Below are 226041 nucleotides of genomic sequence, written 5' to 3'. Positions count from 1 at the left end.
AGCGTCCACGAAGCTATCAGTACTCGCCGCACTCTGTCCCCATCGCAGATCGCTTTCCAGATAGGGCCCGCACCACACGCAGCCACCGCCGTAGTACAGTTGATCACGGTTCATAATGGTTCGACGCCTACGGATAAGGCGCTAAAGGGCGATAACAGCTGATAATGATCGGAACGTCTTCAGTGCACCTGGCGCGGCAGAAGTCTGCTTGCATAATCGATTCACCTCGCGCCGCCGTTCGCAGCAGTTCGTGTCGCCGCAGCGCTGTGGTTTATATTATAGTGGTCGTATCAAGTTCTATAACGTGACACCGGGCTGCACGGAGATGAGCTAGTGGCGCAATGCTTACGCATACTTAGACAGCTGCTAGAGATGTTTCGGCGCGACTGTTTTTTACCGTAGATTCTGTACTTCCTATAGTGTCACTGAACCATGCGAACTAATAGTTTACCAGGGGGTACATCCCTTGCGCGCCAAATGGCATTATCAGTCAGGTAATTAACAAATTTCACCCAGTTCAACCTCGTTCTAGTAATCATCGTCGTAGCCATCCTCTTCTGCTCTATACTGCAGGACGAAAACCTCTTCCAGAGAGCTTCCGTTATTTCGTTGCTGCACCAGACGACTCGCCACAGCGCGCAAGCAGCCCTTCGCGCTGGCTGTGCAGTTGCGCTGCTAAGCGTGAGGTCGCGGCATCCAATCCCGGCCGCGGCGGACGCATTTCAGTGGGGGCGAACTGCAAGAACGCCCGTGTCCCGTGCATTGGGGGCACGTTAAAGATGCCCTGGTGGTCAAAATTGATCCGGCGGGCCTCATAATCAAATCGTGGTTCTGGCACATAAAATCACCAGATTTCAATTCAACGCACGAGCACCTCATCAAAGGTGCGCGCACAGAAAAGCCTGTCGACACTGAATGTGATTAGGCAGACACACAGCAATCCCTATGACAATGCCACGCACCCCTTCTGCCCAAACCCTCATCGCCCGTCCACCCCATTCCGCCGAGGGGCTGACCGCCACAACCCCCCTGCACGGCCAAAGTTTCTTTGCAGACTGCATTGAGCCCAGCGCTGAAGCAAGCGATGCCTTAACTAACGAGCTATGGTGTTGGGCTGCTGAGCACGAGGTCGCGGGATCGAATCCCGGCCACGGCGGCCGCATTTCGATGGGGGCGAAATGCGAAAACACCCGTGTACTCAGATTTAGGTGCACCTTTAAAGAACCCCAGGTGGTCTAAATTTCCGGAGTCCTCCACTACGGCGTGCCTCATAATCAGAAAGTGGCTTTGGCACGTAAAACCCCAAAATTTAATTAATGTAACTAAAGACACCTACAAAACAACTCTTCTTAGAGCAGGTAGCTTTCTCTGTAACTCGTTCGCCCGTTTTCGTGGTCGTGGGTAGGTGGTCGGTGGATGGCGGCGGACTTCCAACACCCGTGCAAAGGCGTGATTGCAAAAGGCGTTCGTATATCTGAACACCAACAGTAAATTATCACAACTTAAAAATGTGCAAAAATCATCGACGACGACGGTCAATGCAAGCGCTTAGCCGAACGCTTATAAAGGAATGATGCGATTGATTGCGCATATTTGTTATGGTGAGAATACTTACGTAGCGGTGTTGCTTGACTAGCCCATCTGTAGCTTTGCATAGAAACCGATTGGTTATGCGTACACCGTGAACACTGTTACAGTGTCCACAGCGTTACATTATGCGTACACGCGTGAAAGGTGACTGCGTCCCCCTCCTCTCCCGCAGCTGCCACACAGGAAGAGATCCTCCTCTGCTCTCGCTGCCGCACCGCCATGATCTTCTGCGCGCGTAAACTGCACGGCGACGACGTGCCACACATGCTTCCCGTGCGCCCTTCGCTCTGGATCAAACTCGCACCGTTCAAGCGTCGCGAAAGCACAGCGAGTCCTGCATCGTTACGTCGACGGCACGGAGCAAGTTATGAAAAACAAAACTGCTTGCGTAAGGACTATGTGCATCTATGTCGAGCTTTGTATCTGCATTGGCCCAGCACATTTTAAATGTCACTAAAGCAAAATGTGTTTTGATAAAATAATTTTCCACCTAAACTACCCTTAGCATCAACCAGTCTTTCTTCTGCTTCTTTCTTCCTTTCTTTCGGGCAATGAAATAATTGCCATTGCGGCTTAAATTAAGGCGAGCGTGAACATTTATGGTAATTTTATGCGTCAACATAAAATTCCTTGAGCCAGCAGGATGTTATGTTCACTCTCAGAAGTGTGCAGCGACTGCGGATACTTGTTTTAGTTCTGTTTAACTTACATTCCGTGTCGGAAGGCTGTGACTGCGCATCCAAATCACGGTACACATGCGTCTTTGCATTGCATCGAAATGCGGCTGCCGTGGCTGAGAATCCAACCCATTGCCTCGCACGAGCCAGGCAGCGCGGATTGAGTAAGTAGAGGAAATGTAAAATGAAAGCAATGAGTTCGGGTACAGATCTAATTGATACAACTCGCTTTCTAATAAGCCATATTTTTTCTAATTTTTCTAGTGCTTGCTCTTGAACTGTCAAAACAGTATATTTTTCTTCCTCTTTTCACGAAAAATAATTGAAATAACTGAAAACGGCAGCCCGTCACATTGGAGCACTAGCTAAAGAAACACACAATGTTTCCATTTTGTGGAAATGCGGCGCCGGTTAACTGCAACGTGTAACGAAATTTTCATGTTCCATGGCCTTAATTAGAAGTGTTACAAATATTTTTTGAACCCTTGGTTCACCTGGTGTCCTCAGTGAAATAAACGCGGTAGCTTCTTTATATTTGGTGACAACAACGGCCAGAAAATTGGTGATCGCCCAACTTAGAAGGTTGTCTTATCCATCCATTCATCCATCCGGTCCACTTGCCACGGTTACTAGCGCCGCCTCTGCCGAGGAAGCTTGCAACGCACCGGTGGCTGCGCCGCCGCAGCCGCTAGGTCGCTCTACCGCCGCCCTGAAACCCCTGGATAATTTCAAGGTAGCGACACTCTTCTCCCCGCGGCGCTTTCCTCGTCGATTCTCCTCGCACGCTGCGCACGGCACGCTTTTTCTCCTTGGCTTCCGCGGACTGGCCGCAGCATTCGATGGAGGTGCATGATTTTGTGCCAGTTGTGTGCCCCAGTGGTGTAGAAAATATTGAGAAATGGGGATAACAGCATTGATAATGCTGAAGGTAACGTTCATGAGGAGGTTGGGTTCTTGTTTAAGCCGTATGAACGGGGCATACTGATGTAAAAGGAGCTTTGAGGCGAGTTCTATACTCCAAACATTTTTTTCTGCCACATCATAAGATGATTTACTTTGTGCGTCAGGTCTAGTATTGCTTGTGGCACATATCCCTCAGTATTTGGCTTTATTTTTTCTTGCCTGTGCATTCTTGCATATATTCGCACGTGTGCACCGAAGGTATAATATTCAGCGTGCCTTCTATAATGAATTACTCACAATCATCCGTCCATGTGTTTGTCTTCTCAATGTGAAAGTAGCTTTTGTGATGAGGTCTCTAAGTTGAATAGGACAATTGCGTCAGTTCAGTGCGAGCAAGCATGTGCGATCATGTGAACACCTCCTGCACTTGGCCTGTACACTTGAGGAAACCAAATAATAATCACATGCACCCACTCATACGTGCATGGCATTTCAATTCAAAGCATATTCAAGAACTTAAAAAAAATGGCTGTGGCTTAGCTAAGGTTAAGCCCAGGATGCGAAGCATACTAGCCTTTATTTTAGTTGTTGAACCACTGTTTAGCCTGGTGAACTGCTGTTACTTTGCTATATTTGGTTCGGCTAGACGAAGAAACAACTCATGCGTTACTCTGCTTCGCCTTCAAGAGTGGAACGCGACAGCGTTCCCGTCGACCCGCCAAGGGGTGTAAGACAATGGGCTACGGCAGAGCGACTACGCGCCCCGCATTGGACGCGGTGAGCGTCGAGCAACGCAGCGTTCGGCGCGGCAACGAAATGTGCGCCTGAGCAAGCGACGTACGCCTGAGCCTTAGAAACAGCTCGTTTCTAAGGCAACACCGCATTCACTAGAGGCGCTTTTGTACCGCTTTGAAGCATCGAACGTTCGAGCCAGAGCACAATCATGGGCCGTAGGCGAAACGCCCACGAAACGGGCGCTGGGTATCGAGAAGACGCATGCGCGGCGAAACGAAATAGAAGTGAGTGAAGAGAATGGCGAAGAACTGAATGACCGGGAGAGAATCGCAGGTGCTTTTAACCGGCATTACAAGCGGCTCTTTGCATACCAGCCAGTCGATATCGAGGCATACAGAGCAAACTATCTTTCTCGTATGCCTCAACTATCAGCGGAAACGAAGTCACTTCTAGAAGCACCCATTACGCATGCTAAAATAGAAAGTGCTATAGATAACCTAAGCCCTATATAAGTCGCCAGGCCCGGATGGTCTTGGCGCGGCCTTTTATAAAGCGTTCAAGAACGAGTTGGTGCCTTTGTTGAAAGCGTTGTTTGACGAAGTCTTTGCTACCAACAGATTACCACCGTCTTTCTCTGAAGCCCATACCGTCCTTATTCCTAAGACGAACCAAAAAGCAATGCTGAGGCTAGTCACAGCATACAGACCCATTTCATTGACCAACACGGATTACAAAGTTTTAATGAAAGTTCTTGCAAGCCGATTACAGTCAATAATTAAGGATCTTGTAGGACCACACCAGACTTGTGGTATAAAGGGACGCACTATTGCGACAAATGTACACACGATGAGAGGCGTCTTGGAATGCTGTGACGATTTTCAGTATGCCGTTGCCATCCTGCAGATAGATTTAGAAAAAGCCTTTGATTTTGTCCCACACGAAATTTTGTTATTAGTTCTTGAGTACGTGAATGTAGGATCAATAATCGCTGATGGGGTAGCTCTGGCGTACCGGACCTGCTCAACACGGCTGATTATTAACGAGACACTGGGGGCCCCCATTAAAATAGAGTGTTCCGTGCGCCAGGGGTGTCCTCTCAGCCCGCTTTTGTTTGCCATCTATCTAGAAAGCTTTTGTTTGGCAATTATTCAAAACAGTAGCATAAAGGGCTTCAAGCTCATGGAAGCCGAAGTGAAACTCCTGGCATATGCAGACGATGTAGCGGTGTGCTGTATAACTAAAGAAAGCATTACAGAGGTAACAACCATTGTTAAACATTTCGGAAACACAACAGGGAGCTTTGCAAATTGGAATAAGTGTCTCGGTTTTTGGCATGGTGAATGGCAGTCAACACCGGAAATGTTCGCCAACATAAGATGGATTAAAGCGCCAGCTAAATACTTGGGCGTTCCGCTCGAACATTACCGGCGGAATGAAGACTATTGGCTAGAAGAGGCCAAACGACTCAAGGAAAAAACAACAAATTGGAAAGGTGCTCATCTCTCGATGTCTGCGAGAGCTACTGTATGTAACTGGTTTTTAATAAGCAAAATATGGTACGTTATGCAAGTTTTCTGTTGCTCTCGTTTAAATGTGCAAAGATTCCATAGAGTTTTTGCTGTGTTCATTTGGGCATCAGAATGGGAGAGGTGCAGCCGCACGAACTTGTTTAGGAGAGTCAAGGACGGGGGCTTAGGCTTGTCACATCTTTTTGTGAAGCAGCTAGTAAACCGGTTTTTTTTTTTCTTTCGAGACATGCATGACCCCTTTCTGCGCACAATGTGCCAGTTACGACTGAGCAAGCATCTACCGATGTACGTGGTCTGCAATTTAAGTATGCCTGGTGCTCTTCGAGGGTACCTAAGGGAAGTCGTTGACAGTGTCCGTTTTCTGTCCGTACGTTTTTCTAATGATTATCTCTTTTCGGTGTCGCGGAAGAAATTGTACAGGGATGTAGTTGACATGATTATGCCGGTTCCGATGTACAGAGGCATAAACAGTGGAGGACAGGGAAACGACGTGTTAAAACGTGTTAAGAAAATGCAGGTGCAGCCAAGCACTAAATCCTTTTTCTTTAAGTTCCATACCGGAACTTTGCCGGTACGGGCCTTTTTACAAGAGAAGGGTTTTTATTTACCATGGGGAGCAAACTGCCTTATATGTAAACAATTAGAAACAATTGACCATGTTTTTTTGCATTGTTGGGCAGGGGTTTTCTTTTGGGACGTTCTTCAAATAACACTACAGAAAGTATTGCCTTTAAGCCCATTAGGTATTAGATTTATGACGGTAGAAAATGAGGACGGCATGCCATTGGACTTAATTATGCTAGTGGGCCTCCACTGTTTACGGAGGGCTCGAATGGCCGGTTTCTTTTGTGAGCCTGACAGCTGGCCTGCGCGGCTGCTCTTCCGGTAAAGAGCAAAAATGTCCTCCGGATTGGCTGGCGAGGATTGAGCCCTTCGCCACATTAAAGGCATTTTAAACTTGACATGGCCAGCCACAATGTGACTGACCGCACAATATGCATGCGCACAAAGTTGAATGTGTGTTAGTGTATATTTATGTATCGCTTACCTTATTTCAAGAAATGATGCCTTTTGTGTTAGCTTGGTGAAACTTCCGGCAATAAAGAAGAAAAAAAGAACTCGTGGCTGAGTGGTAGCGTCTCCGTCTGACACTCCGTAGACCCTGGTTCGATTCCCACCCAGCCCATCTTGCAAGTTGTTTTTTATTCATGAAGTGCCTGCTGGGATTTATCGCTCGCGGCCGCCGACACCGACGACACCGGCTTTTCTGCGACACGAGCTCCTTAACGCTGTCGCGTTAAAATGCAATATGGGGACTACCTAGCGCTCATCCCCCGCAATACCACAGGTATACTTGCCATTAACTTTTTTCAGGGCCCGCATTCATGCATTCATTCGATGCGTCAGTCATTCATGACTAACACATCGAAGGAAGTTGAAAAAGAAGCTTTTCTACAAGACGCTATTTCGATTTTCAGTAAAACAGGCAACGGATCCTAACAATCACGAAAAGTGCGATGGAGAGGCTGTATCTTCGCCCACAATTGTTCACAGCCGAAAGCAGAAACTATAGAGCTGCATTTCCGACTGAATACCGGTTGGCGACGTGAAGACCCAGCAGAATATTCAGCATACGGAAGACATGCAACGCCATTTTTATCAACGTACAAATTGTCGCAGCAAAAACGCTGATGAGCAGGCCGGAAAAATTTAATAAATGCAGCATTAGGGGATGCTTTGATGCGAGCAATAAGAAAGGCGCCTTACTTCGCAAACAACACTGTTCTTTGTCGGAACAAAGTTATTTCGGCAAATGTGCAGTCACTACTTCTTGCGCACGCCGTCACGCTTTCCTTGTGGCATCATAAAAAGAATGCAGAAAATCCACTGGAGTTGTCTAAGTATGCGTAAACATACGTCCAAATTTAAGTTGGCCCACCTCCAAATTTACGTTGGCCCATCCCCAAATTTAACTTGGCTCACCCCAGTTTTCAAGTCGCCCTGAAATTTCATTTGGTTCATGTCCAAATTTCAATCGGTCTATGTCCGAATTTCAAGTTGGCCCACCCTCAAATTTCAATTTAGCCCAGCCCCAAATTTCAAGCTGGCCCATCCCCAATGTCAGCTGGTCCACCCACAAATTTAAGTTAACCTGCCCGCGAATTTCAAGTTCGCCTATAACCAAAGTTCACTTGGCCTCCGTTCAAATTTCAAGTTGGCCTAACCCAAATTCAATTTGGCCCGTGTCCAAATTTTAAGTTGGCCCACCTCACATTTCAAGTTGACCCACCCCCCAATTTCAGTTGGCCCACCTCTAAACTTGCCCCAAGACAAAAATTCAATTTGATCTAACCCCGAATTTCTTTTGGCGCATCCCTACTATAAGCTTCCCCATGCACTTTCTAAGGGACCCTATTTATCCTTATGGGTATTCTCTTTAATATTCTTAGCTTGAATTGTTCCTTATCGCGGATAAAGCTACCAATCATCTACATTTACACTACTGTAACGATTAGATGTCTTAGCTTTGCACCTGACGATTTTTTGTGCATATACAAGACATTACACTTATCGCATGACGGGGCTGGGGTACTCGCCAAAAAATGCTTGCGCATTAAAACTGCATGACCATTTTCAGGCTTGTTGCTTCAGTTATATGCGCTACGCACGCCATAGCCCTAGCACAACACTGCAGGAAACATAGCGTGCAACGTTCGCTGCGCCGGGCCAGCAAAGTTAAGGAGAAAAATGGCGCTAACGAAAAAGAGACACACAACAAAAACGCAAGATCCGCGCGTTTCCAAGGGCAACGACAGGGATACCAATCGTCGTGCAGAAAAACGGGCGCAAGACCAGTTCCCGCGGAGGGGATGCGCAAGGGGCGAGGAGGTGGCGAGGAGGTCTCGCGGCAGCGGCTGAGTTCAAAAAAGTGGCGGTACTTTCAAATTATTAAGGGGCTTAAATGGAAGCTAAAGAGTTTTCCAGAAAAAATGAGTGAAGAGCTGTACGTAATGGTTTTCAACCCTCCGAATCCGAATATCGCATCGAAATTGAGCGAAAGAAAGCGCAAACAGGTTTTATTTCGGCAAAAAGTGCAACAGCAGACTCGGGCAGCTCGCGCGCCTCGTTTCCGCCTGTGATTGTTTGGGCACCTCGTGACGTCAACATTGGTGTTGTCCGGACCGGCCGCTGCCGCCCCACATAAAGCACGGTGCAAGGTGGTTTGGCGCTGCGGTTTGGTGAGACGGTAATGGTAAATTTCGAGAGCTTGCTTTTCTCTGAGGACTTCGGCGTTGCTCCCTACATGTATACGTAACCGGCCTCTCCAAGAAGCAAGAGATGCTGGTAGCAAGCAGTACTTTCGACGCGAACGAAAGCGAAGTGTTAGCATCTCCTCGTGTTAGAAATGTTCCTTGGTGAGTATGTTTTTTGCAAAGCTGTATTCAGCGATCCAGTGAGTTTGTTTGCGGGCAAACAACTGTACTGTTATGTTCCTGCATGCGTCCTCGTGGAACATAAGGAGGGATGCGATCGTCGGCATTTGTGCACTGCCTTAAACCTGTCGGCAATCTACACAGACGGTTTACATGCGGGAAAAGTTTTCCGGCTCTTGTAGCACGTGTAGTGGCCTTCATCAGCGCGCCATCCGCACGCTAATCGTAACCGGAGCCGTAAAGGCGGCGAATTCCGTCGGCTACGTGATACAGCCGCTTTCTCTCTGTGCGCGAGGGGGAGCGCAGCGTCCTGGCGTGCGCCGGCTTTCAAACACATGAAAACTTTACACTTGCACTGTATTATGGTAGCTGCATGTTGGCTGTTTCACAACGCATGTGCGAATAGAAAATTAACGGCGGTTTGCGACCAAACCTGCGTCAAGGGTGGGAGATGAACATGTACCGTCCGTTCAGCGTGCTGACACGAAGGAGCTAGCAAAAAAATTAAAATCCAGGTTTGGAAGAGTTCGTGTATTCATAAGGTCTTCCAAGACCAATTAACATCCGTCCGCCTGCACGCGTCCCGTCTTTATGTGTTCGTTGCCCCGACGTTTTCGCGCTGCGTTTAGAAAGCCTGCCAGCAGAAAGTCGTACTCTCACTCATTCACGCCTTATTGATAAACTCTGGTAGTAATCGTGGTCACGGAAGTGGTTAGAGCACAGCACTGTTGTTCATGAGCGCTTGAAATTTTTTCGATTCACAGCAGCCTCCCACTTAGCTGCAAGCTTCTTGTCTTGCGGGGAGTAATGGAACATCGTCGCGGCCGCTGGTGTTCGTGCAACCGTAGGCTGCACAGAACGCCGGCATGATCGGTCCACCACTTCAATTGATGCTGCACCACGTCAACTACCACTCTTCATACACACAAACAAAGGACTGCAGGCCTGAGCGAGGCAGATTATGACGGCACGCACGCAGAAACAAGCGCGGCCAGGCACGGCCGCGGAGACTGCGAAGGAGCAGAACACCAGTGCTGACGTCACTACGACGCGGCCTCCGCCTCCGCTCGCATCGTCAGCGTCAGCAGCAGCGCGCAGCGCTCGACAGGGGGTGGAGCGACAGTGCAATTTTAACCGGCGATTACGTCGTTCCGAAGTGAAAAATCCCGCGAAAAATTTTACGTGCAAGGTATATAAGGTTCCCGCACCCGTATATGAGCGCCTTATTGAATTCGACAGACTCTTCAGCTTCCCTTTAACGTCGCCCCACCGGTAAAACTCGAGAAGACGACGTCCGCCCGTTGTGATCGATGCACAAGCACGCAAAAGACATGCTGTTTTGAGTTTTCGATCAACTCAGGTCTCACTAAACCGCGGTCTGGTTTGCACATTTATAACAGACAAGCCTAGTGTATGCAGTGATTGCTGACAATCGTGTCTGCAAATTATTACATTGCAACGCGCCGCAAAAACAGGTGAGATTTCAAACTAACAACTACGTGCCCTTCATCTCAAGGGAGCCGTGTTCCAAACATATAGTCCATGTCAGACGCACAAGTGCCCTTACACACATCGCATTCCTGAAACGTCGCTAACCGTGACACGTGTCTTCGAGATTTATTCAAGGGTACAGCAGTTATTTGTTTCATCTGTTGCGGTATGGGAGAACGCAGGGAAGGAATTTCGCCTGCAGAGGCTAGGCGAAGGCAAGTGGAGAGAATGGTTCTTTCACTGCACTTGTCTTTCTTAAAGGGCCCTTGACCAGAGGTCTGGACATTTTGAGCTGACAAGCGCAGATTATACAATGTGCAATAACGATCGTGTCTGCAAAGCATTACATCGCTACGCGCCGCGGAAAGACCTGAAAATTCAAACCGAACGCCGTTTTCCCTTCTCCTCGCGGCCGCCGCGCCATATGCTTGCCGCGCTCCAAGCCTCAGGACATGCCTCAGGATGACGTACACGTGTTCGCGCTGCGACATACTGGGACATCGCTCGTGGCGAGACGATACTTCAAGAATTATTCAAGGCAACATCTGTTATTTGTGTAAAATGTTGCTAGAATAGTCAAATTAAAGCTTAGAGAAATTATAAAACACACAAACCGAATGTCTGCATGTTTTTGTTTTACTTCGCACCGCAGCAAGAGATATGTACTTCCGTTTCGTCTGCTTGTTCCCACGTCATGCAGTCGCGCACCCAGACACCGAAACTATGTGATTTTCTACCGTGTTCCAGCGAGGGAGCATACTGTGATCCACTTGTCTGTCTCAGTATTCGTGTAGCAAAGATTTATACCGCAAGTCCAAAGCGCGCAAAATCGTGTGCTGCACGAAACGAGACAATCACAACAGCCCTCACGCCACGCCGCCAGCAGAAGTGCGCCGCGCCTAAAATAAGCAAGAGAAAAGAAATTAGGGCGGGGTTGCGACGTATGCGTCACGCGATACTCGAGGTCCGGTATGGGAGAACGCAAGGAAAGATACAGGATAGGCGATGATAGCGCACTTTTTCTCGTAAATTTTGAACGTACGTGTGAAAAGATAGGGCTGGACGAAAACCTTCAGTTGTCCCAGGAGAGGCTGCGGAAGTCCTCGCACGCTTGTCTAGAGAAGACTATGAGAACTATGGAAACGTAAAAGCCACGCTTCTTCGCAAATACCGCCTGCCTGCCGAGACATTTCGAAAGCGGTTTAGACAGGCAGAAAGGGGCAGCGAGTCGGCACACTGAGTTCGCGTACGAGTAAGTGGCTCACAAGTGCAGAAGTGTATGGCAACCACGACAAGGTGCTTGAACGCATAGCACTGGAGCAGTTTTACCGAGTTCTTCCGTATGAAGTTGGACTTTGGCTGCAGGACAGGCTCCCAGAGGTAGAAGGCCGCGCAGCTCGCGGAGGAATATTACACGCGCCGAAACTTCCAAGGAAAAGCGACTCGGGAAGATAGGCTAGAAAAGACTATTCTGTAAAGCGGTTTTCCCCTCGCAACCCCGTTTTGCCGAATAAGAAATCATTCACAATTGACAAGTTCAGCAAGGGAGTATCGACCAAGGATGAGGTGGTGAGGGAAGGGCTAGCAGAGACAGCCCAGTCGGCTGGGGCCACTGAAGCTAAGGCAGACTTAGAGCGCGCGTTCGAGGCCTGGAGACGAATTATTTGCTTCCGTTGCAACAAGGAAGGCCATATTTCCTCAAATTCCAAGCAAAAAATTGCATTCCCCAGCATTAGCCATTCAGACGAAAACCTGAGGCTGCTCGAGCCATATATCTAGGAGGTCGTAACGGGAAAATGTGCAGGGCACTTCGCGATTCTGCCGCCACCATGGATGTTACTCATCCGTCCCGTGTTTCTCCCGGGGACTATACAGGGGAATGCGCCTGGATCAGACAAGTCGCAGATAAGCAGAGCGCGTTCTTGCCACTTGCCAGGGTAACCCTCGAGGGCGCTTTCGGGAGGTTGCAAACCGAGGCAACCGTGAGTACTTGAACACTTTTCATATCTTTTTTCGAACAAATCGGAGCAGCTTTTAGAAAAGGAGGGTCGGATGTTCTCTACCAGTCTCGCTTGCATGTCATTAACGCGATCGCGGTCACGAGCCCTCTCATAGAAACGTAAAAGCTCATCTTCAAATGAGGAAACTGACAATGTAACGTCCTCACAGCGCCAGTCTAGGCGGGGAGGTACGGCTGATGAAAATCAGAGAATTCAGACTTGTGACGGATCGATTACCGGATCATTGACAGTGGGTGAGGAGCCTTTCGAGACTCGGTAAAACGGGTCGCCTAGCGCTGAAGTGGAAGGTTCACTACTGCTTAGTCCGGCATCCTTTTGCGGGGAGCAGCTTAGTAGGGTTGAACGAGAGGCGCTTATCGCGGCACAGAAAAGAAGCCCTTCGCTAACTGTGCTGCAGGCTAGTGTAAATGAAGGAATGGCCTGAAAGAACATCTCGTTCTACACTAGGTCAGGTCTCAAGTATCGGAAATGTCAGGTTTTCAAGGGTCAGACATACAACCAACTACTCGTGACAGAAAAGTACCGACCATAGCATTTAGAGTTAGTGCATGGGAATGCTTGGGCGGGTCACTTCGGTAACAAGAAGACAAAGGCTAGGCTAGCGCAAGATTTCTATTGGGCAGGATGCTTGAAAGAGGTTGGAACACTTGTTCGGTCATGCGACGCATGTCAGCAAGTTGGTAAATTCAATGACAAGTGACATAATTTCACTCAGAGCGACACAGAGCAAAATATAAAGTTTCTTCGATCGCCTCAGCTGTGTCTTGCCTGCCCGTATGACTGTTAGGAATTGCTTTACAATTTATTCCTTAGCTGTTAATTCTCTTTGAATGTGTCTTCTTTTGAGAGCATTATTTGTAGACGTCTGTGTCCCGGGCTCTTTATCGGGTGCGTGTTTCGTGTTTAGTACAACAACCGTAATGGTGCTGTTGAGAGCACAGAGGGTGTTAGAGCGTTTGTTTTCATGGAGTTTCGTCTGGCGTTGTGGAGAGCATTGGGAGGGTGCTCACTTTCACTGAAGTGGTTGGTGTTGATTTCCGGTCACTCCATGAGCTTCCTCAAATCCAAGCAGAGGAAAGACCAGCGGAGGAAAGGGCGGCAAAGCCATTTCCTTAACTCTTTCCTTACCGCAGAAAACGGCCGTTTTTGCTGTGTGTCTACATATTATTTTTTTTTTCTTGGGAAAATTTTGCTGTACAATGGATTGTTATATATGAAAATGTAGCTGATTGTTTTGCCTTTTTAATGTAATAACACACAAAGTAATCACTGCGACATTTTTTTTATATTTTATCTCTGAAAGCTGAAGAAAAGTAGGGAAAACATACATGCGAAGACACAAAATTGACACTACACTTCACCACACATAGAAGAAAAAAAAAACTGGGATATACAAATGATTGTCCGTGAACTCAAGTACACTTGCTGAAAATCTGAGCACTCTAGGTAAAAAATTATATTTTCTAGCGACCTTTGAACTCAGCGCCCATGACGCATGTGCCAATCGGCGAAACAGTTGCGCGTAGTCGTAAAACAAAGGTGCGCTTCACAGGTGCTGCAAAAAACATTTGTCTTCACTTCTTTCTTGGTTTTCTCATAGCACTGCTTACAGTTCCTCCTATTGTCAACTTTCTCAGGCTTGTGGCGAACCCAGTCGGGTGGCAGATAAGAGATGCTGGCCGGTTGATCATCATCAAGATTCAAAATTTGCTTGATGAGCATCTCTCGGAATGAAAGTTGGTCAAATCGGGCACTCAGACGTAGCTCAGCAATATCGGTGTGCCCTTTCCTAAGCTCTTGAAATAAAATAAAACTATTGACACAAGCAATATCTATGCAGTGGAAAAAGAGTGTTTTCCACCAGCGCACACATTTGCGAAGCACGTTGTACGTTCCAATAATCTGGTCAGATTTGTCAACGCCCAGCATACCTGCATTGTACTCATGTACCAACAAGGGCTTTCTTATGGTCCTCTCGCTCCACTTGTTGCCCACTTTTGTACGTCTCTTTGCAGGCACATGTTCATTGGCTGTATGGATGGTGCTCATAAGACAGCCTTACTGTCCTTCCACTGGAGAAACAAGACGTTTCCATCCCTCATCCAACGAATGTCTCCACGTTCAGCTTTCTTTTCCCATTTTGAATCTTTCAGATCGCCAGGGAAGCCTCGACGATCTTTTCTCGTTGTTCCACATGCCAGCGTTTTGCACTGAAGAAGGTGTTCGAAAAGGTGCTTCGATGTATAAAAATTGTCCATGTAAATTTTGTATCCCTGTCCTAAATATTTATCACAAAGCTTACCCACTACATCAAAAGCCAATCCATGTGGTCCCGGTGTCTCCCGCTTGCCCGTGTACACGAAGAACTGTAAGGTATATCCAGTTTCTGACTCAGCTAAAACCCACAATTTATAGCCCCACTTCGTCATCTTGTCCCGAATATATTGCCTGATTCCCGAGCGTGCTTTGGATTTCACCATCCTTTCATCGACTGAAATGGCTTCCCGTGGCTGAAAAAATCGTGCCGACGCCTCGTTGATCTCTCGAAGAAGTGGGAGTACCTTCCGCAGTTTGCCAGCTGAAGCAGCACTGTCATCCTCAGGGTCCGAGACATGCAAAAAAGCAAGCAGGGAGAAGAAACGCTTCCTGCTCATGATCTTCCCTGGAAGTAGACCGCCGTAGAGTGTTCCAGTGTTCCAATACAAGTGGAGTCTAGGAAGTTGCACGATGCCCATGTAAATCAATAGCGCAATGAAGCGCAACATCTCAGGGGGCGTGACCTCTAGCCAGGAGCCATCTGGCTGAGCATAGCTTGGTTTCTCAAAAATTTTCATCCAGGCATACTTGTTCGTGTGTGCACAGAAAGCGGAAATCATGTCAGCCGTAAAAAACATCATAAACATGTCCAGTGCACCACGAAACCTCCGCGTCTCACTCCGGCGCGTCACGTCCAGGTGTACGCCAGGTGCGCGATTCGGTGAAAACCTGACTCGGCACGGCGTGCTTGGCAAAATATCGCCTCCGTATGTAGTTGACACCCTAAAAGAAAAACGTAAACAGGTGTCGTCATTTACAAAGCACGCGCATCGTATAACAACAACACTGACATCCCTCTCTGCCGAGTTTTGCGACCATGCGCCGCAGGACGGCGCGCGCCACCGTACCGGTCCCCATGGCAACCACTGCCGCCGCCGCCGAAAGCTCACGACGCGCCAGCCACTTGGCTGCCGACGTCGCTCCCGGCTGGCTCCCGGTAGCCGCGCCACCGGCGTGTTTACAAGGGCTGGCCGCAAGAGGCGCTCGCCACCGTACCAAAAGGAGGAGAGTACAGGCGAGGGAAGGGCAGCGCGTTTGCGGCTCACGTTCCAGGCATTGTATATTATAGGAGGCGTTAATCCGGGCTGCGTAGACGAATCATCACTGTCGGAGTCGAAATCCGATGATGCAATGTCCTCTACGGACTCCTCACTACTGCTCGTATCGATAATATGAGCATCAGAAGCAGCGGAATCACTTTGTGAAGACTTCTTTTTCAGCGGCGCGCGACGCGTTTTCGGCGGCATGTTGCGAGAACTCCGCGCTACCTTCTCCGCTGCTTTTTTTTTTCTCGCGGGAGCCTTCGCGCTAAAACGCAAAAAAACACAAAGAAAGTGCGCAGTAGTTCTTCTATTACTTGCCAGATGGCGCCACACGTCCGTAGGCGCTAGAGTCACTAGTAGGCGCTAGTCTAGTAGGCGCGGAGTTTTATTTTTGGCGGGGCATTCAAAACCATCGATCCATAGTGATCGATGCTCTATGGCGCAGTAAGGAAAGAGTTAAAGGGACACTAAAGGCAAATGATAAGTCGATGTGGACTATTGAAATACGATTCGAGAAACTTCGTAGCGCTTGTTTCACGCCAAGAAAATACTTAGTTTACGAGTAAGTTGCATCTAAAGGGTCCGAATGCCTTTTTTAAAGTTTAAATCTCCCGCCAGCCAACCGCGGCAGTGGTGACGTTGTGTACGCTGTCTAGTTCACTATAGTACGCTGTCATCACCCTTTACTGCCATCGGTGAGTAAAATGGCGCCCGACAAACGGCGGTACCGAGCTAAAACAGAGCGGTGGATTCGCCGCTGAAGCTGCTTTTTGGTGAAGTGGCGTAGACCGTTCGGGCATCCCGCAACATCACATGGAAGTTGAATTTTCTGCTACTTTCGGTTTGTGCGAGTTTCGCGAGCCAGCAAAACCAGCGCAGCACTTCGCGATAACGAAACTTATGAAACGCGAAAGCGCGGGCGGCGCGAAGTCGAGCGAAAATGAAACTTTTCGACCACTCGCATCGCTGTCAAAGATAACTTCAATCAGTTTTTTCTAAATATAAAATAGGACCAGACAAGTAGCATTTTGTTTCGTATTATAATACAATGCAAGTTTGTTTTTGTTTATGCAACAAATGGTCGAGTACCGGGAGAGTCTCGAGCCATGTCCTGCATTTACCTAGATTTCTTGATTAGGGCTCTGTTCATGATAATATTACTGCCTTAGAGATTCATGAGCACTGATATATCACTTTAGCTTGACTTAATATTTGCCTTTAGTGTCCCTTTAACCCCATCAAGGCCGTCAGTCAATCAGCACATCGCATACGTCGAGCCGCGTAAAACAGCTCGAGTTCTGGATGTATTATCCGGCAGCGGGGGTGCTGTTGTGCCATACCGCGTGCCTATCATCGAGGCGACGGGAGCTGCCATACTATGTGCACCACGTGCATATCAGCGAGAATACGGGAGCACCCACTTCTCCGCGACGTATCAAGAATTCGACGAGGGGGACTTCCAAGAAGCACCCAGCCATCTCCGAGACGAATCAAGAAATCAACGCGAGTGACATCGGCACCTGCCAAACTGGATCCTGCCGACGAGGTGAGGCAGGTTGCGAACGTAGTTCCCGCGCCTACAAGGGCGCCCCTCGCGGCGGCGAGCGCGGAACCGGCAGGATAAGACCGGCCCGCTTGCGTTCGGAAAGCCTGTCTGCGCGCTGTTTCGCGCGGAGCTGTTGCCTTTTCTGAGCAATGGCGAAGTGCAACACGAGCTGTTGCGTAGTGGGCTGCAACAGCACGTACACCAAATCACGAGGAACAAAGTTTTACAGGTTTCCAAGCCGACCGTATGAAGCAGAATGGCGTCAACTCTGGATAGCGCTCGTCCGACGGCATAAGCCGTTTTATGTTCCGGCGTTATGCCAAGCGCGTTAACGCTGAATTCTTTGCTTTTACAGCAATGATGGCAGCAACGGGACACCTGCAGTGCGTACCAGGATATACAGCAAACAAAGTAGTTTGTTCCCACACTGTACCGCAGTAAAGCAGCGGAACTCTTTCCAAATCCTCTCCCATTCAAAAAGCGCTAGGGCTTGCCGAGAGGTTTGATGAGAGGTTGCAGCTGTTTGAGCTGGCATACACCCTTCTGCTCCCAGCATATCAACTAAGGGGCAGTTGAGATAATCAAAATTTTTGACGGCGTGGTTTATTGGAACCTCCTTTGCACGCACTGGAAAATCGCAACATAAAAGTATCGCACTTCCACTAACTTGGGCGAAAATATTTTCCCAACGTAGTCTAACACAACTGGTAAGGTCCTCCCCTTTTTTGTGTTTGGGGAGAGCAACGTTAGAATACCTCGGGTAGGTCTTACGAGTCGTTCGTACGCCCCACGTTCTTGGATGAGATGTTTTAAATTCGTATTTGCCGTCCTGTATGTACAGGGAAACTACCGCGGCGTCCTTGCACTTCCCTGCGATGCCAGCACGGCAATCGCAGCTTCCCACTAGGATTTTTCTGCTTTCACCGATCTTCAAGAATCAATGTCGCCTATAATTTCATGCGTCCACACCGTAGAAAACGAAGTAACTTACGCTGAGCTTCACGCATCTCGCTGGTGCGTTATTTTTCGTTTGCGGAATACACCTAGCAGTCACTTCCGATCAGTGCGAGTTTAACACTTCTCTCAAGTCGTAGAAGTGCCCCACTTCAAATAGACGACTTCCTTTATCTAAATTCTTTTCACGAAAAAAGCTGTGGAGATCTTGTAATTCCCAAAATCCGGTAAAAATTAATATCGGCACGCTGTTTCGCGTGCACCAAACACGCAGCGCGGGCTGCTGACACCGCGAGTAATCCTACCACATTCGCGCAACTATTCGTGAGATGGCGCTAGGGGTCGGAAAGACAGGGCGCCGGCTAGCACTTGCAACGTGCTTCCCGCCGCCCAATCGGTCTGATGCGCTCTTGCAGCTACCTGTACGTTATCATTCACTATCTGTAAATACTGTATAAAGTTTTTCGTTTCTTCTTCAACTACGGAAAGAGTCCGTCTCATCCTCCACCCTGAAGTCACAACAGGGGTCAGTGACGACTCGGTCAAGCGCCTAGATGCACAGAATGAGAATGTTACTGTCGATGGCGATTCGAAGCTGTATTCTCGTTTGTGTCGGGCACCCGATATGTCTTACCACATGGTTGTAGTCCCTGTACATCGACATTATTGCAATCCCTCTCTACATTTAATGACGCTGTGGCCAGGAGTCCAACTTGTAGCCTTGTGATCGCGACAGGACCACATAGCCATGAGCTGCAGCAACTGCGTTTACTCAATGACAACTTCATAATGGAGGCACAAGCTGTACATCTTTAGAACAACACTATTAGCGACCTTGGTGCAGTTATGCTGCCATCAAAAACAAAATGGCCATTCTCACTGCAGGAAGAATGTAAACAAGCTCGTTGGCATAACTGGTGCAATTAAATTACATTCAACTTGTATGCACAAAAGCAAAGCCAAATGATGACTGATTTAGGCAAGACGTTCATACAGCATTTTCATTTTTATAAACAAAACAACTCCGTATCAAACACCTTTACAACAGTACTTGTACAACAACACGTTTTCATGTTGCAGCTGCGGCGGCAGCAGCGGCAGCAGCAGCTTTATTTGCACTGGCAAGTGCTGCTCTTTGGGCCCGATTCCGCTTGCGCCACTCGACCCAAGCTGCCACTTCTGGTTGGCGAACATCACCTTTCTGCTCCAGCTGTGCATAGTACGCTTCACGAAGCACTCGGAAAGCTTGCAGGTTGGCATAAGGGATTAACGTGACGGGGTCGAAATAGCGTGCCGGCAGACGCGTGATGGGACACACACTGCGGTTTGCTGGCTTGGGCCGGCCCCCGGGAAAATGCTCCTTCAGGGTGGATTCATCTGGGAATGTGATAAAATTGCGGGAACACCGCGCCGTTGAGGCAACGGGTCCTTCTACATCCACTTCTTCAATAAGCGGCATGGAGATGGAGTGGTAACGTATCATGGGGCCTCGATTCGTGTTCTTGACAATCTTGGCTTTTTTCTTCTCCAGCTCGAGTCTTTGATACGACTCTAAAGAGCGCAAGTTCTCCTGCTCTGTAAGCTTGGCCTCCTCAAGCAGCTCCTCCTGAGTCGGATGCCACGAGTGCTCTGCGCCAGACCTGCAGATTTTGGAGAAGTGGGTTTCATGCAACTCTCAGTTATATGTAGTTCACAAGGACAGCCTCAACAAACTGCTGCGTAATATCTTTTCACACACATAAAAACATACTTGACAAGCCTTTGATTGACTGAAAGCTGTCATACGAGTGATGAAAACCTTTTATGAAGATTTTATTTTCAAAAAGCTTTAGGTGTGCATGCATATGCACATTTCAGGCCAAGCCTCGCTCGACACAAGCTACCACAAGCCTTGCACAGCCATATACCATCGTTCCCATGACAGCACAGTGCCCCTTAGGAAACTCACTTGTGGCACTTGATTTCCCTTAAGATAATATTCTAAGAAACTTTACGGTCCCACCATTGGTAAAAGCCACAATCAATCCAGCAGCAACAGCACTAAAATTTTCGATGTTGAGTGGCTGAAATTGTGGCCCTGCAGTTGCATTATGACTCCATAATAATGGGTGCATTCAGTTCAGCCACAGTTACTGGCTTTATTTTTATGTGGCTAGACCAATGGCAGTCATTGCATGTGTAAATTGGGAAGTTCGTTATCTGGAAGATATTTCCTCAGCTGCAGAACCATTCAAGATGGCTGTACAAATACGTGTAATTTTCCAGTTAATTCAGAACTTGGCAGGCAAACTGTCTATACATGTGTTGTTTTCACAACACATAAAAAAATAGTCATGAACAGCAGTGCTGCAGGCACCATCTTGTGACATTGTGCTAAACCAGAGCCCACACAATCATTACTTCAATTATGAGCTCATCTTACTGAGCTGCTGGAATAAAGCACAAGAGCAACATCATCTTTTATGTATAAAAGAGTTTCTTTTTCTTTGACGGTAGCGGTAACACAATGCAAAAGCATTTTTAACATATTGCAGTTGAACAAAGCACGGCAAGATGCCACCACCAGGGCTGCTGGTGGTGGTGGCATTTATTAGATTAAAACTCTAATAAAGTCGAACACCTATAGACTGAATGCCTCTACACCGAAATGACCTGTTGGTAATATGTGGAATTTTAATTTTGAATGTTTATTTGCTTGCAAAGCTCTATTTAGGTGCACATTTGTCACTTATAACACTTCGTAACACTTCTGTATCACCCACCTACTATACTCTCTGCTGAGAGGGGCACTAAGAGAAATAAATAAAAATAAATAACAAAGTATTCCATGTGTCCTGGCCAAGCTCCTACCTTTCACATTTTTTGTGACTGGCTGCACAGTGAACACCACAAAAAATTAGGTTGTTGATACAATGACGAAGTTTAGGCATTCGCAATAGCTGACGAGCACATATAGCAATGCCATTGAGCTGCATGCACAAGGGAGCATCTGTCAACATTGTAATACAGATTACACAGGCAAGTTCAGGTACGGTATCTACAGTAATTAGCTATGGTAGCAATTCAATGACCCAACAAAAGAAAAAAAGAAAGAAAGAAAGACGGCCCAGCAGGGCAAACACTGATGTCCCCCACTAGCAGGGCCTGCCAGCAAGAAGCCCAAAACGAGGCTAACATTATTCACACAATACTACTTGTACTCCTATGACTCACCAGTGGCATTACCTATTGCTACACTATATTTGGAAAGAAGCAACAGCAGCATTTTCAATTCTGCAGCTGTAGCTTCCGTCACTCCTGGGTTTCACAGAGGAATGTGCTGTGAATCCAGATACTGTGTAAGGTTGACTAGAGTTGTACATTCCATCAGATGAAGTGTGCAGAAGAAATTTAATGAATCATTTCACTAAGTTTTTCTTGGGTTCATGTTAAAAATGCATTTTTCTTTTTTTGCTGAACATGCTCATTCTGATCTATACGGCGTGTGATCCAGTTTGCAATATTTACAACGAAGTCACCTGTATAACGAAGGATTTTGGAGGTTCCAAGTGTTTCATTGTAAAAGTGCCCGACTACAACACAAAGTCAGACAAATGTGCGCACTTTCGTGGGTGCCGCTGCCTGCGTTGCTCCTCGTGAGCCTGCCGCCTGCGCTCCGTTTCCTGGCTCTTGGCCTGGGTGGACCTCCGCACTGACTTGCGCTCAGCCGATGGAAAGGCATTCAGTGCTGAGCTGTCTTCCTTGTCAACGGAGCTTTGAGTGCGGCGTCTTTTTGCTGGTTTCTCTGCTTTCTGTTGCTGTTGGCAAAAAAAAGGTGTGCCATGACATTCAATAAAACAGTTTTCCCAGAGACATCACCCTATCTTTAAACACATGGGGCGGCATATTGGGAGTCCTAAGCTGCATGCAGGTAATTTTTACATCTCATGAACTTATGTATTGCTCCCATAATGTCACTGGCTGGCCCCCTTTTCTACCTAATGATGTGACTAAGTTTCCCTGAAGCCTGTTTCACAGACAGATTCTGTGCGACTCCAGTCATGGCAGCGTTAGAATACGCAGCAACAGCAATGAAGCCAACAACTTCAAATCTCATAAAAGAGCCCTGCAGCGCTCATTCAACAAAGTAATTTTCTTGGTCGCAACACAATACTGTCATGAACATCTGAGCCAAAAATTATTCCTGCACATGAAGCCACGAACCCACAACTTAATTCAATAGGCTGCCTGCCTTTTATTCAAAGGGCCCTGAACCAACTTTCGGGCTTGGTCATCAATCAAGAAGGGTGTCTGGATCAGTGCGCTCCTTCCTACTATTATTGTGTAGATTTATTTATGCAGTTTAATAAACAAGCTGGAGTAAGCAAAAGTATGCTTTCGAATTTCAATAATATTTACATACTTCCAAGAAGAAGTAAACTATCATCTGCTCACAATTGGCCGCCAGCGTAGAAATTAAGCTTTGGCCACTCTACTTATCGGTGTCATAGCTGTCGGGTCTCGATTATTTTGACTAATTTTGCACACTCACTACCTCGAACCATGAAAAATTTGAGGTCAGACCACATGCACACTTGACAGCACGTGCCGACTTCTGGCCGCTCCTGGTTAGATGCCTTGGCAGACTACTTCAGATTGATACCCGCCGTGGTTGCTCAGTGGCTATGGTGTTGGGCTGCTGAATACGAGGTAGTGGGATCGAATCCCTGCCACGGCGGCCGCATTTCGATGGGGGCGAAATGCGAAAACACCCGTGTGCTTAGATTTAGGTGCACGTTAAAGAACTCCAGGTGGTCAAAATTTCCGGAGTCCTCCGCTACGGCGTACCTCATAATCAGAAAGTGGTTTTGGCACGTAAAACCCCATAATTTTTTTTTTTACTTCAGATTGAGCTATTGATAGTGCTTCAAAATGAGTTGGATGTGGCTACTATCCATCGATCAAGCTGGTTCAGGACAAAGCCAGTGTGCACCACGTAGCACAGCCAGACAGGAGCATATGAGCGCAAACACACACTCTAGCTCTATCGTGCACAAAGCAAGTGCTGTTGTTGCATGTAGCTTGGGGTCTGCTATGTAGCATAGATGCTGCATCTGCCGCAATGAGTCCACTGGCTGAGAACACTAAAGCTCGCTGAGGACAATTGCATTCAGCATGTTTGGTGCATCATGGACACCAAAATTGGAAATAATGGCATCTATGTCAACATGCAAAATCACATCTGAACTATTATTACTTACAGGGTGCACTAAAAACCCGGAAGAAGAAGAGAGACAAAACGTGAGCGCTGACTCACGACTAAAGGTTTATTGTATTCAAACAGCCATAAGTGGTTAGCCGTATGTGGTCAGAGATATGGTCAGCACTTGTGCTTCGTCTCTCCTCTTCGTCCGTTTTTCTAGTGCGCACTGCAAGTAATAATAATGCAAATGTACCGACTCGCCCAGCTAGCTACCGTACTGCAAATCTGAACTGCACACCACAGTGACATTCAGTAGGTGGAGCATTGTGGGCATGCCCTGCTCCGCTGTAGCCTTCGCAGTGCAAGGCATTGAAGAAGCAGAAGCACCACAAAGGACATGTTTGATTGCCAATAACTCTGCTCCTGCTTAACGCAGTGAAGTACTTTGTGCGCCAAAGTATTTCTGAAATAGCCCAGTTTAACTTGGAATACATTTCTCCACTTCAATAAAAGTGGTTCAAGGCCCCTTTAACTTTACAAGCCCCGTCACTTTCTTGACTGCGACAGCAGTTTAAACTGAGACCAAGGCTTGCTGCGCCCATCCGTCCTTTCCCTCACAGAGCCGTCACACCATCATTTCAGCATTGAGCTTTTTCTTGGATATTGTTACGTGGAGGCAGGTCCAAAAGCGCCTTCTTCCTCCACACTCCTCTGGAGGAATATTATTGTAACATGACCCCCGGCTGCTGAAGCACCGTCACGGTGCTTGCTGCGTTGTAGGGGAACAGTAAAGTTTAAGGTGGGACACGTGAACATGTGCAGGTGGCGAAACGGAGGGATAGGAAGACTTGAGTGGGCCAACGTCTTAAGTGATGTCCGTTACACGTCTTAAGACATGATATGGTCCGGAGTACCCAGAAAGCAATTTTTCAGAGTCCAACATGCTGAGTTGGAGTCCACAGAAGCTGTTACGACTTTGCACCGCTGCCACCACTATTACGACTTTGAGGTGGTCCCGTAGCGCTCGTCACCCGTTTCGTGACAGAGCGTTGGTAGCGAAGACTCCGAGTCAGGCTTCGGTGAGAATAACCAAAGGGACTTTATACATTATATACAGGTCATTATACAGGACAAGATCGGATCGGCACAGGGGCCGAGAGCTCACAGCAAACGCGACTGTTCCCGCACGGCGACGTCCGGCGAAAACGCGTGACACATCTTACTCCACTCGAGAGCGGCACTCTGCTGCCGGTGGGTCGGCGAATCTGGTTTTCCAGGCGGCCGCGTCCGGCCTTATAATGCCCCGAGAAACCATTGTCACTCAAACGGCCCAATACAAAGCCAGCACTCAACGGTCGTCCGAGAGGTCCAACCAGCGACCGCGCTGGCCCCCCGGTTCAAAGTTGGCGGGCACGGTGACCTCCAGGCAAAGGGAGGTACGGCGCCGGGCTGTCTGGCACTTGGTTGCACGTTTGGACATGTCGCTCGCCGATGCTTCTCCGCAGGGCACCGCTGCCTGACGACTCAGCATCTTGACTTGTCAAGGGAGAATTAGGGCGCTGTGCCTTTCGGCGTAGCCCCGGATTTGTCCAAAGGGCGTTCGCAGGATAAATTCTGCATCTTGTAGATTCGGAATCCGGGCTTGTGGTAATGGCACAACAAAGCACAAGGGCACCCACCGTATAGATAATGCCTTGATGACAGGAGTCATATTGGTGCCTCTGGTGGTTTTGCAATATCATAAGCCGATGGCGAGCAATCTGGCATGCCTCGTCAGGTTTGGAAATGGTATCGTGGACATACTCAGTGTATATTATTACTCAGCGTATATTATTACGATATCACCGAGCGATGATCAAGGGACGAGCCGCTGCAAAAACGACGACGAAGTGCCCTTGGCGCGAGTGAATGTCGGCCTGGCGCTCTGGCTCCAGTCCAGTGTAAATAGCCTGTAAATAGCCTCTTTCGTCTGTGTCTTTTTACACGTAACATTCTGGTGGAGGTCAGCGATCCCCGTCCTTGCCACGGAACTCCGGAGTGGTCGGTACATTGAGCTTGTCACCATGCCTCTTGGTGACGAGCTCGCCTCTGCAGCGGCTTCGGCTGGTCCAACTGCTCCAATCGTCACGGTTGGCCAACATCGCGACCCTGGTGTGTTCTCTGGCCTGGAGGGACAGGACGTTGACGAATGGATCAAGCTATATGAACATGCCAGCACTTTTAACAGGCGGGACCCAGCCATTATGCTCGCCAATGTCATCTTTTATCTTGGCGGCACCCCACGTGTGTGGTACCAAACGCATGACAACAAGATAAGCAGTTGGGACACTTTCAAAGAAAAGCTACGGGAACTGTTCGGCGACCCCATTGGCCACAAGGTTGCCACGAGAAAGGCTCTTGCGTCTCGTGTTCAGACATCTACAGAGCCGTACGTTTCATACATCTTCGACGTCTTGGCTTTATGCCGCAAAGCTGACGATGCTATGTCTGAATCAGACAAAGTGTCCCATGTTCTAAAAGAAATCGCCGACGACGCTTTCAATTTGCTTGTTTTTGGCAACGTATCGACAATCGACGCCATCATTAAAGAATGCCGTCGCCTTGAACAAGCCAAGAGCTGCCGCCTGACACACCACATCACGTGGCTACCCAACACCGCTGCTACGTCGACATGTGAGGGTCGACCGCGTCAGGCCACCACCTGTGACGACATCACCCGTATTGTTCGCCGCGAGCTCAAGGCCGCCTGTTTGCCAGCTTTCTCCGCAACGCCTCCCGATCCGCCAGCCACCACGATTGCCATGATTCAGGCCGTAGTCAGACTGGAATTTGAGAACATGGGTCTGAACTCCATGTGTTCAACATCTCAACCCAGCATTTCCCAGTTCTCTACCAGCCCTCCTCGTCCCCGACAGTCCTTTTCTACCACATCTCGCCGCAACCCGTCCGAATGGCGTACCCCTGATGACAGACCAATCTGCTTCCACTGCTGTCGCATTGGCCACGTCGCTCGTCACTGCCGCAACCGTTGGCCACCGCCTCCTCGGGCATACGCCGCAACTTATTCCCGCACCTTTGGACCTTCTGTTCCCTATGCCACCCGCCATGAACCCACTGCCGCTGATGCCCCTGCTCCGAACCTTCGCTACAGTTGCTCGCCCTCACCTCGACGCCATCAGTCTCGTTTGCCTCAACCCCGCCACTTCTCTTTGCCGCCTATCGCCTCCCGGGCCCAGCTGGAAAACTAGGCATTGCAACTTCTGGAGGTGAAGCTGCGTTGTCGACACTGCCCTCAAGTGCTCTGCTCACGTTAAACACGAACCAAAACGTTTATGTTGATGGCTATCCTGTCACGGCACTCATCGATACAGGGGCACATCTTTCTATTATGAGAGCTGCCTTCCGACGACGACTGAACAAGCTCCTCACCCCAGTGTCAGCACGCGTCGTCCGCGTTGCGGATGGCGGTACTGTGCTTATCATCGGCATGTGTACGGCACGTGCTAGCATCGCCGGCCGCCACACTCCTGTCCTCTTCACCGTGATTGCTCATTGCCCCCACGACCTCATTCTCGGCCTCGATTTTCTCTTCGCACATTCTGCTCTTATCGACTGCTCTGCCAGTACCCTTTGCCTTGAGTTGCCGATTATCGCAGAACCTTCTGACGCACCCCAGTGCCGCCTACACCCCACCGGCTTTATTCGCCTGCCGCCAAAATCAAAAGCCTATGTTGAACTCTCGTCTTCCTCACCAGTCCCTGATGGCGAGTACCTCGTCACTCCTCTGCCCGACATTCCACTACAGTATGACGTTACCGTGCCACACAGTATACTTACCGTTACTGCGAACTGCACTTTCATGCCTATCTTTAACTTTGGATTGGCAAAGCAAATCCTACCGCAAGGTATTTGCCTTGCCAACGTTGATTCTGTCGGCGACCATCACGTGGCAACTTTATCGACCGATGCTTCTTGCGAGCTTAGCAGGCCCATCGTGCCAGCCTCGGCCGCCTAAACCAAGATACAGAAAATGGTTGCGACGGACCTGTCTTCTGCGCAGGCTGAAGACCTTTATCAAGTATTATCGTCCTACAGAGATATTTTTTACTTCGACGATCGCCCTTTAGGCCAGACGCTCGCGGTCAAGCATCGGATTCTTACTGGCAATGCTACTCCTCCACGATGCTCCTCTACGAGGCGATGCTACGACGAAGCACCCTTGGCGCGAGTGAATGTCGGCCGGGCGCTCTGGCTTTAGTCCAGTGTAAATAGCCTGTACATAGCCTCTTTCGTTTGTGTCTTTCTACACGTAACAGTATCTTTGGCAAGCATCATGTCAACCTCCTTTTGTATGATGTGGCACTCAGCTGGTGATGCCCGTATGGCTGTCGGTGGAACGGATGGACATCGCCAGTGCTTACGCAGTGTTTGACAGTGCAGATTTGACCCAGAGAATGGTCACAAAGGTCAAAGACATCCCGATAAGAGGAGAGGAGGCGAAGGAGATAATCAACTTGATGGGGTGAAAGGTCTGGAGCGATCATTTTGTTCAAGTCAGCAGAAGACAGACCTAGTGAAGAAGATGGGATATAAGCGGTGTGCGAGTGAGCAACATCAGGTGGAGACAAGGCTGAGATGATGTAGTCATAGGAAGGGTTCAGCATAGCTAGTGAAATGCCCTGTGGGAGGACTTGTGAGCACAGCCTGAAATTCAGCACAGGAAGGCAAGCAAGATTGTCACATAGAGTTATAACAGCGTGTGAAATACCAACACTGTGCATCAACAGAATGGCAGTAATGGGAGCGAACACATAGTCACCATCAGGTACTGGTGGAGAGGGCGTAACAGAAACCCAAGTCACGGCTTGTGGTGGCAAACGAACGTGCTCGGCAGAACAGAGTCGACTGTTAACTAGTCCAGGTTGATCCATTGCACTTGGTAGGTCAAGCTGTCCAGTACCTGGGGAACAATCAATGAGGGCAGAATGGGCGGATAAAAAGTCAACAACGAGGATGACGTCATTGGAACAGCAGGTGAGGACGGTGGACAAAACAGAAGTTTGGCAGCCAGCAACACTGACACGTGGGGTACAACATAGGCCAGCTACTACCATCGGCCACACGGACAACACGTGATGAGGCAGGGGTCATAACTTTTTTAAGTGCTGATGGAGATGAGAGCTCCTAACAGAAATATGGGCGACGGTGTCGATCAAAGCTGTAAGAGGTAGGCCATCCACTTCGATGACGATCAGGCTCTGATTGGTAGGGAGCATTAATAAAGGAATTTGAAGACAAGTCGTAAAAGCAGCATCACCTGCAGGCGCTGCAGCAGTCAGTATCTCGAAGGAAAATGCACGGAGTAGCACGGGGATGGGGAACGCGTAGGGAAGGTGAACGAGAAGGTTACTCACCACGGTGAGGGCGAGCAACTGTACTGGGCGGCAGACGTGTTCGTGACAGATGGTTCTGGTTCAACTTGGGTTGTCATCTGGTGCTGGCTTTGAGGTACATAGCAGAAGCTGGAGAAGCTTGTTCGGAAAGGCCCGGGCCAAGGACTTTGGCAATACCACAAAATGTGTGCGACATGTCCACTTCGGAAGCGAATTGGTTTGTCATCAGGAGTCCTCCACGCATTCGGATTGCAATACTTGGGAGTAGGACAATGGCATTGCAGAGGGTTGAAGGTGGCCGAAGGGTAAATGTCAGGACGGTTCACAGAACGGATGGTTTGAATGCCCATGTTTGCCAGTTCTTGACGAAACGGATTGCATAAGAGATATGGTCGGTTGGGGATCACTGGGCTCCCCTCACACGAAATATGTGGGCGATGCAGGTTCAATTTCATGTCGAACAATTCAGGTGATAGTCTCTGACCGTGATAGTTTCTGCGGTGCTATACGAACCTCACATGTTGATTTCACTGCCGTGTTCGGAAGGAGGGTGAAGTTGTAGGAGATGCGTAGGCTTTTAGCATCTTTGAAGCATCAACCTTCAGCAATAATCTCATTGACTGCTGAAGAGGCTTTAAATACTATTGGGTTAAACACATCGTCCGCGATTCCTTTGAATATGTGCGCGACCTTATCGCCTTCTGTCATCTTGACATTAACTTTTCGGCAAATGGCCAGCACACCTTGAATGCATGTCAGGTACAACTCAGTAGACATCTGCACACGTGAGGCACATTCTTTCCTGGCGGCATACTAGCAGCCTGCAGGTTGGCCAAACAACTCATGAAGTTTTCTCTTACATATGCTCCAGCTTGTGAGCTCCTCTTCATTGTTATCAAACCAAGCCTTTGCTCTTCATTGTTATCAAACCAAGCCTTTGCAATTCCTTTTAGATAAAATGTTACGTTCGCCAGCATCAAGATCTGGTCCCACCTGTAATGTGGCCAACATACTCATAGAGTCGAATACGGTCATTGAAGTCATCGCCATCAGAGCCAGGAAAGATGCAAGGGTTGGAGCGAGGATGATGGCTGGCATGGTCGCCACTCCTGACGCAGTTTGACCGCCAGATGACATGCCGAGAGTGGCAACTTGGCAACTGCTGTGGAGCTCCGTCTTGTGTCAGACCCCCAGCACTTCCAGCAAAATGTTACACGGAGGCAGACACAACAGGGAAACGTATTTACAATATATTTACAAGGAGAGCAAGCACTGAACCATATGGTCGAATGCACGCACCAGGTCCAAAAGCGTCTTCATTGATGCTCCTCTAGAGGAATATTATCATAACAATATTAAAAAATAAACACAGCAGTTTATTTTTGGTTGTGCAGAAATAAAAACAATGACACTGACAGTGGCAAATGCTCTTCCTGGTGTGGTTAGCACATTCCCATCTGACAAAAGGAATGTCAAAAGAACATGGTGGGACAGAAACATGGAAACGTACCAGTACGTCAGTGACGCTGAAAGGGCTAGTCACTAATTACACAGGTTTCAAGCCATGCCCTTATTTTCAGCTTCACCCTCACTATGTGGCAAAAAGAAAACAGCTTCATCAACTCTACAGAATTATGCAACTGGGAGCCAGATGTGCTAACCCCTCAGCTAGTGCACAACATTTATGTTTAGCAACATTGGCTGAGGTTTTCCGAACCAGGTAGACTGTGCTTGTGCCGGCATCTGTGCACATATTCGAGAGGATACAGCAGGCAATATTGTACCAGACAAAGTACCTCCTGCTGCAGTAAATGACTTCAGATCCAAAGCAACCTCCTGAAGTCTGCCGATTCTTTTTCTCATTACTATTAAGTGGGAGTAAACATGATGGCTACTGGGCAGATTTTTCTGAATGTCAGGACTAAGTAAGTACATTCAGCAATAGCAAAAGTCAAGAATTTTTATAACTTGAGGAGTGGTAGTGCAATCTAGTAGTGGTTAACAATACCACTGCACCAACGCTGTAAGCCTTACAAGACTGGTGCTGTTATGTCTCAAAACGGCAATAGACATTACTTAGGTGCTTCCTACAAGGCAGCCCCTTTCATCAGCGCCCACCCAGACAGTGACGCAGCCCTGGTGCTGACTGCTGATGGGTCAACAAAGAAGCTCCCTTCAAGGTGACGACCATCAGCTTTTGTAGATGCGATAACAACCGTAAAGGCCAGGCTTCCCGGGTAGCTGCAAGCTGACCTTCATGGAGATTCCACTGATTGATGCAAGGGGTCCACGTCGAGGACTTCCATGGGAACTGCATCAACTTCAGGTTCCCAAATTACCATGTGGCTGCTTTGCACGCGGGGGCGATCGTGCAACATTGGAGGTGGAGTCTGGTGGAGCAGTGCGACCGCATGGGTGATATTTTGCTAACAGTTCGATGATTATGACTGGCTGAGACACAGTCATTAGATTCCCTGGTCTAGTCGCCTAAGGAAGACAACTGTTTTAAAAGCAGATGGTGGTGGTGGTGGTGGTGGTGATGTTGAAGCAGGCGGGGTTAGCCTGGCATACATAGCCGGCAATTGTTCCGCCTGATCCTCCTTCGAGTTGAGATCAGGGGTGTGTCACCAGCTGTCGATGAGCCCCGTGTCTCGCAGGAAGGCTATCAGCAGTCGTTGCGCTCTCTTCCTGCACGCCGCGGGCCCTCCGGGGAAAACAACGTCCTCAAAGGTCCTGTGCGTGAGACCGCTTTTTTGTAGCTTGTCGACCATCGCTTTTCTTTCTGTGTCGAACTGCGGGCATAGCCAAATGAAATGTTCGATGTCGCCAATGTCACCACAGAAAGCACAGAGTGGGGAAGCGCGAAGCCCAGTCTTGAATAACCAAGCTGGGGTGTATGTGGAGTCGGTCCTGATGCGGTATAAAAGCGTCGCTTGTTCGCGTGTAAATCCATGAGTCACACAGGGTTCGTGTGGATTCTTGTGCATCTCTCTAAAGTGAAGGCGGATTGCACCCTTAGAGTTTTGAAAAGGTTTTGGAGCTTTCACTTTTGGGACACATGTAAGCGCTAGGCGTGCAAGGGCGTCAGCTTCCTCGTTTCCATCAATTCCTACGTGTGATGGAATCCACTGAAACCTTATGCTAAATCCTTTGCTCGTTAGGTCGTCAATCAGTGCCAGAGACTGCCTTGTAAATTTCTCTAGAGGTAGGCCCCGATGTAATCTCTGTAATGCTGACTTGGAATCCGTCAGCACCACGACATCACGTGCAGAGAAGGCCCGTAGTTTCCGCAAAGCCGCGGTGATTGCGGCGCTTTCTACTGTTGTAGAGGAAACCACGCGATCCAGTCGGCCAGACCATGACACATCAAGGGATGGTATGCAGAATGCCGCTGCACAGCTATCTGTTTGTGCGCACACCGAACCGTCTGTGTATACTTGTAGGTGGCTTTGAAACACAGTGCTCAAGTGGTTCAGCACAAGAAACTTGGCTTCGGCAGTTGAAATGGTGCGTTTCGTCGGTAGGTGGGGTACATTAAGGCTGCAGGTAACGTCCGGAAAAGACCATGGCGGGTCAAGGCGGCTTTGTTTAGGCCATTGCAGTCCTAAAAATCGGAAGGTGTTCAGCGCCGCATGAAAATGTGAGCGAGTTCTTGCTCTTAGCCGTCGGAGAAGCGCCGTGCCAGCGCGTGACTCGTCCAGCCTTAATAGCTGCGTCAGCAAGGCCTGAGATGCCAAGAGGCGGAGTGGGAGAGACTCTGCCTCATTAGTGACTTTCTTGTTTGAAGCCGCCGTTGGAACTCCCATCGCCAAGCGAAGTCCCTTTCTGTGCACTGCCTCCAAGCGCTCGAATTGAGTCGCTGACGGTGATATCAGAGGGAGCTGATAGAGAACGCGGCTTGTTATCAGTGCAGCGTTCAGTTTAAGCATGGATATAGGATTGTTTCCCCAACGTACACCTGCCAATCGACGAAGTGCGTTGATTCTTTGCACTGATGCAGCCACAACACTTTCGACCGCACCACGCCAAAGTAGCTTGTTGTCGATGGTGACGCCCAGGAATCGAACATGAGTTGCACAAAGAATTGAATGCCCTCTGATATTCAGCGTCAGACGTGTTGACTTGCGTCTCACTCCCGGGAAAAGCATGAAGGCAGATTTTTCTGCTGATAAAGACAGGCCAAGCGTCGATAAGTGGCGATCGATAGTGGAGATTGCGGCCTGGGCTATCCGGGCCAAACGTTTGTGTTGGTACCCCGAGATCCAAATGCAGATGTCATCTGCGTAGATGGACATTTTAACTGCCGTCCGACCTACTTTCAGGGCATCTGGGAGGCTGGCCATGGCAACGTTAAAAAGCAAGGGAGACAGGACACTTCCTTGTGGGACGCCGAGGGAAATTCGTCGTTTGTCACTCATTACACTTCCGAGCTTAACTTGGACACATCGGTCACTGAGAAATTCATGGACGAATCGAAGAGCATTTCCAGACACGCCCACGGCTCGGAGTCCGTTGATGATGCCTGTGTGAAGCACACAGTCGTATGCCTTGGCAACGTCCATAAATATGGCGAGTGTGGAAAGGCCGTCTACGCGATGGTGCTCGATATGGCTTAGTAGATCCAAGACACTGTCCTGGGCACTCAACCGTGGACGAAATCCGGTCATACATGATGGCAGTCTATTTCCTTGCTCAAGATACCAAGTTAACCTCGTAGATATTAGTCTTTCCATCAACTTTGATACGCATGATGTGAGTGATACCGGCCGATATGAGGTGAGGTTTGCAGGATCCTTTCCGGACTTGAGCACTGGAACCACCCATGCTGTCTTCCACGCTTCTGGGATCTCTCCTGTGCTCCAGACGTGATTAAATATGTCCAGAAGGGCTCGTTTTCGTTCATATGGCAGATTTGTCAGCATCTGATTGCTGATCGAATCGGGACCCACAGCACAGCGTCTTCTTAATTTGCTAAGCGCCAAATCCAACTCACGAAAGGTGAACGGCGTATCCATGGTATGTGATGCTTCAGACAACAGAGGGTTCGATACTCCTGCTGATCTGCCATATGTGTATACGTCTGCAAAATCTTCTGCAAGGGTTTGCAAATCTTTTCCTTGCTTTAAAGCAAGTGCTTCAAATGGCCTGTGTAGGCGAATCTTTCCAGATAGGCTATTCATTACTCCCCATATTCTTGTCATGGGAGTAAACGCTGATAAACTCTCACAGAAAGCAGCCCATTGAACTCGTCTTAATCTTTTTGTGTGACGACGGATGACAGCGTTTATCCTGTTGTATTCAGTTTTCGCAGATGGACTTCCCGTTTTTCTCATTAGTTTTCGTTCCGCTCTCCTACGCGCTGCGCAGAGGTTCTTTAGTTTCAAATCAGGAGTAGGGAAATGGTCTGGCAGTTTCAACATTGAGGTAGCCACTCTTTTGCTCCGCAGCATATCTGCGAACAGCTCACCAGGGGATTCATCCAGCGCTTCTCTGTATGTGTCCCAGCGGGTCACAGCACAGAATTGCCTCCCAGCAGTGTGAAATCCGGTGATGGTGGTGAAGATCGGAAAGTGGTCACTGCCCATCCTGTCTGGGGCCGTTGTTGACGATACGACAAGGTCTGTAGAATGGATCACGAGGTCTATGGCACTCCATGAATCTGGTGGTCTGAAGAAAGTTGGTTTGCCATCGTTCGCGATACATAAGTCAGCAGCATCCATGGCTGCGACAAGTTCCTTGCCTCGGTAATCTGCAGTCTTATCTCCCCAAAGCGAATGATGTGCGTTAAAGTCGCCACATATTATTATAGGAGAGGGGCAACGAATGCAAAGGTCCTTTATGAACGCCTCCATGGAGACCTTCCTGCGCGGGCTTATATACACCGACACCACACTGAGTTTTCGTTTTCCTAGGCACACTTGCACAGGAAAAAAAAAAAAAAAAGCAGACATCTTTGGTGCAGTGAGGATGTCATGACGTGTACTGCCAAATGTGTGCTCCTACATCTGGAGCCAGTGTAAATATGTAAAGTAAACCCTTTCTTTTGTTCCTACTCGCGGACGTATTCATCTTAGTGACTGGAGGATTCCCAGCCTAAATGCTACCCCTAGCTGCAACAGTGCCACTACATACAGAGGATTGTGCCACTGAATTCCAAGGTCATTACAATACAAAGGCTTGCCACAATGGCAGACAGAGCATGGTAGGCATTGTTCCAGTCAGGAACAGCAGCACTGCGTTGAGTGAAGTATGATGGGAGAGCCATGACAACATGGAAGCAGCAGCATTTGATTGTTGACAAAGCTGTTGATACATTAAGTGCACTCAAAAACTTTTTTGAAAAGGTTTGTGTGGAAATACCCTTCAATACCATAAACACCACACATTCTTCACATTTCATTAAGGCGTTGCAGGGTCCCTTTAACAAGCTTTCACAGTGTCGCTGCACTATAATGATTACATAAAAGCTGTGCATGACTTGCTTGGTCATGTACACAAGGGATCAGGAAACAGCTAGCTGTTGCAACAGCAGCACCAGCTCAAAGTCGGTACATATAATATAAGCTTACAATTTTAATATTGCTACGGAGACGCCATCCTTCTTTTTTACCAGCACAACCGGTGACGCCCATGGACTACATGAAGGTTCAATAATGTTCTTGGCAAGCATTTTGCGAACTTCGGTGTGAATCACTTGACGCTCAGCCGGTGATACTCGATACGGGCGGCGATGAATAGGAGGGGCATCTCCAGTATTAATGCGATGTTTAACAGCTGTTGTTTGGGCCAAAGGACGATCGTTAAAGTCAAAAATATCTTGGTAGGAAATCATAACGTGGTACAGCGCACGAGCGTGCTCGGACGGCATGTCGGGTGCAATCATTTTCTGTAAGTCGGCGATGGTACAAGTCGCCGACTGCGATGGTAGAGGAGGATCGGTTGAATTTATTTATTTATTTATTTATTTATTTATTTCATAATACCCCTAAAGGCCCCCGAAGGGGTATTACATAGGGGGTACAGATACATGAAAAAGATGTGAGCTTTGCGCGTTACGGAAAAAAAAAAACAATAACAACTGAAGTACACAAAAGTTATACAAAATTTTACAATAGAAAACACAAAAGTTATACAAAAGTACGATATTTAGCAAAATACACAAGTAAAACAATATACGAAATACATTAGGCAAGTGAAACTCAGAAAATACAAAACTGTCTGAAAAAAATAAATTAAGGGAATAAAATATGTACAATGTAAAAGAAGTAAAACGGGGTGTTGCTCAAAAATGCGTCAGTTGTCACGTTAACAAATTAATAAGACATGAATCGACTTGTACAATGTGCACGCAGAATGGTAAAACAAATGATCAAAACAATATATACACTGAACAACGTATGAAGAAACGGTACATGATGGATATTTACACGTAACTATTGCGTAATAGTTCCTGAAAGGATGCGAAATCGGTTTGAGTGGCAATGTGTGATGGTAGGTTATTCCATGCAACAATTGTACGGGGAACAAAGGAGTTAGCATAGTTAGCTGAGCGACAACTGATGCGTTTTATCTTGAAGATATGGTCTGTGCGTGGAAAGAAGGCTGTCGCTGGTTCGAAGATACGGTGAAGGTGCGGATGATGATAAAGTTTGTGCAGCAGTGAGAGGCGGGCAATTCTGCGGCGATGAGAGTCTATTGAAATCGATGCGACAGAGTGATCCTCGAATGAGCAAAGTTGGGCCAGAGACATCCCGCGTGGCAGCACTTGTGTCGTCAAGGCAAAATTGACCACTGGCAGGCAGACGCAATTCGCCGTAATAGATAAAATAGTATGAGGTAGTGTGATCCCGTGTGTAAGGAGGACGTCTTGCATAGGAGCCGCGATGTAGTGACTGTCGGGCACTGGTGGGGATGACACGAAGTCAACGTAAGTCAGTGCCGAAGGTGGCAAGCGAACGAAGTCGACGGAACTGAGGCGAGGAAGGTGTTCTTCAGCGGGATCCAGAACAGGCAGGTCGAGGCGGAGAGTACTGGCGGAGCAATCGATGAGAGCAGAATGTGCGGAGAGGAAGTCGAGGCCGAGGATGATGTCGTGGGGACAGTGAGCGATGACTGTGAATAGCACGGTAGTGGAGCGATCGGCGAAGGAGACGCGGGCGGCACACATACCAATTACGGGGGCTGTTCCGCCATCGGCGACACGGACAACAGGCGTCGTGGCGGGCGTGATTATTTTCCTCAGCCGGTTACGAAGATCCGCGTACCACCCACAACACCTGTTTGTGCTGCTGACTCACACTGTTGAATTGTACATGGAACTGGTCTGACAAAATTAAAGCTGCACAAGGGCTCAGTTACGAGCCAGCTAGGTAATAAAATTTGTCAGCGATTCCAACCTGTTGGTGTTCTTGCGACAACCCTCCTAACAGGATTTGTCACGTGTCGACAAGAGATAAACAACGAAATGCTTGATTTTTCAGATGTGCTTAACGCAAGAAAAAGACAAAGTAGGCAAAATGCCTGCTCCGTGTACCATTGTGCAGCAGGAAACGAACACACTGATACTGCACTAAAATTCTGTTGGAAATGTGTTCTGCGTGGTTGTCTTTTCGTAGTGCATCTGGACGACAGATTGCGAACCTGTTCTGAACTGCAGCCTAGGAGCCACAGCTCCTACTTCTGACTTTCAAAGCTTTTAACAGGCCTGGAGCATGTCATTAGACCATGTAGGCAAGGAATGCAGGTACCTTTTTTCTATTGGTGATCCATGGATCTTAAGAGTGACTGAAGCCACTTGTTTCAGCAACAAGTCAAGCGCTCTCAAGGCAGGCAATAAGCACCATTATAACATGCAAACAGCAGTCGCCTAGCTGGCTTTGCTCTGTGCTTGAACCCTCATCCACCACATCATCTGCTCTTTTTAGCCCATCATGCGGATATCTGTGTGCAGGCAAGACCATGCTGTCTGCTGATCACATGACTCGTAGGATCAGCCTGTGCCTGGTCTAAACTTGCCCTTTGGACACACTTAACAGCATTGCCCAAAAACCACTGTTATCAGTGATTTGCAAGGATCTGAATTACAGTGCAGTACCAAGGACACCAGTCCAACTAGCACACTACACTCCTGCGAAAATGCTGCATCAACACCAGACAGGTATAACAAACTTAATGTAATTAATTACTTCTAATCAATTATATTTCTGGATATGTTGTAATTTATTGATTAAATTTTACAAGGTAATGTTCACCGTAATTCAATAATTTTTGCTGATACTAGAAATAACATGTAACCAGTTACTTTATTGATGAGACAAGAAGTAGCAGGCAACAGAGTTTTGCAAAACACTTGCGGTTGGGCCACAAAGCAACATCGTGGATATGCATGTTGAGAAGAGAAAACCTGGGTGCTCAGTGTTTGTTTCCTCATCTTAACACTCAACCATACATTGGCAGATAAATTAAAGTGGCTTTACTATGACTCAGTAGCAGCGGCCACTTTGGACGTTGATGCTGGAAAATACCCTACAAACTTTTTTTTTCAGCTTTTCATTGGTCCTACTGCGAAAGCATTGGATAAGCCCCGGCAACAATGAAGCACTGCACTTCATAGAGGACCCAAATGCGAGCATCATGGTGATGAGTAATTACAATTTAGTATGCAAGGTGTTAGTACAGTTTTGAGCGTCACTGCTGAAGTCTTAACAAGAGACCAGAGAAGACAACCGCTGAAAATTTCGAAAAACAAATGTTAGAAAAGATGACCGATGCATGAAGGGCTAAATTAATTTAAATTCTGTGGTTTTACATGCCCTAACCATGATACAGTTATGAGGCACACCGTAGTAAGGGACTCGGAACTATTTTGACCACCTGGGATTCTTTAACGTGCACCCAATGCATGACACATGGGTGTTTTTGTATTTCACCCTGACTGGAATGTGGCTGCCATGGCCGGGATTTGATCCGCGACCTCAGGTTTAGCAGCCCAACGGCAGAGCCACTAGGGCATCAAGACGGATCGCCTGAAGGGCTGCCAAGGATGACTGAAAGAGTCAGGCCAGCTTGTTATACAGTTAAACCTTTATATAAAGAACGTCAATAGAACGAAATTCTTGACATAACAAAGTATTTAACTTTTCATAACCTTTTGTCCTAGGAACTCCATGTATTCAGAACATCTATGTAACGAAATTTCACTGCTGCTGCAAAGGAATGCCGAGACAATGGAAACTTCCGCCAACGCAGATGGTCAAATGACTGAATTGCAAGCAGCTGGTTGTAAACGCATCTCTCAAATTGCCCACTGTGCAACAAGAGTGACCTTTGAAGCCTGATCCAAGAGTGAGCCAAGAGGGAGCCTGATCATGTTCCATAGAAAGTCCAAGTGTGATAAGATCCTATGGTGCCTTGTGCACTGTATGCTTTAGGCGCGACTGAAAATGAGTGAGAGTGAGACAAGGAACATGGTGGCTTCACAAGTGATGCCTTGCCACACGAGCAAGGGGAAAAGGGGGGAGAGGAGCAAGCTCATGGTAACATGATCAAGCGCACGTAAGGTGGCGGTGGTGGGGGGGGGGGGGGGCAGAGTGGGGGTAAGTTGCTGTCTGGTCTCGGCAGTGGCTGCATATGGCTGTAAGCACAGCTGAGCACATACACAGCCACATACCTTGCTTTAGAAGTAAGCTGCTGCATGTGCAAAGAGTGGGTGTGTTGAGATGGCCTCGCACCACGTAAGCTGTCTTCCAGTGTGTTTAGTATTGGAGGCTAAATAATCTCGAGTTTCTGTGACCCATTGGAGTGAGAGGCAAACGAAGCATTCACTCCCCACTGCCAGCACTTTTTCTGATACGGTCATCCCAGTGCGGGCGACGCTATCAGCTGTGGGCTGGAGTGCACGTGAAAGCCTGGCTGGTTTCGCTTAATTTCTATCGCCTATGTGAGGATATCATCGACATACATGGCAAGAAACTGTATCATTCATTGCTGACCCCCAAATTTATCAAAATTAATTTTTTTCTCATTCAAGTTTGCATTTTTCGACTGCCCGATACTTCGGGAAATTCCGCGGCCCCTTTCTGTGTACAAAAAGTTGATCAGTGACTGTACCTACTGGCACAAAAGGTCATATTCCAATATAACGAAATTTCAATTTGCTGATTTTACCGACTTCGTTATATCGAGGTTTACCTGTATTTATTACATTTGTGCCCCGCTGATAGAAGTAGGGAGAAAAATAACATAGAATTAATTGATTACTATACGAACATTTCCTCAATTACTTTTGTGGGGTAGCTTTTGGTCACTGTAATCAATTAGTTTTAATGAAATAACTAATTGTAATCAGATACTTTTTTTTCGGTAATGTTTTGGGAAGGAAATATATCCACTACTAGCATAAAATGGTAACGTCCATCGATAAACTACAATCTTTTGTAGCCAGAGCCCATTAGGTAAATTCTTACCTTTTTTTCCACAGTCCGTTTCCGCTTCTTTTCTGAAAGAGGCTCCACATAAGCCTTGGTGACCACTCTCCGCCGACGTTTAGCTCCCTCATCTTCATCATCCTGATCCGATATTGGCTCATCTCGTTCATCAATGTCAAAGTCTGAGTCCACCACATCACTTTCATCATTCTCAGTTTCGTATTCCTTGTCATCTTCTTCATCCTGAAATGTACAAAAGTGTCTTGGTAGAGAGTCAGGGTAATACATCAGAAACTGCTTGTGATGCCGGTGCCGTTGCGAACAAGAGTTTTGTAGAGAACTTGAAACATTAGAATGTTCCTTTTTACATGATCAGTGACATAATTTCTGCTCAATTCCCAAGAATAGCTACAAGTAAACAGTTTCAAAGCACGACCGTAGTACTAAGTAATGCAAATCATATTGTTACGGATGAGATGGATTTATTTACAAGATGATCGAGGGGCATAGAGATGAGATCACAGGCAGTAGGGTATTTTCTGCACCACACGCAGTTCTTCCATCTCCTATTATTCAGCTCCACCGCTCAGCGTAAAATCTTCCTCCAGCACAGACGAAGCTCATCGAGCGAGTTAGGGAACCACATAATTGGTTGTTCTTGATTCCAGAACCCTATGACGGTAGTGCTTCAGGCGGGCCACATGAACCACTTGAGTCTTCCGCGACCGGCGATTATTGGCGGTCAATTTTGCAATGACGTAGCTAACGTCACTTAATCGGCTGAGTATCCTGAATGGACCGCTGTATGTTGACATAAACTTGCGATACAAGCCTTTCTTCCATGGAGGTGTCCACAGTAACACATGATCGAAAGTGACGTGTATGCCAGGCGTCATAGCGTGCCTTGGTTGAAACTTGCGAAGACGATGTTCTTAAGCGAGCTAGCGGATGTGCTTCGGCACGACACAATGTCTGCAGAATTGATGTGCCTTCATTCAGAGTCAATGGCAAAATTGTGTCCAAGAACGTTCGGGGCCTGCGAGCATACAACAGATAGAAAGGCACATACTCGGTTACCTTGTGCTTGGCTGTATCGTATGCATACGTGACAAAGGGCAGCACAGCATCCCAATTCCTGTGATCAGCTTAGATGTACAGTGACAACATGCTCGTAAGTGTACGATTTGTGCGTTTGGTGAGGCCATTTGTTTGTGGGTGGCACGGCATTGAATGGCGATAAGTAGAACCGTAAGGGCACAGCAGTTCTTCAACAACGTCAGCGGTGAATTGCGATCCATGGTCACTTATAACAACATGTGGCGCGCCGTGATGCAGGATCGGCAGCGCTAGCAGAGGTAAGCGTCGCAGTCTCAGTATAGTGCGTCAAGTAGTCAACGCACACAATAATCCAGCGACGGCCGGTAGAGCTCTTGGGGAGGAGGCCGAGCAAATTGATACCAACTTTTTCAAATGGTAAGGTAGGTGGTTTCACTGGTTGCAAAAAGCCTGCAGGAGGCATCGCCGGCTTCTTATGACATTGGCAACCTGGGCAATTTGCAACGTACTGCCTTGTGCTCTTCCATAGTTTTGGCAAATAAAAGCGCTGGAGTAATGAAAGAAGCGTGCGAGCAAAGCCAAGGTGACCCGATGTGATGTCACCATGCATAGCACGAAGAATAGCAGTGCGCAGGCATTCGGGAATGACTATGAGCAAGGAAGCGCCTTTGGCAGAGTAATTCTTTTCGTAAAGCAGGCTGTCACACAGCGTGAAGGGCACTGTCTGACCTGACATGCGGGCAGCCTCCAAAAGGGGTATGAGTGTAAGATCAGGACGTTGTTCACATTAAAGGTGCTGAGGTCTGGAAACACCGTAATGCTGGCAAGATAGTCATCGCAGTTGTCATCGATAGCAGTGGAGTGTGGTGACAGGAGACGAGACAAGCAGTCGACATCGATATGACATTGACTGCTCTTGTAGCCAACAGAAATGGTATATCCTTGAAGGCATAAGCCCAATGTGCCAGCTGTCCAGAAGGATCCCGCAGTCCAACAAGCCAGCAAAGGGAATGATGATACGTCACTATCTTGAAATGGCGACCGTACAGATATGGCCGAAACTTCCAGAGGGTGAAGACTACTGCCAGGCATTCTAATTCAGTGACAGTAATGTTGCTCCACTCTCGTCAGTGTCCGACTTGCATACGCAACAATGTGCTGGCACCCATGATGAAGGTGAATAAGAATGACGCCGATGCCCACACCGCTAGTGTCAGTGAGTAGCTCAGTCATGGCCTCTGGATCGAAATGGCGCAAGACAGGCCCAGAGGTTAGTAGATACTTCAGCTGATGGAATGCGTCCTCATACAAGCCAAGGAAATTACGGAGGTCTTTCACTGTCTTCTGTTGGATTATATCACGCACTGCAGCAATCTTTTCAGGGTCAGGTCAAATACCATCTTTGCCGACAAGAAAACCGAGCACGAGAGTCTGGCACTCATTGAAGTGACACTTCTTTGAGTTTAACATCAGTCCAGCGTTTTCTATGCGGTCCAGTACGACGCCAAGTCATTGATTGTTCTCATCAAGTGTTTTGCCAAGAATGATTACATCGCTGAAGTAGCACATGCAGATCTTCCATTTCCATCCGAGCAGCACTGTGTCCATAAACCTTTCAAAAGTTGCTGGCGCATTGCATAAACCGAAAGGTATGACATTAAACTTGAAGTAACCATCTGGCATCCCAAAGGCAGTTTTCTCTTTATCGGTTGGGTGCATAGGTATTTGCCAGTATCCCAATCGTAAGCCAACAGAGATGTAGGAGGCTGCGTGAAGGCAATCGATAACATCATCCATGTGTGGCAGAGGGTATACATCCTTCTTTATGGCTTCGCTAAGTGTTCGATAATCAACACAGAATCTCCAAGAATTTTCCATTTCTTAACTAGTATCACTGGAGCTGCCCAGGGACTGTAAGACTCCTGGACAATGCCTTTCCGCGGCATTTCTTGAACTTCCTTAACAATTACTTTTCATTCTGTGGCAGAGACGCGGTACGGCTTCTGGCGAATAGGCGTTGCTTGAACAATGTTTATACAGTGTTGGGTTCGGGAGTCAGGAAGCGAAATTGGACGCTAATTTTGCGGGAAATCGAATACTGGTGCATAGTGGATAAGCACGTTTTGCAATTCTTTCTGCTCTGGAGAAGATAGCGACTTGTTCACCATGCGGTAGAATTCCATAGAGTAGTTGCAATTTGCTGTCGTCGCATCGGTAGAAGCGTCAATGGCATCAATACTGGCACTCGCTTCTAAGTCAAAGGTGGCTAGCTTGAGTGCTGTCGGCAGTAAAACTTGCTCTAAAGACGCGTTAACCATCCACACGTGAACACGACCATCTACACATTCTATAATTGATTGAGGAACCAGTACATTCTTCCTCAACATAGTATGGGTGTACGGCTCAATTAAACCATGACAGCGATGCGGAGGGCAATGCATGGAAGTCACCGGAACAAATGCCGCAGTCGGAGCCAGTAAAAGTACATTGTGAGACACAGAAAATACACTCTGCTTGTCCACGCCAGATATTGCTGGTATGGGTGTTATCGCGTGACTTCGATGAGAAATTTCACCGGCCCCACAATCTAACATTGCACCACATTCACCAAGAAAGTCAATCCCAAGGATGACATTGTGAGTGCTGTGTTCCAAAACAACAAATTCAGTTGGAAAATCTTAGTCCACCCACACTCACTATAGCAGAGCAAACTCCAACGGGCTGCAGCAGTTCACCCTCAACTCCACGAAAAGTAGTCTTTTGGTCCCACGCAAACATCACTTTGTGTCCGAGACGATTCTTAAACAAAACACTCATTAGAGAAACTGTGGCACCGGTATCAACAAAGCCATCAATGTTTAAACCATCAACACAGACACACTTTGTTTTTGCGTATGGCGACAGACGGAGGACTACTTGACCGTCCCGCGACCTCACCTCCATCGGTCGCACCAGCCAGTTTCCCAGCCGGAATGGTGGTGATAGTGAGCGATGGTGAAGTGATGGCGAGTGACGATAGCCGGTCAGAGGAGGAGCAAGACTGCAGCCGCAAGCTAGAGACTCACACCGGGATGCACGTTCACGCGGTTGTCGTTGAAGAGGTGCAGGTCTGCTACGGTGCCCTGCCTTGGCCTCCAGATTGATAACTGGGTGTGCCCGAAACTTGCTGCTGCCGTCGGCGACAATACCTGGTGATATGCTCATGGATACTGCAGCTAAAGCAAACAGGTGGCTCGCAGTACACAGCAAAGTCATAAAATGGGGCCTGGGGCTGGCTGTACCGGGGAGCAAGGCATTGGGGTCGTGCAGTCCGACGACATTCTAAGGTTTCAATACTTCTTCAATGTAGGCTGTGCATGTTTCTCCAGGCAACTCTGGTCTACTCGAAAGCGTATGCTCAGCCTTCGTTCTTTTTGAAATTGAGTCTCCGAAGCAGCTCTTGATTTTATCAACGAAGCTTTCCCACATTGTCATCGTGCTTTCGTTATTATCGAACCAGAGAAGTGCGGCTCCGGTAAGAAACAAAACGACGTTAGCAAGTTGCACCGTTACGTTCCACCCATTGTGACAGCTTACCCTTTGATAATACTTCAGCCAGTCGTTGGCATCCTCATATGCCTTGCCGGAAAAGGTGCACGGTCCTTTCCGTGAGAGCCAGCAGATGACTTGCTTTGGGTGCTCACTGTCACCTTGCATGCTTGTGTCATGGCTGCTGCCAGCTGCTTGGGGTTCATTCATGTCCATGTCTTGAGGCGGTAGTCCGAACAAGCGCCAGCTTTGTGGGAGGGTGTGTAGAAGAAGGTTGTCCAGGGAGATTACCCCGCACTGTCTACCAAAGTTGTTACGGACGAGATGGATTTATTTACAAGATGATCGAGGTGGCGTAGAGATGAGATCGCAGACAGTCGGGCATTTCCTGCACCGCAAACAGTTCTTCCATCTTCTCTTCTTCGGCTCTGCCGCGCAGCATAACAAAAAGAAAACCCTCCTGAAAGCAAGATTGGTTATTACCTAAATTCCACTACTAACAGAAGCAAGTAGAATGCTAAAATGTTCATTTTAGCCACAGTGCCACACGGCATTTGAAATATTGCCAACATTGGCAGTTGATTGCTCAGGTGGGCTAGCTAAGTGATCATTGTGCCACTTACGGAAAACAAACTTTGCATGCAATAGTATAATACTCAAACACTATGAACAAGAATTTCTAAATACTGCCTCGCAAGCCCATGCCGAAACCAAAGGGTTTAGCTGTGACAAACATATTCACAGCATAGGAAAAATATCTAAATACTGCACTAATTAACCTGCACACCACAACTGCTCCTTCCTTGAACTCCTACACCTGCAGTCTTTCCAAATGTTTAAAAGCATGGTCGTGAGCAGCTTTTAGCTGACATGAACAAGTGAAAGCTCATCAAGAGATAGCTGCCTAAATATTGTGTGTGAACTGTATGCTGTACAGCCGAAGCATTGCGCCTGTCCACCTATTCGCTGTAAGGGTTAACAGATGTACCAAGTAGCATGTGCTGCATGTCGTGCACTGTCACAAACTTTGTACAGTTAACTAGTATGGCTAACTAGTAGACAGGCCCAATACTTTCTAACAGACAAAACATAGCCTTGTAAAATTAGGCTGCTTCAGATGGCTGGCATTGGCACTATCACACCAGGCACGATGGAGGACGACCCGTGTGGCAAAAAGCTGTGCCCTAATGTGATTATTTATCTCTGGCAGTACTGTAAGCCAACCATATGTCTCCTTGGCAGCCAATCATGGTAAGTATCCTAAAAACAAAAAAAACAAAACAAGCAACCTTTTCAGAAATGTCGTTAAAGTCCCCGCAAACATTAAAGCAGCTTAGACCTTACGTTGAAGCCTCCGTAGGTGGTCTTATAGAAGTCGTCAGCTTCATCTTCGTCATTAAGTAGCTGGGCCAGCTTGTTGCCGGCATTGACACGGCGCTCTCTTGTAGCTGCCATGATAGGCGCAGGCGAATTCGTTCACTTGCTTCGGGAAACTTATCTGCCGCAGGGACAAAAACGATTCATATAAGCAATACTTCAAAGACGCGTGAGAGCGGGGAAAGCAAATCAGCGATGTTCCTACTTTCCTTTGTGCACCCAATTTCAAGGCCGCATCGCCACATCGAAGTACAATTGAGAGTTCTCTTTACATCAACGACCGCAACAAATATACAGTTTCTATCTATGAGCACAAATCAAACGGTAAACAGAAGCAAATCGGTAAAGCACGTATATAAAATACAGGAAAATCCCAACGCACCACTGAATTCAACTTGCGAACTAAAAAGCTAAAATACATACATTCGCGTCGTCGGCATTTTTCACAAACTTCGCCTGTTTTACAACATCAGCATGATCTGATGCAAAGACCTGGAATAACTTAACGCCTTCAAGAAACAAATTTGAACAGGGTAGAACAGAACCATGCGCTTTTTCAAACAACCGCAGCGGAAAGGTAAACCACTTTCTCCATGAAGAAAATGCTTTCTCTATGGGCGATTAGCTATGGCTTGCATTGACTTCTTACCCATCATAACGAGCCACTTTCTGGTTTTTCTCTTCGGCGGGCGTTTTACCATAGTTTTACTGCGCTCCGAAGGTTTGGAAAACACCACCCATGCACTACCCCATGCTAATCCTGCTGTCCACTCTCAGGTTATCGTGGACTTGAAAAACGTGCGAAATCTGAACGTTTCGTTTACCGTGTGCTTCGGATGCGAGGGCAAGCGTGCGATGGCCAGCCGATGCGAAGATATATCCTGTTTGCAGCGCGTGTGTAAGTCGCACATTACGAATTTTCTGACACAATTTACTTCGAATGTTTCAGTTCAATAACTAAGTCACTCATTAGTGCAATTGGAGGAACACCTAGAAGAGTGAGGAGTATGCTGAACCACGGCCGGTCTCGAGGGGTGCGCGCGCTTCTCTTCTAGAAGCAATCTGAAACCAGCTGGGACCAGTTGGTCCCAGTTCATTACCAGTTCGCTATTTTCACCTGGGAGGAAAGCGCGCGCTCCCCTAGAGACCGGCCGTGCATAGAGAAAAAAATTCATTCTCTATGGGCCGTGGCTGAACTTCCGAAGCACAAGTGTGTGCGCGTACGTATACGCCCAATGATACATATATCTGTCACACAGCGTGTGCTTGCTGCGACCGTATTGCACCTTATGGCAAACTAAGGAAAGGTCCTGGAATATGTATGGAGCATGTCCCCATGACGTCCTTCACGGACATGCAAGAGATATGCACAGGACACAGAAAATGCGGCCAAATGTGGTCATGTGAGGGACGTCCGCACATGGTCCGCACAGATCAGTGGGTCCGCAGGGTGTATTCAACTCAACACGTAGACGTGTCATAGAATAAAGAACTGACGTGTGTTGAAGAACACACATTGCATGGTGGTGGTGGTGGTGAAAACGTTTATTTTGCTCTATTTACATATGGATTTAGCGGTTCTTCAGATGGCTTCTTCCATCTTGATTTGCAGGGTTGGTGCCCCTAGTCCAGGGCCCCCATAGAGAAAGAAATTGAATTTCTTTCTCTATGGGGCCCCACTGAGGGTAGCTGCCGTGCGAGCACGCCTTACTAGCCCTTGCTGGACTTTAGCCCCGAGAACGAACACGAGCGGCGCTGCGAGCGCCGCTCGCGTGACGTCAGGGCACGGACTCGCGCCTGTCGTCTGCTACAGTTCGTGCGTTGTACGGGCACTTTCTGCGGTGTTTTCGTTTGTTCGCCCTCGTTCTCTCTGCTTGTATACTTATGGTGGTCGTCTCAAATATATTTTTATGGGGTCTTCCTTTGCGAACATTTATTCAAAGAGCTAATTTCTTAGACAACAATGCAGCTCTCGAAGGCAACGCTACAGTGCCAGCCGAAGCGACGCAGACCAGCCCATTGCGGGTTTTTCATACGCGGATAGACAATCGCAAAAGCATAGCCTATAGGAATCCAGTTATGATACCATACCTGCCGCGGTGCAACAAGTATGTCATAAAGCTGGCTATATATGACTTCTACAGCAGTTACGTTGATTTTATTCCGCTAAAACAGGTTTGCTCACGACGAGTAGTTCATGCTATAATATCGAATTTTTGCATTTCTTCACAGAAACGCTCGGCAGTAGCACGGTGACTTAACTAATACTGGAGCTTAGATTCTACACGCCTCACTTGCTTCTTTAACTGCTTGTCAACATTAAGCGGTTCTTCACGTGTTTATTTTTTTTAAGCGGCTGAAATTTGAAGTAAAGTTAATGAAGGCTTACAGCTATTTACAGAGTACAAATAGGAATGTACCAATATATATTCCCTTTTCCGTGCTACACGTTCAACTCACCTCTTTAGAGCGCGTTTGTTAATGATTAATAATGCATGTTATGTTCCTCTTTTTTGTCTATGTTACCAAGTGTATATCATTTATTTATTTCAATGCCGCAGTGTGTTTTGCATTGTTATCGTGGAAATATTTCACTGTGCTTTCATATATTGTATAACTGCAATGTTTTATGGCCACTATATAAATGTAACTTATATGGCGCTTGATGTGTTACCCCATGCAGCCATATTGTACCCAAGAGGGTGAGATTACCTCAAGCCGCGTCTGTGCGGCTTTTTTCCCTCATCCACCTCCATTTACCACTCCTCTGTACATGTGTGTGTGTAAATGGAAATTAATAAATCAAATCAAATCAAACTCACTTGAGAAATTTACTGGTGCTTGTTGCTTGAGGAATATACATGACGAATCTGTTTGGCAAACTGACACAGGCTGCTCGGCCCAATTTTTTTAGTGAAGTATGCCTGCTGGACCGCATAGCTGCAGCCAGAAAGCAGTCGAAGCGTCAATGACTAGTAGTATGGGACATATTGAAGATATCGAAATTCCCCCTGTGGAGGGTCAGAAATCAAGTGAAAGTATATGCAAGGCTTGTGGTGCTTTCTTTATGAATGTTTGCGATTGGATTGGAGCAAACTTAAATTAGCCTGCAAGGTTCTCTTTTAAGTACCGACGAAGCGAATAGTTATCCGTTTGTACAATTAAATAACGCTGGATCGAGACATGGTGAGACAAAAGGTGCTTGAATTTTCCTTTTGTAGGCAATCTAAGCTGCGTAGTAGTAGCTCGAGAATACTTTAGCCATTCCAGTTGGCGCTGTAAAAAAATGGTTTATGGTTTTAATTCGAAGTTGAGGTGAACTGATGGGTTTCGCGAACATAGCGTGCCTCGCCATACGGACAGTCGATTGCTACCGTTACGTGATCAGGGGTGTGCCATATTGTCGACAAAGGCTACTGAGGGCCACTATGATACATTTCATCACTTCCAATTGAGTGGCTGTCGATCTAAACAACGAAACTTTTCTCTCAGGTGATTGGTACTATGGTGTTTGTGAATTAACTACGTAAATACTCTACATGACACGCCGTCGTGTTAGCAGCCATGAGCAATTTGTTTTTTGGAGGCCTGTTTCACAGGGGGATGAAAGTAGCAGCAAACATTTCCATAAGAAATGCGCGCCTATTTTTTTACGCATTAATGAATGGCCATATTTGAATAGAACAACACACCAGAGTAATAGGAATCATGATGACAGCTTCGCTGGGCAGTGTCTTTCTAACATCGGATAACATGTTGACGCCAATTACCAAATTTTTCTTCCACGTAAAATGCAATACCTCTCATAGCTAAATACTAAAGGAATGTTAAGTGATTAGGGAAGCATCATATACAACTTCGCGCGTTGAATTTGCAGATATTCTTTTTTTAGACAAAATTTACCGATAGACACGGCGCATATATGCATTGCAAAAACTTGTAGACCCCTTTAACGCTACTTAGCTTGCGATATCCAAGTCGCAAAGTTTCTCGACTCACACGCTTTTGAAGAAGAAACTGTGGTTAAGGTATTGCAGCTGAAAGAAGCCGACTTATTCTTCAATACATACGGCTCGAGCCACCTATAACCCAACATACACGAAGGGAACGAGCGCGCGCGGCAGCCGAGCGAGCCGGAGCGAGCGGCGTCCTGGCCGTGACGTCACTCGCGAGAGGGCGCCATTCCTCTTTCTCGGGGCTATATGCTGGCAAGCATCCTCTCCCACTGTTCTGCACTCGGGCTTTCTATTATGGTTATTTCTTTAGCTTTTTGGCAGGCCCACGTGACATGATATAGCGTGGGCTTGTGCCCGCACCAGGGGCATGTGTTCTCATATTGGGTAGCATGTGCGTGCGCCGTGTCGGTTTTGACCGGCAACGGCGTAGTGGTCGTTTCTAGTCGGCGGCGCAGAAACCGAAACCACAAATTTAAAAAGCCGTTTTGCTGCCTCCTTCTTTTGCTAAACTGGTTGAAATTTTGGCCTTGGAATACAGAGGTAGTAAAAATGAGAGAAATACAAAACGTTTTGTAAGTTTTCTGCTCTTCAGCCGACATATATTTAAAGAAAAAAATTGGGCACATATCTAAAAGCGTCCATGTTGAATGTGGTAGTACCATAGAGTTACTATACTGATTCTATGCTGTTTATAACATGCTTATAACTATGTTTTTTTTTTCAGGAATGCACACCGCGTAGAGCTCATTGTAATGTTACTAGCGCCTCTGGCGTTCGTTTAGTTAGCAAAGTGTGCCGTCGTTCGCTCGCATTTTCGGTCCGTGCCTGGGCTGTGGCTATCTATGGTGGCCGCGTTCAATGGCGCCGTCGGTGGTGGTTGAAGTATGTGCATACGGTGTTCCGAAATACCGTGTGCTGCTTATTTTAAACCGGCGCCTGCTGCGAACGCAACGTCTGCCATGGGGTCATCTTTGTAATTGCGCTGTGGGGGGACATTGCCGGTGCGCGTGCAGCCATCGAGCGTCGTGTCTGTGAACTCTGCGACTGCTCATCGGCCAGTGACACGCATGGACCGACGGAGGGCTTTTGCTGCAAATCGGGAACGTCTCCAACAACTCTGTGCCTTGCTACGATGCAACGCTAGGGAATGCATGCAGACTGTACAAATAATCTTGCGGACTGCTAGTTAATACTATATTGGCTCAAGGAAAACCCGGTAAGTGCAGAGATAAGAGCATACGAGAGTGTACTTTCCCAGAGGTGCGTTTTATCACTGCAGCTGAAAGTTGCTTGTGTCGACCGCCCGCGGATTTGGTGGCAGGCCATTTAGGGGATCCTTTCTTTGCCTCTGGCTTCGGCTTCGTTGTCAGGTGGGAGAACAGTATCGCACGCATCCTCTTGCTGCTGGTGGAGCTGGGAGAAGCCCACGGATGCCCCTAACGTGGGGGGAACCAACGGATGGCTTACCGTTGATTATCAACAGGTGCGCAAAGTGTGCTGATAGTAATCAAGCCTCATTCAAAGACTGGTGGCGAAACAGCAAAGTAATCGAGCGTCGTCGTGCCTCAATTTGCTTATCTGTACAAGTGCCGTGCATTTGAGTACTTGGCATATTAGAAGGCCGATCAGCAGACGCGCCGATCGAAAGCAAGGCGGTCGCAGGGCGTACACAACTAGTACACAGTAGCTAGTAACCTCGCGTGACTGGTTTGCAATGTTTCCTTACTGCATGCGAGCGGCTGCTAGCTACCGGCTGTGAGCGCATGACATGCTGAGAGGCATTAATCAACAACTTATTGTGCGCTTTTCAGCCACCTTCCCCTTGTCGAAAGCGTTGTGCGCTTTCACTCGCATATCTCGGCATTTTCTTGCTTGCACTGTCATCGTCGCAGTTTGAGCCGTTCGTTTAATACGTTCGTTGTGATCATGTCTAGGAATTCAGACATAGGTTTAATCTATACAAGGGCCTATTTGTGGTCATTAACCCGAGTGTGATATTTGTCGGTCTCTAGCGAGTGCCCGTTAAAATTTAATAGTGTTTTGCAAGCACTGCGCCGTAAAGGTCACTTTGATTTGGCTGCACTTCACTGGTTCAGGAAGTACATCACCTTCGTCCTCACTTTTGACAGTGTAGCAAATTCTGCCTGCATAGCTCTCTTTGATTTCACTTTGTGCCGGAACCAGCCCAGCAGAATTTCACGGGCGCCTGCTCTCCCTATTCTCGAAGTGCAGGCTTTGTGCAAGCCTTTGACAGCAGATGATGTGGGGAAGTGCTAGTTGATTAGTGGTGTGCGGACATAAGTGACTCCTGCTTTAGTAAAAACAGTGAGTCTAGCTCCCAGAAGGGGGTGAGTTATAAATTTGATGCCTTAATGTTGGGGCATGTTAGTCGAGGCTTGCAACATGTTAAACGTTGCTTTCTCTTTTGAATGTATTTACTGATAAGAAAGCAACCAATGCCTCAGCTTCACTGCCACTATAGAGATCATTGATTCCTATATGCAAATTTGTCAAAAATGCTTTACCACAGACAACAGAGTGTGTGCGTTGTTGCACAGTTGTTCTCAATTTGCAAGGGACACTAAGCACGCAAGTGCCACACTGCACTTGCATGTCGTGAACTCTGCTGCTGCCATGCATGGCAGTCTTAAAAACTGGTTCAGAAAGTGCAACCAAATTGAAAATACCTTAACTTCATTTATGAACCAAGCTAGCATCATCACTGCTGCTGGCTTATCATAGCCTAGTGAGGTAAAAGGTAATCTGGAACTCTTCTGGGGTGGTACCAGTACAGTGCCTAGAGTATGTGGACTAGTGTGCTGACTGCTGGGCTTCTCCAGTGGGAGACGGTGGCTTGGCAGATGATGCCTGGAGGCTGCATGGTTGGCAAGGTTGGCACAGTTCATACGGGCAATGCTGCCTGGAGGCCATTTGCAGTACCACGGCTACAAAAGGTATGATGGTTTGCTAGTGTGAAGAAGACATAATTTATTATTCTTACTGATGAATCTTTTAATTATGTGAAAGAAGGGACAACCGAAGTCGCACATTGTGCAAGGGCACATCATTGCAAAGTGCGCATTCTGAAGGCGACCCACCTTGCGCACTGCACTAGGGGACCGTGCCACAGCCGGCGGCAGGCTTCACTCTCGCTGCCACCACGGTGCCTGCGCTCAGTGCACTAGTCAGTATATTCTAGGCAGTATTAGTACTGGGAGTGGTTGCAGCACCTCACATGTTGGTGATTGCTCATACGTACAATGAGATGCTCAACGATAAACATTGTTTTAAATGATAAATGTTTTAAAAGAGAAGCTTTCCTTGCCCACTATCCCGGGTTTCGCATGGCTGCTGGGTGCTGTTGGGTTGGTCACTATGCCGGCAAGTATATTTGTTTGTAGTAATAAAGAAAAGAGGCAGGTGTACAGATGCAAACGGGTGTGCATTTACAGGAAATAGAAATGATGCCCAAGCAGCAGCCACAGTCTTTGTCCTCCTTTCCACAAGACACCTTCATTGTTCTCTTCCCCACATCACCCTCCCGGAGGTGTAGCTGTGTCTCGGTGCAGGCTATGGAGCATCATTTAAGTCGGGTACATAGGGCTTGAGCCTGGCAACATGAAAAACATCGCTGCTTATGTCGGGAGGCATTGAAGACACGCCTACCAGTGCACTCTTTTACGCCACATTAGTGGGTTGGCGCAAGATTTTGTACGGACCAGAGTAACGCGATACAAGTTTTTCGGACAATTCAACACAGCATGAAGGTGTCCAGAGGAGCACAAGATCACCAGGGGAAAATGGGCTTCTCAGTGCCGGCGATCATAACGGCACTTTTGGGAACTTTGTGAAGCGGTAATACGATCATGAGGGATTTGTCGGGACTGGGGCGGCCAAGGCCATAGCATCACGGGAGTAACTGGTTGGGGTCTGTAATTCGTAGGGAAGTAACATGTCCATGGGCAATGCAGGGTCGCATCTAAACAAAAAGTAGAATGGTGAAAATCTGGGGGTGTCATGACGAGACAAATTATAAACAAAGGTGATGTATGGCAGAGCAGCGTCCCAGTCATGGTGATTGTTGGAAACATACATGGCAAGCTTTTCAGTTAGCATGCAGTTAAGGCGTTCGGTAAGGCCATTCGTTTGAGGGTGGTACATGGTAGTGACTTTGTGCTTGGTAGCGCAGCAGTGGAGCATATCATCGACAACCTTCGATAGGAAGTAATGGTCACAAACCGTAACTGGTGAGGGCACCGTGGTACAGGTTTACATTCTGGAGCAGAAAGTCAGTGACATCTATCGCTCAGCTGGTGGGGATTGCTCATGTGATTACATGTATTGTTGCATAATCTGTTGCCACTGCAATCCACTTGTTTCCTGTCCGGTAGAAATAGGAAAAGGGTCAAGCAGATTGAGCCCCACACGGAAAAATGGCGCCATGGAGACGTCAATACATTGAAGACCAGCAGGAGGTAATCCATGTGCCTTCCGGTGCTGACACAGATTGCAAGCAGTGACATAACGGCGCAAAGAGTGACAACGATAGGAGCGTCATGTAGCTGTTGGAGCACGGTGAGTCGGAGGTGCCGTGCCGTGGAATGACTAGCAGGAGCTCGGGACCATCATGGTGGACCATCACGTTGCGAAGGACAGGATCGTTGCATTGTTCATTACCAATATGGAGCAAGTCGGAGATGGACAGAATGCAATAGTCCAAGTTAGCATCTGTGACGTCCGGTGGATCCACAGGATGGCGGTACAGGCAGTCAGCATCTTGATGCAGACGTCCTGATTTATACGCGATGGAGAAGGTATATTCTTGCAGACATAAGGTACAACGAGCGAGACGTCCTGTTTGGTCCTTCAAAGGGGAGAGCCAACAAAGGGCATGGTGATCAATTATGATGCAGAAACTATCACTGAACAGGTATAGTCAAAATTTTGTGACCGCCCATATGAGCGCTTGGCATTCACACTCAGTGATTGAGTAATTTCGTTTGGGCACAGAAAGAAGGTGGCTGGTGTAAGCGATGACAGTCTTGACACCGTTGACGCTGGCTGAGCACGGTGCCGATGCCATGACCACTCACGTCTGTGCAGATTTCAGTGGGAGCTGACGGGTCAAAATGAGACAGAATTCGAAAAGTTGTCAGCCACTCAATAAAGGTAGCAAAGGCTTGGGCTTGCTGTGGTTCCCAAGAAAATAGTGCACCTTTCTTGAGAAGGTCGGTGAGCAGACGAGTGACATCGGCAAATCCTTTAACAAAGCTGCGGAAATATGCACATAATTCCATAAAGCTTTGGACATCTTTTGCTGAACATCGAACAGGAAAGTTGTGCACAGCGCGAACTTTGTCTGGGTCTGGTTGTATTACCGCAGCATTTATGAGATTGTCCAAGCACAGTAATTTCGCAGCGGCCATAATGGGACTTTGATGAGTTCAGCTGAAGGCCTGCATCGTGAAAGATAGAGAGGACAGTATCGAGGCACTGAAAGTGACTCATAAAGGTAGTTGAAAACACAATTACATTGTCAAGATAACAAATACATGTTGACCACTTCAAACTGTGCAGAAGAGAGTCCATCATGTGCTTGAATGTAGCTGGGGCATTGCATAAACCCAAGGGCATGATTTTGAATTGATAAAGGCTGTCTGGTGTAGTGAAGGCAGTCTTCTCACACTCCATCTCATCTACAACAATCTGCCAATAGCCTGAACGGAGGTCAATTGACGAAAAATGTTGTGATCCGGGAGGACAATCAAGGGCATCATCTATGTGAAGCAGTAGGTACATATCTTTTTTTGTTATCTTGTTAAGGTGATGGTAGTCAACACAGAAACGCCAATTGTTGTCCTTTTTCTTCACCAAGACAACTGGGGATGCCCACGGACTGCTCGAAGGCTCAATAATGTCCTTGTCCATCAGCTTGTTGACCTCTTTCTGTACGATGGCCCATTCCTCTGCAAAGAATAAGGTCGCCTATGAATCGGGCTGCGATGGGTGACTGCAGATGTCTGTCCGAGAGGGCGGTCATCCAGGTAAAAAATATCTTTATAAGGGGAGAGAAGGCGAGAAAAAGCTTTTGTTTGCTCAGAAGGAAGATCTGGAGCGATTATTTTACATATTTCCTCAGTCAGTGAAGATGACAGAATGGACGGCAGGGGCCTACTGGTGCTGGTGCTTCAGGGGTCAAGAAATAAATTGGGAATTCTTCTATAGGCATGATAAGTGCCAAGGCAATGCCATGGGGTAGAATGTGTGTTGAAAATCCTAAACTGAGGATGGGTAGGCAAGTACCGTTCTTGAGGACTCGGATGATAGTGTTTGGGAGCACAATGCTGCATGAGTGATGGGGGATACGATGTACTCGTCATCAGGAATGAGAGGGCAAATGGTCATGAGGACATTTGTAGTGGTCTGTAGAGACAGATGGGTGAACACGGCAGAACATAAGCGGTGTGCTGTATAATAGAAGTGGCATCGGTAGGAAACAGCAGATCGAAATGTACAATAGCAGAGCAACAGTCAATTTGGGTGGAATGTTTCGAAAGAAAGTCAAGGCCGAGAATGAGGTCATGCGGGCATTGCTCGAAGACAATAAAAATAAACAATAGAACAATACAAAACAATAAAACAAACGTGGTCTCCAGTGGGCGCACAGGCTGTGCATATTCCGATGAGAGGTGAAGTGCTTCTGTTGGCGATTCGTACTGTACAGGGCACGGCAGGTGTCAGAACTTTCCCGAGTCTTCGGCTAAGAGTGGCACTCGTAACTGAGAGCTGCACTCCTGTGTTAACGAGAGATGTGAAGGGAACACCATCTACTTCAACGTCCAGCAGGCTTCAACATGTAGACAGGGACAAAAGAGGATTTGTGGAGTGAGTAGTAGTTGCAGTGTTATTTCTGGGAGCTGCTCCGCCTAGTTTTGCGCAGTGTAGTGACCGGTTGCAGGTGGGGATGAAGAGTGGCGAATGAGAGGCGAACAGCACCATCGACCTTGCGGAAATAGGGAGCGGCTGGGTTTCGGTGGAACACTGTAGCCGTTAGAGTTCTGAGGCGTCGTTTAAGACGGGAAGGTACGAGGGCCTGGTGCTTGACAGTAGTAGCTCTGGGATGGCCATCGAGGAGACGACGACCAGCGGCTGCGGCAGTGACGGGTGATATCTCCAATTCGGAGCAATGAAAACATATGGGCTTCTCATCCTCTGTTCGCCAATCAGCCAGGTTATGATGGGGCGGGAGGTAGCTTTGTGTCTGGAAGCAAGCAGCCAGACGTACCTGATAAGTGTTGGACGAGCGAACCGGGCAGAAAGATGGAAGCCCAAAACTTGCTATCCCCTCACGAACAACCGCTTGTATCAGTGCGATGGAGTGCAGGCTGTCCTGTAGGTCAGACCAAACTGGAGCCAGAGGCATGGCCTCCAGTTAGGGCAAATAATGCGTGTTATGTCGTGCGGCTCCAGCACTGGCATTAACCATGGTGGTTCTTCGCACGTAGATGTCACAGCAGTGTTGGGAAGTCTGTGAAATGTTTGTGCGATTCAGTGACTCTTCACTTGTTCAATGCGCTGACACTCTTCGATAATTGCATCCACCGCCACGCAGTTCCTGTATATGAGAAGGTTGAAGGCATCATCTGCTATGCCTTTTAAGATATGGCCAACTTTGTCAACCTCTGTCACATTGTCGACCTTGCGGCAGAGGGCTAGCACATTTTGTATGTAAGCAACAAGATTCCGTTGACGTTTGAGCGTGGCATCTAAGCTCCCTTTTCGCTGCCAACTGAGAAAGGTCGGCCAGTCGGGTCTTGCAGTTTCTTTTTACAGACATCCCAGCTGGTTAGGTTAACTTCATGTGTCTCATACCACTTCTGTGCGGCTCCTCGAATATAGAATATGAGGTTTGCTAGCATCACCGTCTGATCCCACCGTTGTGGTTGCAGACTTGCTCGTACGTATCAAGCCAGTCCTCGATGTCAGAACCATCCGTGCCACAAAATGTTCCCAGGTCTCGTGGATGGGCCAGGATGACCGTAGGCACAGACTGCTGAGACGTTGTTGCTTCGTCGGCCATTGTGGCGGCAGGTAGGTGATGTCCGCTGCAAACTTCCGTGCTTGTACCCCGCACGTCCATCAAAATGATACGGGAAAGAGGCAGACATACAGATGCAAGCGGGTGTGTATTTACAGGAGATAGAAATGGCACGCAAGCAGCAGCCACAGTCTTTGTCCTTCTTTCCTCGAGACGCCTTCATTGTTCTCTTCCCCGCAACAAACATTATATGAAACTACCAACTAAGTGGCTTGTACAACCCGTGTATGCTGACCAAGTAGGCTGATAATAATTGTATTATTGTATGATTTCCTGCGTAAAACTTTTACATAAACATCTTTATAATGACGGGCTCGGGACCTCCAAAAGTATTTTGTTGTGCAGGTCGCAATGTTGTAAAAGTCGCGCACTGTCCTGCTCACTCTAGAGCAGGTTAAGCATATTCAACAAAAGAAAACCCTTGTTTAACGTGAATTTGAGAGAGGCTTCATGAAATGTCACTGATTTTTTATGCACACTTTGTCTGAGAGAATGTGTGTGCAGCAAACAGATCTAAAAACAGTGACTGCAGTCAACCTTATTGCACTGAGGTTCACAGCATGCTGTACGATGAAACTTAGGAGCTACACAAAGTAAAGCTGCAGATCCCTGAATGCTGCTATCACCCTCCTTGCTGTCAGAATGCTTTGTTTGCTTACAGGGTCTTCATCACTGTTGCCTTCATTGGCTTTCGTGCCATTTATGCTCTAGCTAGGTTTTAAGATGTCATTGGTTTTCAGTTATGATTAGATCATCACGTAGTCATCAATTGGGACATATTTGTCAGCCGGCTCCCCCACTCATGCTCTGAAGCAAGCAGTGTATGAATTGAGCGGTTCCTGGAGTAGTGAAGCAGGGCTACTTGGGACATATGCATGCTTTTTGATGGCATTGCTAGCACTACCGATAGTGCTAGTACAGAGTGCACTTTGGTGATGGCTGCGGAGGTCAGTGGTTGCACTGGTACATGGCGTTCATTGTAAAACACCATATCAGTTGTCGGGGATGCCTGAATTTCTTCACTGTAGAAGCTAATTCGTTGTGGTCTCCATTGTGAGGCATTCACAATACATATGCGCCGTCTCGTCGTTTTTATACCTTCTTGTGTCCTTGTCTTGTATTGTACTGTAACGAACCACTATGAATCCCAACCAACTGGCCTAACTTGCCATTTTGATACATATGAGAGATAAGAATTGGGCTGGGACTAACGAAATCATTCCTTTGTTATAGAGGTCATTTCGCTGTAGAGGTGTTCATCGTAGTGGCATTTGACTGTATAATGTTGGATCATAGGCTCCTATAAAGCACAGCAATCTGTCAATGGAATGGCATATTTAATGGGTTCTTGGGCTTACTTTATTTTCTTTGATTTAGCCACTAAGTATGTGCATATGCTTGTTCTTGGTCAATCCTCCAGAATGGGCATATCCTGCTATGACTCCTCCATAAACCCTGAAAATTTCATTTTGACTCAGAGATATCTCTAAACTACACTGATTTGTTAGTAGAATGGTTTTTATATTTAACGGATTCTTTGATCTACTTTATTCTTTTTAAAGAGACTGACAACTGATGTTTAAGGACTTGGTCTTTTATGGCACAACGCAAAGCTCTTCCTCGGTAGTGTTTACATCTGCGGCGGGTATTTCTAAAAGTGCGTGAATATTTAGTAACCAGAGTTTTTCGATCTGAGCAGCCTCTAAAAAAGTAAGAGCCCCTGCTTCAGCAACGCTGAGAATGTGAGTGATGTCGATAGCCAGCCATCATTCTGCTTTCACTGGAGTAAATGTAACTGTGGGTAACCACCTACAGTTTGACCTTTTCATCCACTTTTGAAAATAAAAAGCTGGTGCAATAAGTTCGCGTTGTTGTACAGACATCTCTTATATTTGTACTGAGTTTTTCCCCAAGTACACGCCGACATCATGGCTTGCTGAACTCCGTCATCGTCGTTCTGTCAATAGACGAGCCAAGCTAACTCATCGAAAACAAAGGTGAAGGCAGTGCCACTTTTCCGCTCACTACAGATGAATCTGCACATTGTGTGTCAGGAAAAACATACAATAATATAAAGTATACTGCATTTCAAGGCTAATAAAAAGACCAGGAATCGTGTACACTAGTAGATGGTCACATGGTGGACCTTTTATGCAGTTTCATGTTTTTGCTGCGTGGGGTGCCAAAGGTCATTTTTTGTGACTTTTAGTGATGAATAAAAAATACAAATCCATCTGTAATGAGAAAAACATGGCTCGTGTTAGCCACTATGATAGGGAATCAGCGGGGTTATCTCGATTCATGTTCTGAGCGGTTATCTGTCCCTTTAATGTTAGCCGTTCGGTATGTGCCACTGGCCCGTTCTTGGCCAATCCTCCAGAATGGTTATGTTGCCGCGGGATACAAGAAGTGCAGAATCCCTAGATGTTGCTTGATATTTGTCGTTCCCATGCCAGTGTAAGACCTTCTGCATCTGGCACAACTTAAGGCGGTAAGCCAAAAAAATTTTTTTTTTTGAAAATTGGAAGCGAGGCTTTAAGTAACCTTTTCTCCTAAATAAGCATGTCTTGTTTAATTTATTCAGCTATTTAAAGTGCAAAAAATGGTGCATTTTATTTTTTGGCAGGTAATTTTTGTCATAAATGTGGTAAATGTGCCAGTCATCCACGCAGTGATAACTAATGAATTCCAGAATTTAGTAAAGCTTTGGCACTTATGTAGCCAAGTGTGGCACCTATGCAGTGAGCTAGGATAAATGCAATGTGATAAATATTAAGGAAGTAACATTTATGTATAACTAATATATAAGGAAAATATGTGGTAATATACAAGTAAAACTAAGCAAAGCGAAGAAAATTGTGAATTAGGACTAATTTTTTTTGCAAAAGCAGCTCTAAAAAGAAATATTGCATCAATTTCTTTTATTCTAGTCATTGCACACATCTTTATGTGAGGAATGAGTGTGCCAACTGTCATATCAGCATATTCACTCCCAAAAGAAGTTATCAAAATTTGCGTAACATGAGGTGGAGCAAAAGGTAGTTTTGAGAAAAACTTAAGCAAATCTTTCCAATCATGTGAAAGATGTCAAAGACAACACAGCGACCTAAAATGCACCAGCTTCATAGCTGGAGCCCCCATGAAATGCGCTAGTGTCTCCAGTTGTTCACGTGGCTGCTTGATGACAAATAAACAGAGTATTTTGACTAATGCTTATATAAAAGAAATAGTACTGATTTTTGGTTTCGCAATGCGAGGATATGGGTTGGCAAACTTACTGTTACTCTCAAACTGGGGATGGTAGGAAAATAATTTCTTTTGCAAAATGTTGCATCATCATCATCATCAGCAGCAGCGGTGGCGGCACTATCATCGTCGTCTTTTAATGCTGTGCCTAACATTCTTCGTACCATCGCTCTTTGTGCGGTCCTTAACTTGTTTTTGAGCTTCTTTGTTAGTCTCCCCCAAGTTTCTGCCCCTTATGTCAGCACCGGTAGGATGCATTGATTGCACACCTTTCTTTTTAATGGTAATGGTAAGCTTCCAGTCAGGATCTGACAATGTCTGCTGAATGCCCTCCAACCCATTTTTATTCTGTAAATTTCCTTCTCATGATCAGGGTCCCCTGTGAGTAATTGACCTATGTAAACATACTTCTTCACAGACTCTAGAGGCTGACTGGCAATCCTAAACTCTTGTTCCCTTGCCCGGCTATTGATCAGTATCTTTGTCTTCTGCATATTAATCTTCAACCTCCCTCTTACACTCTCTCTGTTAAGGTTCTCGATCATTTGTTGTAACTTGTTGCCACTGTTGCTGAATAGGGCAATATCATCTGAAAATCGAAGGCTGTCGAGATATTCGCCATTGATCCTCACTCCTAACCCTTCCCAGTTTAATAGTTTGAATACTTCTTCCAAGTGCGGAGTGCATCGCATTGGAGGGATCGTGTCTCCTTGTCTGACCCCTTTCTTTATAGGTACCTTCCTGCTTTTCTTGTGGAGAATTGGGGTAGCTGTGAAACCTCTGTAGCAATTTTCGGAGATATTGGCTTAAGCATCCTGTACTCCTTGATTACGTAATGCCTTTAAGGCTGCTGGTATCACTACTGAATCAAATGCCTCTTCGTAATCTATGAAAGCCATATAGATAGGGTGATTGTACCCTGTGGATCTTTTGGTTACTTGATTGATGACATGGATGTGTTCCATTGTACAGTATCCCTTCCTGAAGCATGCCTGTTCTTTTGGTTGACTGAAGTCCCATGTTGCCCTTGTTATTGGAGATTATCTTGATGAATATATTACATAACACTGGAAGTAAGTTAATGGGCCTATAAGCTCACAGTAACGCTGTGAAGTGCGGAGAGGGGAGGAAGGGTGGGGGGGGGGGGCAGGTTGGTGCATGTCTCCTTTGCTGCCGTGGCTGTGACTGCATATGGCTTAGCTCATACGCAGCCTATGCTCCCTGTTTTAGAAGTGATCTGCCGCATTTGCAAAGACTGGGCAAGCTAAGATGGCATGGCATTGTGCGCTGTCTCCCTGTGCATTTAGCACTGGAGGTTTCGTAGTCTCGATTGCCAGGCATGCGTTCAAGTGGGAGGCAGATGAAGCATTCGCTCCCCACTGCGTGGACTGCTTATGATAGTGTAGTCCCACTGCGGGTGACACTATCTGTTGCGAGGCCAGAGTGGACGCAAAAGCGTCGCTAGCTTCTCTTCGTACCACTGATGTAAAGATATTACTGACGTGACATGAAACTGTATGTTACGTTGCTGACTCTCCAGTTCAATTAAGCAATTTTTTTTCTTATTCAAATTTGCATTTTCCTATTGCCTGAGCTCCTTCGGTGTAAGAAAAATCCATCGGCGACCTTACTTAGTTGCTTAAAAGACAGAATTTCAATATAACGAAATTTGAATCTAATGAAGGAAATTGCCAATTTTACTGACTTAAATCAAGGTTTAATTGTAGTTTTGGATAATCAGCTAATAGAACATAACAGAAAAGTACTGCAGTTTTTGGAAGACCAGAAACAGAACACTGCAGGCACCATACTTACATCTTGTACCCTTTTTATAGCTTGGTTCTTGTTAACTGGGACGCCCTGTATTTTGCCAGCACTACAATACGGAGACCTTCTTGCTGGCCAAGTTGGTACTTGCTGCGAGACATAATTTCTGCTAAAAGAATGCACACAAACCACAGACTCAGAAGAACTGCTGTTTGTGTCATCATGGCTGTTTTTCTTTCAGCAGTCATGATGACATAAACGGCAGTTTTTCTTTCATCTGTGGTTTCTGTTAATCCTGTTCGGGGCAATTATGTCTCGCTAGAATACTGAGAAGGCGCTGCAGCACTTGGACAGATGCATATGTCATGTTCAAATGGTGTGTAATTGGCCATTGGTCACTTGCAATTACCGTTTATGAAAGGTGTGGAATATTAATAGTGATAAAGGTAATCTTTTCACTAATATTTTCCGATGTAAAATATTTTTAGTGCACTTGGTATGAAAAGGGTCATTGCATATCAACTTCTGCCATGTGCTGACTGCCTTCTCCTCCTGTCCATCATTTGAACTGTATTCAAATCTGCGTTACTGAGCCCTCATAGGAGAATGCCAGTCATGCTCCGCCTATGATCACATCTGGAATTTGTACCATATGAATTTGCATGCCACTAATTTCGGAGGCCTTGGTATTGGCACAGTGGTATTGACGATCTATGTATGACACCACCACCCATCAGTGATGAGGTTTCCCTACTTTTGCTTCAGCCAAGGGCATTGCTTAGCAGCGACGTATAAAGAAAGCCATCCAGCAGTCACAATGCTTACTCTTGTATAATAGCTAAATAAAAGGGGTGGCAGATTTGAAAAGTTAAAGGAAAGCATAGGCAGCTTATCAAGTGAAATTGTGGGCATTCTGCTCCAACTATATTTGGCTCAAATGTTCATGAAAGTAGTACCTAACAAGTAAGCAAGTTTATTTACTATGTAAAAAATGCTTTGTGTATGCTTCACTTCATAGTATGTAAGGGCCAGAGAGTGCAGCAACATTTTATGGCCTGTGTGCGACTCATTTGCACTGTTAGTATGGTTGGACAAACCAGGATGGCTAGCTTTACTGTACTATGTCTTCTTTGCGCTCTGATTTCACCTTCACCTTACTGTTGTCTAGGGTTCATGGAGGCCCTGGTTGCTGAGGGGACGCTGGGTTCTTCACCTGAGCCATGTGCCATAGGAGTGACAGCACCAGGTGGCAGCACCACCAAGCGCAGCTGGCAACAGCTGCGGCAGGCTGTGCGACAGACCCGCTGTCGCTTGTACGGCCTTGCCTCACGCCTTCCCAGCAGTGTTGTCTTCGGCAAGGGCCGCCTCTACTTCCTCAGCCCGCTGACTGAGGGACGGGAGAGCAGCCTTCACTATGTTGACCTGCCTCCGCTCCAAGCTCAGAGCGGCAGCACCGAGGCCACTGGCCTGGTTGGGTGAGAACCAAGATGGCGGAAGGCGCTGCTCAAGGCTGTGTTCCAAGTTTTATGGGCTGAGTGACAAGTCTGTTTAACAGTTGTATGAGATTATTGGAAGGAACTTGGGCACGTTGGTACATGATCTTTGTATTGAGCAGTGCAGGGTGAACAACACAGGGCACTTGTGTTGTTGTTTGTTCTTCTTGTGTTAGTCTCTATCCTGCACTTCTCAATACAAAGTATGAAATCAGCTTGCTTTAAATGCATAGTAAGCAAGCTTAAAATTGAGCAGCTCTATTCTTTGGTGCACCTGGTGGCAGTTGCAGATGCTTTTGATGACTGGGAGCCATCATGCTCTACAATAATCTGGCAGCTAAAGGTAACCCCTTTGGCAGAGTGCCTTTTAAAACCTGTTGGTTCACTATGTTACAAAAATATGAAGCAGTGCTCGAGAGACTTGGCGATTTGCAACAATGCTTAAAAAAAATGTATAGCCTATATCAGAAATCTTACTTCCTACAGTCACTAAATATTAAGTTTTTCATTTAAATGCAACAAACTTTATCAAATAACAGAAAGCTTTAGCTCGAGGGGCTCCTATTGGAAAGCATGGGAATGGAGAAATCTTTTTTTCTTCAAACACTTCACCGAATTTGATGTTCGTTGCGTTTAAACGAAAAATTTTAGATATAGTTGCTATAGCAACCGGGCTTCTGGTAGAGGTCTTCAATTCTTTTTTCAAGGATTGTTTAATATTGCCAAATAAGATGAAAGAAAGAAACCCGTGTTTAAAGTTTACAGCTCTGTAACACAGCAATAAGAAATGATACCACAATTCTGTAACCGTCATTTGAAGTAGTAATGAACAGGTTACAGAGGCTCCTTCTATAACTAGCAATGAAGTTAGAAGGGCCTTGCAAGAAATGAAATGGGGAAAATCGGCAGGAGGAGATGGAATAACAGTCAATGTAATCAAAGATGGAGGAGACATAATGCATGAAAAACTGGCGGCCCTTTATACGAACTGTCTGTCGACTTCGAGGGACCCAGAGAACTGGAAGAACGCCAACGTTAAACAACTGATCCACAAGAAGGGAAACATTAAAGAATTGAAATATTACAGGTCCATTAGCGTACTCCCACTATTATATTTCCATACACTTTTGCCAAGCACTTGGGTCACTTGCTCCCAGAAGAAGGCGAGGACGTGCTAGCACACGGGCTCGCACCTTGGTCTTTTTTCATTGCTGTGCTGCATCTTCGACGACTCGGACTTTAACGGCCTCTTTTAAAAGGTGCCTGTCAATTAAACGGGACATTTTTTTGGTGGAGGTGCGGGGTATTGGGGGCAAGCTCCACCACGTTGGTGTGACGTGGCATGAGGGATCATGTGGACACAGTGGCCGCGTCGGCTGCTTTGGAAGCACTGAAGTGAACTGAAAAGGAAAGTTTAAAGTCCCACCTGAGCTGCGGTTCTGATTAAGGGGTGAGGTTCCCCTGCCTTGGGTATCTGCTTGACAACATTTGAAAGTACTATAATAGGTAGTGGCTGCTTTTGGAGGCGTGCAGCATGGTAGGCTACTGCTCGGTACCACAGTGCCAGACATGTGCAACTGAACCTGGTGTCAGCCTTGTTGACACGTAGAGGCAGGACAAGGAGCTGCGCGAGGCTTGGCTCACGAAACTTAGAACCGGCAAACAGCCATCGGCTACAACTCGGGTATGCAGCAAGCACAAACGCGAGGAAGATTTTTGCTACGGTGTCGGGACTGCGATGTTCAGTGAGTAGCAGAAAATGCAGGCTCAGACGTTCACCCGCGCTCGCTGCCTGGCTAATGTCATGATGTTTTATTTGGTCTATAAACTTGTGTATGCTAGATTCTGGCAAGTTCACTGGAATGGAGAGGGAGTGGTAAGAAGCACATAATAAAAAGATATGGCACGTGGTGATGTTTGTGTTATGAATTGATGTACTGGATTATGAAAAAGAAGCAGGGGGGGGGGAAATCGCACCCTGAGAAGATCGATAAACATACAGTGCAACGTAACTTAAGAAATAATATTAAAACATCCAAGAATTAAAAACAAAAAATTGAATCGTCGCAATGGCTTATCACAGTCGCCGTAGGCGTCGAAGTCTGTAAAGAAATTATTTTTGAACAGCTCTGATAGTGTCCATGAGACAATCATAGCTTGTGTACTGTCAGATGTTCATATTCTGCGGCCTAAAGCTAACGGCATCGTGCGAAAATGCGCTCGCAGCGAAAGCAAAACATTGTGCGCGAACATGCGTGCAGATGCGCAGTCGGTCACTGCAAACCCGTGCAATTGCTGCATTGAGGCTTCATTCTGTTATGCTTCATTCGGTTATACAGACAGCCCTCTATAAGAACCTATTTCACATAGTTTGCTCTCAGTGTTTGCCAACCTTTCATGCAAGAAGCTGTTTCGGCAGACTCCATAGCGGCAACCGCACACAGTGGCGTTCACTGTATGTATTCGGTAAAGAGAGAGCGTCTGTAAATGATTCTGTGCTTTCAGTTTGCCCAAGATTGTTATTTTGGCAGTAAAATCTTCCCTTGTTTCAAGAGTACTTACAGAAATGTCCTTGAAGGCTGCCGCATGGTGTTTTTATGGAGCACCGGAAGCCAAACCTATGAAGGAGCACGCCACGTCATCCCTCATACTATATAAGGGAGGCACTTCCGACAGATGGTGACTCCGTAAGTCTTTGCTCCCCATTCTCGGCCCATGCAGCAGACCCCTCCCAGCAGCAGGAACACTAGACTGATACCGGAGCTCATGCCAGTACGCTGCGCCATCCGGAGAATCCAGGAATTGGCCCCTGAGTTTGAGCCTTTACCTGCGAGGACAACGACAACGCCAGCAGATATAGATGCTATCCTGTGACAGCTGCTCCGGTACCTCCTCATTGCACGCTGCAAAAACCGCACGTGCCAAGTGCCTTCCGTGACGACCTTCTTGAAAACGTGGAAGACTGGCTGGCGGACTTCGAGCACATAGTGAAGTTCAGTGGATGGAATGACGAATCAAAGCTCTGAAATGTCTACTTCAGCCTTTTGGTTGGTGCTCGCACGTGGTTCCAGAACCACGAAGATGTCCCGACATCATGGCGTGAGTTCTGTCGCACCTAATGAGAGTGTGGCTATGTACGTGAAAACGGTTGCAGAGTTTTTCACTGAAGCCTTCACCATGGAGAAGGCCCTGCACCAGCGCTCACACCAGTATGATTGGCAAGTGAATCTCTCCTCTGCTACCAGTGGCCTAGGAGCTCTCATGACTTACGTTGAGTCGCTTCGCGAGATTATTCGATCAGTAGTCTGCGACGAGCTGCAACAGCTGCATCAGCTGCGGCAGCCTTCAGCCAACTTCGTAGCTAGCATCGTGCGTGACGCATGCACGCGGCAGACCACGTTACAAAGCAGCACTTCCGGCCCCTCCACCACTTCAGGCGTTCATAATTTCAAGTGAACCTTGACGCACAACTTATGCATATGTTTAAGAGGCACCGTCCCGTCGTCGGCGACACCTCCTACCGTGAGCGAATACCAGCGTGCGGCTTATGCCAGCGCTTTCGGGCATTCTGTCCCTGCACCAGCGCCGCTACCTGCTGTCACCCCGTATGCCATGCTTCAGTCAGCACAGGCGCTTCCTTATTTTGGAGAGGCTCGACCGACGACCACTCTGTTATCACTGTGGTGAGGCGGGTCATGTCTACCGAGAATGCCGGTACTGCCGTCTTGGACTCCAGGGCTTTCGTATTGATTCACCCCAGCTCTGTTTTGGATAATGGCCACCTGAGATCGAATATTGTATTGCCTGACAGCGCGGGCCACCATCATCAAGGCACCAGTCACGATCGCCGTCACCACGACCATCCTATTCAAGAGGTACAAGTCAGATGTCACAAGGGTGATCTCCGAGCCCTCACCTGGAAACCTAACGTCAGCGACCTTTCGAGGCGAGGCCGCTGACACTTGACGTGCAGAAGACCTCCAATCGACGCGACCTCAGACTGACGGAGACTTGACGACACCGGTGTCTCAGGCTGGAGACGACCTTTCAGTGAACATACCTGTGCTGATTGACATTCAAAATGTTACTGCTTTAATAGACACTGGTGCTGACTACTCAATTATCAGCGGAAAACTGGCAAGCTTGTTTGAAGACAGTTGTTACACCTTGGACAGGTATGCACGCATGGACAGTTGGCGGACATGTTGTCAAACCACTTGGTGTGTGCACGTCTCGGGTGCGAATTCAAAATTATACGTTTGCTTGTTCTCCAAGAATGCTCCCATGAATTAATACTTGGAATAGACTTCGAGAATGTGGCGCCATCATTGACCTCTGCTGACGCTGTATTTCATTCTATACAAAGAAAGCGATGACACAAGACGCCTGCTGGCACAGAGCTGCTCTTCGAATTTCCGACGACAGCATCACAATACCGCCTCGTGCTAGTCTAATCATTCTGGTAACATCCAAGAGCACATGCAAAGGCGAAGTATTCGCAGAGTACAACGTCTTCCTTCTACTTACCCTCGGAATTAGCAAAGCTCGAGGAATCATTGACGTTTGGGATGGCCAAGCTGACGGCTTGATCACTAACTTCACAAATGAGCACAGACATGTCTTCCATGACACTGCCGTTGTTTACGCTGAAGCCTTGGAGGACGTCATTGAGTGTTTCTCTTGTGGAAAAAGTGGCAGAGGTGAAGAATGTGTCACAAATATCGACATCAACGAGTTGTCGGAGGACAATAAGAAGGCACTGAGAGGACTGTTTTGTGAATTCAAGGGCTGCTTCACTCGATCATCTAAAGTCAGACGCCAATCACACAGCACAGCATAATTACTTACAATGATGCACATCCTATTCACTAACAGCCGTATCATGTTTCGCAAGAACAATGCGAAGCAATTAACAAGAAGTCAAAGAGATGATTGATGGCGTTATTCAACCTTCATACAGTCCGTGGTTCTCACCGGTTGTCCTAGTAAAGAAGAAGGATGGCACTCTCTGCTTTTGTGTTGATTACAGAAAACTCAACAACGTTACAAGTAAAGACGTCTGTCTGTTGCCGCACATAGATGACTCTCTTGACCAGGAGAAAACAGCCTTTGCCACTCCGGATGGACTTTACGAGTTTTGAGTACTTCCGTTTCGGTTGTGCTCTGCTCTGGCAACTTTCGAATGGATGGACACTGTGCTAGCCGACCTAAAATGGCAATCCTGTCTCGTCTATCTGGATGATGTGGTCATATTTTCAGGCAGCTTCTCCGGAGATCTTCAGCGACTGCAGCAAGTGCTCGAGGCAGTACGATTGGCCAATCTTACCTTAAAGCTTCAGAAATCTCACTTCGGTTGTGAAGAACTGAAGTTCCTTGGACATGTCGGGAGTGCAGAAGGCGTCTGTCCCAATCCCGAGAAAACTGCCGCTGTTGTTGCTTTCCCAGCTCCTACCGACAAGAAAAGCATTCAACATTTCCTGGGACTGTGCGTATACTACCGGCGCTTTATACAAATTTTTTCTAAAATTGTCGAACCACTTATCTCACTAAAGACAACACGCCATTCATCTGAAGCTCTGAACAGGAAGTGGCTTTCACTGAGCTTTGACACCGCCGGGCATCTCCCCCTGTTCTTGGGCATTTCGACGAGCAAGCCGAAAAACGTCTGGCTGTACACAAGACGATGCTGATACATTGCTGCATGCGCCTCTTGAACCTGTCGATCAACACACTGAAGATGACAGCGCTTTTCTCAGTGCCATAAGTGAGGCAGATGTATCTACATGGCAGCGGCCAGATTGTGAATCGCCACCTATCATTGAAGAGCTAGAAGGCTGCAACATACGTCTGTCCTGCCAAATTGCTTGTGGATTGTCGTTGTTTTGTTTGTGACAGGGAATATTATCAGCAGAGCTTTGTGAAGAAATCCTGTTCGCATGCCACAACGAGCCTGCGTCTGGCCACTTGGGTTTCAGTCGAACCCTTGCTAGGGAAAAGAAATCATACTACTGGCCGAAACTCGCCATTTGTGTTAAATGATATGTCCAAGCCTGCTGTGAATGCCAGTGCCGAAGGTCACCCAAAGTGAAACTCGTGGGATTGAAGAATCCTATCAAGCTGTCTCGAGGGCTCTTCGAGCAAGTTGGCATGGACCTCCTGGGCCCATTTTCGTTGTCTACTTCTGCAAACAAGTGGATCATCATCGCCACAGACTATTTAACCTGCTATGCTGAAACAAAGGCTCTTCCTAAAGGCACAGCGTCTGAGGTAGGACAGTTTTTTGTACAGAACATCATACTATGTCATGGCGCCCCAACTTGTGTCATGTCATCACAGATCAAGGGGTGGCATTTACGGCAAGGCTGCTTGAAGAAGTTTTTCGACTCAGTTACCCCATGCACTAAAAGGCGACTTGACTGCCGATCATCCGCAAGCAAATGGCTTGACCGAACGGCTTAACAAAACGATGACCGACATGCTGTTGATGTACATAGATGTGCAGCATGAGACGTCGGACGAGGTACTACCGTACATCACGTTTGCATACAATACCGCTACGCAAAAGACCACACACTTCACGCCATTTTCTCTTGCTTACTGTCGTGAAGTTCAGACGATGTTAGATGCCATGTTACCATGTGACAATTCTGACAGTCTTGATGAAGACACCGAATGTTTTGTGCAGCGTGCCGAGGAAGCACACCAACTGGCTCGCGTGAACATCACGAAACAGCAGTGTATTGATGCGCGTCACTACAACTTCTGCCACCAACAAGTTGACTCCCAACCAGGTGACTAAGTGTTAGCTTCGACCCCTGTCCACCATAAAGGCTTTTCGAAATAAACTTCTTAGTCAGTACTTGGGCCCTTGCAAAGTGCTTTGGCAATTGAGTGACCTCAGTTATAGTTTTTGGTCCATTGCATTTGTCCTGGGACAAGTCTTCCTGCCTGTGAACAATTTGTTTAGCATCGAGTCAATGCTCCTCTGGGAGGAGGGGTAATTCCATGCACTTCGCCCCCTTACCCCCAGAATAAGACGAGGACGCACTAGCTCATGAGCTCACGCCTTCGTATTTTGTCGGTGCTGCTCTGTCCCTTCGATGATTCGGACTTTAATGCCATCTTTAAGAAGTCGCCTGTAAATTAAACGTGACAATATAAAAATATTCACCAAGATATGATCTCCAATAGAATAATAAGGGCAACACTGTACTTCAGTCAACCAAGAGAACAGGCTGGTTTCAGGAAGGGATACTCTACAATGGATCACATCCATATCCTCAATCAGGTAATCAAGAACTCTGCAGAGTACAATCAGCCTTTATATGTGGCTCTCATGACTACTAAAAGGCATTTGATTCAGTAGAGATACCAACAGTCATAAAGGCATTACATAATCAAGGAGCCGTCTTTTAGAAGTCGCCTGTAAATTAAATGTGACAATATAAAAATATTCACCAAGATATGATCTCCAATAAAAAATTAAGGGCAACACTGGGCTTCAGTCAACCAAGGGAACAGGCTGGTTTCAGGAAGGGATACTCTACAATGGATCACATCCATATCCTTAATCAGGTAATCAAGAAATCTGCAGAGTACAATCAGCCTTTCTATATGGCTTTCATGACTACTAAAAGGCATTTGATTCAGTAGAGATACCAACAGTCATAAAGGCATTACGTAATCAAGGAGCACAGGACGCTTACATCAATATCTTCGGAAATATCTAGAGAGATTCCACAGCTACCTCCATTCTCCACAAGAAAAGCAGGAAGATACCTATAAAGAAAGGGGTCAGACAAGGAGACACAATCTATCCAATGCGATGCCCTCCATGCCTGGAAGAAGTAGTCAAACTATTGAACTGGGAAGGCATAGGAGTGACGATCAATGGCGAATATCTCAGCAACCTTCGATTTTCAGATGATATTTCCCTGTTCAGGAACACTGGAGACGAGTTACAACAAATTATTGAATACCTTAACAGAGAAATATAGGTATTGTGGAGTGGGGTTGTAGATTAATTTGCAGAAGACAAAGATAATGATCAATAGTCGGGTAATGGAATAAGAGTTCAGGATGCCGATCAGCCTCTAGAGTCTGTAAGGGAGTACGTTTACCTAGGTCAATTACTCACAGAAGACCCTGATCATGAAAAGGAAACTTACAGAAGAATAAAAATGGGCTGGGGAGTGCATATGGAAGACATTGTCAGATCCTGTCTGGAAGCTTACCATTATCAATGAAAAGAAAGGTGTACAGTGAATGCGTTCTACCAGTGCTAACATATGGGGCAGAAACTTGGAGACTGACAAAGAAGCTTGAAAACAGGTTAAGGACCGCACAAAGGCTGATGGAACGAAAAATGTTAAGCGTAATGTTAAGGGACAGCAAGAGAGCGGTGCGGATCAGTGAGCAAAAGTGGATAGCCAATATTTTAATTGACATTTAAGAGAAAAAAATGGAGCTGGGCAGGTGATGTAATGCATAGGTTAGATAACTGGTGTACCATTAGGGCTACAGAAGGGAAGCGTAGTCAAGGACAGCAGAAGACTAGGTGGGGTGACGAAATTGAGAAATTTGCAGGCGCTAGTTGGAATTGGTTGGCACAAGACGGGGCTAATAGGAGATTGCAGGGAGAGGCCTTCGTCCTGCAGTGGACATAAAATATGATGATGATCATCATCATTATAACTAATTTAAAGTGGACAAAATTTGTATATTATACACCACTGAAGTTTACCATTAATTTGCAAGTAAGATTTTCGCAAAACGTTTGTAAACTTTGTGACAATGTCACATAAGCTGTAAATTCATCGGTCAAATTTGTTCACTTTGGACACACTAACAGATGCGGTTCACGAAACTGCAATATCTGTTTTTGGTACAGAGTTAAAGATTTGCATGCTTTGTGCTTCAATTTTTTCGAAACTGGCCAGTTCTTCGAAACTTTTGGAAAAAAAATTTGAGGCCTGAAATCAAAATCTTCCTTTCTACAGTCGCTAGAATTCAACTTGCTCTTTTGAACTCAACACATTTATTTATATTTGGATCAGTTCTTCTCTCATAAAAGCATTTTTGTATTTTACATGTATTTAAATAGGCAGCATCGGAGTTGGCTGTGAGCTAAGGGTACCGCAGAACAGCAGAGAAATGAAGCAAGTGCCAAAAGCCAAGGCACGAACAAGATGCACAGTGCTGCATCTCCAGCAATTGTTTTGTTATGGCTGGTATGCGGGCTTGCACTTTAAGTTAAGCAAAACAAAGAACATACGCTTGAATACTGGTGCCTTTATATGTTCTGTAATTCTTTCAGAAAAAAAAAAGATAGGGCTTTCCCAGTCAGCACAATGTATGGCCAACTTGTTCATGATTCACCTAAGTCTGTCTAGCACTGATACCATTGTTGGCACTAGAGTGACACTTCTTTCTCTCTTGTTCCCCTTTAGTTCTTCGCATTAGTTTAGTTAGCGGTTAATTGAGTTCAGTGACATTACTTTTCTATTGGTGAGGTTCTGCAGGCACTTCACCATTTCCAGCAATATGACATGCTGCGAGGTGGCTCATCCCATACTGTGTATGTTTTAATTACCTGAAGGGAAGTACATGCATAATCAGATTAAACCATATTAATCCTACTAATTTAAGTATGCAGTCTAGCTTGAGGGAGTCTACTGACATAGCTCTGAGCAATTACGGTGTCGGGGTGGTCGTCATGCAAACACGTGTTTTGTGGCAAGGAGGAGCGAGATCAGTGAGGTTTTCTAGAAGTTGGGATTCCTTATCAATTCTTGACTAAATGTTGGGGTCATATTGTGTAACGATTCATTTTAGTTTTAGTTCTTCTCACTCATTGTGTCAAGTGTTAAAATCCTGGAACAATGACAGTGCTGCGGCATCTGATCCAAATGACAGATGGCTGAAGGAATGAAAATGAAGTTGATAGTTTTAATATGGGAACCCCCCCTCATTTGCTATACTCTCCCTGTATGTATTTTTATAGCAATAGCTGTTTTAGGAATTTCAGACTACATTCATAGCATCACGGTATGTCATTGGTGTTGCTCTGGGCTGTTTTGAGCCATCAGGCATTGCGTTGTCTCCAGGTGTGGTTTTGCTGACACTATGTGTCCAGGTTTTCCACTGAACCAACCTGTTCTGTTCCTTGCTTAGGGTTGGTGGCTCGAATGGCAGCAGTGGCAATGAAGGTGTGGCAGGGGCTGGTGGAACACTGGGCTCAGCAGCTCCTCCCGTGCTCCAGTGGCGCCCTCTGCTGGACCCCAAGTTCCACCGGTGTCACCCGCCTGGGCGGCTGTCACGAGAGGAACAGCTCCAGTGGGAGCGGCGCCGCCTCATGGCCTGGGGCATCACGTCCTTCGACTACCAGGGTGGTCGCTTTGTCTTTCCGGCTGGTGGCTCCCTCTTCTTCTGCGATGACATGCCCCTGGTAAAGTCATGAGGCCGATGACAGCACTTTATATGACTCTGCTAAGAGCCTGTGGAGTGCCTACATTATTATAGTTAAATCTCGATATAACAAAGTTCTGGGGTCTGTGGTAAATTGTTTGTCATTCTGAAAGATTGTTATAGTGAAAGCCCCAAAATTAATCATACCGCCCATCAGTTCATAAGTTGTCACCATATGAGCTGTCCATGAAAGCATCGCTGTTGGCTCTCGGCCGATGTTGTTGCTATTTTCCATAGATTCCACCGCCACGCATCATCAAAGCACCATATAGTAAGAGTGACGCGCCCAAAACAGACACTTATGCCAAGTCACCTCCAAAGTGCAATATTTCTTGCTGTTTGTTTATCACATTCCTTGTTGTGGAGTCCGCAGCTGTCTCGCTCGTGGCAGACACTTAAACTGTGCTAAAGCGAGCGCAAGTGCCCGTAAATGACACTGTCTGTAAAGTACAATGTGCATCTCCACGTGTGGAGATGCACGTGGAGATGCACATTAAACTTTATGAACATTTCCATTTGTCCATGGTGCAAGTAATTCTGGCTTTGTCGGTAGAGCAGAGTGCATGTTCACAGTGTCCCTGCTGAACAAACTTTCCAAATTTTCATAATTAAGAGTCAACATCTTGACTAACACAGCTGTACAGTAGAGGTCCGTTAATTTGACTCCGGTTCATGCGGTCTTTCAGTTAATTCGACCCGGCCAGTCCTTATGCATTTCTACGGGCCTAAACTTTCGTTATTTCAATCCTAAAATGGGCCTTCATTGGATAATTCGAACTACACCAGGCTGCACGCACACGCCTGGCCCCTATTTGAGATCCCACTGGGGTCCCCTCTAGTGGCAGTGTCTGTCTCAGCGGAGCTTGGGACACTGTGATATGTTGAACACACATAGTCTCTCGTCGAAAATGCCTGTTTTTGGCCTGCCGTAGGAAGATGTTCAAGCAATAAGCGTAGCTCACAATGTCTGATTATGGTATTTATCAGATTCTAACATGTGCCTTTTACTTTTCAAGAATATTGTGCAGAAAATTGCCTGCGCGGTAAAATCGAACACGCTACCAAAACCGCTTTTGCGGCATTCGTATGCTTTATTGCATAACATTGAGGTATTGCGGCGAAATTGACTTTAAAAAGAAGCATTTAGAAACACATATTTAGATAATTTTTCTTGCTAAACATCGGGTGTGGGATAGGAGGAAGCAGGATGGACGGATAGACAGAGGTTAACCAGTTATCAGGGTGTGCGTTAGATTTATACTTTGTTTAGAAGCTGCAATTTCATTTCTACATTCGTTTTCTACTTTGGACACATATAAAGCGGGTGTGCGTTTTGGCAAATACTGCCAAATGAATCAGCAGTGTGTTTTGCCATTTTTATTGTGTATTGTTTAATTCGATCCGCCGAATAATTCAGTTTCTTTTGACTCGTCAAGGTCGAATTAACAGAAGTCGGCTGTATTTAAGTTTTTACCAAATTTTTGTATTTTAGTATTGTTTAACCATAGTGTTCTTCATCTTTTGAGGTTGACAGGTCTGGAATTAACATGTGTTTGATGATTTAGAATAATGAATACATTTGCCATGACTGGGCAGCAAGTCTAAATGACTAGATTGTGAAAAGCTTTCACGGTGTTGAAGAAAATGAACTCCTACTATGCCTTTTCTAGTTGCATCTAAGGTGGCTGTTTAAAGAAATAATGATCAAAGCCTCATAGTCTATAATGTTGTGGATGCAGGGAGGTCCGCACTTCCCGGTGGAGCTCCGCACATCGTTGAGCTGTGCACGCCTCAATGCACAGCTTTGTCCATGCAATGGTGATGTCGTGGCTTTTGTGGCAGCAGGCGACCTGTGGGTCACTCACCTGGGCTCAGGTGCCGAGGCGCGGCTCACGCACACTCGCTCAGGTGTGTTCTCTTTATACCTGCTGTGGTAGCTACAGAATTCTGATGGCAAGCAGTGTGATGCAGTGGCAAGCAGTGTGATGCACACTGCAGATGGCAAGCAATCTGCAGTGTGATATTGAGCTTTGCAATAAGATGGGAACAGAATGAAATAACACTCATCTACCTTGCTGAATGTACACTTTAAAAAACTGCTAATGGTCAATGAATTTGAAGCCATCCACTATGGCATTTCTTAAAGACCCTGTGTTGCTTTGAGATTTTTAAATCAATCAATCAATCAATCAATCAATCAATCAATCAATCAATCAATCAATCAATCAATCAATCAATCAATCAATCAATCAATCAATCAATCAATCCTTTCTTCTGCAATTTAATTGTGCTGGGAACCTTAAGATTTAGCAGCCTCGGGAAGTGAAATTTGCAAATCTCTGTTCTTATACTCTGTAATGTTGTATGTTGTTGTTGTGACACAACAGAAGTTATATCCACGGTCAGGAAAATGCGATTTCTCTTTGAGAATTGTGAATTGTCACTGAGGGGTGTGTGTGTATGTGTGTAAATGATCTTGGATAAATGTTTGCTACGTTAGTTCCATCTTCTGCTGCATTTGTTTTGTTGGAACCATTGCTTTTTACATCCATGTCACATGAATGGTCTGTTTAATATACTCTTTTATTACGAATGCTAATGTTGCTTTTTTATCGGGTCATGTGTGGTTGGTCCAATTTTATCATACCCCCAACACAATGCCTCACAATGTCTGAATAAAAACTTTTAGGCTAGTATGTAGCATTGCATTACTGGAACCTGTCTTGTGTAAAGTATTCAATTAGCACAGGAGGTTTTTGTAGGTGCCGTGCATAAGTGATCATGATTTCATATTTTGGCAATTCACTATCGTCACGATGCATCACATGCAGAAGCTGGTAATGATGGAACCTGTTGATCAATATTTATTTATCCAGAAAATCTGGATGGTATTCAGGGCCAAAATTTTTTAAAATGCGGAAAGTGAAGCAAACATGTCGCAATTACAGTGGAAGTTGGTACTTGTGAAGATAACAGATTTACAGTATGAAGCACACCAAATGTTAACATAATATAACTAAATTGATCATTTTAATACATGTATTTAAATGCATAAAAAGTCATTGTAGTTGAAAATGAGCAAATAAAATTAACTATGAAGAATACAATACAAGAATACAAGAAACCGAATGGGGCACTAATACAGATCTCAGACAAACCCTTGCATCTGTATCAGAAAATTGAAGTCATAATGGTCTTCAGGCTTTGTTTTCTCCAATTTGTCCCAACACATCTATTGTAGTGTGACACTTAGTGTAATATGAAGTGTATAGAGATGCAGCAATCAGAAAAAAATGATTTTGGTGTTTCAGCAAATTGTTCTTGTTTTATTTTTGAAAAGTGCTTTAGTGCAACCATAGTCATAATTGGCAAGCATTTCTAGCTTAAGTGCATTGAGGCATTGACACCTGTAGTCACCAGCATTCTGGCACTGCAAGAAGCATCACCATGGAGGAAACCCCATAGACTCTAGCATTACACTTTATGTATGTGCTGTTCTATAAAGTTAAAGACCCGCCGTGGTTGCTCAGTGGCTATGTTGTTGGGCTGCTGAGCATGAGGTCACGGGATCGAATCCCGGCTACAGCGGCCGCATTTCGATGGGGGTGAAATGCGAAAACACCCGTGTACTCAGATTTAGGTGCACGTTAAAGAACCCCAGGTGGTCAGAATTTCCGGAGCTCTCCACTACGGCGTACCTCATAATCAGAAAGTGGTTTTGGCATGCAAAACTTCATAATTATTATAAAGTTAAACTTCTGAGCAATAAGTTGTGCTTGCGTTATCACATTGTATTTTTTTTTGAAGGAGGGTCTATGTCAACTAAATTTTATTGTACAGTCAACTTGCGATTTATTGGACTTCCTAGGGGCCGCAAAAACATCAGAAAAATCTGCTGTGGTGGCTACGGCTGTCAGCGAGATAATAAAAATGGCGGTGGTGGTGGCTTCAATAACGCCGTTTTGGAATTGCGGTCATGGCAAAAAGTCCAGAAAATTGGATGGCAAAAGGTTTTCGTGTCTGAAATTTCAGACTTTTCAGTCAGACATATACTCTATGGGGTGCATGGCGATGTCACGAAGGCGTCCGAATTATCGGCACGTCCGAAAAATCGGGTGTTGGCTATTCATCTTTACAGCACATTTTTTAGACATGTTGGGAAGCGTTCTGCGTGATATTTGCTTGGGGTGTGGCTGTATGCCATCTGGTAGAACAAATTTGAGTTGCGGTGAACCGTTACTGCTTTTACGCTTACTTGTGTTGTCCTAATCACCCACCTCTGTAGAAGGTGCAACTGTGTCAGAGAGTCCAGTCAGTGTGGGCGTACCATCGTACGTGACCCAGGAGGAGTTTAACCGGTACGTCGGCTTCTGGTGGTGTCCCATGGTTGGTGAGTGCATATCATTCCTCACCACTTGGTTGTGCTTTATGGTCGATGGCATGGCAACCTAATTAAGACTGCAAATGTGCTTTTGGATGTCTTCACTTAGGCTGGCATGTAGCAATCTAAGAGGAAGTGAATTCAATATTTACTTAAAAAAAATTAATTATGTAGATTCAAGTTTATCCAACGCAGTGTTTGACTCTAAATGACACTAAGCTTGTTTGAGTTCGCGAAATACCAACAGTTGTGAATGACATGGGCTCAGCCTTGATGCCTGTAGCTGTTAGCTGTCTACATCACAAGGACTAAGGTGATGTATAATGCTTGTTGAGGGAAGAATGTTGAGAGGTGTAGGCACGGAGAAGTACGACACATACCTAAAGATGTTTAAGGCTTCATACCCTTTGTGTCTTAGCGGCACATTCATTCTGAGGAATTGGCCAACATTGGGCATATATCTAGTGGCCCTAGTTGTTTATAGGCACCGACCGATAATTTGGACTCGATGGAGACTGCCAAAACGTCTGAATAATTGAAAGTAAAAAATATCACATTTGCCCAAAAATAAGTGCCTCTATTCTGCAAGCAGATAAAAATAGTGTGCCATATTCTCGGATCGTCACTTTCGGAGATACTTTCAGTTCAGCATGAATAATGCAAGATGCATTGGCGTCTAGGAGCAATAGCGTTGTTGGCACAGTGCCGCATGTTTCGCATGACCAGCGTGAGATGCGTCAGCACCTGAGAGCAACGTCTTTCTTGGCAAAGCGCTAAGTGTGCTGTCTCATCACAGTGAGGAAACACTGCCACCTGTCGATGTGTTTGGCACAAGTTGCATGAATGAATGTGAAAATGAAAGTATGTTTTGAAAGTGGTCGTCCAAGAATGCAGCCCAACTCGTCAATGTGTGTTGCTGCAGGCACATAGGTACACTTGCCCTTGGCCATTCCATGGCTGCAATTTTCTAGCAATGCCTCTTATGCTACTCTTATTCATGCTTTTCGCACTTTGCCAGTGGTCAGAGCAATGCTCTGCACGCTTTATCAACGGCATCAGCCAGCCATGAACAGCGGATGATAAGAGGGGCAAATGGAATGAAGTGGAAAGCATTGCTACAAAATGCGGCTCACATCTCGAACATTGTCATGCTGTTGCTACAGATAGACAGAAGCGCAGTCAGTGCATGCACCGAATTCTTAGCGGTGACTGCAAGACTGATCAGGCTTCACTACATTCGGTTTTATAGAGCGCTGGTAACATGGTTGACAACCATGCTGGTGACATCTCAAAACAAAGGTACCGTTACTTTTGCTTGACTCTGTGGTCAAGTTAGCACACAGTCATCCAGTTGGAGTCCGAATTATCGCATGACCAGCTGTAAGGTGTCCAAAATTTAGACCTTCCTTGCACGTTAAGGTATGTTACACTAGTGGGAAAAACGCGTGACACAGGTTTGCCCGCTTAACATGGGTAAACCTGTTATGTGATAAAGTATACAAATGCCACGAAGGCGGTTTTGGTTTCATATTGATTGCACTGCGCAAGCAATTCTCAGCCCAATGTGCTCGGAAAAAAAGAGGGTGTGTTAGAATTGGGTGAATACCGTAATCAGACAATTGTCAGCTACGTTTATTGCTTGAAAATCCTTCTAGAGCAGGTAAAAAATAGGTAGTTTTTATTGAGAGATGACATATGTTCAGTGTATTCACTGTCCGCTGAGCTCCACCAAAACAGACGCTACTACTGAAGGGCTCGCTATTGGGGTCACAAACAGGGGTCAGGCACATGCATCTTTACCAGTCAAATTCGGATTATCCGGTGAAGGCTAATTTTACGATGGAAATAACAAAAGTGTGGGTTCACAGAAATGCATGGGTGCCGGCCGGAACCTTTGGTCGGGATCTAATTGACCGGAGTCTAATACGATAAGTACTGACAGCTTATTGAGTGTGGCTATTCTCGCTACAAGACAACCATCCTGGCACTTGCAGAAGTAAAATTATTACCCAGATTTTTAGTCAACGTTAATTAAAAAATTCAGTTCAGATTTTCTTAGTGCACGTTATTGAATGGTACAGCAGGAGGCCCGAAGGCGCAAAAATATATGCTGGACTGCTCCTGTGACTGCACAGGCAGCACAGTGCCATGCAGTGGCCAGAGGGGCAACTGCGTGGCAGATCTCTGAGTGGTTTCCGACACTGGTGCGCAACATGCAGATGCAGTGGGAACGTACCGCATCCTGTACGAGGTGGTGGACGAGAGTGACGTGGAGGTGCTTCAGCTGCCTTCGTTTGGCGAGGATGGCACAGCGGGCACAGAGGAGCACCGCTTCCCCCGTGCGGGTTCTCCAAATGCCCGCTCCTCCCTTGCCCTAGCACAGTTCTCACTCTCCCACACTGGACAGGTATCTGTTATTTATTGAGAGTCCCAAAGGCGCTGGAAAAATGCATTCCATTTATTGGAATTTCTTTTGTGCACCGAGAAAGTTGTCATGCAACTTTTTATATACTGTATCTCAAAAATTTTGGTAAGCGTCAGGGAGTTAAATGTAGCCACAAGGTCGTCCATAAAAAAATGGGGCTGTGTTATATCTTTCTCAAGATGTGCAAATCATTAATCTGCAAAAGTAATCTTAAGAGCTTTGTCTTTGTATTTTGTCTCAAGTGTAGTTCAGATTACATATTATCTTACCGGTTATAGCCGAAGGACTGCATGTTACGCGGTCTTTTCCGACTTCTGTTTACTCTCCCATAGAACTCCATATATACACATACTGCTTATAGTGCAGCCGTGCAAGATAAAATACTGGTTATATTGCGGCTGCTGGAGGACAAACGATGCATTGAGTGGGGTTCTCCATTACATGCGCTGATGGAGGGGAGAATGATGAGGGCAATGCAGAGGAGGAGAGTTGGAGTGAACAATCAAGAAACAGAAAAAAAGAAAGCTGGGGCTGCGTTGTATATGTCACGTGTTGTACGTTCTGCGATTGCATGAGGATTGCCAAGGCCACGGAGAACCTTTTGCTGCAACCACATGTTAGTGGCACGTACTGTGCACTGAATGCGCATGCATAACCACTCATCTGCTCTTCAGCCGGTGTGCAGAAAGCAGATACAGTGAACTCTTACTTGAGTGAACTTCAAGGGCCAAGGAAGTACCGTTAAAACCGGACTATAGGTCGGACAGGAATATAGGTCGATCCCCCAACTAACGCATTCTAAAAATGAAAAAAATCTTTTTCAATGGCAAAAGTACCGAAAGACACCCTTACCTTGAAACAAATGCGACTCAGCCGGTTGCACAATGATGACAGTATTTATTTAAATGCTGCTCGCATGTGCACCTGCCAAGTTTTTAACAGTAACGCGCGACCGTCGACCCGCCTGCTTGTCAGCACCTTATTAATGGCACTGAGAAGCGAAACAAACGAGATACGCGCATGTGTACACATGCCCTTACTTTCGCCATTTCGCCGTTCCGTGCCGTGATGATAAGGTGCTGACAAACACGCGGGTCAGTGGTCGCACGATACTTTTAAAAATTGGCCGAGTGTACAGTACACAGAAGGGCAGGAAGTGCGCAAGCGCTACTCCGAATCAAAGCAATGCCTTTGATCAGAGTCGTCCGAACTAGAGTCGAATGACAAGTGCTTCTCGCTGCCCAGTCCATAGGCGCGCGCGCAATCTCTACTGCTTTCAAACAGATGCATTCGGCAGTCACAGGCAGCGATCTTACACGCAGCTGCCGGATGAACTCCGCAACCTTGCCTTCCAGTTCTGCAGTCCACTGCGACCCGCCCACGATATGACGATTTCTTTTGGTTGCTGCAAGTTGTAATACGTTGCTTTTGCCTCCGCCGCTACTGAATGCTCTTTTCGGATACTCCAAGTTCGCGCTGGGCTGCCAGGTTGCCGTGGGCTTCCGCATACTCAATCGCCTTTTTCTTGAAGGCGATGGTGTATTGACGTCGGCTTCTGCTCATTTTGGAACAATATGTGAAAACGCAGCCTTTAACCAATATAACTTTGTGACAATGGAAATGCAAAATGCCGGTGCCACAATGTCGCCACGCCACGCTGCTGCTGGTGGCGATGGCGGCTGTTTACTTCATCTGCCCATTGTTGCAAGACTTCCGTAGTTTTTCCGCCAATGTCCGGTATATAAGACGAGGGTCGACTTTGGCTGATAGTTTTTTGAAAAAAAGTTCTACCTATATTCTGGTTTTTACGGTAGTTCACTTTACTGAAAGTTTGTGAAACTGAATATTCTCTAGAATATCGAACAGGATAGGGCCCAGCAGATATAAAGTCAAAAGTGTGAAATGCAATTCATGGAGTTATGTGCATCGATATACAGTCGACGACCGATAATTAAGAATCCACAGGGAACGTAATACAGTGGAATCTCGATGAATCTCGATGAGCTTAGTGAGGCCTACTCGCTAAGCTCGTTAACGCACGGCCAACACAAAGAAGCAGTCGAAGGAAGAAAGGAAAAAAAGAAAGCATTGCGTTACGGCAGTGATGCTCTTGCGGAAATGGAAGCTGCTGGCATATAGCCTCAATCCAGCGTCTGAGTAGCTGAGGAACCGCCATGCAAGAACCGGCACTGGTTTTGAGGCTACAGGAGGAAAATATAAACAAACAAGATGAGCGACACAGCTCAAAATGCGTGGCAGTTGGCCTGGCTGACGCTTCAAAAGTCCAAAAAATTGAACAGCCCTCCCTTTCCTTTTTTTCAGCCACGTAATACATTGACTTTGAGGTATGTCCTGGGGCCAGGAAAAAGTCCAAAAAATCAAGCATGCCCGAAAAATTAGGCGTCCAAAAAATCAGTCATCGACTGTACTTAAAAAGAAAAAAGAAACATTCGAACCGCAGCACCCACGCCCGCCGCCCCAACGGCTGCTGCGCACTCGTGTAATAGAATCTGTTTTTTAGCCTTCTCCGCATTGCTAGCCTCATGCGCCTCCGGCCCTCTCTTCGCATTGCCCTGCCATCTCTCCGAATACATGGGCTCTGTTTAAAGCTCTATTCCGTGCCACCCTCCACAACATGAATGGGAAATTGAGAAATCCCCACTGCTTCCGCTGTGCTGCCAGGATGCCGGTACACTATCGTCACAACCGCAAGGCATGCATGATGCGAGAACTTTTTCATGAGTGACTTTTGCAGTTCGATCAACATACAGTATCGAGCCATCTTAAGAGGGAGGTGCAGCTTATCCTAGGTAATTGTAGTGCCCCCACTCCATGCCTAAGCTCTACAGTGTGGAAGTTTTTTCCTGCCACCAAACACAACAGTAGGCTTGCAGCCTATGGACGCTGGTGTAATCGCCAATCTTAAGGTCATCTATTGTCACCACGTCCTGGAAAAGTTAGTCTTGTTGATGGACATGGCTATGCGCACAAGCAGGGAGCAACCAGACTTGAAGATCAATTTGCTGATGGCCGCGCAGTTTATCTTTGGTGCATGGTCTGAAGTAAGCGCTTCAATGCTGTGGAACTGCTTTAGGTAAGCGTGATTTGTCCGGGGCAGCAGTGAATTATACGAAGCCTGTGAAGCTCCCACCGACGAAGTAATGCCTCAACTTTGGTTGGCAGTTGACGAGGATGCTTTAGGACTTGGAAGAGTTTCTACATGCACACGACGCATTAGAAACGTCATAACTTTTAACCAATGAGGCCATCGCTGCAGATGAGGCCATCGCTGCAGATGTGCTTGCATTGGACAGTGACGGCAACAGTGACGACGGCAGAAATGACGCAGTAGTGCAGGCTGCCTCAACATTGTCCTCGCAGGAGGCCCTGCAGATGATTCAGTCCCTCTGGGGCTTCATTTTCATGAGGGACCTTGCACTGCACTAAGTAGGGCACCTGGATGCCTTGGAGAAGGATGTCGGCAAGCTTTGCGTAAAGCAAGCAATGCTGACAGACAAGTTTTTTTTTTGTCTGCAAGCGAAAATTATGTGGCGAGATGCAGGTGGCAATCTTGCCCAAGCATTTCTTCTGGATTTCTCAAGCTGAGAAGCTGCTGCGGCAACCTTCTGGCATTTTTGAAAGGCCCCTTTTGGGGCCACCAGGCAATGCCTCGGTGGAGCTCACATGTCACTTGCTGCCTTTGATCTCTGTTTGCGGATGTTATAGCAGTGCCATTCTTGAATGCCGACAGCTGCGGGTTGTTACACACAGTATGAGCGTGCAGGAAGCAGAGTTAAACAGTTAAACAAGTCAGCACAATCAGAAACCGAATGGAGGAAGGTGGTGGGGAGGGAGAACTGGCCTTATAGCTTTCTCGGAACAGCTACGGCATCTCCCATTTTGATTTTTTTTATGCAACCCAGTTATAACAATTAGTGGTTATAACAATGGAATTTTTGTGGCATTTGAATATTGTTATAAGTGGTTTGGCTGTACATGGTGGTAGGCTTTCAAAGGCTTGATAAGCACAATCTTGCCTGATGAGCACATCATGTTTTTCTGATTGAATTTTTGGTACAGATATGGTGACATTCTGGTCCTGCTTCAAACATTTTCTGGCTTTGTTGGAATGCAAAAGCTTACCACTCTGAAGGTGCTTCTTCCATTTGAGCAGCAGTTCTGTTAAACAAATTCTCATTCACTGAAATTGCACTACATAATTTTTTCAACATGCTTTGGCTTCACAGCTAATCTTGTCGAATGGAGAGTACAAAGTTCAGTGCAATAATGGCTTGCAAAAGCAACATACATTAATCAATTGCTGATGATCTATGAAGAGCAATATTATAAAGAAACAAACACGACCAGACAGCAAGACCACTGTGTTCCCCAGACCACAGGCCATTGACAATTGTGTGCACCAAATTGCTGCATTTGAACATGTGCTGACAGGGGAAAGAAGGATATGTGTGCAGCTCACGATAGCTCAATGTGAATGTGGGCGTAATGGGCCCGACATAGCATTTCACTGAACAAAATTAGGCAAATTTTATTCCTCTATAGGAAGGCGTTGCAGCTGCTACATGACAAGGAGAAAGAGTGGGAATTTGTTGGGCAAGAAGCCTCTTATAATACCGTATTTACTCGCATAATGATCGCACTCGCGTTATGATCGCACCCCTGAATTTTGTCGTCAAAATTCGATTTTTTTTATTTCCTGTGTAATGATCGCACACCGAACTTGCCGCAGCGATATGTCGTGTGCCAAGTCTAGCTCATAATGATCGCGCTTACCATCTGTCGAATGCTACGCGAACGACTCGTCTGCACGCACCAAACATTCTTAAGTAGATGCCTCATTTCATTACTTTCATCACTTTCTGCACTTCCATGACAAAAAGAGGTACAACCAAACTTGCCTTTATTATGGGTAGGCTTTATAATGGTTGTGGTCTACAAAAACAAAAAATGCACCTTTCGATTCTTTTCAACAGCACTCGTGAGCACGCAACAAATCGCGTGCGGCAGTGATAGTAGCCACGTTTACAGTGTGGGGTCTGATGTGGGATTCTCACACTGTACTCTAGGGACAAAGGAACGACAACACAGTAGTGAAAACAATCACAAGGGCATTTATTGCACCTTTCATAGATCAGTGCCAGCTAGGCGAGTTGCTATCCACAAAACATGCCGATGGGCGCGCGGCAAATCTAGAAGTTCGACTCACCGCGACCGGAAGCGAGCGAATATGTTCGCCCCATGCTGGATCCCAACGCCTGGTCGTTCGTGTGTATGGTCACGCGAATCGTGGCGCGTTCGAAGGCGGCCACGCGAGGCGGTCTCGCAGAAGCATGGGTCGCCGCGCGCACGCGGGAGACGTCCCCCGCCGTGCGCCGACCCGCCGGGAAAGAGGGTCGCTGCACGCGCGGCACGTCCGTGCTGCTTGCTGTCTCGAACCCAAGAGAGCAAGCGCCTTGTCTCTCCCGCACCCAAGTAACCCCGCAGCAGCGCAACACTAGTGCCATCTCTCGCACTGCGCTTCAACCACATTGACCGCGCGGGCGTCACGCAGGCCACGCGGCGAAGCAGGAGTACAGGAGACGTGCTATGCGGGAAAATCAGAGGAGGCGCGAGAGTCGCGCATCCCCACAACAAATACGTTAAAAGTGTACCCTATTCATACGCCAACGCTTGTAACACAGCAAAGATATTCGCCCACCCTTAGCGGATACGTGCTGTGTTAGGATAGTAGTGAAGACAGATGCCGCAGTTTCCGCAGCACACCTGCCATGTGTTTCTGTCACTGGCAGCTAAGCGCGCCCATCTGTTTCTGTCCCCTCAAAGTGGACATGGCTACGTTATTGCCGCAAACTTGCCGATATTAACGATATTATTCATCACTGATACGGAAGAAACTGTTTCAATGCACGTAATGTATTCACGAGAAGAAAAAAAAAATCGCGTTCGGCGTGCTCTGCCGGCCGCCATTTTTGTTTTCGTGTCCCGCACCCGCATCCCGCAGCAAACGCGGGACGAAAAAAAATTTTTGTTTTCGCGCGAAATTTAATCCGCGTAATGATTGCACCCCTGAATTTGCGCCAATTTTTCTGACAAAAAAATTCAATCATTATGTGAGTAAGTACGGTTTATGTGTCGTTTAAGCAGATCGTATAACATGATGTACCATAGTAAAATATTTGATATGTTAAATTTTCTTCTCATAATTTTGATTGCAAAAGATTTGGGGGCCCATGCGCTGAGCTGTGTTGTTGCTTTCAAAGGGTTTCAAAGAACCTTGCTTTGCAAGTAGTCCTGTTGCATATTAATCTCCCACTGCAGCTTGCTATAGCTGAAGTGGAAGGGCACAGTGCACTCATTGAATGAACAGGAGAAATAAAAGCACAGCAATATCATGCGCAGGATTCTCATGTGCCGTTGAAAAGGTGTCCTGCTCTTACACTCTGTTCACCTGTTGATTTACAGATCGAGAATGTGTGTCTACTGTCCCTGACTGAGCCCTTGTCGTCGCTGTCACCAAGTTCAGAGTACCTGCTAAGAGCTGGCTGGACACCCGACGGCTCTGCGTGAGTGCCTGTTGCCTATATTAAGATACATTGCTGCCTTAAAAATCAACCAGTGTGGTTGTCTTTTGTTAAAGGCTCTGTGCAATACCTAAAGCGAAAACAGAACAAACTGGTGGGCTTGTGGTACTGAATGACTTGATATAGCATGAGTGGGCCTGCAGGACAACAGAGGCGACAGAGACACAGTGCCGTGTCTTTGGTCTCCTCTGTTGCCCTGCATACCCATTCATGCTATGCCGTCTAACCCACTTATAACTATACTGGTTTTAACAATATATCGGTTATAACAATGAGAAGCTGCGGCACCCTCAACTGTTGTATGTTTTTCATGGTGAAATAATTCGCTTACTACAATGCCCAGATGCCGCGTTATTGGTTATAACGATGAAGTCTGGCTGCTGGGTGTCCGAGCCGAAAGGTAAATGTGAAATTCTTGAGAAAAAACAAAAACAAAAAAAGAAGAAGAAAAGAAAAGAAAAAAAAAAGCAAGAAATTCGAGCCGCTGCTTGATAGGTAGCTGTTCGAACAGCTGCCATGCGCTCATTTTCCAGCCATCTCCGCGCGGCTCTTTCCTGTCGCACTTCCACCCCTCCGAACGCGAATGGGCTGCGCTCATAGCTCTACGCCACCCCACCCTCCAAAACATGAATAGACCGTGCCAACAGCGCCCCAAGTAGATTGCTTACATGTTACTCACTGGCTCCTCATTCAGCGCAGTTGTCCAAGCAGCTTAATTGCTCACGTACATCCTTGCTGGTTGTGCCGAAATCGTTCCTGGCCACGTGGTTCCTCAGCCTTGCTTGACTCACTGCCGAAACAGAAAATGGCCGATCCGCCTGCTGATCATCAGCAGTGCAGGATGTTGCCAGTGAAAAGAAAGCACATGGCTATAGATTTGGAAACTAAGTACTTCGAACTGATGAGACGATCGTTGCGAACACGCTTGCATCAGATAGCGACGGCAATGATGCGGTAGGGCAGGCTGCCTCAACGCTCTTTTCACAGGAGGCCCGGCAGATGATTCAGTCCCTCTGGGGCTTTGTTTCCGTGAGGAACCTTCCACTGCACTACGTGGAGCATTTGGATGCCTTGGAGAAGGATGTCGGCAAGCTTTGTGTAACAAGGCTGATGGACATTGGCTTTTCTCGTGCAAGCAAGTGAGAAGTACGTGGCGAGATGCTTGTGGCGATCTCTCCTCAGCGATTCTTCTGTATTTGTCAAGCTGATAGGCTGTGGCAGCCTTCTCGCAATTTCTAAAAGGCCCCTTCTGGGGCTATCAAAGCGATGCCTTGGCGATGCTCGCATATCGCTTTTCACGCATGACACCTCTTTGCAGTTGTTATAGCAGTGCCATTCTTTAATGCCAACAGCCGCAGCTTCTTACAAGCGATCGAAGCGCCCAGAAAGCAGTTAAAGTGAGGGAACGAAATCAGCAGTTGGATGGACGAAGGTGATGGGGAGGGGCACTGGCCTCCCCGCCTTTATAGTTTTCTCACATCAGCTCTGCCATCCCCCTATTTTGATTTTTTCATGCAACCTTGTAACAATTATTGGTTATAACAATGGAATTTTCGTGGCACTTGACACATTATAAGTTGGTTCGACTATACCTGAACTTAAAATTAGCTTGTTTAGTTGCTAGAATATTCTGCAATAGACTTCCATTAATTCGACTTAGTATAATTTGATTTTTCAGTTTATTTGATCCCAGCCGAAGGTCCCGGCTGGTGCCCATGCATTTCTGTGAGGCCAAACTTTTGTTATTTTGATCCTGATGTTGGCCTTTGCCAGGCAATTAGACCTTTACCAGTCTGCGCACATGTGCCTGACCCCTGTCTGTGACCACCATAGTTACCCCTTTAAGGGGGGATGAGGGTCTTGAAAACTTTTTTTTTATTTCTTAACATATCTTCCTGAAAATTGGCATGCAGATATATCTTTGAATGCTGATCCCAAATATATATTCAGATTTTATATATCTCATCTAGAAATGAAGATATTGCAAAATAATTGATCCCACATAGGTCTTCTCTTACGGGCCATTATGATAATTTCTTAATTAAAAAAACTAGTTTCAAAGAATAGCTTTCATTTCCAAGGGCCCACTGCACATCCTAAAGCTAAAGAAATTTTTAAAAAGTGATCATAGAGGTCATGAATGAATAACAAAGTAGGAAGAAAAAAACAATGCAGGAGTAATTAGCTTACATCTGACCTAATTGCTAGCCTATTGGGTTTAATGAAAAATGGAAAGCTTTAGGATGTAGCTGAGGTTTTACTGAAAAAAATGATACCTAATTCAATAAAATCAATTGATGCAAACACTATGAAAAGTCCTGTAAGGCAAAGGCATTTGATCGAAAAAGCAAAGCTGAGAAAATTGCATTCAAAGTTTTGCTTACTCTGCCACTTTTGTTTACCTATCACATGGAAAAATTTAATGCTTTAGCATGCAGCCCAGTCATTACTGAACACAATAACACCAAACTCACAGAAATCTGTTCTTGTAAAGATTGTGAAAACCTCTGTATTGCATTGGCACTTGACAAAAAAAAAAAAGCTCAGAAAGTCGTCTTCACTAGCTGCGCCGACGTTCATTAGCTCGAACTTGCGGGAAGTCGCGGACTTCTTCGCCAATGAAGTTTTAATGTTGTCTGCGTACTTTTCACGCCCCGCGCACTCCGCGCAAAACACCGCGTCGAAGCGTTGAGCACGCGAGCTCGGTTCAGCCGCGTCCGTCGGCACCGAAGCGGCGTGCGGAAACGCCGAAGTCGACGTTAGGCTTAGCTCAGCCGGTTCGGCCGCTTTCGACGACACGGAATCCCAAGCGACTTGCAGCGTCTCAAAAGTTAGCATTTTCGACGGGCTTAGTCCAGGCGCATCCACCGGCACTGCAGAGACTTGCGGTAACACCGAAGTTGACACCGATCGGCACTGTCCAGCCGCGTCCACCGGCGAAGCTGTTGTTGCCGAGCTCAGTCCAGCCGCATCCACTAAGGGCACAGCAGCTTGCGGCATCACCGAAGCTGTAGTTCTCGACGATGTAGCGCTCTTATTCCATGCGCGCCTCTTTTTGCTGACTGCTTTTCGCGTGCTTGCTTTCAAGCGCGCGTCTCGCGCCATCGTGACACGCGGAACAACGACACCAGGCACGCAAAAGCAAGAAATTCTTGGTTAAAAGAAGCGACTCAATAGCCAAAATATATACAAGAACGATAAAGAAAAAGGCAGAACGAAAAATACTAGGAAACAAAGATGAATGCGAAAAATGACGTGCGCGCCGGCGAAATCAGACGACGCGAAGGAGGCGAACAACGCGGCCGCGGGGCCGCGGCAGGCGTCACGGCCAATCAGAGGGCTGCGCCTCGGGGAGGCGCCCGTTTCACCCAATCAGCGGCTGTCTCGCGACGATTTCGCGCTTGAGAACGGGTGCCTGGGGTACCGATCGCTCCGCTGCACGAGGGTCTACAGCGTGCCGAGGGGCGCCAGAATGGAGAGCGGGAAACCAGCTTTCAAACGAGACCAAGATGGCGCCGATCGGTTCGCGTCGCGCGGAGCTACGGCAGCTTGAAAATGAGGCAAACCTTCGCGCTTGGCGTTCAATTTCGGCTCACCGACGTTTCTAAATTACCGTTTTTTTAATACTTCGAGTAGGAATTGAGCCATAATAATTTGTAGAGGCATAGTTGGGACATTAAAGACTTCAAAAACGCAATTTTTGAAAATTGCCATTTTTGACCATTTTTCGAAATTTCAAGACCCGCGTCCCCCCTTAATTGCAGCGTCTGTCTCGGCGTGCTTACGGGACAGCGAATGAGTTGAACACGTGGGATCTCCTGTCGAAAACGCCTATTTTCGGCCTGCCCGAAGAAGATTTTCAAGCAATAACTGTAGCTCACAATGTCTGATTACGGTATCTATCAAATTTTAACGTGTGCCTTTTTTTTTCCATGAATGTTGGGCTGAAAATTGCCTGCACGGTAAAATCGGACACACAACCAAAACTGCTTTAGCAGTGTTTGTATGTTTAACCGTATAAAGGCACATGCATACTAGCGGAAAATTGCGCGCAGTGCGCCAGTGGTGGCAAAATGCAGCTGCGGCAGAGCGGCAACACCAACTGGTGGCAAGCCACTGTGGCAGTCACATGACAGCATGAAAATCTTGCCTCTTCTCTTTTACTCCGCGTGTAGGTGCCAGATGTATACTTTTTCTTTCCATCGTGATGTCTTGGGTTATACTCATGATTGTAAGAAACATTCGTAAACCATGACAATCAAAATGAGCGTGAACGAGACCAACACAAGCGCGAGCGAGAGCTGATGCTAGCAGATCATAGTATGAAATGGGTGTGCTGGCTGATACCACATGCGAGTATGAATCGAGCGGTCGGGCAGGTCAGCATGAAACCGGTTTCCCCTGCATGCATGACTGAAGAGGCTGCTCTCATTGGTCTCCAGCGTTTGCGGCTTGCTTGCCGCTGTGGAGAGGTGGGAAAAATCGGTCCGGGACTGATCCATCCTGTGGCACGAAAAAGCTGCCGCGAGGCAGCTTTCGCGGTGCGGCACGCACATTCTTCTGATAGTATGTATGCGCCTTAACACGGATGTATTGCAGCAAAGCGGACTTTATAAAACTGCTCATCATGCGACACATATTTAGAGAATTTTTCTTGCTAAAAAAATATTCGATGTGCACTAAATTTCTGCATTGTTTAGGAGCCTTAACATCATTTCTATGTTAGTTTTCTGCTTTGGACATATTGAAAGTGAGTGCGCATTTGATTAAGGATAGGTTAGAATCTGGAAAATACTGTCCAATGAATCAGCGGGATGTTTTGGTGCTCTTTCGGAATTTTCCATTCGTTCATATGCAGCACATTTTAGAGCAGTGTAATCACCGCACACAGGTAGGCATGTCAACTGATTTTTTTTTTCATATTTCGTGGGCTTTCCTTGCGGGGCACACAAATGATTACGCAACAAATTGGAATATTAAAGCTGCTGGATTAGATGTTTTCTAGAATGCTCTACAATTTTCTTATGGGGAATTTCGGCCCCAAGTTAATGCTTGCAAAATAGCAGTGGTGAAAGCTGCGCCAATCTGCGCCAATCTGCGCCGACTGGAATTTGCTGCACCATACTGCTCCAAAGGGGTCTTTTTTGCTGAAATTGTGCCATTGCTGTGCCACGACCTAGTTTCGGTGGTGCCTGCCCAAATTCACGAACCAACGATGGCTTCGTGTGAGTGACAGAAACAAATCTCGAAGGCTGCGCTTTCGCGGACTGCATGCGGCGGAAGCGATTCGAGGTGCCGGGAGTGTGTCTTGGTCGCTATCTTTTACACGTAATTTAGTGCGGTGCTTGGTGGCACCTCTGCATTTGTTGATAGCGGCCGCTGTGACAGCTGACAAAATCCAGTTCAACCCCAGTTAGTTTGGTAGCCATGCTGGTCAGCGCTGGTTCTGTACTGTGGTGTGCGTTGTGCTTGTTCTGTGGTTCTGGTTCCGCAGCTTGAGGGCTGATGTGTGACGGCGTTCTCCAAGCTAAAAGGTAAGCAATGTTCACCACTCATTTAGTTTGCTTACTTTCAACTTTACTCTCTTTACTGTAAGACTGTTCTCAAGTAAACTTGTGGTAGTTGAGTTTCTCATAATGCTTTGTTAATGCACACATGGTGATTGGCTACCAGACCATGTCGTTAGCAATGCACAGGCCTTTGGTAAAGCTCTTGAATCGGAATGATTGAGTGGCCAAGCCCTTCTTGTATTCAGCGTTTTGGTAGCAAGCATGATTTGAAGCCTTTGTACTACGAGTGTATGTCTGTGTATGTGTTCACACCCCTGATTATGATTTATAACGTGATATCGGAATGTGCCGAATATCAAGCTTGCGAAGTGACCCAGCGCCATTATGTTGCATAGCTTCGCGCAGCGCAGCTGGCAGGATCATTTTTAGTATGCCGCAATCGACGTCTATTTCCACTGTCAGTTGTCGCGTGCAGCTCCATTTACATGCACCAGGTGGCTTATCGCATCTTACCGCAACTGGATTTTTGAGTACTCGATGGAATGCTGTAAATTAGAGGACACTTAATCTTCCGGCAGTGTAAGCCGCATGTCATGGAAATAGCTAGTAAATTACAGGGATTAAGCTACAGCACACGCTCTTTTCACAGTGTTGGCAGGCATCGTGTAGGCTTCATTAATGAATTGGCTTTGATCATTCACATCGTGAATTTGGTTCTAGTTCTGGAGCGTATATTTCTATGAACTCAAATACTGACAAAAATTTTCTTTTTAAGTAGTTTCTGCCTCAATCTTCGTTTGAACTTTCGAGCTTTTAAGCAACCGTTGTTTGCTCAAGAAACTGCATGTGTTTAGAAACCTTCGAAATTTAATTCCTCCTTCGTCAACATTGAAGCAAATGAAATAATTGGTCTCCTGTTTTTTCCAGGTCGGCGCAGTGAATTCAGTCAGGACACATTAAACCAAGATGATCAAAACGGTGACCACATTGTTGGTGCAGGCCAGGTGACAAGGAAGAGGATGCATACTGCATTGTGTGCAGCTCAACCATACACTGTTCACATCACGGAGCCATAGCAGTCGAATGGCATTCTCAGTGCAAGAGCCATGTAGAGCTTTGCAAAGCTTTGCGTGGGCCTGATGGAAAACTGTCAGATCTGTGACGCAGCAGAGGGTGCTAAGAATACCTGGCTCCGGACAGGCCGCCATGGGAATCTGAACCTGGCAACGTTTAACGTTAGAACGTTATCTAGTGAGGCGAGTCTAGCAGTGTTATTGGAGGAACTAGAGGGTAGTAAATGGGATATAATAGGACTCAGTGAAGTTAGGAGGACAAAAGAAGCATATACAGTTCTAAAAAGCAGGCACGTACTATGCTACCGGGGCTTCCCGGAGAGACGAGAACTAGGAGTCGGATTCCTGATTAATAAGGAAATAGCTGGTAACATGCAGGAATTCTATAGCATTAACGAGAGGGTAGCAGGTCTTGTTGTGAAACTTAATAAGAGGTACAAATTGAAGTTAGTACAAGTCTGCGCCCCTACATCCAATCATGATGACCAGGAAGTCGAAAGCTTTTATGAAGACGTGGAATCGGCGATGGGTAAAGTCAAAACAAAATACACTATACTGATGGGCGACTTCAATGCCAAGGTAGGCAAGAAGCAGGCTGGAGACAAGTCACTGAGGGAATGTGGCATAGGCTCTAGGAATAGCAGAGGAGAGTTATTAGTAGAGTTTGCAGAACAGAACAATATGTGGATAATGAATACCTTTTTCCGCAAGCGGGTTAGGCGAAAGTGGACGTGGAGGAGCCCGAAAGCTGAGACTAGAAATGAAATCGACTTCATACTCTGCGCGAACCCTGGCATCATACAAGATGTAGACATGCTCGGCAAGGTGCGCTGCAGTGACCATAGGCTGGTAAGAACTCGAATTAGCCTTGACTTGAGGAGGGAACGGAAGAAACTGGTACATAAGAAGCCAATCAATGAGTTAGCGGTAAGATGGAAACTAGAGGAATTCCGGATCAAGCTACAGAACAGGTATTCGGCTTTAACTCAGGAAGAGGACCTTAGTGTTGAAGCAATGAACAACAATCTTATGGGCATCATTAAGGAGTGCGTGATAGAAGTAGGTGGTAATGCCTTTAGACAGGAAACCAATAAGCTATCGCAGGAGACGAAAGATCTGACCAAGAAACGCCAATGTATGAAAGCCTCTAACCCTACAGCTAGAATAGAACTGGCAGAACTTTCTAAGTTAATCAACAAGCGTAAGGCAGCGGACATAAGGAACTATAATATATATAGAATTGAACAGGCTCTCAGGAACGGAGGAAGCCTAAAAGCAGTGAAGAAGAAACTAGGATTAGGCAAGAATCAGATGTTTGCGTTAAGAGACAAAGCCAGCAATCTCGTTACTAATATGGATGAGGAGTTCTATAGAGATTTATACAGTACCAGTGGCACCCACGACGATAGTGGAAGAGAGAATAGTCTAGAGAAATTCGAAATCCCACAGGTAACGCCAGAAGAAGTAAAGAAAGCCTTAGGAGCTATGCAAAAGGGGAAGGCAGCTGGGGAGGATCAGGTAACAGCACATTTGTTGAAGGATGGTGGGAACACGTGGGAACACTGTCCTAGAAAGATTGGCCGCCCTATGTACACAATGCCTCATGACCTCGAACGTACCGAAATCTTGGAAGAACGCTAACATAATCCTAATCTGTAAGAAAGGGGACGCCAAAGACTTGAAAAATTATAGACCGATCAGCTTACTGTCCGTTGCCTGCAAAGTATTTACTAAGGTAATCGCAAATAGAATCAGGAACACCTTAGACTTCTGTCAACCAAAGGACCAGGCAGGATTCCGTAAAGGCTACTCAACAATAGACTATATTCACACTATCAATCAAGTGATAGAGAAATGTGCAGAATATAACCAACCCTTATATATAGCTTTCATTGATTACGAAAAAGCGTTTGATTCAGTCGAAACCTCAGCAGTCATGGAGGCATTACGGAATCAGGGTGTAGAGGAGCCATATGTAAAAATACTGGAAGATATCTATAGCGGCTCCACAGCCACCGTAGTCCTCCATAAAGAAAGCAACAAAATCCCAATAAAGAAAGGCGTCGGACAGGGAGATACGATCTCTCCAGTGCTATTCACAGCATGTTTACAGGAGGTATTCAGAGACCTGGAGTGGGAAGAATTGGGGATAAAAGTTAATGGAGAATACCTTAGCAACTTGCGATTCACTGATGATATTGCCTTGCTTAGTAACTCAGGAGACCAATTGCAATGCATGCTCACTGACCTGGAGAGGCAAAGCAGAAGGGTGGGTCTGAAAATTAATCTGCAGAAAACTAAAGTAATGTTGAACAGTCTCAGAAGAGGACAGCAGTTTTTGATAGGTAGCGAGGCGCTGGAAGTGGTAAGGGAATACATATACTTGGGGCAGGTAGTGACCACGGATCCGGATCATGAGACTGAAATAACCAGAAGAATAAGAATGGGCTGGGGTGCGTTTGGCAGGCATTCTCAAATCATGAACAGCAGGTTGCCACTATCCCTCAAGAGGAAAGTGTATAACAGCTGTGTGTTACCAGTACTCACATATGGGGCAGAAATCTGGAGGCTTACGAAAAGGGTTCTGCTGAAATTGAGGACGATGCAACGAGCTATGGAAAGAAGAATGATGGGTGTAACGTTAAGGGATAAGAAAAGAGCAGATTGGGTGAGGGAACAAACGCGGGTAAATGACATCTTAGTTGAAATCAAGAAAAAGAAATGGGCATGGGCAGGACATGTAATGAGGAGGAAAGATAACCGATGGTCATAAAGGGTTACGGACTGGATTCCAAGGGAAGGGAAGCGCAGCAGAAAGTTAGGTGGGTGGATGAGATTAAGAAGTTTGCAGGGACAACATGGCCACAATTAGCACGTGACCAGGGTAGTTGGAGAAATATGGGAGAGGCCTTTGCCCTGCAGTGGGCGTAACCAGGCTGATGATGATGATGATGAGAGCGATATTAGCTCTTTATTTGGCTGGTTAAGCTCTGCATCATCAGGTGGCTGGACCGTGCAGACCAATCAGGGTGCTCACGTAGGTTTACGCTGGAGTTCCTTCATCAGCTTGAGTTTATGCCTCCACCGATTCGTCGAAACACCCAGCTTGCCTGTGGTTACCGGAATACCAGACACGTTTGACGCTGCGACAGAATGCTCGCAGCGTACGCTGCTTAGATAGCTTCGACTGCCAAGCAGCTGGTGGAGAGGTTGGAGAAGCTTTACGCACGTGTTCCTAGAGAACCGACGTGCCACGTGAAACGACGTGCCATCATGACAGAGAGCCAGTGAAGCCCCTTACCCTTAGCCTTGATCCCTCGGCGAGCGAGTTGAGAAAATGCATGGCTATGGAGGAGGGTAACTTGTAATCGTCTTTAGCTCTCTTAATATGAGACGCTTCACACAAATTGTGGTGCGAATGATTAACTGTAGCTGTACCCTATGCATCTACAAAATTTGTCCGAACCATTTCAGGGGCCCTTTAATAAAAAAAGAATGCAAATTTGCCTGCGCTTATGAAGCTGTGAGCTGCTGCCGCGAAAGCGCAAGCATAAATTTGTGTCGCTGCCCGCCGTCAGCTACAGAAAGCAGCGTTTCAGGTAGGGCTGCTGTATGTTGCCAGCTCCTGGAACAGGTAACTGCCCTCCCTGAAACACTGCTGTTGTAGCAATTTGCTACGTTTGGGTGGATGTCTCATTTTCCCTTTAATAAATACTTCTCTCCACCTTGAGGGTTTCCACAGAACTATTACATCAAACTCTTGCCTTTGCTTTGAGTTGTTGAATTTGACTTCCCCTTCCATCTGATAGCCGCCTGGTTAGCTCATTTGGTAGAGCGGCTGCCCCGGAAGAGCGGTGGTCCCAGGTTCGAGTCCCTGACCAGGACAAATTTCTCTTCAATTAAGGCGCTTTTTCTTTCAAGGAACCTGTACCTTTGTAGAAATTTGATACGTATGGGGGGATGTCTCATTTTCCCTTTATTAATTCTCTAGACATTGTGGGATTTCTCAGAGCTATTACGTTAAACCGATAATTGTTGTAACTGGGTTGCATAAAAAAAAAAAATCAAAGTGGGGCATGGCGTAGCTGTTCTGAGAAAACTAATGGCAGGGAGGCCAGTTCCCCTCCCCACCACCTTGCCCCATCTAGCTTGTGATTGTTTTGCCTCATTGAACTGTTTAACACTGCTCACTTCGATCACGTGTTGTTAACAAGCCAGAGCTGTCGGCATTCAAGAATGGCACTGCTATAACTGCAGAGACGGGTCATGGGCGGCAAGTGTCATACGAGCTCCCCTGAGGCATCGTTTTGGTTGCCCCAAAAGGCGCCTTTTAAAAAAACGCGCGAAGGTTACCGCGGCAGCATCGCAGCTTGAAAAATCCAGAAGGAATGCCGAGATGTGATCGCCACATACATCTTGCCATGTACTTTCCACCAGCTTGCACGAGAAAACTGCATGTCTGTCAGCCTTGCTTGCTTTGCGCAAAGCTTGCCAATGTCCTTCTCCAAGGTATCCAAGGGCTCCATGTAGGGAAGCCAAAGCGTCCCTCGCGAAAACAAGCCCATGAGAGACTGAATCATCTACAGGACTGCCTGCGGGGAAAATGTTGAGGCAGCCTGTCCTACTGAGTCAGAGTTGCCGTCATGGCCACACTGTTACTATCCGATGCAAGCATGTTCGCGATGATCGCTTCATCAGTTAGAAGTACTTTGTTTCTAAATCTATAGCAGTGTGCTTTCTTTTCACCGGCAACATTGAGATAGATTTGTTCTTGCTGCGCAAAAGGGGGCTTGGAATGTGGATGTTCTGTACTTTGTAATAGCTTGTAGCAAAGACGTATTATCTTTAGTCAGTCGCTTACTCAGCTGACCATCACGTTTAGCTCCGTACATTTGTGTATTGTCGGTGTAGTCGCCATCATCCATGCTTAGGCGCATTGATTCAAGTGTGTGCCCATTCATTTGCAGTTGAACCTCGCAATAATTAAATCGGTGGGGAACGTGAAAAAATTCATTTTCGCGGGAATTTCGTTGTTGCAAAAAGAGACAGCACAGATAGGTAATGCATCACAGAACAATACTTTACTGTCAAAATTCTGTTAGCCTACGTTGCAAGCTTTGCTCGAGGATATACAACCACATTGCTCACAGTAGAAAGTGTGCCGCATACGTCGACCAGCAGTGGCAGTACTGCCGTAGTGCAGTATTCTCGGTCAATTGCTTTTGGAGATGCAATCACTTTTGTGAGATTTTGCGTCGGCACCAGACACAGAGCAACAGCGCATGCAGCAGCATTTCACCAGCCCAAGCTGTTGCCCATAGGCACCGACGCGTCCAGTGCCGAGCGCAAAAGTGATCATATCTCGTTTACGCAAAGGCAAACCATCGAGATAGGGCCCTTTTGCGCAAGTCTACGTCCGGTGCCAAATCCGCAGGCGATGCCTGTCGGGTCGCACCAAAACCAGCGTTCTTGAAGCAAAGGATGCGTATTCCTGGATGATCGCTCAATCATGTCCTAATGCATGACATTCCATATGCTACGCCCATCATCTCAAGCGCCATAAACAATTCCATATTAGTGGGACGTGGATTTCCTTGTTTTTGCTGCATTGTTTCACTGAGGCGCACATTATGCAGTGCACTACCACGATCGGCAATTGTTGTCTGAAACGCACATTCAGTTTCGCCTGATGCAATTTGCCTAGGCCTCGCCGAGTCGTCAGCCGTAAGGAACGCAAACTGAACGTGCGTTTCGAACAACGATCTACGATCTCGCCTAGTAGGCGTGCAAAAACCGTCGTCATATGTGGGTAGCAACATGTGTACTGCTTCAAACGGGCGATCAACAAACAAGATGGTGGCCATGACATGTTTTCAGCGCATTGATCGCTTCCGGTGCTTGGATGTTCTTGTCAACAAAAATGGCGGCGCCCTCGTAAGTGTAATGTGGTGGTATTTTTCGCAATTTTAGTGCAAAACAATCAGATTTGAGCACATTTTTGAGCCTGCTAGCCTTATGTGAGTAGGAAATATGTGGAGTTATGTTCCAGCAAATTTCGTTGGCGCAATATTGCATTACAACGACATTTCGTAGCCTAGAGGTACGAAACGCATTGAATCCTATGGGCGTTCGCCGGGGGATACGAAAATGTTTCATGGTCGTTGGAATTTCGTTGTTGCAGGATTTTGTTATCGCAGGTTTCTACTGTATTTTTGATACTTTGGCACTAGCATGGGCATAAGTTTGCGAGAGTTGAGGTGGATGTGTATAGATAACGTATAAGAAACTTATTATGCCAACAAGCAGTGCTAGTCCCTTTGTCAGTGTGTTGTGAGCTGTCCTCACTCTTGCCAACGTTCCGTGGTGTAAGTTCCTTCTTTGGAGGTTAGTGATACAACGCTGGCAGATGAGTGGATTAATTTTCTTATCCTCGAGAGAAGCCATGCATCGCGTAGAGTGGGCAACACAGACAGTCCGTATGCAGCAGCAATCCATGGACTTGGTCACACAGACTGATTCCATTCCTTAAATACCAGTCACTATTTCGGCAGCCAACTACTGCGCACGTCTTCCCTCTACCGTTCCACATTTTTAAGCATGAATTGAACACAGTGCATTAGCAAACACTCGGTTGCATTTCCAACAGCTGATTGTACTGTAGCAGGGCAGAAGTGGTAATGGTTTCTTATTTGTGCGCTCTTGCTGAGGCAACGTGCAGCACACTGTTGAAGGCATCATCTCATTCCTCTAGACTAGGGTAAACAGTTCCGTGAAAAGAGTCTATCTATGGACACCGTCCGAGGAGTCCAAGCCCAACCTTGCTATCGCTGTCAATGCTTTGCCCTTTGGGCAAAACTGCAAGTTTCTTTTGCTTTCATGTAAATTATTTGTGAAATGATGCTCTTCTTTACCAGACATATTTCATATCTTTCATAAATGTGTTTTAGGGCTTGTTACATTTTAATTAGACAATTTTCAGCAGTAGCAGTACAAAGAAAAAAACATCAGAAAAGAACTGCCAAGGAAAAGGGAACTGGCCATGAGCCCTCTGCTTCTTTAAAAGGTATGGTTTGTTGTCCAGCATACGTTGCTCAGTGCCTTGTGTGTCCTCGTGCTTGTGCAGGGTGTGGGCAGAGCTGCTTGACCGTCCACAGCAAAGACTGCAACTTGTGCTGTTCCCGCTGAGCTGCTTCCAACCCCCTGAGGGTTTGCAGCAAGCATCGGCACAGTCCCTCCTCCTTTGGCAGGAGACCTCCCAAGTCTGGATCAATGTATGTAGCAATGATCACTGTTTTGTTATCGGTTCCACGACTGCCTTTTCTCTGCTGAGCAATGACTGCTATGTGGCCGGCTACTTTGAAGTGAGGATGAAGCGGAGCGAAAAAATACTTTGCCACTGTGACTTACAGGATATTCATGCTACAGAGGCCCACGCAGACAAAGTTGTCTGATGTCATTGGTTTGCACAGTTCACTTTGTAGCCGCTTTCACACTGGCAGTACTGAGACCTGCCACAGTGGCCATGGCCTTCTGCAGTGCATGGGGTTGCAGGTTTGATTCATGACCACAACAGCTGCATTTTCATGAGAGTAACATGCTAAAATACTTGTGTACTCACGTCTAAGTGCATATTAAAGAACTTCAGGTTCTTTAATGGCATCCCCCACTGTGCTGTTTTGAAGTGTTAAACCGCACAATTAAATTTTAATTTGACACTGAACTGGGAGAAAAAGCCAAATTTTTAAATTGAAGCTTTCCTTGTCTGTTCCTTCGACTTTTCCAGCTGCTGCTGCTGTCACTGTCTTGCACACCGCAATGGGAGGTGGTTTAGAGCGTGTATATAAATTGCAGGAGCATGGCAGAGAAAAAGGACGACATGAGAAATTCATTTCCATCATGTTGCTACAATGCCTCAGGAGCTCCATGGGCGCCACCACAATACCCTCTATAGTCGGATACAACTTTAGAAAAAAGGGGGCGTTTACTCCTCCGAGGCGGAGGCAGACGAGCATCCACCAATGGGCGCGCGCTCTGGACAAACGTCATGAGCCAGACGGCTGGTGACCCCGCCGACGGAGAAGATGGCCGCCCGCGCTTCGAACTGGGCGAAGTGGCGACAGCTGTGTGCTTCAGCCCCTCGTCAGAGTGAATTCCAGTAGTGTTTCTGAGGGTCTATCATGCCGGAAATATTACTACGAACTTACGATGCGCCATTTATGCCGCGTGCATTTATTCTGAGCCGTGATCCGTTGAAGGAACATTGCAGCGAGCATCGCTGGCGCTGTGCTACGCTTTGCCTGTAAACAGGATCCCGCGGCGACCGCTGCGAACACACATCCTGCGTACTTGTTCCATGTTGTTTTATTTCACTCCCGAGTGAAGTTATGGCGAGAAAGTTTTCCAAAGACTGGTGCCTACGGTAGCGGCAGGTGTGTTTTTTGTCGGATGGGGTGAAATGATGGAGCAAAACCATTCTCAGGAGAAATCAGAAAAGTTCGCGCAACAGAAACTATTTGCAGAAGAAGCCTTCAACGCAAAGATTTGTCGCCGTCAACTTAGCGTAAACTATCAATAGAGAGGTTTTAGCTTTTCCGGTATTCCGGTAAAACGCAGGTGGACGCCCGGCGCGTTGGGGCGTTGGGGCGGAGGCGTAAACGTGAGCGGTCGAGCGGTCTGCACGGTGCATCCACCTGGTGGCGCAGTGCTCAAACATACAGAAACAGTTAATATTGTATTAACTGAGCGTATTCTTCTTTGCTGCTGGTGTAAATTTTCGGCACTGGCATAATCGTGTTGCAGCCCCAACGCCCTAATGCCCCGTCCGCCTGCATTTTACCGGAATACCGACGGTGTTCCGGTGTACCTGAATACCGACGAAGTGACGGTGTTCGAGTGTTGTGTGGCACCGTCGATTGATTGCTGTACACCAGTTCTCACTGCACGCGCAAGCTGTAGAATGCGTGCTGTGAAACTGTGAAAACACAAAACCAAAAAATATAAATTTTATGCTATTTGAAACCAAGACTATTCATTTAAAATGATGAATGAAGCATTTTTGCACCTTCCTGCCTCGACCGTATTCTCGCCCCAGGTTTGTAATGGTTGCGATAAATGCATTGTTTTATATAAGTACTTTTTCTATAGCAACTGATTCATTTTAAGCATGAGAAACGAGTAGTAGATACGCCGTGTACAAGTGAACAAGCGCAAAAGCGTTGCAGAGCTGCTCTTCCTACTTTTGTCACTTGCAATGAAACTAAAGAGCAGACGACGGGCAGCGTTGTGAAAGGCACGGGGTTATTTTTCTGCCGCTATCCGGCATGTGCTGCAGCACATGAGAACTCTAATAAACCAGTCATCAAAATGCAAAAGCCTTTATTTATACCGAGAATTACGCGTTTCAGGAGCACGATGTTTCAAGCGGGACTATTTTAGTCGCGGAGGCTATCGGCTGTCGCGCTTGGGTCATCTGGGCGGGGCCCCCCTTTTTTCTAAAGTTGTATCCGACTATAGACTGTTGTAGTTATCTGTGACCCCATGCAAAAGCAATGCAGAAACTGCAGCACTTACTTTTTACTAATGCACGTGGTTCAGAGGGGAGGTAGATGGAATGGTAGATAGGGACATAGGGCGAGGAGGCAGAGAATGGGTATAACCGACACAGTTATGAAATTAGTGAATAACAGGCTTGCCATTCTTCACTCACAACTCACATACATGAGGGAGGGTGGGAGAGGGAAAAAATGATGTGAGGAGGCAAGGAAACACTACTAGATGTGGCTGTAGTTTCTGGACAAACTGGATAAAATTACGTTTAATGTACGCTGAAGTACTTTTTTTTACTATGTCTGAAAAATAAACACTATGTAAATCAAGAAACATTAAACATCAACTCGTCGCTTTAGTATTGCACTAAATGCTGATAAACTTACACATTTGTTGTAGACGTAACTGCCAATTATTGTCAGTCGACGTAAACATTACAGGAAGCTTTGCTTACATTGATTCCCACAGTGCGTGGGATCCGCATAATATTTTAGAAATGTAGGATAAGCTGTGGTTCTATAAACAGTGCAGGCACTTACCATTTGATAATAGCAACATCGGCATCTATGTGAAGCACCCATACGCCAGCGTGCCGGCAACTTTGCTGGAAACAGACATTGATAACACACTAGTCTGCGAAACTTAGTAAGAACATCAGTAACTTCATTAATTGAAGCTCAGAGTTATCTGGCTTGGAGCTTGGTGTCACCACACTGCATTAAACAAGTGTGACAGTCTTGACACTTGATGCATACATTGCCTATTTATGTGTCGAGGTTCTCCACGTGTTAATATCCCCTTTATTGGCAGTTGTGCTCTTTGTGGAGGCTCCCAATATTTGTTGGAGCCAACCGGTGTTGTTAAGAAAGCCTCCATTTTTCTTTGCCTGCAGGTGCATGATGTGCTTATCTTCCTGCGGCCAGAGTCTCCTCAGGAGCTGCGCCTCCTGTGGGCCAGTGAAGAATCCGGCTTCCGGCATCTTTACCTCCTGCGGCTACGCACAGATGGCCAGGCTCCCTGCACGGCCCTTCCACTGCCCTCGGGACACGGTAAGCCAGTTCAGCATCTTAGCCATTTGGCAAACTCCAAGGCTCTTTGACGAATAATTTTGGGAACCAGATAAGTCACACTCACCTTCTGACCATAATAAATGTATGCATTATTCTGTGGCTCGTCTATAAAAGACATTGACCTATGCACTGGTTCTCAGTCAAGCCCCTGGGCACAGTGAGTGCTGAACGTCCAAGGAAGTGGCAGTGTGTGTATTGCCACCATAACTACTGTTCCACTCCCATCCCCCAGCAATGGCTTCCTCTGAATAGCATAAGCTAAGTTCGATAGATCACTTGGAAAGGAAGAAACAGAGGACAGGAACGCTGCTGGGATTGGCTGAATGTTTTCTCCTTTATCATGCGTTGTGCAGCACGTAATACCACATTGACCCTGTACCTGTGAGAACCCTTGATTGCTACAATAAACCTTAACCACACATTCATCCGCCATAGTCAAAATAGCAACTGCAGCAAAGAGTTGTTTTGTTCGTATTCAGTGGGCAGCAAACGATAATTTTCAAGCTGTTGTCGAATAGGATGAAAGATGCCTCACTTGTAGTTTTTCTTGTGAAATCAAAGTTGCTGACTACATTGCGCTGAACAGTCAGTCAATCTGCCTTTTGTGATGCATTATGGTGCCATCGTGCGGTGGCCACGAGAAACAATTTGGCAGGCGCTGCTGCGTGCCGCGACGGCCGCCCCACGCGAGGCTCGCAACCAAACAAGCAGCCTGTGAGACAAGATCGAAACAACTTGAACACGCCGTCATATTACCGTATTTACTCGCATAATGATCGCACTTCTCTGTAAAAAAAATTGATGCAAATTCAGGGGTGCGATCATTACGCGAGTTAAATTTCCCGCGAAAAAAAAAATAATTTTTTTTTCGTCCAGCGTTTGCTGCGGGATGTGGGTGCGGGACACCAAAACAAAGCTGGCGGCCGGCAGGGCAAGCCGAATGCGTTTTTTTTGTTGTTGTGGGTACATTACGTGCATTGAAACAATTTCTCCTGTATCAGTGATGAATAATATCGTCAATATTGGTAAGTTTGCGGCAATAACGTAGCCATGCCCACTTTGAGGGGACAGAAACAGATGGGCGCGCTTAGCTACCAGTGACAGAAACGCATGGCCGGCGTGCTGCTGAAACTGCGGCATCTGTATTAACTACTATCCTAATACGGCACGTTTCCGCTAAGGGTGGCCGAATAACTTAGCTGTGTTACAAGCGTCATAGGGTACACTTTTAACGTATCAGTGTAAACGTGGCTACTGTCATTGCCGCGCGCGATTTGTGGCGTGCCCACAAGTGCAGATGAAAAGAATCGAAAGGCCCCTTTTTTGTTTTAGTTGATTACAACCATTATAAAGCCTACCCACAATAAAGGCAAGTTTTGTTGTACCTCTTTTTGTCATGGAAGTACGGAGAGTGATGAAAGTAATGAAATGAGGCATCTACTTAGGAATGTTTGGTGCGTGCAGACCGCTTGGCTTGTCTATAAGAGTCGTTCGCGTAGCATTCGACAGATGGTAAGTGCGGTCATTATTAGCTAGACTTGGCACACGACATATCGCTTCGGCAAGTTCGGGGTGCGACCATTATACGGCAAATAAAAAAATCGAATTTTGACGACAAAACTCAGGGGTGCGACCATTACCCGAGTGCGATCATTATGCGAGTAAATACGGTATTTTGTCATAGTCAGCTAGCCATCGAGCCCGCTAGTGAATGCTTTGTACTTGGAGGTTTCGTCAGTGTGACGAACAGCTGGAAGAAAAGCTTCGGCAACTCTTTATAAGTTCCTCCTTGGCCTGAAACCGCTGCGCCTGTGGCGTAAATTGAATAAGTAATAAAACAGTATGAGTAGGCACAAAAACGCATGACTCGAATAGGGTATGAGGTGTAGTTCTTAGGGCGAATATCACGTTTCACCACTGCATGTCTTACTTTATGGTGTGCCATAGTGCTAGGCATGTACAGTCGCCGACCGTTTATTCGGACCTCATGGGGACTGTGGGAATGTCCGAATAAACAGGTGTCCGAAAAAGCAGATTAACCCTTTGAGGGTCGAATTATTTTGAAAAAAACTTTCCCAGGTGGTCAAATTACTTTATTGCGAATCTTGAATGTACAAAGCATATAAAGTCGGGAATAAATAGTAAAAAGAAATTAAGAACAGTATTTTGGTGTTGGCATCACTCAGAACTGCAAAATTTTCAATAGTATTTCAGAGTGTGGTTCTCCTTGAAACACGGTTATATGGACAGTGAGTTATCGCAGTCTGCACACCTAAAATGCATGTCTGTTCTCCTCTTGGAGCGACGAGTTGTGTTGGCGCACACACGACATCTTCTTTGCGTGAGGCTGCCTTGGGCAAAGGGCTGAGGCACCCTCTCGTGTAAGCGCGTTGCCGCAGAGAGTGAGAATACCTCGTGCGCGGTGGTGATAAACAAGCTAAGAGCAGCGCCAATCAAGATAGAAATCAACTTCTGCCACCCCTGCAAGAGAGTGCTGACAAAGAAAAAAATGGTGTTTCGCGTGCCTCTGTTGCGATCACGCAGCGAAACCAAAACCGCAAAAGGGGTGTTGCCGCAATCTGTGCAACGCACTGAAGCTAGAATTCTGTTTATCTCCCCAAGAAGGTAGCGCATATTTCAAACGATTCTTATAAGTCCTAAGAGGTGGCAGCACCTCCCAATGAGCACGCATCGTCATTATGGCGCGAAATTTCAAACGGAGGGTCGAAACCGTACCCGTACGGCAAAGACCTTGCGGGAGGACAGAAAACCGCCGCCGTACATGTACGGCAAAAACCTTCAAAGGGTTAAGAAAAAAATGGCTGTGGCTTAGGTAAGGTTAAGCCCAGGATGCGAAGCTTACTAGCCTTTATTTTAGTTGTTGAACCACTGTTTAGCCTGGTGAACTGCTGTTGCTTGGCTATATTTGGTTCGGCTAGACGAAGAAACAACTCATGCATTACTGCTTCGCCTTCGAGAGTGGAACGCGACAGCATTCCCGTCGACCCGCCAAGGGGTGTAAGACAATGGGCTACGGCGCAGCGACTACGCGCCCCGCATTGGACGCGGTGAGCGTCGAGCAAAGCAGCGTTCGGCGCGGCAACGAAATGTGCGCCTGAGCAAGAGACGCACGCCTTAGAAACAGCTCGTTTGTAAGGCACCACCGCATTCACTAGAGGCGCTTTTGTACCGCTTTGAAGCATCGTACTCGTGGCTCAGTGGTCCCACACTCCGGAGACCCTGGTTCGATTCCCACCCAGCCCGTCTTGCAAGAGTTGAGCCAAAGCCACTTCTCCTCTGTCGTGACGTCACAGTGTCACGTGGTATTCAAGGCGACACCGCCGCGCCTGAGGAGCTGGGTTGAGCTCTCGTAATATGCTTCGCATAAAAAAAAGGAAAAAACTCCTTTATTTCCACGCACTTATTCGGGCTTGGCAGTAGGCTTGAAGAAATCATGAATGCGCCGTTGCACGCTGTTGTGTTTACACGCAGTCAGGTAAGCCTGAATCTCAGAGAGGGTCTTACGGTCATTATAGGCGGCTGGAAGCACAGTCACTGCTTGTACTAGCTTCGCATGCAACGGCAGTATAGCACATGATGTGTCATCTTCCGACTCGGAGTCATCGTCTGGCGGTGCAGCAGAAACCTGACGAATGATCTTGCCGTCATCGAGTTCTGCGCATGTCAGTACAGCATGTCAGCAGCACCTGTGAAACTGTCAAATGAGACGGTGTCTGGAATCGCAATGCAACCGCTGCGCAGGTCCCCGCAGAAGAACATTTTCGGTGTCAATAGGGAGCACATCAGAAGGCGACAAATCCTAGGCCTCCCGGTACCCGCTTGCCAGCATGCCCCAGCGCAATCTGCGTGGGCACTGTCGGCGCCATTAGACACTTGACGCGATGTTTCCGTATGCCGTGTTGGATCACCGCTACCTCGACACAGCACACAAAGCAAACACCACCACGGCGTCACCAGTCGCACAAACGAAAAACGTAGCCTACTCGCGCCGTCGTGCACGAATAAACAAACAAATCAGCTGCTGGATTGTCTTGGCATGGCTTACTAAGCTGAGACCGAAACTGCTGTAGCAACTCTATCGAACCAGGTAGAAACAATGATGATGAGCGAGGATTTGCAGTAGCGCCACTTCGTGGGGCAGCAAGGAGGCTTCGTTTAAAACAAAAATGGCGTTCAGCAAGTCGAACCATGCACCGGTCAGAGTCGGTGCATGGTGCTCTCGAACGAGTTGGCTCAAGGAGTGTCAGAAAAATCACACGAGAGGTTGCAAGGTGTCCGAGCTTTTGGCAGTTGTTATACATTATGATCTATGGGGGAAATGGCGGTGCCGCGAAGCAGACCGATTAATTGAGCATGTCCGAATTTTTCGAGTCTGGAAAATCAGTCGGCTACTGTACACCAATCACCACCAATCAGTGCCGACTGGCAGTGGTGAGGCCATCAGCATGCCAAGTTGCATGCGTTATTTACCCACATAAGGTGTGTGTACACTTACAAAAATGAAAAAAAGAAACTGGTCAGAAGACCAAACTCGTTGATACACCTTGTTTGCGGGGTGCCTGTCTTCCGTTTAGAACGCGCCGTGACGCTGACATAGCAGTCGATCGTGTTTTTTTTTTAACTGATGCATGTACGCAAACAACGTCGGTATTGTCATGTAGTAGTGACGGCAAAGAACACAGTAGCAATACTGTGAATGACGAAACTAATGTTTATTGGTCGAATGTGTGCCCACAAAAACAGGCTTCACTTAAATCACGATGATAGCAGCGAACACAGTCGGCGATTGGCGAAATCGGCGAAAAGCGGGTCAGCTTTTACGAGCGATCGAACGCTTGAGAGTAATTGCTGGTGCCCGCGTGTCTTCCAGAAAGTTCTACACCATTTGCGTCACGCATACATGCAGTCAGATTACAGAAGGTTTGGTGACAACAGACAGTGGATAGAACCATCGATAACACTCGAGAATCTTCCGATACATACAGGCGCGTCCCGCGCTGAGCGATAACATTCGTTTGATGGTGAAAAGCGGTTACCCGAAAAAGATAAACAAATATGCATGTCAGTATGAAGTCCAGATGTCTGGGCGACAGCGAAGGCGTCCCTGAAATGTGTCAGTCAGACAATAAGACGTGCCACTCGACTCCGGAAGATGCCGCACAGGAAAATGAGCCTTAGTACATACCGTACTACATCCCGATTTGCTAAATGAACATAATAGCCTTCTACAAGTAAATATTACTTGGCGCCGAAAAGAATGACGAAACTTCAATCGTAACGATCGCTAACTAGCACTATCAGCTACTTCCACAGTGCACACTGTTTACCCCTTCAGCCTGGCAGTGCAGGTGAGCTTGGCTCCGGCAGATAACTACGCCGACACCACAGGCATTCGCTGAGCGTTTATAAAGCTGCAAGTGTGCACGGTGCAAAGTTGCGAAATGACAATGTTCTAGCGACGGACACACAGAGACGATAGAAAAAAAAAAAACACTTTGCACTTCATTCAACTAGGTCGCGCGAGATCAGAGATTGTTTGTTTTGCTAGCTCAAACACACATTTGCATCCTCGTCGAGATGATTCGTATTAGTCAGTAATGACAAAAACAGAGACGTAAACTGCATATGCCGATATATACCTGTCACAAAGTGCAGCCCTAATCCTCCAGGCTTCACGGCGCTGTCGATCGCGTTTTACCGATGGAAATAGGAAAATCCGCATTGCTTTGCTGGGAGGGTCACAGGAGTGGCAGCTGTAAACGAGACACAACATTGGCATCGTGCCAAATTTTGATGGTAATAATGTTCGAAAGGCGTTCCGTGCGCGCGGCAGCAAGAATGGCAAGGCTGACAAGTAAAGAAATTTATTGGAGTTCCGGCGAGGACGCGGCGCTCGTTGTGCACCCGGCTAGTCCCGTGTTGGGACTGTCAGGTCTAGCCCATCGGCCCGGTCATGGGCTCGCGGGACAGCCAGGATTTGCCTGTCTAGAGCGAGCTCACGCAAACGCGAGTCCCACTCCTCCATGCTGAACTTGGGGTGTCTCGACCCGCACTCTCAGAGCATGTGTGCTAGAGTGAAGGTCTGCCCACTGGACGGGCAGGCATAGTCGCGAGATATGTCAGGGTAAACCGTGTAGAACGGCAAGACGGATGTGTGCCTGTCTGTAAGAGTCTAAAAGAGACGGCTAGCGCTGACAAGTGCAGCGCCTGCCGCGGCCGTACTCCACTCACTCGGAGGAGAGAGTAGAGTCCGGCTGTGCGCCTGCCAAATTGTTTTGGTCCTCAGCCACTAGGGTGATGCGCATGCACAGTTCGGCGTCGCAAAAGGTGGATTGCCATCTGACTCGCATGGCAATGAAATCATTGTGATATATGAGGCGTAGTGAAAAGCACATCTTTTCATATAAGGGTGCACGTGTGCTGCAGTGCTGCATTATGGAGAAATTCATGAGGCCTTTGCTGTTGCAAGTGCTTATCCTCTGCATCAGTGGATGAAATTTGATTTTATAAATTTTATGCAAAGCAGTACTGAAGTCATGTCATGTCATAAAGTCACACTGATGCAGTAAATATTCTTTTTTTTCGCTGTTCATACAAACCTTTTATCAGTTTTGTTTCAGATAATCCTGACATTTTTTCCTTGTTCCACAAAATCCCAAAATAGATTTTATTGCCCGTGTAAACATCTTGTTGCTGGATATCACGTATTATAATCTGGACCCGTATTCTGAAACGTTCGCCTTCCGCAAAACTATCGCTGTGGCCACGCCTCCGCCAACGGCGTGCTGATTGACTGTTTTCGCAAAACCGGAAAAGAAACAGCACCATGTAGTAATTCCGACCTTTGTCATTTTAGCGTCATGGTGTCGATGGGTGCTCTCGACATACTATATTGAAAAAATTAACACGTCTTTTGGCGTTCCGTTGGTGGTGGAGTGTAGTAGTTTGTAGCAGTCTTCTTGGTGGTGTCTTACACGCATTGTTTCGTGGTGATGTTTGTTGTTTGATCTAAAATAAAACATTTCACACTTTCTTTTTCAATTTATTTTACCTAAAGCAGCCGTAACCAACTGTAGTCAGTGCTCAGAAACCGTACTGCGGCCACTGCACTCGGAAACAACACACTCGATCCGCTCTGCACTCGCACGGTGCGCTCTCTTAAGCGATGTGTAGCATTCGAGAGCGCATGTTGGTAGTGCATGCTGACGTCACAGGTAAGCAGTCGCTTGATTTATTGAACGTGACTATCGCGGAAGGCGAACTTTTCGGAATACGGCCCCTGTCTCGAACCAATGTAGGTGGTGAGGTGGCCTGTCAGGAGCTGGTTTTTACCCCCTGTGGCTATCTTGGCAGATGGTGGCATCAAAACCTAAACTTTCCTGCCAGATAATCTGTAATGCTTCTTTTTGCATTCCCTCCAGGCTCAGATCGCCTGGTTTACAAGACACAGCTCACTGCTGGGGAGTGGGAGGTGTCCGAGAAGGATGTGAGTGCCTTTTTTCTTCTTTTTTACTGTTATAGACATTGTATAAGCACTTGAAGTTGGTTGTTGTTCCTGGTTGTCAGCATTGCCAGGTGCTTGAAGAAATTGCCACTATCTGCTCAATATGTTTCAGTATTCAGCCCTTAGTCCACCGAGCTTATTAAAGTGAGCTGATTACCACGTGATGACGCCAGTTACCTGCTGTTTGCCAATATCAGCATGTATGCTTATGACAAATTCTGAGTATTTAATTAAAGTAATTTGTGATGGATGCAACTTCATTGTAACGAGGTGCGCTTGTACTTTTCGTCTGCTCCTTTGACCTTTAGTACACATAAATTGTCGCAAGCTTCAAGCATCTCACAAAAGCGAAATGGTGGCTGCACTTTCTGGTGGCCGTTGTGTGCTGGCTTATTGCTCAGCTCGCCTCAGAGTCTTATAACTAAATTCAGCTGCAAATGGCTTTTTAAAAAGATGAAGCAATTTACGTTGGTTTAAAACATAGCTGCTTTTAACAAGCTACACAGAGTCGGAGGAGCTGAAAGTTCTGCCAAGCTTACGTGGACTGCTTGGCATTGCAATACATGTGCAGAGGCTGTGCCCCCATTGCTTTACCTTCATAACCACAAAGTTGCCCAAAAATGTAGGAGCTAACTTATTCCTTTTTTTTCCCCAACTTTATGGGTGTTGCATGTACAGTAACAACATTTTGTCAATAATGTATTCAGGAATGTCAAGTGAGCATACTCATGAAACAGCAGTCTTGTTTGTACAACTACTTCTCTTTCACATGCAACAGAACCTCAATATTGTGTGTTGAGGAACAGTGGAACTTCGTTGTAACAAAGCTGCATTAAACATGACAACAACTTCATGTCTGATTTATTTATTTATTTATTTATTTATTTATTTATTTATTTATTTAAATACTCTCATTGTCACATATGGCATTACAAAGGGTGGATATCAGTACACATAGCATAGATTGCAGTTTTAACTCTTTCCCTACCATGGGGAAAATAGGTGTTCCTTGTAGGTTACATCAGATTTTCTTTTATGAAGGAACTACAGTTTTTCTATCAACCAGGAAAACCGGGAATTCTCAGTGATTTTGAATTGTCTGGAAATACTCAGGGACAACTCTGGTATAAAGGTTATAAACAGGGATAAGTGCCTCAGAAAGGCTGGCCAACGTTTCAATAGGTGGACCTACCTTCGTCAAAGGCGGTCTCGTCATCCTTGGCGTGTTAGTTTTAAAGGGTTAGTAGAGTGACTTCACGTGCGGTTGTTGCCGATGGCAGCTGGTTGTAAAGGCAGAGACTTCAAAATGAGCGTTGTCGCTTGATGTCTGTAAACATGCTTTCTAAGATGAGGGGCCGAGAACGGGAGAGTGGGAAGGCGGAGAGAAAAGGAAAGAAAGAAAACAAAAAAAAGGAAAGAAGGACACCAAGATTGCGAAAAAAAGAACAAGAAAAGGAAAAGAAAGGCATAAGGGCTGTTCGGGAAGTGAGAGGTTGGGAAGATTCAGGGGTGTTGTTGGCGGCATTGGAAGAGCCGGTCAGGCGGTCAGTGCGCGAGTAACAAAAAATACGCAAAAATACATCAGTTGGAAGAACAACTTGAGTAGCGTAGTAGCAATGCGTCGGGTAATTTTGAAGGAATTAAGATGGTGGCAAGGAGATTGGGGTGCAATGCATGGGGTGTCTGGAAGGAAGCAGTATGGTCTCTCAAGGGACGTTAGCTCTGGGAGCTCAACGTAGGTGTCGTCACGGCACTATACAGAAGTGGCGATACCCTGTGTGGCTGAGGCACCGAAAAAGGTATCCTGGCATCTGGGACTTTGGAAAACAGTGCAAACAGATACAACTTTAACAGAAAACAGAAAATCTACTACCGAAGTGTTCACACAGACACCCACATGCCCGCCTGCACACGCACAAAGTCAAACAAAAACCGAACTGGAATTAAGCAATGCATACGGCAAGAAACCTGCCAAACAGAAAAATACCCCACGCAGAACCACCAGCAAAAATACAAATAAATGACAGCCATCGTAGGTCAATAACCCTTCTCTGCCACGAAGCACCGAATTCCTACAGGCTAGAAAACTTACCAAAAGACGTGTGAGCTACACCTCCCATCTGACAATTTACAATCTCTGCACAGAGAACAGTACAATCCCTAAATGTCTAACACTGAAGGCTATACCAGCTCAAGGAACACTCCCACCACGCCATCGTGCAAACTGGAAAGCAACATTGACAAATGCCTCACTTTCACTTTTGAATATCCCCAAGGAACACTGCGAAGAACAACTCTATGCAGACTTCAGAACATAGCTCTGACACTGGATGAGAAGAAAGATTTACAGAATTACGATGAAAAACAGTCTAAAAAATTGGTTCATAAACAAAAGAAAAAAGCAAACTTTAATCAAGAAACAACCTTTCAGGGAAACAACCACCTCATGCCAAGTGGGTCTTCGAATCTCGAAATATCAGATGTCGCGGAAACTTCCACAAAATTAAACCAGTCTTATGTTGTAGACTTTGTAGACATAGGCGTGCTCAGCAAGGGCCTAAACTTTTCTCGCACGAACAATACAATAAATGAATTTGAGCTTCACAAGGACCTTTCAGAATTTTCTCGACGAATGCATATCAGATTTTTCGCAGACAACAACACACCAGACACCGGGACGACACCCCTTAGAGCCGAATCCACTTGGAGTTCCGAACCAGAACAAGCCACAGAACTTGACCCCTATCTTAAACCTGTCAGTAAAGAAATTATAAGCCAATCCAAGACATCTAAGCAACCTAAAAACATAACTGCACTTGAGAGTCGTATAATTTCAAATCTTACTTGCCGGAATGACATTGTTATTAAGGAAGCAGATAAGGGTGGGAGTATAGTTGTTTGGCCAGTAGAAAAATATAAGCACGAGGCTTACAGACAACTAAACAATGCAGAACATTACTCTAAGCTAGACAACAATCCGACATTATCCTACACACCGACAGTTACCAACAGGCTGAAATCACTTTTGGCTAAGGAATTGATAACGCCGTACTAATTTCTTAAACCAAGCAACAAAACTGCCGGGCGCTTCTACCTCCTTCCAAAAATTCATAAAATTCCATGCACTGAACTATGTATGCCGCTAATATCCCAGGGCACCCGATAGTATCAAACAACAACACCCCGACAGAAAGCATCTCTACATTCCTTAACCACTTCCTTTGTGATTTTCCAAAAGCACTTCCATCATTTGTACAAGATACACCCCACCTACTAAGAATTATGGAGGACATTAATACTACAGGCACAAGCCCAAAGCATAATTCTCGCAACTCTAGATGTCATGGCCCTGTACGCCAACATTCCAATCCCCTATGGTTTATATTTGATAAAACATATGCTGTCTAAACACAATGCACAACACTCTATTGAAGTCTACTTGTCTCTCCTTGAATTAGTTCTAACACATAACTACTTCGAATTTGAGGAGAGTTACTCCCTGCAAATACACGGGACAAGTATGGTACGCCTTTTGCACCAACGTACAGGAACATATATATGGGTATTCTAGAAACAGATTTCCTATTGCGCTGCGCTGACAAGCCCCACACATACCTACAATACATAGACGACATATTCATAATATGGGGACATGGTCAAGACAGCCTAGATAAATATGTAGCATTTCTAAATTCTTTTCACCCAACAATAAAATTCGCATCAGAATCTTCAACGGAGCGCATAAACTTTCTGGACACTACAATATACATTGACAATGGTACACTAAAGACAACGCTGTATAGGAAACCTTTCGACAAACAACAGTACCTGGTATATACAAGCCACCATCCCAGATGTTGCAAACAAGGCATCATTAAAGGCCAAGCCACACGACTACGTCGCATTTGCGTTGAAAACCAAGACTACATAGATAGACTCGGATCACCTTAAAGAAACCTTATCAAACAGGAACCACCCAAACAGTGCTATTCAGAAAGCCTACACCGATGCAACCAAACTTGATCGAGCCGAGGTCCTCAAGCCCCACCATAGGCTCACAAAAACAACAACGCCTCTTCTTACTACTAAATTCTCAAACGCCCTCCCAAACGTGAACAACCTCCTCAATAAATACTACCCAATTCTCACCAGCAGCCAGAAATTTAATAAGATTTTTCCTGTCCTGCCCAGAGTAGCCCACAGACGCAACACTACAGTAGAATCTCGATGATACGAATCTCACGGGGTCACGAAAAATATTCGTATTAGCCGAAATTCGTATCATCGAAAGAATTAAAACTAGCTAAATTAAAGAGTCAGGGTGAACTCACTCAGGCACACGTATGTAAAAAGCATTTATTTCATGAAGAAAAAGTCTCTAATATCCTTCTGCTTCTTTTTTCTTTGTCAGGTTACTTAGCAGACTTTGTTCAAATCCATAAAAACGCGTGCACGTGTCGTCTTTGATTTCATCCGCGGCCATAGCACGTCTCATAACTTCGAGCGCGTGCAGCGTTTCAGCTGCCGGGGGTGATCCTTCGCCGTCGCACACGTCTAACACAAAGCATGCATCCCGAAGCACAGCAGCTACTCCGTCCGATGACACGCGGAAATGGAGGAAAAGCACAAAAGCAACAAAAGCGCCACCGCTTCAAACTCTTCGCGCCCAGTCGCGGCCTCTGCGCTGTCCGGCGCCGCGTCCGTGCCTCCGCACCAAAAGAGCAAGGGAGAAATCGTGTGACTGCGCGCTGTTCTCTTTCGCGGCCGTCGGTGGGGCGGCGTTTATTGAGGCGAAAGCCTTTAATGGCTCATACTCGCGGTCGCGTCCGTCTGTGCGCTGAAATCGTGCCAACCGTGGCCTCTCCTCCACGCAGCGGCGCAACCTCCTCCCCTTTTTAGCAACCGGCGCGCCGGTCGGGGCGCAGCTGCGCATAGCAACCGTGACGTCACACAGTAGCGGAAGAACGACCACGCGCGTGCGTCGGCGGTGGCAGCTGCACCGCCGCTCCTTCGCCAGATGTCTCGTTGCGGTCGAGTGAGTGAGACGCATAGTTCCGAAGCGGCCCAGTGATTCTGCGCCAAGCGGTTCGGGGAAGCGGCAGCGGACGCCGGATTCCCCCAACACCAAACGGCAGAAGAACAAGGAGCGAATGCGCATGTGACGACTGAACATGTCACCAGATGCGAAAGCAAGGGAGGCAGAACGGAAGCGTCAACAGCGACTGATTAGATCGCCGGGTATCAAAGGCAGGGAAGCAGAACGAAAGCGGCAGCAGTGACAGGCGATATCTCCGAACACCAAAGCGAATGAATCGTAGCGCAGACGGCAGCAGCGTCTGGCTTTCGCCAAGCACACCACTTTAGAATTTTCAAAGTGTCTTCGGTAATTTTCGTATCAACCGACACGGGTCGAAAATTGATTCGTTACAACCGTTCTCTAGCACGTTGCAAAGTAATGGGGCTCGGCCAGGACCACAGAAAAATTCGTATCATCCGGAAATTCGTATTAGCCGTGATCGTATCATCGAGATTCTACTGTATCTTTAAGGATGTTCTTGTGCACGCCAAACTACAGAAAAAGAGGAAGTTGGGAACTGGTCCCTGTGGCCGCCCCAGGTGCTCTACATGCAAACATATTCAATCTATTACTACAGTAAAAAGTATGGCGCTCAATTACTCACACAAGGCAACTTTGAGTTTCACCTGCACATCAAGCAATGTAGTATACTGTGTAGAATGTGCCGCTTGTAGCAAACAATACATAGGCGAGACTGCACAAGAAATTTATACCAAACTCGACGATCACCGCGCAGATACAAAACACAGTTTACCTAAAGCAGTAGCCAGCCACTTCAGTGAACATGGTCATATATTCGAGAAAGCAAAGCTTTATATACTATAAAAAATTTTCGTTCACCTCCCGAGAGGAAATATACAAAATCATATTTCATATACAAGTTTAAATGCCTACACCCGACGGGTATTAATTTGGCATGTGGAAACTTAGAATCCTTAAAAGCTGTAGAGTAAATCTGAAATTCACGTATCATCAACCAAGGCACAAAACACATTGTGCCACCAGGTAACCTTAATTCTTAACCTTACCTTTTCTCCACTTCAAATTTTTCCCTGCCTATTACTCAGTTTCATATACTCTCATGTTCTTGCGATTATATCAACTGTACGATCCCTTATACAGTCAAACCCCGTTACAACGAACACCACATTAACGAACATTTCAGATGAACGAACTTTTAAGAAATCCCGTGCCAACTGCTTATAGTTTCAATGTAAAAATATTTCACTACTACGAACTTCAGAATAACGAACATTTCAGAATAATGATCGTTATTTAATTTCCATGTCATCTTAACAACACCTCAGTACTACGAACTCATATCCCGAAATGCGAGGATTCTTAGATTTCAGTGTATCCGTCACGGCAGTCGGAGCTCTAACCTAGCAGACGACGCAGCGCGAAGAGCGGGCGTCTTGCAACTTGCTTCCCGCAAAAACCTGAGATGGCGCGGAAGGAGAAAGATACGGGCGGAGACTCTTTTTTTTCCTTCTCCGTTGTGGAGGCAATGACGCACCAGGTTTTGTGAGTGGAGAGGCGGGGAGCATGGGCTCGTAAAACCTGAGACGGTGCGACAGAAGGAAAAGGCAGAAGGCAGAAGGCAGAAGGCAGAACAGAAGGCAGAAGGAAAAAAAAAAGTTGTAATTAACGCTGAAGTGGGCCTTTTCTTTTTTTCCTGTTGCGGATGTGACGACGCATCACGTTTTTCTTGCTTGTTTTCTCAGTTGTTCGCGTGCTGTCACCCGTATCAGGCCTGTCTATCTTGTTTTTCTTCTGGTTATATTATTGTGTTAGAAGTGCGTGCCGGCGTTCGCGTTGCCATGAGCTCAACAACTCTAACCACGGCGAAGAAGCGAAAGCAGTTTTCTTTGAGCGAGAGAGTAGAGATTCTTCGCGCGATAGAAGACGGGAAGAAACAATCCGTCGTGGCTAAAGAACGTGGAGTGGCGCGGTCGACGATCGCCGCGATTCTCAAAGATAAGGAGAAAATCTTTAAGCACCAGCAAGAATCTCGCTGCACGTTACGGCAGCACCCGAAGACCGCGACGAGTCCGTGTCGGCCACAGATGCGTTGGACTGCTTGCGAAAACTCCGCATATTTATAGCCAAAAGCGGCACAGGGACCGAATGCGTGCATAAGAATGTGGACGGTCTGGAATCGTTCGTGCTGCAGAGTCTGTGCTGCACCCGTCAGAAGACGATCACGGACTATTTCAAATAAATGTGCCTTGTCTGACGATCACGCGTGCATTGTGTGAGAAACGTGTTCACAAGGAGGTACCGTTTCAAAGGTAGGACGTTTGCGTTACTGAAATGCTATTGTTATGGCTCATTTTTGGGCTTTCACTATAACGACCTTTCAGAATAACGAACATTTTCCCGCGGTCCCCTGAAGTTCGTTGTACCGAGATTTCACTGTACTCGCATGCATGCTCTGTCTCCTGTCACAGTACGAGCATCGATATGCCTAATAGGTGTACTGGCAGTCCTTCAGAGCTTTTTTGTACATGCCTGCAGTGATTTGGGCTCCTAAGGGCACTAAAAGACTTGCATTCATTTTTTCGGAAGTTTTCACAGCCCCTTCCAGACATTGGTTGTACAACCAATTGTTGTACAACCAGACATTGGCTGTACAACTGACCAAGAGGATGCTTCAGATGGTCCGTGGGGCAAACGTACGGCAGAAGGACGAGAACAGAGAGGACCTACGCACTGAGAAGTGAACAAGAAAGAAAGTGTGCCACTGCTTCTTTAAAGGAGCCTGAGCTAAAAAAACAAAGTGTTGGCTGACACCGAAGTGCAGGTGTGCCTCATCCAAATCAAAATAAACTCTTTAAAGCAGTGAAATGCAACACTGAAGTGTTGTGCGCAGGCTGAAAGTATGTCAGGATGGTTGAAGTTGACTTTCCAGCTTCTGAGAGAAAATCTCATTTGTGACAAAATTCAGGCCTCATGCCAATGAGCTTGCTATCAGTTGATAGAAATAGCTCATGTTCAAAAATATTTGCTTCTATATGTATCTCCTTTTTATTCGTATTTGATAATGTTCAACTCGATTTGCAATGGGTGTTACCATTTTTTTAAAGATATTTTATTCGCTGTGCATTTCATTAACCCCTTTCTTCTATTTTCTTTTTGTATAATATAGGCACTACCCCTTACTATTCAAACTGGATTAAGTTGCTTTATTTTTTAACATGCTTACTAGAGAGTGACAGCATCGGGTGACATGGTGTCAGCCCGTCTTTACATTAAACAAAGTTTGGTGTCACTCAGGGAATTTTGCAAAGGCACTCGGGAAGCACCTGGAAAACTCAGGGAATTTGGAAATGTCAACTTGGTAGACACCCTGAACTACTGCACACATTTCATATGATACATAAACAAAAACCAGAATGAATGTGCTTTTCAAGCATAACGGTTTTATGAACAAGATGTATGTCATAAAGAAGATATAAATTGCCAGAATCAAGATTGTGGGATAAAATTGGCCAAAGCTTGTAAAGATTGCATCTACTAAAAAAGAAATGTAACAAAAATTATGAGATAAAGAAAATATATTGCTGCCTAATAGGCACTATCTCCGAACGGGTATTCGGCTACAAAAATCTTACTGCAAGTATTACAGTTGGGCATGCTGGGCTGCGGCTGCCGACGTTCTGAGCTGGTTCGCGTCGTCGTCGCTCTCAGAGTCAAAGTCCAACTTGAAGTGCGCGTGTTGCTCCTGAAGGCGGCCATTTTTGCTTTCTACATTGACTATCGTGAAACTTCGAAGCACGTTCAAAAATTAACACTTGGAGGCAGAAAAGTGAACTACTTATAAAACAAAAATATAGTTCTGAACCAGGCCAGGGAAGCAGCAAGGGCCAATGGCTACCTGGACTGAGGAGGCCTTGGGTGAAGAAAGAACTCTTTCTCTCTGAGTGGCATTATTAAATGTTTGTTTTCTCTCTCTCCTCTTTCATGTCCGATAGTGCAGTGTGTCTGTGGGTGGCGCGGAAGGTCTCGAACGTGGCATTTCAAACCGTTGAAAGCAGCTAATGATGCCCAATGGGTGCGGTGGGGAAACAGTTAAAGGGGCCCTGAATCCCTTTTTGAACATAGTAAAGAAACATTGCTGATCTGTTAACAAGGCTCTTATGAAAATGTGAGCTAACTATTATTGCACTGCACATAGCGGGGAATTAACAATCTTGTGCAAAAAGCAGTGAACAGACACTTGCTCTTGCATCTGCAATGTCATCGAAAGCTGATTGAAAGCAGTTAGCCAACTAGTGCTATTGGCTGATTTCGTGACTGCAAAAACGGGATTGTGAAAAGCTTTTGTGGCGTGAGATTTGTGGAACGACATGCTTTAATAGTGAGGCCATTCTTTGATTAGTTAGAAAAATGTTTCAGGGTCTCCTTAAAGGATGATAGGTCAGGTATTCGTCATAAACATATATTTGTTAAAAAACAATTTCGATTTAGATTATATCCGAGTTTTTTATATCAAGGTTTGACTGGGTTTTAATTTATTAGCCCGTATTAACAGCCTGGGATGGTAGCACTGCAATGCCTCTGTAAGATTGTCTACAAAAAGGCTTCTGGGTTTGCAGTACACGCTGTGAGGTAAGCATGCTCTCACTTCAGGTGTGGGTGGACGAGAGCCGGCGACTAGTCTACTTTGTGAGCCTCAAGGACACACCCTTGGAGAGGCACCTGTGAGTTCATTTTGCTTTGTCATATTAGTGCCTGCCCTTATTGTTGCTTACCAGAGAACAAGACATATAAAAAGTGTGTCAAGCTATGAAAGCGATGGAGAGTGCAAGTGAGGCAATTTGTTCTTCCTGCATAAACTGATAAACTGATTACTTATTGGCGTGGAGAGTGCGAGTAGAGCACTACAGTCCTCCAGTTTTGCACAATGCTCATCACTGGGCAAGAGTAGATGCTTCTAAACAACAAAACCTATTTCTTTATTATGGTGTGCTGCGATTGTGGTGTCCAGTACAAATTTAAGGCATCACAGAGGCTTAAGAAATTCCTAGACTCTGAGCAACCGTCAAAGAAATGAGTATGACGTGAGGTCTCAAATCCCTTTACAGCACAGCACGTATCATATGCAACATGCTCCACTGGTTGCATTTTATTCCTGCCTCGTAGTACACTACCTTTGACCAAACCACAATTTGTTACCCACCAAAGACGTGAAAATCGGCAGTGCTTCACAGGCTCTGAGATGGCTGGCACATGCATCATGTTGCCCGACCTTGGATGCTATGGCCACTGGCTCGGCAGAGTGGACAGTGTAGTGCATCTCATAATCATATTGTGGCTTTGGCATGTAAAAACCCAGAATCTAATCTGCCAAATGGCCGTAAGCTTGTGGGAGTTCTGAACTGATGCATCATATGAGTTACTATTAGCATTGCATGCTGCCAGATACAGTAGAATCTCGTTCGTATGTTTGCGAAAAAAACGTGAAAGAAATGTCTTAACTGAAAAAGTGCGCTATCCAAAGCCACTAAAAAGATGGCAGTCCCAACTGTAGCTGACATCCATGTAAAGCGAAGCATTGCGAAATTTTTTCAGTGAAAGATGCTGGTGTGTGCTGAGCTGGTAGGACCCGAGCGGCCTGAGATGAGTGTTGTCATTTTTGGGGTTTCGACAAGCTTACGTTGGCGCTCCTAAAATTTGGCTTTCTTCTTCGAGCGGGGCAAGTTTTTGTGCCCACTCGGCTGGAATCGTTGTGGCACGAGATGCTGATGTTACCAAGCTGGCGGGGCCTGAGCGACCCGAGACGCATGTTTTAGCATACATAAATGAGAATACGAGCTATCTTGCAGTGTTTGGCTTTATGAAGAAGGGTAAAAAGAAGGACACCGACCACTGAATGAATACAAGAAAAGACGTTTCGGCTCCCCTGACGGGAGCCTTGTTCACAATGAAATCAAGGGCGTGCGATACAATGTTTATATGGTTTTAAAATATGATGTAAGCAGCGCGTGTAGATGGGGGGGGAGGGTTCCGTCATTCCGGTTGAGGGTGTTATCTGTCATTTGGATTAGGAGAGATTCCAAGTGGTGTCTTGATGTCAAATTTCTTTCTTTTTCTAATATCTTGGCGTTATCCCAATCAATCCTGTGGTCCAAGTCATCTGCATGCTCTGCCAAGGCGTTTGAGGCGACTTTTTTCTTTTTTACATCGTTGATATGCTGCTTCAACCGCTGTTCGAAATTTCATGTCTCGCCGATATATACGCAGTCGCAGTCTTCACATGGAATCCCGTAGACGATGCCAGGAAACTTAGTCTTTGGAAGCTTGTCTTTCACGTTTACCAGCCGGTGGCGTAATTTTTGGGACGGTACGTGAGCTACCTGGACGTCATAGCCGCGTAGAACGCGGGCTAAGCCCTCGCTCACACCGGGCACATACGGTATGGGGGCGCGTTTTCTTGGGAGCACACAGTGTCGTCCCAAAAATTACGCCACCGGCTGGTAAACGGGAAAGACAAGCTTCCAAAGACTAAGTTTCCTGGCATCGTCTACGGGATTCCATGTGAAGACTGCGACTGCGTATATATCGGCGAGACAGGAAATTTCGAACAGCGGTTGAAGCAGCATATCAACGATGTAAAAAAGAAAAAAGTCGCCTCAAACGCCTTGGCAGAGCATGCAGATGACTTGGACCACAGGATTGATTGGGATAACGCCAAGATATTAGAAAAAGAAAGAAATTTGACATCAAGACACCACTTGGAATCTCTCCTAATCCAAATGACAGATAACACCCTCAACCGGAATGACGGAACCCTCCCCCCCCATCTACACGCGCTGCTTACATCATATTTTAAAACCATATAAACATTGTATCGCACGCCCTTGATTTCATTGTGAACAAGGCTCCCGTCAGGGGAGCCGAAACGTCTTTTCTTGTATTCATTCAGTGGTCGGTGTCCTTCTTTTTACCCTTCTTCATGATGCCTCCCAACCAGACGGGCTTCCGTCAAAACCTCGACTTCAGTGTTTGGCTTTGAATGTGGATTCATTTCTGTCTGCTCAAAAGGGGTGAAACCTTCCTGTTTTAGCCCTACAAGGTGCTGTTTTATATAACCAGTCTCAAGAAACGGTAGTGGTTGCATGTTAAATCTTTGTTATTTACCTAAGACAAGAAAGTGTGCCTAAATCTGGTTGGATTTGGCATAAGGAAAGAGCTCTTGCCTCAATGGGTATTGCCATGTTTGTTGCAGCAGAATTTCTGGAACAAGTGTGGGGCGGCTGGTTCAATTAGAAAAATAGTATATGCACAATACGGACTCCAAGCACCATTTGCATGTACAGTGGATGGGATGTGATTCATTTGGAACCGAATACGTTTTCTGCCCTAATTTCAAAAAATTAACAAAAGCACTGGCCTCTGTGTTGGTACAGTACTGAATAAAATTCTGTGCCGATCAGTTAAACATGCACTGCAGTAACAACTAATAAGGCTGAGAAGACTTCAAAATATTGCACGCAAATTTTCTCAAAGCTTTCCTGAAGCAGCGAAAAAGATGTTCACCACATGCACTAAGTATTATAAGAATGCTTGTTTTATTACCTTATCCCTAAATGAAGTGCCATTCATCTTTCATCTGTACAATTCGTGCTGTTGCTGCAAGGTTTTGTTTTGTGGTTCCATTAGAAGAAATTGTTTAGCACATAATGTGTTGTAAAACTGCAGGTATGTGGTGGGCCTTGATGGCCAGTTACCGGTGTCAAGGCTGACTGAGCCAGGGTACTCTCACAGCATCTTCATGGATCAGGTAGTATATTTTGCTTGAAGCTGCTCAGAGAAGTTCATTTACACACGGCTAACAGCAAGAGTCGTTTTCAAATGGAACTCCAGCAGAACATACGAAGGATCGTTTTCAGATGCATGGGGTGGTCTAGTATCTCTGGCAATGCCTAAGAACAAGAGAAAGAGAAACAGAGGGGCTTCATTTTTTTAAGGTGCCACTGGCTAACAACTTTAGGGTCACATTTTGTTAACATGAATTAATAACCAAGAAAGTGAATAGCTGATTGTCTGTTACCGTAGCTAAATTACCTTTCTTGTACAGAGTGCGCCTGACCGTGTCTGCTATTATGATAATCTCTTGCATGTAGACTTCAGCATATAAGATGTCAGAGTTTGCCCCACTGAGCACTTCTGCTGTTATACTTTCCTTGAAAAAGAGGGCAGTCTAATCGAAGGGGCATCACCGGAGACTCCTGTCTCATTGCCTTACGCAGGGGTGCAGCATGTTTGTTACGGTCAAGAGCAGCCTGAGTGAGCCACCCTCGAGCGCTGCGTATGGGCTGAACCACTTGGAAGAACCATCATGTCCACCATCTCCACGCCTTCTGGCAGTCTTACTGGAGCCATCAAGTGAGAATTAGCGATTTCCGAGCGATTAACAGTTGCTGTAACTATGGGTACTGCAGTTGCTAAAGAATTCCTGGCCAATGGCAGGTGTGATAGAGCGCAACAGGAGGAGTTTGCCATTCTGTTTTATGCCAATGTTCTGTTCTCTGACTGGAACTAACGCCATGTAATTGTTGTTTTCATTTGTTAAGTTCAACAAAGAAGCTTGGGAAGAAGCTAAGGATTGTGCAATTCATAATGGAAAGAAAATTTACAGGTGTAATGTTAACAGACAAGACAGCAGCAGCCGGTAGTCGAGTTTAACGGGCAGAAATGGAGTTGGGCAGGTCGTGTAATGTGTAAGGCAGATAATTGGTGGTCTGTTACAGTCGCGAATGAGCGAAATTGAAATGTGAAAGGGACACAGGGTACTGCAGCATTTTAGCCATACCACCACTGACAACAAAGAACAAGTGTTGACTTCTGTCGATTCGTCTATGGGGTTGGATCGAGATGTGAAGGTACAGGTTACCAAAATAGCACCAAAAACCGATTTCGAATATATATTTTTTTGAGGTGGTCAAATTTGCCGTTATTCAAATGTAACAGAAATTAACCTCAAGCTACAAAAATATCTTTAAAAAACATGCGTTACAATCGAGTAAACATGGCATTTGCTGTCTGACTAAAGCTTGGTAAGCTGACAGAGGTGGTGATGTTTCTAAACCTCGCTAGGTCTTTTGATCAGATTTGATTGAGGACACAAGAAAAAGCAGCATCTTTTAAATTTGTTACACATGGCTTCTTACATGTCTCAGGCATTGGGCTCATCTATAGATTAAAAACCTAATAGTATTTGGTTTGTGTGTACAGGGAGGCATTCTACTGACACACTAGTATTTGATCCCCAAGTGCTTTATTTGTGGTATATAGTGCACAGGGCTCAGCAAGGGCCTACACTCCTGCTTGCTATTTTAGCCTTGTGACATACCGTATTTGCCTGAATCTGGGCCAACCCCTGATTCCGAGCCAACCCCGAATGTCTGAAGCCAGAAAAAATTAAAAAAAACTTACCTCGAACATAGGCCGAACTAAAAAGTGAGAACAGCATTCACAAAATGAAAACAGCATTTATTTAATGTAAACATGCCGAGCTCACTGTATGTCAGCATCGCTGCTATCCTCGTACGCTTGCGTATGCACGCAAGCTCGCGTCCGCACGATCACGCATGTGCAGACAGGGCTGCATGGCTTGTGCGCGTCGAAACGCGTTGCGTTCTCTGTGAATAACTCCTCTTTGTTATCGCATCCTTATCTTCCTTATCGCTGTCATCTCCTCATTGCAGCACACTCAAAAAGCTTCTCCTGTGGTCCCCTCGAACGACGCATGTTTTTCTTATCGATGCTGAAGTCCCACCCGGCTTGAAACTTTGACGATGCCCTTGTGGCTAGCACAACTTTTTGATTGAAAGCGGCACTGCAGCAGCATCAGCTGTTTGGTGCCATTACAATGACGCCGCGCTGCACACCGATACGACACAGGTCAAAATGGCGATGTCACTTGTGTACTTCAATTGGCTACTGGCGTGACTAGTAGCGGCTGCGATACTAACTTTTCTAGATGGCGCTAGCTATGCACCACATTTGTCATTTTCAATTACAAGCTGGTGTGTTCTTTAAGATCCTCATATCTAAGGTTACCTTAGATTTTGGTACCTGATCATTTGAAAAATACTGTCAGCCTAGATTCGAATAAATACAATAGTTTTCAAATGTCCTCAAGCACATTTCGGACTGTTCGTATTTATTTATTTATTTACACACCCTAAGGGCCCCTATGGCATATAGGGGGGGAACTTACAAAATCCAAATTTGTGTCACATACAACAGAAAAAAGAAAGGCACGCACAGAAAACCAGCACATTGTACAGCTGCAAAAAAGAAGGGGGGGGGGGGGGAGAAAAACATCACGGCTGATTGGTGCCTCTGCCATCTTTGGACTTTGCTAGAATACATGTGTTCGAAATGCAAAAGAACCTCATGAATACGATCCCATTTTGTACAATTTCCCAGTGTCAACGTTCATTACTGAGAACATAAAAAATTATGCAATACAGTTATGCTTCTTTTTTACTGGTTAATACGTTCCCGGAAGACAAGATCTTTTGGCACCAATGCTCCTTACATCACCGAACTGCGATTGTATGATAAGTTTTCTGGCTGCTAGACCCACAAGAAAAAGCACGAGGCATGCACAATCGAAAGCAGTAATACAGTTGAAAGCCGTGATAACAAAATTCTGTGAATATGAAATTCTTGCAAAACTAAATATTTTTGTATCCCCGGCGAATGCCCATAGGATTCAATGCATTTCATACCTCTCGACAACGAAATGTTGCTGTGCCACATCAACGCAATTTGCGGGAACGTAACCCTGCATATTACCTACTTGCGCAAGGCTAGCAGGCTCCAAAATGTGCTAAAATGTGATTGCTTTGCATAAAATTGTGTAGAATACGACCACATTACACTTGCGTGGGCACCACCATTTTTGTTCAAAAAACAACCAAGTGCCGGAAGCGATCGCGGCAGAAATACGTCATGGCCGCCATCTTCTCTGTTGATCGCCAGTTTGAAGTTGCAGCGTGTCGCTACTGACAAGTGATGATGGTTTTTGCACGCAGCACTGAATGAGGAGCCAGCGAGCAACATGCGAGCAATCTGCTTGCAGTGCAGTTGGTGCGGTCCATTCATGTTTTGGAAGGTGGGGTGGCGTAGAGCTATTGGTGCAGCCCATTCATGTTTGGAGGGGTGGAAGGGCGACGGGAGATAGCTGCATTGAGATGGCTGGAAAATGATCGTGCGGCGGCTGTTGGAGCAGCGGCCCATCGTGTAGCGGCTCGAATTTCTCATTTTATTATTTTTATTTTCAAGGATTTCGCATTTCACTATGTTTCGGCTCGGACATCCAGCAGCCAGACTTCATCGTTATATAACTGATAATGCGGCATCGTGGCATGATACAAGGCGGGTTATTTCACCATAGAAAGCATACAAAAGTCAACAGTGCGGTAGCTTCTCATTGTTATAACTGATATATTATTAAAACTGGTATCGTTATAAGTGGGTTCGATTGTATTACATCTCAAGTGGCAATGGGCACTCTTTCAGTGCTTCCCATGAAGCGACCACTTGACCAGTGCCCACCTATACGATGATGGAGCGTGGTGCTGACTATTGACGTATCAACAAAGAAGCTCCCTCCGAGGTGACAGCAACTGCCACGTTCTGTAGAAGCAGTAATCTCTGTCAAGGCAGGGCTTCTCAAATTGCTACAAGCTAATTATCGCATAGAGCTTGGCGAGGGGCCAATGTCGACGACTTCTGTGGAAACAGTGTCGACTTCACATCCCCAATTGCCACATGGTTGCATCGTATGGGGGGGGGGGGGGCAATTATGCAGCATTGGAGGCGAAGTTCAGCAAGGTGGTGCAACCATGGGCAGAGTGCTGTTAATAGTGCGACCTCTCTGATTGGTCAAGACACGGTCATCCCATTAACTCGTCTAGTTACGTAGGGCACATGGCTGTTATAAACTTGGACATCATTGGTGTAGTGTAGAGTGAAAGCTCGCTAATTTGAACTTCAACTCAAATTTATGGGTAATTCAAACTGTACGGTTTTGCTGAGCCAAGCTCCATACAACTCTGTATAAAAAAGCCTGTTAATTCGAACGTGAGTAGGTTCTGCCACAAATAATTCGAAATACGCGCCACCGCACCGGCGGCTTGGTATCTGACACACAGCCAGAGAAACGCACCTGTTATAGGATGGCTGCCTAGTCATGAGGCTGCATTGACCTGGAATAGAGAGAGAAGGTAAAATTGACTAAAACCAAACCGGTGCAGAGGCTAGAGAGCAGCGGTGGCTGCCTCCTCTCCGTCCTACGTGACCTCCAAGATTTGGTTCTTTAAACACTGATCGCGGAGGCTTTGCGCATTTTGTGTAGCTGTCGCTGTTGAGTGACAGATGGTGCAAATCAGGTGTGTCGTAGCACAGCAAATCAGGTGTTTCGTAGCTTCGCCCAGACTCAAGAATTGATGAAGAGGAGCCTTTGCCAATGTATGCTTGGCACCTTTGTCTCTGCAGCCTCGGTTCCGGGCACGCCTTGTGCACCCCAGTTTTTAGCATTGGAAGTACTTTCCGTCGTGATTCTTTGCTGTGGTGTTAATCGTTAGGCCTCGGCTAGCGTTTGCTGCGGTGGACTTCGGTGGTGTAGCTGGGACTTGAAGATGGTGGGTGCCTGCGACAAATATTGCGTAAGTAAGTAACTGTTGAGGTGCACTGTGCTGGAGAATGATGTGAAGGAGAAAATCAGCGACGTCTGTTGCGCAACTAGTCGGCAACGCCTTTGTTATCGCGTAGCGTGTTGCGTAATCAGTAGCGACAGCGATCCACTTATTCTCTCTAGTTGTCGTCGGAAAAGGGCCAAGCAGGTCAAGGCCTACACGAAAGAACGGTTCAGAGGGAACTTCAATTGGATGGAGTCGTCCGACAGGTGGCAGGGGAGGTTTCTTCCGGCACTGACACAATTCGCAAGTTGCGACATAACGACACAAAGAGCGGTAGAGACCCAGCCAGAAGAACCGGTGTCGTACGTGGTCGTATGTACGCAAAATTCCAAGGTGTCCCAGCACGCGATAGGGACGCCGACGAATAGGATTTGTGTCTCCAGTGTTTATTTGGTGGTGAACGACAGATGTTTGGCCTAAAGGCCTGTCCCCGAAATCAAAGATGTCACTGTACGATTCAAGCAGGTGACTTATGTCCATGGCCTGTGCAGAGGTGAGGTCAGGTGCAGTCATCTGTTAAGGAACCAGAGCTGTGAGCTGCAATTGGCGCTAATAAGCCACTCTCGGCATCCAGAATCTCATTGTCAAATTCGGAACCACTAGAAACGCTGGCCAAGAACATGCCGGCTGGAATGACTTGAGGGCACGGGCTGAAATTCAGAAGCGGTAGAACGACGTCATTGTTAGTAACCGTGACCAACTTATGCGGAACAGCAACGTTCCAATTCAAAAGCACGTCGATGGTGGGGTGAAGACATATTCACCGTCAGGAACCTGTGGCTGGGTGGTCAAAGTGACGTAAGTAACTGCCTCGGGTGACAGACGCACTTCGTGAAGCGAGCACAAGTGCGGTGGGGCAGTGCTCGGAGCATCAGTGAGTTGATGCAGTTCCAACTGAAGAACGCTGGTTGCGCAGTCGTTGAGAGCAGAATGAGTAGATAAAAAGCCCAATCCAAAGATAATGTCGTGAGGGCAGTTGTTGATCACAAGCAAAGAGAACAGAAGTAGGGTGGCCGGCTATAATTAAACGCGCAGTACACATTCGAAGAACAACCACCACTCCGCCGTCGGCCACACGAAGCACTTGCGCAGCTGCTGGGGTGAGGACCTTCTATAAAAGGACACTAAAGGTTACTATATGAAGTCAAGTTAAAGTGATAAAGCAATGCTCTAGAACGTTTAAGGCGTCAATGTAATCGCGAACAGAGCTTTAGTAACCGACAAATTGAGGTAAATGCATGACATGGTTTGAGACCCGCCAGCGACATTCCCGTACTAGCTCCATGACGAAGGCACTCCTCATCATAATTTATGTCGGTAGTACTCAACTACTCATATTAAAAAGATAATTTAATTAGGTTATAAGACGAAGAAAATGCTACTTCTCAACTTCTGTTTGATTCTAAGAAAAAAATAACATTTTTGACGTTACCCATCAGTAGTATGGGTGGTCGAAAGGTTTCGTTTTCGCTCGACTGTGCGCTGCGCCCGCTTCGGAGTTTCAGTTGTTTCGTTATCGTGTCGAGCTGCGCTGGTTCTACTGGCTTGCGAAACTTGCATTTGGAACAAGTAGCGAGAATGCCACGGCCATGTGATGTCACAAGATGCGCAAACGGTCCGCAGAACTTGGCCAAGGGCAGTTGCAGCGGTGAATCCAACGTTACTTACCACTGTGTGCCAACAAGTGAACCTCTCCGTTCGAAGTGGTTAAGTGCTGTACCTCTGCCACAGCGCGTTGGCAAAGAGCCGAAAAATCGCATAGTGTGCTCGTTGCACTTTCGTCCAGAGGATTACACGTTCAACGCCGACTTACTGAAGTCGTGTGGAGTGCTTTTCAAAGCAATGCTTTCCCATAGCGCTGTTCCATCGGTCTTGCCTGCATTTCTCGAAGCACAAGAACAACTGCAGGTTGAAGACGGGGTGGTGAGTGCGGCATTTGGTTTTCACGAAGGAAAAGCTACAAATGTGCGAATATGTACAGCCATGAAATGCAGTTGCCGTCGTAGTAGCACGCAATGATGCCGGCAGCATGAGCCCTCAGCAGCAGGTCACGTTCATCATTGCTTAAATCGCTGAAGTCGAGCCCAGCATAGCGAGCCAATGTGTCGTCAGGGTTGTTCATTGCAATGAGCGTCAAAGTTGGCGTCCCAAAAATAAAAAACCAGCTTATCGTCGCGCGCTTTCCCTTCCTCTAGCCACCATAGTTCCGCTTTCGCACTGCTGTCAGCTCTGTCTTGGCTCTGTTTCTGGCCGCGCGTTTGCGTTTTGCGCAGAAAAGCCATAGCACCGTCTGTGGGCGCCGTTTTACTCACTGATGGCGCAACGTCACTATGAGACCATGACTTCACCACTCCTCGATCGGAGGGTGGGCGATTTGAACTGCGCTGGAGGTATGCGGACGCTTCAGAACGCATTTTCTCCAAAAATATGTTTTTCCTTGGCACGAAACAAGCGTGTCGAGGTTTCTGGGATGGTATTTTAACAGTCCACATTGACTTAATATTAACCTTTCATGTCCCTTTAAGCGTCTACGTAGGCTATCAGTCATCACAGATACGTGAGCTCCAGTGTCGACAAGTGCTTGGACAGGTACGCCATCTATTTTGATGTCTATTACACTTCTCCTTGTGGGCACAGACAGAGGATTTGCTGCGGTAGTAGGCAATGCAGCACCGCCTCCGAGGGCTGCATTTCTTAGTCTTCCGAAAGGGTGCGGCCAAACGCCACAGGGGATGAAAGGTGACGTGGCTGCAGTGAATGGGAAGATGGACGACGTGTTTGCGGTGAACAAGACTGGTATCCATGTGCTGATGGCGAGTGACTGTACCACGTCTTCCTAGCAGAGTTGTCGGCACTGTTAGACTTGGCGGTGGGCAAAACACTGCGGGCATTTCCATCAAAACGGCTCAGGTTGGTCGGCGTGCGAGTTGTTGAGGGCCACGAGTTGCGACAGTATCGGGTGACATGACCAATGCGGTGACAGGTGAAACATATCGGCTGGTCGTCCGCAGTTCTCCACACAGTCGGGTTGCGATAACGCGGAACGAAGCGTCGGGATGGAGCGCAAATAGTAGAAAGGTGTTTGTTAGCTCTGGGATCGGCGACAGCATAGACAGAATGTAATCCAATGTTTTCAAGTCCCTGGCGAACGATAGCTTGTACGAGAGGAACTGAAAATGTGGTAGCATCAGGGCTACGTGAACAGAAAGCTGCGAACGCCATCGCATCCAGTTCACATCTAACGATTCGCACCACGTCCTCTGATGGCGATGCATGCTGCTGTGCGGGTTGATGTTCCCGCATCGACGTTGCGGCAGTATTGGGAAGTCTGGCGAATTGTTGCGAGACACGTCGGCTTTTGGCCTGCTCGAATTGTCGGCACTCTTTAATGATTGCATCAACTGTAGAGCAGCTTTTGTACATGATCAGATTAAATGCGTCGTCAACAATACCCTTAAGCATGTGCCCGCCCTTCTCAGCTTCTGTCATGTCGTGATCGGCCTTGCGACAAAGTGCCAGCACGTCCTGGATGTACGAGACATAGGACTCCCTGGGGGATTGGGCACAGGAGGCCAGTTCCTGCTTTGTGGCAATTTTACAGCCAGCTGGTTTGCCAAACAACTCTGTCAATTTCTCTTTGCTTTGGTCCCAGCTGGTTAGCTCCTCTTCATTGTTTTTGTACCACACCTTTGCCGTGCCTCTTAGGTAGAACATCTGGTTAGCTAGCATAAGCGTAGGGTCCCATCTTTTGATTCCACTCACGCGTTCGTACATGGCCACCCACTCTTCAACGTTGGTGCCATCGGTCCCGCAGAAGGTTCCAGGATCCTTGGGTTGCACAACGACAACTGGAGGGGACAGCAACGTAGTATGCGATGGTGAGGTAGGAGGCGGCAATGATGTTGATCCCGAATGCTCACCGTCATTCATGGTGCGGACGGTGATGCGATGTCCGCTGTGGAGTTCAGTTTCCAGCCGTGGTACCCCGCACCTCCACCAATATGTTACGGGGATGTTGGGAGTATAGAAGATTATATTTAAAGTATAGATACAAAATGAGTCTGAGTAGTTAAGATGGCTGACCATCATCAACCCGCAGCAGCCAGCATCTCGCGATCTTCTTCTTCCTCTCTTCAGTCATCCTTCCGTAACAATATGCATTGACGATGAAGAAATAAATAAGTTGTTAGTCAGCACCACTGTGTGTCGAATCTTCCTTTTGCGGTCCGTCTTAGGTGTTTGCGCTGTAAGTTTTAGTTCAGAAGCTATTTCCGCCCTGGGAGGTCACAATGCACGCTCCTGAGCTTGAAATTGCTATGCATTTACATGAGCTTCACTCGAAGTACTCCTGCTCCAAATTCTACACAGAAGCGTCAAAATCACATGCTGGCATATCGTACGCTGCTGTTGGTCACTCTTCTTCTGAATCTGGCATGTTGAACCTCCTAACAAGTATCTTCACTGCAGGAGCCTATGCAGTACTGTCTGCGGTAAAACATATAAAGAAACTAAAACTTGACAGAGCAATCATGTTCACAGATTCGTTGAGTCTTGTAAAAGCACTCCTTTTTTTCAACAGCATATAAATCCTGTCTTCAATGAACTTTACTTACTCTTATGCAACGTCAATTTATCACATAGACGCAGTAATACGCTGGCTTCCTGGCCATAGAGGAATCGAGGGTAATGTGCTTGCTGACAAGATTGCCGAATCAATAGCATCGCAGGGTAATTGTTCTGCTGCTGTCCCTGCCACAGACATGAAGCCTTTCTTAAGAAAGAAACTGTGAAGCCACTGGCAATGCTTGTGGACGCTGAAACGAGAAATAAGTTTTGCGTTATTAGGCCGAAGTTAGGTTTCTGGCACCCAACTACGAAAACATGAAGAACAGATGTCCTATTCACTAGACTGAGAATAGGACTCACATTTGGCACTCATAACTTTCTCTTGACCGGTAACGTGCCCCAACCTGTCGTACATATGGTGACAAGCTGACCGTTCTGTACGTCTCCCTGAAGTGCCCGGAAGCCAAAAGAGACAGGAGGAAACATTTTCCTTTTGCATACCACCATCGCGTCCCTCTGCATCCGGCTATGTTTCTTGAAGAACCGCTTTTTAAGACCAAAGCAGTCCTCCCTTTCTTGAATGATGTTGTCTACATGTCACAAGACCATTAAATTCGTAGCGTATCGTCTTTCCAGGGGATGCTGCTATGATAGTTTTCTTTGTATAGCGCATGCCTCTATGCCCTTGTGTTTCAAGGGCTCTGGAGAGGCAGTAGTGCTCTAGTCAATTTTAGCATGTCACATATTTTGTATATTCCACCATTCTTTCGCAGTGCATTTTAATTTTCATAGTACACGTCATTAGTCATTGACATAATTTTATTATACTCATTTTATGCAATTTACATCAACTCTTCTAGGTCCCTTTGCAGCCACATCACATTAACTTCACAAAACCCATCAGTCCACTGCGAGTTCATGAATACTATCATGGCGCTCTTTGGCCATACCTGGCCCTTGCGCCATTAAACATGAAACATTCAATTCATGAACCCCAGAACCGGACCACAACAGTAGGCGCCTGCCACAGCTTTTTCTCTGCAGTACTCGCTTGCCCGTGTCATATGAAAAGACCAGCATGCACTCAGTTTCCTCTTCCAGTACCAGCAAATCCCCTGTTGGGTCGTTGCAGGTCTAATTCATAGCTGTCGCCACCAACAGTATTAGATAAGCATGCTCACCTATCTCTTTCACAGTCCATTTGGCATAGTGCCATTGAAAGCGTGCTGCAATACCTTTACTGTGCATCGCAATACATTTACTGTATTAACCATACTGTGTGCTTTTAATAAATGATAGCCCAAATCCACCGCTGTTCTCTGTTGCAGGTGACACGAAGTGAGCGTCATGTTTTGCTCTGGCGGCATCATATTCTGACATTGCTTACCAGCTTCATTTCGTTTAGATTTCCTGTCACTGTTTTAAAACACTACCCAAAAAGAAAACGACTAAGCATGTCTCAGGCTGCTCGGGTCCCACCATCTCACAAACCTCCTGGCAAAATGCCTACTGCTTGAAGAAGCTGCTGGTTCAGACTGAACTTGAGAAGTGCAACGTAACCTTGCAGAAGCTGCAATAATGATGACGTGCCTCTCGGGTGGATCAAGCCCCACCATCCCGACATCCCTTGACATCTCATGCTGTAACAATTTGTGCAACGCTTCGCATTGCATAAATGTCGACTGCAGTTAACTTCCTTGAATTTTTTAGTGACTTCGGATCGTACGTTTTCTTTGTTAGTGGGTTATTTCTCGAATTTTTTTCCACGATGTATGAACGAAGCTCTACTGTACATGACTTTCAATATGACAGGACCTGTTGTGATGCCTCTGCTGGATGGTGCCAGTGTTGGGGGCTACCAGGAGCCAGAGCTCTTCAGCCATACAATCTCATCGGGCCATGTGGTGTTTGGCCTGGTCTTCAAGCCGGCACACTTGGAGCCACAGCGTCGTTATCCCACAGTGCTCACCATCTACGGGGGCCCAGAGGTCCAGCTGGTTACAAACTCCTTCAAGGGCATGCGGTAAGATGGGTTACAAAACACATCAAATTTTGTCTCCATTTCTTAATCTCTTATAGCCAGAATTTTCTGCCTGAAGAAAAATGATTTGGATCGTGGTTAGAAATACCGTATTTACTCGCATAATGATCGCACTTTTTTGTCAGAAAAAATTGACGCGAATTCAGGGGTGCGATCATTACGCGGGTTAAATTTCCCGCGGGAAAAATTTTTTTTTTCGTCCCGCGTTTGCTGCGGGATGCGGGTGCGGGACACCAAAACGAAAATGGCGGCCGGCGGAGCAAGCCGATCGCGCCGAACGCAATCTTTTTTTTTCTTCTCGTGAGTACATGACGTGTATTGAAACAGTTTCTTCCGTGTCAGTGATGAATAATATCGTTAATATCGGCAAGTTTGCGGCAATAACGTAGCCATGTCCACTTTGATGGGACAGAAACAGATGGGCGCGCTTAGGTGCCAGTGACAGAAACCCATGGCCGGCGTGCTGCGGAAACTGCGGCACCTGTTTTCACTACTATCCTAACACGGCACGTTTCCGCTAAGGGTGGGCGAATAGAGACGTTTAGCTTGTACGCTATTCCGGTAAACGGGAGCGGTTTGGGCGGATTACCGGATGGTCGGGGCATAAACGTGAGCGGTGAAGCCGCCTGGTGTTGTAGAGCTCAACCAGACAAACGCAGAGCTAAAACTGCAGTAGCTCACCATATCCTGCTTCGCCACTCGTGCAAATTTTTGGCAGCGGCGTAATTGTGAACACGATTACGCCACTGTCGAAAATTTACGCCAGCAGCTAAGCAGAACATAGTAATTAGCTCTATGTTTGTGTGGTTGAGCTTTGCGCCACCAGCTGGCGCCACCGATCTGGTCGCTCAGCTTGACGCCCCCGCTAAACCGGAAACCCGCCCGCGCTTTCCCGATTACCGGACACGCTAAAGGTCTCTAATATCTTAGCTGTGTTACAAGCGTTGGCGTATGAACAGGGTACACTTTTAACGTATCAGTGTAAACGTGGCTACTATCATTGCCACGCGCGATTTGTTGCGTGCTCACGAGTGCAGATGAAAAGAATCGAAAGGCGCCTTTTTTGTTTTTGTTGACTACAACCATTATAAAGCCTACCCATAATAAAGGCAAGTTTGGTTGTGTGGAAAGTGAAAGTAATGAAATGAGGCATCTACTTAAGCATGTTTGGTGCGTGCAGACGAGTCGTTCGCGTAGCATTCGACAGATGGTAAGCGCGATCATTATTAGCTAGACTTGGCACACGACATATCGCTGCGGCAAGTTCAGGGTGCGATCATTATACGGGAAATAAAAAAAATCGAATTTTGACGACAAAATTCAGGGGTGCGATCATTACGCGAGTGCGATCATTATGCGAGTAAATACGGTACATATACGCAAGATAAGAACATCCAAACTTACTCTTAGACTAGCATTTGCTGCCTTGGGTGAGTTTTGTACATTCGTTTAAAGAACACTGAAACAGCCGTATACAGTTACCGACCAATAAATCGGACACCAATAATCCAGACATGCTTGGTAATTTGGACAGCTTTACGGTGCAGCCAATGGCTCCATAGACTTAATCTGTAATGACGACTGATATTTCGAACGGCTGCCAACTCTACATTCGATTATCCGGACTCCGTCCCTGGCTGTAGCATACGCCGACTCTGCCGCCATTACTCCCTCTGGCAACCTCGACGAGTCATTAAGTATAGCCTCAGAGAGGCGAGGCATCAAGTGTGGCCTCAGAGATTACACACTAGATGGTAATCTCTGAGGCCGTGCCTTGGTTGGAGCCCTATGCCTCGAATATTTAACGGCAAATGCCTATCTTGGAAGCTTTGCCAGCATTATAGGTTGCATCAACATCGCGATCATCACATCCTCTTCCGGCTATTCCGGCAACCCCGCGCATGGCCTGCTGTCGTCATTCTGTGCTTGTTTGTTTAGTTTGCGTTCCAGACAACACTCTGCTGGCTCCCAGAAGTCCTTCTCGTGAAATCATAGACAAGATGCGTCAAATAGCATGAACGCAGGTGACTTCGCAGTCCGATTAAGCCTGGCTTGCAAATGAAGAGCCTCAACTGCCGCCTACCCCAACAAGCTCAAATGTGGACGTCACTGATGACCTGCTAGGCTGCGGTGTGCCAATTTTGCCGCCACTCCTAATCCATAAGAAAGGGGACGCCAAAGACTTGAAAAATTATAGGCCGATCAGCTTACTTTCCGTTGCGTACAAACTATTTACTAAGGTAATCGCAAATAGAATCAGGAACACCTTAGACTTCTGTCAACCAAAGGACCAGGCAGGATTCCGTAAAGGCTACTCAACAATAGACCATATTCACACTATCAATCAAGTGATAGAGAAATGTGCAGAATATAACCAACCCTTATATATAGCTTTCATTGATTACGAGAAAGCGTTTGATTTAGTCGAAACCTCAGCAGTCATGGAGGCATTACGGAATCAGGGTGTAGATGAGCCCTATGTAAAAATACTGGAAGATATCTATAGCGACTCCACAGCCACCGTAGTCCTCCATAAAGCAAGCAACAAAATCCCAAACAAAGAAAGGCGTCAGGCAGGGAGATACGATATCTCCAATGCTATTCACAGCGTGTTTACAGGAGGTATTCAGAGACCTGGATTGGGAAGAATTGGGGATAAAAGTTAATGGAGAATACCTTAGTAACTTGCGATTCGCTGATGATATTGCCTTGCTTAGTAACTCAGGGGACCAATTGCAATGCATGCTCACTGACCTGGAGAGGCAAAGCAGAAGGGTGGGTCTGAAAATTAATCTGCAGAAAACTAAAGTAATGCTTAACAGTCTCGGGAGAGAACAGCAATTTACAATAGGCAGCGAGGCACTGGAAGTCGTAAGGGAATACATCTACTTAGGGCAGGTAGTGACGGCGGATCCGTATCATGAGACGGAAATAATCAGAAGAATAAGAATGGGCTGGGGTGCGTTTGGCAGGCATTCCCAAATCATGAACAGCAGGTTGCCATTATCCCTCAAGAGAAAAGTATATAACAGCTGTGTCTTACCAGTACTCACCTACGGGGCAGAAACCTGGAGGCTTACGAAAAGGGTTCTACTCAAATTGAGGACGACACAACGAGCTATGGAAAGAAGAATGATAGGTGTAACGTTAAGGGATAAGAAAAGAGCTGATTGGGTGAGGGAACAAACGCGAGTTAATGACATCTTAGTTGAAATCAAGAAAAAGAAATGGGCATGGGCAGGACATGTAATGAGGAGGGAAGATAACCGATGGTCATTAAGGGTTACGGACTGAATCCCAAGGGAAGGGAAGCGTAGCAGGGGCAGCAGAAAGTTAGGTGGGTGGATGAGATTAAGAAGTTTGCAGGCACGGCATGGCCACAATTAGTACATGACCGGGGTTGTTGGAGAAGCATGGGAGAGGCCTTTGCCCTGCAGTGGGCGCAACCAGGCTGATGATGATGATGATGATCACAGTTGAAGACTTTGCAGACGGTGACAGCATGGTGTTGTTATGTGCTGAACTGAATGATGATTAAATAATTGAGCAAGTTCTCCCACCACCAAACAGCACTCTAACTCGGATGATGATGAAGTGTTGTGTGCTTTGGAGCCTTCACATATGGACCTGACTCGAACCTTTGAAGTCCTTGCATGGGCATACAGCAAGAGCACAAAATTGGCGGAAAAACTGGCTTACTTGGTTGCACATAAGCGGAAGTGCGTGCATCAATGAATCTACCACTTATTTCTTGCACAGGGATCTTAAAACATAAATAAAATTATATTTTCGTGGATACATAGTTTTTTCGGTCATTCGATAGTTCGGATTTACTTAAGTTCCCTGTGGAGTCCGAATTACCGGTTGTCGACTGTAGCACAAAGCAGTGCCTTTATATACGCATATTTTTGCACGGAATAAACTCGGACTTAGCATTTGAGTTGAATAACATAGTAAGCCAGTCTGTAAAACAGTTGGTATTGCAGAGCTGGCGGTTTCAATTTATGCACCTGAATGGATTCATCCACACGAGTTTCTTGGAGTGTTCGTCCTTGTTGTAGCTCCGAAGGGGCGGCCGGACGAAGGATTTACGGCATGAGGCCTAAACGGCTGGGGCGCGCCGTGCCGCAAGAAAGAGCCGGACTGCTTCAATTGGGGACCAGAGACAAAGAATGAATTTTTATTTCTGGGAAGGGAAACAGGAGGCAACTTACAGCATTTGGCGCTGAGTGGCGCCCTGACGTAAACGACCCTAAACCGAAACCAGAAGCCAACACAGGATACCACATCACGTCTCCCTTGAAAGGAAAATGCGCTACTCGCTCTCCTCGCAACAAAAGTAACTCATGAATCACAGAAAAACACATGTTAGCACTGTAACACACGTGTTTAGTGATGAAATCTTTGCACAATAGAAAATGACAACTTTGGCTTCCCCATTTTAAGAAAAACGCACATGAAAACTGAAAATGAACACGATTGCACTCCAGTTCTGCAGAGTTTCAGTACCCATCTTGGGAAGACGATGAGATGCAGCCTTGCACACACAGATCACACATGAAAAAAATTCAGAGTACAAAAGTAGACAGTGCAAACATCTGTGTGCCCCCTGGGACAGCACTGATGGGTGGCTCATTCGCCCTGAGCCTGACTCGAGGCGGCTCTGTGGCTGTTGTGAATGGAACATTGTGCGTAAAAGCACTTTACACTCCAAGTTGTGATAGTCCCCCTCCCGTAAGAATGCTAACGACCTAAGTGTTGAAAATGTTGAAAAAAACTTTTTGGCATGAAAGGCCAGTTCGTATGGCAGTCAGCACAGTAGTAATGATGTGCGGACTGCACGATTACGCTACAAGAAACGTAATGTATCCCCTATACCAGTAGTAAGTGGAAGAAAAGGTGGGAGACAATCATCAAGAAAAGGGTAGTCACTGGAGTGACTCCTTTCAGTGAATTTTCCAAGAAAATCCTGTAGTGCAGGGCATTTCACAAGTTTGGATGCATTCCATCGTTTGCCATTTTCCAGCGTGAAAGTATTGCGACGTACCCTACGGTAAATCTTAAATGGTCCCGAGTATTTAGGATCGGACGTTATCAAGTTACGTACTCGGACAAGATCTCCTGGACGAAATCGAGGGCATTTTGATGCGCAACGACAGTCCACGTACGTCATAACACTTTTGGCGTAAGAGCCGAATTCATATGCAATCACTTCCATAATAGTCTGGAAGCTATACTCGGTATCCTGATCCCAGACAAACTTGCCCTTGCTTTAGCAGTTTCCTAAGTGGCTCTACCAATTCAGCGTACTGCGGGATCAGTTAGCGTAGTATCGCGTGACACCGAGAAATGAATGCAGCGATTTCTTGTCAGTTGGCTGCGGTGCCTCAACAACTGACTGAACTTTGTTTCCCAGGGGCAAAATACCGTTTGCAGCGCAGACTTGCTCATGGAGAATCCGAGGTTGAGGACGCAGTTTTGCCGAGACTGGTTGCATTGAAGCTCGAAGATGAACGTCGTGGATGAAGTCCTTTACAAGTCCCGATTGTCCTGAGTACGGCTGGGTGAACACTGAGGGAGTGTTATGCAGAAGAGACGGAAACTGAATGTTTGGGTCAGCTGGAACTCCTGACACTTGTTGGCATGCAGTGAAAACAAGCTGCGTACGAGCAGGGGACTGTCAATGCTTTTGGTTCCCTGAAAGGCAAACTGAAGCGAAATGTCCTACTTTTCCGCACGCACTGCAGGAAACGTGCTTGGCTGGACAGCCTGGATCAGATGCGATGTGGTGAGGTGAATCACATCGATAGCAATGGCCCGCGATGTCTCGACTGGCTTCGCGGAGTTCGGGCTGCGCGCCATGTTGGCCGGCCTCCAGCGCCATCTTGAAGCCGCCAGGTCGAGGGAGAAGGGTGGCAGGAACCGCCATTTTGTGTGCCTGGGCGAGGAAGGTGATGGCTGTCGACGCCATCTTGGCGTTGCGTCGAGACGCGCTGAACAGACGAGCTGTTAAAGACTTCAAGCTCTTTGTGAACTTGCTGTACGGTTCGTCCGATTTCCTGGGCCTTCTTGAGCATGAGGGACGCTCCTTCGTAGAGTAACCTTTCTCGTATTCTTGTTGATGCGATGCCTTGGAGGATTTTTGTCGCGAAGGGACTCGTCATGCCAAGCGCTGAATGCACAAGCAGGCGCTAGCCTTTGTAGTGCAGTGACGAAGTCCTGAAAGGTTTCTCCAGGTAGTTGCTTCCTGTCCCAGAAGATAATGCGGTGCCCCAGGGGATTGGTGCATTCTTCATAGTGTTGGTCGAAGATACGGAGAATGTCTTCGAACGTAGTACCCGTCTGGTCCGTCTGCGACGCGAGGTTGTAGTAGAGACGCTGCCCCTCGAAGCCTAAGTTACTCAGTAAAATGGCTTTCTTCCTCTCGTCTTGTAGTGCCTCACCTCCGGTTGCCTCGAGAAACGTGCAAAAGTACAGTTTCCATGTGAGCCATTGTACCGCAGGAGTACCGGCTAGCGCCAGGAAAGGCGGCATGGGGAGTGCGAATGCCATGCTGGGCACCGAGAACAAAGGCAGAGGAGTTGCGGTTGATGGAGGAGACGTAGTTGCGGCGTCTTGCATGCCAGAAGCAGGAGGAGGAGCAGAAGTAGTACGGCAAGGGCACGTAGGCAGCAGAGTAATTAATGGTTTACCTCGTCGCCAGTTTGTTGTAGCTTCGACGGGGTGGCCAGACGGAAGATTTACAGCATGAGGCCTAAACGGCCGGGGCGCGCAGCGCCGCAAGAAAGAGCCGGACTGCTTCAATCGGGGACCAGACAAAGAATGAATTTTTATTACTGGGGAGGGAAACAGGAGGCAACTTACAGCGTTTGGCGCTGAGTGGCGCCCTGACGTAAACGACCCAAAGCCGAAACCAGAAGCCAACACAGGATGCCACAGCCCTCACTGGAAGCACCACACGCACAGCGTTCTTTCTTGAGTCAGTGTTGGCGGCACGCTGATGCGATTTTGCTGCATGACCACATATGACATCAAAATCCGGGTGCAGCAATTGCCGGCCTTGATTGCCAGGCTAAACCTGCCTATTGCTAGAACTCACCACCACCACCATGTCAAAATCAAAATTTATCTCGCTTAAATAACTGCATTTGGGATACTGTCAAGCAAAAGTGTTGTGCTAGAAAATTTTGTCGACCACAAAGTGTAGTTTTCCTGTAGTACAATACAGTTTTTTTTTCCGCACCTCTGGTAGGTGAAAAAAAGAAAAAAATTCATTTTTGCGATACCAGTACAATAAATCTTAGTTAATTCAGTTTTCATGGGACTGAAAAAGACGGCCAACGAATTGAATGTAGAATTATTGAGGGTATCACGAAAATAATAAATAAATGCTCGCTATGCCAAGGCACCTTTATTTACTAAATAAATCTGCAACCGTTGTTTCTATTTAGCGCAGCATCAGTGCGGAAGTGGCAATTCTTGCCACCCCATGACTGATCAGCACTTGCAGTGGCGAGGACTTCATGACCTCTGTGTTACGCATGCATGCGCATATTATGGAGGCTGTGGGTTCCACTCCCATCAGCGACAAGTTATCTTTTTTTCCACTTTCAATTTTCCATTTCCTCAATATTTTGGACATTTCAATTTGAACCACACTATTACTCCTAAGCTCTCCCTGGCTTCATTGCCTCTTGGTTTTATATGGTTGCGATTAAAAAAATAGAGTCCCTCTGTTTCCCTTCTCTTTTATCCACAGGAAGGGACACATGTGGATGGACACATTGCATGCATGCATGTACACATACATAAACAACCATACATGTACACACACACGTATACTACATACACATGCGTGTGGGTGTGGCCACGTACATGAATGCGTGCTTGTGCATGTGAATTTGTATGCATGATGCATCTGCGTGCAAACACACATGCACACACACGAAAGGGTGTACACACGTGCACGTGGATGCATGCGTGCGTGCACACACATCCACAAATGCATGTACATCATGCACACCTGCTTGTATGTGCACATACACTTGCACATGCTCTGAAACGCATGTGCATGCACATGTACAGGCATGGACACTTGCACATGAACATACAGTAGAGCCTCATTGATACATTCCTGTTACGTACATTTTCTCGGCACCAACGTTCACAATTGAGAACACAAAAAATGGCCCAATAGAGTTGCGCTCATATTTTTCTGGTTCATATGTTCCCAGAAAACACGATTTTTCGCCACCAATGTTCAGTACATCGCCAAACATCCTATGATTCGTTTTCCAGCCGCTAGATCCCATGTAAACAAGAAAAAGTGTGAGGCATGTGTGATCAAGAACAGTCTATAGCTGCCCATCGTGGCAGCTTCACTGCAATACTACTTGCCTGCCCATTTCGCATGAAAATGCCGGTACATGCGCAGTTTTTCATTTCGGTACCAGCAAATCTTCCCCAGGGCCATTGCACGCGGCATTTACAGCTGTCACCACCAATCCTGCCGCCCTAGGAAGCACAGCGCATGCTTTTAATAGGTAATAACTGAAACGCACTGGTGTTCCCTGCTGCAAACTGCGATGGCATACAGTTTGCGGCTGCTAGATCCCATGTACGCAAGAAAATGCATGAGGCGCGCATGATCGAAAATAGTATCTAGCCGCCCATTGCACGTGAGAACGACGGCGCACACAGTTTCTCATTCCGGTACCAGCAAACCTCTGCACGGGTTGTCGCCCGCCACATTCACAGCTATCGCCGCCGAACCTATTGAGATCTTCACCTATCTGTATTACAGTGTGTGGTGCGTAGTGCCATTGGTAGTGATAATCCAAACGCGCCGCCGTTCCCTGCTGTAAGCAGCGCAACGTGGGCATCATGTTTCACTTTGATTTTTTGTCGCCCTCTTAACCCTTTCGCTGTCAGACCTTTCTGACCGTGATGCACCCCCAGTGTCGGCTTGGTTTCAGGGAACGAGCATAACGGGGAATGAACATAGCAATTTATTTTTGATTATGATTGGCATACAAATAACATAGTCAATGTAATATACACATTTCAGTGTTCTGCAGCTGTTGTTAGTAAACATCATCATCATCATCAGCCTGACTATAAAATCCCTTCAACATCCGAATCTGACGATGCGGAACCCTGTTCCTCGCATGCGACTCTGTCCGAGTCCGAATCCGAGCTCGGTTCGTATTCTGAATCGGAATTGAGCCACCGCTCCAATGAGCAGACGAAGGTCCCGCGCGCTGAGCCATCCGAAAGTAACTGCGCGAAGGGAGGATGCGCTTTCAGTCGCCCGCGCGCACAACGGAGATAAATGGGACGTTGCGTGATCAAGATGACAGAGAGAGATGGAAAAAGGCTAAACAAAGTTCGAAGGGCTTTACGTTTACTGCTGCAAGTCGAAAGCGAGGGTGCGGCGAGAGAGCGAAAGCAGCAACGAGTCGCTCTTTTCCGAGAGGCAACGGCACGTGCGCCTGAACTTGACGCGCCGTTGCAGGCACACCAACAGAAGAAAAATAAAAAACTTCAAACCAGCGGAGATGGCAGAGCAACCCTTGAACCCATAACCACACGCGCGCGACGCATGATACAGCGAACACGGAACCACCGCGCCACTCAGCAAAGAGAAAGTGGGGAGTGACTCTTCTATACATGGAGTAACAGGGGTCGGGGCGAATATACGAACTTGTAGAAAGAGTCAACAGATTGCGTGGCCAATCCAGGAGCGCCAGCTTTGCGCTCTGGCGCGAAATTTTGAACGCACGATAGAGAACGTACCGGTACGTCAGTGACACTTTCGGGGGGGAAGCGCGATGACGTACCGGTACGTCCGTGACAGCGAAAGGGTTAAAACACCACGCAATCGGAAAACAACAAAACGCACCTTGGGCCGCCAGAGGACCACCAGCTCAATGCACGTCAGCGTCTCATGCTGCAATGATCCGCATGACGCTTCGCATTACGTAGATGTCAACAATAGTTTCTTTAGTTACTTCGGATGGTACGTTTTCCTGATTGGTATGTTTTTTTTCTCTTGGTTTTTACAAAATGTGTGAACGAGGTTCAGCTGTATATGCATGTGAACATGCATGGATGCACGGGCATACACACCTATGCATGCATGCTTGTGCATGTTTGTGTGCTTGCATTATGTTTATGAAAGTTGTACAGGTGCCAAATTGTGGTAAGAGCACACTTTGCACAATCCGGCTCCAAACTGGCACTTTAGTGGAAAATTGTGCCAAGTAAAGCATGAGAGCAAATGCCTCCTTTCGTTGATGCTGCTTTGGTAGTAAAACTGAAACCTAAACCCGACGCGTGCTGTTGCTATCATCATCACAATCCTGGAAGTCAACAGTGAATGAATGAATCCACCATGAATGAGTCCAACATAGCTATGAATATAGCCCATGTCAGTTCTTTATTCACTGCTCTCACCCTTTTGTTGCATTTTCATCCAGCTGATGTACCAATGTACTGCTGCTGTACAGTCTTTTCGTTTGGGCCATTTGTGGTGCAGTTCAGTAATCCTAACGGAGCTCACTCCAAGAGGATGTTGGATCAGAAAGAAGCCTTGGATAATGTCTGGCCACACATTGTTCAGCATACAGCCAAATCTCAATATAATGAATCGTGCGGGACTGCTGAAAATTGTTAATTATTTTGAAATATCGTAAGCAAAGACTTGGGGTCATAAGCCAGGGGACAAACCTAAACGTAGGATTGAAAATACGTTGGCAGCAGACACACACGCAGACAAGCAAACTCTCAAATAAAAATGTTTCACTCATTTCAAAGCTGCTTTATTTGAAGCAATCGGTGATTTTCTTCTGGCGCATGCAGCACGCATGACCGATTAGGAATGCATCTACACCTTCCACTTTGTAGAATACCTCATCAGGTACGTCATTGCACCAAGCGATGAAAGTACGAACTTTGTTCATGTGCACTAAAACAACGTTTCACACAATCTCATCTGTGTTTGGTGACCCACAGCCGTCTTCTTTCGGCTTGTCATTGTCACTGGAGACGTCGTGTCAAAGATTGATGGTGAGGTAATTCGCACTCTCCGAACCGGAGGGGATGGGGCGACAACAAACCCACCCCGCGTGTGTTTATTGAGGGTTCGACTGCTGACCGGTGATAAGGTCCACGCCTGATCGACCGTGAACCAGAGGCATGAGACGGAGGGTGACGTACAACACACACATTCAGTTTAATAAATTAAAATCATGCGCGAGACATAATGAAAGAAAAAGAGCATACAACTGCAAGTAGTGGGTCCTAGCTCGCGGAAGGCGTGCGGGTCACACAACGCACGCCCTGACGCCACTCGCGCGACACTAAGCCCACCACGTGGGAGCTCCTAAGACTCGCGAATAAACAAAACATATGCGACACAAATGAAAAATACAAGTGACAATAAATGCGGCAAAGACTAAACTAACAGGACATATGAGAATAAACACGCGATGAGTAAATAAATGAAAGATTAAACACGATTACAAAAATACAGTCCGGCGGAAAGTTCTGAGAGCTGCTGAACGCGGGGCGTAGGCTTATCTGCGGAGTGTCGAGTAGGACGTCCGAGCTGGGGAGGCGCCGGGCTGCTGGGTCCGCCGTCACCGCACGTCGCTGCCGAAGATCGAAACGGACTCGGGGTCGCGTCTACGGAGGCTCCGACTACGGGAACTCAGGCCGCCGTCCTCACGCCTGCCTGACGTCCAATTCACGTGCCGCTTGCCTTGCCGGTCCAACAACTTTGTCCGCTTGTCGCAGGTCGCCCTACGCTCGTTCTCTCCTCCTCTCCCTCTCTCTCGCCGCACGCCGACTGTGACGTGAGGAACTGGTCTGGGTGCCGGCGGGATCTAGGGAGAGCGCTCCCCGCGCCGGGCACGCCACGGCGGGGACTGTTGGCGGCGGTGGGGTGACACCGAGGAGTACACGCACTTTGTTACACCACCCCGGCGACAAGAATGTTATAGAATAACATTCAGAACAAAATACAAAGTCGTGTACGCGCACTGAAAGGAGCCTCTGATCGCTGCTGACGGTTACCCACACCACCGCGTCGATGAGCGTTCTTGAGTTGCGCGAACACTCGCGCACAAACCACTGCACCACACTTCCGCAATGTCTCCGCACTGGTACGAGCACATGATGTACAATGAAAAGAGATAAAATACAAGGCATACCTCCTTGTTTTGCTTCGCGCTTGCCGAAGTTGATTGTATTTCGGGCGCTCACATATTCGTCGGCCCTCTGGAGCATATCCAGGACGTCCCGGCTCTTTTTTTCCTTCAGGAACATCGCCAGCGCGGGCTCGCAGTTGTCAAGAAACTGTTCGGCTAGGAGGAGGTCTTTGATTCCCTCGTAGGACATCGTGGCCTCTGAGAGGTGGACCCATCTCTCCCAGTATTTCTCAAGCCGGGTGAAAAACTGCGAGGGCGCTTCGTCATCCTGGGGCGCTTCCGTCCTGAATTTCTTCCGGAAGCCCTCTTCTGTGAGGCGAAAACGACGTAGGAAGGCCCGTTTAAGCTTGTCGTGAGCCAACGCTTCCAACGCTGGCATGCGACCGAACACACTAAGGGCTTCTCCCGTCAGGCACGTACTGAGGGCGGTGGCCCATTGTTCCCTCGCCCATCCGTGGGCTTCGGCCACTCGCTCAAAGCGCGTCAGGTATGCGTCCAGGTCGTCCGACTTGTCGTTAAAGGGTGCCAGTAGTCTTTGGGGGCTGATCCCCGCGAACTGTGCTGTCACTAGGCCTGCATTGGGCAGGCTTTCGGAGCCGCCACTGTTGCTTGCGCAATCACTCTTTGCGTGCAGTAGCTCGAGCTCCTTTTCTATTTCGAGGAAACGCCGGTCGCTCCGCGCCTTGTCGCGCTCATCGTCTTCGCGTTTTTGCTGCTCCTGTTCTTTAAGGCACTCGCGATGCACCGCCCGTTCCTCGCGCAGAAATTCCTGAAGTGCTGTCCCTTCCAGGCCCAGCTGCTTCCCGACCGCAACAAATCGTTCCGCTTCCTTGGCCATATTTCGGCCCTTTTTTGCTTTTTGACAGAACGCGTTTGTACTGCCCTCTATGCCTCGTGTTCACGGCAGATCGTGGTCAGGAAGTCCTGTCGTGCGGACGCCAGTTGTCAAAGATTGATGGTGAGGTAATTCGCACTCTCCGAACCGGAGGGGATGGGGCGACAACAAACCCACCCCGCGTGCGTTTATTGAGGGTTCGACTGCTGACCGGCGATAAGGTCCACGCCTGATCGACCGTGAACCAGAGGCATGAGACGGAGGGCGACGTACAACAAACACATTCAGTTTAATAAATTAAAATCATGCGCGAGACATAATGAAAGAAAAAGAGCATACAACTACAAGTAGTGGGCCCTAGCTCGAGGAAGGCGTGCGGGTCACACAACGCACGCCCTGACGCCACTTGCGCGAAACTAAGCCCACCACGTGGGAGCTCCTAAGACTCGCGAATAAACAAAACATACGCGACACAAATGAAAAATACAAGTGACAATAAATGTGGCAAAGACTAAACTAACAGGACATATAAGAATAAACACGCGATGAGTAAATAAATGAAAGATTAAACACGATTACAAAAATACAGTCCGGCGGAAAGTTCTGAGAGCTGCTGAACACGTGGCGTAGGCTTATCTGCGGAGTGTCGAGTAGGACGTCCGAGCTGGGGAGGCGCCGGGCTGCTGGGTCCGCCGTCACCGCACGTCGCTGCCGAAGATCGAAACGGACTCGGGGTCGCGTCTACGGAGGCTCTGGCTACGGGAACTCAGGCCGCCGTCCTCACGCCTACCTGACGTCCAGTTCACGTGCCGCTTGCCTCGCCGGTCCAACAACTCTGTCCGCTTGTCGCAGGTCGCCCCACTCTCGTTCTATCTCCTCCTCTCCCTCTCTCTCTCTCGCCGCGCGCCGACTGTGACGTGAGGAACCGGTCTGGGTGCCGGCGGGATCTAGGAAGAGCGCTCCCCGCGCCGAGCACGCCGCGGCGGGGACTGTTGGCGGCGGTGGGGTGACGCCGAGGAGTACACGCACTTTGTGACACGTCGCGAATACACTTAAAGGGACACTAAAAAAGGCGAATATTAAGTCAAGCTAAAGTTATAGATTAGTGCTCGAGAATCTCTAAAGCATCAATATTATCACGAACAGAGCCTTAATAACCGAGAAATTGAGGTAAATGCAGGACATGATTAGTGACTCCCCCGGGACATTCAAGTACTTGCCCGATGACAAAAGCACTCCCCAGTTCAATTTTGTCACTAGTACTCAACCACTCGTTGCAAAAAACAGCATTGTATTGTGTTATAAGACGAAATAAAATGCTGCTTCTCCTATTCTATGTCATTTTTGGAAAAAACTCATTGAAATTACCCTTGACAACAACGTGGGCAGTCGAAAGATCTAATTTTCACTCGACTCAGCACAACCCACGCTTTCGCGTTTCACTAGTTTCATTATCACATAGCGCTACGCTGGTTTTGCTGGCTCGTGAAACTTGCATGAGCTGCAAGTAGCAGAGAACTCAACTTCCATGTGATTTCATGGGATGCCTGAACGGAAAGGTGAATCTACGGCCTCTGTAGCTGCGTTTTGGTCAAGTGGTGTAGACAGTCTGTCAGCCGCCGTATTACTCAACGACAGCAGTAAATGATGGTATATGGCGTATGCAATGTCACCACTCCCCCGGTTGGGTGGCGGGAGATACGAATTTTGAAAAAGGCATTCAGACCCTTCAGATGCAATTTCTTTTGCAAACTAAGCCGTTTCTTTGCACGAAACAAGTGTTGCGAGGTTTCTGGAATGGTGAACAGTGCACGTGGACTTTGTATTTGTGTTTAGTGTTCCTTTCACCATCTATTCAGTTGTTAGGTCAGCCGCCTTTAGTGCTGCTCTGTCGCTCTCCACGTAGTCGTCGAAGGGAGAGACGGCGGGCAGCAGTTCCACAACCTTGGTCCACAGGTCTCCTGGGTTGTTGTCAGTCACCTGCAGGTCATCTTCAAGCTGTACAGGCACTTTGACAAGCCCTGCTTTTCGCCAGCGGTTGCTAATGATGGACGCCTTCAAGTTCCACCAAGCTCCTGTGAGCATTTCTACTGCCTGATGAATACTGATTGCAGTCGGCTGCTTTAGGCGGAGGCTGATAATCAACCGCTGCACAAGGTGCTTACTAAATTCTGCTTTCACACTCTTTATAATGCCCTGGTCTAGGCGTTGCAGCAAGGACGTGTTGTTTGGTGGCAGAAATTCCAAGCGAACGTGTGTCAAGCGAACATTCACAATGTGAGCAGAGCAGTTGTCGACAACCAGTAGAATTCTTCAGTTGTCCCTCCTCATTTGGTCGTTGAGTTTGATGAGCCACTCGGAAAAGAGTTCTCTGGTCATCCAAGTTCTTTTGTTGGCACCAAAGTCGTATGGTAACGACATGACGTTTTTCATGCAGCGAGGCTTCGCGTACTTGCCAATAAGGAGCAGTTTAATTTTCTTCGTGCCTATTGCATTGCAGCAGAGCAGGACTGTCGCGCGCAGATGCGACTTCTTCTCTCCTATGCACTGCTGCCCTTTGAAGTGCATCGTCCGGTCTGGCGGGAGCTGATAAAGACATGTGGTCTCATCCGTGTTTAAAATATTGTCTTCAGAGTACGATTCAACCACCTCTAGAAAACTATCATTGTGCCAGGAATCCACACCTCTGTCAACAGCCTTTTCCTCGCCCGAGACTACCTGCCAAGTTACTTCGTTCCTTTGGCGGAAACGAAAAAGCCAAGCTGCACTGGCTAATAACCCAGTTATTTCAAGTGCATCGGCAAATTAGCAGGCTTTCTCTTGGAGCATTGGGCCAGACACGGGACCATTTTGCAGTCTGGCATCTTTGAACCACGTGAGAACAGCTTGGTCCACAAAGTTTCCCAGTTGCAGCCATTACCTCGTAGAAGCGAGTTGCGATTCCCAGTGTAGTTTGACAATCTTGTCTCGGTCTTTCAAAATGGTCACAGTGGTCGATGGGGCAATGCCATGCTGTCTGCACACATCGATTTGCTTTCTCGCTGCTTCGATTTCCGGCAATACTTCCAATTTCTCCTGCAGCGAAAACTGCTTTTGCTATTTCTTGGCACCATCACTAGCTGCATTCATGGTTGGATCTCGCATGAACAAACCTTTGTTGGGAAGTTCTTGGTGAAGTTTGTGGTGAAGCAGTTGGCACTTGACATGGTGATGATAATAGCTACTGCACTCGCGGTTTCCGTTTCACGCGAGAGTTGCGGTGCTGTTACTTTTAGTTGAATTCGTAATACTGGTGTCCCTTAGTTATAAAGGGGAAAATAAGCTATGTGCGTTATTCTGAAATATGCGCTGTACTATTGAAATTCATAGTTCTAAAATATTTTTACATTGAAAATATAGGCAATCTGGCGGGGATTTTTAAAATAATCGTAAATTTGAGAAATTTGTTAATGTGAGGTTCGTAGTTACAAGATTTTACTGTATTGGGGGGGGGGTGGGGGGAGGGTTGTGGTGCCGCAATACAAGTACTGAACTGCTGGCATATAATTTGCTTATGAGTGGGTACCTTCAAACTTTACATGATCGCATGAGCATCTTCTGAGGTTGTAATTTAATCAGCTTTCACATGTTCCACGGCACAGTTATGCAGGACAGATTGTGCACATTAGAAGTAACCTAAGGATGTCTTCACTGTAACTTCGGTTTATTCACATGTCTTAGGGTGTGGCCTTGTTGACATGACCTCGTTTTGCAAACTTTCTTTTCTTGCTCTCTTGAAGCTTGCACAATGCACAGTGCCTGTCACAAGTTAAGTCGTAGAAGCCATTTTATTAAAAATGAAAGAAACTAGTTTGGTAATTTTAGACAGAATGCCTTCTTGATGCGCATAAAGCCGTCTCAGCCATATTGAATGTTTCATTTAAAATTGAGTTCATATCTGGTACATACATAGATACACTGCGCCAAAGGGCTTGGCGCTGTGCCATATCAGATTTCTGCCTGCACCAACATCTGTGCCGTATGGTCAAATTGCTGTTCCACCACTGGCAACTTAAAAAAGCGTAGGCAGAAAGGTATGAGCACAAAGTGATTGCTGGCTAATTGTTAAAGCCAGGTAAATTCTGTGTTTGGGAGGCAGGTCCATGAGCTTACCATCCATTGCCTTGACAAATAAAGAATGCCAGTTCCCTCAGAGAACATTAGCATTCAATGTTATTCGCAGGCTCGAACAATACCATCTGACGCTTTTTCTTTGCTTGCAGCATAGTGTAAGTACTTTTTGTTACATGTGGAGAAACATAGGCAGAGACTACTGTGTAGTATTTGCAGCAGCATGTCTGCCAGAAACCAAAGTACAGTTGCCGACCAATAAATTGGACACCGATTATCCGAACATGCTTGGTAATCTGGACAGCTTCGCGGCACTGCCAATGGCCCCATAGACTTCATGTGTAAAGATGACGAATATTTCGGGCAGCTGCCAGCTCTAAATTCGATTATCTGGACTCCGTCTGTGGCTGTAGTGTATGCCAACTCTGCCACCATTATCTCCTCTACACAACCTTGACGATACAGTAAGCATGGCCTCAGAGATTACACACTAGACGGTAATCTTTGAGGCCTTGCCTTGGTCGCCACTTTACGCCTCTGAGATTTAACTGCAACTGACAATCTCAGGGGGTTTGCCTGAATTGTGAGGTCACATAAACATCGCGATTATCATATCCTTTTTCGGCACCCCCATGCATGGTCCGCTATCGCCATTCTAGGTCTCCTCGATTTGGCTGCACTTTCTGCACTAGTTCAGGGGGTGCAGCACTCCAGCACTCGATTTGCTAGTGCAGCTAGCGCCACCTGCACTTCGGCACTCAATTTGACGTTGTGCTGCACGAGTTCATGTACACTTCGGCACTAGACTCTCCGCAAGTTCTTTTCTCGTGCACGTAGTGCAAGGCTTTTGATAGCAGATGACACATGCGGCTCCGTGGCCATGTGGGTGTTGGTAGACGGCATCGACAGCGCCTGCTATTAGTAACGCAGCACGAACGCCAGTTTTCTTCAGGATGTGTACGCAGCATCTTGTTAAGGGTGCTTTCCCAGTTCAACTGCTGCTAAGTGCACTGAAAGCAGGGATTTTCCCTCAGGTCACAGTCGTTTGTATTAATTTTCATGAGCTTACCGCTACCTCGACGTTAAGTTTGCGCGAAACCACATCGGTCAGTCGTTTGAAACGTTGTGCCATATATGATTCAGAAAGGTTTGGAAACCACACTTGGTCATGCTTTCTGAATAATGACACACCAACGAAAGAAAAGCCACAGCCGCCCAGTCTCAGCAGACGAAGGCCTGTACGTTTCTGCACTTTTGTCCTCGATTTGACTGCTGCACTGAAAGCGCTAGTGTCGCGCTGCACTCACACTTCAAGAACTGGCGCTGCGCTGGCATGGCACTTTTCTGAACTAGTGCAAAAGATGCAGCCAAATCGAGGAGACCTTCTGTTTGTTGAGTTTGCCTTGTGGACAGCGTTCTGTCGTGCTCTGCTTGTTTGTTTAGTTTGCGTTCCAGACAGCGCTCTGCTGGCTCCAGGAAGTCTTAAGCCTGTTTCACATGCAAGTGATGGCGTGGCGGTGGTTGTGGCAGCTGAGCGGCACCGCGGTGCACAGACGCAGCTTCATTTCACGTGCTTCAGTTTGGCACGATGCATGCCGCTGTGATGCAGTGTTGCTTACGGAAAGCGCCCGTGAGCTGCGGGTTTCAGCAGTCGTTGAGAGTTGCTCCTTGCTCCACATTTCCGTGCTTTGGCGCACTTGAGCTGCGCGGTTTGATTGATGTACTAAGCTGGCGCTCCACTTTCATGCTTCTAAACCTTGCAAAAAATAAAAACACTGTGTATAAAAGGGTTAATACAACTTTTTTATTCACATTTATGTCTGTTTTTGCTCTTTATAGTTGACAGCTTAAAAGTCTTGCTAAGTACATGCACATTAGCCTCATGGAAGAAAATGAATGGGTTGTTCTGTATTTTCTTGATCTGGGCTTGAAGCATGTGCACTTCTGCCAACTGCTATTGTTTTCGAATGCCGTAAGGCGTTCGGGCGCCATCTTGGCCACCCGGATGCAGTAGGCCTATGGACAGCTTTCAAAGAAGCTTGCATCCCTTGTCACCTCTAGGCATTCAAGTAGAAAGGCGGCGGCACTTATAGAGCTCGGGGTACGTGACCTTTTAACTGAAGAAACAAGACCAAACAAAGCTACGAACACGCTGGCTCGGAGTTGTAACGAAGAAGAAAAAACACCTACACATGCGCTGCGAACAAAATGTATGGACTGCCGTTTCGTCCCGTCTGTCTGGAGCCATGTGGGGTCATCATCGAGGGGAAAAAGAGGCAAAAGAAGAAAGCAGCACGTGCAGACAATTTGTCTCCAAAGAATGGAACTCAAATGCCCTCACTCCTGCCGTGACTAGGAAGTGGCTGCACTTTCGCCCGTTATATCCTCGTCCTGAGTGTCCACTTTGCAAGTCGCGAAATGCTGAAGCCGACATCCACCACCTGCTGTGGGTTTGCCCTGCACTGAAACCGACGAGGCTCCGGCACCTCGCAGCAGCGGGACTCTCGCCGCATAATCTAAGCGATTATACTGCTTGGACGCAGGGACCACATTATCGATCCCTCTTGGACTACATTAGATCAGCAAATCTTTTTTCATTCATTTAATCATCCTTATTCACCACCATCCCATACCCCTGTATGCCCTGAGGCATTTACACTCGCATTAAAAAAAAACAAACAAAACTACATATTGAAACAAGCAGCAATTTTGAGGCACCAACGAACATGGCCGATTCGAGCAACACCGACGTTTACATTATGGAAGTATGTGTCACTTGCGACAACGAGTATCTTCAGTTTCAGTTCGTAATTTCTTTCCAAAGAACCCTTCTCTTATCTTTGTTGCAAAAATCCTTCATTTTAGCATCCCAAACAGTGGACACTGCACAACTTGAGTGATGAACAGCTCGTTGAAGACTGCCCGAGACATTGCAAACTGGCAGTGGACGTCATCTGCTACAAATGTCATCTGTTACAAATGCCATCTGCTAGAACGGTCTGCTCGAGCGGGCAAGTTTCTTGGTTCCCGACGGCACCCACACTTCGGCAGCGCCCCTGCCATGTGATCTTAATGTCGCTTCTCGTGGTGCCCCGCCATTGAGTGCTGCTCTCGCCGCTCGTGAATTTTTCCGAATGTTTCGATCGTGATTGCAGCGGGGCATGCTGCTCGGAAAACTTGTTTTGGGAAAGGAGGCTTGCTCATGAGACAGGTGCCACACCGTTTCTGGCCCAAATTCGCTTGCATGTGAAGCACATTTTTCTCGTGAAGTTAAGATAGGCCGCATCAAATGAGTCTTGAGTTGCAGTCCGAATGAGCCCGACTCCGCAAATGAAGAGGCTGCACTGCCGGCTACCACAATGAGCTCAAATGCGGACATCATTGATGACCTGCTAGGCTGCGGTGTGCTGATTCCTGCCGCCATTATATTTGAAGACTTTGCTGACGCCAGCAGCGCGGTTTCGACATGCGCCAAACTGAACAGTGACAAAATAATTGAGCTAGTTCTCCCACCATCAAACAGCGACTCGAATGATGAGGTGCCATGTGCTCCGGGGCCTTGCACATGCGGATCTGGCTCGGGCCTTTACAGTCCTTGCATCGGTGTACAGCGAGACTCAAAACTGGCACAGGCAGACTTGGTTACACGTAAGTGGAAGTGCGCGCACCAATTCTTTGACCACTTGTTCCATGCACAGGGGCCATAAAACGCAAATAATGTAATCTTTTTTTGGATACATTAAGACTCAGGAGTACTCTATTCGAAACAATAATGAACAGGATACAGGAACTCCTCCTATATCTAGAGATGATGTCAGAAGGGCCTTGCAAGACATGGAACCGGGAAAAGTGCCAGGAGAAGATGGAATAAGAGTCGATGTAATCAAAGGTGGAGGAGACATAATACTAGAAAAACTGGCGGCTCTCTATACAAAGTGTCTATCGACTGCAAGGATCCCAAAAAACTGGAAGAATGCAAATATACTAATCCACAAAAAGGGAGACGTTAAAGAACTGAAAAATTATAGGCCCATTAGCTTACTCCCAGTATTATATAAAATATTTACCAACATAATCTCCATTTGAATAAGGTCAACACTGGAATTTAGTCAACCAAGGGAACAGGCTGGCTTCAGGAAGGGATACTCTATAATGGATCACATCCATATCATTAATCAGGTTATCGAGAAATCCACGGAGTACAATAAGCCTCTCTATAGCTTTCACAGATTGTGAAAAAGCATTTGATTCAGTAGAGATACCAGCAGTCATAGAGGCATTGCGTAATCAAGGAGTGCAGACCGCTTACGCACATACCCTGTAAAATATCTACATAGATTCCACAGCCACCTTAATTCTGCACAAGAAAAGCAGGAAGATACCTATAAAGAAAGGGGTCAGACAAGGAGACACAATCTCTCAATGCTATTCACTGCTTGCTTGGAAAAAGTATTCAAGCTATTAAGCTGGGAAGGTTTGGGAGTAAGGATCGACAGCGAATACGTCAGCAACCTTCGGTTTCTTAATGACATTGTTCTATTCAGCAACACTGCAGACTAGTTTGTGGGGATGCGCGACCCTTGCGCCTCCCCTGATGTTTTTCCCGCATAGCGCGTCTCCTGTAGTGCGGCTTCGCCGCACATGCGGCGGTCGGAATGGTACAGGCGCAGTCCGAGAGATGGCGCGAGTGTTGCGCGGCTAACGCCGCGAGGTTACTTGGGCGCCGAAAGGAAGGCGCTTGCTCTCTTTGGGGTTCGGGAAGCGAGCGGGCCGGACGTGCCGACCCGCGCGCCGACCGATGCTTTGGCGAGACCGTCTCGCGTGGCCGCCTTCGAATGCGCCACGATTCGCGTGACCATGCACGCGAACGACCAGGCGTTGGGATCCAGCATGGAGCGAACATATTCGCTTGCGAGGACGCGGTGAGTCGGACTTCTTGATTTGTCGCGCGCCCATCGGCATGTTTTGTGGATAGCAACTCGGCTAGCAGGCATTGATGTATGAAAGGTGCAATAAATGCCCTTGTGATTGTTTGCACTACTGTGTTGTCGTTCCTTTGTCCCAAGAGTACGGTGGGAGAATCCCCACATCAGACCCCACATCTGGCGCCCAACGTGGGGCTCTTGGGGCATCGGACGATAGTTTTAACAGTTTTGCTTCGTTCGAGACCTTTGTTCGAACCGAAGCGTAGGCCTGGCATGAATTTTGATCGCTAGCGTCGGCGGCGTGCTTTCTTGAGCGAGGTGATGGTGGCTATAGTGTGTTTGAACATGTGAACATGCTAAGCCTTTTCGCAAGTGTTTTTTGTACGAGAGCCACGTGGTCTGCATCCTGGGAGAGCGAGGCTGAGCGCCCGCGGAGCAGTGGCAAGCCTGAAGCGAGTGAGTACGGAAGCCTCGTGGGTGGTCCGAATTTCTTATGTAAATAGCTTCTTCTATCTCTTTGACTCGGATGAAGTCGCGGCTCTGTGAGCCGGGTGGCCGCGGGCCACGGGTGCCACGACGGGCTGACTGGTATTGCGGCCTGGCACCGGGCGCTCCGACACCGTCTGGGACGGTGGGCGCCGTCAACTCGGATGCTGTGTGCACCGAGAGGAGTAGGACCACCTCACAGAGCTGACGTCTCCTCGCGGCTGCCTGTTTTGCGCCCATCTTGGGTGTTGTTTTTGGATGCCGGTTGTTGTCAGGGTAGCGACGCTTTAGGCATAAGGCTTTACGAAGCTGCCTGTCGCACGTGGAGGGACACAACCTGGTGGACCGTGGCGTTGAGGTGTTGCAATTTGCTTCCCTCATTCTATCTTGCCTCGCACGAATTGAAATTACTCGTTCGACTCAAGGAAGCGAGCTTCGTTCACGTGAACTTAGCATCTGAGTAGCTGCCCGATCTTTTGCTAGCCGAGTTGAACATCGTACCACGTGGGCGATACGCATGCAGAATTCCTCTCCCTTTCACTACTTTAGTGTTTGCCGAGTGTGTTGAGTTTACGCAGCGTGATTGGAGTCACCCCTGGTTTGCCGTCAACTGCACATCGTCTGCGCTGCTGCCCCGGACTACGATCGAGCCACCCCCGGGCGATGGTGATGCTGTGGCCAGTTCGGCGCGACGACTTCGGCGGCCTCCTGTATCCAGCTCGCAACCCTCGGTGGCGGACAAAAGAGCCGGCGGTCACCGACAGCTACTGCGGCTCCCGCCAGCAGGGCGAGTCGGCGCGAGCGACGCTTGCTCGTACCGACTACTGCGTCGTCGTCTCCGGAGTCCTGGCCTGGGATCGTGCCGTCGAGGCTGCAGAGCCGCTGCTGTGACCGGCGGACGCCAGCGGTGCACCCAAGGACAATGTCGGCTCGCATGCTATAGACAGCGTGTGGACATTTCTTCGGCGCGGCCACTGTTACATGTACTACTTTGTCGCGAAGCGCGCGTTGATGTGAGACCGAGTGACATGTTTCGCCGGAATATGTAGTGATTTAAGGTTGGGGGGATGTGGGGATGCGCGACCCTCGCGCCTCCCCTGATGTTTTTCCCGCATAGCGCGTCTCCTGTAGTGCGGCTTCGCCGCACATGCGGCGGTCGGAATGGTACAGGCGCAGTCCGAGAGATGGCGCGAGTGTTGCGCGGCTAACGCCGCGAGGTTACTTGGGCGCCGAAAGGAAGGCGCTTGCTCTCTTTGGGGTTCGGGAAGCGAGCGGGCCGGACGTGCCGACCCGCGTGCCGACCGATGCTTTGGCGAGACCGTCTCGCGTGGCCGCCTTCGAACGCGCCACGATTCGCGTGACCATGCACGCGAACGACCAGGCGTTGGGATCCAGCGTGGAGCGAACATATTCGCTTGCGAGGACGCGGTGAGTCGGACTTCTTGATTTGTCGCGCGCCCATCGGCATGTTTTGTGGATAGCAACTCGGCTAGCAGGCATTGATGTATGAAAGGTGCAATAAATGCCCTTGTGATTGTTTGCACTACTGTGTTGTCGTTCCTTTGTCCCAAGAGTACGGTGGGAGAATCCCCACATCAGACCCCACAAGTTACAACAAATGATTGAGAACCTTAACAGGGAGAGTGTAAGAGTGGGGTTGAAGATTAATATGCAGAAGATAATGATGAGCAACCGGGCAAGGGAACAAGAGTTCAGGATCACAAGTCGGCCTCTAGAGTCTGTGACGGAGTATGTTTACCTAGGTCAGCTAATCACAGGGAACCCTGACCATGAGAAAGAAATTCATAGATGAATAAAAGTGGGTTGGATCGCATACAGCAGCCATCGTGAGCTCCTGACTGGAAGCTTACTGTTGTCCTTGAAAAGGAGGGTACAGTCGCCGACCGTTTATTGAGACCTCATGGGGACTGCGGAAATGTCCGAATAAACAGGTGTCCGAAAAAGAAGATTAAGAAAAAAAAAAACAAATCCTTTATTTCCACGCACTTATTCGGGCTCGGCAGTAGGCTTGAAGAAATTGTGAATGCGTCGTTGCACGCTGTTCCGCTTACATGCAATCAGATAAGCCTGAATCTCTGAGAGGGTCATACGGTCGCTATAGGCGGCTGAAAGCACAGTCACTGCTTGTGCACGCTCCTCATATGACGGCAGTGTTGCATATGGTGCGTCATTTTCCGACTCGGAGTCATCGTCTGGCGGTGCAGCAGAAACCTGACGAATGATCTCGCTGTCATCGAGTTCTGCGCATGTCACTACAGCGGTGTGAGCACCTGTGAAACTGTCAAATGAGACGGTGTGCAGAACCACTGCACAGGTCATGGCAGAACACTTTCGGCGTCACATCGGAAGGCGACAAATCCTAGGCTCCCGGCACCCGCTTGCCGGCATTCCCCAGCGCAGTGTGCGCGGGCACTGTCAGTGCCATTAGACACTTGGCGCTATGTTTCCGTATGCCACGTTGCATCACCGCAACCTCGACACAGCACACAAAGTAAACATCACCACGCTGTCACATCGATACCAGTCGCACAAACGAAAAATGTGGCCTACTCACAGTGTCGTGCACGAAGAAACAAACAAATCAGCTGCTGGATTGTCTTGACATGGCTTACTAAGCTGGGACCGGAACTGCTGTAGCCACGAACCAGGTAGAAACAATGATGATGAGCGGGTATTTGCAGTAGCGCCACTTCATGGGGCAGAAAGGAGGCATTGTTCAAAACAAAAATGGCGTTCAGCAAGTCGAACCATGCACCGGTCAGAGTCGGTGCATGGTGCTTTCGATCGAGTTGGCTCAAGAAGTGTCTGAAAAATCAGACAAGAGGTTGCAAGGTGTCCGAACTTTCGGCAGTTGTTATACATTATGGTCTACGGGGAGAATGGCGGTGCAGCGAAGCAGACCGAATAATCGAGCATGTTTGAATTTTCGGAGTCCGAAATATCAGTGAGCGACTGTATACAATCAGTGCATTTTACCTGTGGTATATGGGGCCGAGACTTGGAGACTGACAAAGAAGCGTGAGAACAAATTAAGGACCGCGCTAGGCGTAACGTTGAGAGACAGAAAGAGAGTGGTTTGGATCAGAGAGGAAACGGGTATAGACAATATTCTAATTGACATTAAGAGAAAGAAATGGCACTGGGCAGGTCATGTAATGCACGGATTAGATAACTGTTCAACCATTAGGGTGACAGGATGGGTACCAAGAGAAGGGAAGCGCAGTAGAGGACGGCAGAAGACTAGGTGGTGCGACGAAATTAGGAAATTTGCGGGTGCTGGTTGGAATCAGTTGGCACAGGACAGGGGTAATTGTAGATCGCAGGGAGAGGCCTTCGTCTTTAAGTGGACATAAAATAGACTCATGATGATGATGATGAGTTTTTTCAGACATTTGATAATTCGGACTTACTTATGTTCCCCGTGGGGTCCGAATTATCGGCTGTTGACTGTACTGGTGTGACGTACTGGTATGATGTACGACACATTACAAGGAGCATGCGGCTTGCAAGATGTTGAATGGCACTCTGGCATACTGGTACTATTCACATGTAATGTTGCCAGACTTGTACTGTACCCGTCGTGGTTGCTCAGTGGCTATAGTGTTGAGGTGCTGAGTACGAGGTTGTGGGATCGAATTCCGGCCACGGTGGCCGCATTTCCATGGTGGCGAAATGCAAAAACACACGTGTACTTAGATTTAGATGCATGTTAAAGAACCCCAGATGGTTGAAATTTCCGGAGCCCTCCACTACGGCGTGCCTTATAATCAGAAAGTGGTTTTGGCACGTACTACCCTGCAATTTTTAATTTAGACTTGTACTGTGGCGATGGTGATAGTGGCATCAGCATTGTCTATCCTGACATAAAAACTGAACAAGTAACTGAACCTGGGGTTCTGTGATTTATGAACTCCCAACCCTCTCATTGCATGTTAAAGCTTCTTGTTTCATAATAAGAGTGGTGCTGGATTTCTTGAGTGGAATCGTTTTTGCAAGCACTCCAGCTGATTTCGTTCTGTGCCAACTTGCAAAGCATGTTAGAATTCTTTTCTTGTGTTACAGGCATCTGCGGCAGCATCTTCTGGCCTCCGAGAACTATGCGGTTGTGGTGGTGGATTGCCGAGGATCACGGCACCGGGGCATTGAGTTTGAGTCGCATATCAAAGGCCGCATGGTTAGTTGATTTGGTGAAGATTTTGCCATTTAGATAAGTGGGCAGCGTTTGGCAGTTAGAGGAACTATGAAACAGCTGACTCCGTGGCGGCATCCTGCTGCTGAGCATGAGGCCGACTAGGAGTGGAATGCAAAGCCTGGGCCTTTGGTAACCTGTTATTCAAGAGGAACCATGCAATATCTCTTGCACGTGCTCTTCTATTTTTCTCTGGTCATCATAAGCATATTGGGTTGGACACAGCACAGCAAGTGCAACACCTATGTTACTGAGCTCGCTGGGTGCAGTTGTGTTGCACCCTTGATATCTTTTTTCATCCATGTGGAAAACTTGCCTGCGGTGGCTTGCATCATTAGTGATGGTTGTGTGTCTTGGCACATGTGAACCAACAAAATACTGAGGATCACTGTAATGTGAAACCAGTTGGGCACCCTGCAGTGCTAATATCAGAGCAAACGTGGACCTTCTTGATGCATAAAAGTTATTTTTTGAATGAGTGTTATCAAAAATGGCGTCAGCATGATGAATAGCCTTTGAATGAGTGCAGGTAAAATGGTGCATGACAGAACAGTTTAAATTACCATGAAATACTGAACATTGTACCAGGATTCTTTAATGCAAAGCATATTTACCTACATGCCTATGTTTATTTATTTATTTATTTATTTGAATACCTTCAGGACCCATAGGTGCATTACAAAATGGAGTGGGAACAATAAATGGTAAATAAAAAAAACGCAAAGCAAATATCAGGTCACATATTCAAGTGCATTGTTAAAATCACTGGGGTCTGGAATAGATACAGTGGAGGTGGGCAAGGGGTTCCAATCATTACAAGTTTGAGGAATGAAAGAATGAAAGTGTTGGAGGGGGGGGGGGTGGTGGTAGTGTGGCAACGAGGAACAAACTCTCTATAACGATGGTCAATACAAGGTGATATGAATGAAGGGTGGGAAAGTAATCCTTGCTTAAGACGAGGGTTATGGTAGTAAATCTTATGAAATAAGGAGAGAGGTGCTATTTTCCTGCATAAGGAAAGGGATGGAAGCTGTAACGCTGTTTTCATAGATGAAACACTGGAAAGATGGGAGTAATTGGAAAAAATGAAGCGTGCGCTACGATTCTGCACAGCTTCAAGGTGACTAATATGACTTTCAGTAAATGGATCCCACACAGCTGATGCATATTCAAGTTTGGAACGAACAAAAGTTTTATAAAGAAGGAGTTTAAGAGAAGAAGGGGCCATTGAAAAATTACAGCGTAGATACCCAAGCATGCGGTTAGCATTACTGACAATGTAATTAATGTGTGGTTGCCAAGGCAGGTTAGAATTAATGTGTACCCCTCAGTATATGCAAGTAGTCACTTGAGAGGGGAACCATTTATGTTATACTTATGAGCGTTAGTGGAAAGTTTATGACAAATTTTCATTCGTGTGAATTTCGTCGCATTGAGTTTCATTTTCATGTGTTATACCAATCAGAAATATTTTAAATTCTTTAAGACTGATGGTAGCGCTAAAAAGGACGCACACATGGTGAAAAGATGACACGACGATGAGGAAACGCTACTGACAACTGGTTTATTTTTTGAAAAGGGTTCAATATTAAGGAGATTCGCGACACATGCGCACAACCAAACTGCGCCAGCCTTCTCTATCACAATATCGCAAACAGTCACGGGAAGTGAAATGATAAAACACCCAAGCAGCAAGAAGTGAACACATGACCAATTGATGAAAAGCCATATGTTACGGTTTTTCAAATTTCTCCATAAGTGTGCGCTCAGCCGAGTACAAATTTATTGAAACATCGCTGATGCACAGATCCGCCTGTTTTTGTATGTGGAATGCTTCCAGCAAAACTCTAGCTTTAGCGCTTGCACTTCTGCCCAGAACCTTTGCATCTTTGAACTGTGGCACACATGCGAAACTAAATTCGCAAATTTGTCTTGGTTTGTTAAGTTTTGAAAGTGTTCCCTTAAGTGGTCATTGAGGCAACATGCTGTCTTCCCGGTATTGGCGGGGAGGAGTTACGGAGTCACCATCTATCGGAAGCGCCTCGCTGGCGTAGTATGAGGGATCACGCGGCGTGCTCCTCATAGGTTTTGCTGTCAGCGCTCGCTGAAAACAGCATGCGCGAGCTCTCCCGGACATTTCTGTAAGTACTTTCGAAACGAGAGAAGTTTTTTACTGTCTAAATAAGAATCTTGGGCAAACTGAAAGCACAGAATCGTTTACAGACGCTATCTCTTCACCGAATACGCATACAGTGAACACCACTGCGCGCGGTCGCCGCGATGGAGTCTTCCGAACCGGCTTCTTGCGTGAAAGGTAGGTAAATGCTGAGAGCAAACTATGTGAAATATGCTCTTATAGTGTTTGTATAACTAAAGGAGCGTAATAGAATGAAGCCTCAATGCAGCGATCGCACAGATTCGCAGCGACCGACTGCGCGTCTGCATGCTTGTTTGCGCACTATTTCGCTTTTGCCGCCTGCGCGTTTTCGCATTGTGCCATGAGCTTTAGGCCGCAAAATATGAGCATTTGACACTATACAAGCAACCATTGTTGCGTGGGCAACAATGGTTGCCCACCATTGTAGAGACTTCATTGTAGCGACTTCAATACCTACGGGGACTGTGATCTGCCGTCGCGACGATTCAATCTTTTTTTTTCTTCTAAATTCTTGCACGTTTCAATATTATTTCTCGAGTTGCGTCGCACTGTATGTTTATCGGTGTTCTCAGTGTGCAATTTCCCCCTGCTTCTTTTTTGTAATCCAGTGTATTAATTGATAACACAAACATGACCATATACCAGGCTTTCTTTTTTAACGTGCTTCTTACCGCTCCCTTTCCACTCCAGTGAACTTGCCAGTATCTATAGCATCGACAAGTTCATAGACCAAACTGTCATCACATTAGTTGGGCAGCGGACTCGAGCGAGCGTCTCAGTGCGCGTTTTCAAAACATCGCAGACCGGGCGTCGTAGCAGAAATCTTCCTCGCGTCTGTGCTTGCTGCATACCCGAGTTGTTGCCGATGACTGTTTGCCGGTTTTATGTTTCGCGAGCCAAGCTCCATGCAGCTTCTTGTCATGCGGCTACGTGTGAATAAGGCTGACACCGGGCTACGCGTTACGTGCGTCCGGCCCTGCGGCACCGAGCAGTAGCCTACCATGTTGCGCGCCTTCAAAGGCAGCTACTACCTATTGTAGTGCTTTCAAGCGTTGTAAAGGAGACACTCGAAGCGGGAAAATCTCGCCACTAAATGAGGACCGCAGCGTACGAGGGAATTTAAACTCTCGTTTTCAGCTCGCTTCGGCGCTCCTGAAGCAGCTGACACGGCCGCTATGTCCACGTGATCCCTAATAGCACGTCACGGCGACGGTGGCGCCAGCTTTTGCAGTGGTGGAGCTCGAGGCCAATAGCACTTGCCGCCGGACAGGGGAGTATACCGCTCTTGGAGCACACCTGACAAAGACATTTTCATGCTGGTTTTTGCAACCGTGCTGACCTTCACCGCACATGCGGGGGCACAGCTTCGTCAACATGTTTGGCGCAGAAAAAACAAGCGGCACGTTGTGCCTGCTGGCCACTTTTTTGAGGTTGTGTGAAACTTTATGAGTGTAAGGCGCCACCTCAGGTTTGGTCTTCACGCGTTCAGGTGCAGCTTTCATTCTTCGGGGACCAAATTTCTTGAGGAGGGTTTCAGTGACCGCTACAAGGACCGAGCAAGGGAAGCCTGTGGCCAAAGGCCTGCGAACCTGATTGTCAAAGCTAAAAAGCTTTTCGTGCGGGCACGACTTTTCAAGTGCCGATTCCATGCGGAGCGATCCAATTGCTCTTTTCATGGTCTTTGAATGAGACGATTTATAGGGCAAAGGCTCTTTCTTTGCACGTGGGAAATACGCCCAACAGGTGTGTCCCTTAGTTATCCTCCGCCTGAGGTCTAATAAATGCATCTCGCCATATTGCGGAAGTTCATGGGTAAAAGCCAGGCCTTTACCATGGTCGTTAAAAGTACATAAGACCTCTCGTACAAAATATTCAAAAGAGGTGTCATTACGAGCTTTTATAGAGATAAAAAAATTGACATATCTAAAAACCTTTAAAACCGGGCCTCCAATAAAATCTCAATCCAAAAGGCGATCAACGTGAGCTAAAAAGATGTCGCACAAGATAGGTGCAACACAGGACCCTATACATATGCCATTGCGCTGCAGAAAAGGCTGCCTGTCAAAAAGGATAAAAGTGACACTCAGATAAAATTCTAAAAGCTTTAAAAAATCATCAACAGACACTCCTGCTGTGGACTGAAAAGGGAGTTTGCCTGAATTTTCGACAGTCTCCTTCACAGCAACTAAATGTTCAGTTTGAGGGACGAAATAAAATAAATCCTCAACATCCACAGAGAAAGCATAACCGACATGGCGGTTATTCTGGAGAAAGTTTGTAACTTGGGATTGTTTTGTCAGGAAGGGATTGTTCACTTTTATCGACTTAAGCTTACATAGTAGAAAGCAACTGACTCATTGCTGCCAGGTTTCGTTCTGACTAATAATGGTCTTAAAAGGGATGCCAGGTTTGTGAGTTTAAGCTGTGAAGAAAGCATTCAAGGAGTTACCTCTGCAATTGCTCTGCAATTCCTCTGCAATTACCTCTGATACGTAAATTAAAGAAGGGGCCCAAGGACAGAACCCTGGGGCACTGCTGATAGGACAGGACAGAGAGAAGAATCGATTAGCAGTTATAAATTACTGTCGGCTTAACAAGAAGTTTTTATCTAATCAAGAATGTTAGAGTAAAGATTTAGTTTGCTGATCCTAAGATAAAGTAGTTCATGGCAGACAAGGTCGAAAGCTTTAGAGAAGTCTAAAAATAAACAATCAGTATAACATCCCAAATCTAGAGCTACTAATAGGTCATTAGTAAAGGAAATTAATTGTGTTTCACAGGAGAATGTCTTCGTGAAACCATGCTGATGAGATGTGCTAAAAGAATTAGCTTCATGAAAGTTAACCAGGTAAGAATAAATAACATGTTCAAAAATCTTACAAGGTACACTGGTCAATGATATTGGCCTATAATTTAGCACAGAATGAGTGTCACCAGATTTAAACAACGGCACCACTTTGCCCACCTTCCAATCACAAGGCAACACACGAGAATTTAGTCTGACCGAAAAGTTCGTACAAAAAATTGATGAGTGAGCAACCATACTTTTCAAAAACTTTTTGTTTACACCATCGACGTCACATGATGACGAAACTTTTAAATTGTTAATGAGGCCAACGATACCATCATAATCAATTGCTACAGGATTCATTGTAGGAAAGTTCGCGTCACAAAATTCTGGCAGGCGCTCCGCATGCTCAACTAAACATGTTTTTGAAAATGCTCTATTTACTTGCATAATGATTGCACTCGCGTAATGATCGCACCCCTGAATGTTGTCGTCAAAATTCGATTTTTTTTTCTTTCCCGTGTAATGATTGCACCTCGAACTTGCCCCAGCGATATGTTGTGTGCCAGGTCTTAGCTAATGCTAATCGCGCTTAACACCGGTCGAATGCTATGTGAACGACTGTTCCAAGACACACCAAGCGGTCTGCACGCACCAAACATTCTTAAGCAGGTGCCTCATTTCATTCCTTCCATCACTTTCTGCACTTCCATGACAAAAAAAAAAAAAGCTACAACCAAACTAGCCTTAGCTATATTATTTGTAGGCTTTATAATGGTTGTGGTCGACAACAACAAAAAGGCGCCTTTTGATTCCTCTCGTCAGCACTCGTGGGCACGTAACAAATCGCGAGCGGCAACAATGGTAGCCACGTTTACACTCATATGTTGGAAGCAAACCCTATTCATGCGCCGACACTTATAACACAGCTAACATATTTGCCCACCCTTAGTGGAAACATGCCATATTAGGATAATGGTGAAGACAAATGCCGCATTTTCGCAGCATGCCCGCCATGTGTTTCTATGTCACTGGCAACTAAGCACATCCATCTCTGTTTCTGTCCCCTCAATGAGGACACGGCTAAGTTATTGCCACAAACTTGCCGATATTAACAATAGTATTCATTACTGTTACGGAAAAAACTTTCAATGCACGTTATGTACTCACGGGAAGAAAAAAAATCGCATTTGGCGCGTTTGGCTTGTCTCGATGGCCGCCATTTTTGTTTTGGTGTACCACACTGTTACAGTGGCAGCTGCCTGTTCGTTGACCTGTTTTCATCCCGTAGCAAATGTGGGATGAAACAAAAAGCTTTTTTTCTTTTCGCGGAAAACTTGACCCATGTAATGATCGCATCCCTGAATTTGCATCAATTTTTTATAAAAAAGTGCGATCATTATGCGAGTAAATACGATACTTCATTAAATGTGTAACTACATTGCGAATGAGAAATGGTAACGCCACTGTCGTCAGTTATTGTCAATACGTTTTTTTGCGTGCACCCTTAGCAACACTCCAGAATTTTTGGGGGGTCGTCTTTTAACAAAGCAGGCAAAGTAGTGGCAAAGAAAGTGTGCTTAGCGTCCTTAATTGCATTTTTGTATTTGTGGGTGGTCTGTTGATATGCGGTCCAGTTACCGTGATCATTCCTGAATCTTATTTTTCGGAAAAAGTGTTTTTTCTGATTCTGAAGGCGCCTTAGGACGCATTAAACCAAGGTGACCTTCGCTTGCAACGGATGACCCACAACACTACAGATTTGCTTGTTAGACAGTTAACTTTCTTTTTAAACATTGACCATTTTTCCTCATCAGTGTGCTCATAAAAGCTGGGCATGCAGCCTTCCAAGAAGGCTGCTTGTTCACTATTGATAACTGAAAAATCAGCCTTCTTATAATCTCTGATTTACTTTGTTGGCTCACTGGTCAGTTGTTTAGCAGCTGCTTTAATTGAAAGGTAATAACTCAGTGGTCACTCAGTCCTGGTAAAAAAACAAGTGAATGCACGAGATCAGGAGCTGTTGTTAGAATAAGATCATGAACATTAGCCCTGGACAAAGTAGTTCTTGTTAGATTAGCGACTAATTGAGTGAAGTTGAAATCACAGCATAACTTCACGAAGGTGGCACTTTCACTTGAGGACTCCTTTAGAACAGGAAAGGGACTGGACCAATCAATGTTAGGAAAATCAAAGTCACCTAAAATAAAAATGGGTGCGTGAGGGAAAGAACAATAATAGCATTCGAAGCAGCATGTAAATCAGAAGAAAAATTATGTCCAGCGTTAGGTGACCGATAACGAACGAAAAAAATGATATCACAGTGGTTAATGCGCATGCTTGTGCAAACAATTTCAAAAGGTGACTCAGTGGGAACATGATAAGAGACAATTAGGTTGGAAACAGCTATCAGGATGCCTCCTCCTTATCTAGAGCCATGATCAAAGCGGCAAAACTTGGACACCTTTTCACACTCAAATATATCAAAACAAAAGGGGCAGCTGGGTACGGTGGCGAGGCAAGTGGTGCTGTAGGGCTTGAGGTGGAGTCGATGGAGATTGCAATGTTTGGTGGACGCAGCTCGGTGGCGAGGCACATGCTTTTCTTGGTAAAGCTGACCTTTTGTTTGTACTCGAAAACTGTGGTCATGTCTGCTTCCAGGTCTTCGTGTGTGAGCGTAACTTGTATTGTGCAGTTGAAATCGATGAGCTGCACCTGCTTCACTAAAACGAGCTCGAGGTGCTGGTGCAGCACCTGCACAAGGAGGGCGTCGTCAGCGTCTACATTGATTGTAGAAATGGCCTTGGTGGTGGTCCTCCAAACGAAGCTGTGCTTCGTACAAAGTTGTTCCATTGCCAGAACTCGAGGGCCAGACGTCAGAGTAGGTTTCAGCACCACTTGAAATGTAGCAAGCGATGACGGGGATTGGACCCGGGCATCTGACCCATTTGTCATCTGGCAACAATGTTGCGAGCAGTGCTCATGGCTGCTGCTCATGCTGGCGCACCTTATTTATTTGCAATAATAAGTTATCTCTGCTTGTATACATCAAATAGTGCATCTATGCCGGATAATGCGAATGTGAAGCATTCTTTGCTTTTTACCAGGTGCTTTGGGATTTGTCAATAGGTAGGTGAGTTTCTGGCTGGGCTCAATTGGAGCCTCTTCATTAAACGAAGTTGCATGTGTGATCGTAGCATTTAAACCATGGTCCCCCAGTGCAGCAGCTGGTGCATTACCCATTAGGCAACAGATGTATGTGTCATAAGAGAATAACAGCCTGATCACTCATGGCCATGCTGGTATGCAAGCACTGTGTTTGCATTTCAGCATGATCATGCCACTGGTCCTTTTGTGCAAACTAATGCTTCTATAGTCTTTTTTGTGTGTGTCATGTTGTACAGCAACAATTCATTTAAAGTGAGAACTTGCCAATTTCCCCCATTGTTTTCTCATGGCAACTGGCACTTTGAGGTGTAATTCGACATTGCACCTTCTGCAGGATCAACTTATGGTGTAAGAGAATAGGTTGTGTTGTTTATTCTCCAGAGTACATAAAATCAGTCATTGCACTATCTTGTCATTGCCTTGCTACTGTTGTTACATGCATGCTCGCATCTCACACACGATATTCACCTCAGATATGCTTCCTGGATTACTTTCTGGTATGAAAGCTTTTACGCATTAAACCATGTTTTGGTCAGATTATATGAGTCACCATTTTTTCTTTTGCAGTGCCTAAATTGCCTGTCATGTTGCGTTGGGGTTTGTGTCCTGTGCAGGCTTTTATGGCAGCTTCATATTTCAAAATGTATCAACGTTAGGCCTGAGCTTCGGGGCTTCTTTACGTGTAATAATATTATTATGTAATATAGGCACTTAATTACATCACAGCACTGCAGTGAAGTCTAAGAGCATTGCAATAGAAGGAGCCTAGTATTTTCTTTTTTTTTTGTACACTAAAATTGCAATAATTTGATTTTTCGATTAATTCAATCCTGATTGAAGATACACCTTGCGCCCGTGCGTTTCTGTGGGCTCAAACTTCGTTATTTCGATCCTTAATTCACACTTTACCAGTCAGCTTGCACGTGCCTGACCCTTATGGTGACCCCTTTAGTGGCGGCGTCTGTCTTGGCATAGGTTAAGGGTGCAGTGAATGCGTCGAACACATAATCTCCGACCGAAAACGCCTATTTTTGGCCTGCACTAGAAAGATTTTTAAGCAATAACTGTAGCTCACAATGTCTGATTGTAGTATCCATCAGATTCTGATGCTTGCCTTTTTTAAGTGAAAATTGGGTCAAAAATTGCATGCATGGTGCAATCGGATGCCAATCCAAAACAGTCTTCGAGGCGTTTGTATGCTTTACAGCATAACGCCTTCGCGGTGCGGCGAAGCTCACTTTACGAAACCAGCTGTTGTGCAACACATATACCTTTGCCCGTCTTGCTAAATAGTTGGGTGGACATTGGGTGGGCGTGCATTAGGCATGTGCAAATACTGCCAAAGGAATAGGTGTTGTATTAATGAAGTTTTTACTGCATCTTGTTTAATTCAACCCACCAGATAATTCAATCAATTTCGCTTGTTCCGTCAGGGTCGAATTACCAGAAGTCGACTGTATAAAGGTTTTCTCTCTGAACTATGTCTCTTTGTAAAAGTATGTTTTATAAAAAGTTTATAGGGCATGTTTCTTGATATTTTTAAGCTTATTTATCTTGCCATATGCGCATTTATCAAGATCATATTTTTTTTTTCATTATCACTGCATGGAGATTACTGAAGTGTGCGTGATCACACTGGTTTGGTTGCCAAGAGCTGGCCAGCTGTATTGTATATATTACACAGAGGTACCAAACTTAAAGGGCCTTCACTTGGTCATTCAGCAAACTTTAGTTATACGCCAGAAGTTATGTGCCCTCAAAGGAGCGTTCTACCGCAACAAATTGTCAAATTTGTTCATTAATAGCAGAGGTGGAAATATTTTAAGTGGCATGAAAACATATTTTCAGTACTTCCAACATAGACAATCTGTCCACTTTCCTCGTCTAGCCTCCACAATCAAAATTCCTTCCCTGCATCCTCCTATACCAGAGCCAAAGGATCGTGTGACAAATATGACACAGGCCTCGCCTTCTTTTTTCCATCTCTCTCTCTCTCTCTCGTTTTGGCTGAGTCATGCACTTTCGGTGACGGTCTCACGCGCGAGCGGTTGCGCTTGTTTCATTTCTCACTGCAGATGATTTTGTGCGCTCTGCATGAGAACACCTGATCACTGCCACAATCACGAGCATTGAGGCAGGTGTGAGAGAATGGAAGAGCATGATTGTGGTGCTGGAACATGCTGGCAAACGACAGTCTCATTCTCTGTACGTGCAACTGCACGACGTGGGACCAAGCAGACAAAACGAAAGTACATCTCTCTTGCTATGGTATCAAGTAAAACAAAACATGCAGACATTGAGTTTGTATGTTTTATTATCTCTCTAAACTTTAATATGCCTATTGAAGCAACAGATTAAACAAATAACTGATGTTGCCTTGAATGATTCTCGAAGTCACATGTCACTATGAGTGACGTCATAGCACTGCCATGTACGTAGGTGCACTTGCACTATGTACGTTGACTCTCCAGCTGGAGAGCAAGGCGCCCGCCAGGAGAGGGGCAAACAGCATTTGGTTTGAAATTTAAGCTCTTTCTGTGGCATTTAGGGATGTAATACCTAGCAGATGCAATCATTAGTGCACATTGTATGCAGTGCGGTTTTCAGCTCAAAATGGCCACACCGGGTGAGGGGCCTTTAGGAAGACAACTGGATCACAAGACGACGGCAGCTGATCAACAGTGGGCAAGAAATGGAAGCCTCAGTCCAAAGCAAATGTTTCAACAAGGGAACTTCTCTTTGTCAGTGCAATACTAAGTGCTTTGCTTCATAATGTTTGCTCACAGATGATCGAATTTCCTCGTTTGTTATAGCTACCAGGCAACTGTTTTGAAAATTTTTCCACTTCATTAGGAATAGCTTAGTATACAGTGATCAATGCTGTCATCCCTTTTTCTGAAAGAAAAAAAGGATATATCTTGCTTTGCACAGGGCACAGTTGAAATAGCGGATCATGTGGAGGTACTGCAGTGGCTGGCTCAGGAGAAGGACTACATTGACCTGTCCAGGGTGGCAATCCATGGTTGGTCCTATGGTGGGTACTTTTTGCACTTGTTGAACCCTGTCAATGTTTGGATACCATTGCTACACTAGTTATATCAGTGTTTAGCCAAGACAATATTCTCAATCTACAAAAAGTAAGTTGCCCACATCATCTCTTAGAGGAGGCGAGGGACATGCCTGGTGTTAAGGGTACTTTATAGAGTAGTGCAAATACTTTAATAAACAAATTACAATTAGATAGTGAACATTAAGATAACTATATATGGGAACCAAATTTTATTTACAGCTTTTTCGTTTTTCATATATTTAACATATTTATGGAAAAAAAGAACATAGTTGTGGTCAGTGCCTTAATGCTCGCAGCCTTTTCATGGCACACAGTCTCTGTTGGTGCAAGGTTTGTCCGTGCAGGTCAACAGAAGTGAGCGAAACAATTCTCATATGCGGCCCGGAGAGTTGGAACGTCAACAAAAGCATGGTTATGGAATGTGGAAAAGACATTGGAATGATTGGTCCGGCTAGCCACTAGAAGCCATGGAGATTGGATAATATGCACATGTGCAGGCATACAGTTGGGAGCGTTCTTTCTATATATGGGCTTAAGGCAGCGTTGCCATCTGGTGAAATTGGCCACCAGATTTCGGAAATCTGGTGCAAATGTAGAGCTCCCGGTGGCCAGGCCAACAAACTACTACACCAGACAAAATCTGGGGATATCTGGGGAAAACCACTCTACCTAATTTCTGTCTACCCGCGCTGCTCATCCAAACATTTAACACTAGGTAGCGCCTGCGGCCGCCACGATTCTAAGGCCTATATTTGTATTTGTTTATTCCTCATGATATCCCTGTGTTGCTGTGCTACTGCTAGGGTACAGTGAACTATATAAAGCTTACTGTAGCTAAGGTTTGTGCTAGCGTGTGATGCTAGCGCTAGGTTTCAACGCACGTATAGTTATAAGTCGTTTCAATAGACGGCACCGGCTGTTCTAATGGAAAAATGAATTTACCATGGGAAGCACGGGAAGAGCAACTCCGGGCCACCTGCTATGCGTCAAGTGGCCAGCCAACACACGTGCTGATGCTCCGCTCGTTTCGCTGTCACAAAAACTTGCGCAGGCCGTCTTCGACGGGAAACTTCCTGAGGATTCTGCAACATTCTGGGCTAGAATTTTGAAGTTTAAAAATGCCATGGGGGAAAAGCCCTACCAGGAACTTGCATTGTATGCACTGGCATGTCTTTCTTGCCCAGTGTCGAATGCAGTGGTGGAGCGTGCCTTCAGTCAGGTCACATGTGTTAAGACGAAGTACAGGAACAAAATGTCGCTGAAAACTTTGGATCCCATTGTACGAATTCGCACAACGTTGACCTCCAGAGAGGGGTGTTGCGTGAAGTTCACTATCACAGACGATATGCTACGCAGGTTTTGTTCAGGCATCTACGATGCTCCAAGGGATGATTAAAGGCTTCTCATCGTGATTTTATATAAATAATAAGATGAGTGCTTGACGAATGTTAATTCTTGGTCATTTTTGTGCATTTTAAAGCAATTTTATTTTCTGGTGAAATCTGGGGAAATTTTAGCGAGTTTCTGGTGTCGGGCTGACTTTCCAATCTGGCAACGCTGGCTTAAGGACACAGACAAATTTTGTATGCATGGTTATGGTAGTTACCAGCTGGTGACTCGGGGACCCAAACGGTGCTTAAAGAGGATAGTTATAGGGGCTTGTTGCTACGGCATATATCTTAATTTGTTGTAGCAAGCTGAATGACAAGGACAACAGAAAGCAGGGTGTCTACCAACCGGGAAAACCGGGAAAACCGGGAATTCTCAGGGATTTTGAGTAGTCTGGAAAAACTCAGGGAAAACTCAGGGAATTCGTGCTTCTATCAGGGAAAATTAGCTGTAATTTTTTTAGAGGGTCAAAAGTCGCGGTAATGCTGGCTCAAGTAACAGACAGGACTCGTAACGAATCGTCGTCGGCCGGAGGAGTTGCCAGTGTACAGTCAACGACCGACTTTCCGGATTCCCGTGAGAACTCGGACGGCTTCGCGGCACCACCACGTACCCCAAAGAGTCAATGTATCATAACGTCTGAAATTTCAGACGCAAGAACTCTTCGCCGTCCGATTTTCTAAACGTTTTGCGTGATCGCAGGTCCGAGACGCCATTAATGAAAACCACCACCGCTGCTGTTTGGATTATCTCGCCGCCTTGAACCGGTGCTCTCGCATGCAGATCCGCTGGCAGCCGTAGCCATCACTGCGGCAACGCTAGGCCTAGCTGCTTCGATGTTCGCTGTTAAGCTTCGTGTCATTCGGTGCCGTGTTTCTTCATTTCTCCGCTGACAGCAATACTTTTGTCTTCGAAGCTCGGAAAGCACGGCGCATTGCATAATGCTCTTTCCCGAAAGTCTGCTTTGCCACAATACAGTCGTGTAACGCGGTGAAGCGTAACAAGCGTAGGAAGGGGCAATTGTCGCGGGGCACTGTATGTATTCCTTAATTTTACACGTGTGCACCCGCCCTCACCTGTCACAGTAGGAGCACCGATATGCCTAATAAGTGCACTGACAGGCATTCAGAGCTTTTTCAGACGTACAGGTGTCGATTTTAGCCCTTAAGGGCAGTAAAAGACATGAATTTATTTTTTCGGACTGCCTGATTTTTCGGAAGTTTTCGCGGCCCCTAGGGGGTCCAAAAAGTTGGACGTTGACTGTAAATTGACCAAGAGTATTCTTCAAATGGTCCGTGGGGCGAACGCGCGGCGAAAGGAGGACGAGAACAGAAAGGATCGACACACTGAGGAATGAACGGGGAATTATAAGTATGCGACCGCTTCTTTGAAGGAGCCTGCGCTCAAAAAACAAATTGTTGGCTGATGCTGAGATGCAGGTGTCCCTCATCCAAACCAACATAAACTCTTTAAAGCAGTGAAACACAACACTGACGCGTCTTGCGCGAGCGGAGAGTATGTCAGGACAGTTGCATGACACTGAGCATGCTATCAGTTGATAGAAATAGCTCATATTCGAAAATATTTGCTTCTGTATGCATCTCCTTTCTATTTGTACTAGAGAATGTACAACTCGATTTGAAAATTTTTCCGAAGACATTTTATTTGCTGTGCATTTTAATAACCCCTCCCTTATATTCTTTTTTTTGAATAACATAAACCCTACTCCTTAGTATTCAAATTGGATTAGGTCGGTTTTCTTTAAAATTTGTTTCATATGCTTACTAGAGAGTGACAGCATAGGGCGATATGGTTTCAGCGCGACTTGACATAAAACATAGTTCTGCATCACTCAGGGAATTTTGCAAAAGCACTCAGGGAAAACCTGGAAAACTCAGGAAATTTGGAAATGTCAACTTGGTAGACACCCTGAGAAAGGCACATCTGACCCACACAGTGCTAACTTTCAACAATAGATTTACTGTTTACAGTTTTCGTCGCTATAACACACCCTCGAAATGTCATACGACACGCGTGAAATCTCGGTAAACATTGTGGGGATGCGTGACTCACGCCTCCCCTGAGATCTAGTTTTCCCGCATAGCTTGTCTCCTGCAGGGTGACTTCGCCCGCCGCGTGGCCTGGCGCCCGCGGCGGTCGGAGTGGTTGAGGCGCAGTGCGAGAGATGGCCCGAGTGTTGCGCTGCGGATAATTAGCTGCGTACGCCGCCTACTGGGCGCGGGGAAAGGAAGGCTCGCGCTCTTGAGCGGCGGACTGGCGAACGCGGTGGACGTCCCACGCGCGCGCCGATCCATGCTTCTGCGAGACTGTCTCGCGTGGCCGCCTTCGAGTGCGCCACCGTTCGCGTGACCGTACGCGCGAGCGACCAGGCGTTGGGATCCAGCATGGGGCGAACATATTCGCTCGTTATCCGGTCGCGGTGAGTCGGACTTCTAGATTTGTCGCGCGCCCATCGGCATGTTTTGTGGATAGCAACTCGGCTAGCAGGCATTTATCTATGAAAGGTGCAATAAATGCCCTTGTGATTGTTAGCACTACTGTGTTGTCGTTCTTTTGTCCCAAGAGTACGGAGGAGGCCCCCACAACATGAACAAAAAACGGAACCACACACAAGCACTTTTTTTCCACACAGATTGACAGACATGTACACATTCAATGCGAACAAAGATAATCGAGCTCTTTTGTGGATAATGAAATGGAAGGCTTACTGACGCATGTGTCACCAAATGTTGATATGTGTCTAGCTTCTGTTATCAAGCTTTAAAGAAACAGTCATCATGAGTAGAAGCAGATGCGAGATGATGCGCTTGATAATAGAAGCTAGACACATATCAACATTTGGTGACACATGCGTCATTAAGCCTTCCATTTCATTATCCACAAAAGAACTCGATTATCTTTGTTCGCGTTTAATGTGTACATGTCTTAATTTGTGTGGCAAAAAAGTGCTTGTGTGGGGTTCCTTGTTTTTTGTTCATGTTTACCGAGATCTCAAATGTGTGGTATGATGTTTCGAGGGTGTATATGTAGCGACGAGAACTGGAAATCAATCTGTTGTTGAAAGTTAGCGCTGTGTGTATGTCAGATGTGCCTTTCTGTTGTCCTTGTCGTTCAGCTTGCGCTACAACAAAATAAGATGTATTTAAACAGCCACCATTTTAACCTCAACGTGTGATCTTGGGACCGATCGCCAATGTCTCACCCGTGCGAACATACTATCAGTACAGACTATTGTCAGCGTCCGATTTTTCGGACTCCTTACAGGCCGCGAAAACGTCCGAAAAGTCGGGTAGTCCTAAAAAATGAATACATGCCATTTATGACCTCAAGGGCTCTAATCGCCACAGGCACGCCTGAAATAGCTCTAAAGGCCTTCCAGTACACGTATTAGGCGTATCGGTGGTCGTACGGTGATAGGAGACGCCGAGTGCACGCGTGTATAATTAAGAAAAACGTACTGTGTCAATTGCCCCTTCCCACTCCTACCGCAATACATTGCGTATGCTTTGCCGCGTAACACTGCTGTATTGAGGCGAAGCTGACTTCCGGGAACCGCCATTGCAACTCGCAGTGCTTTCCTAGTTTCGAAGGCACTAGCGAGGATTACAAGGCAAAGCTGGCGCCATCCCTAACAGCGGCGCAATGTTTCATTGAAAAACGCGGCACCGAACTGCAAGAAGCTTCGTAGCGGACGTTGAAGCAGCTAGGCCTAGCATTGCCACGGTGGTGGCTACCAGTGGATCTGCATGCGAGAGCGCCGGTTCGATGCGGCGAGATAATCAAAATGGTGGCGGTGGTGGCTTCGATTAATGCCATTTCGGACCTGGGGTCCGAAAAATAGCAAAATAGCAAAATGTCCGGAAAATCGGACGGCGACCGCTTTTTGCATTCGAAATTTCAGACGTTCTTATACATTGACTCCATGGAGTTCGGGGAATTGGGCATGTCCGAAAAATCGAGCATCCGGAAAATCAATTGTTGACTGTTTAGCAAGCTTTCCGTGATGGCTTGCAGCCCCTTATTACATCAACCAGTGGCAAATTTTTGCCACCGCCACACTGTTCGCTGTTAGGCTGTCTTTGCCACATGTTGGCATCTAAAGTTAAGAATAAACCATTATCTATGGGAAGAAAAATGAAGATGCAAAGACTTTTCGGCCATCTGCTTCGGTTTCCGGAGCAATATGGTGCTTTCAAACAACTGGAGAACGACCCCACCAGCTGCCTGAGTGGTGCCGGATTGACGCTGATATATTTGCATGTTGGCTTGCCAACTGTAGTCTAACCAATCCAAAACACTGCAGCCGGCAGACTTTTTGAGCACAGGGTACACCTCGCATGGATTCGTGCTTTGGTACTACAGCAGTCAGTCTAGCCAGTACATCTGATCTCGGGTTCGATTGAGGATAAGGTCTACGAGTATGAACGTATTGATGGCAAGTTTCCTACTATGGCTTGCCACTAGCCACTCAGCTGGCTGTACTGCTCAGACTTCTCAGCCTAACAAGTGCTGTTTCATCAGGAGTCGGCAACCACAGGTGTGGTTTTGTGCCTAGTAGGCACAGCAGGAACTTTGATCATAACCACCATTCTTGCGGCATCGTGCATGTGGTTGATGTCTGAAACACTATGCGGCGTCCAAATTTTCAGTCATTGCCATTGTGCATTGGTTTGGGGCAAGTGGCTCTGCCAAAGGGAAGCCTGAAAGAACATGCATCTGAGACATAGGTCAGCGACTGTCATTTTTGTATGACCGATATTTTTGTATGTCATTTTTGTGACTATGACCGATATGTTAGATCCTGCATTTCGAATTTCATTATAGCAGGAGAACGCTTCATTGAATGAAAGCATGACCAACGAAACTTTAGGCTGACTTCTTTGTATTTGAAAAATTGTTATATTCTTGTTTGTTTGTTGAAGTTCAACTGTATATTCGTAGTACAATTTCAGGTGTAGCATGATCCACATGAAAGGCTCGGAAATATTTAACTGAAGCATAAAAAACAGAACAAAAAACATGGCAATCAAGGAGAATGGCGGAGATTTAATTAACGGTAAGTGAACCAGGCAAGCAAAGCTTAGCCAAGAGTCATTGCAAGGGGTCTCGTGTTTGGGCAGTCGAGGACAAGTCCCTTTGCCTAGGCTCAGGCTTTTGCTATTCTCTCCCTGTTAATTGAGTAAAACAATGTGCATTAGATTCACTTGAATGACAGCTGTGTGCTCACAGTGCCATGCCATATAACACGGTGCAAATTACTCGAACCAATGGCTGCGCAGGCGGCTACCTGTCGTTGATGGGGCTGGCGCAGCGGCCAGACATCTTCAAGGTAGCTGTGGCTGGGGCACCGGTCACCTCATGGGGGCTCTATGATACGGGCTACACAGAGCGCTACATGGGTGCCCCCCAGGACAACCCACAGGGCTACAGGAGGGGCTCTGTGCTCTCCTACATCTCGCAGCTGCCCAGTGAGCAGAACCGGCTGCTCATAGTGCATGGCCTGATGGATGAGAATGTGCACTTCACACACACCAGCCAGCTAGTGGCTGCACTTGTCAAGGCTGGGAAGCCCTACCAGCTTCAGGTTAGCATTCTCGTTTTTCTGTGTCCCTTGTTCTGCTTCACGCTGCACCACACAGCCTCGAGAAAAAGAAAAGAACTTTTGGTTTTCACGGTAATTCAATTCATGCCTTTCAGTTCTACCATCTGAGTTTTTCTACTACTTCCCATTCCACCACTGCATTTCTGAACTTGCATTACTTGGGTTACAGGTTTACCCAGCTGAACGACACAGTTTGCGGCACTTGGACACAAGCGAGCACTATGAGACCACGCTACTGAGCTTCCTGCAGGACAACCTCTGACTCTGCTACAAGATGACGTGGTTGCAGATCCATGTTTCCAAAGTGGTGCGCAGACCAGGGCGCCTGATCCTGAACCGGGGCCATCGCTTTACTGTGCCGTGGTGGTTCCTTGCCCTACTCTTCTGGTTGGGGATGGCAACGGAAGTTGCTCATTCATGGCTGCCATATGGCCCTGCTGCCTTTTGGCTTTGCAACAGTCCTCCATGCTACAAGGCAGTGCAGGCGGTGTCCACTGGCCTGGTGAAAGTGAGCTGCAGCCGAGTGGTTAAACATCAGGTTCAGCTATCATTGCTGCTTTGGCAGCCCAGAACGATGTCTTGTGCTAGATGGTGGCTTTCGCTCACGCCAGCAACACGAGTAGCAGCCTTGGTGCAGTTTAGGGCTGACACGGGCCCTGTAGTTATGCAGCCTAGGCTGGCCACCGTGGCTCAATTGCATGAGTTACAAGAGGCCAGTGCTTTGGCAGCAGTCAATCATCTGCCATGCCATTGAAGCTGCATTGTCATGAGGGAAACAGCTTTGGTTGGTCCAATAAGTGTTTCATATGCCAATCAGCATTCATTGCTGGATGCAGTCACTAATGGTGTGCATTCTTGTCAGCAAGTGAACTCTTCTGTGTGGTTCCACTTCTGTGCCTGGTGATAGCAGTGACATGCTAGGTGTGACTTTTACCATGATGATAGTGCATATGAGTGATCAAACATCTCCACAAGGGAAGGTCTGCTCCTGTGGGCAGGTTTTGGCAGACGATGAGGCAGGAGTGAGGCAGTAATGGGCACATATGTGCTCTGTTGTCATTGTTGTGTGTGTCCCAACTGTTTTGCTGGACCTACGGCAACCTTTTATTTTATTTGACCAGGTAGGTAGGTGTCCTATGCATTCATTGCAGTGTGTGGAAACAGAGTTGGTAGAAAAAAAGACATGGAATGTGTTGATGAGCGTGCTAGTGTGGGCCTTCATGTGTCACTTCACATCCCAATGAAGGAAACAACAGCTCTTCTCCTCGGTCATATTGCCTGCATAGGAATGCAGAGATAACTGTGCCACGGGCTCTTCAAGAGCTGGGTGACAGAAGCAAGATGAATGCCTAATACATTTTATTTATGCAAAGGTTTGCTTTAATATGTTAGTGCAGAAGTTGTCAAGATGCTAGCACAGATATGGCAGAAGGGTAACATTTCATATGGCATGGTGAATTAGTTTTCAGTGGGATCATGAATGTAATTATTATAGAACATTTATGGACAGGGCAGCTATAGGCATCACTTATATGCTGGCATCACTTCAAGAAGGTACTGTAGGTACCTTCTTGAAGGTTGAACTAGAAGGATTTCTTGTGGCAAAAGATGTGGAAATAAGAACGCTGGGTCATTCGAGTGAACTGCTGTTGTGGATGAGTCCAGCTACTGTATACAATTTTTGTAGTGAATAAGGAGAAAAAAAAGAAAGAGGCAGTAACTGTCTGAAGGGAGAAATGGTCAAGTTCTACATCATGTGCCACAAATTATTTGAATTCACGTCAGTACTTGTGCTGCTGGCTTCTGCCTGCTGATTGAGTGTGAAAATTGATACCTTGCTTCTATTTTCCCGACTCAACAAACCAATTGCTACGTTCTATGGAATGAAAAAAAAAATAAAAATTTGCTGTTAAAACTTGATTTCCCACTTGAACTGGACATCCTCCCCCCCATCATATTTTTAAACTTTTCAAAGGGTTGAGACTAATGAACTTGGCTTTTCTAGAGGCGACCCCATTGGTAAATGAACTTTTTGCCCCCTGTTTTTAAAAGAAAGTTGATTTGAAAATCAGACATGTCGCATTAACATGATGACAGATGCTGCCAGGGCGTTAACTGATTGGTGTTTTTTCTGAGGAACCCTATAAGCTTCCACATGCCTCATTGTCATTACTCCCTAGACATGCGTGCTTAATGGGCATAACAAAATGGCTGCACATAATCAAATAAATACATTGTGTTAAAGATGGGGAAAAAAAAGACTAAGAAACGCACACAAGCTAAGCTTAAGAGAAAGTAGGAGGGACGAGTGCTTACTGTCATTGTGTTGCAGCGCTAAAGGAGTGCCGGTTGGGATTGTTGTGTGCATTGATTTGAGTACTCTTGTAGCCCAAGAAAGCCATTTGTTGAATCCTAGGGTTGTCAGGAATCTGCTTTGAAAAACCATGTTGTATTGAACACTTTTGTAGTGCCATGTGACATAGGGAACGCTCTTAGCCTCTCCGCAGGTGGGATCTTTCTGCCCACTGTAGTGCATTCACTGATGACCTATGGCATCACTTCAGTTTGGGTAGCAACATGGCTACCGTGGAGAGTTGCGCATGTGTAACAACTTTAATATACAGCATTCTTCTGCTTGACTGGCTCCAAAGTTATGAGTGGAACTCTACTTTGAGCCTGGTTTAGTAAATTGTGTTATGAATGACATAAGGTAACACGAAAATTGAATAAAGTGATGAACAAGGGGACATACAGACTTCTTGTGACACTGAGTTGCACGTTTCAAATTCATGTAGCTGTGCTTGAAATGGAGGTGCCAACTGTCCTTTAGTGCATGCATATGTGCGTAGTAAGCAAGAAAAAATTGTAAAAATAAGCAGTTGGTAAAGTTGGCTTCTCAGTAAGGGGTCATGTGAGGAAAAGCCTGCTTTACTCATTCCATTCTTTTTGCTGCATACATTTACAACAGTAAGCGGCATTATAAGATAAATATGAGGGCTATCCAGAAAGTAAGTTCTGGTTATTAAATGAAACATGAACATTAGAGAAAAACAGCACATATATTGCCAGGTGGTGTGGTGCATATTTTTCGAGGTGTGAATGATTATTTTGTAAGAATTGGGACATGCCTGTGTTTTCTTAATTTGCCATCAGTTACTGAGACGAGGATAACACCTCCACCTGAAACACAGTGAGCATAGCTGGTTGGTTGTTATTCGATGGATATTTGCAGAAAATATCTTGAATAAGCATTGTGAGGATGAAAATTTTTCCTCAGCCATGCTGTGAGCAGTTGATTCATATATCAAAATAACTCGGAAAGTTGGCACTGCATTCTTGAAAGAATATCGGCACATAAGTCTTGTCCCTTACTGTTTCACGCTGGTAATCATTAAAAAATAATGGTAACATAACAACCTTTTGCGTTAGCTGTCTACATGGGAAATCAGCCCGCCTATTGCTGCCTGCACGAGCACATTGCTGCAAATTCATGCACAGGATGAACTGCCTTGTAATTCAGCATGCAGTGCTTGCATCATGTGCTGAAGATAATTCCACCATGCAGTTACAGGATGTCTATGTGAGAAATGGGGTGCAGTGTGGCACAGGGGCAAGGCCAGATCCAGGGCAGCCTCAAAGGGGGGGAGGGCTTGCTCCACGCGTAGTACTGCCAGTGCTCATGTGCCCGCATTCTCAGGGTTGCGCTCACCCTCTCTGGATCCACCTATGTACAGGGGTGCAAAAGGTAACACGCATCTCCAACAGGAGACGGGCTTGGTAAAAGCGAACCTACACATTGCTGCGATTGTATGCAAAATCTATTGCTATGTGCGAGGTGTAGGAGTCCCACTCGTGCTCTTGGGACAAACGAACAACAACACAGTTATGCAAACAATCACGAGGGCATTTATTGCACCTTTCATACACTTAATGCCCGTTAGCCGAATTGCTATCCACAGAACATGCCGATGGGTGCGTGCCAAATCGAGGAAGTCGGAGTCGCCGCAACAGGATATCGGGTGAATATGTTCGCCCAATGCTGGACACAAATGCCTGGTCGTTTGTGAGTACGCTCACTCGAATGGTGGTGCGTTCGAACGAGGCCTCGTGAGATGATCTCGCAGAAGCATGGATTGGCGCACGCGTGGAATGTCTGCGCCACTTGCCGATCCCGAGCCAAAGAGGAATCATACCTTGCTGGTGAAGCTGTGCACTGACACGGACACAGTGAAGACACACAAGAAAAGATTACACTCGCTGCGTTGTCCGTGTCAGTGTGCTGCTTCACCAGCAAGGTACGATGATTACTCACCAACTAGCCCAACTTTCCACTTTGCCAGAGAGGAACAGCCTTGTCCCTTTTGCGCCCAAGTAACCCGCCGTTAAATGGTGTTCGCAGCGCAACACTTGTGCCATCTTGTACTACCATGCAACCACACCGACCGCTGCCGTAAAGCCACACAGCATAACCAGATTACAGGAGATGGGAGCCAGGCGAGGAAAACAACACTTCAGGGGATGCATGAGAGTCATGCATCCCCACAGAGAATAGGGTGCACATCGAGGGGCCCTGCAGATGGCGTTGACCGCACTTGAGGACATATATCATGGTGCTGTCTACCGCCAGTCATTTGTTGTTGAAAACTGTACTGTACCACCAGCACCTGAATGACATGGAAACCTTTATCTCGTGCAGAGCACTTGCTTCGACAGTGTTGAGCGCTATTTTGCATCATGTGGGTGCAGAATTCTGGACGATTGTAGTGATTTTTATACTGGAGGATTTTTGTTTTGATTTGGTTGTTTTGTATACGTATAAAAGATCCTGAGTTTTTCTCGCACCATAATTATCAAAGTGCTGCTCATGCGGAAATGGGCAGGTGTGCTAGCTAGTGCAACTAGCATTAAAAAAGTGGTGCTTTGCTTTTGAAGCAAACATATATGTAAACCAGATCACGGGAGTTGGCTCTCAAAAGGCGCATTCGGATGCAGGCAAGCATATGCACACTTGAAATTACAACGGAAAGCGACATGTCACGCCCTGGGGTGTACTGGGCTGCATGTGGTTACATTTCTGGTGTTTCGATGGGAATGATGAACACCACCGTCTAGTGCGTTCGGGGGAAGGTTGATTTCAGGTGCGGCTCAGAGCGGGAAGACATTGAACGCTCTCTGGCTTGTGCGCAGCAGCGGCACAGCGCTACTTGAATGTGTTGCCATCACGTGCTGCGGAACGATTTGGACATGTTTTACGTGATGTCAGTTCATACGAGGTCCTCAGACCACTGTGTAGCCTTTCGGTGCGGTGGTAACTACAGAATGCGGAAATTTCTCTTGGCTGTGCAAACATGCGATGCGCATCATCAACTGCAGCGTGTTTGCGTGTTGTGAACTAATCTGGCTGTGCCAGTTTTTATTCAACGAAGAGCAGCGGCGTCTGTGAATTGCTGGCGGGAATTGGAAAATCTCCGTATCAATTGCCTAGCGTGGGAACTGAAACATAAGTGTGCTCGTCTACGGCCAACCCAAAGTAACCCCGAAGGATCAATAAGCGCCATTCGTTTCACAACATTTGCGTCCGCTATCGGCACCGTTCTCACATATTTCAAGTTTAGTAGACTTAAAATCACTAGACTATGTCTACATAAGCCACCTGTGTGAGGCCGGCGGCGTTGCTCAACACGGTGATCACGTCTGTTAGTAAATCAGCACGATGCAAATGAGCTTTGTGCTCCTATATATATTGTCTTTTTGCCCTGGACAGCAGTAATATCTAAAGGGGATCGCATAAAAACAATCAGACTGCTATTTATTTGTGGAAACACCATTTCTGTAAAATGGGCGAGTGCATTTTAGGGTGTGGGACGAACAAGACCCGAAAAAAAAAAAGAGTTCTCGTTTTTTGCAAAAAAAAAAAAAGCACAGGCTAACACCCTAATAAGGTGTTGCATAAGAATGAAGAGTTTTAGAATAGGAGCCCCAAAGAGCTTTGTGGGTGTTAGCGTTGGGTCATGCAGAAGTGAAGAGCCTTAGAATAGGGCTTTGCATTTGCGGATATACTGTCTTGCGATGACAGTGCCACTGTGGCATCGAAGAAAAGCTATTAGAAATAAATAAAAATACCATTTTGTGATACAAATAGTATTTTTGACTTTTGTGTATTTGCGTTTAATTGCAGTTTAGAGGTTATTCTGTAAGCAGCAAACAATTAGTTGCCCTTAGTTTTGAGTAACCAACTTTACGTCCTTCACCAGCCGAGCCATGTTAGGTCTACGAGCCATAAAATGCACAATCAAATTCGGAATCAGCGTCTTCTAATGAATCAGTCTTCATAACACACGCTAGTTGAGAGAAAGCGATAACCGCAGTCACTTCTCTTAGCTTGCGAACTTTGTGGTAACTTGACGCGTTACCACGAATCGAACCCAGTTTGGTGCTAGGTTAGAGCCGTCGCTTGGATGGGTGCTGCCATGTTTGTTTACGCAAATCCTTTGGGGCAACTTTTGGGGTTCCTGCTAAATCAGTGAAATAGCCTGCCCAACGCAAAGCCCAAACGCACTTTGCGTCTCACGCATGTGCAGTGGCTCCGACGCTATTTCTTTGGGGCCCTAAAATGTTTGAGGCCCCTATTCTAAAACTCTATAATGCTGCATGCTTGGACCATGCGCTATATAGAACAAACAGAACTATAACAAAGCATCTACCACTGCTGACCACAACTGTAATTGACACTACGGTATGCAGTTATTACTAACAAAAACTTACTCGTGCGTGGAAACCTCAACCAGCAAACTAAATGGTCGAGCAGCGTATCTACAGATAATTTGAACACATGTCAAAATAAACAACACAACTTATTCCGCTGCAGAATTGTACACATGCTATTAGGATTATATGTATCGTAACTTCTGATTGCTGCTGAACAACAGCTTAGAACTACAGTGAGAATGCTGCAGCAAGGTGACATTAGGGAAATGAATTTTCAGTAACACACAACTGATCTCCCGAGGCTAAATCTAGGCTCAAACAAGCGTGCACACATTGCATTGGGTGTTTCGTCCACCTCAACGCCACAAAAACTCCGGCCATATTGACTTAAAGGGACACTAAAGGTTAATATTAAGTCAACGTGAGCTGTTGAAATACCATCCCAGAAACCTCGAAATGCTTGTTTCATACAAAGAAGAGACTTATTTTAAAAGAAAATGCGTTCTGAAGCGTCCACGTACCTCTAGCGCAGTTCAAATCGCCCGCCCTCCGATCGAGGAGTGGTGTCATGGCCTCATAGTGACGTTGCGCCGTCAGTGAGTAAAACGGTGCCCACAGACGGTGCTATGGCTTTTCTGCGCAAAACGCAAATGCGCGGCCAGAAACAGCCAAGACAGCCGACAGCAGCGCGAAAGCGGAACTATGGTGGCTAGCGGAAGGGAAAGCGCCCAACGATAAGCCAGCTGGTTCTTTATTTTATGCCGCCAACTTCGACGCTCGTTGCAATGGACGACCCTGACAACGACACATTGGCTCGCGATGCTGGGCTCGACTTCAGCGATTTAAGCACTGATGAACGTGACCTGCTGCTGAGGGCTCGCGCTGCCGTCATTGTTGTGTACTACTACGACGGCAACTGTGTGTCGTGGGTGTACATATTCGCACTATTGTTGCTTTTCCTTCGTGAAAAGCTAATCCCGCACTCACCGCCCCCCCCCCCCCCCCCTTCCGTCTTTGACCTGCAGTGGTTCCTGTGCTTCGGAGAATGCAGGCAAGACCGATGGAACAGCGCTACGGGAAAGCATTGCTTTGAAAGGCACTCCACACGACTTCAGTAAGTCGGCGTTTAACTCGTAATCCTCTGGACGAAAGTGCAGCAAGCACACTATGCGATTTTTCGGCTCTTTGCCGACGTGCTGTGGCAGAGGTACGGCACTTAAAGGGAAGCTGAAGAGTCTGTCGAATTCAATAAGACGCTCATATACGGATGCGGGAACGTTATAAACCATGTAGGTCAAATTTGGAGGTTTTTTTTTTCAAATAGGAGCGACGTAATCGTCGGTTGAAATTGCGCTGTAGCTCCGCCCCCCGTCGAATGCCGCGCGCTGCTGCTCACGCTGACGATGCGAGCGGAGACCGGAAACCGCGGTGTTGTGACGTCAACTTTAGTGTTTTGCTCCTTCGCAGCCTGCGCGACCGTGCCTGACCGTGCTTGTTTCTGCGTGCGTGCCGTCGTAATCTGCTTCGATCGACCCTGCATTTCTTTGTTGGTGCGTCTGTGTGTATATGTAGAGTGGTGGTCAACGTGCGCAGCATCAACTGATGTGGTGGGCCGATCATGCCGTCTTTCTGTGCAGCCAACGGTTGCACGAACACCAGCGGCCGCGACGATGTTGTCTTGCATTGCTTCCCACAAGACAAGAAGCTTTTAAGCAAGTGGGAGGCTGCTGTAAAGCGAAAGAATTTCAAGCCCTCAAGAACAACACTGCTGTGCTCCAACCACTTCCGTGAAGACGATTATCACCAGAATTTCCACTAGCAGGCTTTCTAAACGCAGCGCGAAAAGATCTGAGCAACGAAAACAAAGACGGCACGAGTGCGGACTGACTGATGATAACTGGTGTTGGAAGGCCTTATACACGAACTCGCCCAAACCTGGATTTTGATTTACTGCGAGCTCCTTCATGTTAGCACGCTGAACGGAAGGTGCATGTTTATTTCCCGCCCTCGACGCAGGTTTCGTCTCAAAGTGCCGCGAATTTTCTATTTGCACGTGTGTTGTAAAACAGCCTGCACGCAGCTACCATAACGCAGTGCAAATGTAGAGTTTGCATGTGCTGCAAAGCCGGCGCACGCCAGGACGCTACGCTCCCCCCGTCTCTCGCGCACAGCGAGAAACCGACCGTCTCACGTAGCCGACGGAATTCGCCGCCTTTACGACTTCGGTTACGAGTAGTGTGCGGATGGCGCACCGATGAAGGTCACTACACGTACTGCATGAACCGGGAAGCTTTTCACGCGTTTGAACCGTCTTTGTAGGTTGCCGACAGCTTTGGACAGCGCACAAATGCCGACAATCGCATCCCCGCTTACGTTCCACGAGGAGGCATGCAGGAACACAACACTGCAGTTGTTTGACCGGAAACGAGCTCACTAGTTCGGCGAAAGATCGGCGAGATCACTAGATCGCTTTGCAAAAAACACGAGGAGATCCCAAGACCGCTTTCGTTCTCGTCGAAAGCACTGCTCGCACCAGCATCGTTTGCTTCTTCGAGAGGCCGGCTCTTTGCAATCGGCTCGTACATGTAGGGAGTAACGCCGAACTCCTCAGAAAAACTCAGTCTCTCTAAATTTTCCATTACCGTCTCAGAAAAACAGCACCAAACTACCTGGCACCGCGCTTCATGTGGAGCGGCAGCGGCCGGTCGCTAAAGTTGACGTCACGGGTCGCCCGACCAATCACAGGCGGAAACGAGACGCGCGAGCTGGGCGTGTCCGCTGCTGCACTTTTCGTCGAAATAAAATATATTTGCGCTTTCTTTCGCTCAATTTCGATATGATATTCGAATTCGGAGGGTTGAAAACCATTATGTGCACATGTTCACTCATTTTTTCTGGAAAACCTTTCAGCTTCCCTTTAACCACTTCAAACATAGAGGTTCACTCGTTGGCACACAGTGATAAGCAACGTTGGATTCACCACTGCAACTCCCCTTGGCCAAGTTCCGCGGACCGTTCGTGCATCACACGATATCACATGGACGTGGCATTCTCACTGCTTGTTCCAAATGCAAGTTTCGCGAGCCAGCAGAACCAGCGCGGCACGACGCGATAACGAAGCAATTGAAACTCCAAAGCACGCGCGGCGCAGGGTCGAGCGCGCAGAGTCGAGCGAAAACGAAACCTTTCGACCACCCGTATACTCGTGGGTAATGTCAAAATGTAATTTTTTCTTAGAATCGAATAGAAGTGGACAAGTAGCATTTTCTTCCGTCTTATAATCTAATGAAAAGATCTTTTTAATATGAGTAGTTGAGTACTAGTGACATAAATTATGATAAGGAGTACCTTCGTCATCGGGCTAGTACCGGAATATCGCTGGGGAGTCTCAAATCATGTCATGCATTTACCTCGATGTCTCAGTTACTAAAGCTCTGTTCGCGATTATATTGACGCCTTAGACGTTCTAGAGCATTGCTTTATCACTTTAACTTGACTTCATAGTAACCTTTAGTGTCCCTTTATATCACCTCAGTACGTTTCACAAAACTGTTTCCATACATAGAAGGCGCCACGTCATACTAAACAGACTGCATGAGTGCGTAGACCAGAAACTACCGCATACATTGCGGAGCGCTCGCCCAAGCCAGCATGCGACAAAATGAAGCTGTGCAGGGTGATATAAGCTGGAAAAGTTTTGAAGTGAGGGAAGCTCACAGTAAAATTATTTTATTTACAAATACTGCTGTCTCAAAATTGAGACATAGCAGGAGTGGGTGAGTACATCAAGACAACATACAATCAACATGTCGCATGTAAACGAACTTCGTCCACAAAACGCTCAAGTGGCAATTCTCGTAGATTAGTATGTAGCGTGTTCCACAATTCAATGGTTAATGGCAAGAAAGAAAATTTGAAGCTATCTATGTGAGCTCTTAAGGGAACAATATTCAAGGGATTGGCTCTTCGCATTACACGTGCCGAGGAGCCAACAGATGTCACAGGTACGTCGACCGTGACTGAAGCATGTACAATTTTGTGCAACAATATAATCCTTTCACACGTGCGCCTATGTGCCAACGGCTCAAGCGATAGCAGGCCAGCATGCAGAGAAGGGGAGAAATTGCGATCGTATCGATTATAAATAAATCTAATAGCTTTCTTCTGCACAGCCTCAAGCTTTGATACATCATATACGCAGTTGGGTGACCAGACGACAGATGCATATTCTAGAGGGCCTCACGAGGGATCTGTAAGCTGCTAGTTTGCATTCCTTGGTTGCTGGTTTTAGTGTTCTTTTTAAATATCCAAGTCGTTTTAGAGCCCTGGAACAAATGAAGTCGACGTGTTTGTGCCATTTTAAGTTGGAAGAAAAAATTACACCAAGATATTTGAACTCGGTGACGGAAGTCAAAGTCTTCTCATCATTACTTTAGGCAAATTTCAGGGGTTCCTTTTTGTTCGAAAAGGTCATTGATACTGTTTTATCGAAGTTGATTTCCATTTGCCAGGTCTTGCTCCAGTTGCAGAAGGCATTGAACGTGTTATTCAGCAGCTCCTGAGAACCGACGCTGGCGATGTTGGAGTACAAGACACAGTCGTCTGCGTACAAACGGAGCTTAACAGCAGAGTTAGTAACAACACTCTCGACATCATTAAGGTAAATAATGAATAAAAGTGGTCCCAGTACGGAGCCCTGTGGGACGCCGGAAGAAATACCGACTGTGGATGAGTGCGCCTGATTAAATGAGACAAACTGGGACCGCAGATGCAAGTAGTCTCTTATCCAGCCAAGTAAGTGATTGCCGTGTATGCCTCTGAATAAAGAGTCAAGCTTCATGAGTAACTTAGCATGACATACCTTGTCAAATGCTTTGGAGTAGTCAGCAAATATGGCGTCAATCTGGCCACGATTGTTAAGTGTAGTAGCAACGTCGTGAGTGAATTCAATTAGTTGCGTAACCGTGGAAAAACCCGATCTAAAACCATGCTGATGATGTGAAAGAATGTCGTTATCATTTAGGTACTGTATAATGTGCTTATGAATTATGTGTTCTAGTAGTTTACAACAAGTAGATAATAACGAGATTGGTCTATAATTGGAAATTGATTGCCTAATGCCAGATTTGTGTATCGGTACAACTTGAGCAACTTTCCAGACACGGGGAACAGTTTGCGATTCTAGAGATTTTTGAAATATGATAGTCAGATACCGCGCACAGTATTCTGAGTATCTTTTTAAAAACGTGTTTGGAATGTTATCTGGTCCAGCACTTTTACTAGTATCAATATTTAACAAGAGGGCGTGAACTCCGCTAATCGTTATCTGAAGTTTTGGAAAACATGCTGAAGCACTACCACAGTGAAACTTAGGGATAATGCCGTTATCTTCAACAAAAACAGATTTAAAATATGTATTGAACGCTTCAGAGATCATAACAGCATTTGAACACGACTGTCCGTTGATGACCATAGAAGTTGAGTTGGGCACAGGAGTAACAACTGTTTTCCAGAATTTGAATGGGTTGTCTTTTAGGAATGTTGTTAGAGTGTTGTTATAGAAGTAGTCTCTAGCATGCTGCATTTTAGTCTTAAGAGTTTGTCTAAGCGATGTTAGCACTGAGTTTTCTCGGACATTCCGAGTGCGAGAGCCATGGCAGAAGCGCTTTATCCGGCGAATCAACTGAATAATCTCTCTAGTGTACCAAGGGTGTTTCGGGTTTCGCTTTACACATTTTTTTGGTACGAAATTAGCTATGCACTCTTTGACAATTTTCTGAAACATTTCAACTAACAAGTCAACACCTAAGGCATCACTCGAAAACATAAACCCATCAAAGTGTGATGCAAGCGAGGCGACGATAGAATTGTCGTCAGCTCGAGAAAAGTCATGGACAGTACTATACGTTGGTTTATTGGGCTCTAGAGCAATATCTAGGTGGACAATTACCGCCTTGTGATCGGAGATGCCCTCCACAACGTCACATTCGCTACACAGGAGCCCATCACTGAGCAAGACCAAATCCAAAATAGCAGATTCTCGGGTGCACGAGCTAACGACCTGTGTTAAATCATACGACACAGCAAGATTGATTAGAGCGTCGCAGATGGGTCGATCACGTCCAGTAGAAGAAAGAGAACGCCAGTCAATGTAGGGGGCATTAAAATCGCCACATAATATTAACTGGCTTTTCTGTAGCCTGTTCACTGCAATATAATCTGTGACAGCGTGGATAGAATTGACATCATTTGGCGGTCGGTATACAGCGCCAATCACAGTAGTAAAGCCGCTAAGGTCAATCTTGCACCAAACCGATTCGCTGTCATGAAGCTTCGGCAGCAAAACGTATTTAATATCTTTAGAAATAAAAAGCGCTACGCCACCACCGCGACCAGCAGTCCTGTCATTTCTCAACACTGAGTAACCAGGTGGCAAAAATTCATTCTCAGAAATGGAGTCATTTAGCCAAGTCTCAGTAACACATATTATTGATGGTTTGTGACATTCTACAAGCCAGTTGAAACAAACATATTTGTTAACCAAGCTGCGCGCATTAAAGTTCAGAAGTGTCAGTTTCCTTTTATGTGGAAGTCAGTTGGTATTCCTGGAAGCGGTGTAATCAGCCGCCCTAACAACGCACTTTCTGGCGTCGCTCCACTCGTATCGAACACTGTCGATAATCAGGTGCTCTTGCTGTAACCGTACCTTCTTCGCAACTTTTCTGAGTTCCGTTGAATTCTGCCATAGGCTTCTGCGCACCTGTCGCACGCGTGCAGAAAAGTCTTCACTGATGTATATGTTCGAACCTTTCAGTTTGCGTGCGTTAGCTAAGATATCTAATTTAGTTCGAAAATCCAACAGTTTGATAATTATTGGTCTATCTTTACCTGTCCTTTTTTGCCCAAGTCTGTGGCAACGCTCGATGTTATCACACGTTACGTCAAGCTTTGACGTTAGCATGCTTAGTACTGAAGTAAGAAGTGCCTCAGGTGTCTCATTCAGTGTTTCAGATAAACCATGAATAACAAAGTTATTCCGTCGCGACCGATTTTCAAGGTCGTCATTCTTACGCTCCAGTTTTTGGATCATATCTGAGAGACCAGAAACAGTATTTTCTAGTTCCTGCACGCGCTCACCGACATCTTTGGCGTTGGCGACAAATGACTCTAGTTTAGATAGACGATCATCGAAACAGGCAATTTTAGAGGTTAGTGCAGATATTTCGTTGCTTATGCGAGCCTGTCCTGACAGCAATTCGGCGAACATTTTTCCAGTGACGGGACCCGGGTTAGTTTCTATGTCTCCTGAAAGAATCAACAGGCCTTTCAACATGTGTACAAGACAGGCAGCACTTTTCGGGAAAAAGAACGTGGGAGGGTCCGGCAGCAGCAACAAGAAGCGATCATCATTTCTATAACATTTACAACCATACCAATTGCATACCTGTAAGTAGAAGTGGGCAAATTTGCAGCGCATGTTTGCGATGCTGCCACCGGACCCACTGAAGTGGAACCGCAGATGCGTTCGTCCTTTATCCTGTTGCGAGCCCGTAGATGTCGCCGAGGTGCCGGAGCATGCGCAGTACCGCCAGGTTAGTGCTGGCCAGCAGGGGAGGAAGCAGTCCACGCCGGCTGACACGTTTGCGTTTAGTGCCTTCGTTGGCAACAGACCCGTGAAGCTTCCTGAGCAAGCGTCGACCGTCCGGTGGGGCAGACCGACGAGCCGGTAATCCGAAGGATATCACAACATTGAATATTGTGGAAACAGGTACTTGCAGCAATCTGTAAGTAGAAGTAGGCAAATTTGCAGCGCATGTTTGCGATGCTGCCACCGGACCCACTCAATTGAGGAATATGGAAGAAAGTAAGCGGGTTTCGAGAGTGTTCAGGTACTCGTACAGGAATAACACTGATTCGCAGTGGAGGAAAAGAACTAGGAAGCTTACCAGCAAGTATGCGGCCTGTATGGTGAGCAACAAAGAACGCCAAGCGGAAAGTCCGAGAGGCTGAGATAATCTCATAGGTGGTGGCAATGGAAAAGAAACGTGCCATGAGCAACTACTTACGAGGAAAGAACGAAATCAGAAAATAAACAATTTATGATAACTCAAAGAGAAGCTAATTACTTTTCGAAGTGAGATCAGGATTCCTTTGAACACGCACTTATAAAATTAAATATAAGAAGGAAGATGAAGCATGTGCTTGCTGCAGTAAAGACAGGGAAGTGATGGGCATGTATTAGAATGTGAAAACATCAGCCCATCGGTCGATTTAGGAAGCGCTGGTCTCCTTGAAGCCCTTGGGTTCACCGAGAGCAGGGGGAAAGTAAACATGTCCGCAATAGAGATTAGTAAGAGGCGATTGGAAGATTGGCGGAAGAAAAGTAGGGAAACGACAAATAGCGGAGGTGTACAAATACAAAGTTCACAATCGGGGTTCAGAAACTTTGGTTATGGTAATTAATCGTGGTTTTGCTTTTCTTTTTAACATAGGTAGGGCATTGGTCAATAAGATAAAAGCTTGGTGGCGCAGCCCACCACCCCTTTCGAAAAGGGACGCTCATAACATTCATCCGTCCATCCATCCGTCTGTCTGTCAATCCGTCCGTCCGTCCATGCCGACTGCCCCTAGATGGTGCCATTTCCTATGCAATATGGGCGGATGCTGGGTTCTGTCATGGAGCGAGCAAAAGCGAAGCTTCCAAAAAATGCCCACGTGCGCAACCTTGTCATAGTAGCAGCTGGGCTAAATGACGTCCTAAGCAGGAAAGGGACAGGATTAGCCAAGCGCTTGGCAAAGGGGGTGGACGACTTGCGTGAGCTGTCCCCTCAAGTGCAGATCGTGGTTTGCGCTGTGCCGGAGGTGCCTGTACGTGACAGTCACATACAAATACCCGTAGTGGCTGCTAATGAGGCGATAGGGAAAGTGAGCCGAGAAAAAGGCTTCAAGGTTGTTGAAGTAAACGGAAGTGACAAGGTTTGGTGGTTTTCAACGAAACGGGAGCCACTTCAATTACAGGCTTGCACGAGAAGTGGGCTGGCGACTTGCTAGTCACGCTGTTGCTTTTTTAGGAGACCCACGGGCACTCGGGAGGCCAGAGTAGGTAGTAATCAAGAGGGCCCCCTAAGGGAACCTCGGAATAGCATCGCCGTCAATAACAGAACAGGGAGGAAAGCAAGAAAGAGAGCTCACCATGCAATAGGCTACATAAACATGCAGGGCGGCAGAAGAAAGGAAAAGTGGGCAGAGATTGAGGAGCAAATAAATAGCGAACAAATAGGGGTGTATGTGGCTACAGAAACGCACCTTAGAGACTCGGAAGAGCCGCCAGTGATTGAGAATTACGTTTGGGAAGGGTGCAGCAGAACTAAATCGGAAAGGAAGGGAGGGGGAGTCGGAATGCATATCCATCAGGGAGCCAAATGGAAGAGAGTAAATTCAGAATGTAAAGAGCATCTTTGGTTATCAGTTATAATGAGTGGGAAAAAAAACTTGGCTGGGCGTTACGTATTTGTGGACCGGAAATAATTTGCACAGAGAAGAATAAAGAGTTAGTGGAATGCACAAGTGCTGATATTAAGGGTTTCGGCAATGGCGCTGAAACTGTCCTACTAGGTGACATGAATGCCCACATACAGAATTTAGATGGCTAGACCGACAACAACGGGGAGTCAATGCTAGACCTTTGCGAGCAACATAACCTCGTTATCGTAAATACAGGGCCTAAGCGCAAAGGGCAGATCACTTGGGAAGTGGGAAACCGGTAATCAACCATTGATTACTGTCTGATGACAGAAGGAATTCATGATAAGTTGAGAGAAATGGTCATTGATGAGGAAGGGTTTAGCAGCGTAGGGAGGGACCATAAACGCATCATTTTGAAAATGGGATATGTAGTTGGGAAAGAGAGAAAGGAGCGCAAAATGGCCAGTCCATATTTGAACGATGAACAAATAGCAAATATAGCCACTAGAGTCGAGGAAGAATTTGGCAAATGGCCAAGTAAAGAATGGGAATATGGTGAGCTTCTAAGTGTAATAACGACAGAAATATGGAAAGAGAAACATGTTCGGTGGAGAGGAAAAAAAAACGAAACAAAAAAGCTGGTGGAACAGGGAGATACGAGCAGCGATCGCCGAACGACGAAAAGCATCTCGAGAGCACAGGCAGGAAAAGAAGGCGCAGTTGCCGTAGGATGAAGTAACCACTAAATGGGGAATATACCGGGAGAAAAAGTCTATGGTTCAAATACTGGTGCAAGCAAAGATAAACGGTGAAAGTGAACGTTGGATGTCGGAAATACATGAGAAAAAGAAGGCCACAGGTAGAATATTTTGGAACCGCATAAAATTATTAGGCATGAAGTCAACAGCAATGCTACAACATATCCTAGACAAAGATGGAAACAAACTAAAAGGGGAAGCGGCATTAAATTACACCAGAAAATAGCCGAATCTTTCCAAGGCAATGACGAGGTTGTATTTGAAGAAAAAATGAGTGTGAAGAGAACCAGGTGGAAAAGAAGCTGGTGCTGACAAATTTCAACTGGAAGAAAGCTGAAGAGAAAATTCCTAAGCGCAGACGAGGTTCTCGTTAGGCTGATAAAATAACTAGGACCAAAAAGTAAGGAAGCTCTGGTGAAATCAGTGGAAAAAACTTCAAAAGATAGACGAATACCAGACATTTGGCGACAAAATAGACTGAATTTAATTTATAAAGGTAAGGGGGACAAAGATATCATTCACTTGTATAGACCATTGAACGTTACATCGTTAATATACAGGCTAGCAGGCAATCAAATTAAAGCTTCAAGCATGGGCAGAGAATAATGGCATTATGGGAGAACTTCAGAATGGCTTCAGAATAGGTAGGCGTTTGGATGATAACTTGTTTGTTCTTACTCAGTGCATTGAAATATCATAAGTAGAAAACAGACCGTTGTATGTGATCTTTTTGGACAACAGGAGCGTATGACAACGTAGACCACAACATTTTGTGGGATATTTTGGAAGAGGAAGGCTTAGGTGGCGATTGTCTACAGCTTTTGAGAGAGATTTACCAAGAAAAGGCCGTTTCCGTTGAATGGGAAGGGATGAGGAGCGAGGAGAAACTTGATATCAACAAGGGACTGAGGCAGGGGTGTCCTTTATCCCCACTGTTGTTTATGATGTACTACGTGGTGAGGATGGAGAGGGCGCTAGAAGGAAGTAATATCTGGTTTAATCTCTCATACAAACAGGCAGGTACAGTAGCAGAGCAGCAGCTTCCAGGTTTATTTTATACGGACGACATTGTGTTGCTACCTAACAAGCAAAGTGATTTACAACATCTGGCTAATACCTGTGGACAAGAAGGCGAGAATTTAGGTATGAAATTTAGTGTTAGAATATCAGGTGTTATGGTATTCAGTGAAAACAGGGAACAGACAGTGGCAATACAGGGCCAGGAAATACTTCGGATAAGAGAATATAAATACCTTGGTATATGGATAAACGAAGGCAATAGATATATGGAAACGAAGGAAAAAAATGACAGCAAAGGAGAAGAGAAATGGGACCATAATGAAGCACATAGTGCTTTGGGGATACAATAGGTACGAGGTGCTCCGGGGTATGTAAAAGATGTAATGGTTCCAGGACTTACTTTTGGAAATGCTGTTGTTTGCTTTAAATCAGGGGTACAATCAGGACTCGATGGGAACCAAAGGTCAGTGGGATGCCTCGATCGCATTGGGCATCCACGGGAAGACTACAAATGAAGCTGTGCACGGTGATATGGGCTGGACTAGTTTTGAAGCGAGGAAAGCCTGCAGTAAAATCGAGTAGGAAGAAGGACCGAGGAATATGGAAGAAAGCAAATGGGCTGGGAGAATGTTGAGGTATCTGTACAGGAAAAACATTGATTCACAGTGGAGGAAAAGAACTAGGAAGCTTACCAGCAAGTATGCGGCCTGTAGGGTGGGCAACATGGCAACAAAGAACGTCAAGCCGAAAGTCGGAGAGGCTGAAATAATCTCATGGGTGGCGGCAATGGAAAAGAAACCTGCCATGAGTAACTACTTGAGGGGAAGAAACGAAATCAGGAAAGAATGAGTTTATGATAATTCAAAGGTAGCTCATTACTTTTCGAAACAGATCGGGATGCCTCATAACACGCACCTATAAAACGAGATAGGTATAAGAAGGAAGAAGCATGTGCTTGTTGCTGTAAAGCTATGGAAACGATGCAGCACGTTTTATTAAAATGTGAAGACGTCTGCCCAGCGGTTGATTTAGGCACCACTGGCCTCCTTTAAGCCCTTAGGTTCAGTGAGAGCAAAGGAAAAGTAAACATGTCCGCAATAGAGATTAGTAAGAGGCGACTGGAAGATTGGTGGAAGAAAAGTAGGGAAAAAAAAACGGAGACGTACAAAAGCAAAGTTCGCAATAGGGGGTCAGAAAATTTGGTTGTGGGAATTCATAGTGTTTTTTTTTCTTTTTTTTAACCTAGGTAGGACATCAGACAATGTAACAGCAAGAGCTTGGTGGCGCAACCCACCGCCCTGTTTCAAAGGGGACGCTCATAACATCCATCCATCCATCCATGACAGCGGCCACGAAAAAAAAAAAAGATCCTCTGCGCGCCGCTTTGCATTGTTGCCGTCACCGCGACTAATTAGAGCGTAGCTAGGCGCCGGTTCCTGCGTCAGCGTTGTCCTCGTAACCGAGCGAACGAGCATAGCGAAAGATGAAAAAGCGAACGGGTATGAAAGACGGCGATAGCGAAGAGAACGCGAGGAGGAGGTATCGCGTAAGCGCGATAAGAAAAACGTAGTGCTACGCAAGACCACGGCCGCCCGGATCGGTGCGCGCGCGGCGGTGTTGAATATGGCCTCGAGCTCCACCACTGGAAAAGCTGGCGCCACCGTCGGCGTGACGTGCTAGGAGGGATCACGTGGACATGGCGGCCGCGTCGGCTGCTTCGGGCGCGCCGAAGCGAGCTGAAAACGACTTCAAATTCCCTCGTACGCTGCGGTCCTCATTTAATAACGAGATTTTAACGCGATAGCGTTAAGGAGCTCGTGTCGCAGAAAAGCCGGTGTCGTCGGCGTCGGTGTCGGCGTCGGGTGTCGGCATCGGTGTCGGCGTCGGCGTCAGCGTTTCGCGGCGTTGACCGTGAGCAATAAATCACGGCAGGCACTCCATAAATAAAAAGCAACTTCCAAGATGGTCTGGGTGGGAATCGAACCAGGGTCTCCGGAGTGTGAGACGGAGACGCTACCACTCAGCCACGATTTCGATGCTTCCAAAGGGTACAAACGCGCCTCTAGTGAATGCGGTGTTGCCTTCGAAACGAGCCGTGGAAAGTTATACTGTGGTGTATATAGGTAATTATGAACATGTAACTTACAGAAGTCGCAATTACACGAGTAGCGAAGTGCGTTTCGCTGCATTTCTTCTGCGCTTTCCGCACACGGAGAGCCATCTTGCGGCAAACACAGAAGAGCCCCTCCTCTTTATGTACGGCGCTGCCCCGACAGATGGCGCGCCACGCGCGCATTGGAGCTGTCGCGGTTCGGACTCTCTCCCCTGACAACGCTTCGCCTCGCTCCCTCCGCAGAATCAAGCGTCCTTCCTTTCTTTAGATCACTATCTCTCTATCTCTCTGCCCGTGCCGATCACGGCGTTTGGCTGGCGTGCATCATTTCCCCCTCCGGGATACCGAGTTCTTTGGTTCGCTCCGCTTGCTCAGGCGCACGTTTCATTGCTGCGCCGAACGCCGCGTTGCTCGACCATATGGCTCGACGCTCACCGCGTCTGATGCGGGGCGCCTCGTAAGTGATGGCTGCCCTGTAGCCCATTGTCTTACACCCATTGGCGGGTCGACGGGAACGCTATCGCGTTCCACTCTTGAAGGCGAAGCTTAAGCGTCCTCCAATTTTTCCCGCTTCGAGTGTCTACTTTACAACTCTGGAAAGCACTACAATAGGTAGTGGCTGCCTTTGAAGGCGCGCAACATGGTAGGTTACTGCTCGGTGCCGCAGGGCCGGACACATGTAACGAAGGCCGGTGTCAGCCTTATTCACACGTAGCCGCATGACGAGAAGCTGCGTGGAGCTTGGCTCGCGAAACATAAAACCGGCAAACAGTCATCGGCTACAACTCGGGTATGCAGCAAGCACAGACGCGAGGAAGATTTCTGCTACGACGCCCGGTCTGCGATGTTCTGAAAACGCGCACTGAGACGCTCGCTCGGGTCCGCTGCCCAACTAATGTGATGACAGTTTGGTCTATGAACTTGTCGATGCTATAGATACTGGCAAGTTCACTGGAGTGGAAAGGGAGCGGTAAGAAGCACGTTAAAAAAGAAAGCCTGGTATATGGTCATGTTTGTGTTATCAATTAATACACTGGATTACAAAAAAGAAGCAGGGGGAAATCGCACACTGAGAACACCGATAAACATACAGTGCGACGCAACTCGAGAAATAATATTGAAACGTCCAAGAATTTAGAAGAAAAAAAAAGATTGAATCATCGCGACGGCAGATCACAGTCCCCGTAGGTATTGAAGTCTCTACAATGAAGTCTCTACAATGGTGGGCAACCATTGTTGCCCACGCAACAATGGTTGCTTGTATAGTGTCAAATGCTCATATTTTGCGGCCTAAAGCTCATGGCACGGTGCGAAAACGCGCAGGCGGCAAAAGCGAAACAGTGCGCGGACAAGCATGCAGACGCGCAGTCGGTCGCTACGAACCTGTGCGATCGCTGCATTGAGGCTTCATTCTATTACGCTCCATTTAGTTATACAAACACTATAAGAGCATATTTCACATAGTTTGCTCTCAGCATTTACCTACCTTTCACGCAAGAAGCCGGTTCGGAAGACTCCATCGCGGCGACCGCGCGCAATGGCGTTCACTGTACGCGTATTCGGTAAAGAGATAGCGTCTGTAAACGATTCTGTGCTTTCAGTTTGCCCAAGATTCTCATTTAGACAGTAAAAAACTTCTCTCGTTTCGAAAGTACTTACAGAAATGTCCCGGAGAGCTCGCGCGTGGTGTTTTCAGTGAGCGCTGACAGCAAAACCTATGAGGAGCGCGCCGCGTGATCCCTCATACTACGCCATCGAGGCGCTTCCGATAGATGGCGACTCCGTAACTCCTCGCCGCCCGCCGGCTGCGCACGGCGCGCTTTTCCTCCTGAGCTCCCGCGGACGGGCCGCAGGATTCTATGGAGGCGTGTTATTTTGGGCCAGTTGCGCGCCCCAGTGGGGTTGAAAATTTTGAGAAAGGCTAATAACGGCATCGGGAATGCTGAAGGCAACGTTTATGAGGAGGCTGGTTTTTTTCTTAAAGCCGTATGAACGGGGTATACCGATGTAAAGGGAGCTTTGAGGCGAGTTCTATACTCAAGACAATTTTTCTGCCACATGATCAGATGCTTTACTTCCTGCGTCTGATCTAGTATTGCTTGTGATACATCCCTTTGTGTGTGGCTTACTAAGCAAAAGCCTTAGATCTCTGTTTCAAGGTCCCATTGTGAGCTACAGAAAATATCACGTGACCGAAGGGAGGCGGGAAGCGAACCAAAGCATGTGCAGCCGCGTATAAGATGTTTAATGATTAGCAAAGTAATGATTGATTAGTGATTGGATTAAGATGAATTCGGGTATATTAAGGTGTATTAAAGTCGATGAATGTGCATAAAGGAGGACTAGGTTGGATTAAAGTCGATGAAGCTGGATTAGGGTGGATGAAGGTGCATTAAGGACGATTATAGTGGATTAGGGTGTATTAAAGTGCACGAAGAAGGATAAGGGTGGATTAAGAAGGAATAAAGTGCATTAAGGAGCATTATGGTGGGCTAGGGCGAATTAAAGTGAATGAAGGAGGATTAGGGTGGACTAAGGTCGATAAAGGTGGCTTAGGGTGCATTAAGGAGGACTTTCGTGGATTAAAGTGAATGAAGGAGGATTACGGTTGATGAATATGGATTCGGTGGATTAATGTGCATTAGGATAATTATGGTAGACTAATCGGTCTTAATGCTCAATGAACCCTAATTCACCTAAGTCCACACTAATCCACCTTAATGCTCCTTCATCCACCTTAATCCAGCTTAATACTCCCAAACCACCTTAATACAACCTAATCAACCTACATCGCCCCTAATGCACCTTAGCCTACCCTATACTGTCTTAATCCTCCTTTATCAACCCTAATCCATCACAAACCGCCTTAATCCTTTTTCATCCATCTTAATCTTTATTCATGCAGTTTAATCCAACTTAATAGTCCCAATCTCCATTAATAACCCTAATCCACCTCTATCAAACCTAATCCAGCTCTATGGTCCCTAATCCACCTTAATCTACCCTAATCGGTCTTAATCCTCATTTATCAACCGCAATTCACCTTAATCCACATTAATCGACCTTAATATTCCTTTATTCACCTTAATCTTTCCTAATCCTTGTTCATGCATCCTAATCAACCCTAATCGGTCTTAATACCCTTTCATCAATCCTTCACCTTAATCCACCATAATCCGCATTAATCCTCCTTCACCCACCTTAATAATAATAATAACTTCTTCCATCAGGGATGGAGGAGACTGCGGGTAAAAGTCGCTTTAGAGGCAAGCGACTTGATTATAGCCCCAGCCTCCTTTACAAGGCAAAGAGCGATTGAACAGGAGATATATATATACATAGCAATTGACTACATGTGAAATATGCACAAAAATAAACGCAAAAACACAAATTACCTGAAAAACGCTCTTCAATTATTTAAGAAAGATTGAGTGCCAAAATGTTCACGTAAAGCTCGTACAATAGTTATATAAATATCAAGACTTGATTTCAAAAACAAATTTAAAAGTGTTGGTAGTGTGTGTGGTATCCTTTGTGCAAGAATAATTGGCACGCGGAGTGACTACCTTCCACTGTTCCGCACACCTTGTGATGTAAGAATGTGTGCTCCTGGCGAGATTAGATGACTCTTGAAGAAAATTTAAGTTCTCTTTTACCTCCCGTTTGAAAGCTTGACTTGTAATCATATAGGTTAAACACGGGTATTATATTTGCTTTCGGAAATAAGTCTGATGTGTGGGCATTGTAAGGAAGCTTCAATTGTAGTCGCAAAATGTTTTTCTGAGGTATATGTATCTTTTCTAGATTCGTACGTGATGTGGTACACCACACGAGCAGACAGTGATAAAGTATAGAAAAAAATAGGGTGTTACAAACAAGAACCTTGATTCTGTAAGGCAAAAGAGGTCTCAGCCGCACCATCCAACTACACGAGATAATTTGCCCAATATCGATTCTATGTGCGTGTCCCAAAGCATATTTTGTGTGAAAATAACTCCAAGTATTTTAAAACTATCTACAATTTCTATGTTTACGTCATCATAAACAAGGTTGATGGAACTGATTATTTGCTTAGATTTGGGCCTAAAGATCATTACTTTTGTTTTGTTTCTATTGATTTGTAGACAGTTTTGTTTTGACCATACATGAATAATTTTCAGAGCAGTGTTAGCTTTATTCTCAAGGCTACTAGAGTCAGGTGATGAAAAAAAAATATACTGGCATCGTCTGCGTACATTACGCATTTCGCATCTTTATAGATATTTACTAAGTCATCTATATATACGATAAACAGGAACGGGCCAAGGATACTACCCTGAGGAACGCCTCTGGTGATATGTTTCAAATTTGAGCGGCTATTGTTTATTTCAACATATTGATAGCGACTATCAAGGTAAGATATTATAAGGCTTCCACAGTGCGCTCGAATACCGTAGGTTTCAAGCTTATCAAGTATAACAGAGTGAAGGATGCAATCAAATGCTTTAGTAAAATCAATATAAATACCAAGGTCAATGTTCTTAATTTCAAATTGCGATAAAATAAATTCTTTTTGATGGAGTAGTGGTAATTCTGTAGACCGTCGTTTTCTAAATCCAAACTGGGCTGGAGAAAGTAGGCTGTGCTTGTCAAAAAACTTCGAAACCTGCATTAGTATTGGTTTTTCTAGACACTTCGAAAAAACAGGTAATATAGATATGGGTCTGTAATTTTTAGTATCATTAACGTCACGTTTCTTGAACAATACCGACACTCTGGCTATTTGCATCCGTTTAGGAAAGATAGCGCTTGACAAAGACAAATTAAATATATAGGTAATGTACGGGGAAATGATATCAAGCACATACTTGATTGGGCGAACCTGCATGCCTTCTGCATCGCAAATTGAGCTATTTTTTAGTGAAAGAAAAAGTGACTTCATCTCGTGCTCTGTACAGGGGTGAAGAAAGAGTGAAGATGAATTTCTGTTTGGCATAATTTCACTAATATCAGACGACGCACTACCACCAGAAAAGTTAACAAGGTAATCATTAAAAACATTTGCAAGAGCACTTGCCGATACTTCGTTTCCTCCTATTATTAGAGTTTGTATTCGCGGAGCTGATTTTCGACGATTTAAGACATCATTTAACTTTTTTCATAAGGTATCAGGTTTGTTCAAACAAGCCTCGAATTCTGCATGAAAATAGGACTTCCTATGCAATTTTAGTTCCTTATTTAGCTTGTTTCTATACGACTTGTATTCCTTTAAGATACTTCGATCCTTAGTCTTGACGAACTTGTGGTAGAGCGCATTTTTATAATTAATTCGTTTTAGCAATTCGGGGGTTATCCACGGCTTCCGTAATTTTTTACCGAGCCTGAGCTTTTTTTCCGGAAAATGGTTCTTATATATTCGAGAGACTTCATCAATAAGCTTGCCATACGCGATTTCAACGTTATCTATTTCTAAAATTTGTTTAAGGTCGCACCGTAGAAGTTCGTCTCTGAAGCTGTCTATACGTGTTTGAGTAATACTTTGACATAGGATATACTCATGCTTTCTGTTCTTTCTAAAGTTGTGTTTTCTTATAAAAAGAAATACTGGAAGGTGATCACTAAGATCCTGTGACATCACCCCGGCAGTAGCATTTTTAGTGGCAGCATTTGTAATGACCAAGTCCAACAATGTTTCACTTTCGGATGTAATCCTTGTTGGCGTACGGATTAAATTTTCATAACCATTTGAAGCTAAAATATTTAAGTCTTTTGTGGTACAGAAGTGGTCAGCATGTCGATATTAAAATCACCAGCTGACACCAAGTAATGACTATTTTCTGCAGTAAAAGACAGCAGCTGTTCATAAAAAGAAAGGAACTGAAGAACATTTCCATTTAGAGGCCTGTAGCAAACAGAAAATATGTTCTCATTCGCACGAACTGTTACCATTTCAAAATCTTCGCAACAAACACAAAAGTCGGGAAGCACTTTACAACTTGCATGTTCTTTCAACAACAGCAAAACACCGCCGCCACGGTCGTTTGTTCGGTTCACACAAAACGATTGATAATGTCCAAACTTAGGCACGTCACGACCATCTCTGCACCAAGTTTCACTGAGAATTACAGCATCAAAGAAAAAATGAAAACCATTGATAAAGTCATCGATATCTGTTTCTTTGTTATAGAGCGAACGAACATTAAGGTGAAGACACTTCAATGAACCAGCATGCTGATTTGAGACAAGATTATCTACCTCATGCGGAAAGAAGGGACTATCAGTAGCCATCTTTAAGCGGGAAAGATCAACTTCAGTACGCTCACAAGAGAGCAGGCTCAGGAAGGAAAGCCTGATCTGTGACGCACTACGATCACAGAGTCGCCCTCGGTCTTTCGCAGCAAGACCTTTCCATTCCTGTGCCACGCGAATTTGTACCCATTCCCTTTCGCCCAGTCTTTAGCCTCTCGAAGCGGTTGCCGTTTGTAACTGGTCATGTTTTCCTGAAAGAACACCTTAGATTTCTTTTCCCTCAGCTTTGAGCGGCTGTCCAGCCACTGGTCTCGAACAGATTGCCTGAGATACCTCACAATTACACCAGGAATGCGGCCGGCTTTGCATGGAAGACGGTGAATGGCAGTGACATCGGTTTCACTAAGTACAGGGACCTCAATCAATGTCGTAAGAGAATTCACTTTCTCAAGCAAATTTTCATTGTCAGCTGCACTAACACCGTGAATCTTTAGGTTTAACCTGCGGTGTCTCCATTCCAGCTCATTTAGATCCGCCTCTAACTTCTTTGTCGCATCGTCACTAGCGTGAGAGCTTTGTTCAAGGTGTTCAAGCCTTTTCCGGATTACTTTCGTGTCCTTTTCTTGCGCGGTTAATCGTACCAACATCTCGTCATATTTATCAGACATTAGTTGTTCCGAGCGCTCAATGCTTGGCACAGTTTCTTTGAGCGGCAACAACTCATCCAACTTTTGACTTATGTTCGCTAAAAGCGCCCTTTTATAAGTTAGTTCATCAGCTGACGACTTCCCGCTTGAGCCTTCACTATCCTTTCCTGCAACTCTGTATACAGAGCAAGTCCACTTTTGTTTAGCCGATTAAGATTTTTTCTTATATTGTTTATCCGATAAGCCAGCACATGTCCCAATGTGGAAAAGCCCCTTACATTCGCCACATGACACAGACATTTCATCTGAGCTAGCAGCTTCATTGCATGAGCAACAAGTGCCTACAATTGCCATGGGAACAGGATACGGAAACACAGGGAAGCAGACTCGAGTGGCAGAAGCGGTAGAGTAGACAACATGAAACGAACTAAAGAGCGAATGTTACAAGTCGTGGACTAACCTGCGTTGAACAGGGGAATGTAAGCCAATGTGCGAGGGTCGCTACCGCTGCTGCCAAAGTGTCGTTGTCTTCCACGTCGGCGGCTGTTATAGCGAGGAATCGGGAAGACAGTGCCACCCGGTGGCAGAAATCGTCGACGCTGTCAGCTGTAGATAGCAGCCAGGCTGAGGAATCCGCACGCTTAGGTAACATGGGAACGATGCAGCATCAATGACGAAAAGGGTAGGTAGCGCCACACAGACTACCGCCGGAGACACAAGGGCCGCCGAAGAATCTGCGTATAACAGGGGAATGTAAGCCAATGTGCGAGGGTCGCTACCGTTGCTGCCAAAGTGTCGTCTTCCACGTCGGCGGCTTTTTGTAGCGAGGAATCGGGAAGACAGTGCCAGCCGGGGGCAGAAATCGTCGACGCTATCAGCTGTAGATAGCAGCCAGGCTGAGGAATCCGCACGTATAGGTAACACGGGAACGATGCAGCACCAATGACGAAAAGGGTAGGTAGCGCCACAAAGACCACCGCCGGAGACACAAGGGCCGTCGAAGAATCTGCGTAGAACAGGGGAATGTAAGCCAATGTGCCAGGGTCGCTACCGCTGCTGCCAAAGTATTACTTTATTCATGCATATTAATCCTTCTTAATGCACTCTAATCCACCTTAATCTTCTTTAATACACTCTAATCAACCTTAATCCTCCCTAATCCACCTTATGTCAATCACTAATTATTCATTAATTAACTTGGGTAATCATTCCCTTATACAGGGGTGGACATGCTTTGGGTCACCTCTGGCCTTCCTTGGGTCACGTGATACTTCCAGTTTACAACGCGACCTTGAAACAGAGATATAAAGGCTTTCGCATTAAAAAAAAAAACTAAATGTTGACTAGCTAACGCTCATCACCTGCAAAACCACAGGTATACTTGCCACTAATTTTTTCAGGGCGCAAAGCAGAATCTATGATGCTGCACTTCCGACTGAATAAGAACAGTTAGCGACGTGCGAGGTGATGGAGCCGCCCCAGAATATTACGCATACTGAGGACAACCGCTACAAAAACGCTGCTGAGCAGGCTGGAAGAATAAAAAAAAATGCAGCGTTACGGGATGCTTTGCTACGAGCTATAAGAAAGACTCCTCAGCTCGCAAACCACAGTTGAGGCGGCAGTATGGACGGCGACAATTCTGATAAGCAGGAGAAGGCCTGGAATCGACATCGGAACGAGATGAAGAGGAAGCGAATCGCCCAGGAAACAGACGAACAGCGCGCCGAATGACTGGCTAAACGCCGCAACATAGCTAGACAACAGGACTAACCTGGACTTGCAATCAAGATTAATCAAGGCTAACCATGCTATGCCTTAGCTTTCGCTACGTATATCCTGGCATAGCCGAGCTAAGCCGCTGCCAATTTTTATCTTTCTTGCGGCTCCTATTCGAAAACTCCCTAATGTGCATGGGATGGCATGAGTATATATTGCGTGATGTCATGTTCAGTACAGGCGCATGTAATGTGATGGTTGGAGTAGGGCATGAAATAGATGGTAGCTGGTCCATGCTGTCGTCCAACTTATCCACGCTGAGGACGTTGTTGAAGGGAGAATAAATCCCATATTCCTCGTTCTCATCGAGAACGAGGAATATGGGATTTATTTACAGTATCTACATGAGAACGTTGCAGTACATCAGTCTCACATGACTGAAAGAGGAATGCACACTGAGGAGCCGCCAACGGCTCCTTAAATACACTCTGTCCTCCCTAGATACCTAGGTGAGGGAAAACGGCCGTTCGACCAAACGGAGCGTCCAAGGTTTTCGTAGCCGACCCGCCTTTGAGGGGGAGGATTTATGCACTCGCATCCGCACAGGTTGCACTGACCACACCAAGGTGAGAAAGTTATCGCAGACACGGTTCTGGCCTGAGTAGGCGCCCCTTTATCCAAGAGTCGACGCCGCAGACAATGGCCGCCGCGTCTGTCGATTGGCTGACGACTTCTAAGCTGCGTGAGACGGCATTGCCAAACATCTTCCCGGAGCTCCCCTGCTCCAAACAGACATTGATGGTGTCGGCGTACACACTAACAATACTTGCTCCGCCGACTACGTCTCGACATCTTGGTGTCATTCCGTTGGGGACGCGGCGCATTGTCCTTACAAAACGAGTCGTCGCCGCAGACATGGTGGCGCCGATGGGCTGAGGACTGGCGTATTGCCGTCCTTTCAAAGCGTGTCGTCGCAGCAGACGTGGTGGCGCCAACTGCCTGTTGACTCGGCGGTCGCTTCTCCGTAGATCGCAAGCCCCGCATCTGCTGTGGGCTGGGAGAATTTTGTAGGTTGGTACCTCTGCAGGCCGTTCGTAACAGTACTGATCGGTCTTGCGGTGAGCCTTTGCGCACAAGCCGTCACTGTCGCACTGTGTTGCATCTTTGGTTAATAAACGCGCTTGTTGATGATCTGTCTGTGGTGCCTTCTCTGCGCCGCGTCGACGAACCCGGCCGCAGCGCTCTCTGTGCGACGCGGTGTCGAGGAGCGTCGCGTCCCTTTTCTGACCCCGCTTGCAGGGTGAGCCTCCCGCAAACCCGTCTCTTCAACGAATCGACTATATCAGTTAAAATCTGCATGGTATGTGATAAGCACACGTGCACTGGACCCTGCGCCAAAAGTGCTTGCTGCTGCGCCAAATCGTCATTTTGCCTGCGCCAGAACCTGCACCAGGACCTGCGCCGAAAGGTGAAATGGCTGTTCCACCACTGCGCATGTCAACTGGGGTTGAGCGTGGCTGTTCTTTTTTTTACCGTTAACTTAATTTTTAAAACTGATCCGAGGCATATGTAAAGCAATTCTGCTTCTTGAGCTAAATTACTTTCAGAGGGAGCCATTATCTGCACGACATATTAGAACGAATATGTTAAGATTAACGATATTTAGCTAATTAACCTTTAAATGAATACATTTACGGCACGAACTGTAGCCGGTGATTTCGAAAGTAATATTCACTGAGATTGAATTTCGAGGATGACACCCGTTTCGAAATATGCGTTACCAAAATTTGGGCCGAACTGTATTGTTGCTCAGTAATATAGAGCTGTAATGTATATAAATAAAGGGAATTTCATTAAAAAAATTTAAAAGTTTATCTGCGCTTATCCGAAAACTGATGCGAGCTTCAAAATTCGTTTCAAGTGGATGTGCCTTGTGAAACTACTGACTTAAATTTGTGTATTGCAGTAGAACACGCCATGAAGATTTCCGACCAACTAGAGGCTAACAGCTTCGCTGTAAGACTGGAGAAAACATAGATAGAACAGAACAGACTGGTCGGCTTGTTACTCCATGACGTGAGGTAAAGCGCGAGAGAGCACGTTGGCATACGTGCTCTCTTGCGCTTTATCTCAAGTCACAAATGCAACGCCGGTGTGCGTCGTTTGCATGCCTATTTGCCCGGACGTTTCACGCTGCAACACTCACTTTTCAATAGCAGTTTACCAACAAGCCAGGAAACGAATTTTTAGTCAAAACGTTTTTAGGATAACACGCAGATCTCGCGCAATGTTAGAATATAAATGACGCGATATTTAAATTAATGGAGGCACAACGGTAAACAAGGAACGGCTTTGCTGCGACATATGAATAGAATTCTAGACAACTGTCTGAAATGCTAAATAAGTAATTGAATTTCTGCTATTCTAGCACAAAAATGCAAATTCGCGCGAAAAGGGGCGCTTTCTTGTGTCCACGCGCCGAACGAGCAGCGGGGACCTTCAGAGTGTGCAATAATAGCACTTCTTTAACATATCTCCAACACAACATAACGTATCTCCAAAGTTAATATTAAGGGCTCAGAGAATTAAACCCTTTAATATGATAATTTGTTAATGAATAGAAATATCGCTGTAATATATTCTGTTTATTTGCAACATTTGAGTGTTCTAGCGGCCTTCCCTATATATATATATATATATATATATATATATATATATATATGCACACATACGCATAAGCCTTCGTGGCTTATCCCCAGTCGTGGATTTCGAGCCACCAAACAGGCAACTCGAGCGCCACGAGCGTCCACACCATTACCCCGGCCACCAGGGTGGGTATGTGCCATTTTTGCCTAGGAACAGCAGCAATCGTCCATTCAGACTCGAGGCGATGGACGCTCCCGAGAAAGACCTGCCGGCGACGCCCAAGGCCGAAAAGACCAAGCCGGCGCAGAAGCGGACGGGACCGAGGCGGGACGAACGTCCTCGCCGACGTACCGACAGCCACGAGGCATCGCAGGCTAGCGACAAGGGTTCGATCCGACGTAGCGACACGGCCGCGGGTTCTCAGCAGAACACCGTGATGACTGGCACCGATGACAGGTCTCAATTCTCGCGGCGTTCGAGCACCTCCCGTCGCAGTCGGCGTTCCGCTTCCCGTGAGTTCAGCAAGGTGGTGCCTTCCGAGAACGCCACCGCACGCGCCGAGGTCGAAGCTGCTGTTCCAGAGGTCTCCTCGCGTCCTGAAATGACACCGAGTATTCAGGTCGTGCCGCCACCTCGGGTCGCCCCGTCCCTCATCCTTCCGTTAGCCGGCGACATGGCTGACGCAGCGCCGGCACCCGCGCCCTTGCAACAGCAGGATGAGACCTCTGCGCCGGCAGCGGCTGGCAGCCCCGCACAGCCGTCGACCAGGCGCGCTTCCAAGCAGCTCGAAGAAGAACCGGCGGGAACGCAGGCCACCGCGACGGAACCGCAACCGGAAGAAGCTCCGGATCAGCAGCAGGCCGAGGACGCCGCTCGGCCGGAGGCTCACCAGACAGCGCGCTTCAGCAACGCACCGGTACCAATTATTTTTCGGACGTGCATTCAAAGACCACTAATTCGATGCCATAGGGGTAGCTGCGTGCAATTTAACTAAGGAGCAAATCCCGTTGTCTGAAGATATGCCGTGATCCCCTTTTCAGACTAGCATGTCCAGATTCGCACCCTCAGTCCAGCTCACAGTCCAGGGCAGACTTTGGAGGTGTAGGGAATGCAACTATCTCCACTATCCACAACCTTCGGTGGGTGAATTGGCGTCCGCGCCGTATGTAGTTCCACAACTGACGGCTAGTTGTGTGAGCTGTGTGTTTATTTTCTGGAAATCTTTCTAGACAAACGGTCCCAAATTTTCCGCTGCCAGTCTTGCAGATGAGGGCAGGCACTGACGCTGCTGCAGTGGGGTGAGCGAGGTTTTATGCGTCACTTTGTTTGGGGTAACGAGGCGTGCGATGGCATGTCCTGTCGTGCCATTCGTTCACGTAAAGGTCTCAAGCATACCGACTGCATAGGATGCGTGCATTTGGTAGCATCGCGATAGAAAAAGAGAGGGCCCAAAAAGGCTCAAACTCGGCTGTTATAAATCATAGGGTTGTAAACTGGACTTTAATGATGCTGCTTTAACAGTAACTAAAGATAAGAATTTTACTCTGTTTTAACTTCTCACTTTTTTTGCTTTGCGAAATTGAATAACTACTTTCTCTGGCACGCTGTCGACGAGAAAAGAAAGAAAATACATAAATTGGACAATGTTGGAAGTATAGGCAGAGGCAATTCGCACGCTGTTCAGTACGTATGTGTGCCCTTTGCAATCGTTATCCAAGATATCCAGTAGTGAGTGTTTATGATCTCTATCAAGTATCAGCATCGACAGGATCGGATGTTCGCGATTGTTTAATGAAACCCAGGACAGTCCTACAGAATCGCGTGCGGTAGTACGAGTCAAGGGGTTAAGGGCACATTCACACCGGCGACTTGAGGAGGTCGCGCGACCATTTGCGACTCGCAATCAAAAAGCGACCGAAGGCGACTGATGTTCACACCGGCAAGCCCGGCTGAGCGCTACCCGCAAGTCGCAATCCCGGAGGTTATCGTTCTCAGCGAGAACTCTCGGAATCTACGCGGAATTTGAATGCGACGCCGGAGGAGGCCGGATGTAGACACACGAAAGATCACTTCCGGTGCGCCGCTGATTGGTTTATCAGTTTTGCGACCACGTTCGCGCGACTGAAAAATCGCGCAGAGAGCGACTCGCCAAAAATGGTCGCTTTTCGAGAAAGGCGACCGTTTGCGACCATTTGCGACTGGTCGCAAAGCGACCAACTTGGTCGCGCGACCTCCTCAAGTCGCCGGTGTGAATGTGCCCTTAAGGTGCTATCTAGTGCTGGTGCTTTCGTATGCAGCTGTTCAAAAGAGAAAAATAATCACATAATCTCTATGGCGCCTGCTAGCTCGCAGGGCTATATATAATTATGCGGCTATGCGCTTAAAATGACATTGTACAGTCATCATCATCATCATCATCATCATCATCATCATTATTATCAGCCTGGTTACGCTCACTGCAGGGCAAAGGCCTCTCCCGTACTTCTCCAACAACCCCGGTCATGTACTAATTGTGGCCATGCCGTGCCTGCAAACTTCTTAATCTCATCCGCCCACCTAACTTTCTGCCGCCCCCTGCTACGCTTCCCTTCCCTTAGAATCCATTCCATAACCCTTAATGACCATCGGTTATCTTCCCTCCTCATTACATGTCCTGCCCATGCCCATTTCTTTTTCTTGATTTCAACTAAGATGTCATTAACCCGCGCTTGTTTCCTCACCCAATCTGCTCTTTTCTTATCCCTTAACGTCACACCTATCATTCTTCTTTCCATAGCTCGTTGCGTCGTCCTCAATTTGAGTAGAACCCTTTTCGTAAGCCTCCAGGTTTCTGCCCCGTAAGTGAGTACTGGTAAGACACAGCTATTATATACTTTTCTTTTGAGGGATAATGGCAACCTGCTGTTCATGATCTGAGAATGCCTGCCAAATGCACCCCAGCCCATTCTTATTCTTCTGATTATTTCCGTCTCATGATCCGGATCCGCCGTCACTACCTGCCCTAAGTAGATGTATTCCCTTACGACTTCCAGTGCCTCGCTGCCTATTGTAAATTGCTGTTCTCTTCCGAGACTGTTAAGCATTACTTTAGTTTTCTGCAGATTAATTTTTAGACCCACTCTTCTGCTTTGCCTCTCCAGGTCAGTGAGCATGCATTGCAATTGGTCCCCTGAGTTACTAAGCAAGGCAATATCATCAGCGAGTTACTGAGCAAGGCAATATCATCGCAAGTTACTAAGGTATTCTCCATTAACTTTTATCCCCAATTCTTCCCAATCCAGGTCTCTGATTACCTCCTGTAAACACGCTGTGAATAGCATTGGAGATATCGTATCTCCCTGCCTGACGCCTTTCTTTATTGGGATTTTGTTGCTTGCTTTATGGAGGACTACGGTGGCTGTGGAGCCGCTATAGATGATATCTTTCAGTATTTTTACATACGGTTCGTCTACACCCTGATTCCGTAATGCCTCCATGACTGCTGAGGTTTCGACAGAATCAAACGCTTTTTCGTAATCAATGAAAGCTATATATAAGGGTTAGTTATATTCCGCACATTTCTCTATCACCTGATTGATAGTGTGAATATGATCTATTGTTGTGTAGCCTTTACGGAATCCTGCCTGGTCCTTTGCTTGACAGAAGTCTAAGGTGCTCCTGATTCTATTTGCGATTACCTTAGTAAATAGTTTGTACGCAACGGAAAGTAAGCTGATCGGCCTATAATTTTCCAAGTCTTTGGCGTCCCCTTTCTTATGGATTAGGATTATGTTAGCGTTCTTCCAAGATTCCGGTACACTCGAGGTCATGAGGCATTACGTATACAGGGTGGCCAGTTTCTCTAGAACAATCTGTCCACCATCCTTCAACAAATCTGCTGTTACCTGATCCCCCCCAGCTGCCTTCCCCCTTTGCATATCTCCCAAGGCTTTCTTTACTTCTTCCGGCGTTACCTTTGGGATTTCGAATTCGTCTAGACTATTTTCTCTTCCATTATCGTCGTGGTTGCCACTGGTACTGTATAAATCTCTATAGAACTCCTCAGCCACTTGAACTATCTCATCCATATTAGTAATGATATTGCCGGCTTTGTCTCTTAACGCATACATCTTATTCTTGCCAATTCCTAGTTTCTTCTTCACTGTTTCTAGGCTTCCTCCGTTCCTGAGAGCTTGTTCAATTCTATCCATATTATACTTCCTTATGTCAGCTGTCTTACGCTTGTTGATTAACTTCGAAAGTTCTGCCAGTTCTATTCTAGCTGTAGGGTTTGATGCTTTCATACATTGGTGTTTCTTGATCAGATATTTCGTCTCCTGCGATAGTTGGCTGTTATCCTGCCTAATGGAGTTACCACTGACTTCCATTGCACACTCCTTAATGATGCCCACAAGATTGTCGTTCATTGCTTCAACACTAAGGTCCTCTTCCTGAGTTAAAGCCGAATACCTGTTCTGTAGCTTGATCTGAAATTCCTCTATTTTCCCTTTTACCGCCAACTCATTAATGGGCTTCTTATGTACTAGTTTCTTCCGTTCCCTTCTCAGGTCTAGGCTAATTCGAGTTCTTACCATCCTGTGGTCACTGCAGCGCAGCTTGCCGAGCACGTCCACATCTTGTATGATGCCAGGGTTAGCGCAGAGTATGAAGTCTATTTCATTTCTAGTCTTGCCGTTCGGGCTCCTCCACGTCCACTTTCGGCTATCCCGCTTGCGGAAGAAGGTATTCATTATCCTCATATTATTCTGTTCCGCAAACTCTTCTAATAACTCCCCCATGATATTCCTAGTGCCTATGCCATATTCCCCCACCGCCTTGTCTCCAGCCTGCTTCTTGCCTACCTTGGCATTAAAGTCGCCTATTAGTATGGTGTATTTAGTTTTCACTCTACCCATCGCCGATTCCACGTCTTCATAGAAGCTTTCGACTTCCTGGTCATCGTGACTGGATGTAGGGGCGTAGACCTGTACAATCTTCATTTTGTACCTCTTATTAAGTTTCACAACAAGACCTGCCACCCTCTCGTTAATGCTATAGAATTCCTGTATGTTACCAACATTATGCAGTGCGGTACACAAAATCGCTAAAATGACTCTAAAAGACCCCACAGTGACAGTTTACGCACAGAATCGGGCGTCTCCTTTGAGCATTCGTCAACTCGTGGGAATATTTCAACTCTGTTTGGAGTTGTTAGTGCGCCCAAAGAAAGGCTTGAGTTTGTGACTGGTATCTTCTAGCTGAAAAAAAAAAGAACACTGATAGACGAGATGAGGGAACAACGAAGTGTATAGTTTAAAAAATCAACGTACCGTCTGGTTAAGGGGCAAATACAAGGAATCCAGGGCGGGTGAGAGGGAACAGCCTAGCGATGACGAATAAAACGAACACCCCTTTTCTTTGTACAGGTTCAATTTTCTTAATGTCGCACTGCTTATCTGGACTTTAGAAATTCGAAATATACTCTAATACAGGGTGAATCAACGATTAATACATTAGCAATTTTATGTCAGTTCGTGTGTCTGTGCAGCAGTCTTGCTCAGCCGCTACGTATTTCATTTCTGAAGCACTGACCGAGACTGAGTCTTTATAACGCCGCAGGTGCACGAAGACGAGAGACCGGAGTCGAAGCGCCCCGTGGTCATCGCTGCGGTGGCCATAATCGTCTTCGTCCTGGTGGTGGCCATCCTCAAACAGCTTCGCGCCGCGCCCGCCGACGTCGCCGTGTGCGCCGGGCAGGGCTGCGCGAACAGCAGCACGCAGGCGATCTAGCTGGCTCGCTTGCTGTCCCCGGCGCTGGTCTGCTCGCGGATCTCGCTGGCAGCGGGTCGGGGACGTGCAGTGCGTGCGACCCCCGTCGGCTGGTGTCGGGCCCGTACGAACTACTGCGGCGTCGCGCTTAGCCGTGGGTCCTCTGTAGCTACGCGGCATGCGTGACGATTTCGTTTTGCACGCTTTTTTCTGGCAAGCCGCCACCCACGCTCTTTGGTCGGGCAGCAGAAGCCAGGTGTAGAACAATGTGCTACTTTGAGTAGCGTATCCTACGTTAATTTTTTCCCTTAGCTTTTTTTTTGCTGTATTACATATTGCCTTTGTTGCGCATATACGTGTGAACATGCGTACCGTACGCCTGCTCAAATTTGTTTCTATTAAACGTTTTGTTGCGGCACGAGGTGGCGTCTGAGCCAGGAATCCACCATGTCATTGACGAGTACGTCCAGTAAGAGGAATGAAGTAAAAAGGGTTTATTTACAACATTTACACTGGCTCTAGGTACGGAAGCCTACTCCATGTAGGAGCGTATTAAACGACCGAGTTCACATCAGGACGCGTCAGCCCATCTCTCACTGCACCAAAGGTCTCCGCTTCTTGTACCTTGCCCAGGAGACTAGACTAGGGTATCTGATGACTCTGTCGCGGCCAATCACAACCATCGAGTGGGTCGCAAAATCCCGCCCATGATATTGTTACGTGTGGGCGACGTAGGTCGGGGCTGCAGGCGGAGACGCTTGCGTAGATGAAGTGCTGCCAGCAGGAGCCGAAGTTGCACTGTCGCCGTTGCGAAGCTCCATGACGCGTATACGGGGAACGTCCGCCTCCACTAAATTAATGTTACGTGTAGCTTATGCCCAATGTTATTTACAATTTATTTACAGGGGAGCTAACGGAGGCCAAAATGGCGATGCTATATCAAACGCGTACACACATTGTCTTCTTCCACCTCAGTACAGCCACACTGTAGCGGTTGTTCCGTATCAATATCGCACCATTCTTTCTTTTGCGCCTTTACTTTCAACATATACCTAATAAAGAGCCTGCTGGAGGGGCAGAGGCTAAAGGCTTAAAATGCCTGACAAAGGCCTCTGACCCTTTACAGTTCGGTAAGCGTTTTTAGGCAAAGATGAGAGTCACGCTTTCATCAAAAACAAAAAAACATAGAAGAAATGCACAGAACATGACCATTTTATAGGAACAGTATCAATGTCTATGCATGTCTATATTACTTACATACTGTATGAAGTACATACATTAAACATACATTTCACGTGCGTAAACGAGAAGAAAGGGTGTTAACCGAGGGGCCCGATTTTTATTAGGGATATCATAAGAAGCCAACAAACACTGACACCAAGGACAACATTGGGGATATTACATGTGCTTAATAAATGAAATAAAGAAACCATAAAAAATGGAAATTAAAGTGGATGAAGAAACAACTTGCCGCAGGTGGGAACCGAACCCACAACCTTCGCTTTCGCGTGCGATGCTCTACCAATTGAGCTACGACGGCGACTTTTTCCCATCCACTTTCTTGGGTATTTATGTGCCCTAGCGGAACCCTGGGAGTGTTAGCCAGCGCCACAACTCACAAACCTTGGCGGCGGACGTGGAACGTCCTTTATACCGCAGGCGTCACGAGAACGTCATCTTTTTTTGGGTGAAGGCAACTGGTCAATACACCCACATATGCTACCTGAAGGCATCAATGTTGCCGGATTCGAGACCCTCGTTATGTAATAAACGAGAAGAAAGGGGGTTAACCGAGGGGCCTGATTTTTATTATGCTTTCATAAGAAGCCAACAAACACTGACACCAAGGACAACATTGGGGATATTACTTGTGCTTAATAAATGAAATAAAGAAACGATAAATTAATGTAAATTAAAGTGGATGAAAAACAACTTGCCGCAGGTGGGAACCGAACCCACAACCTTCGCATTACGCGTGCGATGCTCTACCAATTGAGCTACCACGGCGCCTTTTTCCCATCCACTTTCTTGGGTATTTTCTTGAGTACCTTTCTCCTTACAAATTTTGCAGAGGGCGTCGTTATAGTCCCTCGTCTGAGTTAAGTAGATCCAATAAGGTTATGTATAATTGTTGCCCTGGAGGCGCCGCAAATTCGAGCGTCCTTTAGAGAGAGAGACCGATGCGGAGGTGGAAAGATTTTTCTTTCGTCTTTGTAGTGATCGACAATTTCCCTGTACGTGATCATGCTATCTTTTATCCCTGGAACTGGCTGCTTAGAGTTGCCCGGTGGTAGAGTGTTCGGGCGAGCCCGTGAGCGGCTTCGCTACCTGGGACTTCTTCATGAGCCGGAACCCAAATAAAAGTTATGTCCCTCCTGGGAGGGTTTTTGAGTAGAACTTGGAGGGCCTCCTCCGAGATTCATCCTTTGTTAAAATTTCGGATAGCTCCCGCTTTTGTACCCGCACAGGCGAGAGCTACTGCAACCTCCTCGGCTGTACAGGCGTCCCTTGTGCACGCGGAGCACGCTATCTTAACGCACCCGTCGCCATCGACCAGTCTGCATACATGATGACGTCAGAGGTACCAGGTATCAAAACTGCGCCACGGAAGGACACATTTTGTCTACGGTAACTCAAATGGTTGGATAAGAACACCTACGCCTAACGCTTAATAAGCTCAGCCATGCCTGCACACTCAATTGAGCTGCTTGATCAAAGCATAACATGATAGTTGAGTGTACTCAGGCCAGAGATACGCAGCAGTTGTGTTTGCCTTGCTGGGAGTGACACTTCGCCAGCACAGTAACACCGGCGACTTCTTTCACGCTGTGGACGTGCACGGCAGCGTAGAGCGTTTCCCCTTTACGACTAATGACAGGGCGTATCCGACCGTGTAATTTTGAGATTGGTCTGAAACTACATAGAAAAACTTGCGCCATTTGTTCGTTTCAAAACAGGCATGAACATGCGATCACGTTGGCAGATCCGCGTGGGAAGCATGAGTAGCGTGGTCCGTCAGTGTCAGTTTTGATGGAAGGTGCCGCAAGAGGCGCTGACGGTCGCTGCTCCGACGTGCCGTCTGGGCAGTGTCAGAAGCGTATTGCGGCGGCAGAGAATATTGTCACGGAGCACGAACAGCTGAAGGGACGGGTCGGAGGGATGAGAGCACATGCGATCGACGATGGACCACAAGTTTACATCGCTGAGCTGTTGATTGCGTATATCACACGAGTCAAAGATGGCGAGGGCGCAGGTGTCGGAATCATGGGCAGTGAAGTCGGTAGGGCCCACGGAATGACGTGACAGACAATCGGCATCCTGGTGCAGGGCGCCCGACTTGTAAATGCCATCAAATCTGTATTCTTGAAGCTTTAGCGCCCAGCGATCAATTTGTCCAGTTGAGGGACGAGAGCCGGCACAGCGCATGGTGGTCTGTGATGACCGAAAAGGAATATAGGGACGGTCGAAACTTTGCGACTGCCCAAACTATAGCAAGGCATTCGTGTTCAGTGATTGAGAACTTGCGTTGAGAAAGCAAGAGGAGGAGACTGGTGTAGGCGATGACACGTTCCTGGCATTGTTACCTCTGGACGAGGACAGCGCCGAGACCGTGCCTGTTGGCGTTGCGAACTTCTGTAGGCACTGTGGGGTCAAAATGCGCCAAGGTGGGAGGCGTAGTAAGCAAGCTGGTGAGCGCGTGGAATGCATCGGCTTGTTCAGAACCCCATGGAAATGTGATTTTCTTCTGCAGGAGCTTTGTTATCGGATGGGCAATGTCGGCGATGTTCTTGACGAAACGCCGGAAATAACACAAGCCGGCAAAGCTCCGGACGTATGTGGCCGAACGCATCACACGGAAATGTTTCACGGTACAAATTTTCTTAGGATTAAGTTGGGCGCCACGAGAACTCACATGTTCGCCTAGGACAGTAATTTCAGAACGGCCGAAGCTGCATTTCGAAGAGTTCAAATGAGGGCCAGCTCATCGGAAAACGCCAAGCGCTTTCGATAGGCGAGTCAGGTGGCTCTCAAATGCTGGTGAAAAAACTATTGCATCATGTAGATAACAGAGGCATTCGACCAGGCACGTACAGGATATTTTTCGGCAGGGGGGGGGGGGGGGAGGGGGCAAACCAAGGTAACTTTTCTATGCAGTAGAGGGGCGAGGGAGTTAACTTTACTAGTACAGTTGTGACTAATGCCCACCGTTAGCCATAGAAGCGCGTAAACCCACAAAAGAGAAATGAAATAAGGCCTATACACCTCTCATCTTCTTGACAAACAAGAAACCACATCAAATGGACTCGCGCAGGAAGAACACTGGCAAGAACAAGCAAACAAGCGAAAGTGTCAAATAAAGATTTCTAGTAGCGTTTTTTGAATTAGCTTTGGAAGAATTCTATAGAAATATATATTTGCGGAACAATCACAGTTCTTTTGGATATCTCTTTTAATGCTCTACTAAGTGCCAAAACCGACTCGTATTGCTATTTGGGAAGTTGCGTAATGGTGAGTGGCCACCAGTCCCGTACAACCGCGTAGAGCGCAGAACACTGCGGTTCTAGACGTACTGCACTCACTGCGGAAGGTTAGAAAAACACCTACATAAGCATAGCAGAGACGTGGCTATGTCAGGCGGCCTGACCGATAACTGTAGAAGCGCCATTCAAAACACACGAACTCATTCTCCACTTCCGGCGGCGTTTTCTCTACTTCTTATTTATGTAAAAAGATGTTAATCCATAAATATTTTCACGCACAACGGTTAAATTTGTTAATTTTCGCTTTGCCTTCCTGTTTGGCTGTTGCCTCGGCTCTCTCCCTTAGTATGTCGCTTAATTTCTCATCTCCTTGCTACTCTTGTTTCCAGTTGCCAATTTTGCCCGAAAAGTGCCGTACAATTAGGGAAAAACGAGACGAGGTAACGGGTGACAGTCATATTGCTTATGATATTAAGGGTTATTGCAGGGCTTTATGATGGACACTGTCTCGCATTATTTTATTTTCGACCTTATCTAACCCATATCGCGGGCATATGGTTCCAAGGATCTGCCAGCGTCGCGGTGAGCCGTCAGTCGAGGAAATAATGAAGCAAAAGGAAAAGTTAAACGCAATTAGCGTTTTCTCCTGCAGTAACTCATTCCACGAACATACAGACCAGATGGCCACGAACCGAATCCCTTTCCTGGTCCCTGGTTCAGTCTAAACAAAGAAGGCTCAACTAACGAAGTAACAGTGATGCACGGGACCGTTGCAATAAATGGGGACAACTGAACGCATCACGAGTTAATCGCGCGGGCACAGAATCGATGAGAAAGCTGGCCTTCACAGCCCAGGAGATGCCGATAACTACCGCCCTCCATAAGGAGGGAAGAAGGTAGCAAAATGTTGGGTTGATGTTGATGTTAAAATGTTGAATTTTAAGGTTGATTTGGCGGCGCTTTAGGAATGCGTGTGAAGAGTGGTGGCGTGCGCGGGGGCGGGGGGGGGGGGGGGGGAGGGGCGGTGTTATGCCGCTTAATTTTTTTTTGGCTCCCCTACCCCCTGGGTACGTGCCTGCATTCGACCATTTGTAGTCATGAAGCAGAGAGTCCATCATTCTTTCAGACGTGGCGGGGGCGTTACGTAAGCCGAATGCGTAGCTTTAATTTGAAAAAGACCGTCGGGTGTAACAAATGCGGTCGTGCGGTCCAGGTCATCGACAGAGATCTGGCAGCATCTTGAGGTCGATGGTTGAGAGTAGGTAGAGCCGCGAAGACAGTCGAGGGCATCAACCCACGGCAGTGGGTAGACGTCCTTACGGGCGGCTTTGTTCAAGTGATGGTATATAGTCGACGCAGAAGCGCCAGCATGCCATCCTTCGTGTTTACTAGGACGATAAGTGATGCCCAGGGACTACAGGAAGGTTCAATGGCGTTTTTGGTGAGTATCTTGTCGACCTCGCGCTCAATCACTTGCCGCACAGCATGGGACACACGATAAGGACGTTGTCGGTTGGGGCTGGTGTCTCCGGTATGAATCCAATGAGTTACAACGGATGTCTGGCTCAAAGGGCGGTCATCGAAGTAAAAGATGTCGCGATAGCGCATCAACAGGTACCGGAGATCAGAGAACAACAACCACGAATCTGCTTTTTCGATCGTCATTTTCGTCGTGCTGCTGAGCGCCCTCTTGAGAATGCGGAGATGGCCTGTCACAATACTGCATACATCCCACCCGCGTTGAGCAGAACTTGTTGCTGGGCGAGTTGGTTGG

At 46.6% G+C, this 226041-nt stretch overlaps 2 protein-coding genes, 1 long non-coding RNA gene, 1 other non-coding gene and 1 pseudogene across 12 annotated transcripts; 1 reads left to right on the top strand and 4 right to left on the bottom strand.

The window, feature by feature from the left end:
- Positions 1–13769: 13769 nt before the first annotated feature.
- LOC139059734 (piggyBac transposable element-derived protein 4-like) lies at positions 13770–15342 on the bottom strand (annotated as a pseudogene).
- Positions 15343–19230: 3888 nt separating this feature from the next.
- YL-1 (Vacuolar protein sorting-associated protein YL-1) lies at positions 19231–47238 on the bottom strand. Of its 4 annotated transcripts, none has more exons than XM_065446149.2 (5): positions 47026–47238; positions 46169–46322; positions 40280–40483; positions 21843–22036; positions 19231–19879 (listed from the first exon to the last, which is right to left on the bottom strand). In XM_065446149.2, exons 2-5 carry the CDS (start codon positions 46277–46279, stop codon positions 19309–19311), a joined length of 1080 nt encoding a protein of 359 aa, XP_065302221.1. In that variant the 5' UTR covers positions 46280–46322; positions 47026–47238; the 3' UTR covers positions 19231–19308. The 4 variants fall into 4 exon arrangements, with proteins under 4 accessions (XP_065302221.1, XP_065302222.1, XP_065302220.1 ...); XM_065446150.2 differs by lacking the exon at positions 47026–47238 and adding an exon at positions 46851–46976; XM_065446148.2 differs by lacking the exon at positions 47026–47238 and adding an exon at positions 46584–46830.
- On the top strand, positions 46966–184649 carry LOC135913613 (dipeptidyl peptidase 9-like). 6 transcript variants are annotated; one of them, XM_065446143.2, is made up of 20 exons: positions 50963–51373; positions 51528–51640; positions 58172–58248; positions 64437–64743; positions 74935–75208; positions 76968–77136; positions 79514–79618; positions 81829–82016; positions 88518–88618; positions 102343–102490; positions 105658–105814; positions 113278–113342; positions 123070–123140; positions 126142–126223; positions 126693–126828; positions 137535–137745; positions 164412–164523; positions 175584–175686; positions 182412–182716; positions 182904–184649. In XM_065446143.2, exons 4-20 carry the CDS (start codon positions 64442–64444, stop codon positions 182994–182996), a joined length of 2622 nt encoding a protein of 873 aa, XP_065302215.2. In that variant the 5' UTR covers positions 50963–51373; positions 51528–51640; positions 58172–58248; positions 64437–64441; the 3' UTR covers positions 182997–184649. The 6 variants fall into 6 exon arrangements, with proteins under 6 accessions (XP_065302218.2, XP_065302215.2, XP_065302212.2 ...); XM_065446140.2 differs by lacking the exon at positions 51528–51640; XM_065446142.2 differs by lacking the exon at positions 51528–51640 and having other exon boundaries at positions 58107–58248.
- Positions 184650–196809: 12160 nt separating this feature from the next.
- LOC135913582 (uncharacterized) lies at positions 196810–210459 on the bottom strand. Its single transcript, XR_010568060.2, has 2 exons — positions 210134–210459; positions 196810–197224 (listed from the first exon to the last, which is right to left on the bottom strand). It is a non-coding gene; the product is annotated as an uncharacterized lncRNA (long non-coding RNA).
- Positions 210460–221720: 11261 nt separating this feature from the next.
- TRNAT-CGU (transfer RNA threonine (anticodon CGU)) lies at positions 221721–221793 on the bottom strand. Its single transcript has one exon. It is a non-coding gene; the product is annotated as a tRNA-Thr (tRNA).
- Positions 221794–226041: the final 4248 nt, after the last annotated feature.

This window comes from Dermacentor albipictus, chromosome 4 (genome assembly GCF_038994185.2).
Source record: "Dermacentor albipictus isolate Rhodes 1998 colony chromosome 4, USDA_Dalb.pri_finalv2, whole genome shotgun sequence".
NCBI lineage: Eukaryota > Metazoa > Arthropoda > Arachnida > Ixodida > Ixodidae > Dermacentor > Dermacentor albipictus.
Note: the sequence above shows the minus strand (reverse complement) of the source record. Positions and strands in the feature narration are given on the sequence as shown.

Coding starts and splice junctions, on each gene's coding strand:
- YL-1 (XM_065446149.2), bottom strand. CDS start 46,279: ATGGCAGCTACAAGAGAGCGCCGTGTCAATGCCGGCAACAAGCTGGCC. Junction 40,484..46,168: donor CCACCTACGGAGGCTTCAAC/GTAAGGTCTAAG, acceptor TGTACATTTCAG/GATGAAGAAGATGACAAGGA. Junction 22,037..40,279: donor AACGGACTGTGGAAAAAAAG/GTAAGAATTTAC, acceptor TTTTGCCAACAG/CAACAGAAAGCAGAGAAACC.
- LOC135913613 (XM_065446146.2), top strand. CDS start 47,057: ATGGCCAGCCGATGCGAAGATATATCCTGTTTGCAGCGCGTGT. Junction 113,343..123,069: donor GGGAGGTGTCCGAGAAGGAT/GTGAGTGCCTTT, acceptor CTCTCACTTCAG/GTGTGGGTGGACGAGAGCCG. Junction 164,524..175,583: donor CGCATATCAAAGGCCGCATG/GTTAGTTGATTT, acceptor TGCTTTGCACAG/GGCACAGTTGAAATAGCGGA.